The sequence below is a fragment of the Podarcis melisellensis genome (genome assembly GCF_964234715.1).
Source record: "Podarcis melisellensis genome assembly, chromosome: 14".
Taxonomy (NCBI): domain Eukaryota; kingdom Metazoa; phylum Chordata; class Lepidosauria; order Squamata; family Lacertidae; genus Podarcis; species Podarcis melisellensis.
In genome coordinates, this window is record NC_138546.1 from 41,388,586 (window position 1) to 41,654,274 (window position 265,689).

The 265,689-nt window shown below is 45.3% G+C and overlaps 2 protein-coding genes and 3 long non-coding RNA genes across 14 annotated transcripts; 2 read left to right on the plus strand and 3 right to left on the minus strand.

The window, feature by feature from the left end:
• Positions 1-66,401: 66,401 nt before the first annotated feature.
• Positions 66,402-73,520, minus strand: LOC309356994. Its single transcript, XR_014163001.1, has 2 exons — positions 73,319-73,520; positions 66,402-66,672 (listed from the first exon to the last, which is right to left on the minus strand). It is a non-coding gene; the product is annotated as an uncharacterized lncRNA (long non-coding RNA).
• Positions 73,521-85,022: 11,502 nt separating this feature from the next.
• LOC309356946 lies at positions 85,023-87,337 on the minus strand. Its single transcript, XR_014162949.1, has 2 exons — positions 87,178-87,337; positions 85,023-85,376 (listed from the first exon to the last, which is right to left on the minus strand). It is a non-coding gene; the product is annotated as an uncharacterized lncRNA (long non-coding RNA).
• Positions 87,338-87,380: 43 nt separating this feature from the next.
• Positions 87,381-196,558, plus strand: DMXL2 (Dmx like 2). Of its 10 annotated transcripts, none has more exons than XM_081888317.1 (45): positions 87,381-87,627; positions 106,737-106,859; positions 107,731-107,802; positions 109,344-109,422; positions 110,316-110,472; positions 112,655-112,721; positions 123,612-123,790; positions 125,090-125,279; positions 128,556-128,730; positions 131,173-131,415; positions 133,238-133,515; positions 133,730-134,423; positions 135,876-135,997; positions 136,946-137,035; positions 139,237-139,354; positions 141,084-141,203; positions 143,189-143,416; positions 143,923-145,599; positions 146,486-146,596; positions 147,285-147,454; positions 150,130-150,227; positions 150,866-151,031; positions 151,620-151,884; positions 153,560-154,632; positions 156,240-156,431; positions 158,200-158,276; positions 159,312-159,439; positions 162,547-162,795; positions 166,873-166,914; positions 168,812-168,993; positions 171,918-172,048; positions 173,422-173,507; positions 174,827-175,028; positions 175,921-176,038; positions 177,059-177,124; positions 177,538-177,624; positions 178,529-178,650; positions 181,550-181,703; positions 185,838-185,898; positions 186,807-186,934; positions 189,010-189,087; positions 191,441-191,532; positions 191,633-191,685; positions 193,979-194,196; positions 195,053-196,558. In XM_081888317.1, exons 1-45 carry the CDS (start codon positions 87,541-87,543, stop codon positions 195,260-195,262), a joined length of 9,258 nt encoding a protein of 3,085 aa, XP_081744443.1. In that variant the 5' UTR covers positions 87,381-87,540; the 3' UTR covers positions 195,263-196,558. The 10 variants fall into 10 exon arrangements, with proteins under 10 accessions (XP_081744443.1, XP_081744440.1, XP_081744442.1 ...); XM_081888314.1 differs by having other exon boundaries at positions 87,382-87,627; positions 159,309-159,439; XM_081888316.1 differs by having other exon boundaries at positions 87,383-87,627; positions 159,309-159,439; positions 177,059-177,121.
• A 2,968-nt stretch (positions 196,559-199,526) lies between these two features.
• Positions 199,527-235,017, minus strand: GLDN (gliomedin). Its single transcript, XM_081888590.1, has 10 exons — positions 234,659-235,017; positions 226,620-226,671; positions 222,257-222,274; positions 220,267-220,365; positions 218,994-219,140; positions 217,417-217,545; positions 208,198-208,281; positions 207,995-208,120; positions 206,548-206,698; positions 199,527-201,372 (listed from the first exon to the last, which is right to left on the minus strand). The coding sequence occupies exons 1-10, from the start codon at positions 235,004-235,006 to the stop codon at positions 200,853-200,855; spliced, it is 1,674 nt and encodes a 557-aa protein (XP_081744716.1). The 5' UTR covers positions 235,007-235,017; the 3' UTR covers positions 199,527-200,852.
• LOC309356969 lies at positions 209,311-213,551 on the plus strand. Its single transcript, XR_014162976.1, has 3 exons — positions 209,311-209,389; positions 212,177-213,096; positions 213,493-213,551. It is a non-coding gene; the product is annotated as an uncharacterized lncRNA (long non-coding RNA).
• Positions 235,018-265,689: the final 30,672 nt, after the last annotated feature.

A 265,689-nucleotide genomic window follows, 5' to 3' on the forward strand; every position in this document is an offset into this window, starting at 1 on the left:
GGTAAGCATTCCATAGGTGACTTAGATTTTCCTATCAGTCCATGTGCTGACGCTTAGATCTTTCATGTGCTGTTTTATAGAATTCCCCCTCTCTCCATAATTAAGATGCATCTTTGCATTTCAGCCTCATCTACTTTGCTCTTTGTTTTAAACTTCACTCATCTTGACTGCTAGTCTCTGGAGCATAGGCTCCGGCTTCCCATTTTACTTTCTAATTTTCAGCCTTCCCATCCTTCAGCAACAGTCCCAAACTAGAAGAAAAGCATGTAGGATTAGGTAGAGTCATAAATCCTGTGGTGCTGCAAAGGCCCGACTCCTAGGCCACGGACTGGGGGCCCTATAGCTCAGGAGCCCTCCAAAAGGGATGTAGTGGTCGCAGAAGCAAGAGATGACATGCTTAGTTAGCAAAGTGTTGCGCCAATGGCTGCCGAGAATCCTGCCAACTGCCATCATTTTTGGTTAAAACATGGGTGAAGAACCTCAAGCCCTGAGTCCAGATTTGGCCCTTCAAGACTCACCGCCTAGACCTTGAGACTCTTCTCAACCACACCCCCTCACCCAGTCTCCTTGAATGTTTTTGCCTGGCTGGAATGTGTCCTTGTATTCTGCTGACGCCTCTCACTTCCCAGCATGGATGACAATGGTGGACCCTCCAAGTGTCCCTATTTTCCAGGGACAGTCCCAGGTTTACAGAAGACATCCTGGTTTCTGATCTCATCCCAGAATGCCCCACTTTTCCTTAGGATGTCCCTGTTTTCATCTGAGAAATGAAAGGAGGGTATACAACAGGAGGGTATCCAACAGCAGTGGGGCTGAAGTATGTGGAGTGGGTCACCTGGAAGGCACCTTCACCAGGGCTCCCTCAAATGTGCCTCTGCTTAAACACCTAACACAGAGAAGATCTGTTGGGCTTAGTGCTCAAGTGATGGGAGAACATTCACACAAACACACATACACCAACTTCTTCAAGCTTTAGCCAAACCATGCTCTTGGTTCCAGTTACATGCTCTTGGTTTTAGCCTTCTACAGAGCAAGGCTGGGGGACCTTCTTCACACAGTGAGTCATATTTCCATGCAGGCAGCCTTTGGGGGGCCATGGGCCAGTGGCGGACAGGGGACGGGGGACAGAGGCTAAAATGGATGGATCAAAAAATGCACATTTTACCTTTCTTCAGTAGGTTACAGACTCCCATGTCTGTCTCTGTTCTCCGTCCAGACAAGCAAGAGGCATTATCAGAGTTTAAGGAAACATTTCAGCCAGGCAAAAGTCTCAAGGAAGGTGGGAAGCAGTACCAGGGAAGGGGCGTGTCCTGGGGATAGGGTATGATGCTAAGGAGGGCATGGCTGGGAGAGGGTCCCAGGGGCCAGATAGAGAGGCTTGGGGGCCACATTTCACTCTCAGGCCTGAGATTCCCCATCAATGCTTTGGAGCTTTGTTGCAAATACTATTACAGTGGTACCTCGGGTTACAGACACTTCAGGTCACAGACTCCGCTAACCCAGAAATAGTACCCCAGTTTAAGAACTTTGCATCAGGATGAGAACAGAAATCGTGCAGCAGCGGTGTGGCGGCAGCAGGAGGCCCCATTAGCTAAAGTGGTACCTCAGGTTAAGAACAATTTCAGGTTAAGAACAGACCTCTGGAACGAATTAAGTTCTTAACCCGAGGTACCACTGTACAGTGTATGGGGTTTGAGTTAGGTAATACAATTGTATATTTAGAAGCCAAACTATCCACTTCCACATTTCCCAGACACTGTTTCACTTACATGCATAGCCAACAGCTCTTTCTGTAAAGAGGTTTTAGTTCAGCATAACACATGTTCTCCAGCTCACTGGGATTCTGTGCGATGCAGCACAGCAATTATCCTATTTCAGATCAAATCATTCATTGCCTCTTAGCGTTTTGAAATACACACAAAGAACACGTTCAGGGGAGGTCGTGCCACCGAAAAAGCCTTGCGAGGATACACGAGACGCAAAAACCTGCACTGGAAAAATTGAACCGTAACCATTTGCACCATAAACTAAACAACCGTCTTTTGATAAATGCAATGTAGGCGCTTCGTTGTTGCATTAGATTGGCCTAAGGATGGAGAGAGTGCCTAAGCAGGTGGTTCCTTCCACAATCAAACATCCCCCATTGGCTTGTATGTACCAAAGATGCTGGTGAAGATCCCTAATCACAGACCTTGAATTGGGCTTCAGGAATTCAGCAATGCCCATCTCAGAAGGAGAGGTGAGCATCTGAAGCTCCTGAATACTTCTGCACTCAGATTAGAAGCCAAGGAAATCTGGAGAAGACATCCCAACTCAACCTTCCTCTGAAGAGCTAGCTCTGAGGAAGCCCCAAGGAGAAAAGAGGGGTCTGGGGCCAAAATCTTTAGCCCTGAGCATCCCCTGTGGACAGTGGCAGCTGGTGTCCCCAGGACCCAGCAGGACTCCTTGGAAATCATGGAGTGGTTGAGAAGGGGGTCCCTGCTGTCACAATTGCTTCTCTGCCGGAAGAAAGGATGTGTGGCTTCTACATAAAGGTAAAGGTACCCCTGACTGTTAGGTCCATTTGCAGACGACTCTGGGGTTGCAAGCTCATCTTGCTCTATAGGCTGAGGAGCCAGCACTTGTCTGCAGAGAGCTTCCAGGTCATGTGGCCAGCATGACTAAGCCGCTTCTGGTGAACCAGAGCAGCGCACGGAAATGCCGTTTTACCTTCCTGCCGGAGGTAGATAAATTTTACCTATTTATCTACTTGCACTTTACATGCTTTTGAACTGCTAGGTGGGCAGAAGCTGGGACCAAACAACGGGAGCTCACCCCGTCACGGGGATTCGAACCACTGACCTTCCGATCGGCAAGCCCTAGGGTCTGTGGTTTAGACCACAGCACCACCCGCCTCCACACAGCATCATAGAATTGTAGAGATAGAAGGATCATCAAGTCCAACCCTCTGCAATGCAGGAATCTTTTGCCCATGTAGGGCTCAAATCCGTAACACTGAGATTAAGAGTCTCATGCTCTACCAACTGGGCTAGTATCTCCCCTATCCACGTCCTCCGCAAAGAAACAGTGGACACGTAAGCATAAACCATTTCAATGCCAAGTCAAGTGCCTTACTTTGGTTCAGAATTGCTGTCACAATCTGTGGAGGAGGATGTTTGCCTCGCCCCAGGCCCTAGTTTCTCCAGCAAAGCCACAGAGACATTTCACCTTTGCTTTGCTGGGCATTTCACTCAATATCTTCTGGAAAACTGAGCGGGTTCAGATTGACTTGGCAATTAGCTGATATAGAGGTTAACAAAGAAGAAGCTTGGCTTATTTATGAACTCATCTGGCTAATGCACAATAGGGTTCTTTTTTCCCCCTAAGGGCAACTGCAAATGCTCATATCAAGTCTATTTCCAGCCCGGGTCAACTTCACATAAGTTAATTTCTAAATTCCTTCGGTCCGGTTTCCACACCAAGCTGCTTTCTTAAAAAAAAAATTAAGACATGGGATTTTATATTTGAAGGTAAAGGGACCCCTGATCATTAGGTCCAGTCGTGGCCAACTCTGGGGTTGCGGCGCTCATCTCGCTTTATTGGCTGAGGGAGCCGGCATACAGCTTCCGGGTCATGTGGCCAACATGACTACGCCGCTTCTGGCGAACCAGAGCAGCACATGGATACGCCGTTTACCTTCCCACCGGAGCGGTACCTATTTATCTACTTGCACTTTGACGTGCTTTCAAACTGCTAGGTTGGCAGGAGCAGGGACCAAGAAATGGGAGTTCACCCGGTCGTGGGGATTTGAACCGCCGACCTTCTGATCGGCAAGTCCTAGGCTCTGTGGTTTAACCCACAGCGTCACCCGCATCCCTATATTTAAATGTACTTTGCAGTATCTACTTAAACATACGTTTTCTGTGCCAAGATGGAGAAGCCCAGGCCCTCAACACCTCTCTGCCTGGCCCTTGAGAATCTTCCCTGGTGATGCTATTCACCAACCCAGCTTTACATCCACCCTCAGTGCTTTTGCCTGATTGAGACATATCCATGCCAGGATGGAGAATAGACAGACGTGTCTGCACAGAAACCTCTGACTTTTGTGTTGCTGAAATCCAGCTGACTATAAGGGTCACTTTCATAGCTCCACCCACTTTCCACTCTGGCCCTACCCATCACAACATTGTTCTGTGTTACCCAACAATATACAAAAGTATATGCATACATTTGTGAAACTGGCATGTAGAAAAATATATGGATATTACTGAAAACTGCATACAAAAAATAGGTTCATTAGGAGATATCTGCACCAAAATGCTGGCAAGGCTTTGCAAACTGTTGTGGAAATGTCACAACATTAAGCTTGGGGAAATGAGAAATCTGGAGAGCTAAAATGGACAGATATGACCGTCCCTAGCAGGCTGGAACCTACAAGTCAGGTTTCTTTCTGTACTTGTGTCACTGTTTCCAAAACCTGCTTCTGTTGTTACTTCATACACAGCCCCTACACAAGCAAGGAGCGTGAGTCATACTCCTTATATTCCAGAAAGATCAGTAACTATTTCCCAGCCATCAGTTCCCATTAAAGAAACTTCTACTAGTCATTCTGGACAATTGACCAGTAATCTCCTTAACCGATAAGATGGCTGGCAGAACAGGGACCATTCATAACAATATGCTTCATCTGACAGCTTCTATAAATCAATATGAAAATATATGTAGAGAAGGCAGTTTTTTTGCAAGAGAGCACAGGAAACTTCTGTACCTGAAACTGAAATTACTTCAGAGAAAGACTTCTCTCTCTGCCGCTGCTGAAAGATAATCTGGGTAAGGGATGGGGAACATGTGTGCCTCCAGATGTTGCTGGGACTACAAATCCCATCACCTCTGACCAGCATGCCCAATGGTGAGGGAGCTGTAGCCCAGCCAGTCTCTCCCCAGCAACACAATGTTTTGAGTTTTGCAAGCGTTCAGTGTATTGCGCCTGCCTGCTCCTGTGGGTCACTTAATATTAATGAGATATGCAAATGGAGCATTGCACGATCTGCACCAGTTGCACAAAGCTGCACATTTAAATTTCATTTAAGGCATTGCCGCAAAGCCTAAAGAACTCAACAGCCCATGCGCATGCTTATCTCATAGGGCCAGGCCAGCTACTCCCATAACTCAGGTGAACTACTGAGCAAGCACAAGATTTTTATCCTTTGGGGACCCGACAGCGAAATGCACTCAGTCACCTTCAGGCTGGAACTGGAACCATGGAAGGAAGGCAAGTGTGTGTTGTTCGTATTGACCATTTCCCTGGGATAAATATTGAGCAAATACTCCGAGGTCCTCCATCTGGCACCTTCTGTAAATATTAAAATTCATTTTCAAATTCCTGTAAATATTTTAAGTGAAAAGTGGTGTGTACTTTTCCCTTTGGCCCCGGCCTATGCATATTCATCTATAGCGGTAGAAATGCCAAGCTGAAATCTCCACAAATATTTAATTCTATGGCAGGCATGGTGAATAATTCACTAAGCGAGGCAGTGGATTCAAGGCTCTGGAGAGAAGGTGGGAGGCCACAGGGCGAATGTCACTCGTGCTTTTGGCCTGGATGAGGTTCCCCCTCCCTTTAAAGTTGAAACCTTTCATTTCTTCTATGCTGACTTAAACTTATTTTTTACTGTCATGTTAGCAGCAGTCTAAATGACACACCACCAGGCTGCCGATAGTTTTAACTGCACACTTTTAACATTGCAAGTACAGTGGTACCTTGGTTCTCAAACTTAATCCGTTCTGAAAGTCTGGAAATCAAAGCGTTCCGAAACCAAGGCGCGCTTACCCACAGAAAGTAATGCAAAACAGATTAATCCATTCCAGACTTTTAAAAAACAACCCCCAAAACAGCAATTTAATATGAATTTTACTACAGTGGTACCTCAGGTTACATGCGCTTTAGGTTACAGATGCTTCAGGTTACAGACTCCGCTAACCCAGAAATAGTACCTCAGGTTAAGAATTTTGCTTCAGGATGAGAACAGAAATCATGCTCCAGCAGCACAGCTAAAGTGGTGCTTCAGGTTAAGAACAGTTTCAGGTTAAGAACGGACCTCAGGAATAAATTAAGTACTTAACCCGAGGTACCACTGTATCTAATGAGACCATTGATCCATAAAATGAGAGCAATAATTAATGTAAAGGTAAAGGGACTCCTGACCGTTAAGTCCAGTTGCGGACGACTCTGGGGTTGTGGAGCTCATATGGCTTTACTGACATACTTACTAATTAAAATATTTTTACGTTGTTGTTTTTTGTCAAATGTAAGTAATACGTGGCCACACCAAAACACTGTTTCTTTTGCTCTGGTGCCACATTTTAATTCTTCCTCTCTCCATGACCTTTGCTATCTGCACATGCCAACCTTTCTAATTTAATTGGCAGATTCGTTCCCTTTTCTTGGTTGAAAGAGAAACTGAACACCGCCCCTTGAATATTCAAGGTGGCTTAAAGATAAAATAGGAACAGCTGAAAGCATAGAAGAAGAAAACCCAATCACAGACCTGCCAACAAAGGGACACAGGTGGTGCTGTGGGTTAAACCACAGAGCCTAGGACTTGCCGTTCAGAAGGTCGGCGGTTCGACTCCCCGCGACAGGGTGAGCTCCCGTTGCTCGGTCCCTGCCCCTGCCAACCTAGCAGTTCAAAAGCACATCAAACTGCGAGTAGATAAATAGGTAAGGGAAGCTAAACGGCGTTTCCGTGCGCTGCTCTGGTTCGCCAGAAGCGGCTTAGTCATGCTGGCCACATGACCTGGAAGCTGTACGCCAGTTCCCTCGGCCAATAAAGCGAGATGAGCGCCGCAACCCCAGAGTCGGTCACGACTGGACCTAATGGTCAGGGGTCCCCTCCCTTTACTCAACAACAACAACAACAACAATTGTATTATTTACACCGTGTCCATGCGACTGGGTTGTCCCAGCTACTCTGGGTGGCTTCCAACATATATAAAAACATAATAAAACATTAAGCATTTAAAAAAACTTCCCTATACAGGGCTGCCTTCAGATGTCTTCTAAAGGTTGTGTGGTTACTTATCTCCTTGGCTCAGGGGTCACATAACTCCATACCCTCCGACATTTTTCCAAGGAAAATAGGGACATCCTAAGGAAAAGCAGGATATTCGGGGATAAGATGAGAAACTGGGACACCTTCTGTAAATCCGGGACTATCCCTGGAAAATAGGGACACTTGGAGGGTCTGCAATCATTAAAAAACAATTAAACTTTAATTTAATTAAACGTCAAAACTATCTATAAATATAAAAGATTTATTAAATGTATACAGATAATTACAATAGAAATAGCACCAGTTCTTTCATTCCAAATGGTTCCCCCTCTTAGACCTATAAGAACATCAGTAGAAAAGCAGCAAATGAAATAACCACTGTAGTGGAGAACATTATTACATCAACTGGTCGCTTCCATAGAGTTCCCAAAGGATTTCCCCAGCCAGGCAATGAATAATCAGGTCCATATCTGCTTAGCTTTAGCAAAATTGCCCCGTCCTCTGTCTTCAGAGCATGGTCCTGGGACCAACAATGCATTGTGTTGCTACCACAACAATTGAATAATGATATTCAGCGAGGATAGGGAAGAGGCTCCATCGACAGCAGCTAAAGGGCATTTTCCTACATGAGGGTTACAGAGGCTTTTGCTTCCGTCTCTTTCTCATGCAAATGTAAAAAACCTACATTGGCCAGGAAGTTCATTAACATTACAAAGGCCTCTCTGCTCAGTGTTCTCCTCCAGGTTAACAATAATCAGCCCTTTCAAATGAATAGCAAAAGAGCGGTTCAAAGGCAGGTGATTTAAGCTGATCAGAAATAGTGAACTGCATTAAGCCAGCTATGATAGTTCTTCCATTAATGATTTGATGGGACTCCACTCCCCCCCCCCCCCGCTTTCTCCTTTTTCTTTTTTTCTAGAAGAAAATTAAGTACTGTGAAAATTTCACCTATCTGAGAATATTGAGTTAATCGGGTTATCTAAAACGTGACATTCTTTGCACAATAGACAAGCCATGGAGGACAGAGCTTGCCAATTCACTCGCAAATGGGGTTTTTTTCTGCTCGTCAAACAGGAGGAATCAATCAAAAGAGTGCTTCACTTGCAATGTCTTAGTCCAATATGCAGTTGGCATAGGTGTGTGTGTTCAATTCTGATGGGGATGGGCCATAGCTCAGTGGAAAGCAGGTCTCAGGATCAAACCCTGGCATCCCCAGGCAGGGCTGGGAGAGATTCCCTGTCTGGAATCCTTGAGAGCTACTGCCAGTCAGTGTAGACCATGAGTAGGCAAACTAAGACCTGGGGGCTGGATCCGGCCCAATCGCCTTCTAAATCCGGCCCACGGACAGTCCAGGAATCAGCATGTTTTTACATGAGTAGAATATGTCCTTTTATTTAAAATGCTTCTCTGGGTTACTTGTGAGGCCTGCCTGGTGTTTTTACATGAGTAGAAGGTGTGCTTTTATTTAAAATGCATCTCTGGGTTATTTGTGGGGCATAGGAATTCATTCTTCTTCTTTTTTTTCCAAAATATAGTCTGCCCCCCCCCCATAAGGTTTGAGGGACAGTAGACCAGCTCCCTGTTGAAAAAGTTTGCTGACCCCTGGTGTAAAGGTAAAGGGACCCCTGACCATTAGGTCCAGTCGTGGCCGACTCTGGGGTTGCGACGCTCATCTCACTTTATTGGCCGAGGGAGCCGGCATACAGCTTCCGGGTCATGTGGCCAGCATGACTAAGCTGCTTCTGGTGAACCAGAGCAGCACACGGAAATGCCGTTTACCTTCCCACCAGAGCGGTACCTATTTATCTACCTTCTGATCGGCAGGTCCTAGGCTCTGTGGTTTAACCCACAGCACCACCCGCATCCCCAACCCCTGGCATAGACAATACTAAACTAGATGGACCAAAGACTTGCATGATCTGACATTTCTGTGTGTGTGTGTGTGTGTGTGTGTGTGTTTTGGTTTTTGTGTGTGTAACATACCAATGAAATGTGTTTCCCGAACACCACAAACCCGGAAGTAACTGTTCTGCCTCGCAAATGTTTTTTTGGAAGCCGAACATCCGGCACGGCTTCTGCTTGACTGCAGGAAGCTCCTGCAACAAATCGGAAGCCGCTTTTGGTTTTCAAACTGTTCCAGGAGTTGAATGGACTCCTGGAACAGATTAAGTTTGACAACCAAGGTACCAATATATATATAAAGCCCTAAATGGCTTGGAACCCTTTCCCCAATATCAACTGTTTTAGACCCTATGATCTGCAGATGGTAAAAGGTAAAGCTAAAAGACCCCTGGACGGTTAAGTCCAGTCAAAGGCGACTATGGGGTTGCAGTGCTCATCTCGCTTTCAGGCCGAGGGAGCCGGTGTTTGTCCACAGACAGCTTTCCGGGTCATGTGGCCAGCATGACTAAACCACTTCTGGTGCAACAGAACACCGTGATGGGAACTAGAGCGCACGGAAACACCATTTACCTTCCTGCTACAGTGGTACCTATTTATCTACTTGTGCTGGGGTGCTTTCGAACTGCTAGGTTGGCAGGAGCTGGGACAGAACAATGGGAGCTCACCCCATCATGGGTATTTGAACCGCCGACCTTCTGATCAGCAAGCCCAAGAGGCTCAGTGGTTTAGACCACTGTGCCACCCATGTCCCGCATCTGCAGATGAGGCCTTGTTGGTGTTGCTGCCACCAGGGGCTGCCTAGTTGGCATTGACCAATGGCAGGGGCTTTTCCATGGCGGTTCCCCATATGTGGAATGTCCTGCCCCCCAGTGAATTCTGAGGAAACACTACGAGTCCCAAGCAGAAAATGGCTGCCATGTGTTTGTGTGTAGCATTCCTGTTTACCTAGACGTTTGATGAGTGTTCCCAGAGACCACTCAGCTATACAGCTTCATATAAAACGTTTTAAGTGTGTTGTAAAGTGCAATATACAAATGTGACACTAGATTGCATCTGTGAGCTATGGCAAATATACAGTGGTACCTCAGGTTACATACGCTTCAGGTTACACACTCCACTAAGCCAGTGCTTCAGGTTAAGCACTTGGCTTCAGGATAAGAACAGAAATTGGGGTCCGGCGGCGCAGCAGCAGCAGGAGACCCCATTAGCTAAAGTGGTGCTTCAGGTTAAGAACAGTTTCAGGTTAAGTATGGACCTCCAGAATGAATTAAGTACTTAACCCGAGGTACCACTGTAATGTGCATAAAGGTAAAGGTAAAGGGAACCCTGACCGTTAGGTCCAGTCGCGGACTACTCTGGAGTTGCGGCACTCATCTCGCTTTATTGGCTGAGGGAGCCGGCGTACAGCTTCCGGGTCATGTGGCCACCATGACTAAGCCGCTTCTGGCGAGCCAGAGCAGCGCACGGAAACGCTGTTGACCTTCCTGCTGGAGCGGTACTTATTTATCTACTTGCACTTTGACGTGCTTTTGAACTGCTAGGTTGGCAGGAGCAGGGACCGAGCAACGGGAGCTCACCCCGTCGCAGGGATTCGAACTGCCGACCTTCTGATCGGCAAGCCCTAGGCTCTGTGGCTTAACCCACAGTGCCACCCGTGTCCCTGTAATGTGCATAGGAACCATCTTATTTATTTGTTTACTGTGTTTATATCCCACCTTTTTTACTCCAAGGGGACCTTATTTAATTCCCATACCAACAACCCTGGGAGGTAGGTTAGGCTCAGAGGCGGTGATTGACCCAGGGTCACCCAGTGACCTACATTTGTGGGGATTTGAACTCAGGTCTCCTAGGTCCTAATCTGACACTTTAATCATTTCACCACAGCAGGAGCTTCTGCATGTCAGCAAAGGCCTTCAGAACCGACAAGGGAGGGAAGTCGCAATATTTCACTTCTGTTTGCTTGAAGGGGGGAAGTCAAAACCAGAGCGGAGGTTGTTCCTACTGTCCCTTGGTTAAATTATTCACTGCCGTGCATGCAAACACAGAAGGATTTTTAGCGTTACAAAAAAAGGTCACTCCCTTCCCGATGCCGCGGCTGTGCCTTGCGTGGACTGAAGCAGCGGCGCTCCATGAATATGCAGGCTCACCCCCCCTGCAACACTTCAGTCGCAGCGCATTAAGGCGCGTTTGCTGTATATTTCAAAGTCAAACAAATAATACCTGTCACGGACATGAATATCTTCTATATTTCATTTTAAATGAAACGTCAGGATGATGGAAACTGTTTCCGAGGAAGTTTGCAAAGGGCAGGATCTGGCAGGGACGGGGGGGGAGCGAATGCTGCCACCTGTAATTCTACAGTGGTGAGTAACATCATTAAAAGGACACCATCATGACCATAGACAGGGTTGTTTAAATATCATCATCTTACTTATCTTCAGCTCTGGAAACTTGAAATCTTGTTTGCAAATCAGAGTCACCATCTGCAAATCAAATCGTGGCAGATCCGCTGCTACCCTCCCAAATCAGTACGATAATAATAATAATAATAATAATAATAATAATAATAATAATAATAATTTATTTATTTATTTATACCCAGCCCATCTGACTGGGCTTCCCCAGACACTCTGGGCGGCTTTCAACAAAATATTAAAATACAGTAAAGCTTCAAACATTAAAAGCTTCCCTAAACAGGGTTGCCTTCAGATGTCTTTTAAAAGTCTGGTAGTTGTTCTCTTTGACATCTGGTGAGAGGGCGTTCCACAGAGCGGGCGCCACTACCGAGAAGACCCTCTGCCTGGTTCCCTGTAACCTTACTTCTCGCAGTGAGGGAACCACCAGAAGGCCCTTGATGCTGGACCTCAGTGTCTGGGCTGAACGATGTGGGTGAAGATGCTCCTTCAGGTATATTGGACCGAGGCCATTTAGGGCTTTAAAGGTCAGCACCAACACTTTGAATTGTGCTTGGAAACATATTGGAAGCCAATGTAGGTCTTTCAAGACCGGTGTTATGTGGTCTTGGTGGCAGCTCCCGGTCACCAGTCTAGCTGCCGCATTCTGGATTAGTTGAACATGAAGATTAGTCTTGAACATGAAGATTAGACCTTCCGATTGGCAAGCCCTAGGCTCAGTGGTTTATATAAATACATTAAATTTAACAAATGTACATTTACTTCCCTTTCTGTATTCCTCAGACTTTCTACCTCTCACCATCCCCCTTTGATTCCTTGACTAGATCACACTTTTATCTCTCCTTCTCTCATCGCTAATCCAGACTACAGGTTTCATTCCACTCTTATGTGCACCACAACGCTTCCATTCTTTTCCTCCACTTCTCCTTTCAACGCTAGTCAATGTTTTCATCTCTCTTAACTTTTTCATCTTCACAGTGTTTGTCTAACCCTGATGTGTGATCCTCTGTCTGCACAAACTTTCTTTTCCTTTTTTGAATTTTGTATAATGCGTTACATAATGAAAGTCAACAAAACCAATCCCTCGCTCTGGAATAATGACAATTCCCACATCATAACAATGGAATATGTTTCTTTAAATAGAAAAAGAATAAAAGAATGAATTTTTAAAACAGTTACCATAAAATCCATATATTAGCTCAAACCCAAGGGATGGGGTTTTCTGGTGCCTTTCTAGAGGCAATAAAGTTCCACTACTCTCCAGCGTGATAGAATCCTAGATTTGTGGTGTTTAACAAAATCCCACAAAATATCTGAATGCACAGGTACATTTTCAAACAGCAATATTTAGCAGGCATGGGCAAACCTTGCCACTACCATCCCTCCCCACGATCCTGGACTGCAACTCCCACATCACTAGGGACGGGAGAGAAATTTGGTCTGGTTCACATTTTAATGTGAACCTACCTAGTTTGCACTTACGAACGAAATATGCAAACAACACAGTTTTCCTTTGAAATTCGTACTTCTGTGGATTTTGCTCTGCAATACTCCAATCAAAAATGACAATGCATACTTTAGGGGAAAGTGTGTGAAATATTTAAAAAATCCATAATGAGCAGAAGTGCATTTTTATCACTTGCAAGAATGTGTACGTGGTTGGCACTGTGGGTTAAACCACAGAGCCTAGGACTTGCCGATCAGAAGGGCGGTGGTTCGAATCCCCGCAACAGGGTGAGTTCCCGTTGCTCGGTCCCTGCTCCTGCCAACCTAGTAGTTTGAAAGCACGTCAAAGTGCAAGTAGATAAATAGGTACCACTCTGGAAGGAAGGTAAACGGCGTTTCTGTGCACTGCTCTGGTTTGCCAGAAGCGGCTTAGTCATGCTGGCCACATGGATGTACGCCAGCTCCCTCGGCCAATAAAGCGAGATGAGTGCTGCAACCCCAGTGTCAGCCATGACTGGACCTAATGGTCAGGGGTCCCTTTACCTTTACCTTTTAAGAATGTGTACATTAGGCAAAATTGCGTACAGAAATGTGGATGTATTAGGAGAAATGCAGACAAAAATGCTGTGTTACTCAGACAGGACTTTCAAACCTGAGCTTCTTTGCCAAACAACATTTGATGGTTTTTTTTATTGCAATGCTGTGGTTTTAGCTTCTATACGGTGTTTTTATACAAAGGTGTGGTTTATAAATGTTTAAATGAACGAATTAAAATGCTGACGGTTTTTCGTGACAACCTTTTTAAAACAAAAACACAAAGTGATGCTGAAACATGAAGAACTAAGGAAACTGGAAACTGAGAGAAAGCAAAACTTGATAAATTCATCCGTCTTACATTTCACACCACGCCAAAAAGCAAAAGCAACATCCACACCATGCTTTTTAAAGCACCATGATACCACTTTAAACAGTCGTTGCTTCTCCCAAAGAATTATGGGAGTTGTACTTTGCTGCTGAGAATTGTTGGGCGACCCCAATTCCCCTGCCGGTGCTACCACGCCTGGAGTGGTTTAGCAGTCAATCCCTCTTCCCAGGGAACAGATTAAGAAATAAATAAACCGCACACGCTTATTTTCCTCTGAACTGGTCCTCAGACAGAATATGGGGTTGTTGCTTTCATTTGTTAAAGCTGCTCTTCAACTTTGCCAGATCAAATCAAGACTCTCAGCATCTCAGCATCGCAAGACTTATACAAGAGGCTAACACTAGCCCTTTAGTAATAACTTTTAAGCGAAGCAACTCTTTGATTTATGTGTGAGAGCATTTTCCCATTAAATATCGGATTAAGAACACCCTGTAGGTATTTGCTGCTTTTGTTGACTACATCAATGAATCTTTTATGCAACTAATTCCAATTTTCATTAGATTGACCGAGCTTATGGAAGGAGAGTAAGTCATTAAGCCCGGTGACAGGATTTTATCAGCATCTGAGGAAAGTGGGGTAGGTTGTTGTGGGGTTTGAGGTTTTTTTGCTTTCTGCTTTTTAATATTGGCAGAGTTGCTGTCAATTTCTTACAGCATTAATATTTCAGGCTTGTTTTGGTCTGTCCAAATGCTGCACTTGTGAGATGAAAAGATGAATCCAACCAAAAACAGATAAGAAAACGCATTGATTTTTTTCCCCCCTCCCCAGATGGAAAGAACGAATCTCCAATGTCCATATTACCTGCTCTGTGATCTCCGGGAGATAAATTATTAACGTGAGCGTATGAACATCATTTTGTTGTGATTAGATTTCACTTAAATTTTAATTCTTTAAAAAAAGTCACCGGGGAACGGAAACACAGTCGCAGAAGATAAGCAAGTCAGTCAAAGTTGTTCTTTTTATTATTATTTTTTCATGTTTGTGCACCAGGGTTATCTGAGCATCTTATCGTCCAGGCAGCATCAAATTACATTCAAAATGTGGATTGTCATTTTGGGCTGGTGTGTATGTGCATGTGCGCAAAAGATTCAAAGTTATAAATAATTAAACCGATGCAACATCTGTTATTTATAAGCTGAAATGACAGTTTTAATTTAGTTCTTTGTTTATCGGAGGCCAATACATTGTGGGTTATGGGATTGGAAATATGGGAGGTGGAGAGAGAGAGAGAGAGAGAGACCCACGGGAAGCAAATGACAATGGACCATTCTTAAATTTAGAACAGGAATAAATAGAAAAGAACAGTAATTTCATTCTCCTTTCAAATGCCACAAGATGCTTCTAGGCTGTCACCGTTATCGGATGGGATTCATTCACATTCCAGCAAATTCAGGTTGCACAGGCTTTTTGTGATGGGGAAAGGCACTGGGGAAAACTCACTTACCTTGACCCTTCACAGGAACATAGTGAACCTTCCTTCTAATCCAGAATTAATCTCGAATGCGGCAGCTAGACTGGTGACTGGGAGTGGCTGCCAAGACCATATAACACCGGTCTTGAAAGACCTACATTGGCTCCTAGTACGTTTCTGAGCACAAGTCAAAGTGTTGGTGCTGACCTATAAAGCCTTAAACAGCCTTGACCCAGTATACTTGAAGGAGCATCTCCACCCCCATCATTCAGTCTGGACACTGAGATCCACTGCCAAGGGCCTTCTGGCGGTTCCCTCCCTGCGAGAAGTGAGGTTAGAGGGAACCAGGCAGAGGGCCTTCTCGGTGGTGGCACCTGCCCTGTGGAACGGCCTCCCACCAGATGTCAAGGAAATAAGCAGCTATCCTATTTTTAAAAGACATCTGAAGGCAGTCCTGTTTAGGGAACTTTTAAATATTGAATGCTGTATTGTTTTTAACACTTGATTGGGAGCCGCCCAGAGTGGCTGGGGAAACTTAACCAGATGGGCGGGGTATAAATAAATTGTTGTTGTTCTACTGAGTCAGATCATTGACCCTTCTAATTTAGCATTGTCTGAAGGAACGATCGCAGAATCATAGTTGTAGAGTTGGAAGGGAACCCCCAAGGTCATCTAGTCCAACTCCCTGCAATGCAGGAATCTCAGCTAAAGCATCCATGACAGATGACCATCCAACCTCTGCTTAAAATCTTCCAGTGAAGGAGAACCCACCACCTTTCAGTCAGCCTAAATAGCCTTAGGGTTTTTTTGCTGCTGCTGCTGCATCACCCTGTTGGCTCACAATGAACTGCTCTAGATAAAATGTTTGATTGGGAATTGTAGGGACAGAACTACCCAAACCAGGACTCAGCAAACTTTTTCAGCAGGGTGCCAGTCCACTGTCCCTCAGACCTTGGGGGGGGGGGGCAGACTATATTTTGAAGAAAAAAATGAACGAAAAATTTAAAGGAAAACAAACCTGGATGTACATTTCCAAAATATAAGATAAAAAAATAAAAAATAAAAAACCTACATACAAGAACAGTGTTTTGTGTTGTGTAGGCTCCTATGGTGTAAGTAATGGGCCCTGCCTGCTAGCCTGCTCCCTAAAATTACTGGTTTGCTCATTTCTATATATAGGGTGCCTACATTCTGCATTTAGATGCCTATCAGGCTTTAGATACCTATTAGGTCCATAAATTACCATATACAGTGGTGCCTCGCAAGACAAAAAGAATCCGTTCCGCGAGTCTCTTCGACTTGCGGATTTTTCGTCTTGCGAAGCAATCCCATTAGCGGCTTAGCGCTATTAATGGCTTAGCGGGCTTAGCGGATCAGCTGATAAGCGGCTTAGCAGATCAGCTGATAAGCGGAATAGCGGATCAGCTGTTAAGCGGTTTAGCAGATCAGCTGTTAAGCGGCTTAGCAGCTTAGCGGCTTGGGAAAAAGGGGGGAGAGGGGAAAAACCCCACAGGAACTCGCAAGACATTTTCGTCTTGCGAAGCAAGCCCATAGGAAATTCATTTTGCGAAGCACCTCCAAAACGGAAAACCCTTTTGTCTAGCGGGTTTTCCGTCTTGCGAGGCATTCGTCTTGCGGGGCACCACTGTATAGCAGGGGTCAGCAAACTTTTTCAGCAGGGGGTCGGTCCACTGTCCCTCAGACCTTGGGGGGGCGGACTATATTTTTTTTGGGGGGGGAGGATTGAATGAATTCCTATGCCCCACAAATAACCCCGAGATGCATTTTAAATAAAAGCACACATTCTACTCATGTAAAAACATGATGATTCCTGAACCATCCGCCGGCTGGATTTAGAAGGCGATTGGGCCGGACCTGGCCCCCGGCCTTAGTTTGCCTACCCATGACCTAAACTGTGTAGAAACATATTCATGTATGCAACTACAGCAGCAAGAATGTTACTTGCCGAAAAATGGAAAGAAAAAGCAGCCTCAGCAAAGGAAAAATGGATACAAAAACTTGTGGAATATGCAGGAATGGCAAAACTTACCGGAAGAATAAAAAATCAAGATAACAAACTTTTGATATAAGAATGGAAATGATTTATTGAATATTTACAGACAAATTGTAAACAGATAAAAACACTGGAAGGATAATTGTAATAACCTGCAGCTATGTAAGAGTATATATTTAAAGAAGATAAAAAAATGAGTAAGTTAAGTTAATTTGGATATGCAGAAGATATTAAAAATAAATGTAAGGTACCGCAGAAAGAGGGGAAGGAAGTCAAGTTTTAAAATGTCAAAATGACTGTATAGTCAGTGAGAAGTATAAACCTGAAAAATATTTTTTAAAAAAATAGATAAGCTGTTCAGCAGTCCTCTAGATTTGCTTGCTTACACTGAAGAATCGGACACGACTAAATGACTAAACAACAACAAATTTTAATATTTTGTTGGAAGCCGCCCAGAGTGGCTGGGGAAGCCCAGCCAGATGGGTGGGGTATAAATAAAATAATAATAATAATAATAATAATAATAATAATAATAATTTGTTGCATTTCCCAGGCACTTTCCTAGCACCAACAAGTCCCGGTGTTGCTTTTGAAAGTGGATTTGTTGCATTACGGAACAGGGTGCTTTCACCCGCTTTAAGTGTGCAAACTTACATCTCCCAGAGTGTGCCTCCATCTCCCTCATGAAATCTGACAGCCTGGAGGCTCCTGGTGGGAATAAAAATGTAATAAATAAATAAGCATCACCTGAGGGCATTTTCTCCCCACCGCAAACACCACTGCAGAACATTGCACTGACATCATTCATGTACTGCTATTCAGACATTTAGCGATGCTCTGGTATTTTGTTTCTTTTTGTTTCACTAACAAATGTATCCCCAGTTGTCTCCTCTTAGACCTGGATGGATCGCTGAGCAAATACTGAATGTAAACTCCATAAATAGGCTGAAAATACTGTTCCTATGTGAGTGGGGGAGATCTATGTTATGAAATGCACATTGCTGTTTGAGAGATGGATCGAGGGTAGGGTGGCCGGGTCAGTGACACTGGGTGCAAAGCCTCGGGGGTGCCGCAGGGGGCATTGCAAATATGATGCAGGATGGAAGGTGAGATGTGGGGGCAGGATTTGGGCATTGCCCAGGGTGCTGTTGAAATATGAGACCCCAAGGTCCACCACTGTCTATGCTTAGAAAATGTGGTGACTAGGGCCACATGCTGAGAATTGCTTTTTAAAAAAATAATTATTATTGAATGGTTTTATGTTACAAAAAACATTACAACCATACTACCACAAAATATAATTGAGAAATAAAAATTACATACATCAATATTTTGTTTGTTATTTGTTATTGAAATATACTCAGAGTCGCAAAGTGATTTCATGCTCTTTATTCAGCTCATAGTGGTGAGGAGGAATGAATGAAAGTCCCCTCAAAGTATCTGCTTTATATACATTATTTACACAATGGGCTGCACATGATTGGCTAATTCTGGAATTCTACTGTAAGCCAATCATGTTGTGGATTCACTTCTATCTGGAGCATGATTGGGTGGTTCCTGCCAACCAATCATACTGCTGCATTGTTCTAAGACAATCAGACTGCTGCCTTTTGGAGCCTATTGTTCTAGGACCAATCAGACTGCTGCCTTTTGGAGCCTATTGTTCTAGGACCAATCAGACTGCTGCCTTTTGGATCCTATTGTTCTAGGACCAATCAGACTGCTGCAGTTTGGATCCTATTCAATTCAGTACATAACAGTTATTTACCGTCTTATTTCCTCCCAAACATTCCATACAAAACACACACATGCACAGACACACAGACAGACACACAGACACACACACACACACAGACACACACACACACACACACACACACATACACACACACACACAAATGATAATAATGAAAATAACACGCTGAGAATTGTTAAGGGACCCTCATCCCCCCCTCCAGCTCCAGTTCCCAGAATGCCCTGGGAAGACTGGTTCACTGTTAAACCACACTGGGAATTGGTGCTCCATGAGTGGGGGCCTCCAAACCGCTCTCAGCACCCTTCACAAACTACAGGTCCCAGAATACTCTGGGGGAAGCCATGAGTGTTTAAAGTGATATCACCGTACTTTAATTGTGGTCCACATGTTACCTAAACAGCTGGAATAAAATGGTGGTGGCGTTAATGGCCTGGGGCAAACTGCATGTATGACATCCAACGTTTAGAAATAAAATAAAATAAAATTATTGTTATAAAAAATGGATGGAGAATTCCAAATCAGCCGCTTCCTCATAAAACAGGGCCAGACAACTTTGAAATCCACGATGAGAAATTCAGAGAAGCAGAATGGGAACTGCATCCTGATCGGCTGAATGTGACCTTTACCTGAAGCGTCACCTCTGATCTGGAGAGTGTGGAAAACCTAAGGGCCCTCCATGACACCCCCTACAACCACTTCTCGAAAGCCTTTTTTTTTTCTTTCCTATTTCTAAAGTGGCGAGGGAGACAGAGCTACTGAATGTCAGGCAAGGAAAAATGCATTTGATCTGAAGTGTAGACTCAAACCGAGAAGCTCCCTCATGGCTAGGGTCCTTTTAAAGAACAGGTCACAGACATACAGTATCTGTTTTCCAGACATGCCTCGGCGCTTGTCTCTGGCGGGCACAGAAATGTTTGACAGCCTGACAGACGTAGGCAAGGCACTTGCCTTCGAGTCAGGAACTGAGTAGCCTTGAGTTCATTTGGGGATGTTGCTGCCCTAGCAAGCGGCAGAGGAAGGGAGGGATGAATCCTACTGCGTCGAGATACGAAGCAATAAATCTGAGCACCGTTAACGCTGCCTGCCTCGGCCGACCGGCAGATTTTTGCCACAAATCTTGGGGTGGGTCAGCAGGAGGGGGGACGAGGCGCAGATTAAAGGACCGGCTGCGGACAATTTGTCGCCTTGTTCCTGCCATCAGCCAAGGACAGCCATGATGAAAGGAATGTTGGCTATCAATTGGAGCCTGAGCTTCCTTTTTCTTGAAGTAACGGGCTGGGTGACAAGATTGCATTTGTCAAAGCATGCTGGGAATTATTTATACCTGAAAAGAAAAACAGTTGTGAACTAAAAGAAAAGCCAGCGTGGGGATGGGCAGGTGTTGAAAAATGTCGGCCCCACTCCAAAAAGATGCATGGGATTAATAATAATAATAATAATAATCTCAAATAAAGATAAGTATGCCTTTGTTTTTATTTTCATTCAATATTTCTTTATTAAATTTATACCCCAGCTGTTAAGTTGTGGGTGAACATATCAGACGACACAGCGATTCTTCAAACAGCTCTTATTTATTCACAGGCCAGAACAGAACTGAACTGAAGGGTTCAGTCAGCCTGCGTATATAGAGCTCCAGTACAACGTAACTGTAACAATTTTCTAAAACTATCCAATCGCTGAACGTCACTTTCGATCCCTTATTTGCATAACTATCTACAGTATCCCCCTGCTGGCCCAGGGTGAGAACTTCAGTACATAACACCAGCCTTTCTCCCAAAGATGCCCAAGTAATAAAACAAAGAAAAACGCCCTTAAAAAGATTCAACAGAAGATTATGGGAAGGACCACAGTTGAAGGGCAGACATGCAGAAGGTTCCAGTCTCAATTTCTGGATAGACCTAGGAAAGATCTCTGACTGACTTGCCCACAAACAAAAAATGAAAGAGCGAACATCGCTTTCTTTAACGGATGTCAGGGAACTGCCATCGGCTTAGAGGTTAGAAATAGGGCAGTTGTGTTACAGGGAGGGAGCCTCTGAAAATCTTGCAAAGCAGTTACTCTTTCGGGGAGGAGGAAAGCCCCACCTCTAGTGGGGAAGAGGTGCAAGGACCAGAGGATGCTAGTGGGAGCCTTAACACCGCTCCTAAGCAAGCCGAACAGGAGGGAAACATGCCCTTGCCATCGCCCATCGTGCACAGTAGTCTAAGGCGCAAAGAGGGAAGGAAAAGGCTGGGGGTAACGAAACTCTTATGTTGGGGGAGATCCAAAAAATGACCACTCCCAGATTCTGCTAGCGATTGAGCCAGACATGATCTGTTGGGCTCTTCACTGTAAATAGTTTGCACCAAAATAAAGCCTGTAAAAGACATAAATGTTTAAATAAATAAATAAGTCCACTCACCTTTTACCAGGTGGGTGGCATTGCAGCCAGCCAGCCAGGTCTCAACAGTTTACTGGTCAAAGGGGCGGAGGGACGTCACCTCTCCTCTACGTCACGCCGGCCGCGTCATCGTTGTTGGGGGTTCTGCCCTCCGTCAGACAGCCCCAGCCAATCAGCTGGCAGGGTGGGTGTGGCCACGGGCAATTTAATTGTGGCACGACCAGCCACCCTCCTCTTTCTCGCACCTTGACCATGGTGTTAGGACTAGGTAGGAGTTTTTTCCACTTGGCCAATTGTCACCAGCCATTTGGTTATTGCCTACCTAATAGCAGTCCTCACAACTTTGTAAGGTTAGGCATTGGGCAAGTCTTTGTTTGGGGACGCGGGTGGCGCTGTGGGTTAAACCACAAATCCTAGGACTTGCCGATCAGAAGGTCAGCGGTTTGAATCCTCATGACAGGGTGATCTCCCGTTGCTCGGTCCCTGCTCCTGCCAAGCTAGCAGTTCCAAAGCACGTCAAAGTGTAGGTAGATAAATAGGTACCGCTCTGGCGGACCGGTAAACGGCATTTCCGTGCGCTGCTCTGGCCACATGACCCAGAAGCTGTACGCCGGCTCCCTCGACCAATAAAGCGAGATGAGCGCCGCAACCCCAAAGTCGGTCACGACTGGACCTAACGGTCAGGAGTACCTTTACCTTTTACCTTTTTAAGCCTTTGTTTGGTTGGAGGGGAGGTTGTTGCCTTCGCCTGCCCCTCTTCAGTAAGGGTATCCTGGTAAAAGGATCCGGGGTGTGAATCCTGTCCAAAGCCTAGACGTGGGCTAGGGCCATGTCACAGCCCTATGGGGACCCTTCAAGGTGCCCCTATTTGATCTACGTCATACAGCACCCTCTATCGGTGGGTTTTCCCTTAAGTGGACTCCCTGTAGATGGACAGGAGTCAAGACATCGCCTGGCCTCACCCCAGTGCCTAAGCCAAACCGCTCACATCTGTAACCAATAAAGTTGCGGCCTACTTGAACCCATAAACCAAAATACTCCTTGTCCGTGTGTTTTATTGTTCTTCTGGGAACTTTGTGGCTCGGGTGGCTTGGCACGCACAAAAAATAAGCAAGCAAGCCACTTCAGAAGGAAACAGCATCAGCAACAGCAGAGAATTCAGTCTGGAGATAGCATCGAGCGGTTGGGAAGATCAATACAACTGTGATGCAGGCAGGCACAAGATTAGCGCAAAGAGTGTAAAGCAACACCAAATGTCAAGTTATACCCAGGCTGACGCTGGAGACGATGACACGCAGGTTGTGAGGGCTTCTAGGGAAAGATGTCTTCCCGCTGCTCTTGTGATGGCACTGCCTCACACCGAGCCGTCAGGTATCCAAACTCCAAACTCACTTTGTTTAGCAAAGCCCCTCAAGGAAGAAATACAGACCAGGTACAGACCGTCCAATTGCTGCTGTTTTCCAGGGACAGTCCCAGATTTACAGAAGCCGTCCCGGTTTCTGATTTAATCCTGGAATGTCCCACTTTCCCTTAGGACATCCCTATTTTCATTGCAGATGTGTTGCAAGGCAGGGAGTTATGTGACACACACACACCTGCCAAGCCAATGAGATAAGTAACTACACAACCTTTAGAAGACATCTAAATGAAGACAACGCTGTAGAGCAGGGGTCAGCAGACTTTTAGAGCAGGGGGCCGGTCCACTGTCCCTCAGACCTTGTGGGGGGCCAGACTATATTTTGAAGAAAAAGAAAGAAAGAAAGAACAAATTCCTATGCCCCACAAATAACCCAGAGATGCATTTTAAATAAAAGGACACATTCTACTCATGTAAAAACACACTGATTCCTGGACCGTCCACGGGCCGGATTTAGAAGGTAATTGGGCCAGATCCGGGCCCCGGGCCTTAGTTTGCCTACCCATGCTGTAGAGAAAGTGTTTTTTAATGTTTAATGTTTTGTTATGTTTGTATATATGTTGGAAGACACCCAGAGTGGGTGGGGTAACCCAGTCGGATGGGTGGGGTATAAATAATAAAATGACTATGATGATGATGATGATGATGATGGAATAGGACATGCCTATTTTCATCAGAGAAATGTTGGAGGGTATGCAGGTATGTTTTAACCCCCTACGCTAGCCTGCTGCCCTCAAGTACAGTGGAAGACGCTGCCTTTTCTCTAGTATTAGAGTAAGGTTGGAGTAACTACCTGTCCAGCTGGCTTCTGTATGTGCCAGGAACCAGACTGCAGGGTACTGCTCTGAGGAAGAATGGTGGGAGCTCCCCTCTCCCTCTGCGCAAGGGCCTGATCCTGAAGCTCCTCTGGAGCAGGAAGATAGAATCAACCTAGAGCAATGGTTCGAGGAAGGACACAGTTCAGAAACTGACAGTTGGGCTGACCTGGGAGAAACCAAGGGGAGAGGAATGGGAAGAGAGAGAGGTGGTTGAATCTCCCTCACTAGAAAGTGTGGAGCCCATGAGCCCTACAGCCAGGAGTCTGGATAGGGTCGCCTCTCAGAAGGTTCAGTGGTGGAGGGATCACGTGGTGAGGAGACGGGAAGACGGAAGTAACTAGAGGGAAATGGGAGGAACTCCGCTGGGAACACCTGCACGGTGAGAATGGACACTGAATGTTTGTGCTGTGTTCAATAAACCTCTCTGTTGCTGCCAAAAGACTGCTTTCGCTTCGTGCTGTTATCTACAGAGAGGGGGAACGTAAGCCTTGCCTGGCAACCAGGCAGTATGGGAGGGTGTGGCTTTGTCCTTTGCCTCAGGCAGCAAAATGTCTTGAGCCAGCCCCATCTGTTTAGATACATATCTGAATGTGAATTTTATTTATGTTATTATTTATTCATTGAATTTATATACCGCCCTATACCCAGAGGTCTCAGCGCGGTTCACAGAACAAAATCAAAATATAAAACCACTATGTGTGTGTGTGTGTGTGTGTGTGTGTGTGTGTGTGTATTCATAATAAAATAAAAACAACTCGATAACATCCCCCCACCAAGAATCACATTTTTAAAAGGCACAGGATGTCAATCAAATCAACCAAAGGCCTGATCAAAAAGGAACATTTTTTGCCTAGTGCCTAAAGGTGTATAATGAAGGCACAAGGTGAACTTCCCCAGGGAGAGCATTCCACAGACGGGGAGCCACTGCAGAGAAGGCCCCATTCTCGTGTTGCCACCCTCCAGACCTCTTGAGGAGGAGCCACACAAAGAAAGGCCTCAGAAGATGATCTCAGGGTCTGAGTAGGTTCATATGGAAAGTGGCGGTCCTTGAGGTATGGCGGCCCTGAGCCATTTAAGGCTTTATAGGTCAAAACCAGAACTTTGAATTGGGCCTGGAAACTAATTAGTAGCCAGTGCAGTCGGATCAGGATCTGTGTGATATAGAATCATAGAATCATAGAGTTGGAAGAGACCACAAGGGCCATCGAGTCCAACCCCCTGCCAAGCAGGAAACACCATCAGAGCACTCCTGACATATGGTTGTCAAGCCTCTGCTTAAAGACCTCCAAAGAAGGAGACTCCACCACACTCCTTGGCAGCAAATTCCACTGTCGAACAGCTCTTACTGTCAGGAAGTTCTTCCTAATGTTTAGGTGGAATCTTCTTTCTTGTAGTTTGGATCCATTGCTCCGTGTCCGCTTCTCTGGAGCAGCAGAAAACAACCTTTCTCCCTCCTCTATGTGACATCCTTTTATATATTTGAACATGGCTATCATATCACCCCTTAACCTCCTCTTCTCCAGGCTAAACATGCCCAGCTCCCTTAGCCGTTCCTCATAAGGCATCATTTCCAGGCCTTTGACCATTTTGGTTGCCCTCCTCTGGACACGTTCCAGTTTGTCAGTGTCCTTCTTGAACTGTGGTGCCCAGAACTGGACACAGTACTCCAGGTGAGGTCTGACCAGAGCAGAATACAGTGGCACTATTACTTCCCTTGATCTAGATGCTATACTCCTATTGATGCAGCCCAGAATTGCATTGGCTTTTTTAGCTGCCGCGTCACACTGTTGGCTCATGTCAAGTTTGTGGTCAACCAAGACTCCTAGATCCTTTTCACATGTACTGCTCTCAAGCCAGGTGTCACCCAAACCATATGCTCAAACCGTCTTGCTCGGGTGAGCAACCTGGCCGCTGAATTCTGCACCAGTTGAAGTTTCCGAACCATCTTCAGAGGCAGCCCCACGTATAGCACATTGCAGCAATCTAACCTTGAGTTTCTCCCGAATTGTTAAATTAATCACTGTAGATTAATGCAAACACATACTTATGCATGAACATCTACAGAAACCACAGTGGCCGAGCTTTGCGCAGTGGCAGTATCGTAGCCAATGAGGTTAATCCGAGGCGCGATTATTGCTAATTGAAAAAAGCTTAACATGGACTCTAATTGGCCAAAATATTGGGAAATTTTAGAACAAGATGGTGAAAAGTTGAAACTTCAAAGCTATGAGAAGCTAAAGCATAAAGTTTGAGATTGTTTACATTATCGTCAGATAAATGAGACATTTAAGCAAGACAGGAAACTAGGTTTTCAGAAGGAGAGGTCAAAGTTAGAAACAGAATTGTTAGAACCCAATACTAAGAACTTGTCTAGAATGTATAATTTGCTGCTGAAATGGAACACACAGGACGAAACGGTGAAATCAGCTATGATTAAATGGGCACAAGACATCGGTCATGATATTATGTTTGCTGACTGGGAACAGTTATGGACCACCGGTATTAAATTTACGGCATGCAGTGCCTTGAAAGAGAATATAATGAAAATGATCTATAGGTGGTACATGACCCCAGTCAAGCTTGCAAAGATCTATCATTTGCCCAATAATAATTGTTGGAAATGTAAGGAATCTGAAGGAACTTTCTACCACCTTTGGTGGACCTGCCCAAAGATTAAGGCCTACTGGGAAATGATCTATAATGAAATTAAGAAAGTCCTTAAGTGGACATTTGTAAAGAAACCGGAGGCTTTTCTCTTGGGTATGGTCGGCCAGTTGGTACCAAAGAAGGATAGAACATTCTTTATGTATGCAACCACAGCAGCAAGAATCCTGTTGGCAAAGTATTGGAAGATGCAAGAACTACCTACTCTGGAAGAATGGCAGATGAAGGTGACTGAATTTATGGGACTGGCAGAGATGACCGGCAGAATTCGTGAGCAGAGGAAAGAGACAGTGGAAGAGGACTGGAGAAAATTTAAAGTATATCTTAAAAACTGTTGTAAAATTATGGACTGATAAGATGTGAAGGGGTAAGAAACAGAGAATTACAGCTGTAAATGATAAGGGTAAGGAAATCTAAAGAGAGTTAATTAGAATTGATTGATGGGTTGCTAAAAGAAAATGGGAAAATAAGGATGCAGTGAAAGGGAGGTATGGGGAAGTCAATTTTATTTGTATGTATTTGTTTTTTTTGAAGCGTGTTTGTTTTCTTTTCTGCTTTGTTTGTTGTATGTTTTGAAAATCATTAAAAATCATTTTAAAAAAAAAGAAACCACAGTGGCCGGACGCAGCCCATCCTTGTCATGCGGTCACCTTAACATGGAGCGAGACTCAAGCGAGGCAAAGGCGCCCACTCTCTGGAGGAGAAAAAGCACCCATCCGTCATGGAGAAATTTCCATCTGTGTGATAGACAGCGCTTGTCTCCGACATTAGCTCTGGGCCTAGCCTCTGATCATTAGAAACGCCTCTTGACTTGAAGAGCTTTCGCCTCGTCCGCGGCCCATCTATCCCCGACATGCAGATAATTCTCTGTGCCAATTAGCGTGAGGGGTCGTCGCCACCTCGGCTAATTTACTGCCTGACGAAAGTAACTCTTTCCCAGGTCAGCGAGTGAGGGACACTCGAAACTCTCCCTTCAGTCTTTGATGAGGCAGTTATGCACAAGGGAAGCAGCCGCCCCGTGATTAACGAGATCAGACAAGAAGACGGAGGCCAGAAAGCCGAGACAACAGCAAGAGTGCAAAGAAAATTGCTTTGTTACAGTAAACATGTCTTCAGCATTTGATGGCTTCCTGGCTTGCTGAATGATCGCTTCTATCTTGATGACTTCTTCCTTACTTCCCCCACCCACCCAGACTTACTGAGCACCACATCTTAATATCCTGTCCTTGAAGTGCCTCTTCTTCTTCTTTCCCAAATGGTCATCTCAGAGAAATGCAGTATCCACACACTTTTCAGTATTGATCCATGTCTATGTGAGCACACAGGTGTTTCATACCTTCCAACATTTCTCCGATGAAAATAATGGTGGTAATAATATAGGGGTGCCGCAGAATTTTTGGTATTTTTATTTTGGATCTTACGATTTATGCAGAAACGGTACAAATTGACTGTGTACTTTTAAAATGTTTTGTTTATTGTTTATGACTACTGTTGTTATGTTTGTAGTTATGTATTTCTTTTACATGGTGTAAGCTGCTTTGAGCGTGGTTTTAACTTTGGAAAGGCTGCATACAGATAAAACAATGATGATGGAAAATAATAATAATCATAATTCTATGTTTTATATGTGATGTAAGCCCCCCAGAGTGGTTGGGGAAACCCAGCCAAATGGGCAGTGTATAAATATTACTATTTTTATTATCATTATCTTACCATTATCATTTACACCAGGCATGGCCAAAGTTGGCCCTCCAACTGTTTTGGGACTACAACTCCCATCATCCCTAGCTAACAGGACCAATGGTCAGGGATGATGGGAATTGTAGTCCCAAAACAGCTGGAGAGCCAAGTTTGGCCATGCCTGATTTACACCCTACCCATCTGACTGGGTTGCCCAAGCCACTCTTGACAGCTTCCAACATACAGTGGTACCTCTGGTTGCGAACGGGATCCATTCCAGAGGCCCATTTGCAACATGAAAAGAGCACAACCTGAAGCGCCGTATCTGCGCAGGTGCACGGCACTATTTGGCGCTTGTGCCAGTAGACCTGAAGGAGTGTCTCCACCCCCATTGTTCTACCTGGACACTGAGATCCAGCTCTGAGGGCCTTCTGGTGGTTCCCTCACTGTGAGAAGCCAAGTTACAGGGAACCAGACAGAGGGCCTTCTCAGTAGTGGCACCTGCCTTGTTTAATGCACTCCCACCAGATGTCAAAGAGAACAACAACTACTGGTACCAGACTTAGAAGACATCTGAAGGCAGCCCTGTTTAGGGAAGCTTTTAATGTTTGATGCATTCCTGTATTTTAATATTTTGTTGGGAGCTGCCCAGAGCGGCTGGGAAAACCCAGCCAGATGGGTGGGGGTGTAAATAAATTATTATTATTATTATTATTATTATTATTATTATTATTATTACTGTACTCATTTGGCATTACACTCCTGTGCAGATCCTGATTTGCTAATACAGTGGTACCTCGGGTTACAGACGCTTCAGGTTACAGACTCCGCTAACCCAGAAATAGTACCTCAAGTTAAGAACTTTGCTTCAGGATGAGAACAGAAATCGTGCGGCATTGGCGTGGCGGAAGCGGGAGGCCCCATTAGCTAAGGTGGTACCTCAGGTTAAGAGCAGTTTCAGGTTAAGAACGGACCTCTAGAACAAATTAAGTTCTTAACCTGAGGTACCACTGTAAAGAGTTAACTCCAGCTTGCTCAGTGTGATATACTGCTGGCTTAAGCCTGTCAATAACTTTTTGCCATGATGGCTGGGGCTGATGGGAAATAAAGTGCCATGGCAACTGGAAGGCAACACACTGGGGAAGGCTGCCGTGGATCATGGGGCCTGGGGGTCTTTTATTAATTGTCCCCCAGCCCCAAACAGAAAGAAAATAATGTGAGTTTCCGCAGAGCTGTGAGCCTTGTATGGCAGAAGCTTGGTAGTGTTCCAGTTGATTTAAGCTATCTCCACCATTCTTGTTTGTGTGCATTTTTATGTTTTACTCACGGTTTAAGGTTTATCTGGTTTTTAAATCCCAGCCTCAGCCCCCCACATCCTCTCTAGGCTGATGCATTTGCTGGACTTGGCATGGAATCTGGTTGACCATCTGGTCCTTCTCTGTTTGTTAATTGACGTCTTATCAAATGTGTATTGTTCTTATTATCTTAATAGGATCGGTTATCGACCTACTGTTTTGCTTGTTGACACCTCTTCCAAAGAAATTCAACACGTGGATGTGCTTTTGCAGAGGGGCATGAGCCCAGATGAGGAGGAATCCCAAGGTGAAGAGGGAGAGAGGGATTTGGGGCATGTCAGAGGTGAAGCAGGAAGCCCTGAAGCAAATCCAGACATCAGGAGTAGGGAGAATGTTAAAGACAAATGTCTGCTGAAGGCGAAAGGAATCGTAGAATTATAGCGTTAACATCCCACAATTTAAAAGACAGAGAGCAACACTGTAGTCCTTATTTAATGGCAGCTGTCAGGGACTGTGCTGGAGAGGACTCGGGAGGAATGGTGGGAGCCACCCCTTCCCCTGATCCTGAATCTTCCCAGGAGGAGGAGGACAGTATAGATTTGGAACAGTGGTTTGCAGAGGGGCATAGTTCAGAAGGCAGAAGCTGGGAAATACTGGATGGAGATGAAGCACTGGGGGGGAGAGAGTTAACAGATTCACTGCCTCTGGAAAGTGTCCATCTGCTCAGCCCAAGAAGAGCAGGTAAGGTGGCAGCACAGAAAGCACAGTGGTAATGAGATCAGGTTACAAGATGCGGTGGTGATGGGGTGACTAGGGAGGAAGTGGGTGGAACCCTTAATTGGGAGCACCTTCATTCCTAGGAAATGGATTCTTTGTTCTCTCTCTGTAATCATTAAAGTTTCTAACTGGTAAGAAGACTCCTTTTCCTTTGCTCTGCTTATCTACTGCCAAAGTGGGGAGGAAGCTGATTCCCTGAAGCCTGACAACAATTGTATTTGTGCCACTTTTGATTTTATGTATTATTTTGTATTTGACTTCTTTCTCTTTTTTTTACTTCTTGTAGGTCACTCAGACGCAAGTGGCACTGTAGTCTAAACCACAGAGCTAAGCACTTGTCGATCAAAAGGTCAGCGATTCGAATCCACGTGATGGGGTGAGTTCCCGTTGCTCGGTCCCAGCTCCAGCCCACTTAGCAGTTCGAAAGCACACCAGTGCAAGTAGATAAATAGGTACCGATCCAGCGGGAAGGTAAACAGCATTTCTGTGCGCTACTCTGGTTTGCCAGAAGCGGCTTAGTCATGCTAGCCACATAACTCAGAAGCTGTCTGCGGACAAACGCGGCTCCCTTGGCCAGTAAAGCGAGATGAGCGCTGCAACCCCAGAGTCGTCTGTGACTGGACTTAACGGTCAGAGGTCCCTTTACCTTCGTGGGCTTTACCTTTTAGGTCACTCAAAGAACTTTATATTAAGGTGGCAAACAAATATAGCTGTTACATTTTATTTTTGTGAACTCTTGTTAGAGCCCAAAAGTCTAAAGTGTTTCTAAATTAAATAAAATTCCCAACTCGAATAACGAGGGGGAAAGAATCTCAGTAGGAAAGCTAATTACAATAGCCGAAACGTTGCTGTTTTTAAATACAAAACTCACCAAGAAATGAAGCTATTAAATGTAAAACAGGAATCATCTGTGTTTGGCTCTGGAAAGTAAAGTCAAATCCAAAAACTGAAAACTTGGTTTTTTCCTGGAAGAAAGCCCAGGAAATAACTACTAATTTATTCCAAGAAAAGTCCCTTCGTGGGCTTAAATTATTATTGTCCAGCAATCAAGGAGAAGGAAAACTACCAGATATCCAAAGAATAGTCACACAAAAAAGCCTACTTGACAGACATTTCTGCAGAAAACAAAATGAGTTTTCTACGGAGTTGCTTGACATACTGCCAGTAAACTCAGCAATTACTTAGAGATTACATCGGCTTGATCAACATGCATCAGTTATATGCCATTTCATTGCTCTTTTTAGCATTTTCCATTAGGCCTGAAAGAACCCTTTAACTACCTTAAGTTTAGGTGCATATTTGAAGGGGAGAGTTTGTTCTATAGTAGAAAATTATAAAAGCGTTGCTGGTTATTGGATGCAAAATGCTCATCTAGATAAGAAGTAGGAAATCCTATTATTATTATTATTATTATTATTATTATTATTATACAATTTATATCCTGCTTTTCCTCCCAAACGAGCCTATTTGTTAGCTGCTTATTGCGTGTCAAGGACCCCCAAGACAACCCTGAATCAAAACACGGTTCACACATCATTTTTGTTTTGGTTTTTGGCATAATTTTGGCCACAACTTTATTGAATTACAGTATGTGAGTGGTTGCTTAGGCATTGTTGAGCGACTATCTCTTCCCACTTGGAGGTAGGAACAGAACTGACAGCCACACCCATGCGGAAGTCAGTAAGGGTAAACAATTTTGGGGAGAGAATAAAGCTGGCTGCCAGGGCGCACACCTCTCCCCAAATGCTCCCTGGGGCTCTTGTGTGGCCCTAGCCCTTTGTCAGGGATACGGACAAAAGCATGGCGAGCCCCTGGATTCCTTTAACGGAATACCCTTGCAGCAGCAGCATTGGAAGGGCAGGCACAGCCAACCACATCCCCTCTACCAACCAAAAAATTAACCAATTAACCAATAACAGGGACGAGGGTGGAGCTGTGGGTTAAACCACAGAGCCTAGGACTTGCCGATCAGAAGGTCGGCAGTTCAAATCCCCGTGACGGGGTGAGCTCACGTTGCTCAGTCCCTGCTCCTGCCAACATAGCAGTTCGAAAGCACGTCAAAGTGCAAGTAGATAAATAGGTACCACTCTGGCGGGAAGGTAAATGGCGTTTCCGTGCACTGCTCTGGTTCACCAGAAGCAGCTTAGTCATGCTGGCCACATGATCCCTAACCCACAGTGCCACCCGCGTCCCAATATAATAGGCCTTACAAGTGTAATAAAACCAACATACCGTATTTTTCGTCCCATAGGACGCTCCATCCCATAGGATGGAGGGGAAATTTTTCCTTTATTCCCTCCCACAAAACCAGGTTGGGGAACAGCGGTATGGCGGCGCTGCGCCTCCCCACTGTCCCCTGAGCTTGTGGGGCTGGCAGATGTCTGCCCGGCGCACGGGGCGCTCTGCTTCAGGGCGCGCCTCGCGCCGGGCGGCAGGCTGCTATCCGCAGCATGGGGAGCCCTGCGGGAACTCCCGTGGGCTCCCCAGGCTTGCTGATAGCTTCCTGAAGCCTGGAGAGCAAGAGGGGTCGGTGCGCACTGACCCCTCTCGCTCTCCAAGCTTCAGCGAAAGCCTGTATTTGCCCCATGGGACGCACACAGATTTCCCCTTCATTTTTGGAGGGGAAAAAGTGTGTCCTATAGGGCGAAAAATACGGTATATACAAAAGGAAAAGTTTAAAACATGTTAAAAAACTTTTTACTAAAAGTTCTCACCCCAAAACTATTAAAAAGAGGATGAATCCTGCACTATGGAACTCCCTGGCTGTTGACAAAAGGCAGGCACCTTTGCTTTACTGCTTTTGGCATCTGCTTAAAACCTTTTTGTTCAGGCAAGTCTGTCCAGACATTTAGATGTTGACATGTTTAAATCTTTTTAGTATGCTGTTAGTATTAATTACATTGCAAGTGTTTTTAATCATCTGTGTTTAACTTTCCATTGATAATTTTAATAGTATGTGTATGTGTTAATTTTGGGAGTGAGTATGTTTTTAGCTGTTCTTATTTTATGTGTAAGCTGCCTTGATTCCCTGTCAGGGAAATATGCTGGATATTAAACAAACAAACAAACAATGAACAACAACAGTAAACCACTTAGAGGTTTTATTACAAATAAGCTGTATATAAATATTGCTAGAGAAAATAAACAAATTTTACAGGAAGAATAAGAAATCAAGATAACAAACTTTTTATCAAAGAATGGAAATGGTTTGTTGAATATTTCCATATAAATTGGAAAGAGATAAAAACATTGGCAGGATGATTGTAATAACCTGCAGTTTCATAAGAGTGTTTTTTTTTTAAGTAGATGAATAAATGAGCAAATTAAGTTAATTTGGATATGCAGGAGATATTAAAAAATAAATTTAAGGAACCGCAGAAAGAGGGGAAAGGAAGTCAAGTTTTGAAATGTCAAAATGATTGTAAAATTAGTGAAATGTAGAAACCTGAAAAGCATAAACAAAATTAAAAAGAAAATAAAAAAGAGCAGATCTTTACAAGAAAACTGATTATGCTACATGTGCAAATTATATGTATTTTGTTCTTTATAAAAGAGCACCCTTGAGGGGAAAGTGGCGTGAAATGGGCATTTTTACCATTTATAGAAGCCCGTTTCGCTCTGAGCAGCAGAAATTAAGCCAATTTGGAAATAATAATTGTGAAGGAACCGGATTCTTTGTCCTTGTTACAAGTGTCACTGCTCAGCAATTGAGACTAACTGCGTGGGGGGATTTTACAGGCTAACTGGGCCCCAGAGACCAATCCTTGTAGCATTGCCAAAATACACCCTGCCAAGGAGAGGAGGGCATGCACAGTGACAAATTATAAGCACGAGGCCTTATGATCGATGCACCTTCTGACAAGGTGTAGGGCTGAGGGAGGGCTGGTTTGACTTCACCCCCTGAAGTACACTCCGTTGGAATCACCCACCGCCTGCAGCAGAACATCTTCTCCTCTTGGGACTAGGAGTCCCAGAGGGAAGGCACGTCATTCCATGGATAGCAAGTGTGTAAGGCATGGGAAACCCTGGACCAGGGCCGGATTTAGGTTTGATGAGGCCCTAAGCTACTGAAGGTAATGGGGCCCTTTGTATGCCCAGCTGTCCTTTGTCAGCAACCAATTGTCGCTGTTTTTTTGTGTTGAATACATGCTATAAAGTGGTACCTCTGGTTGCGAATGGGATGCGTTCCAGAGGCGCATTCACAACATGAAAAGAACGCAACCCACAGCAGCGCGCCTTCACACGCACGGGTTGCGATTCACCACTTCTGAGCATGGTGTCATTTTGCGCATCTGCGCATGCGCGAGCGGCAAAACACGGGCGTAACCCATTCAGGTACTTCCAGGTCACCGCGGGACATAACCTGAAAGAACGTAACATGAAGCGGATGTAACATGAGGTATGACTGTACTGTATAGCATGGGTAGGCAAACTAAGGCCCGGGGACCGGGTCCGGCCCAATCGCCTTCTAAATCCGGCCCGCGGACGGTCCAGGAATCAGCATGTTTTTACATGAGTAGAATGTGTGCTTTTATTTAAAATGCATCTCTGGCTTATTTGTGGGGCATAGGAATTCATTCATCCCCCCCAAAAAAAATATTCCCTCCCCCCAAGGTCTGATGGACAGTGGACCAACCTCCTGCTGAAAAAGTTTGCTGACCCCTGCTATATATGGTAATTTATGGACCTAATGTGTATCTAAAACCATTTGCACATGCAGAATATAGGCACCCTATATATAGAAATGAGCAAACCAGTGATATTTTAGGGAGCAGGCTAGCAGGCAGGGCCCTTTACTTACATCATAGGAGCCTATAAAACACTGTTGCTGTATGTAGGTTTTATTTTATTTGTTTTTTATCTTATATTTTGGAAATGTACATCCAGGGTTTTTTCCTTTAAATTTTTTGGAGGCCCCCAAGAGAGTGGGGCCCTAAGCTATAGCTTGTTTAGCTTATACGTAAATCCAGCACTGCCCTAGACATCTAATAATAATTTATGTACAGCTTAATGCCAAAATAGACGTCTGATCCCTTGCATGGTAACTGCATTCATACAGGCGTATTTGATCTTGACCCAAGTTAATACAGTAGCCTTAGCACAAATAACTAGAGAAAAACGTCCTAACTTCTTCACCTCTCCGATGGTTTGTTACAAATGTGCTTTCTATGGTTGTCAGTTTTCTAATTTCCTGGGGAAATTACTACTTTGGAGCTTAATAATCATTAGTGCTATTGCACAGCCAATAATTAGAGAGATTGGCCGTGAATGCCATTGTCACATTTGTGGCTGTCCCTCCAGGCAAAGTTCTTTGGAGTCAACACAGACCTGGTTACATCTTGAGAAGAGAGTTTTCCCCAGCAAGCCACACTCTACAATGTGTAACTTTCCTTTTTTGCCATTTTCATTTGACAACAGCAGGACATGTATTGTTTCTGGAGTCGGCTTTCGCTTAAATCATCCTTTCTTTGTAGCTTCATTATGAATTAAAGGAAGAAAGGGGGGGGGGGGAAACCTGTCCAGGCAATCAGAGAAAGAGTGCTTCTCATTAGACCTGATTATTATGAATTTGAAGAGAACTATCAAACATGCTCCCAGTCATTTGATTAAGGCACCTCTTCTCCATTACCGAAATAGCTATAATGTGAAAATTGCTGACAGCAGAGATGGCATAGCGTCGCCATATCTTGAGGTCAGGTGTTGTAAGTTATGGCATTAGAAAAGGGAGATGTTTCCTATCCGTTTTGCATGTATAATAATAATAATAATATTTTTTATTTATACCCCGCTCTCCCCAGCCAAGGCCAGGCTCAGGGCGGCTAACAAGCAATAATAAAAGCAAGTTGAATGAATACAACTTGAAAACAAGATTAAAATACCACAATTAAAATATTGAAACATTAAAATATTAAAATGCAGCCTCATCACAGAAGGAGAAAGAAAAAAGGAAAAAGAGAGGGAGGGAATCAAATTGGCTCCAAGCCAAAGGCCAGGCAGAACAACTCTGTCTTACAGGCCCTGCGGAAAGAAATCAGATCCTGCAGGGCCCTGGTCTCATGAGGCAGAGCGTTCCACCAAGCCGGAGCCAGTGTTGAAGAGGCCCTGGCTCTGGTTGAAGCTAATCTAACTTCCTTAGGGCCCGGGACCACTAGGGTGTTGCTATTTATGGACCTTGAAGCTCTCCGTGGGGCATACTGGGAGAGGCCGTCCCGTAGGTACGAGGGTCCAAGGCCTTGAAGGGCTTTAAAGGTCAAAACCAGACCTTAAATCTGACCCTGTACTCCACCGGGAGCCAGTGCAGCTGGAAAAGCACTGGGTGAATATGCTCCCATGGCAGAGACCCCGTGAGGAGCTTCGCTGCAGCATTCTGCACCCGCTGGAGTTTCTGGGATGGCTTCAAGGGCAGCCCCGCGTAGAGCGAATTACAGTAGTCAAGTCATTCTGAAAAAAGATCAAGGGGATGGAACAATGAGAAAAAGGCTGCGGCCTTGGAGACCTTTGGGTTGAAAGAAAAAGTGAGTAAAAAGGGGGGCAGGAGTTTATAGGTTTATAGAATTATGCATGTCAAGGAGAAAGTGGATAGATTTTTTTTTTTTTTAATATAATTTTTATTAAGTTTATAGTATACAAAATCCAACTTCCAAACACTTATTTCCATAAATCTAGTGGACTCCCCCCATCTTCCGAACACTGCATTCTCTGTAAATTTAAAACCTCAGCAAATTGTTAACTTATTTTAAACATAATAATATATCTTCCATTTTATCGTGATATCTGGTCTCTAAACATTTCAGTCCAAATCCATTGTTTTAGTTTCAACACAATAAAATTATTTCATTACACCACTTCTGTCTTGTTGTTCCTTATTTTCCAATTCAAAAAATTAACCGATGCTGAAGCTGTAATTTCCTAAAAAGGAGCATTTTTTAACATTCATACAACTTATAATGCCTTTTCAAATAGTCCTTAAATTTTTCCCAAACTTCCTCCGTTTCTTCTTCTCCCGAGTCTCGGATTCTGCCAGTCATTTCAGCCAGTTCCATATAGTCCATCAGCTGCGTCTGCCATTCTTCCAATGTGGGTAAATTTTGTGTCTTCCAATGCTTTGCCATCAGGATCCTTGCTGCTGTAGTAGCGTACATAAAGAAAATTCTATCTTTCTTGGCCACCCTCTGGTCTACCATGCCCAGGAGGAAGGCCTCCGGTTTCTTGGGTAAGGTAAATCTAAGTACCTTTTTTAGTTCATTATGTATCATCTCCCAGAAGGCCTTCACCTTCGGGCAGGTCCACCAGATGTGTAAGAATGTCCCTTCCTCCTCTTTACATTTCCAACATTTGTTGTCAGACAGGTGATATATCTTTGCAAGCTTGACTGGGGTCATGTACCACCGGTATGTCATTTTCATAATATTTTCCTTCAGGGCACTACATGCCGTAAATTTCATTCCGGTGTTCCATAACCTTTCCCAGTCTTCAAACATAATGTTGTGCCCCAAATCCTGCGCCCACTTTATCATGGAGGATTTAACAATCTCGTCCTGTGTATTCCATTTAAGCAACAAGTTGTACATTCTCGAAATTAACTTAGATTTTGGCTCAAGCAGCTCTGTCTCTAATTTCGACTTTTCCTCCTGGAAACCCACTTTTTTGTCCGCTTTAAAAACTTCCTGAATTTGAGCATAATGTAACCAATCTCGCACCTTGTTTTTTAACTTTTCCATACTCTGCAACCTCCAATTATCTCCAATTTTTTCAATTATTTCCCAATATTTAGGCCAGTGGGCCTCCATATTGAGTCTTTTCCGTGCTTTGGCCTCCATCGGTGAGAGCCACCTCGGAGTTTTACTCTCCAATAAGTCTTTATATTTTGACCAGACCGTAAAAATTGCCCTTCTGACAATATGGTTTTTGAATGATCTATGAACTTTAACCTTGTCATACCACAAATATGCATGCCACCCAAAAGCATTATCAAATCCTTCCAGGTCGAGGACATCGGTGTTCTCCAATAAAATCCAATCTTTCAACCAGCAGAGGGCTGCAGATTCATAATATAACCTCAAGTCCGGCAGGGCAAACCCCCCTCTTTCTTTCGCATCCGTTAGTATTTTAAACTTAATTCGGGGCTTTTTGCCCTGCCAGACAAATTTAGAAATATCCCTCTGCCATTTTCCAAAACATTCCACCTTGTCCACGATCTGGAGGGCCTGAAACAGAAATAGCATTTTCGGCAATACATTCATCTTTATAGCAGCTATTCTACCCAACAAGGAAAGTTTCAGTCTTGACCATGTTTCCAAGTCTCTTTTGATCTCTGACCAACATTTCTCATAATTGTCCTTAAACAAATTCAAATTTTTGGAGGTCAAGTGCACCCCTAAATACTTTACTTTTTTAACCACATTTAATTCCGTTTCTTTTCTGAACTCCTCTATTTCAATAGTTGTCAAATTTTTTGCTAGAACTTTAGTTTTTTGTTTATTCAGCTTAAATCCCGCCACCCGACCAAAGTCAGAAATTAATTCTAACGCTCTTTTAGTGCTAGAGGCTGGCTCCTGTAGTGTTAATACCAAGTCATCTGCAAATGCTTTCAGTTTATATTGTTTCTCTCCGACCACAATTCCCTGTGCCAACCGGTCATTTCTAATCTTGTTCAATAGCACCTCCAGGACTGAGATAAACAACAGAGGAGACAGAGGGCACCCCTGTCGTGTCCCTTTTTCAATTTTGAACTCCTCTGTCACCACGTTGTTCACTATCAATTTAGCTTTTTGTTCTGAATAAATTGCTTCTATTCCATTTTCAAACCCCCGCCCTACTCCCATCCTTTCCAAATTTTTCTTCATAAACATCCAAGAAATGTTGTCAAAGGCTTTCTCCGCATCAATAAAGATCAACACCGCTCTTGTATTTGAATTTGTCTGTAAAAATTCCAAAATGTCAATGATGTTCCTTGTGTTGTCAAATAAATGCCTACCAGGGAGAAAGCCTGCTTGGTCCTTATGAATCACTTCATTTAATACTTTCTTAAACCTACTTGCCAAGATGTCTGCAAAGATTTTGTAATCCACATTTAGGAGTGAGATAGGACGGTAGTTTTTAAGTTGAGTTTTTTCAGTTTCTAATTTTGGTATCAACGTGATGAAAGCTTCTTTCCACGTTTCCGGTGCCTTCCTCCCCTCCATAATCTGATTGCAAACTTCCAACAGTGGTTGTATCAAAGAGTCCTTCAATACCTTATAGTATTTGGAAGTGAGTCCATCTGGTCCTGGAGACTTGCCTAGTTGAAGATTCTGAATGGCGCATTCAATTTCTTGGAGCGTAATGTTACAATTCAGGGTTGCTCTCATTTCCTGAGGTATTCTTTGTAATCCATTAGTTATGAGAAATTGATCCGCCTCCGAATCTTTTTGTGGCCTTTGTGAATAAAGTTCTCTGAAATATCTCTGGAAGCACTTTCTAATTTCCTCAGGTTTCTGAACCATTCTCCCTTCAATCTCTAGATTTGTAACTGTATTAAGCTTTTGTCTCTTTTTCAACTGCCAAGCCAGCAGCTTCCCACACTTATTAGCTGATTCAAAGGATCTTTGTTTCATTTGTTTAATTTTCCATTCCACCTCTTGATTTATCAATTTCGCATATTGTGCCTGGAAAAACTTCACTTCTCTCAACACTTCCTTCGATTTAGGCCTGGATCTCAGTTTTTTCTCTCCTTCTCTTATTTTCTCCAAAATCTTCTCCTTTTCATTCCAGAGCCTTTTTTTGATCGTGTTCTGCTGTATTAGAAACCCTCTCATAACTGCTTTACTTGCGTCCCAGATTGTTCTTTTTTCCACGGTTGTCTTTAAATTTATTTCAAAATAATCCTTTAAAACTTTTTGGGCCTTCTTAACAATCTCCTGATCTCTTAACAAAGCGTCATTCATTTTCCATCTGAAAGATCCGGTTGTGTTTAATCTCAGTTCCATTCTCAAAGCATTGTGGTCGGAGCAGGTTTTTGGGCAGATTTCCACTTTTCTAGTCTTAGGTGCCAGTCCTCTAGTTATCCATATTTGGTCGATTCGCGTCCATGTCATGTGGGCCTCAGAAAAGAAAGTTCCTTCTTTCCCTAGAGGGTTCTTGATCCTCCATATATCAGTCAAGTCCAAATTGTCAGTCATTTCGAAAAAAGTTTTTGGTAGTCTGCCGTCTTTCGTTATGTTAGCACTTTGCGACTTATCCATATTCACTGAGACGACTCCGTTCATATCTCCCAACATGATAATGTTGTTGTAATCCAAATAGTCCAGCATAGTCTCATGCAGCCTCTTGAAAAATTCCGATTTCCCTTCATTTGGGGCGTAGATTCCTAAAATTAAAAACTTTTCTCCTTGTGTCTGAATTTCAACCGCCAAAATTCTGCCCTGTTCATCTTTAAATACAAATTTTGGTGACAAGTTCTCCTTTGCGTATATCACCACTCCTCTTTTCTTAACTTTGTCCGATGAAATAAATTCTTGGCCTAACCTTTTATTAATTAACACTTTTCTGTGGAGTCTTGTCACATGTGTTTCTTGCAAGCAGATAATGTCCAATTGTTCTTTTTTCAAAATATGAAATACTTTTCTCCTTTTTTCTGGAGAGTTCCCGCCATTTATGTTCCAACTAAGAAGCTGTAGAGACATCCTGGTCTAGTACTTGAGTATCACAGTTGGGTATCTATGTTATCCTCCGTTCCCGAAGGATGTGGTGCCGGTCCGCCTCCAGATGGTACGTGTCCTGGTGGTAATCCCGGTGGTGGAGGCCAAGAATCTGCGGCTCTCTTTTGGAGGTCCTCCTCGTTGTCGTGCAGGAACTTCTGCTGGTCCTCTAGTGTTTTAATTCTTACCTTCTTTCCTTTATAGGTGAATGATAAGCCTTGAGGAAATTCCCACCTGTAAGGAATTGCGTTGTACCTTAACAGTTTGGCCAAGTCTGTATATGAGGCTCTAAGGTCCAACAGATATTTGGGAATGTCTCTATAAATTTCTGCTCTTTTGCCTTCAACTTCCAGAGATTTTTTAAAATGTTGGCCTAGTATCTTATCTCTTTCCTCTCTTGTTCTCAAGCAAACCAAACAGTCTCTGGACTTGTCTTTCTTAGCCGATCTTCCCAATCTGAAGGCCGTCACAATTTTGAATTCTTTGTCTTCCTCAACCCCCCAAAATTTAGAAAATAACTGCGTCAAAAATTCCTCTAGGTTGCCCTGCTCCAGTTCTGGGACGGCCCTCAGCCTAAGATTGCATTCCTTACTTTTCAGTTCCACCATTGACAGGTAGGCTTGCTGTTCTCCTACCTGTCTTTTCAGAGGTCTTACTTCCCCTTTGATCTCCTCAACCTTTTTGCACGCTTGCTCAGCTTTTTGATTGGCTTCCACAGCTAATTTATAGTTCTCTGCCGTAGCTCCTTGCAATTTCTCAATAGCCTGGGTATGCTGGGAAACCTGATCTGATAACTTACTGATAGTAGATGTAGCTCTATCAATTTTAGATGACTGATCGTCCACCTTCTTATTCAAAAGTGCCAATTGTTCCAAGATTTGTTTCAAGACTGGATCAGTTCCTCCAGTTGCCATTTCTTCTGTATCAAGCGTTTCAACTTCTCCCTCCTGTGCCGTCAGCACAGTTGGTACAGAGGATCTACGTTGATGTGTTAACGTTGTTTGAACAAGCTGCCCAGCTCTCTTATCTTTTTCTTTAGCTTCCTTAGCTTTGGCTGCTCTTGTTTTCCCTGAGCCACTCATTCCCCAGCTGCCTCTGTTCAAGGTCAAATAGTCTTTCAATCCATGAGAAAGGCAAGTCCAGAATGTAAACAATTAAACCACAAAGAATCTCAATATAGTACAGTTCCCAGGCCTCTATACCTCTGCAAATCCACCAGGGGGGGTGTTTCATGAGAAGGAAAGTTTCTTTTCCGCCATCAAAGTTCCTCTCAACTTTTATAATCCCCAAGTTCAAAAAGGAGGTTTCCAGATAGTTCTGTTTCAAAATAGTGCCACAAGGTGACAGAAAGGTTCCAGTATCAATATTAAAGCGATAATGTATCCATCCATGCAACAATTTATACTTCAGAAAAAGTTTCAGCAGCCTGACAGTTCTCCTTTGCAACACTGGCAGCCCGACAGCTCGGTTGTCCCCTTTAACTCCACGTCACTCCACAGTAGGGGGAAGGTTCCGTAGCAAAATAAACCAAAAGATTTAATCCTTCATTCCTTTTAATTTCTAAAAACACAGTCTATTGATGCCCCTTCGTACTATTTTCAAAGTCTCTTTTTAAGCGCTTCAGCCCACATCAAATTCTTTGCTTTGCTCTGATTAGCAGGGTCGGGAGACGGACTTCCTGTTACTCGCCTCCCGTTTTCAGCCGAATTAAATAAATTTAAGTCATTCTTTAGTACCCCTTACTCACGGGTAAATTGCAGCCAATTCCGATACTTTTCAAGAAGAAAGGTCGACGCTCATCAGCAGCAGCAGCGCGGCTTCACTTCCGCGAAAAGAGCGATGAACTCACAGCGCCGCTCCCCCTTTCACGTTCCGGAGCCTCTTACGAGGTCCCTTCCTCGCTTCTGGGGGGGCTTCTGGCACCCGCCGAGTCCCACGGCCGCAGGCTCGCTCTGCCTGCGGTTTATCTTAATGGGTCTCCGCTTTGCCGTAGCGGACGACCCTTTTTCGCGGAGCCCCTCTTCACTGGGTAAAGAGGACCGCCATTGCCGTTTTGCGCCGCCTCCGGAAGTCCTAAAGTGGATAGAATTTTTTTTTCTTTTTTTTTTTTCTCCCTCTCTCCTAACACTAAAACTTGCAGATGAAGGTGAATGTAGGAAGGTTCAGAACAGATTTTTTAAAAGTACTTTTTAATGCAGCGTAGTTAGCCTATGGAACCTCCTCCCACAGGAGGCAGTGATGAAAGAGGATTAGACAAATTCGTGGAGGATAAGACTATCAATGGCTGCTAGTGATGATGGCTATGATTTGCCTCCACAGGGCGAGGCAGTAATGCTTCTGAATACCAGTTGCTGCTGTTTTACTGTTGTTAGCCACTCTGAGCACGGATTTGGCTGGGGAGGGCGGGATATAAATAAAATTTTATTATTATTATTATTTATTATTGCTGAAATCTGCAGGAAGGCAGAGGTCTCTTCTGCTCAGATCCTGCTTGTGGGTTTGCCACAAGCATCTGGAGAGCCAGTGTGGTGTAGTGGTTAAGAGCAGTGGACTCGTAATCTGGTGAACTGGGTTTGCGTCTCCGCTCCTCCACATGCAGCTGCTGGGTGACCTGGGGCCAGTCACACTTCTCTGAAGTTTCTCAGCCCCACTCACCTCACATAGTGTTTCTTGTGCGGGAGGAAGGGAAAGGAGAATATTAGCTGCTTTGAGACTCTTTTAGGTAGTGATAAAGCGGGATATCAAATCCAAACTCCTCCTCCTCCTCCTCCTCCTCTTCTTCTTCTTCCTCTTCCTCTGGTTGGACCCTGTGAAAACAGAGTGCTGCACATTTCCAGTGGCGGAGGAACCCTCTCTAGCACCCGGGGGCGGGCCGAGGGGTGGGGTGAACCACCCGGTGGTGCACACGCAACGTCCGTACGGACCGCACATGTGCGGCAGCTTGTACAGTTGCTGTGTGAGCGGCAGCCTATACGGACACCTGTATGGATGGCATGCACGAGCAACAGCCCATACGGACCCCGTGCGAGCAGCTCCCATACTGACTGCATGTGTGCCCTTGGCCGCTCTACAGCTGGGGGAAGCTAGCGGGCTATCTTGTCACACACCCCAGAGTGGCACCCGGGGCGACCCCCCCTCCACCACCCCCTTTGTACACCTCTGCACATTTCAAAACATATTGTTATCCTAAAATGTGTGTGTTTGGATGTATTTTGTATAAATGCATTTACACAAACTGTGTTGCAAAATTAGGAAAAGTGGGAAAATGAAAGGTTAATTTTATTCCAATTCACACATTATTAGTCACAGGGACACGGGTGGCGTTGTGGTCTAAACCACTGATCCTCTTGGGCTTGCCAGTCAGAAGGTCGGCGGTTTGAATCCCCGTGATGGGGTGAGCTCCCATTGCTCTGTCCCAGCTCCTGCCAACCTAGCAGTTCAAAAGCATGCCAGTACAAGTAGATAAATAGGTACCGCTGCAGCGGGAAGGTAAACGGCATTTCTGTGCTCTCTGGTTTCCGTCACGGTGTTCCGTTGCGCCAGAAGTGGTTTAGTCATGCTGGCCACATGACCTGGAAAGCTGTCTGTGAACAAACACCTGTTCCCTTGGCCTGAAAGTGAGACGAGCGCTGCAACCCCATACAGTGGGAGCCCGCAAGACGAACGCCTCGGAAGACATAAAACTCGCTACACGAAGGAGTTTTTCGTTTTCTTAGCCGCTTCGCAAGACGCATTTCCCCATGGGCTTGCTTCGCAAAACGAAGCTTGCCCCGCAAGCTCCGGGGAAAGCGGGGAAGCGTAGCGCGGACCTCTTTTGAAGCAAGGGGCGGCGGGGAGAAGATCGCTTCTCCCCGTTGCCAGCCCCACAATCTCCGGGGACAGAGGCGCGCGCCTTCCCCTCTGTCCCTGGAGATTGCGGGGCAGGCAACGGGGAGAAGCAATCTTCTCCCCGCCGCCCCTTGCTTTAAACAGGTCCGGGGACAGAGGGGAAGGTGCACGGCGCTTCCCCTCTGTCCCCGGACGGTCTCCATAGGAACGCATTGATTGATTTTCAATGCATTCCTATGGGAAACCGTGCTTCGCAAGACGAAAAACTCGCAAGAAGAAAAAACTTGCCGTACGAATTAATTTCGTCTTGCAAGGCACCACTGTAGTCACCATTGACTGGACTTATCCCTCAATGCATCTCAATTTGTTGGAATCTGCAAAGCGAAAATTCCTCAAGGAATTAATAGCCAGATTTTTCAGACATAACAAGTTTTGGTTTGCTGTTATTAGTACAAACCTTTGCCTTTTTGTATATAAGGAGAGAAGATTTAAAGATTTAAAGCTTCCATTTTGGGTTTGATCCCAAACTGCAGGTTTTTTCCATTTTATCTGATCTACTTTAGAACATGGGAAATGGAAATTAATCTCTTCACATAAAAGAAAGGGGAGCATGAAAACCCGAGGCTCATCCTAGATTCATATTGTAACAAACCATAGTTTATTGTTACATCTCAACTGGGCCAAACTATCACCTAGACGCATTACAACATTTTCACTCAAGTAAGTTCGAGTACATTTTCCCTCTAGTGAGATAGCCTGCTGCAATTCTGAAACGCATCAGGATGATAAAGTATGAGCATAACACACTTCACTGACGCCTCTTACTGTCTAAGGTCGTGACTTTTTAACCCTAGCTGCAGCTGAATGCTTTTCTAATGAATGTTGCATGGTCTTGCCAGTTAATTAAACTTCCCTTTGGGCTTAAGTCTTATTTCTGCACGTTCCTCACAAGCTGAGGCCTGGGGATTGTAAACGGTTACACGTCAGAAATTCTCAAATGAGGCTAACTTTTCCAAAAGGTCCGTTTTTAAATTTGCATGATTCAATCACATTTCCTCCAGAGAGCCACAGATTTTCCACTTTAATAAGAAAGCAATTAAAAGGATCTCGGAATCCCTCGGCTCTCAAGGAGCTAATGGCAGCACGATAGCCTTAGCTTGGAGTTTTTAAGTTGTTTGTTTCACTTGTTTGCAGTGCACTCCTGTGCATGCTTACTCAGAAATGAGCACCATCGTGCTTGGGGACATACCACCACTTAAACAAACATGTATAGCCTGAGTGAGGATCCTGCTAGATGCAGGCAATTCAGAGAACGAGAATCCGCCAAGAGATGCATGACAAGCCCCTACTTGAAGGCATCCATTCAGGAAGAGCCCACCACCTCCCTAGGCCACTGCTTCCATGGTCAAACTGCTCTTACCATCATCATCATCATCATCATTTTTAATTTGTATACCGCCTTTCTATCTTACAATACTCAAAGCAGTTTACACGCTGAAGAAACCAGGCTTCTGTGCTGAGCATGATGCTTTAAGAAAGGAGCAACACCTCAACATCTTCCACATGCACTGCATCAGGAGGATTTGGGGTATCACATGGCAGGACAGAATTTCAAACAAAGATGTGCTCTTCTAAGCCCCATTTCCCAGTATCTTTGCACCTTCTGTCTCAGCGACATTGACTTGGTCATGCCCACAGAATGGAAGACAGCAGGATCCCCAAAGACGTTCTCTACAAGGAGCTGTCCTCAGGTACCAGGCTGGGTTAACCCTGCCAGAAGGACAGCATCTAGATATATCATCATCATCATCATCATCATCTACCTCAACCCCGTGCAAAGCAGGAATCATAATTAAAGACTCTCGGACAGATGGTCATTCAACCCCTGTTTAAAACCTCTAATGAAGGAAAGTCCATTGCCTACATAAGAAGCCTGTTCCACAGTGAACAGCTCTTACCTTCAGAAAGTGCTCCCTAATGTTTCACAGTCTCTTTCATCCCCCACTTAACCTAGGCAAAAACTTGAAAACAATGAAGTTGAATGCTAATGAAGCCCAGGCAGCCTTAACTTCTTAATGATTGAGGGGGGAAATGGATTCCTACAGATTTACCTTATCCAGCAAAAAAATATATTAAAAAACCCCAGTTTGCCTTTGCAGAAACTTAAATGATGCGGAAGATGAGAAAATTACATCTATAATGGGGTTGTCATCGACAGAAATGGCCTTACAGAAGACAAGGCAAGGCAGGAATAGTCAATCAGAAGCTTGGCGCCATTCATGTTTCTGTGGTCAGCTGCACGGTCAGCGCAAAAGGAAATTGCAATCCAACAAGCTTGATGGGAAGCAACATGGCAGATGTCCAACCACCAGAAACGTTTCATATTATGGGTTGTATCCAATCAACATCACAACCACACCATCCATTTAAAGCAATTTTACACCACTCGAACCGTTGTTCGTTAAGAGTTTTTCCTTAAAACTCTCATCACCCTTAACAAACTACAGTTCCCAAAGTGATGTAAGGTTGCTTTCATCTTACAGAGTGGCTGGGGCAACCCAATCAGATGGGTGGGGTATTATTATTATTATTAGTAGTAGTAGTAGTAGTATATGTGTGGTGTGGATGTGACCTAAGTTATACTCAGACCTATTGAAATGAATGACTGTTGGTATTATAGGTCAGGACATTAATAGGCAAGATGTTAAATTGTTTTTATATGCAACAACTGCAGCAAGAGTATTGTTAGCCCAGAAATGGAAACAAGAAAAAATTCCGACGAAAGAAGAATGGCAGACAAAATTAATGGACTATGCAGAATTGGACAAAATGACAGGAAGGATTCGAAACCTGCGGGACCAGAGATTTACAAAAGACTGGAAGAAGTATATGAATTATTTGAAGAGCAAGTGTAATCAACAAATTACGCTAGTAGGACTGCAAGAAGTTTTGTAAGGAGAAATATACGAAATGTTACAAAGTAGAAAAAGATAGAGATATTGGTTATGAGTTTGAAATGTAATAGGGAAGGTAAGAAATGCATACTGAGAGATTAGATTGGAAAATTTTCAGACAGGATTGATGGAAGTCAAAAATTTGAATAAGATGTAAAAGTATGTTTAATTGCTGTTGAAAATGATATGTTAAAAAAACTAATAAAAATTATATATATATTAAAAAATGAAATGAATGACTGTTAGTTGTGCCCCATTCATTTCAATGGCTCTTCTCCAAGTAGAACATCTTAAAATATTCAAAGTTATTTTTAATACCCCCAAAATAAGAACACATAAGCTTGACTAATTACTGCCTCCCAGTGTCATGACTGGAAACAGCAGTTGCTAAACTCACCCCCCCAAAAAAACACACTCACAATAAGCTATTAAAAGAAGCAATGCATTTTCATTCAAGCTAAAAGTCAAATTGGGAATCCAAACTCATTAAACATTTTTAAATACCTCAGTGCCGGGCATTAGGGACTCCTAGGATATCAGTGGCTTGAATGCAAATGGAGCAATGACGAAACCCAGGCAGGAGCTTTGCTCCAGTGGCAGGGAAGAAAAAGGCCTCGTTTGCATGCAATGACAGTCGCCGCTCTTCGTTTCCGTGAACATGAGCCATGATTAATTGCTATGCACTCCCGCTAGGATCCCTGTTGCCGAAGCATTGCGCATTAGCCTTTCAAAGAGGGAGATGATCGCACTGGTGTTCCGGAACGCAAGGAGGAAATCTGCATTACCCACTGGACAAAAATAATACCTATCTCCATGCAGGGCTGCGGAAGCTTTTCCAGCCCAAAGACTGTATTCCCTTATGAGAAACATATGCCAGTGGTGGGCGGGGCCAGAGGCAAAAGTGGGCGATGCCAATTCCCCTTTGCACACTACGGTTTGTTTGCGCACACTATCCTCCAACCAGGGCATGCAAAAAACCTTATCAGAGTTCAAGGGCTTAGTCCAGCCAGGCAAAAACGCTCAAGGAGAGTGCAAAGCAGGGTCAGCAAAGGCTGTGGCTTGGGAAAACTAACAAGGGCCACAAAGAGAGGTCTTCAAGGGGCCCCGCAGGCCAGAGGCTCTTCACCCCTCCTTATGTCACAAGGGCTGACAGGGAGGTGCCGGACCCTCGCAGGTCCAGAAGAGGCCAGAGGCTTGGAACACAATGGACTTTTTATTCACAGAAAGTAACACAGTGAGGTCTCACCTTGAGAAGTTGCAAGAAGCCGAACTCCGGCCCTGCCTTTCCCCTCTAGCCTCTCCCTCTGCAGAGGCAGAAGAAGCCATTTGGGCACCTGGGGTGGGGCGCCCAGGGACGGGGCGAGCTGCCCATAGGGGCGGGGCTCACCACGAGGCCGCTAGAGTCTGCCTTCCTCCTCCCACTCAGCTGCCCTACAGCTGGGGGGAGAGGCAGTGGGTGGAGCATTTGGGCAGCGTGGGACCTGCACACGCCCAAGCCACTGTGTCTCTCCCAGGATAGATGTGTGACTCAGGCATGGTGCAGGCCCCATAGTGAGTACTGCCCAGCATTTTGTCACCCCCTCAGTGGTGACACCTGGGGCAGACCGCACCCACCACACCCCTCCTCCTCTGCCCCTGTCCCTCTGGACCCCTTCCCAACAGACAGAGACTGGGAGCTCCACCTCTGTGTCTGTTTCATCTATTGCTCGGCAATAGGGACGCAAGTGGCGCTGTGGTCTAAACCACTGAGCCTCTTGGGCCTGCCTATCGGAAGTTCGGCGGTTCGAATCCCTGCAACAGGGTGAGCTCCCGTTGTTCTGTCCCAGCTCCTGCCAACCTAGCAGTTCAAAAGCAGGCCAGTTCAAGTAGATAGATAGGCACCGCAGCAGCGGGAAGGTAAACGGCGTTTCCATGCGCTCTGATTTCCATCGCAGTGTTCTGTTGCACCAGAAGCAATTTAGTCCTGCTGGCCACGTGACCCAGAAAGCTGTCTGTGGACAAACTCTGGCTCCCTCAGATCAGGTCCATACCCATCCTCCTCTCACCCATCCTGCCTCAACATCTAAGCACGCACCTGTCTAAATCATTTATGCATTTTTTATTTCCAAATGATGCACAGAGCATATACTGCCACAGCAGGACTCTACATAATTATTAATTCCAGCAGGAGATTCTGCATGCACGAATAATCTTTACATTAGTTAGACCCCAATTCCAGTCAACCCGCACCCCGCCTCTGCTGTTTCATCAAAAACTTATTCAGTTGGCCATTTGATGAAATATATCTTAACTTCTAGCATTTCCTAACAAAACGACACATGTCATCATGTCTCTAACTTGACCTCCCAACACAACCATGGCCCCATCTGCAATAGCCATTTGAAGCAGCATCATTCTACTTTAACAACCATGGCTTACCCCCAAAGAATCTGGAGATTTGTTGTTTGTTATCGGTGTTGAGAGTTGCTAGAAGGCCACCTTGCCCCTTACAGACCTATAATTCCAAGAGTGGTTTAAGGGTTAATCCCTGTTCCCAGGGAACTCTGGAAATTGTAGCTCTGCAGGGGGAATAGGGGCCTACTAGCAATGTTCAGCATCCTTTAAAAACTGCAGTTCCCTTCTTTCTTTCTTTCTTTCTTTCTTTCTTTCTTTCTTTCTTTCTTTCTTTCTTTCTTTCTTTCTTTCTTCTTTCCACTTCTGAGCCAATAACATAAAGTCCCTACCAGAGAAGAATGGCAGATGAAGTTGATGGACTATGTCGAAATGGCTAAAATGACCGGAAGTATCAGAAATCAGGAAGACCAAATTTTTTATAAGGAATGGGGGAGATTTATAACTTATCTTAAAGACCATTGTAAACAGTTAAAATCGTTAGTAGGATTGGAATCTCACTTGTAGTTTAAGGGTGAATTTTGGATATAGTGGAGATGTAAAAGATTTGGATCATTGTAAAAGATGAAGGAGGAAATGATTAATAACAGAACCCACAAAGGGGAAGATGGAAGTCCAGGAGATTCCTTGCAATCTTGTTTTTATGATCTATGTTGGATATATGATCGTAAAATTTTAATCTGAGGAACCAAATACAGTGGTACCTTGGTCTACGATGGGCGGGGTATAAATAATAAATTATTATTAAATTATTATTATTACGAACAGTCCTGTTAAAGAACTATTCAGGCAACAAACTCTGCAAAACTGGAATTATGTGTTTCGGATAGCGAACTTTGCCTCGGAAGATGAATGGAAGCTGAACGGTGGAAGGGCACCACCGGTGGAAGGCCTCAGTAGGGAAAGCGTGCCTCAGTTTAAGAACACTTTGGTTTAAGAACAGATTTCTTGAACGGATTAAGTTCATAGACCAATGTACCACTGTAAATAAATTTAAAAACTGCTGTTCCCAGGAGTCTTCTAACTGCAAATATCCCTTTGAAGATCTACAATGCACAAGAGATTGTCTGCTCTTACTGCTCAGTTCCCATTTGTGCTAGCTCACACAGATATGTCATGTCCTTGGGTTGCAGGATTCAACATACACTCTCCTGTCCGTTGTGCATAGGGTTGCCAGGTCAAGAGCATCCTAGACCCTGAGATTTCAGGGCCCAAACCTCAGTGCTAGTTGGGACCTCCTGGTGATGGAGGTTTCTGGTGATGTAATGGGGTGAGCCATGGAGATGGAGGTTAATTGGGAGAGGGGAGCAGAGGAGGCCAGATCCCCCATAGTGTCTATGCAATGATTTGCAATCAGCAACTGTCGGGGGAAGCTTGCAAGCTGCATGCACAATATTCTTTGTGGTCGGGGTAGTGGTTGGTACTCTCACCTACCTGGAGATTCAAGCTCCTCACCTGCCACTTGGATGGGGTCCCAGTAAACCTGGAGACTTTAGGTGAGACCTGAAAGTCTGCCGACCCTAAATGTGAATGAAACACATTCTGGTTTCTGCTTGTGAATGAGTGCAGTAGGGACTGGTGTGGGTGACTTTTCAGTCACTTATGTGATAGGTGATTAGGCCAATGAAGAAGCAATGATTCTTCAACATCAACTTCATTGGACTAGTCATGTTGTTTGGATGCCTGATTATCGTCTTCCAAAGCAACTATTCTATTCCCAACTTAAAAATGGAAAGCGTAATGCTGGTGGTCAACAAAAGAGGTTGTTGACTCTCTCAAGGCAAATCTTTAAAAATGTAGTATAAACACCGACAATTGGGAAACACTAGCCTGCGAGCGCTCCAATTGGAGCACAGCCTTTTCCAAAGGTGTCATGGGCTTTGAAGATGCTCGAACTCAGGACGAAACAGAGAATCGTGCTAAGAGGAAGGCACGCTTGGCAAACCCTCACCATGATCAACTCCTGTCCGAAAACCTACTGTATGTCCCCACTGTGGAAGGATGTGTGGATCCAGAATTGTCCTCCACAACCACTTACGGACTCACTGTTAAAACCGTATCCGTGGAAGACAATCTTACTCAGCTACGAGTGGTTGCCAAAGAAGAAGAAGAAGAAGAAGAAGCTCATTGCAGGGGGGGGGGGGCGGCATGCCTGCGCCATTTTGTTGCCCTGCCTCTTTATCTGTATGGCAGCCATTTTGTGACAGGTGCCCCCAGCCTTTTCTTATTATTCTAAAATGTGACCACTCTTGACGGTCCACATATATTGCCATTTAAAAGGAAGGGGGAAATGAGCAGAAGCATAAAAGATTATTAAGCTTAACTATTCCCTCCTGTATATCTTTCAGATTTTAAAAAGTGGAAGATAGATAGATAGATATAGATATATAGATATAGTGCAAATAGCAGCCATAGTGCAAAGAGACATCAAAACTCAACTCTCCTTCTTGGAGTGGTTGTGACTGGTGAATAGAAAAAAGGGTCAGGGAAATGGGTGACCTGAGCAGGATTTGAGAATGCAAATGAATGTAAGCCAGCATTAAAGCAGAACAACTTGAATCCCTGAGGATTTCCATTCCAGGCCCATTATTTCATATAGCCAGCTCCTCTGGCAACCCTGTTTTTTTACATCTTCAGAACTTTCCACAACATTCCAGGTTGTACTGAGATTTTTCAAAAGAACCTCTATATTAAAGGAAGCTATCTTAACATGCAGGATAGGCTCCAAACCACTAATTCTGCAATCCTATGCATATATTCTCTGGGTGGGGGTGACAGCCCAACTGAGTTCATTGGGGCTTCTCCCAAAATAAGTCTAGGTTCACATTCCTGTTCCAGTCCTCTCAGTCATGCTGGCTGGAGTCAATCAATGGAACTGGAATCCAGTCACAATAAGAGGACCACAGCCCCCCCCCACCTGCCTATCTCAGCCCCACTGCCTTCTTATCTCACAGACTGAGAATTAATACTGACATCATTCAGAACCCCAGATAGTCGCTAGGGTTCAAACTGGGCAACCAACACACTAAGCACTCCACCTTATCAGAAGCTGTATTGATCGTAGGGCCTCACACTTGTAATTTGTCACTGTGCCACATCTTCTTCTGTGTTTCACTGTCAGGAATCCAGGTTCCCAGCTTGGTAACATAGTAAGTGTAGGTAATTAAAAAGGATTTATTGCAAAAACAAACAGATAGCTCCGGAAGGCTCTGACAAAGCCTCCGGCATCATTGCTCAAGATGACCCTTCTGAAGACTCCTTCTGGCTGCAACAGAAGATATTGAACTTATGACTCTTATGTCTCTTGTTTTGCTTCCTATCTAGAAGCCCTCCCATTTGCCGACTCCTCAGACTTAGTGGATCAGCTCCAACCTCTTCCTGTGTTGAGATGCTGAGTCTATTCGTGCCTATTTGTGCTTCCTGTGAGCTTTGGCTGTGTCCCCACCTGTTCTCAGCTACTTCCTTATCAGCTAGTTCGTCAAGGTCAGGAAGAGCTGAAGTCTGCAGTGGCCGGCTCTCCCCTGCCTGACTAACAACCAAGCCTCTCTGTTCCTGGCTGCTTACTGCAGTTGGCTGTAAATCTTTGCTTGGAGCTGGCTCATTCCTGACAGTCACCTTGATATGTTGTCCTCCAACTCTCCAGAGGGATATGCCATGGGCTGCAGGAAGAGGGAGAAGAAAGTGCCATTGCCCAAGCAGAAGTCTGCTCTATTGGAGATCACCCATTCGAGCTCAATGTTAAGTGCATTTACGATTCCCACCTGAATCCATATTTATGAATGGCATCTCGGCTGAAAGTGTCTGAGATGTTCAAACTGCATGACAATAACCAAATCATAAAAAGGGGGGGAGGGGAGAATTACAGCATTGCAAAAATGATCATGAGGAATAGTCACTGAGGCAAGTGACAAACCCTCTTGAAACGAATAACCTTCCATTCCGAGAATGCTGATTGATCATATACATTGAGAGATCATTTGCCATCATAAAGCAATACGCACTCTAATTTCATCTCCCGAGCCAAGTTAATGAGAGTAATTCTTGGTGCATCACTCCAGACATGCTCACCTTAATGCAATTCTTTCAAAATGCAGAGTATGTTTTACTTCTGCTATTTGCTCATATTTGATATTGACTGTCACACTGCCTGAGCCTGGCAATCAGCAGTGCGATCTCCACGGTCTCGATTAAATATCTCCTTGTGGTGCTGCACATTTTTCCTTGGAAACATGATAAACAAATTCCCATGGTTAAAAGGAGCACAATGAACAAAAGAGCATCTGAATAGCTGAGTTTGTTCTTATCGAGCCAAAGTGGTGGTGGCGAGGGGCAGAAGGGAACATCAGCCCTGCGTCAACTTCATTTTGATTTTGTGAATTCTCTTTTGCAATAAAACTCAATGTAAGCCTGAATGGAAACACTGGGTTCTAGTGTTGTGAGAGAAGGAGAAAATGAACCCTTGTGGTGGTGAATATTCAGAGCTCAAGGACACATTCCAGTCAACTAAAAACTATTGAAGGTGCAACTATCACTTCAAAAATCCACAATGTGCTGGGGTGGGGAAGGACGGTAGCCGGGAGGGAAGTCCTGAGAGCTAGGAAGATAGGCATAGAGCAGGAGTCAGCAAACTTTTTCAGCAGGGGGCTGGTCCACTGTCCCTCAGACCTTGTGGGGGGCCAGACTATATTTTGAAGGGGGGGAATGAACGAATTCCTTTGCCCCACAAATAACCCAGAGATGCATTTTAAATAAAAGGGCACATTCCACTCATGTAAAAACACACTGATTCCCAGACCATCCATGGGCTGGATTTAGAAGGCGATTGGGCCGGATCTGGCCCCCGGGCCTTAGTTTGCCTACCCATGGCTTAGAGCAGGGATTGGCAACGTGTGGCCTATGGGCCAGATGTGGCTCATGAAGACCATTTTACCGGCCCACAAACTGCCCACAAACTGAGCCGCCCACTTGGTGAGTCCCCCGTACGCTGCGCTAAACCGGCGGCATGGGGACTCGCCAAGCGGTGCTGGAAATCACGTCTGCGCACGCACAGATACCGGAAATGTCTGCACATGCCCAGACGCCAGAAATCACTTCTGCGCAGGTGCGATTTTCGGCGTCTGGCCATGTGCAGACGTGATTTCCGGCGTCGTGCTGCACTGGTCTGGCCCACAGAGGATCTCCATGGGAGTGATCCGGTCCATGGCCGGTAAGCCTTGCCGACCCCTTGCTTAGAGGGTCAAATTTCACCGCCAGGTCTGAGATTCCCCACCTCTAGTCTACAGGACAGAGTTTAGCACTGGGGTCTTTCCCATATCTGCCTGGAGGTTGAATCTGGGACTTTTTGTATACCAAGCAAGGGCTGGAACATTGAGCGATGGCTTCTTGAAGCTCTGGCAGTCCAAAGTGGTTCCAAAACTTATTTATTTAAAACTTATTTATTTTTGTGGCTGCCATTTTTCATCGGTTGTGCTTTGGTTGTAATTAAATGGTTTTTCATTACTGTGTTGTTGTTTTTAGATTTTGCGTGATTTTTCTTTTGTTAAGAAAAAGACACGCTTTTATGCAAACCACTTTGAGGTTTGGAAAAGCGGCGTCGCGGATGCAATAAATATATAAATAGCAAGAGCAAAAGGAAATGGAGCACTCAATGGATGCGAGAGTGTCTGTGCACCCTCTGGTGGATGGAATTTTATCATGACAACTAATCATGAGAATATCCTACTTATAGCACAATCCTTTGCTTGTTTATTCAGTCCTTAGAGGATTGTGCCACTAATAGGGAGGAATGAATGTGTCAATTTTGGGTCTCTCAGTTTTTCTACATTTAAATTCAGTACTCCGCATTTCTCCAGCAATTTGCAAAGAAAAATCTTCATGAAAATTTGTCAGCGTCTTAGTACAAATATCTCCAGATAAACACAATTTTCTATGTAGTTCTGACTAATAGACACATATGTGCAAGCAATTTCCTCTTAAATGATGCATCTGTGTATGTTATTTTCACTAATATATGCAGTTTTATGCACACTTTATTCTATTATATGCCTATATATCTTTGTACACATGATTTGGCTGGAGAGGGGGAAAAGTAAAATACAGAGAATTGCAAATTTGAAAGAATGAGGGTGTTTGGGTTCACTGTTTCAAGAAGTGCAAATTAGGCAAGTTTAGCTTTAAATGTCTCCCCTATTCCTTAGGGAATCATCAGTGGCATAGCATGGGGGGGTGAAGGGCGGGCTGGCCGCACCGGGCGCAACATCTTGGGGTTAGGATTAGGGGGCGCAAATCCACGGGTTAGAGAGTGCAAATCCATGAGTTAGGGGGCGCAAATTACTTGCCTTGCCCCGGGTGCTGACAACCCACGCTATGCCACTGGGAGTCATCAAACCTAAATCTGGCCCTGGTTGGATGGGATGCCAATGTTTAAGTAGCATGGCCCCTTGCCATGTGAGTCACTGCTACATCCTCCCTGATAGGCTATTCTGTCACTGGTTGGTCATTCAGCCTCTGCTTCAAAACATTCAACAAAGGAAATTCCACATCCTCCTGGAACTGGCTGTCAGAGCAGCTTGCACTGTCAAGTAGTTCCTAGAATCATAGAATTATAGATTTGGGAAGTACCCAATGATCATCTAGTCCAGCCCCCCACAATGCAGGAATCCCAGCTAAAGGATCCCTGTGAAACAGCCATCCAAGTAATGTTTAAAAACCTCCAGTGAAGGAGATCCCACCACTTTCCAGGGGAATCCATTCTTAACTGTCAGCAAGTTCTCCCTAATATTTAGTCGGAATCTCATCTCTTGTCCTTAAGCCAGTGTGGTGTAGTGATTAAGAGCGTTGGGCTCATAATCTGGTGAACCAGGTTCGCTTCTCTGCTCCTCCACATGCAGCTGCTGGGTGACCTTGGGCCAGTCACACTTCTCTGAAGTCTCTCAGCCCCACTCACCTCACAGAGTGTTGTGGGGGAGGAAGGGAAAGGAGAATGTTAGCCGCTTTAAGACTCCTTAGGGTAGTGATAAAGCGGGATACCAAATCCAAACTCTTCTTCTTCTTCTTTGAATCCATTGGTTTGAGTCCTACCATCCAAAGCAGCAGAAGGTTTGCTCCATCTTCCATGTGAAAGCCCTTCAGAGATTTGATAGGGTTGCCATATTTCAAAAAGTAAAAATCCGGGACACCCTGGAAGTTGTTGAGCTTATTCCAGGAGGACCCAAGTTTTCAATTCACTTGCCTAAGATCCAGAACAAAACGTCTATTCTGCCTTTGAAATCCAGATGTATGACAGGCCTAGATTTGAAGATGGCTATCAGCTCTCAGTATTCTCTTCTCCAGGCTAAACCTACCCAAGTTCTTCTTGATGTTCAGTTGGAATCCCCTTTGGTCCATTTGAACCCATCGGTTCTGTGCTTTGGGACAATGAATAAGCAAATCAGCCTCTTAAGCTTAAGTCAAGAAATAGCATTCTTTATGAACTTGAATATCAATATATGTATCAAGGCTTTGAGATTAGACCACTGAAGAAGCCCGGAAAACTACCTTGTGAGTGTGCTATCTTACTTGGACTGTCAGGGCGAAACAGGTGCAAAACTCTGGCACCCTGTCTACAACTTCATTAACATCCATCTACAACTTCACTTGGGACGCGGGTGGCGCTGTGGGTTAAACCACAGAGCCTAGGACTTGCTGATCAGAAGGTCGCGGTTCGAATCCCCGCGACGGGGTGAGCTCCCGTTGCTCAGTCCCTGCTCCTGCCAACCTAGCAGTTCAAAAGCACCTCAAAGTGCAAGTAGATAAATAGGTACCGCTCCAGCAGGAAGGTAAATGGCATTTCCGTGCGCTGCTCTGGTTCGCCAGAAGCAGCTTATTCATGCTGGCCACATGACCTGGAAGCTGTACGCCAGCTCCCTTGGCCAATAAAGCAAGATGAGCGCCGCAACCCCAGAGTTGGCCACGACTGGACCTAATGGCCGGGGTCCCTTTATCTTTACCTTACAACTTCACTATTATCTCTCAGTATTGTGAACAACACCGATCTTACCCTTTGTTGGTACCTTCATGAACTTACCTAAAAAGATAAAGACAACAAAAGACTGAGTTAAGCATCTGAAAAACCCATTGAAACCAGACATTATAAGTTCATCTTAGGTTGGGTAGTTCATAAGTCTCTGTGGCTTTGCACAAGGTTTTGTATTTTTCTCAGAAGATTGATAAAGAATGGTAATTATTGTGTGTATATTAGTCACCAGCGTGTTGCATGAGTCATATTACTATCAGCAGCACAGGTTGCATTTTTCTAGATTTGAAGATAGCTATTATATCAGCGATGGCAAAGCAAAGACATCACCTTGCCAACAAAGGTCCGTATAGTTAAAGCCATGGTTTTCCCAGTAGTGATGTATGGAAGTGAGAGCTGGACCATAAAGAAGGCTGATCGCCAGAGAATTGATGCTTTTGAATTACGGTGCTGGAGGAGACTCTTGAGAGTCCCATGGACTGCAAGAAGATCAAACCTATTCATTCTTAAGGAAATCAGCCCTGAGTCCTCACTGGAAGGACAGATGGTGAAGCTGAGGCTCCAAGACTTTGGCCACCTCATGAGAAGAGAAGACTCCCTGGAAAAGAGCCTGATGTTGGGAAAGATGGAGGGCACAAGGAGAAGGGGACAGCAGAGGACGAGATGGTTGGACAGTGTTCTTGAAGCTACCAGCATGAGTTTGACCAAACTACGGGAGGCAGTGGAAGACAGGAGTGCCTGGCGTGCTCTGGTCCATGGGGTCACGAAGAGTCGGACACGACTAAACGACTAAACAACAACAACAATTATATCAGCTCTCAGTATTCTCTTCTCCAGGCTAAACCTACCCAAGTTCTTCCTGATGTTCAGTTGGAATCCCTTTTGGTCCATTTGAACCCATCGGTTCTGTGCTTTGGGGCAATGAATTTGCTCTTGATTTCTGGTCTTCAGAACTGCAGTGTCGGAGCAGCAATAGCCAGCGGCAGTTGCAGTTGCTTCTCCTCCCACCAAGCTCAAGCACAAATTTCACTGTTGCAGGCAGAAGCAGCTCTGATCCATATCATGGGCAGGTGATCCTGCTCCCCGCCCCCCTATTGCCACTAGTAGTAGCAGCAAGCGGCAGAGCAGAGTCTGGGATCCTTTCAAGTTGGCAGTAGATACCAGCCATGCCATCTGCCTGCACTTCAGGAAGCAGCCGAGATGGGGAAGGGTTCCACGGCACAACACCAGCAGGAGCCTCAGAGTGCACTAGGACTGGAAAGGCAAAGGCAGAACATTCCCTCTGCATGCAAAGCTAGAATTGTCAGTTATAATCAGGCTCTCCTTCCCCTGCTTCCTTACCTTTCTGTTTGCTCTGCCTCCCTCTTCACCCCCATAATCCTGATAAGAAATGGAAAGAGGAGCAGAAATCCCCCAATGTTTGCTTTTCCATTCCATGTCTGGAATGGAAATCAATCCAGCGAATGCAATCGGAATTCATGGCTGTTGTCTTTCAGTCCGCAAATGATAGAAAATGGATGCACCGTGTTTCCTTTGCGCTGAAATGAATGGCGCGGAATTATATAATGGAGAAAAAAAGTATTCAGCAGCAGTAGACAGCAAGCCAAGCAACATAATTTTGACAGAAGCTGAACTGCAGTGTAACAGAAACAGCACTGCATGCAACAATCAGAATGGATATCAAAGTCTTCTTACATCCCTGCTATGGAAGCTTACATGAAAAGCTTGGACCTTTCTTTCTCTTTTAGTAAATGATTGGACTGAAGCTCAGAATCCCCCCCCCCCAAAGCACCCTATTTTGATTCAGGGTTCATCCAGATCTGCTGCACAATCCGACTCTTTACTACATAAATTGTGGGACATTATCACAGTCAAACCAACAATCCTAGTTTTGCCCGATAGGCACATGAAGGGGCTTAGGTTCACAAAGCTTTCCTATAAAATTTGTTAGAAAACTCTGTGAGATCAATTCCTTTGTCTGCCTTGGCAGAAAGCTGTAACACTACATTCTTCCTACCCGGTCATCTGTCTCTCTTTTTCTTCATCATGCTTCCAAGCATGCATGTCTCAGATCTGCAGCTCAGTCACCAATTTGAACTTAAATTTTGTACTTTTGTAGCTTAGATAGTCGTGATAAACCTGCCTTCATTTTGCTACTGTTGCTGCTGCTTCGAAACCTAGATTATGTAAGTAAATACAACTTTTACTTCTTCACAATACAATGTGTGTGTGATTCTTATTTTTAATGAGTTAAATGGGTAAGAAAATGAGTAATACCAGGGAAAATCCAGTTGGCCTTAAAGCAGTCTGGATTATTGTTTCTAGAAGGTTAAATCAACCTTGTCTTAGCTTCCAAGTTAAAAGCTACAAAGGATGGTACTCTGCTGATCTCACTCACATGAGCAAGGAAGGATATTAACTGAATAATATATCTTTTCCTAGTGCCTAAATCCATTTATACATAATTTGTGGTGGCCCCCCAATTAAAGAATGCTTCCCCTAGAGAAAATTCACCCGGGGTCAATGTTATCAGACTTCTTAGATGCTAGGCTAAAAAAAAAACTTTTTAAAAACACCTTAATGTAATCATATTGTGGTATGATTCTGAACTAATCTGAAATTTACTTTTTAGTGGAGCAGGATTGCAAACTATTTTCGTTGATGGATAAACACTTTTTATTATTTTTATGCTTTATTCTTTATACGGCAATGGGTATTCATCTTGATTTCATTGCAGGCTGTTTATACATTTTCTCTTTAATCATTGATCCCATTCATTCATTCACTGCACACTTTTCAGAGAATCCCCCATTTGAACATAAAAGGAGCCTTCTGCATCAAGCCAGTGACTCATTTTAGAACAGAAATTGTGCACCGGCGGCGCAGCGGCAGCGGGAGGCCCCATTAGCTAAAGTGTTGCTTCAGGTTAAGAACAGTTTCAGGTTAAGAACGGACCTCTGGAGCAAATTAGGTACTTAACCCGAGGTACCACTGTACTGATTTCAGCTGTGGAACCAGAGCAATAACCATCATGGTTAGTAGCTTCTGTTAGCTCTCTTACTCTGTGAATTTGCCCAATCCATTTTTAAAGCCTTCAAGGTCATCGCTGCCTTAAGTGGAAGCAAGTTCCATAGTTGTAACTATGGGTTGGGTGAAGAAAGCACTTTATTTTATCTGCCCTGAATCTTCCAACCTTCAGCTTCACTGAATGTCCACAAGTCGTGGGACAGAGAGTGTCGAAGGAAACCTCCCCCCCCCCCAATCATTCAGTTTGTACAAACTCAACACACACACACACGACATATGCGGCGCTTCTGTTATAAGTTCATAGAAAATCAACCACACATCAGATCTGCACTGTTCCACTTTTATTTTACTCTGTGAAGGAAGGACTACAAAATGGGGAAGGTTTGATACAGGGCAGCCATAATCCCTTGAGCATACCAGCACATACACAGGAGCCCTGCCCAGTTGCTATGCCATCCCTGATGGTCCTAGAGAGAAGACCATCAAGGTCACAAAGAACTTGCATATAGGAGTGGATTCAGCACGGACTGGAACAAAGGACAATGATTAGCTCTTCCCTCTGGGGGCAGGAAACTGCTAATTCCCCTCTGTCACCTGGAAAATACTCATGGGGAGGGGGAAAGGGGGAACCAGCCAGGTGACAGGACACTCAGATTACAACCACAACTCAACCCCTCCTTTTTGTGATGTATCAATGCTGTAGTTGTGATGTGGTTTGGGGGGTGTAGTTTGGGGAATTAGTAACTAGTAAAAGTTAGGGTCTTTTTTTGTTCTGGGCTTCCCTCTTGTTTCACCTGGTGGCAGGTGGGAGTCCTGTCGTGACACTCTTCAATAGAGACCAAGCCTACTGGGTGCTGTTTTGCTCTGGTATTCCTGGCTGTTGTCCTTGTTTTTTCGTCCAAGGGAGCCCTCAGATTTCTCCGTTAACAAGAGAAAAACTGCTCTCTATCCACTTTCTCCAAGCCATACAACATTTTATAAACTTCTACCATGTTGCCTTACCTTTCCAACAGCAAAAAGTCAAGTTTTAATAAAGTGGATCTGTTGCAGTGGAGCAACTAGGCTCTAAGAAGGATCCCCTTGAGGGTGGGGGGCAGGTGCCAGCAACAGGGTCCCCCTTTCCTTTCCCACATGAAAGTCCTGCATGTGAGCAACGCACAGGGGAACGGTTGTCTTTCAGCAAAGTTCGTTTTCTGAAAATATATCAGTACAGCCACTGGATGTCACTGTTGATCCACGGAGAGAGAGAAAACAGTTTGCCTTTTAAAACAGGAAGAATACTCTTTTAGAAAATGCTTCTCACTGAGAGATTTTTAGAGCATACAAGCTAAAGCATTGGCATGGACGGGCTGGATGCAGAGAAGAGGCAGGAAGCATCAGCTGGGGAACCCCTGAGGGAACCCCCAGGGGAAGAAGGCCAAAAGCCATGGATTTGGTGATGGGGTGTCGATGCATGGTCAGAGGGTGGCGCCGTGGACTAAACCACTGAGCCTCAAGGGCCTGCTGATCAGAAGGTTGGTGGTTTGAATCCCTGTGACAGGGTGAGCTCCCATTGCTCTGTCCCAGCTCCTGCCAGCCTAGCAGTTCTAAAGCACGCCAGTGCAAGTAGATAAATAGGTACCGCTCTGGCGGGAAGGTAAATGGCATTTCCATGCACTCTGGTTTCTGGCATGGTGTTCCATTGCGCCAGAAGCGGTTTAGTCCTGCTAACCACATGACCCGGAAAGCTGTCTGTGGACAACACCTGTTTGAATGAGACTTGTTGGAATGTAATATAAAAGTGTTGTCTAAAATGTCTGAAATATTGGAATGAGAGACAAAGGTTGAGCAAGTAAAATCCTCAATGATACACTGGGCAATAGATATCAGTCATAATATAGACATAGAACCATGGGAACGATTGTGGAATATGGATATACCGTAAATTTACAGCATGTTATGGTTTAAGGGGAAATTATATGAAAATGATATATCTTTGGTATCTGACACCGAGTAAACTGGCAAAAATGTATAAATCTAAATCAAACAAGTGTTAGAAATGTAAAGAGAGAGAAGGTTCTTTTAATCATATGTGGTGGTCTTGTAGTAAGTTTAAAGCTTCCTGGGAAATGATATATAATGAATTGAAAAGGATGTTCAAAATAAGGAATCAAGATAACAAACTTTTTATAAGAGAATGGAAATGGTTTATTGAATATTTACAGATAAATTGCAAACAGATAAAAACATTGGCAGGGTTATTGTAATAACCTGCAGTTTCATAAGAGTAGATAATTAAATGAGCAAATTAAATGAATTTGGATATGCAAAAGATATAAAAAAATGAATTTAAGGTACTGCAGAAAGAGGGGAAAGGAGGTTCAACATTGAAATGTGAAAATGATTGTAAAAATTAATGAAATGTATAAATTTGAAAAGAATAAATAAAAACCTTTTTTAAAAAACCCAGAATGTCCCGCTTTTCCTTAGGACATCCCTATTTTAATCAGAGAAATGTTGGAGGGGATGCAGTTAGCTCCCACGCCTGAGTTCCTCCACCTCTGGCCTAAGGCCTCCTTGGCAGTCCATGCCAAAGGGTGAGATCTGAACCCCAGTCACAGCTCAGCCTCCTAGCCACTGTGGGATGTGAGCTCTGCATATTTGGAAGCTGCAGAGAACATGTGGCCGTCTGACCTCTGACATCTTAAACTTGGAATGCACTCAAAGCGTCTACTGAAAGAGGCTGCTTTCATATCCTATTACAGATTGCTTAAATGATTGCTTAACTGTGGAGAGATGCAGGCAGGCACGCAAAGCAGAAGCTGCCATCTGAGTAAGCTTTCCAAAAAGAGGTATTTACAGAGAGCTATGGTGCACCTGCAGCTTGGGAAAGCCAATTTTTCAGCCTTTGGGGGAGGCCAGTTTTGCTAGCAATTAGCATGAAATACAGTGACTCCAGCCCATAGCTGTCAACTTACAGATTTGAAAATAAGGGACCAGCAGCCTCGAAAATAGGGGATCAGCAGCCAAAATAAGGGATTTTCCGGGCACACGTATGTTCAACTTCTGAGCCCCTCTGAGCCAAAGGCAGAAAGCCCAGCCAGCAGCCAAATGAAGCCTCATCAATAGGGGACAGCAGCGGGACATGGATCTGGGATAAGGGACTATCCCGCCAAATAAGGGACACTTGACAGCTATGCTCCAGCCACATTTACAAACTGCATAGGATGTCACAGGAACCAACATCTCTGCTATCCAGTGGCAGAGGGAGGGGGTGCGGGGGCGATTGCCATTCACCTGGGTGTCATCACTGAGGGTTGGGGATTGACAAAATGACAAAAATATGAGTTTAAAAAATACAGTGGTACCTTGGGTTACAGACGCTTCAGCTTACAGACGCTTCAGGTTACAGACTCCACTAACCCAGAAATAGTACCTCGGGTTAAGAACTTTGCTTCAGGATGAGAACAAAAATCGTGCGATGGTGGCGCAGTGGCAGCAGGAGGCCCCATTAGCTAAAGTGGTACCTCAGGTTAAGAACAGTTTCAGGTTAAGAAAGGACCTCCAGAACGAATTCAGTTCTTAACCCGAGATACCACTGTATTGGGCTCACGAAACTTTTTAGTTCAGTCAACAAACGTAACAAAACGCGGCAGGCACTGGGCGCTACACCACGGGGGCCGGCACTTACCGTGGGACCTGCAGTGGGCCTGAGCCATACATCTCTCCTGGGAGTGACATGGTGGCTTGGGCACCTGCAGGCTCCGCGCTGCCTGAAACAGGAGCATGGGACTTGCGCCTGCCCTCTGCCTCTCCCTCAGCCACCCTACAGCTGAGGGAGAGGCAGCGGAGAGGCTCCATGCAGTGCGCCCTGCCCCATGGTCGGCTTGTTAGGATTCCTGCTCCATGTTTGCAGTTATGAGATGGTTGTCTATCACATGACAGTGTATGTTTTCATTCCACAGTGTGGGGAGTGACGGAGACAGGATGTTTATGTTACTGTGTTCCGTGATGTGGGATAATTGTCCTTTGTTTTTCTCTCTTTGCTGTCTGATGAGAAAGAAGAAGGAGCTAAGGCAGAATGCTCCGAGCGTATTTTATGTAAATAAAGTAGATTAGCCAAAATGCTGTGCTACTGGGTTCTGTTACGCAAACTGCAAATACTCTGCAGGTTCCTGATGCTTCTTAGTATCAGTCGATGTTCAGGCTGGAGAAAGCTTTTGAAGCTCCCGAACGATTGACCAGGAGGGAGAGAACATGCCAGTCGGGCATGAGTCTCTGCCAGGGTCCTATAGTGAGTAGGATGATCCTAACATGGCTCGCCCCACCCCTGGCTGTAGGACGTGTGCGCCGCACCTGGCATCCGAGCGGATAGCTCCACTGCTGCTGCTATCTGACATTATTGTGGGCAATCCCTGCATTTTCCACTCACATCATTAAGAGTGGTTTACCTGGTTGAGTACCATGTTAGTGAGAAGCTGAAGATTTTAAGGCAGATGTAAGAAAAATCCTTCTTTGCAGAGTTCACCTACAGAATATAAACTGCAATCCTACAGCTACCTACCTGTGAGTCATAGAGTCGTAGAACTGTAAAGTTGGAAGGGACCATGAACATCATCTAGTCCAACCCGCTGCAATGCAGGAATCTTAACTAAAGCATTCGTGCTTTAGTTGAGATGCTTAGAAACCTCCAAGGCAGGAGAGTCCACAACCTTTTGAGGGAGACTGTTCCACTGTCAAACAGCTCTTACTATCACAAAGTTCTTCCTGGTGTTTAGTCAGAATCTCCTTTCCTGTACAATGCTACCTCGGGTTACAGACACTTCAGGTTACATATGCTTCAGGTTACAGACTCCGCTAACCCAGAAATAGTGCTTCAGGTTAAGAACTTTGCTTCAGGATAAGAACAGAAATCGGGCTGCGGCGGCGCGGCGGCAGCAGGAGGCCCCATTAGCTAAAGTGGTGCTTCATGTTAAGAACAGTTTCAGGTTAAGAACGGACCTCCGGAACAAATTAAGTACTTAACCCGAGGTGCCACTGTAATTTGAAGCCATTGGTTCAAGTCCTTCCCTCCGGAGCAAGAGGAAGCAAGCTTGCTCCTTCTTCCTTGAAATATTTGAAGATGGCTATTGTATCACCTCCCAGTCTTCTCTTCTCCAGGCTAAGCTTATCCACCTCCTTCAACCATTCCTCATAAGGCTTGGTTTCCAGATCCTTTACCATCTTGGTCACCCTCCTCTGCACATGTTCCAACTTATCAATATCCTTCCGTTTTAGTGCCCGGAACTGGACACAAGTCTCCAGGTGGGGTCAGACCAAGAGAGAATCGAATGATACCATTTCTTCAACTGAACATAGCTGTTCATTTGTTGGCAGCAGCAGCAGCAGCATATTATCCCAATTCTGAGAGCCCTGTACCAGCTGCTGGTGAGCTACAGAGTCCCAATTCAATGTGGCATCCAAAGCCCTAAATGACTATTAATATCCAAAACCATAAATTCCTTGGAACCCAAATACTTAAGGGACCCTCTTCCTTGCAACCAACCAACCTGGGCATTACGGTTAGCAGGGGGTATACATCACAGGGAAGGGTGGAGTCTTTACCTACTTTGAGAGCTTTTTAATGAGACCTGATTCACACAACCCCTACTAGGGCTTTATTTAAAATCTGTAGCACACAGTCAGTCTGCTGTGTCAGAGCTGATGGAGTGATCCAATCACACCAGACCCGGAAATGCAGAAGAATGACTCATTTCTTGGAGGAGGCTGCTTGCTTCATTTTGGCAAGAGCTGCTGCAGTGGGAATCCCTCCTTTTAGCTATTGTACGGATCATTTGTAGTTCCATCCTGTTCTGTTTTTACATCAGTCCCTGTACAAAAATGCGTCTTTAAATACCTGCTTAAATGCCTTCTTTTCACAAACATAAAAATGCATTTTATCTCAATGTAAACATGTCTAAACATATTTGATTACAGAATACATGTTAAAATGCATTTTGGTTTGCTTTTTGAGCCAAGAGCTGTAATATGAAATTCAGAGAAATGCAGAATCTAAAGGATAACTACGTTTGGATCTGTGTTAAGACCCAGGGCTCATTGGAAAGACTTTCTCTTGTGCTGTGTTTCTAAGCACAGGTCCACACTTTAAAGTGTTGTGTTGCAAGTGCTTGCTCGTTTTGCCCCAGCGCTTTCCCCACAAACCCCTCTTTTTAACATTCAATCAGTGAAAATGATGTACTGAAGCTCTGTAGCTCGCTAGTACACAGAAAACCTGGATTGCCATTTGTTGTGATTCAGTGTTAATATAGAAAAACAGGGGTACAGTGGACCCTTGGGATACGAACTTAATTCATCCCAGGGGTCCGTACTTACCCTGAAAAGTCTGTATCCGGAGGCACCGCTTCTGCGCACACACGCAGCGTGATAGAGCACTTCTGGGCATTCTTGCACAGCGAAACCCGGAAGTATACACTTCCAGGATTGCCACATTCGTAACTCGAAATTACATTACCCAAAGGTAATGTAACCCGAAGTACCACTGTAGTTGGCTTTTGCTGCCCAGCTCCCCAAGGGACTGAGTCTCCTAAGTCCACGATCAGTCAGAGATGGATGGAGGCACGAAGCAGTGAAAGCAAGGCGGATCTTTATTTTTCTGTTGCAATGGAGTTCCCTCCCCTCCTAGCAAGGAGGCAGGAGAGACCCAGAACCAAGAAGAAACATCTCTTTTAAGGGTTTTCATTTTGGCGTAGAGAAGAAGGACATTTTGGCGTAGAGAAGAAATTGCATCACACCTAAGTGGGGTTACTGTGGTTCAGGCAAGCCAAGGGGTGATATTCCTCAGGATTTAGCAAGTTTTACATAGTTCCAGACACAGTTTACACAAAACATTAGCATTTGATAAGACCATCAGGACGCCTGTCAGACATCCCTCAACGCAGAGCATCTGGGCAAACAGTGACAATTAATATACGAAGGAGCTTCATAGATATAGAGAGGAATCCCTTCAGGAACTGCTCCTGATTGCTCTCTGCTTGCCTGTTCTCAGGCAAGGGGGGTTAAGGAGGCAGAGGAAATATTGAGAGTCTTTAGGCGAGCCAAGATGGCTTTGGGATTGCTGCCCTGTACTCTTTTAGACATGTGGTATATGTGTGTTTACCATGTGCAATCATCAACATTTATTCTCTATTTAATACCTTAGAATTTCTATAACAGTGTTAAAGAGTGGGTTCTCGCAGGGAAAGCACTGTGGAACTGAAAACAAAGAGTGCTTTGACCTTAAGTTTCAAAGTGGTGGACCACTTTTGCAGGGCAAAAGATAAAAGTGTGGATTGATCCCTTAGTCAGAGGTACAAATGAAGTCAGTTTGTTCACTTTGATTAGGGCTAAGGAATCAGAAGGTTGCAGTTTCAATTCCCAGTCTCTCCCTGTAGCTCAATGTGGCTTACATGATTCTTCCCCTCTTTGTTTACTCCCCCCAACATCCCTGTAAGGTAGATTAAGCTGAGTGTGAGTGAATGGCCAAGGTCACCCAGTGAACCTCATGGCTGAGTCAGGATTTGAACCGTGGTCTCCCAGGTCCACTACACCACGCTTGCTGTTTGTTTTGCATTGTAGACACCGGTGAGTCTCTCCTGTCCCGAGTCACAAGTTATCCTGTCCATAACCCACTGAAACACATTGCCTACAACAGGATGGAGCCCATTTTCCTTCAGTGTTTATGCCCGCTCATGTATAATAAATCAACCCACTGTTTCCTTCTGCCTCCTCCAATGGCGCAGTGACCTATTTTCAGCATTCAATCCCATGTGGCATGCCAGTGCGGAGCATCGCACATGGACATCCCCAGATGTTCTCCTTGCAACTGCCAGGCAATCGTCAGGCATCACTTGGCAAGGCAGAGATTAGACAAAAATCCATGAGCCAGCAGCACTGTGCTGCAGAGCGCTTGAGGGAGAGCTGAAGACCAGACAAATCGCTCGCCAGTCTCCATTTCCAAAATTGCCATTTTTCACCACTGTCCAGGGGGGAACGGAAATACACTCTTATGTTTTCTTTAAAGCAGGGATAAGGGAACTTCAGCCTTCCAGGTGCTGTGGGACTCCAAAGCTCAGTCTCCTTGACCTCTGGACCAGGGACGAAGGAAGAGGGGGCAGTGGGGGCACTTTGCCCCGGGTATCACCACTGAGGGAGGTGACAAAATGTTGGGTGGCACTCACTGTGGGGCCTATGCACCTGCGCACCACAGGGGCCACACACCTGAGCCACGCGTCTCTCCTGGGAGTGATGCGGTGACTTGGGCACCTGCAGGCTCTGTACTATCCCAAATGGTTCGTCCACCATCTCCTCCTCAGCTGTAAGGCGGCTGAGTGAGTGGGAGAAGGCAAGTAGACTCCTTGTGATGGCCTGGGATTCGGACTCAGAGGCTGAACCTGAGGAATCCCGCCTCCAGAACCAGCTGAGCTGGGGCTGGGGCTTGAGCCTGAAGGGTCCTCACCTGTGCTGGATCCTCAGATGCAGGCACCAGCTGAGTCTGCTCTGGTTCCTGAGGTGATGGAGGACCCATTGCCTGCAGGTGCTCCACTCTCAGCCCCGTCAGGGGAGGCTGAAGTTGCATCTGGGTCCGGTAACCCTCCAGCTTCTCCTGTGCTGCAGAGGCTCAGGGCAGAGAGGTGGTGGGAACTAAATTCCTGCAGGAGGAGTGCTCGCCTCCAGGCCAGGAGAGGCGAGTCACCTGTGGACCGGGGCCGTCCTATGCCTCGGGGCAGATAAAAGCCAGCCAGTGCCAGTCCCAACTTGCAGGAGCAACATTGTTGGTAGCCTGTTCTTGCCTGAACCCTGTCCTGCTTTTCTGCTGGAGCTCCTGACCTCACCCGACTCCCTGCCTTGGACCCAGCTTCAGCTTTGACGGACTGCCTCCATACTGCACCCTCAACCTCAGACTGGACTCGGACCTCGCCTCACGGTTAACCCACAGGACCAGCACACTCCTCAGAGGCCCCACAGAGTGTCCTGCCCCATGGGCAGCTGGCCCCGCCCCCATAGATGGCTGGCCCCACCCCTGAGTGCAGAGCACAAGCCCCGCCCCAGGCGCCCAATCAGCTTTCTCTGCCGCTGCTCTGGACATGTTGGCTGGGGCTGCTGGGAGTTGGAGTACAAAAATTGGCAGAAGTCTCCCCAGCTTCCTGTCCCCGATTTAATTGATTTCTGCCGCACCTTTCAGAACGCAAGGCAATTGGCAAACATCAAAAAGCAATATCCCACTAATTTGAATCTCTGGGTAGTATCTGATACACTCGCTCTGTTCATGCAAGGATTTACATTTTTTGCAACAGAATTCCCCGCTCCGTGCTCCCTCCCCAGATCTGCTCCTGAGGGTTGGGGCAACCTTCGTAACAGATTTAGGGGACACATGGCAGAGGGAGGAAAGTTTCATTGTGCAAGCATAAATCTTTGTGCTTGTGGAACAAGTTGCTTAGCGCTGCCTTGGCTACAAGCCATTCCATTAAGCTGATTCCTGCGGTAGCTAACTGTTCTTTCTGCACAGTACCTTAACCAAACACAGACTGGAATGATAAATAATAAAAGTTTACAGGGTTTTCTTTAAAATCAACAGAGACAATGCCGTACAGATTTCCTTGCAGAGTCCCCGTGGGGATGCCACTGAGAAGGCTCTGCTTCCTTGTGTTGTAAAAATTTTGAGGTCTCAAATATAGAATAAATATTCATAAATGTACACATATCTAAATATATATAAACCGTGTGTCTGAGATAGTACAGGAGAGCAATACTGAAGCCATTTTGACGCTCCCAAGGAGCTCAAATATTCCTCTGAAGTAAGGGAAGCAAATGGGGAAAGCCTTCCCATTGTTTTTTCACTTACAAATCCTGTCTTAAGAGCATATTTGTGTATGAATAAGGTGAGCTTGTGACCTGGATTCAGGAACTGAAGTATTAACCATCACAAAAGAATGGCCAGAATGCCCAGGTAATGCAATCAATGGCCATTTTATCAAGCTTTGTAGATGTCAGAGAGATGGAAGAGGACCAAAGGCCATTTAGCTAGCAAGAATCTACGTTGCTCATGTCTTGTTCTTAATTGGTTTTCGAACACTGCTGTGTAAGAAGTTTCCCCTATATGTTTTTTTTTAATGTAAATAAAACATTCCTGCATATTCCTAAAATTGCTTGCTGTTTCCTTGAGAGGTGGATGGTTGCTTCCTCCCGGGTTGGCTCCAAAATAACCAGGCCCCATCTGCACCGGGCATCTAAAGCGGTATCATCCTGCTACAGTTCCCAGAGTGGTTTAACAATTAACCTGTCTTCCCAGGGAACTCAACCTTCCCAGGGTATCTCAAATGCAGAAATGAAACTGGCTTGGCTGACATGTGATGTTGAGATGGCAAATCCTAAACACACTTTCCCAAGAGCGAGCCCTCTTGAATTCAATAGGACTTCTTTCTGCAGAGCCTAGGACTTGCCGATCAGAAGGTCGGCAGTTCGAATCCCCGTGACAGGATGAGCTCCTGTTGCTCGGTCCCTGCTCCTGCCAACCTAGCAGTTCGAAAGCACATCAAAGTGCAAGTAGATAAATCGGTACCGCTCTGGTGGGAAGGTAAATGGCGTTTCCGTGCGCTGCTCTGGTTCGCCAGAAGCGACTTAGTCATGCTGGCCACAAGACCTGGGAGCTGTATGCCGGCTCCCTCGGCCAATAAAGCGAGATGAGCACCGCAACCCCAGAGTCGGCCATGACTGGATCTAATGGTCAGGGGTCCCTTTACCTTTACCTTATGGCTAGGACAGAACTGTTAAGTCTCTGCGGAATGTTGCTTAAAATTTCCATTGTACGCTGCTGACTGCTCTTTTAGATTTCTGCAGATCTTTGTGCAGCAGATGGCAGGAAGCATGGGCAAAGAAGAGGACAGGGTTTCCGTATCGTGCTCCAAGCAATAATGATTGATGAGCTGCTTGGCTGCTGAGGCCAGGATGAACAAAGCAAATCTCTTGGCTGGATTTTCTGCATATACAATAAATGAAACAACAAACTGAATGACAGTAGAAAAACAGCCATTAAAGCAAGGAGAATATAAATACAATATTTTAGAAAAAGAGGTAGAAAAAGAACGATTGGCACAAAATACATTCCATGGTGGGATATGAGGTTCATATTTATGCATTCATAAACATTGCCAGATCGAATCATATTTGGTAGGAATGTGCCAACCACGAAATTCTTTGGACTTATAAATCACAAAGAACCCCCAAACAGATGGGTCCAGATTGCCCCTACCACCATGTTATCTGATGGGTCAGTTTTTCCGAGATGGCAATAAAAATGACTTTTTAAACCGTAAGTCCAAAGAAATAGCAAGTGCCCAGGGGGTTTAGGCATGGCCAACCTGATTTTCAGTGCTGCCAGTCAACAGACATGTATGTACACAATACCTGTGTTTGTACCTATATTGTCTGCAAGATTTTAGAGCATGGATTGTTGTCAGATCTTGGCAGTTTTGAGGCAGCCCCTGAAAATGAGTTTTACAAAGTATTGCTCAGAAGCTAGACTGGTGACTGGGAACGGCCGCCGAGACCATATAACACCGGTCTTGAAAGACCTACATTGGCTCCCAGTATGTTTCTGAGCACAATTCAAAGTGTTGGTGCTGACCTTTAAAGCCCTAAACGGCCTCGGTCCAGTATACCTGAAGGAGCGTCTCCACCCCCATCATTCTGCCCGGATGCTGAGGTCCAGCGCCGAGGGCCTTCTGATGGTTCCCTCATTGCGAGAAGCAAAGCTACAGGGAACCAGGCAGAGGGCCTTCTCGGTAGTGGCGCCCGCTCTGTGGAACGCCCTTCCAGCAGATGTCAAAGCGATAAACAACTACCTGACATTCAGAAGACATCTTAAGGCAGCCCTGTTCAGGGAAGTTTTTAACGTGTGATTTTACTGTATTTTTGGTTTTTATGGAAGCCGCCCAGAGTGGCTGGGGAGGCCCAGCCAGATGGGCGGGGTATATATATAAAAAAAAGTCCATTTATCTCAGTGGGCCTATGCTGGTTGAATACCATCCTGTAAATCTTTTGTAAATATTGTTTATTACACTGAATGTTCATTCATTAAAGATTTTGAAGCAATGTTTATAATGCTTAACTTTTTTATAAACAATGTGTTTATTATCGTGCTATTTATATTACATATCGGTTTATGGGGAAAATGTTTGCAACCTTAAAATTATATATATAATTACGGTGTAAGGTTTGCATTCACACTAAAACCTTGCGACGGCAGAAACTGTGTGTACACTCTAAACCACTGAGCCTCTTGGGCTTGCCAATTGGAAGGTCGGTGGTTCAAATCCCCATGACGGGGTGAGCTCCCGTTGCTCTGTCCCAGCTCCTGCCAACCTAGCAGTTCGAAAGCATGCCAGTGCAAGTAGATAAATAGGTACCACTGCGGCCAGAAGGTAAATGGCTGTTGACTGGACTTAACCATCCAGGGGTCCTTTACCTTTAACCTTTTACCTTTTAGTTTGATGGACAGCAACTCTCCAGGGGTGAAAACTGACAGCCAGTCTTCCAAACCTGTTTTATCCCTCCTCCAGGATTTCAAACAGGAGTCCTTCCAAGCCCTACGTGGGAAATGCTGGGGATTGAACTTGGAATCTTCTGCCTGCAGAGTAACTGCTTTGTCCCTGAGCTACAGCTTCCCCATTTTGCAACACCTCCCGTGCTGTCCGCCCTTTCCAACTGAAGTGGAAACTTCCCGTGCGTCTTCAACATTTATATATAGTAACAGGGAAACAGCTTGCAGCATTGCAAGGCAGGCGTTAACAGAGCTGCTTGTTCCCATCCCAATAAAACCGCTTGAAGATCGCAACGGAGATGCATTTCAAACAGGCACCGCCACCAAATTCAAAACCAATGTGGAAAATGGAGACAGACTTAACGCCTGTTGAAAACGCTGAAATGGCCGTCTGTGGGGAACTGTTTCATAACTTCTCACTGGATATGACACAATGGCTGAAAGAACATTTGGTTGCAATGTGTTGGGGAAGCCTCCTGTTTACTCATGTTTTTCATCTCCTTGTGCTCCTGGGGGTAGCAATCAGACTCCCTCTGCCATCCTCTGTGATAGCTGAGTAGCATAGCACCTGCCCTGCCAGCAGAAGGTCCCAGGTAATCCCTAGTGCCTCCAGGTAAAGGGACCCCTGACCATTAGGTCCAGTTGCGGATGACTCTGAGGTTGCGACGCTCATCTTGCTTTATTGGCCAAGGGAGCCGGCGTACAGCTTCCGGGTCATGTGGCCAGCATGACTAAGCCGCTTCTGGCAATCCAGAGCAGCGCACGGAAAAGCCGTTTACCTTCCCGCCAGAGTGGTTCCTATTTATCTACTTGCACTTTGACGTGCTTTCGAACTGCTAAGTTGGCAGGAGCAGGGACCGAGCAACAGGAGCTCACCCTGTCGCGGAGATTCGAACCACCGACCTTCCGATTGGCAAGTCCTAGGCTCTGTGGTTTAGACCACAGTGCCACCCATGTCCCTAGTGCCTCTAGGTAGGGCTGTGAATTTCCATTCTCTGAAACCCTGGAAAGTCACTGCCAGTGAAGCATGGACTTTGTATGTTCCAGTTCTCCCTCTCTCCCTTATTCCTTGTTATCCACAAGACGTCAGAGTGATGGCAGGAATGAGAAAGCACTGCCCAAACTCAGATTTGACTCATTCTCTTGGCTGAGAAAACCAAAACTGACAGATCCTTCCATCCCTAATAAAGTGGGGATGGGGACAACCTGCAGGAGTGGAAATTCAATTATTGTCAGAAGTGTGGATACTTTCCACCTAATTTTTAAAATTATTATTCTCAAAAATTCATTCTAAGATCTGTCTCTCTATTTATATATAATTGTAAAATTTTACAGAGACCTTTTCTGTTTGCTGAAGTGTAAAAAAAGAGAAAAGGTAAAAGACCCCTGGGCGGTTAAGTCCAGTCAAAGGTAACTATGGGGTGCGGCGCTCATCTTGCTTTCAGGCCGAGATGCGTTTGTCCACAGACAGCTTTCCTGGCCCAGTGGTTTAAACCACAGCGCCACCCACGTCCCCCCAGTTGCCTCTGTGATCATGGTGGGTAGGCAGTAATGCTTCTGAATACAGGACAAGTTGTTTGAAACTGCAGGAGGTTAGAGTTCTCTTGTGCTGGGCATCTGGTTTGCTCTGGGTTCTGCAATTGGATGAGCTTGCTATTTCTGCTCTTAGGTAAAGGGACCCCTGACCATTAGGTCCAGTCATGACCGACTCTGGGGTTGTGGCGCTCATCTCGCTTTACTGAACAAGGGAGCCGGCGTACATGACTAAGCCGCTTCTGGCGAACCAGAGCAGCGAATGGAAACGCCGTTTACCTTCCCACTGGAGCGGTACCTATTTATCTGCTTGCACTTTGACGTGCTTTCAAACTGTTAGGTTGGCAGGAGCAGGGACTGAGCAACGGGAGCTCACCCCGTCGTGGGGATTCGAACTGCCAACCTTCTGATCAGCAAGTCCTAGGCTATTATACCCCACCCATCTGGCTGGGCTTCCCCAGCCACTCTGGGTGGCTTCCAAAAAAAACATTAAAATACTGTAATAAATCAAAATAAGATTAATAAGATTATATTGCAATTATATGGATTTGGAAACTCATTGAGCATCTAATTCCATAGTTAGTTTAAAGTTGTTTTTTTTTTTAAAAAGTGATGATTTCCCCCAAACACACACTCCTTTTAAGTAACAGGATTGTTTTTCAGGTGGAGGGTGGGAGGAGTTAGCGCAAAGTTTTTACAGTGGTACCTCAGGTTACAGACACTTCAGGTTACAGACGCTTCAGGTTACAGACTCCGCTAACCCAGAAATAGTACCTCGGGTTAAGAACTTTGCTTCAGGATGAGAACAGAAATCACGCCAGCATGGCGCAGCGGCAGCAGGAGGCCCCATTAGCTAAAGTGGTACTTCAGGTTAGGAACATTTCAGGTTAAGAACAGACCTCCAGAACGAATTAAGTTCTTAACCTGAAGTACCACTGTATCAGAAAAATATCTTATTTGGTAAAGCAAGCATTTGAAGAGCTGTGTGTCAGTTGCAGCTACGTGTAAGGCATATGGCTTAAATAGGGGAATTACTGCTGAAACTTTAAGCTTTGAAGTTATGTCATCTGGGAAGTCTGGGAAAAATTTAAGGACTATTTGAAAAAGCATTATAAGCTGTATGAATGTTAAAAAATGCTCTTTTCAGGAAATCATAGCTTCAGCATTTGTAAATTATTGATATGGAAAATAAGGTACAAGAAGCTAGAGGTGGTGCAATGAAATAACTTTATTGTGTAGAAACTAAAATTTTTAGGACTTGGGTTACAACGTTTTTGAGATTAGATAACACGATAAAATGAAAGATACATTATTGTGTTGAAACAAGATAACAAATTGCTGATGTTTTGAATTTACAGAGAATGCAGGGCTTGGAAGATGGGGGGGAAGTCCACTAGATTGATTGAAATTTGTAATTTGATGTTTGATTTTGTATCTTATAAACTTAATAAAAAATTATATTAAAAAAAAAATGAAGTTATGTCATCTGAAACTGACAGCAGGGAAGTGTCTTTCCTTCTCTTTCACTTCCTGGAGGACAGTCTGAGCTATAAATACACCTTTGCTGGCAGCTTTCTTTATCTCCTTAAGGACAGAAAATGCCTGCCTTTCGCAGATGTAGACCGCAAATCCTCACAGCAAAATAACTGTGCTTACTTAATATTTTAAGTTCACCAATAGCAAAACCTCCCACAAAACGAGAACTGATGTTTCCCTGCCTGTGTCTTCGTTTTTACTCTGCCCTTTTGACACAAATTCCTGGGGCGGTTTGCAAAATGAAAATCAGATTTTTAGAAGGGATTTGGAATCTTCAGATGTTACTGGACTACAGTTAACTATCATCCCTGACCATTGACCATGCTGGTTGAGGCTGATGAGAGTTGGATTCTACTTGGAGGGCCACAGGCTTTCCATCCCTGAATTAAAGCCACAACCTAAATACAGTTGCACCTTGGAAGTCCAATGGAATCCATTCCGGAAGACTGTTCAACTTCCAAAATGTTCGGAAACTAAACTGCAAATTCTGATTAGCTGCAGGAAGTTCCTGCAGCCAACCGGAAGCCATGGAAGCCGTGTCAGACATTCGGCTTCCAAAAAAAGTTCGGAAACTGGAACAATCACTTCCGGGTTTCGATTGTTTGGGACCTGATTTGTTTGAGAGCCAAGGCATTCGAGATTCAAGGTACAACTGTACAGCATTACAAAGGCTGCAATAGTAATCAGAATTCGAGGAGTAGGTCACATGGAAGTAAATTGTGTTTGTTTCTGTGGAGGCGTGTATACAGCTACCCTGTAAAGACCCTGAGCCTGTATAAAAATCTGGCTGCGATCGGGGTGATGAGAGGATCAGCTGACAGGGATAGAGAGAAATTTGCTTCAATTCAGATTTAAAGGTGAATTACTTAATTCACCCTTCCAAAGCCATATGCAAACCAAAACAATGCAAACTTTTTTAAAAATTGCAACACAGTTCTCCAGCCGAGTTAACTAGCCCTCCAAGTGCCCCTATTTTCCAGGGACAGTCCCAGATTTACAGCCTTCCCATTTTCTTAATCTGATCCTCGAATGTCCCACTTTTCCTTAGGATGTCCCTATTTTTGCCAGATAAATGTTGGAGGGTATGGAGTTATGTGACCCCTGAGACAAGTAGAGAAGTAACTATACAACCTGTAGAAGACGTCTGAGGGCAGCCCTGTATAGGGAAGTTTTTTTAATGTTTAATGTTTTATTATGTTTTTATATATGTTAGAAGCCACCCAGTGACTGATGCAAGCCAGTCAGACAGGTGGGGTATAAATAAAACAACCACCACCACCACCACAATTTATTATTACTGAATAGGACATCCCTATTTTCATCAGAGAAATGTTGGAGGGTATGCGAGTGATGTGTACAAAGTGCATGAACTTGAGTAGAACGTCTATAAAATGCATACCTTAGACCAAAAAAAAGCATTAAAACAATAGTTTACATTGTGGAAAAACTGCTTTGCATTGCAAAAACATATTAGACAAAATTGCATACAGATGCAAGCATATTAAGAGAAATTTGTGGTAGGGCTGACCTTGTGAGTTGCTTTGTGGCCCCATATGTTTGTATAATGAACAGGGATGGGAGAGAAATTTGATCCAGTTTGCATTTAAAGACAAACCTATCTAATTTGTACTTCTTGAAATAATACACAAGCTTGAAACACAGCCGTCCATGGAAAGTTGCATTCATCAAAATCTTCCAATGCAATCCAGCAGAGGGTACAAGAATGCATGCACTAAGCTAGGGTAAAGCGTGCATAGAAACATATGTTGATGAAAATGATGTGCAGAAATGCATTATGTTAGGCGAAGCAGAAATATTAGGGGAAATGCTCTTTGCAAAAATGTGTAAATTGAGCAAAACCACATACAAAATGTGCATTTTATAGAACATTCACAGTAAAATCCCGGTGCATTTCCATGAGGACTCTAGAAACAAACAAACCTCAAGCTCAGGTGGAAATGTGGAGAACTGAATTTCAGAATGGAAAAAATGAGAAACTAAGAGAGACAGAAATCGACAGATTTGCCCATCCCAAGCAGGCACACCCAGTTTTTGCATCGGTTACCAAGGTCAGCTCAAAATGGTGGACCAAAAGAACAGGTATCCCAGGGCGTCTTTCTTCTCAAAGACTTTGCCAAGAGTGGAAGTTGCAGCAATTATCTTATGACTGCCACAGAAATGAGAATTCCTGCCAAGCCTAAGCATCATTTAGTAACAGAAGACTGGGCTCCGCCCCAACATCCTTACTGTGCCCATGTGGGCAGGAGACTGTGACTAAATCTATTGGGTGCCCTTGCTAATGGAAAGCTTGTGAGCCAAAAAGTGGAGGGGGGGAACAACAACCACAATTCATTACTAAGAGCACTTTTTGCTAACTAAGTAGAAAACAATATTTAGGTGAGGTTTGCAAATCATTTTGCTCTGCTTGGAACATATTGATTGGTTCCAACTTCTAGGGCCAGGCTGAGAAAACCTCAGACTCAATGGATGAATTTGGTCCTCTGTCTGGTCCTTGGGATCCCCCCTCCCATCTCACCACCCTGCTTTGCCCTCTCCTTGAGTGGGTTTGCCTTGCTAGCAAGTGTCTTTGATCTCCATTGATGCTCCTTGCTTGCCTGGATGAATAATAGAAAGGGAGGGGTGACTGCATATAGAAACAAACCTTCCATTTGTTGTTGTCGTTTAGTCGTTTAGTCGTGTCCGACTCTTTGTGACCCCATGGACCAGAGCACGCCAGGCACTCCTGTCTTCCACTGCCTCCCACAGCTTGGTCAAACTCATGCTGGTAGCTTCGAGAACACTGTCCAACCATCTCATCCTCTGTCATCCCCTTCTCCTTGTGCCCTCCATCTTTCCCAACATCAGGGTCTTTTCCAGGGAGTCTTCTCTTCTCATGAGGTGGCCGAAGTATTGGAGCCTCAGCTTCACGATCTGTCCTTCCAGTGAGCACTCAGGGCTGATTTCTTAAGAATGGAGAGGTTTGATCTTCTTGCAGTCCATGGGACTCTCAAGAGTCTCCTCCAGCACCATAATTCAAAAGCATCCATTCTTTGGCGATCAGCCTTCTTTATGGTCCAGCTCTCACTTCCATACATCACTACTGGGAAAACCATAGCTTTAACTATATGGATGTTTGTTGGCAAGGTGATGTCTCTACTTTTTAAGATGCTGTCTAGGTTGGTCACTGCTTTTCTCCCAAGAAGCAGGCGTCTTTTAATTTTGTGGCAAGTAAAGTAAAATCTCTCACTGCCTCCATTTCTTCCCCTTCTATTTGCCAGGAGGTGATGGGGCCAGTGGCCATGATCTTCATTTTTTTGATGTTGAGCTTCAGACCATATTTTGCACTCTCCTCTTTCACCTTCATTAAAAGGTTCTTTAATTCCTCCTCACTTTCTGCCATCAAGGTTGTGTCATCTGCATATCTGAGGTTGTTGATATTTCTTCTGGCAATCTTAATTCCGGCTTGGGATTCATGCAGCCCAGCCTTTCGCATGATGAATTCTGCATATCAGTTAAATAAGCAGGGAGACAATATACAGCCTTGTCGTACTCCTTCCCCAATTTTGAACCAATCAGTTGTTCCACATCCAGTTCTAACTGTAGCTTCTTGTCCCACATAGAGATTTCTCAGGAGACAGATGAGGTGATCAGGCACTCCCATTTCTTTAAGAACTTGCCATAGTTTGCTGTGGTCGATACAGTCATAGGCTTTTGCATAGTCAATGAAGCAGAAGTAGATGTCTTTCTGGAACTCTCTAGCTTTCTCCATAATCCAGCACATGTTTGCAATTTGGTTTCTGGTTCCTCTGCCCCTTTGAAACCCAGCTTGCACTTCTGGGAGTTCTCGGTCCATAAGCCTGCCTTGTAGAATTTTAAGCATAACCTTGCTAGCGTGTGAACCTTCCATAGAAAGGCAAAATCAACATTCGTTGTTATGCCCACTTTTGCGGAAGGGAATGTGACCCTCCAGCTGAATAAAGTTCCCTACATCTGCTCCAGGGCATTATCTAAGGCTGTGGGGACTCCCCTTCCCCCCATAGTCCACTTTCACCATCCATCCCATGAGAGGTGATGGACTCTCCTTCTTTGGAGGCTTCTAAGCAGAGGTTGGACAGCAGTATATCATGCAAGATCTAGCTGAGATTCCTGCATTGCAGACGGTTGGACTAGACAACCCTTGGGGTGCCTTCCAACTCTCAAGATTCTATGATCCAAGAACGGCATCATGAATCACCACCAGAAATCACACACAGACTCGTATCTAAAGGCTGTGAGCTATTTCCATTCAAAAGTATTGTCTTTCTGAGCTAGCAACAGATGAATGGAAGTGATGGGTCCCTGGTGATTCACAAATGTGAGTCATTGCTTTACCACTACACTCATTCTGCGACAAACCTATGCGCTGAGCTGCCCTTTATTTGCTACCATAGAAATTTCCTTTTTGGAAAGATCTGTTCCAGGCACTAGATCCTTAGCTCTCTCTTTGTCCCCCCCTCTTTGATGGCTTTAAAAGAGGATTAGACAAAAACTGACTGAAGGTAAGGCTCTCCATGGCCACTAGCCATCATGGCTGGCTATCAGTTGTCTGCACTGTTGGCAGTAAAACTTCTCAATACCAGTTGCTGGAACTTGCCAGAAAGGGAGAGCAATGTTATGCTCAGGTCCCTCTTACAGGCTTCCCACAGGCATCTGGTTGGCCACTGAGAGAAAGAACAATATGCTGGACTAAAAGGGGGCATTGGCCTGATGCAACAGGCTCTTCTTATGTTCTCTGATCTTCAAATGAGTTCTCAACTCATTAGCTTCAAGGCTTGGACCAGTAGAGCACATTATCTGTGGAGCTATAGAGCCATATGCTTTGTGTGGGATGCTCACCAGCCCACTCTATTGGCTACAGGCAGGATAAGGTAAAGGGACCCCTGAGCATTAGATCCAGTTGTGACCGACTCTGGGGTTGCGGCGCTCATCTCGCTTTATTGGCCGAGGGAGCCGGTGTACAGCTTCCGGGTCATGTGGCCAGCATGACTAAGCCGCTTCTGGCAAACCAGAGCAGCGCATGGAAATGCCGTTTACCTTCCCACCAGAGTGGTACCTATTTATCTACTTGCACTTTGACGTGCTTTTGAACTGCTAGGTTGGCAGGAGCTGGGACCAAGCAACGGGGGCTCACCCAGTCACAGGGATTTGAACTGCCGATCTTCTGATCGGCAAGTCCTAGGCTTGCCCACAGCGCCGCCTGCGTCCCCTATCCACAGGCAGGATAGCCAACTTTAAAAAAAGAAAAGGGAAAAAATAATTTAAGTGCTTTAATATTGGTCTGATTTAATTTAGCTCATTTCAGTGGGCAGCACGAGTTCCTGTTTTTTCTCCTGTGTCTTGTTGGATGATGTCTTTATTTTATTGCTTTCTTTTCAATCACCTTGGGCATTTCTTTACTCCATGATATTATTAATATTGCACAACCTTCAGCAGCAGGTTGCAGGGTTACAACAATTTCCACTTCATAATTAAAAACAGTTAAAAGAGATTGTGGCCACAGAAATCAGATAGGCCCTGAAAACATATGTCTCAGGGGTCAAAGGCCTGAGTAAAGAGGTCTGTTTTCAGAATTCCCTGAGAGCTTTTAAATGGAAAAGCAAAACACACCTTTGCAGAGAAGGAATTCCACAACTTAGCAGCTGCCACAGAGAATGCCCTCTCCCAGGTCTGTAGTGAAGGTTAACCACATTCTGTATTTAATACAGTATTTAAACATACTGTAAATGTATGTAAATGTATATCTGTCCACATGTGTCACTGTATTTAGAGGAGCAGCATTATGGTGCTTTGTTTTCTGAGCTGGCTGTAATCATTCCTAACTTTTGCTGACAAAGGCTTATCAATCAAATCAATCAATCAATCATTACTTATACCCCGCCCATCTGGGCAGCTTCCAACAGGATATTAAAAACACAACGAAACATTAAACATTAAAAACTTCCCTATAGAGGGCTGCCTTCAGATGTCTTCTAAAAATCAGATAGTTGTTCATTTCCTTGTCATCTAGTGGGAGGGCGTTCCACAGGGTGTGCGCCACTACCAAGAAGGCCCTCTGCCCATAGCTGTCAACGTTTCCCTTTTTAAAAGGGAAATTCCCTTATTTCAAATAGGATTCCTCGCAAGAAAAAGGAAAAGTTGACAGCTATGCCTCTGCCTGGTTGCCTGTAACCTCACTTCTCGCAGGGAGGGAACTGCCAGAAGGCCCTCAGCGCTGGACTGCCTTCCTTTCATTTCTTTCCTTTCCTTTCCTTTATTTATTAAAGGTTCATGATCCCACCACTCATGATGTCTGATTTTAAGGCAGGCAGCATATGACAAAATTCCCATAGACTTCAGAGGAAGAAACTCATTAACAAAGTATTAGGAAAATTAACATTACTGTTCCCAAAAAAACCCTTTTCTTATGACATGCTGGAAAGATATTCCTAGACTACAGGAACTTTTTTCTGCTTATTTTTTTAAAAAAAGTTTTTGAGAACTCAAATCAAAATCCAAAAACTTTACTTTGAAGCTATGATAAATTGCATATACACTACTGGATTGCAAAGTTATTTCTCACCTAGGCAATTCTCCCCTTGACACTGACTTGACCATGTACCGTATTTTTCGCTCTATAAGATGCACCAGACCACAAGACACACCTAGTTTTTGGAAGAGGAAAACAAGAAAAAAAAAAATCTGAATCTCAGAAGCCGGAACAGCAAGAGGGATCGCTGCGCAGTGAAAGCAGCAATCCCTCTTGCTGTTCTGGCTTCTGGGATAGCTGCGCAGCCTGCATTCGCTCCATAAGACACACACACATTTCCCCTTACTTTTTAGGAGGGAAAAAGTGAGTCTTATAGAGCAAAAAATACGGTAATTTTAAACTTGATTCATCATTCTCAAAGTCTGGAGGTCACTAGTCTTCACCTTTAAAAGCTAACATTTTAAAGTCCTTTGTAAACAAACCCAAGCTTTGTTTTATCCTTAAGCCAGCTACTGCCATCTAGAACAGTGTTTCCCAACCTTTTTTGGGCAAAGGCACACTTGTTTCATGAAAAAAATCTCGAGGCACACCACCATGCCAGATGGGGAAAGGTCACTTTTTACTTATGTAAAAAAAAATAAAAAAATAGTAACAGCATAGAAGGTAATGGTTATCTCTTTGATGTCTGATGGGAGGGCATTCCACAGGGCGGGCGCCACTACTGAGAAGGCCCTCTGCCTGGTTCCCTGTAACCTCACTTTTCACAGTGAGGGAATTGCCAGAAGGCCCTTGGCACTGGATCTCAGTGTCTGGGCTGAACGATGGTGGCGGAGACGCTACTTCAGGTATACTGGACCGAAACCGCTTAGGGCTTTAAAGGTCAGCACCAACACTTTGAATTGTGCTCGGAAAGGTACTGGGAGCCAATGTAGGTCTTTCAAGACTGTCGTTACGTGGTCTCGGCGGCAGGTAGCAGCGCTCACAGCTTACGGACTGCACCGTGTAACAGGTGTCTGGCCCAGCAGCCTAAGGCGGACAAGCCACTGAAACAGGCATTCAGAATCCATTCATTTCATAAAACCTGCAGGGCTCAATCTCTGTGTTTGTGTATGTGTGTGTTTCTGTTTTGCCCAAGGGTCTGGGGGTGGGAGAGAGCTCTTTAGCATGATGCTTTTAAAACAATTAAATTATCAACAAACAAACCTGATGATACGAATAGCAACGTCAGGTGCTACCGGGGGGGGGGGGGGAAGGGGGCCTACTCGGAAGCAAATACTGCGTCCAGGCGCAATTAGCGCTGATTTAAGGTGCACCAAGACTGCCTAAAAACCTCACCAAAGATATGCAACAAAGCGCTTCGTTGCAGAGGGGAGAGTTTGTGCACCGTGGAGGCTGGAGGGCTTCTATTCTACATGCGGGGGTTGGGGGGCGAGGAAAATGTGCTCCGTGGGGGGGGCGGGGAAGGCAAGAAAAGGAGCTGAGCTCTAACTATAGGCTCCCACGCTTGAGCACGCCCGACTCGGTGGGGCGGACCACCCTCTCTCCTGGAGGAGGAGGAGGAAGAGGAGGAGGAGATTCCCATCCACGGCGTGGCCTCCCGCGCTCCTGAACGGGAAATCTCTGCAGCCCAAGACTCTCCGCGAGGCAGCTCCTCCCTTCCTGCCTTGAGCCGCCGCCAGCCGCGCCCCCTCCCCAGTTATCTGCTGCCTGCCAAGCCCCGCCCCTCTTCATTGTCCTCCCCTTCTGTTTATTCCCCTTCCTCCATCCCTCGCTTTTCCCCCTCTCTTTCCTTTTTTTAAAAAAATATTTTCTCTTCCCCTTCTTTTTTCCCACCCTTTCTCCCCGCCCTCCTGGGTTAAAGGATTTGAGCAATGGGTCTGGAGGTGGAGCTCGTCGGAGGATTAGCCCGACTCGCCCGCCTCCCTCCCACGGCACACTAGGCAACGTCCGGCGGCACACTAGTGTGCCGCGGAACACCGGTTGGGAAACACTGATCTAGAAACCAATTCCATAAATGTTTATTATCCTTGGGGCTTGATTATTCCAGAGCTTGAAAGAAAGAAAACATACAGGCTTCAAATTGCTTTTAATTTAACCACAAAAGCAAAAGTGTTCAAGTAGTCTACAAATCTACTGTGCCCTCTGGGAGCCAGCAACACACCACACCATCGACATTTACTTGTATGTCACCATTCCTGAGTTAAACCACACTCAAGGCAACTTACAACAACAAAGGATTGACAAAATTACAAAAATATAGCAAAATTTACGTAGCTGTAAACAATAAATGGAAATAAGTTTGTATTTGTTTGGTTTGATTTTGTGACCTTTGTCAACATCCAACATTTTGTGTCTAAAAGGATCTGTTTAAAGTCTCTTGAGTTATTTTTCTTTCCTTATTTGTCTTCTCCCTTTTCTTGAATCTGTAATATTAAACAGAGATTTTTATGTTGTTGTCGTTGTTATATGGCACCACACCTGATGATTACTATACAGTATAAGTTTTCATCCGTGCGCAACGTTTGTTATTTGTTTGCACTTGTCCATCCATTCCCCCAACAGTATATGCTCTTTTTGGAAAAGTTGGTTACGGCTATTACATAACTGACTTGGCTGTTAAAAGAGTTACCCAACTCAACTGAACACCCTCCCCCATATATGAAAGAATATCAGCTGCAATATACAACACAAAACCAGCCTCTTGTTGCATTGCTCTTGCCACTATTTCCTACTGAAGCCGAACCACAGACAATCTTTTCACCCATTCCTCCAAGCAAGAAAGAAAATGTGTGAGCAAATTTATTGACAGCTGCACGAATTATGATAGCTAGGAAGTGGAAGGGGCAAGCAGAATATAAAATGGAAGAATGTTATAAAGAGGTGTGGCATATAGCTATTAATGATAAATTAATGTGTGCCATTAAGGTAATATGGGGAATAAGCAGGAGAAATGATTTTGAGGAGATACAGAAGGTGATTGTAGAATTTGTATTGTATAGTTCAAATCTGGAAAAAATAAATACAGTAAATGGACAAAAGTACAAAGATTCACAAAATGTTTAGGGTTCTAGATTCAGGTAGGTAGCCGTGTTGGTCTGACGCAGACAAAATATGTAACAAGAATTGCCCAGTAGCACCTTAGAGACCAACTAAGTTTGTTCTTGGTACAGTGGTACCTCTGGTTACGTACTTAATTCGTTCCGGAGGTCCATTCTTAACCTGAAACTGTTCTTAACCTGAAGCACCACTTTAGCTAGTGGCAGTGGCATAGCGTGGGTTGTCAGCACCCGGGGCAAGGCAAGTAATTTGCACCCCCTAACCCGTGGATTTGCGCCCCCTAACCCTAACCCCCAGATGTTGCGCCTGGTGCGGCCGGCCCCCCTGCACCCCCCACGCTACGCCACTGGCTAATGGGGCCTCCCGCTTCTGCCGTGCCGCCGCTGCTCGATTTCTGTTCTCATTCTGAAGCAAAGTTCTTAACCCAAGGTAATATTTCTGGGTTAGCGGAGTCTGTAACCTGAAGCGTATGTAAACTGAAGTGTATGTAACCCGCGGTACCACACGAAAGCTTATACAGTTATACCTTGGGTTACAGCCGCTTTAGATTGCGTTTTTTTGGGTTGCGGACCGCCAAAACCCGAAAGTACCGGAAGAGGTTACTTCTGGGTTTTGGCGGCCGCGCATGCACAAAGTGCCGAATCGCAACCCGTGCGTGCGCAGACGCAGGTTGCAAACACTGCGGGTTGCCAACATGCATCCCACATGGATCACGTTCGCAACCCGGGCGTCCACTGTATCAAGAACAAACTTCGTTGGTCTCTAAGGTCCTACTGGACTTTTTAATTTTTTTATATATATTAAAATGTTTAGGGGTATGCGTCCCCCCAGGAAAAAACACTAATAATAATAATAATAAATACATTTTTTTAAAAAAATAAAATGTGGTGTGTGTGTGTCTCCTTATCGACTCCCAGCACCCTCAACGAACTACAACTCCCAGAACCCTTTGAGAACAAGAGCCGCGGCTGTTTTAAAGCGGCACCGTCGCGCTTTAAACGCCGGGCGTGTGACCGCGCCCTCAGGGAACAAACTCCCGCTTGCCGAAGAGGCGGCCATCCCCGTTGCTGCTGCTGCTTCCTGCTCTAAATCTCCCCTTTCCCCCTTTCCCCAGCGTGCCTCCCTCCCTACCTGGCGGGTCCCCCTTCCCCCCCCCGCCAAACTCACCTGTCCGGAGCCCCTCCCTCAGACGGAGGTGGTCCCTCAGCCGGCATCTTTTCCCCCTCCCGCGCATGCGCACGCCGCTTCCGTCCCATCACTCTCTTTGACCTGCCCGCCTACCGCCGCCGCGGCTGCCGCTGAGCGCGCGCCCGCCCGCTCGCCGCCCGCCCGCGCGCGCCCGCCCTGCTTGCGAGAGCGAAGCTTCCCCCTTCTTCTTTTTTCCCCCTCAGCGCGGGAAGGGAGGAGGAGGAGGGAGCGGAAGCCATCCGGGTCTCTCTGCGCATCCCCGCGCTCGCCCTCGCGGAGGGGAGAGGGAATCCCGGCCGGTTGGGCGGGCGGCCGCCGGAGGCCGCAGCAGCAGCAGCAGCGATGCATCTGCACCAGGTGCTCACCGGCGCCGTCAACCCGGGAGACAACTGCTACTCGGTGGGCAGCGTCGAGGACACCCCGTTCACGGTGAGGGACGGATCCGTCCTGAGGCGGAGGGTCAAGGGAGGGAAGGCGAGGAGAGAGAGGGTGGCACCCAAAGGAGATGCAGAAGGGCCAGGCTTTCTGCCTTCGGGGTCTGGGTGGGGCACTGAAAATTTCTATTCTCTATTCTCCCCCCCCCCCCCGCAAAACAGCTATTTTTGGTCTGGTTTCCGTGCCCTGGTGTGTGCTTGTATATGCTGTATAAAATTATTTTCCTGTCTGCAAAATTCGGCTGGACCTTGCAGCAAAAGGTGTTGAATCTTTATACTATAATATACTACAATATAATGTCATGTCATGTTGGTATGCTGTCTGCGTACTTGTCCACAAAATTCGGCTGGACCTTGTCCCAAAAGGTGTTGAATCTTTATACAATAATATACTACAATATAATGTAATGTTATGTTGTTACGCTGTCTGCGTATTTGTCCACAAAATTCGGTTGGACCTTGTCCCAAAAGGTGTTGAATATACTATAATATACTACAATATAATGTAATGTCATGTTGTTACGCTGTCTGCGTATTTGTCCACAAAATTTGGCTGGACCTTGACCCAAAAGCTTTTGAATCTTTATACTGTACTGTACTGTAATGTATAATATACCTGTGGGTGGTATTCGGTGCTAGTCCAACCCAAAGTAGGCCAACTGAAATTAATGCACACCTAACATATCCACTCTGACTTAGTTGGATGCAACCCAATGTGGATATTCCTCTGACGCAGTGGTTCCCAACCTTGTTTTGGCCATGCCCCACCTAAGCATCTCTAAAATCGTGATGCCCCCACACCCAGTGACATATAATTCTTATTATTCAAAAAGTGAACTCCCATTCACATGGAGGAAGCCTAAAAGACCATTCACTGTTAATAACTCATTCTGGAATTGCCCCCCCCTTAAAAATCAAATTGCCCTCCTTTGGGGCATGTGCCCCATGTTGGGAACCATGGCTCTGATGTGTCTGAAGTACCGAATCTCTATTTATATACCATAATAATGGATGTATCTATATATTTATCTAAGGTGTGTATCGGATCAGGGAGGCATGCATTGCCCGACTGGTAGAGTATGAGACTCTTAATTTCAGGGTCATAGGTTTGAGCCCCACATTTGGGCGGAAAGTTCCTGCATTGCAGGGGGCTGGGCTAGATGACCCATGTGGTCCCTTCTGCCTCTACAGTTCTAGGATTCTATGAGCTGCCCTTGCTAACTAAAATAGTGTACCTGTGTGTGCGTATCTTATTTATTTCCTTTTTAAAACAGCATTATATGTTTAGTGGCTAGGTGAATAGTGGTTGAGGGAGCTGGCAGGTGCTTCCCAACAGGGTGAGGGAATTATAGGATGGTTGGTGTGTGTGTGTTGGGGGTGTGTGTGACAGCATTGCCAAGTGGTCACTAAACTGCTCTGGCCTGCCCCCTTGCCTTTACATGATCATTGATCCGCAGAAATCAACAACTGAATCATGCAACTGCTTCACGACTGCTGTTAATAGGCCTGCTTGAAAACTTGGCAGTCTTACGATGGTGGTGGGGGGTTCATAATATATCTTCTCCTGTCTTTTTAGCCATGGGAAGGCAGGGGCTGTAACTTCTAAAGTAAAGGCCTGTGGAAATAAATAGTGTTGTTGGTCAGTCCTGGCTGTCCTTCCGGGCTGAGCTGCATAATCTCTTCACTCCCTTGCGTTTGTTTATGATGTAATATTGTCCTTAGTCCCACTGGTGGTGAGTGGTAAAGATTTAGGGTGCATTTCTTTCCGCCAGAGTACCCTGGGAGAGAATGGTGGAGGCAATGCACATAGCCTGACTTTCTTGATGCAAGTCTTTTAAGTGAGAAAATGGCATAATGCTGAAAATACCTTGGTCCATCTTGTAATGAAAAGTTACGGTATGTGGTTGCAACAGCCTGCTTCAATCAGGGATAGGAGACCTGTGGCCCTTCAGGTGTTGCTGGACTCCAACTCCCATCAGCCCCAGCCAGCATGGCTGGCAATCAGGGATTATGGGAGCTGTAGTCAAGCAACACATAGCTGGCCGAAGACTCCTTACCTGTGACAAATGTTTCCTGGGCTAGCTGTGGATGAGCTTTACAATTGAATGGAATATAACTTCCTCTGCTAATAATAAATGAAAGTGGGAGGGATCTTGCACCTAACAGCTTGTGCAAAAAAGTGTTGCTTTTTAGGAGTTTTTGAGCAGTTAAAAACAACAACAACAATCATAATTAGCGTTTGGAGGTGAGGAGCCTCGGCATGTTAATCCTTGTGACATATACAAGCCTGAAGTAATTTTTGTCAAAATTATTCTGATTATAGCATCTATTTCTCAGACACTTGGGGGGGCCTGTTGAAAAACCTTTCTATTCAGAAATGGTTTCACACAGTTTTGCCCTTTTAATAACAATTCTGCCAAGAAAAGAAAGTATAGGTATTCACTCCAGAATATTTTCTCTTTTCTGCTGCTATGCAGCTCTACTGACGTCTAAGGACACTGCACAGCCACTGCCTCCTGTGACATTCATAAAAACCGTACTCCGTAGTATTTCTTTCATCACCGTGGAATCCATCTAATAATATGTGGGCTGCATATTGTGTAGCCATTTTTGTCTGAATGCTTTCTCCAAATTTTGATCGTTATAAAAATGAACAGACTCTTACTGCAGATCTTTGGGATACTGTTTTAATGCCAGTTTGCTAACAGCACAGGCCAGAGACCATGAGGCTGAAGAAGAGGAGAGATGGATTGATTTCATAGATCATTCTTGACATTGCTGGTTTTCTTATATGTATGTTCTGCTTAAGGAACTGGAAGGGGGGGGGGCTGAAATCATGATTGGAAAGCATAAAATAATTGTATTAGATGTGTGTGTTGTAATCTGTGCCAGCCCAGGTTGTAAATGACAATGCCTCAAGGTCTTTCTTTGCTGTGATTCTTCTAAAAATGATCTTTTTAAAAAATAGCCATTGTTTGTTAAGTGGCTTTATTGTTTGAATGCAGTAAGCTATCTCATGCCACAGAGACTTAGTTTTCCTGGTGGTCTGAACTATCAGACTCTCAGTGTCTAAATTATATATTGTGTCTGCATGCAATTAGAAAGCAGGCAAGACATTGGCAGTCACCATATTAATGATTGCATCAAATAGAGATCCTTATAATTAAGGAATTGCCCCCTTTTATCACGGGGGGACGCGGGTGGCGCTGTGGGTAAAACCTCAGTGCCTAGGACTTGCCGATCGTATGGTCGGCGGTTCGAATCCCCGTGGCAGGGTGAGCTCCCGTCCTTCGGTCCCAGCTCCTGCCCACCTAGCAGTTCGAAAGCACCCCTAAGTGCAAGTAGATAAATAGGTACCGCTTTATAGCGGGAAGGTAAACGGCGTTTCCGTGTGCTGCGCTGGTGCTGGCTCGCCAGAGCAGCTTCGTCACGCTGGCCACGTGACCCGGAAGTGTCTCCGGACAGCGCTGGCCCCCGGCCTCTTAAGTGAGATGGGCGCACAACCCTAGAGTCGGACACGACTGGCCCGTACGGGCAGGGGTACCTTTACCTTTACCTTACCCTTTTATCACAATCCCTCTCTCTCTTCCCCATTAAACCAGAAAAAACAAATGCACCAACCCTCATCTTTTCATAATATCCAGGTTTACCTGCCCCAGTCTCCTCTATCCTACAAGATGCTATTGAAAGTAATTCTGCTGGCTTCATTATTATTATTAATCTGTGCAGCCCCATCTATATACATGATGCTTTACAAAGAACCTGGAGTTACAATTAGGTAAATTAGGTAAAGGGACTCCTGGGAAAGTTCTCAATACGTTGCTGTTTTGAGGTGACGTTTAAAGGAAATAAGAAAGGTGATCGCATAACGGTGGTGGTTCCATCCTTAAGGGGCAGCAAGAAGAAATCATTTCAGGTAGAGCTGTGTGGGCAAAGGTCACTGGAAGGGATGTGTTGGGAAATAAGTGAAGATAGATAAGGAAGGCCGGGCAAGGGGGGTGGTTAAAGATGAGGAAGCTTGCACAGGATCAGGGAGTGGACAGGAAGCCCTGGAAGGGATTTTAGGAGGGGAGTTGCAAGGTCAACCGTGGAATCGGAGTGCTACATGGCTGCAATTGGATGAAGGTGAAACAAGTACCAAATCCGTAGGCATGCCACCCGTAGGCATTCCCTCCATAACACGCACAGACATTTCCCCTTACTTTTTAGGAGGAAAAAAGTGAGTGTTATGGTGCAAAAAATATGGTAAATCTTCATCTCTACTGAGAGGTGCTTTGACATTTGCCCCCTATTTTATTCTTCCACGCAGGACATTTCCTTTGTCAATATGGGCTTACTGATGTCGAGTTTTTTGTCTGTATATGTCTTCCCCAATAAGCCTGGGGATCTGCTTGCTAGGTACCTACTGGAACCACCACACAAATAAAGAGGTGGAGGAAAGGTAGCTGCAGGCAGCCCGAGTTCTGTGCTGCGGACCTGGAATTTCTCCTCCTATCCCACTGAGGACAGTCGATCTTGCTGACTCTGCAATGGAGTGGGTGGGATTTTTGCAAAGGTAGCAAGCATCCCCTTCAGCAGAACACTGTAGAATGCTGATCTCTGGTAGTTTAGGGATATTAATTCCTCCGTTAAACAGTAGCATGAGCAGAATGATGATGCTACTTTGTGAGAGTATTAAAAACATCAAACAGTCATGCTGCAACTGATCCTAAGATGGCTAGACTTCCCAGGCCTATCATTCATCTGTTGTTTGGACATCATATTGGTGGTGCAAGCTGTGCCAGTTACTGTTTTTAAAACAGCTTCCACCTTCCATCTCTGTGCATGACTTGAGAATCCTTAACTTTCACCATCTCTGTCCTGTGCAACCTGGCAGAAATGAGCGTTTTGGGAATAGTCTAGTCATCCCTGCGATTGTCTTCATTCCTGTTTAGATTCATAGTGAGTCACTAGTGACCCTCCTGACGTTGTTGAACTCCCAGTTTTCATAAACCCCAGCCAGCATGGCTAATGGTAAAGGATTGTGGGAGTTGTAGTCCAATAATCTCTGGAGGTCCAGAGGTTCCCCACCTCTTCATTAGAATGCCAGTGACCCTAATGCTAAGTGAAACCATAGGAATTTTCTCTCTTGCACTCATTGGGAGTTACTCAGGGCAGTTTTCTTTATTGTTTTGTCTGTTTAGCCAAGGAAGAAACAGCTATTGTTCCTTTGACCAAAGCTTTTTGCACTTTTCCAGTGTCTCTGTGTGAATCTGTATTTGGCTCTTGAGATATATTCTACTGCAAGAATATAGTTTCTGCCAGCCATTTGGAAAACAGTGTCCTGGTTTACATGTAACGATCCCAGTCTGATAAACCAAGTTTTATTAACCTATGAATGAGTTTTCTGCCCTTGCACTGATACCTTGTCTCTCTGCTTCCCTCCTTCCTTGGCGCACTCAGCTTAAGCCTTAAGCAAAGGTCTCTTAGTTTCTTAAACCACAGTTTCCTGTGCCATGTGAATTGGGAAACTGGTTTAAGAAACTGAGATAGTGTCACTGAAGCTGAGCAAGCTTGTTCTGAGGTCAATGCAGCACAGCTTATCAGACCAGGATTATTACGTCTGAACCTGTTGGAAATAAAGAGCTTTTAGTGATCGACAAAGGAAGCTGCCTTTTACTGAGTCAGACTTTTGGACCATCATGCTCAGTATAGTCTATACTGACTGGCAGCATTTCAAGTGGGTGTCTTTCTTAACTCTGCTTGGAAGTGCTTAGGGACTGAATTTGATACCTGTTGCATGCAACACATGCACTCTATGAGCTATGGCCCATCCCTGTCCTTGTGGAATTTGGCAGAACAAACACTTGCATGGGAAATGGTGCAAAACAAATGACCATTAAAATATGTAATATTGCCAATGTGTGGATTACAAAGCTCATAAAGTTATTAAATTACTGGATTTACATTAACTGTGCTTCTGGGTTTTCCACTGTTTATTATGGGCAGGTAGCATAAGCCTGCCCGGCATTACATAGCAAGATATAGGAGTGGTTGTGCAGTAAGTACATCTGATGATTCAGTCTCCTGCCAACTCAGCTTTATCACCTATAAGCAACAGGTGGTTCTGTAGCTTTCATCCAAAGGCTCCAAAACCATTGACGCAGTCTTTGCCAACAAGGTGTCACTCAAAGACTGAAGTGTCCAGGTACTGCAGACAGTTTAATTTATTGGAAATCATTCACAGACTGTAGAACTCTGGTCTCCTGAGTTCTTTAGTACTCAGCTTCCAGGTCCAAGGCTCCCCATATCCTGCTAGGATATCAGGACAGCCACAACACCTTTGTCTGAAGATGAGCCAGTCAAAAACTAATCAGGTGGATAAAGATTGAGGAGAAGGTTGGAAGAGTGGGCAGGGCAGAACGGGAGAGTATGGAATCGTGAAATGCAATGTATCATAGCTAGTGCTACAATATATTTGGCTTTAAGGCACCCCATTTTGGAATGCGCCTACCAAGCAAATTTGGCTTGCAGCAACTTTTTAAAAAAATCACTGTCCAACGCTTTTAATAGTTGATGTAGCTACTTACTGTTGTTACGTTGCCTTCTCTTTCTGTATTGTGAATTTTAGAGGGCCTTTTGCCGCTGTGGCCTTAAAAATGTATTAATTTGCTTTTTTATATGTTAATAGGTTTGGATATGTTTTATATAGGAACAATATGATGATGTATCTGCAACCAGTGAAAGCAAGCTGGCTCGTTTCAGGCCTTCATTAGCCTTTGTGACCCCATTCAGACATACTGTTTTCTAAGCTTTTAATTGTGAAGAAACCAGAAGTGTCTTACAGACTTGTGTGGCCCATCCTCTTTTCCCTCTCAAACAATTCACCCTCTTCATTTTTCTGTGTTATACTGTAGATAGCATGGCATTACATCTGCTCTGACATTAATGCAAATTGTGGCTACTTTTAACATGGTTTTGCAAAACCAGATTCAAACCCTGGCCAAACATAGTTAATGTTAGTGTAGAAATAATGAAATTGTGGTTAACACTGAAGGATATTGTGTGAGTTAGAGGATATTCCTAGTATCATAACAGTAGTTGAGAGGTATAGAATTTTCCATATGCACCAGACCCTTTTGCTAGATGTCACACGCTTAATGCTGTTTATTTAATTGAGAATATAGCTTGATTTTTGATTTTTTTATTTATTAAGTTTGTATAGCACCTTTCAGCCATAGATCTCAGGGCAGTTCACAACGATTTTGTAAGTGTTGTTAAATGTTCTCCCTTTTTAATATATTTCTATCATGGAATTCCTATTTTTAAATTAATATCCTGACTATAAGTTGGGACGGGGATGGGCGATAGATGAATCCTTTAAATTAGCATTACTTTTGGCATACCTGTGCCAACAATCAGTTACCTCTGTAAAAACACTTACTGTATTCCTTTTTGGACAGCTCCAGTGCTGAAAACTGTCTGAAGAAAGTGATTTAATAGCAAGGAAAGACAATTGGAAAGTGCAATTGTGCATTGCATTAGAAATTGGTTAGTCAGGGTGTTCTTGAATAATGAACCAACATAAATGGTGCTGCTGCTGGTGTAATTTAATAATGCAGTGTTCTGTTATGCAGGATAAAAAAGAACATGCTGTTAAGTTGTCCCTATTTTGTATACTTGCATGTTACAGAATATAGATTTTGCTTAATTCAATGTATAGTTAGTTTGGTAAATAACTTCGTGTTCTTAAAAATTTCTAACTACTGCAGACTGGTTTAGCACTTTGCTATAGTCTCAGGTGGAAGTTCTACTGGAAGTGTCCCAAATCCACTTCATCCGTGTTTTGCAATGTCCAGTCACACCAAATACTCAGTTACAAGTATCTAAAATATCAGCTTTATATTGTTGGGGTGTAACTCCACCAACACGAACCCTTTCTAGATTTGAGGTAATCTAAGAGGCTCTCTTGCAAGAGTCAACTTCTGTGAATATCAGATATAACACAACCTTTTCCACAGTTACCCTGGACCTAGGGAACTCACTTCCTTATTGAGCTCTGATTTACATAGCGTTTCGTAAGTAGACTGAAATGGTCTTCTTACACTGGACATTTGGGAAGGTAATCTTGCTACACAGTTCTGAATTAATAATTCCTTAAATAAGTTTTAGTTGATAACTTATGCTAGGAATGTGCATTGTATGCTGCTGTGGAAATGATGGTTGAAAAGCACAGTGACATTGCTGGACTCAATGGATCTTAAACACTTAGGTTTGTGTTTGTATTTATTTGATATCAGTGGGGTTGAAGCACCCTGTACCTGGATCGTTCCCATAATGGGAGGAGTCCAGGATGCACAGTTTATCCAAGTTTGGTGGTGGGCTTCCATTTCTATGCAGCTTCTCTCCTTACTCCTGGCCAGGGATATTAAAAAAGACCCTTGGGAGAGGCTTTAATATGACCCACACCCCTAAATGTCCTTTAGCTACCCACCATCAAGAGAAGTAGTCCACCTGTGGAAGAAGAAGAACCATTAATTTGTGATGCACCATCTTGATATGTCATGAATGTTCACCCAAGTAGGACCCAAAAATGAACCTTCATGGTTTTGAAAAGGTTACCTCCAAGTACATATGAGCTTGTTAAGACACTGAATGGATATTGGAGCCAGAGAAGTTCCCCAGAGTTTCCTTCCCTTGTCGAACCTACAGAGGGGCCTCCCCAGCTTTCTATTACTTCATGTGGGGAGTGGGGTAGGCAACTGTACCTCTTAAGAAAGCCCCAGTTCCCAAGGTCTACCTTTCTCGGTTTCGATGCACTGCAGTGCATGGCGGGATGATATTGCTGCTACCATAATCCTTCCAAACACTCTCCCCCACCCCTTTAAAGGAAAAGGTAAAGCAGGGAGGGTGTTTCGTGGGCTGGAGGTTGCAGACATGGCTTGCAGTATTTTCTTACTTTTGACAAGAGGGTGAACCTGTGAAAATCTGGATCCAAACAGAGGAGACCCCCTGGACGAGTCACTTAGTTAATGCCCAGTTTTTCCTGGCAGCATATTTGTTTTGCTTTTGGAGATGGGTTGGGGAGATCAAGGGTATTTTGAAGTCACCACATAGAATAACAGTGGCAGAAGTGCCAGAGAGCTAGGAAGAGTTCCCTTTCCATTGGCACGGAGTGCTGCGTATTGAATTTTTGAACTATCATTTGATCAAAAGGTTGGCTATTAGTCTTTAAATAAGATAGGCAGGCTTGGAAACCAGCCACCGTTAAATTTGTCCATAGAGCTGCCTCATTTCAGCACTAACCTACTAGCCATAGTCGAAGCAGAAGTATGACCAGAAGCTGCATATCAGCAAGTGAATCAGCTGGTGGAGAAGGAATGGGATGATTCTTTCTCTCCTCTGTGCCCTACATAGAAACAAAGTGTGCTGGCAGAAGAGGCAAGCCCCCTCCTCCATGCCCAGCATACAAAGCAAGTGTGCTGGTAGAAGAGGCAAGCCCCTGCCTCCATGTCCAGCATAATATACTCAGAGGGCTGCTGAAAGAGGGATGTAACTCTCAGTCCCTCCTATGTGAGCCTTCACAGACTGGTAAGCATTTCTGTAGGCTAGCCACTCTTATGGGCATATTTACAAGGAGACTATGGATTCTCAGAACACCGTGCTCCTTTGAGAGGAAGGGCGGGATAGAAATTTTATAAATGAAATAAAAAATACACACTGGCTGGGCACTTTCAGTTTTCCCCAAGATGGACTATCCATTGGTAGTGCTTGACGTGCATAGCTTGGCTCCCAGAGCACAGACTGATTTGTCACTGTGGAGCTTACCTGAAGCCAGTTCTTACCTGCTTCTGGCAAGTGGAAAATTACATGCCTGTGAGCTATTTAAGATGCAGCACTTCTCAGCCCTTTTATTTATTGAAAGATTCTCTCTCTGCCTGTGCTTATCTTGGTCTGGCTACTGAATCTACTAGATCTTTGTCACTGCCTTGGATCAGGCCAACAGGCTTCATCTTAATGCAAGCCCTGGCAAAAAGAAGTGGAGTTTTTCTTACATTTTGAGAATCCTGCAAGTCATTCCAGCTCCTCTGGCAGCTTGCGAACTCCCATTTAGTTTTCTCTTGCAGGTAGCAGAGTGACTAAAGCAGAGCAGACTCTGTGTGTGGGTGGTACTTAAGCTTGCTTCATGCTCCTTGCTTTTGTCAGGGCTTTAAATCTACAGAACTCATGCGCTGCTGTCCTTATTGCTGCAGGAGACTCTGCCCAGCTTCCCCTCAGCATTTTTTGTGTTTTGGGAACCATCTCAAGCTTGCTTCCTTCTTTCTACCCTTCCAAAACACTCCAAGACGTAATTGAATATTAACAGGGTACAGTGCTTTTTAGCATGATTTTAAAAGCAAAAGCCAGTGTTCCTGAATGCTTATAATTTTTTGCAGCCTCACAAATAATTCCAGGAAAAAATACTAGTCCATGCATTTTTAATAGACTTTGTGCCTACGCATGCTTGTGCAATTTGCTTGCAATCTTAACTTCTTATGTAAAGCCTGGTTGCTTGAAGGTAATTTATGGCCATCATGGAGGACTAAGCAAGTGGGTTTTTGTTTTTTCCCCAAGCCTGGTTTGCTGCACCGCAGTCCTCAAGACATTCAGGATACCGGGAAATGAACATTTGTCTTGTATTTTAGGAAAGCCTGATCATTGGTTTCTAATGCATGAGTCAACATGGACCCGGTCCCAAGTGTGGTCACTCTAGATCACGGGTAGCTAACGCATTGCCCTTCAGAGGTTATTGCACTCCATCTCTACTCAGCACCAGCCAGCATAGTTGGTAGTCAGGGATTGTGGAAGTTGTAGTCCAACTATGTCTGCAGGGTACTGCTGTATTGGCTGCCTCTGCGGATATGTGAGAGGGCACAAAAAGATCCCGTTGAGATACTAGTAAACTGTATGCAAACCTTGGTAGATATACCTTCTCCTCTTGTTGACAGTGAAAATGCACTGTGTGCAATTTGTTTAAAATATAGGGGGTCAAAGGAAATAAAAAGGATTTTAAGAAGTTAAAAGGTTTTGAAGGTTAAAAGTCATTTAAAAAAGCTTTTAAAATGTGGAGATATAGCTGACAGGAAACCAGGGCGGTGGCTGCAAGGCTGTTAGCCTTTGTTAAAACAAATTTACGATGCTAGCTTCACAAAATTCTATGCTGCAAATTCCTGGGGTCACTGGAACACATAAAACAACCTTGCATTCGATAAGAGGAATTTTTAAAAGAACAAAAGGGGGGGGGATAAGCTAGCAAAGCAAACCCCCATTGTGTAATTGAAAGGGAATATGTGGAGCTCTGATAAGCACATCTCACCTCAGCGCCATCGTGCCCCTCCTTACCCTTATGCATCAACTCAGTGGTTAAACCAGAGAGTCACATATGAATTTCCCTTTTGCTTTCAAAGATAGCCACGGTGAGCATTGTTCTTTTTCACCAACCCTGGTTAATACAAAATCATAGTTTACAAACCAGGTTTGCAAACTGGCCTTTTCCTGATTGTGCCAGTGCATATGTCAAGCTAACCATAGCTGAGTGGAGGAGTGAAAGGAAGTTGCACAGGAGCCATCAGGTGCATAGAGGGACAATAAGGCATGTAAAATAGCTGTATGCATGTGGAACAGATTCTGCTCCTGTAGTTTGATTTCCTGTGCGCAAGTGAGAAGCATTTTTCTCTTTGTCCTGGCAAGGAGCTCACAAGGCAGGATGGGCTGCAGCACCATGGACAGCTCCCACTGAATCGCTCGCTCAGAGGTACGCCAAAGCCTTATGAGCCTCAATTCACTCTCCCAGTCTCCACCCCAACAATGGAAGCTCCAGAGGCAGGCACCGCATAACAGTATAATAAGAGCCTACTGGATCAGGCCAATGTCCCATCTAGTCTAGCATCTTGCTCTCACAGTAGCCAGCCAGATACTGGTGGGGAACCTGAAAACGGGAGCTGAGTGCAACAGCACTCTCCACTACTTGTGACTCCCAGGAACTGGCATTCAGAGACATACTGCTTCCAAAAGTGGAGGGGGAAAGTAGCCATTGTGGTTAGTAGGCTTTGATAGCCTTATCCTCCATGAATTTGTCTGACCTTGTAAGAAAGCCTTCCAAATGAAGATGCCCAGGATGGGACCTGACATCTCCACCATCTGGAGGTGCATGCCTGGGGGTCCTTGGTTGTTGCCTGTTTCCACACACTAACAGCACATCCTGTAGAATTCTATCCGTTATATTTCATCCGCACAACCAGAACAAATTTCAGAAACCAAAAAGTCACACTGAAAATTACAACTTTCAAGCCACCTGGCCCCCAGATGGCAACTAGACATTCCATTTTGGCAACTGTAGCCCTGGTTTAAGGAGCCATTTGACACCTAGCTCATATACCTGAGTTTCTAACACTGCTTCCAAGTGCTTCAGTGCCTTACGTGGGTTTCTGTGGTGGGTGGCTGGCTCTTTGGCCTCAGAAACTGAGAGGTTTCTGCCTTTGGCTGAGCGAGCTTAGGCTCAGTGTCAGGAGCACTTCACAGTAGCTTCAAGTCTTGGCCAGCTTTCCCATCCCAAGTCCAAACTTGAGGATGGTAGCTTGACAGGAAACGTGTTTCTGCAGGTAGAACAATGGCCAAACTCCCGTTCTGTTCTTTTCTTTTTCTGTTGTCGATCTTTTCAATTCCACCACTGAACCTGGCACAATATGATTGAAAGAGAATGGCTGTGACTCAGTGGCAGAGCACATGAGTTGCATGCAGAAAGGTCCCTTGCTTCAATCCCTGCTATCTCTGGGTAGGACTGGAGAGGCACTGCCAGTCAGTGCAGACCATGGATAGGCAAACTCAGGCCCGGGGGCCTGATCCTGCCCAATCGCCTTCTCAATCTGGCCCACGGATGGTCCAGGAAGCAGCGTGTTTTTACATTAATAGAATGTGCACTCTTATTGAAAATGCATCTCTGGGTTACTGTATTTGTGGGGCCTGCCTGGTGTTTTTATATGAGTAGAATGTGACCTTTGATTTAAAATGCATCTCTGGGTTATTTGTGGAGCATAGGAATTTGTTCATTCCCCCCCCCCAAAGTATACTCCAGCCCCCTACAAGGTCTGAGGGACCTTAGCCCCCCAGTGGACTGCCCCCCCCCGAAAATGTTTGCTGACCCCTGGTGTAGACAGTACACGGACCAGTGCTTTGACTCGGTGTAAGGCAGGAACTATTTACGCATTTAACACAGAATTATGGGTTTTGTTTTTCAAATAAAGTGGTACCTCTGGTTACGAACTTAATTCGTTCCGGAGGTCCGTTCTTAACGTGAAACCATTCTTAACCTGAAGTACCATTTAGCTAATGGGGCCTCCCACTGCCGCTGCACTGCCAGCACGCGATTTCTGCTCTCATCCTGAGGTAAAGTTCTTAACCCGAGGTACTACTTCCGGGTTAGTGGAGTCTGTAACCTGTAGTACCGATATTTGTAACCCGAGGTGTTTCTAACCTGAGGTTCCCACTGTACCCATATTGTCATCTCTTCATAACTACTATTGGAGAAAGCAGTGTGCGCTGGCTACCGGTGCTGATTCAGGTGTTGAGGTTGTGCCGTACCGTGCATGCTATGATTCTCTGGTTGGGAATGAGCGGATGGAAGGACTTTTATTACCCTTCAGGGTAGGAGCCTGCTTTGGTATAAATCCGGGCCCCTCTCAGGTGAGAGATGTGAGAGGAACATTAGCTGGTACTGTGGGGATGGGGGCATGAGGCCATTAGTGCTTCAGAGATTAGGAATCTTCCATCTGTATGTTTGGAGATGACACTTTGTATGGAAGTTCCAGTATTGTTGAGTGTGAGTCGTTTACGCCTGAGTGGTTGGTAATGTTTCCGGTAGTGAATGATTGTGTGAAATGGTTGTTGAGTGAGATGGGATGAAGGATTATATGTATGTTGCGCTGTGTGAAATGTTATATTACACTGCCTTGCAGTGATCTCTGATTTTACTTATTTTTATAATAGGTATATGGATAACTTGGATGCATTTTGCTATGTGAATTATTTGGTATGCTTTTGTTGTGCTGTGTGTGTGTTTCACACATACATATATTTTATCCATTGCAAACCACTCTGAGATCTTTCAGATGGTAAGTGGTCTATAAACTGAAACAACAGTGCTGCACTGCTTTTAATCCATAGAGCGCTGCATCCCAAAGTGGAAATAGTGGTAATTTTGCCCTTGTGCACCTAGACATTCCGGCAGGGTAGTTCTGCAATCTTTATTCCTTTTGACAGCTCTAGGCTGTTGGCTCCAAAGGCAGAACTGTTGTGTCACCTTAGTATACAGTTCTCTTGGATCAATACCAGGCATAGGCAAACACGGCCCTCCAGATGTTTTGGGACTACAACTCCCATCATTCCTAGCTAACAGGACCAGTGGTCAGGGATGATGGGAATTCTAGTCTCAAAACATCTGGAGGGCCGAGTTTGAGGAAGCCTGGTCAATACGCTGGAAACAGCACTGCATTGTTACGGCTACAGTGTGCTGCTCTCCCTTCTCCTTAACTGTTGGGGGAGCAGCGGGGTGCTTTGCCCCTCAAACGGAGTGCCCCAGGCAAGAGCTTAATTTCAAGGTTGATTAATGATTATTAGGATGGGATGTGCTGGCTATCTAGCAACACCTTTGCTAGTGCCTTTGAGAGATAAAAGTATGAAAGGGGTGTTAACCTACTTGTTCATCTTGTTTTAATATCAGGCATCAGTGAAGCAGTGTGCCCAAAATCCATGGCTACTTTAAAAAAAATAAAAATAAAAAGCAATTCATCATAAAGCAATTCACCATACAACAGTTCTTCTTCTTTTCTTTACACCCAAAGATGTTTTGTTCTTTTTGTTTATCTTTTTATTCTCTGAACTTCCTAAAGAGAGGATATTGCACCTGGGAAAAGGATATCATTGTTTAGCTCTGATGGTCAGGAGCTTAGATGCTGGTAGCAAAGGATATTTCTTTTTTATCACCTTTCCTTTAGAAACATCTTTACTGTAATGAGATTTACCCAGAAATATGGTCACTGCAGGTAAGTGGTATATTAACGATAATACACATAATAACTTGGAAAAGAACATGTAGTGGAATAACCGCAGTGGAAGCAGACTTTTCTCATATACTGAAAACAACAATGCTGCAGTATAATAACGTTTGACCAAACTGCGGGTTTGACCAAACTGCGGGAGGCAGTGGAGGACAGAGGTGCCTGGCGTTCTCTGGTCCATGGGGTCACGAAGAGTCGGACACGACTAAACGACTAAACAACAACAAGTATAATAAGACCCAAGTTATACATAAGAAGAGTCCTGCTGGATTAGGCCAAAGGCCCATCTAGTCCATCATCCTGGTTTTACAGCAGCAAACCTTTGGGAATCGTGGAAGCAGGGCTCCTCTCTCCATAAAATATTTTATTAATTCACAGGTGATAAATTACCTTCTCTCCTTCTCCCTCAGTACATTTTGAAGCATCATGGAAAAGTCCAATATTTTCATTCGGCTGCTTGCTCCAGGGAATTCCAGAGGAAATGGAGGCAGTAGGATGTGTACAAGCCAGACTTTTGCATACGCATCAGTGTGCGGCATTGCTTTACATTCAAATGAGCTACTGCACATGAATGGGTGGGGATCTTTTTTCCTAAAATGTTCACCAGTGGCTTATTTATGGGGTGGGGCTGCAAAGAGGAGCAAGTAAGTTGTAGCCAGATATCATTGGGCATAGTATCAGTGATGAGGGACCTCAAACCCAGAGACTGAATGCATCACCTGATCATTGGCCATGCTAGCGGAGGCTGATGGGAGTTGGAGTCCAACAACATCTGGAGGGCACCAGGTTAGGGAGAGCTGCTGTAAGCGATGCTGTTCAGACTCTGCAGATCCTCAGATTGTGGTGTTGGGCATCACAAAACTAGAACTTGCCTGTGTTTAAATTTGGAGCTTGGTTCTGGAAATTCCAAGCATTATCTGTAGGCTATGCCCCTCAATAAGGACGCGGGTGGCGCTGTGGGTTAAACCACAGAGCCTAGGACTTGCCAATCAGAAGGTCAGAGGTTCGAATCCCTGTGACGGGGTGAGCTCCCATTGCTCGGTCCCTACTCCTGCCAACCTAGCAGTTCGAAAGCACGTCAATGTGCAAGTAGATAAATAGTTACCACTCCAGCGGGAAGGTAAATGGCGTTTCCATGCGCTGCTCTGGTTCGCCAGAAGCGGCTTATGAATTCCACATGACCTGGAAGCTGTACGCCGGCTCCCTCGGCCAATAAAGTGAGTTGTGCGCCGCAACCCCAGAGTCGGTCACGACTGGACCTAATGGTCACGGGTCCCTTTACCTTTTTTATGCCCCTCAATGGCCCTGCTCTGCACCCTCCCCGAGGGTTTTTGCCCAGCTGGCATGCAACCTGATGTCACACACCTCTCGCTCCCCTGGATGGAGAATGGAGAGACTTGTGGCATGTAGGTGATAAAAACTCGGATTTTTGTATCACTTAAGCATTGTCTACTGTACAGTGATAAGAGGCACAACTGTTGCTCCAACCACAGTTGCCACTGCCATGTGGCCCCCAGAAGGTTGCCTATGGGGAAATGAGGCCCTTGGGCTGTATGGTTGCTCCTTCAGGGTGAGGGGGTTGACTGTTGCCAGATGCCCTTTGTGTGCCTCACTGCAGATTTGCTAGATGACATTATATGCATGTCAAGTCACAATGTTGGATGCAATTCCTTCTGAAGCTCTGCAACAATAGTTTGGCAGATGGGAAGAGAAAGATCCTTGGGAGAAAAAGGACGGTTCTGTTGCTAATCATAATAACATGCAAATGACGCTATCCAGCAAACTCGTTCCTTTGTGCAGTGGAACTTCTCCACTTCTCCTCCCCCTTTTGTGTTCCCTAAATCTGTTCTGGGGGTTCCCCCAACTTGCCAGAGCAGATCTGGTGAGGGAGGGGGAGTTCCACTGAAGGAACCAGTATTTGAATATCACCCAAAATAATTTGCGAAGTAGTTGGTATTTAGGTTTATAATTTGTAATGCAGAGACAAGGTGAGAAACAGAACCTTCAAAGCCATTGGCCCAGGTCTCTGGAAGATCTTGCCAAAAGAGATTCAGCAGACGCCTTCTGTGCCAACTTTTAAACGCCGCCGGACCTATGTAGGCAATTAAGAGTACAACACGCCACGCCAACCCTGGTCTATTGCTGTTCATTTAAAATTTCCTTTTGGCTTTTAACTTGCTTTTAACTGTTAACGGGGTGAGCTCCCGTTGTTCGGTCGTAGCTTCTGCCCACCTAGCAGTTCAAAAGCATGTCAAGCTCAAGTAGATAAATAGGTACCGCTCCGGCAGGAAGGTAAACGGCGTTTCCATGCGCTGCTCTGGTTCGCCAGAAGCGACTTAGTCATGCTGGCCAGCTGACCCGGAAACTGTTTGGGGACAAATGCCGGCTCCAATAAAGCGAGATGAGCGCCACAACCCCAGAGTTGTCCACGACTGGACCTAATGGTCAGGGGTACCTTTACCTTTTAAACCACTATGATATACGATACAGCAGTATATAATTTTTTTCTAAATAAATAGAGTTTGGAGTTTCTTTTTGCACAAAGAAGGGTGATTAGTGAATGGCATAATTATTTTTTTTTAAGAATATTTATTAAAGTTTTCAAGGAATTATATAACATAGAAACAAAAAGAAAAAAAGAGAAAAAGAAAACAAAGATAACAGTAAAATAAACATACATACAGAACACATAACAAGTATCATTTCGATCCCTTATAGTCATATAACTTACTTTCCCGACCTCCCCATACCTCCCCTCTCTGTATTCCAGTCTCTAATCAAGCCAATTCAGCAAATCCTTCCCCTAATTTCTGTCTAACTTTTAATCTTTCCTTTCTTAGTTACATAATCATTACAGCTAGAAACCCCTTAATTTCTAAATCAACATCGTTCTAGCATTCAGTAATCTTACAATGTTTCTTAAGATAGTCCTTAAATTTCTTCCAATCTTCTTCCGCCGTCTCTTTTCCCTGGTCATGGATTCTGCCAGTCATTTCTGCCAGTCCCATATAGTCTATAACCTTCATCTGCCATTCTTCCATGGTGGGTAATTCTTGTGTCTTCCAATACTTTGCGATAAGTATTCTTGCTGCTGTTGTAGCATACATAAAGAATGTTCTATCCTTCTTTAACACCGATTGGTCTAACAGGCATGATTAATTTTTTAAAATGCTGTTTTTATTTTCATGGTACAGAAGATAAATTTTGAGAAAACTATTGTTACGACAGTAAACAAGTAGCTATAAAATTACAGACTTTTATTATGTCATGTGTTAAAGTTTCATTTGATTGCTCTAAGAGATCACACCACATTTTCCCAAAAGTTCTGGGTGGATTCCTGCCATAGTTTGAACAATTTATGAATTCAATAAACATTTGCCATATGTTATAAAAGGATTGTGTTTGCCCTTATCTGCTCTCACCTGGCATGTCAGTTTGTCAGCCAATGCTATTGACCGTACTCTGTTATACCAAGAATCAATGTTCAACCCTCACCGGTTTTCCAACATCTAGCTATCTCCATACAAACAGCCGTCCATAAAAAGGCTAAGAAGTCATCTTTAGGATAATTGTGAGCAGATGGGATCCTAAGCCCAAGTAGTGCTAGTACAGGGGACATTTCAATTGTTTTGTTGTATATCAAGCTTATTTCATTGAAGACAGCATTCCAGAAGGATTTGATAATGTCACAACACCACCACATATGGAAATTTGTTCCTTTGTACATCCTCTCCAACATTTAGGATTGACTTCCTTACATAATGGCATAATTAATTTGTTAGCCTTTTAAGGTACCATCAGTCTGTGGGTCTTTTTGGGTGCAATAGACTGACATACATGCACCAGGTTACCGTACTGAAACATAAATTAATGGCGGTGTTAAAACAGTAGTATTGTTGATGTTTCAACTTCCTGTGATGATTTGGGGCAGAGAGGTTGGAACCAGGTTAAAAAGAAAATACACATGTGTACAGTGTGGTACTTGAAAAATGAAAAATAATGAAATCCTTTTTGACACATTTATTTTTAGGCATACGGCTCTGGATGCGATATTGTTATCCTGGCAAATGACTTTGAATGTGTGCAAATTATTCCTGGTGCTAAGCATGGAAACATACAAGTCAGCTGTGTGGAGTGTTCCCAGCAAGGAAGGGTAAGGATTTCAGAGCACTGGTTCTCAAACATTCCGCCCATGGGTCACTTGAAAACTGTTGAGGATCATAAAGAACACTTTATGATTTTTCTCTGCCTCTTGTAGCAATTTTAAATTCACTATGCTGGATGCTTTTAACAGCAGCTTTATTGCTTATTTTTTTTTCTTGTATGTTATTTGATTGCATTGCAATTTGAATTCCAAAGAATTCTATGGAATTCAAATTGAAAATGTTCTTCACAAACATGCCGCAGACCACCTTAATGTAGCTCGCAGACTCTGGGTGGTCCACAGACCTCCGTTTGGGAACCCCTGGTTTTTAGAACTTTTGAGCAGTGGGAGACAGGAAAGTGTTCTTTTTTTAAGAAAGAAAGAAAGAAAGAAAGAAAGAAAGAAAGAAAGAAAGAAAGAAAGAATTTTAAATATAGGAATTTTAAACTTTAAGGCTGCAGCACCCTGCCTTAAGCAGTTTTAATTGACAAATCATATCTCTTTTAATGAATTAACAGTTAAATAAATTACTCTGCTTTATGAATTGAGCACCATTTGGCCTTTTATGATATGCTACTAGCAGTCATTCTGGAAATTACACATGTAAAGAATTCTTTCTTTCTTTCTTTCTTTCTTTCTTTCTTTCTTTCTTTCTTTCTTTCTTTCTTTTTGAATGAACAGAATGTGGTTCATTGTAGCATATCCCTTGAAATCTAGTGTCTGGTACAACGGCCAAGCGATGTTCGTATAAATTTACTTTTTCTCTGAATCTGTCCTTGTACATAACACTCTGATGAATGCATTGCTATCTATAAATAGTAAAATATTCACAGTTAATATTTTTTTTTAAAGACTAACTTCTTCACTCAATCTGTTCTAGATTGCAGCCTCTTATGGAAATGCCGTGTGCATTTTTGAGCCCCTTGGGGTGAATTCTCATAAAAGAAATTGTGTAAGTATTTATTACGTGATATAAAATCCACGTGTTTTTGTTTTGTTTATCTTGGAGCAGGTAACATCATTCCTAGCAGTTAGCAGAAGACAGGGAGGCCAACCGTAGGTGGTGGAGTCAGAGCCAATGAATGCTAGTTTTGCTCCTATCCTACATCTCTGCTGAGTTCTGTAAGGACAACGCTGCAGGGGTCAGCAAACCTTTTCATCAGGGGGCCGGTCCACTGTCCCTCAGACCTTGTGGGGAGCAGGCTATATTTTTTTTTTGGGGGGGGGGGAATGAACAAATTCCTATGCCCCACAAATAAGCCAGAGATGCATTTTAAATAAAAGGACACATTCTACTCATGTAAAAACACTCTGATTCCCAGACCGTCCGTGGGCCAGATTTAGAAGGCGATTGGGCCAGATGCGGCCCCCGGGCCTTAGTTTACCTACCCATGGCTAAGACTAAGGAGGAGAAGGAAGCTGACAGGCAGGGGAATACCCTGGGCTGGCTGCAAGGAAGGAAGGAAGGGAAGAAGGAAGGAAGGAGGCAGGCAGGTGAGGGCTGGTTGAGGGCAGACTGAATTTTGGGGGGCAGTCTCCACTGCCGTCTCTGGAACTGACAGGCAAGCCTCCCCAGCCCTTCCTCTCTCTACCACCCTGTCTGTTCCGTCTGGCCTTTGGTCTGTTAAGTCTGACCCTTATGTTTCCCTCCCCTTATGGTTTTGACTTTTAAAATGAGACTGCATTTTAAATTGCATTTCAACCTGGATTTTAATTTTTCCCCTCTTTTTCTTTTTTTCTTATGTTTTTACCGAAATTTTATTGGTATTAGACGCCCTGAGCCCAGCTCTGGCTGGGGAGGGCGGGGTATAAATAAAATTATGATGATGATGTCATAGTTTCTGGCAGTTTCACCTAGAAATGTCATTCGATGGGCATGGTTGGAGGAAAATGGCACCATGGGCCAAATTGGACCTCACCCCCGGTGGCACGGTTAACTCGCAGACAGGAGGTTGCCCACTTGTGCTGTAAAGGATGTATTAAGTTTAATTTCCATTGTTTGGTGGTATTAACATGTCTCATCATTGAATAGATGGAATGTATTTATGATTATTATTATTTTTAAAAGAAATATATTGTTTTGTACATGAGAAGAGCCCCTCTCCCTGTTGCAGATCTTTAGTTTTGCTCTTTGTAATGAAGGCATGGGACACAAAATAACTTCCCTCCTCTTCTTTAATGAATCAGCTATTCATGCAGAACAGCAGGAGTGCAAGCAAATTTGTTGCCTGTGTTTATGCCACAGCCATGGCTGTGATCTGTTATTTGAAAAGTGCATAATTTGGGGCGTGTTATTGGTTTTAATTGTCACCCTTGAAGAATGCTGTTTGACAGCAAAAGTAACTGCTTAATCAAATCAAATGAATATTTTTTTAAAAAAAACCAACAACCCTGAAATGTCAGTTTATAGCTATGTGAAGAAAAGATTGCTCCTGTCCTGTGTGGTGTGTTTTTTGCCCCCTAAGAATTAACTCTGTAATGTTTGCACTGCAGCAACTGAAGTGTCAATGGCTGAAGACAGGGCAGTTTTTCCTCAGTTCTATGACCTTCAACCTAGCATGGGATCCTCAAGGTAATACAAAGTCAACATTAAGTCAATTCCCACTTCCTAATGCGCTTTGTGGCTATGCAGCTTGTTACTGTGAGGGATCTTCTTCAGGGGGAATCTTTCGTTATTTCTTCTAATATCATCAAGGTACTTTTGCCTCCCTCTAGTGTGTTATTCCATTCGTTAGGAAAGCAGTTGAAAATAAAACTGCCAATATCATAATGCTGTTGTACAAAACAACAGTAAGACTGCCTTTGGAATACTGTACACAGTTTTGGTCGCTTCACCTCGAAGCAGATATTGTAGAGCTGGAAAAAAAGTTTAGAAAAGAGCAGCCAGATTGATCCAAGGAATGAAGTGATTCCCCTATGAAAAATGGTTGCAGCATTTGGGACTTTCTGGTATTAGAAGCTGAGATATGCAAACCAGGAGCTAAATGGCACCTTAAACCTAGGTTATGGGCCAACAGCAGAATGTCTAGGCGCACTTTTTTATAACAAGAATACAAAGCTGAAAATGAATGAACTGCAGCTAAAAATATTATGTTCATTTTTCACACGGTCCAGTTCTCATCTGAAGGCTGCAAAAAACATAGCCTTGCCCATCGCCCAAATATTCTTAAGAGTGTCTCTTCTCTATTCTTCAGGCTCGATATACGTTCTTAAGTGTCTTTTTGGGGGGCGGGGTCAGCTCACAAACAGCCCTAGCACATGGAACTGTCTTGAATATAATAATGTCGACGGTAACAAAAGCAGATGCTTATGTTAGTGCAATAGTCTTTGTGGAGGAGAATTCTGTCCTCCATGATTCCCCAGCCCCATATTTTCATTCACAAATGTTGGAAGAAAAAGTAGAAGGTAAAATGCATATAGGCCAAATATTGCTGTCTACTTTGCTTAAATATCCATTGCTTCCAGGTAACCGGCTGCTGACTGCAACAGATTATTTGCAGTTATGGGCCCCTCCATCTAGTGATATCCTAGAAGAGGAGGAGGAAGATGATCCTGACTTGGAGCTCAAAGAGGATAAAATCCATCCTGTTCTAAGCGACTGGAAATGTGTCTGGCACTGCAAGTAAGTTTGTGCGATAGTATGGTTATGGAGAACGTGGGTGGCGCTGTGGTGAAAACCAATGAGCCTTGGGCTTGCAGATCGGAAGGTCAGTGGTTCGAATCCCCAAGCCAGGGTGAGCTCCCGTTGCTTGGTCCCAGCTCCTGCCAACCTAGCAGCTCAAAAGCACGTCAAAGTACAAGTAGATTAATAGGTACTGTTCTGGCGGGAAGGTAAACAGCATTTCCATGCACTGCTCTAGTTTCGCCAGAAGCGGTTTAGTCATGCTGGCCACATGACCCAGAAAACTGTCTGTGGACAAACGCCGGCTCCCTTAGCCAGTAAAGCGAGATGAGCACTGCAATCCCAGAGTCGTCTGCGACTGGACTTTACTGTCAGGGGTCCTTTACCTTTACCTTTATGATTATAGAGGAAAGGCAGGACATTTTACAGTCCTATCCCTAATTGCTCTTAGAACCCGAAATTATTTTTACGTATGCAGCTCCTTAAAAAGTCATACATGATTTTTAATGAGTTGCATGTTCTTTATGCTCCAAGTATACTACTTGAAAGCCCGGTACAGAATAGCAACAAGCTTCTCTGTATATATGCATATTTGTTAGGTGCAAAGTCTCCAGTGCATTCCAAACCATATTGATTTCTTCTTCCAGGGAAGCATAACTGAACACAACAAATCTCTAGTTGGTTCAGACAACTGGGGATTGGATTTGAGCTGTGGGCTTGCATGCTTCCTCTTCTCCCTAATGGATGCAGATTCCCTTCCAGTCTTTTGCTTAGCTCAAACCATTGTTTGCAGGGACGTCTGAATCAACAAACTATGCCTCCAAACCAGAATTAGAAACCACAGATTGAAGTGGATTTCCAGTTTTGGGGTGGGATAAGTGCTGTCATGTTCAAATTGGCTAGTTGTCAAATTGTGGCTTATGCTAAACTGGAAGCGATGCTTCTCAAGAGAGGGGGGAAATGCTGGGGGAAGGCAAGGGGCTAAAAACCCACAATTTGTTTCTGGTCTATAAGGTAAAGGTAAAGGGACCCCTGACCATTAGATTTAGTCGTGACCGACTCTGGGGTTGCGGCGTTCATCTCGCTTTTTAGCCGAGGGAGCCGGTGTACAGCTTCCGGGTCATGTGGCCAGCATGACTAAACCACTTATGGCGAACCAGAGCAGCGCACAGAAACACCATTTACCTTCCCGCTGGAGTGGTACCTATTTATCTACTTGCACTTTTACGTGCTTTCGAACTGCTAGGTTGGCAGGAGCAGGGACCGAGCAACGGGAGCTCACCCTGTCGCAGGGATTCGAATCACCGACCTTCTGATCGGCAAGTGCTAAGCTCTATGGTTTAGGATCATATAAAATGAGGTTCTTAGTATCATTCAGCTCTAGTCCTCAGAGTTAGCTTAGCTTCATTGATTTCAGTGGGTCTACTGTGAGAAGAACTTGGTTCAAAACAATCCTCTGTTAGCTGATTACTTCTGTTCCAAAGCATTTTGCCTAGCCACGGAGTTCTGTTATAGTCAATAGTCATTTCCCCTCAAGATGCAGTCTTCTTTTCATTTCAAACAATGCTCACAATGTTGTGCCTAACAAAAGTGGTATAGAGCCAGAAAACATTGTGCCTCTTTTGTGTATCTGGGAGTCGGCCTCATGTTGCTGCAACATCCAGGGTGCAAGCATATTTGGTTCAGGCAGCTCATACTGAACACTGACATGAGATTCTTCTTTTTTTACAGAGAATGCAGCAACAGTTACAGATAACCACTAAAATTTGGGGTTATGAGGCCTCTGGGTTGCTAAAGGGATGGAGCACCATCTCATTGCTTCACTGAGAGTGCCAAAACCCTTGATCCTGCTTCAATAATACAATTGGCTTTTAAAGTTAGTAATGCCATGCAGCAGAGATGTGCGGCAGATGTTGCCTGTGGTCCTCCAGATGTTGGTGGGCTCCAGCTCCCATCAGTCCCAGCCAGAATAGTCTGTGATCAGGTATGGTGGAAATTGTAGTTCAACAGCACTGGAGGACCACAGGTTACTCATCATTGCCATTTTTAGCTACCTTCTCCTGTATGTGTAACGAGATGTCAATGGTGAGAATAACCTTAGGCTGCCATAGCTGTGTCCATAAAAAAAGTAAATTCCCCTTCAGTGGAGAACTGCATTCTTTTCTCTTGCTTTGCTCTTCAGAACGGCCGTGTCTGTACATCTGATGGAATGGTCCCCAGATGGTGAATATTTTGCCACCGCCGGAAAGGTAAGGATGAGAAAGAAAGTGAATTGCACTTCTGGAGTGTGCCAGGAATTGTATTAGCTCTGCTTAGTAAAATGGAATTGTTTCCTCACATATCTAGCAGGGAATAGCCGTATAACATCTTAAGCGCTGGTCTTCAGCTAGTGAGTCAGGACCCAAAATTGGATCTAGCTGCAGCCTAAGGAATGTTGCACTAGAGGCAGCAAGATGCTTTTGCTGTCCTTTGTCTTAGACTTACTGTCTTTTAAGAGACGTGTCAGGCTCCCATCCCAAACCAAGTGACTCTTACTTGCTAGTGAGTGATTCCTTCAGGCTAATATTAGTACAGGCTTATCAGCAAGCATAAGGTCCAGAAGTCGGAACACCAAGGTGCGTGAGCAAGGCAACAGGTTCACAACCAAAAGGAAGAGTCCTGACACTTCACACTACTCTCCCCGTCCAGTTCTGAATGACAAGGCAGGGCAAGCTCAAACACGAGACTATCTCCCCATAGTTCTGCACACCTACGCTCCTTCTGGACAGGTGTCTCTGATCCCACCTATGGAGCCAGCACCCGGTTCTCAGCAACAAGTCCTGCCCCATCCCTGGGGGCCCACCTTCTAGTTCCCCAATCTGTTCCTTCTCCTTCTTGTGTCCAGGGCTGCCATACCATGCCAAACCCTGATGGAGCCGAAGGGCCCTAACCCCAGGAAAGGAAGAGAAATATAGGAAGCTGTCATATGCTAGGTTAGATTATTTGTCTACCCGGCTCAGTATTGACTACTGTAATAGGTCTCCTTTGTCTCAGGCCTTTGCCTTTTCATTTATTTATCTGTTTAATATACATGGCATATCTGCTCCTGATCATTTTGATTTGAGATGCCAGGGAGATGAACTTAGGATCTTCTGGGTGCAAATCGTATTTTCCCTTCTGACACTGACCTCGGGACCTTGCTGAGAAAGAGAGTGGAATAGGAAAGGGTGGAGATGAAGTTGCATGTGTGCCATTAAAATATTTTTTTAAAAACCCATACTTAAGCGGGTTCCATAGTCCAAGTATTGACTACAGGTGTCTGAAAAGCTTGGGGTGGATACCAGTTTAAATCATTCTTCTGACCTGAGGTCACCTAGTGACCTTCATGACTAAGTAGGATTTGAACTGTGGTCTCCTGTGTCCCACACCTCACCATTCTCTCCATGTTGGGTGATTTAATCTCGATTAAAAGAATTTTCAATTCCAAGCTTTGGATCCCTGGATTTTCATTTTATTTTTAGCTTCTTGTCTTTTGTTGTCCTTCGATGTGATTCTGTCTTAGCAGGGTCCCCACACCCACCCTCAAGGATTAAATAATTTGCTTCAGTTGGATGTCTTAAATGCAGACTTCAGGTTTGTGGGGCTGGCTTTTGATTTTTATTAGAACAGTGAGGACTACCGACGGGAACCAAATAACGGCCAGTGACTTGTCAGATCCAGTTGCTTACAGCATCCACAAGCCATACACTAGCTGACCTGGATAAGCTGTGCCTTTATATTGGTTAAGTTACTACACAGATCCGGGATTCTAAAAGCCCTTTGCTTCCTGATCTACTGCAAATCCAGTTATCTGCCGGTAGATGACACTGAGCTTTCTAACTTCCCTTGTACTTAAGTACACCCTGATACAATTAATGAGCATTTGATTCTGAATTGATTTTAGAATGAATTATTTTAGAATGTATTTCAATTAATTGATTGTGATTTTATGTAAACTGTGTTACTTTTATTGTTGTTAGCCACTCTGAGCCCGGTTTCGGCTGGGGAAGGCGGGATATAAATAAATTATTATTATTATTATTTATTATTATTAATTCATGAGTTATTATATAGTTGCAATTCTATTTGTATTCAGTTAAGTCCCTATCTGCACCATACCCTTGAAGCAGCATCGTGCATCTTTAAACAGTCACGGTTTCCCCAAAAGGTTTCTGGGAGCTGTAGTTTTTTTAAAGGTGATGTTAGGACATCCCGCATGGAGTTACCGTATTTTTCACTCTATAAGACACACCAGACACCAAGACGCACCTAGTTTTTGGAGGAGGAAAACAAGAAAAAAAAAAGATTCTGAATCCCAGAGGCCAGAACAGCAAGAGGGATCGCTGTGCAGTGAAAGCAGCAATCCCTCTTGCTGTTCTGGCTTCTGGGATAGCTGCGCAGCCTGCATTCGCTCCATAAGACGCACACACATTTCCCCTTACTTTTTAGGAGGGAAAAAGTGAGTCTTATAGAGCAAAAAATACGGTAGTTCCCAGAGTTTCCTGGAAAGAGGGGTTGATTGTTAATCCAGTCTGGAAATTGTAGCTCGTGGGGGGGGGGGATAGGGGGTCTCCTTACAAGGCTCGACACCTGAGGCAAAATGAGAATTTGGCATAGTTTGGCCTCTCGCAGTTCTGCTGCCTGAGGCGGGTGTTTTGTCCAGCATCTTGGGCTCTGAGGGAAGCCATGAGCACTTAGGGTGGTATGGCACTTCTTTATGTGTATAGTGCAGATGGGGCCTATACAGAGTCGACCCACTAATAGGGTCTAATAGGCCTACATTAGACATGTCCATTAAGACAAAACGGTTCCCTTAGTAGGCTTCTCATAGGCAGCTGTTGGCCACTGTGAGACTTTGTGCTGGACAAAGTGGACTGCTGGCCACCTCTTATGTTCTCAATATTACATGTAATTCAGAATTTTGTTAGTAGTAAGTGATGTAGCAGGAGGTTGTCAAAGGCTCATTTCCATCGATCTCCATCTGTTTTGCCCCATTGTGTGCAGCGCCAGAGGTCTGTGACTAAGTAACTGAAGCAGATGGTCTTGGAAGCCATTTTCTGCCTGTGCCAGAGACGGTTGCCATTTTAGTTCTTGCATTGTGGCTCAGTTTGGTTTAGATTGGTGATCACAGCACTGTGTCTGGCTAAAACATATTGTTTGTTTAATTGTGCAGAGATGATTGTATTGTCCTTTCTCTCCATCCCCGCCAAAAAAAAATTAATCCTTTAGGATTTATTACTTTTAGATAGTACTTTGAGAGCTCTGCAATCTCTTCTGATAATTTATTATCCTAACTTCATTCCTAAACCATGTTCCCAATATAAAAAGTGTAATTGTTTCTCGGCATTTTGGCTAAGATCAGGGACTATTAGAAGAGGGGAGCTAAACCTTGGGAACCAGGTATGCTGTAGCCAAATCACATCTTCCCTGGTGAGAATGTAATGAATGGAAAACCAAGAGAGAGGAAGAGTAGGGACAGTGCTTGTAGGTAAAGCTCTGTATTCTCCAGTTGTCAGGGTGCTCACAAAAGGGGTGCAGGAAAATGATCAGGAAGAAGCATTATAGGAAAGCGTTTCAAGAGAGGTGAAAAGGAAGGGTGGAAATGTTATTGCGTCTTGCTCCTCAGCAAGTTGCTGTTATTCAAGGGAAAATTTTGCAAAGCTATAAGGAGTTGCCTTATGCTGTCAAATCGTTTGTCCATCTGGCTCAGGGTTGACTATCCTGTGCCCTTCCAAGTGTTGCTGGACTCCAGATTCCATCAGTGGCGTAGCGTGGGGGGTGCAGGGGGGGCCGGCTGCACCGGGCGCAACATCTGGGGGTTAGGGTTAGGGGGCGCAAATCCATGGGTTAGGGGGCGCAAATCCACGGGTTAGGGGACGCAAATTACTTGCCTTGCCCCGGGTGCTGACAACCCACGCTACGCCACTGGATTCCATCATCCCCAGCCAGAGTGGCAAGTGGTCAGAGATTACGGGAATTGTCGGCCAGCAAAATCTGGTGAGCCACAGGTTGGCTACCCTTCTCTAGCCCATCTGCTCTGATTGGCAACCATTCCCTAGGGTCTTAAGCTGCTTTCACACGAGCAAATATTGTGGAATAGCCACATGCCATTGACCAGGCATAGGCAAACTTGGCCCTCCAGATGTTTTGGGACTTCAACTCCCATCATCCCTAGCTAACAGGACCAGTGGCCAGGGGTGATGGGAATTGTAGTCCCAAAACATCTGGAGGGCTGAGTTTGCCTATTTCTGATGTTGACTCACTTCTACATCATGTTTTGGACAAAACATTTTCTCATGTTTTCTTCTGCTTGTTTGTTTTGGCCAGTATAGATTGCTCTAGACCAGCGGTTCTCAACCTGTGGGTCCCCAGATGTTGTTGGACTATAACTCCCATCATCCTTGAGCTCTGGCCTTGCTAGCTAGGGGTGATGGGAGTTGTAGTTCAACAACATCTGGGGACCCAAGCTTGAGAAAGGCTGGTCTAGACCAGAGTTTTCCAAACTTGGGTCTCCAGCTGTTTTTGGACTACAACTCCCAACATCCCCAGCTAGCAGGATCAGTGGTCAAGGATGATGGGAACTGTAGTCCCCAAACAACTGAAGACCCAAGCTTGGAAAGTCCTGCTCTAGTCAGTTCCGTCTGTATTGTCTGTTTTTCTCCTCAAGCAGTCACCTCTTTCACTTTAACCATTCCCTTTCCGTGTATCATTGCCCATGTAGCTGTGGCTATTTTCTTCCCCCTCTAAATTGTGTATGCAGGGTGCGGGGTGGACTTGCAACACATACACAACTGTCCCAATGAAAACTACCTTTCCTCCAACACTGCCCCCTTGGTCACAGTGTGTTAGAAGTCTGGAAGCAGAGTTGCTATTCCACTTCCAACTTAAAATTGAATGACATTGATTTGGGTACAGCTAAATCTGGAAGCTCCTCAGGGCAGAGGTCTCTCCCAATCTGCTGCCTGATCTCCTTTAACTGGAAATGCCAGGGATTGGGGCCCTTGTGCATGCAACACACCTGCTGTTCCACTGAGCTAAGAACTCCCTTAATTTTGAAGAAAAGGCAATAAAAATTGATATAATCAAACGGAATGCCGTACAAGGAAAATGCATGGGAAACATCATCATCATCATCATCATCATAACAATATTTATTATTTATTATTTATACCCTGTGGGGTGTGTGTGTGTGTGTGTGTGTGTGTGTGTATATATATATATATATATATATATATATATTTTCAGTGGGCTTGGGGCCTGAATATGGAATGCAGAAGATGGGGCAGGAAGATGGATTAAAGGGTGGGGGACACTAGACCCCTGAGCATCTGTGTTTCAGAAGAAAGTGACTTGATGCATCAAAGAGCACTAAATATCTCTTTGGCAAGTGCAATCTAATAATCATTTCATATGATCAACATAATGACCTTAGCTTCCATCTTCTCAGCAATTCCTAACCTTAGCTGCAAAATTAATTTGTTTTTTGGGGGAGCGGGCAGGCAGCTAAAGCGATCCCTAAGGTGCTATTTGTCCCAGATCAGTTGTGGATGTAAATCTATGATTTGTGGTTTACGACTTCAAAATGGCTTTTCTATTGCCAGACATTGTGTCGGTTCTGTGTGTGCACTAAGCAGGCTGGCCGTTAACTAAAAGGTGGCTGAGAGATATTTATGTTCTATTTCTAGAGATGCTCTTCCCCATTTTCACTTGATGTATGTTTTGCTGGAGAATTTATTTGCTTGTACCTGTATACAGATCATAACTGAACATTATAACTGTTAACAAACAGCAACTTGGAGTGTGTTCTATTCTGGCTACTTCTAAGACTAGGGAACCTGCAGCCCTCCAGATTGGTGAACTACAGCTCCCAGCACCCCTGACCATTGGCTCTGCTGGCTGAGGCTCATGGGAGTTGGAGTAGGCTGAAATTCTTCTCTTCTCCCCCCATCTCTACCCCAGAATAAGTGTGATTTCGCTTAGGCAGCATAGTTGTGACTTGCTATTTATGTGGGTCAGTGCAATGGAGGTTGCCTGCTCCCCTCACTCTTGTTTTTCTAGCCTTTAAGAGCCAGCAGCCTTTTAAATGTTAGAAGAAATAAAACCTTCATAGCGAACTCATTCTTGGGGCCAAACTACACACTACGCGGGTGGCATGTTATATTAAAAGTAGTTCATAAAGAACTCATTGTCACTGACTCATGATCATGCTTAAACTCCATACAGACGTTAATAGTCTATCTAGTGTAAATGTGTTTCATTTTAATAATAATTTATTATTTATACCCCCACCCATGTGGCTGGGTTTCCCAACAGAATATTGAAAATGCGATAAAACATCAAACATTAAATACTTCCCTAAACAGGGCTGCCTTCAGATGTCTTCTAAATGTCAGATAGTTGTTTATTTCTTTGAGATCTGATGGGAGGGCGTTCCACAGGGCAGGTGCCACTACCGAGAAAGCCCTCTGCCTGGTTCCCTGTAACTTGGCTTCTCACAATGAGGGAACCGCCAGAAGGCCCTCGGCGCTGGACCTCAGCGTCTGGGCAGAACGATGGGGGTGGAGACGCTCCCTCAGGTATACAGGACTGAGGCCATTTAGGGCTTTAAAGGTCAGCACCAACACTTTGAATTGTGCTCGGAAACGTACCGGGAGCCAATGTAGGTCTTTCAGGACCGGTATTATATGGTCCCAGCAGGCACCCCCAGTCACCAGGCTATCTGCTGCATTCTGGATTAGTTGTAGTTTCTGGGTCACCTTCAAAGGTAGCCCCACGTAGAGTGCCTTGCAGTAGTCCAAGCAGGAGATAACTAGACCGTACACCATTTCATCAGGCATGTTTCATAACCCATTTCTCATTTTTCAAAGACTGCAGAGCTGATCCCCAGGGCTGCTCTCCTGAGGATGACTAGCAAGACCATTTGATCCATTTTCCACATTGGACAGCAAGTAACTAATTCTGGCTTCACCTGATCAGGGCCAAAATAAACTCCTGTTTTCTATATCATGCTAAATTACCCTGATGTCTTCTACATCAAGCCTCCCCAAGCCTGGTGCCCTCTAGATGTTTCTGTGGGACTCCAACTCCCCTCCTCCCCCTCTCCCTGTCCCCCTGGACCTGCTGTCTGGGGCTGATGGGACTTGGGAAACTAATTCAAGATGCTGGAAATGTAGCTGAGGAAGAAAGCACCCAAGGGTGCAGGTGGGAGCCCTACAGCAGGTGGGTGTGTATTTTAGGGTTGAGTGAAAAATGATCTCCCAGAATTCCCCATCCTGTTTGTAGGCATTATGATTGGGGGTGGGGTGGGCATTCTCCTGGATATTTGGGGTGGGGGTGGTAATTCTGCTGCAATTTGGATGGTGACAAAAAAGGGAACTCAAAATTCATCAGAAAACTCCCTGGGAAAATTGCTGACTCATGTAACACCCAGCATGGGATTTAGAAGGGATTTAGAAAAGTCAGATAACCAAGTTTGTCTGACCTTTCTAAATCCCATCTTTAAAAACTGGGCATGTGGTGGGGGCACGAATCTTCAGGAGGTCTCCCCTCTTTCCTATGACTTTACCTTCTGCACAACCAGCGGGACATTGTTCCATAGGCGTAGAAAACCGAAGATGTCCAGAAAGTCAGTCAGTCCATCTGAACAGCTTTCAAGACAAGACAAGAACAGAAGAAGTGATCTAAATGGCTGCTAACTGATCCAACTGACTGGGCTTTCAACTGACCCAGGGATCCTTTCAAAGAACTCACCTGGTCTCCTAGGAAACAAAACATTCCCCAGGATTCCACAGCTGGTTGTGAGGTCAGAGCCTGGCCAAGGACTGGAGCCAATGGGCTCTGGGCTCCAGGAACGCTCTCTCTGCCAGGCCCCTCAGGCAGCTGCCAAGTGCCTGACCCACCCCTGCATTTACCCCCAAGCAGAAGGCTCAGGCAGCTGGATCCACTTAGAGTTTCCCCAAATCCTCCCAACTTTGCACCCCTCTGGAGTATCGAAGGAAATAAGGCAGGCCATGACTGTGGTCCAGTTTCTGGCACCTCCTTTAAACCCACCAAACAGGAGTTGGCTGACTAGTGGTCCATCATTTGGTCAAATGTTCCAGTGGGTTGGATGTTCTTTTAAAGTTTTTTTGCCCTCTCCTTCATTGTATTATGGAACCACCTTCTCTCTCCGCCTGGGTGCTCACCCACATTTGCCGCCTCTAGGCGTCTTTTTAAAAACCTTTTTGTGCACCTAGAAACCTTTCTTTGTGTTTTATTGTGGCGTTTGCCCTCCTAGGTGGCATCATGCCGGGTCATAAGGAAAGGGTTAAATGAGTCTGAAGTGATTGGCAAGTGGGAACCCAAGGGGAGGAATTAGAGTTAGAGTTAGTGTTGTTAAGGAGTCAGTCGGGTGTTAGAGAAGGGAGAGGGAGGATATAGCTGTGGGTTGGGATAGGAAACAAAACATTCCCCAGGATTCCACAGCTGGTTATGAGGTCAGAGCCTGGCCAAGGATGGGAGCCAATGGGCTCTGGGCTCCAGGAACACTCTCTCTACTAGTAGATCAGCCTGCTTTTTTCACAGGAAGGGCGGTAGATCAGTCTGCTTTTATTCGCAGAAGCTCCTAAACTCAACTTCAGTCTTCCACAGTGTTATAAAACTGTTGTAAGAAAAACTGCTCCTTTTCCCTTATGGGGTATCTAAGAGCCTGTATAGAGTCCTTAAGTAGGTTCCCTATCGGAAGGAGAAAATAACAGAGGCCAACCAGAGAATATTGAGAAACAAAGCAGCTAGTAAGCCTGTTATTAACTGTTGCAACAGGTAGCTCCCCCCCATACGCAGGAGGCAGGAGGGACCAAGAACAGTGGTGCGCAAGCCCTTATATAGACTTTTGAAGTTGACCACCCTATAGCCAGAGACCACCTCCCAAAACGTCATACATACATCACAGAAGGAGGCAGGTCTACAGCAGAAATACATCACAGGGGTCAGGCTACAGCACAAATCCTTTCTGGCAGGATACTGATAATGGTCACATGATAGCCTTACCTGGCCAGACTGGCCATTCTTTTGGGATGGTAAATTCTTTAATTCCTGAATCCAGCTCACAGGCTCACCCTATTCACCCACACAAGTAATGCACTTAAGACAAAAGGCAATGGAGAGGCTTTCCCATTTCCTTCCTCCTTGCAGAGAAATATTTGAGGCCACTGGGAGAGTCAAAATGACTTCAGGATTGTTCTCCCATACTATTTTAGACACATGGTTTATTTATGTTCGCCTTGTAAATTTACGAACGTTTATATTTGGGACCTTAGAATTCTTATAACAGCAGTTTGCACCTCTAGATGCAATCCCTGGCATATCTAGAAAGCACTGGGAGAGACTTTTAACCAGAACCCCAGAGAGCCACTGGCCTGTCAGTATTGACCAGGGGTGGGGAATGTTGCCCTTCCAAACATGGCTGAACTACAACTCCCATCAGTCTCAGCAAGCACCGCCCAGTAGCCTTATATATATTCATTTTGGCCACCCTGGTGTAAATTGCTGAGCAAGATGGACCTTTGGTCTGACTCAGGTTAAGACAATGTCTAGTGAGGCCCATTCTCATTGTCTCTCGTTGATCCTTCAAGGTTTATTGGTTCTTCATGAATAGAAAAAAAGAGAGTTGAGAAAGGCCACCGATCCCTTGTGCCTCTTGTGTTGAACAATGTAATCTGTGGTTTCAATCTCGCCCAAACAAATAGTTAAGTGATTAACGTTTCATGTAGTGTCTTCATCACCTTATATTAGTTATCCAAACCCTTTTAAGTGCAACATTGGCAAACACACTACTGTGGATAGTTCACTTGTTAAAGTACCCTGATTCCCCGAAAATAAGACAGTGTCTTATATTAATTTTTGCTCCCAAAGTTGCGCTAGGTCTTATTTTCAGGGGATGTCTTATTTTTCCATGAAGAAGAATACGGTACACATTTATTGTCTAATTGCGAGTCAGCCAGACTCTGCCAGGGCAGAGCGAGCGGCAGGCGGCAGCTTTTCCTTGCGGTGGCGCGGGCTCTCTGATTTAAAGAGACCTTGCACTGCCTGAACAGCTCCGGCTGCGCTGCGGCCAATCAGTGAGCTGCGCTGCGGCACCCGCCGCTACGGTCCAGGAGAGTCAGGTGCCTTATGGTAGCTTCGGGGGCCTTATATTCAGGAGAGCCCTTATTATCGGGGAGGTCTTATTTTCGGGGGATGCCTTATATTACAGCGAGAGGCAAAACTGGAAGTAGGTCTTATTTGGGGGGGATGTCTTACTTTCGGGGAAAGACGGTATATTCCATAGGTAACGATAATAGTAACGTAAACAATGGTCTTCAGAAGACCATTTTGTCTGCTGCAAAACCAAGGCAGAACTGGTGATATTATTTATATTTTGTTTCTTCTGTGTGGCTAATTGTCATTTTGGTGTTGGATCTCAATTGAGACAACAGTATGGGGGAGAAGCATTGAGCTGTGCCCACCATGTAGGAAGCAATATTTACACTGACGGGAAGGAGCTCTTGAGGGTTTCAGGCAAGTTTCTCCTAGTCCTATCTGCAGACCCTAGTAATTGAACCTGGTACCTTCTACATGGGACGCAGGTGGCGCTGTGGGTTAAAGCCTCAGCGCCTAGGACTTGCCGATCGAAAGGTCGGCGGTTCGAATCCCTGCTGCGGGGTGCGCTCCCGCTGCTCGGTCCCAGCGCCTGCCAACCTAGCAGTTCGAAAGCACCTCCGGGTGCAAGTAGATAAATAGGGACCGCTTACCAGCGGGAAGGTAAACGGCGTTTCCGTGTGCGGCTCTGGCTCGCCAGATGCAGCTTTGTCACGCTGGCCACGTGACCCGGAAGTGTCTCCGGACAGCGCTGGCCCCTGGCCTCTTAAGTGAGATGGGCGCACAACCCCAGAGTCTGTCAAGACTGGCCCGTACGGGCAGGGGCACCTTTACCTTTACCTTTACTTACCTTCTACATGCAAGAACATCAACTGAGCTAGGGCCCTTCCTCCTTCCCACATCACTACAGCCCTAATCTAATTTCCTGCAGCTGTTTTTTTAAAAAACCCACAACTGTATTTATGCACGTACACTGTCAATTTGCTATGTGTTGGTTTGTCTAGGATGATTGTCTCTTAAAAGTCTGGTATCCGATGACTGGTTGGAAATCCTCTCTTCTCCCCCAAGAGAGTGAGGAACAGAAAAGGACCTCCACACCGGTTCATTTCGCCTTTGTGTATCTGGCACATCCTCGATCGGTGACGGGATTTTCGTGGAGAAACACAAGCAAGTTTATGCCCAGGTTTGAAATCGCTCCTCCTTCCCCGCCTCTAAAAAAAGGTTCAAACCTGAGTGCAAAAACATAGGCACCCGTCACACATTAATTTTACAGTTTGCATGCTATAAATTAGGGAATCTGTGCAATGGAATTACAGTGGAACCTCGGTTTTTGAGTGTCTAGGAAGCTGAACAATTCGGAACCCAAATGCCAAAAACCCGGAAGTAATTGCTTCCGTTTTTGAACACGTCCCAGAAGTCGAACGGCTTCCGAGGCGAGTTTTTCCTCCCCCCCACCATTGACTTTGCAGCCAGCCCATTGATCCTTGGTTTTTGAATGTTTTGGAAGTTGAACGGTCTTCCAGAATGGATTACATTTGAAAACCGAGGTTCCACTATATCTTGTATAGAAAGGGTAGGCAGGTAATGCAGAGAGTCCCAGGTCAGGGCCCAATGAGCTTCCTTACAGATCCTATTCATGTTTACTCAGAAATAAGTCTCACTTGGCTCAGTGAGGTTTACTCATGAGGAAGAGTGCAAGGATTGCATCCTTAGCTAGATGCAAGGGACTTGTGAAAGCCTGGTTGCATTTTTTAAAAAAAGCGACTTTACTTTTTTTTTAAATTTACTTTTATGGCTTCACAAGTAAGAGTACTGAAGCTGTGTATATTTGTTAACGGCTGGTCCTCATGTAGCACCAGAGACTGCTTTGGAAAACTTCCATCAGTTTTAGAAGTAGCTTTCCCTGAATTGGCTGCTGTTCTTGGGTTTTGTTTTTTCGGGGGGCGGGTAGAGAGTGGTAGTTTGGACTGAAAGGGAGAAGAAAGGAATGAAATGAGCTCCACTGTTCTTTGCATTTTTGCAATAATTTATCGTTGGTTAGATCTAAGCACGATTGGGACACTGGGACACTATTATGAAGCATCACTCCTAATAGCAAACACAGCTGATGAATGCTGACAGGATTGGAGCCTCTAAGGCAGGCATAGGCAAACTTCACCTTCCAAATGTTTTGGGACTACAACTCCCATCATCCCTAGCTAACAGGACCAGTGGTCAGGAGCAAGAAAGGTGATGGCATGCTCAGAGGAACCCAGAAACCAGCCCCATGTCCAATAAGGATTGTGCATGCTCAGTAACCAGGGAATGTAGATTTAACAGTGTGGGTGGGGAGAGCAACTTTTAGGAGGGGAGGGCTATGCTGAAACCTTTTGCTACAGGCCCCATGTCTTGTTTCAAACATCCATCTTACACTCAGTACTTCCCCCAATTCTGTGAACCTTTAAGCTACAAGTGCCAATATCCCTTTTTGCATCGCCTTTAGGGGGTCTGTTTGCAACGTGCTGCTTACTTCCTGCCTTGATGGCATTTGCCGGCTGTGGGCAGAGACCTTGTTACCCGAAGACAGCCTTCTGGGGGAGCAGATTTGCGAGACCAGCACTTCCAGCATTAGCAGCAGCAGCAGCTTCTCCCGTTCCGGAAGGCACAAGGACAACATCCAGCACGCTTTAGAGGTACGGCGAGCTAAACAGCCCGTTTCCCAAGTCTCATTTTTATGTCTTGAGCTTTAGAATTCACATACGTATATTTTATATTTATGCTTTTTCTTTCCTTTTCTTCTTATTACCATGTGTTCGACTGTAACACAGTATACATCGCTGATACGATAAAACAGAACAGCAAATATTTTTTTTTTAAATGAAAAATATCAGGCAAAATATACTTCTAAATTACAAAGTACATGGTTTAGATCAGGGGTGTCCAACCGGTCGACCGCGATCAACAGGTCGATCCCCGGATGATCGTGGTCGATCGTGGGATCCTTATCAACAACTTTGACCTGCCCCCTCCCTAAAAAAAGCTCAGCAACTCTGAACTCCCTCCCAAATGGGTAGATTTTTTCCCCTGGGAGTAGATTGCAGTCTTTTGGGAATTGGACATCCCTGGTTTAGATCAAAGATGGTGCCTGCGCTCAGGAGCACGTAGACCCTGCATTCACTTCCTATACAGTAGTTGCATGATGAGAACCAGGTGGGAGGAAGTGATAAGGATTATCTTCCTATTGTTACCCTTTCCACCAGGGTAAGCGGAGGCTATGACCTCACAAGAGTGCCTTCTAGGAATTTCCAGGGAATTCCATGTGTCTTAACCCTTTGCTCACCTAGCAAACGTGGAATTTTATATTTTGACTGGAACATCCTTTCCCCACAAAATGCAGGCACTGCAGGGCTCGCTGCCTGGCCCTCGGGACTCTCCTCAGGCCAAGCCCCCTCCCCATCTGTGCTCTGTTCCTTCCTCAAGGGAAGTAATAGTGCCACTGTATTCTGCTCTGGTCAGACCTCACCTGGAGTACTGTGTCCAGTTCTGGGCACCACAGTTCAAGAAGGAGACTGACAAACTGGAACGTGTCCAGAGGAGGGCAACCAAAATGGTCAAAGGCCTGGAAACGATGCCTTATGAGGAACAGCTAAGGGAGCTGGGCATGTTTAGCCTGGAGAAGAGGAGGTTAAGGGGTGATATGATAGCCATGTTCAAATATATCAAAGGATGTCACATAGAGGAGGGAGAAAGGTTGTTTTCTGCTGCTCCAGAGAAGCGGACACAGAGCAATGGATCCAAACTACAAGAAAGAAGTTTCCACCTAAACATTAGGAAGAACTTCCTGACAGTAAGAGCTGTTTGACAGTGGAATTTGCTGCCAAGGAGTGTGGTGGAGTCTCCTTCTTTGGAGGTCTTTAAGCAGAGGCTAGACAACCATATGTCACGAGTGCTCTGATGGTGTTTCCTGCTTGGCAGGGGGTTGGACTCGATGGCCCTTGTGGTCTCTTCCAACTCTATAATTCTAAGTGCTTTTGCTTGCCTGAGATTATGTCACTGAACTGTGATGATATCTGCTCCTTGCCTGGATGCTTGGAATGTAGCCTACTGTGCAATGGCTACATCTGTTGCTCCGCCCACTTTGGCTCTGGCCCCGCCCCCAGTGCCATGTGGCCCCTGCAAGGCTGCCTATGACGAAGTATGATTCCTAGGGCTGGAAAAGTTTGCCAACTCCTTCCGTAAAAGCATTGGAGAGCTAGGTCTGTTAAAGTCAACAAATATGTGGCTGTGAGACGAAGCAATGCTTCTGCATACCTTCATCCCACTCCCAAAAGAACAACAAAGTTACTCCTGCCTGTTCATGTTGGCCTGTAAAGTAGAAATCAGTACACAACTGAATGTGAATCTCAGGCCCCATCTGCACTATACATTTAAAGCAGCATCAAGCCACTTTAAAGAATCCTGAGAAGTGCAGTTTGCTAAGGGTGTTGAGAGTTGTTAGGAAGCCCTTGTCCTCCTCCTAGAGCTATGATACTCAGAGTTCCCTGGGAAAAGGGATTGGATGGTAAACCACTCTGCGAATTGGTCTTGAATGGGGTAACTGTGCCCCTGAAGGACCAGGTGCACAGCCTGGGAGTCATTTTGGACTCAGCTGTCCATGGAGGCGCAAGTTAATTCTGTGTCCAGGGCAGCTGTCTACCAGCTCCATCTGGTATGCAGGCTGAGACCCTACCTGCCCACGGACTGTCTCGCCAGAGTGGTGCATGCTCTAGTTATCTCCCGCTTGGACTACAGCAATGAGCTCTACGTGGAGCTACCTTTAAAGGTGACCCGGAAACTGCAATTAATCCAGAATGCGGCAGCTAGACTGGTGACTGGGAGTGGCCGCCGGGACCACATAACACCAGTCCTGAGGGATCTGCATTGGTACGTTTCCGAGCACAATTCAAAGTGTTGGTGCTGACCTTTAAAGCCCTTAAAGTCCTGTATACCTGAAGGACCATCTCCACCCCCATCGTTCTGCCCAGACACTGAGGTCCTCCTCCGAGGGCCTTCTGGCGGTTCCCTCATCGCGAGAAGTGAGGTTACAGGGAACCAGACAGAGGGCCTTCTCAGTAGTGGCGCCCGCCCTGTAGAACGCCCTCCCTTCAGATGTGAAGGAAATAAGCAGCTATCTTCTCTTTAAAAGACATCTGAAGGCAGCCCTGTTTAGGGAAGTTTTTAATATTTAATGCTGTATTGTTTTTAACACTTGATTGGAAGCCGCCCAGAGTGGCTGGAGAAACTCAGCCACATGGGCGGGGTATTATTATTATTATTATTATAGCTCTGTGAGGGGAATGGGGAACTCCTGGCCACTCTCAGCACTCTTGGCAAACTACACTTCTCAGTATTCTTTGGGGGATACCCTGAGTGGTATGCTACTGTTTTAAGTGCACAGTGCAGACAAGTCCCTAAAGGGGAAAGCCCAATGACTGCATTCTATTTTTAGCATACGTTTAAATTTATTTACTTACCAAAAAATAACAATCTATATGCTGCCTTTTGACCTCATTGTAGGTCATTTATAGCTGCTAATACAATGAAATCACACTCTAAAGACATTATGTATCTGAAAGTAGTTCTGAAGTAGGTGCCAGCACACTAAAGGCCTAATTTCAATACCATATGATTATATATATATATATGTGTGTGTGTGTGTATGTATGTATATGTATATGTATATATAAAATTAAATAAAAATTAGTCATGTACCAAGCTTTTAAAGGTTTCTTCTACTAGAAGAGGAAATGATTTATTGTTAGTTCTGCCCAATTTTAGAAAGAGAAACTATTTGTGTTTTCCATGGTTGAGTTCTCCTCATAATAGGCCAGCCTTATGCTTGCGCTTTCTCTCTCTCTCTCTCTCTTTCGCCCCCTCTCTCTCTTTTTCACCCTCTCCCTCTCTCCCCTGCCCTCTCTCTCCTGCTTCAGACAATTCATCACTTGAAAAACATGCGAAAGGGTCAGCGAAGGTCCTCCGTACTGATCACTCACACTGAGGATCTCCCTGATCAGCTGGGAACACACGAGGTTCAGCGGCACATTTCCCACCACGCTAACGCGCTCTGCCATTTCCACATAACTGCAAGCATCAACCCGAACACAGGTAAGAAGAGAAGCAATTCATTCCCTGGGAACTTGGTCCACAGGTTGTCCTAGGGAGACCTTGAGGAATGGAATCTTTCCAAATTCTAATGCAAACTCACCTGATCTACACCTCCTAGGCCAGCCTTCACTAGGTGTCGCCAATGTGGAGCTGCCCAGAGGTTATTGGACTCTCTGGACGCAGGTGGGAATGTGGTCTAAACCACTGAGTCTCTTGCACTTGCCAATCAGAAGGTTGGTGGTTCAAATCCCCGCGACGGAGTGAGCTCCCATTGCTCTGTCCCAGCTCCTGCCAACCTAGCAGTTCGAAAGCACACCACTGTAAGTAGATAAATAGGCACCACTGCAGCGGGAAGGTAAATGGTGTTTCCGTGTGCTCTGGTTTCCGTCACAGTGTCCTGTTGCGCCAGATGCGGTTTAGTCATGCTGGACACATGACCCAGAAAGCTATCTGTGGACAAACGCCGGATCCCTCAGCCTGAAAGCAAGATGAGCGCCGCAACCCCATAGTCACCTTTGACTGGACTTAACTGTCCAGGGGTCCTTTACCTTTTACCTATTGGACCAGGGGTCAGCAAACTTTTTCAGCAGGGGGTCAGTCCACTATCCCTAGACTATGTTTTTTGGGGGAAATAATGAATTCTGATTCCCCACAAATAACCCAGAGATGTATTTTAAATAAAAGCACGCATTCGACTCATTTAAAAACATGCTGATTCCCGGACCGTCCGCAGGCCGGATTGAGAAGGCGATTGGGCCGGATCCAGCCCCCAGGCCTTAGGTTGCCTACCCATGTTGGACTCTCAACTCCCCTCAGCCCCAGCCAGCATGGCCATGCTGAGTGGTGTAGGGATGGAATCCTGGAACTTGGCCTTGGAGATGCTCACCAGGTTGGAAAAGGCTATCCTAAACTAATGTGCAAGTTGGAATTTACCCCATGCTTGACTAATGTGTGATTTGGAGTTCATCTGTCCTTCATTTAGCACACTTACCTGAAAGTTGAGGTGTGGCTCTCAGCTTAAAGTAACAAGTGCGCACCCCCCCCAAAAAAATATTCATTTTCCTTATGTGTTGTGTCTGCTAGATTGTAAGTTTGAGGGTTGGCTGAGGAGAGCTAAAAATAAGTTATATAAATTAAATGTGGAAATGGAGCAAAGTGGGCTTAGACAGAATTAGATTAATTATTTCATCCCTATTGTCCTGTGTGAAAATGCCAAGAAAGATGATGTGTGTTTTCCTTGCTTTGGGCTCCTTGCCTGAGGCTTGTGCATGTTTAAAGAAAACAGTGTTTATGGTGACATTGTTAATTGTACTTCTTGGGAAGCACTTTCCCCCCCACATTAACAAATGTTATCTTGGCCTGTTCTAAATGTTTTGTCATATGTATATTTGGATTTCCTTTCTGTGGCGCACATTAGAAACAAGGCTTATTTAAGGGACTCTTTGTGCAGTTTACATTTGTGCAGTTATTTCTGTGTTAACATCATCATCATCATTATTATTATTATTATGCATTATTACCAGTCCTTCGCCAGCTGGTTCTGGTGTGGATTGCAACAATTTAAAATCCAGAATTAAAAACAGCTGAAACAAATGACAATACAGGAGTAGGATGGGTCCTGAAATATTGCGCTATTCAGTTGATTCTTCTGGATGGAGGCTTGCATTGTTCCTCGGCTCCCCATCACATAGTTTTCTGGCAAACTCTGGCTTGTATTTGCCCTCCAGACCAGAATAGGAATTCATACATTAGAAGAGGATTTCCAGATTCTGGTTTAGAGAGCAGATGCAAATAAAACAATTATTTATTTACCAATTATTAGCTATATTTACCTATTACATTAAAAGGTACGCAGGTGGCACTGTGGACTAAACCACAGAGCCCAGGGCTTGCCGATCAGAAGGTCAGCGGTTTGAATCCCCGCGAGGGGGTGAGCTCCCGTTGCTCGGTCCCTGCTCCTGCCAACCTAGCAGTTCAAAAGCACGTCAAAGTGCAAGTAGAAAAATAGTTACCACTCTGGCGGGAAGATAAACGGCGTTTCTGTGCACTGCTCTGGTTTCACCAGAAGCGGCTTGATCATGCTGACCACATGACCCAGAAAAACTGTCTGCGGACAAACGTTGGCTCCCTCAGCCAGGAAAGCGAGATGAGCGCCGCAACCCCATAGTCGTTTGTGACTGGATTTAACTGTCAGGGGTCCTTTACCTTTACCTTTTACCTATTGAATTGCAAACTGAAAATGAAGCTGAGAGAGAGCTGGCAAGCCCACAGTTCTTGAATGACCCTCCATGCTATGGTTTAGTTCCATCTTACATAGCACACATCTTCTATTCCTCAACTTTAGAGTCATTTATGCAAGACCACTTTCCTGCAGAAATATAAATCATCTCTTAAATATCTTAGACTTCTTTCCTTTGGGGGAAAATGGTTTTGTTTCCCCAGACATTCCGCCAGCTTTGCTCAAGACGGCTTTTCACTTGGATGAAGGAAACGAAGGTTTTGTGGTTCATTGGCTAAATAACAAAGAATTCCATTTTACATCCTCGACTGAAATTTTTATGCAACACCTACGCGAGCTTACAGATCAACAGATGAAACAAGCAGAAGAAGATGCTGACGAGGAGGAAGGAGAGGAAGAGAGAGAGAGGGAGAGGGAGAGAGGTTTGCTGATGAAACTTGATCACGGTTAGTAGCATGGCTTCCTTTTCCTTGATGTCTGCATTTGATGAGTATTTAGAATGGGGGTGGGTAAATTTGTCCAATCCTCTTTTAAAACTGTCCAAACTGGTAGTCATCACCACAACTTGTGGGATGTTTCTGTTAGCATCCTATAGCAATTCTTGTAAATGACTTGAGAGATGTAACAAAGACTCTTCCTTTCAAAATGATGTACAGTGGTACTTTGGTTCTCGAACTTAATACGTTCTGGAAGTCCATTCGACGTTTGAAAACCAAGTCACGGCTTCTGATTGGTGCAGGCGCCCCGGACACAGTAACCGACAGCCGCATCGGACGTTCGGCTTCTGAAAAACGTTCGAAAACCAGAACACTTAGTTCTGGGTTTTTGGCGTTCGGGAGCCGAAATGTTTGAGTTCCAAAGCGTTCGAGAACCTAGGTTCCACTGTACTGTGCCTCATGCATGCTGTTTCATTGTCAGAAGGGTAGTTTGGTACAGTCTACACAGAATATTTTCCTCTAAAAGAGAAAGACTTCCTAATTTGTAGGTGGCAGCACATGAGCAGCTAGACCAGGTCGTTCTGCAACTGTTCACTATCCCCAGCTCATAGTTGGTAAGGGAAGGAACTAGGGGACCACAAAATGTTGCCAAGGAGCACCGGAAGCTGTCTTATACTGAGTCAGGCCACTGACCCATCTACCTCAGGAGAACCAGTGTGGTGTAGTGGTTAAGAGTGGTGGACTCATAATCTGGTGAACCGGGTTCGCTTCCCCGCTCCTCCACATGCAGCTGCTAGGTGACCTTGGGCCAGTCACACTTTTCTGAAGCCTCTCAGCCCCACTCACCTCACAGAGTGTTTGTTGTGGCGGAGGAAGGGAAAAGAGATTGTGAGCCGCTTTGAGACTCCTTCGGGTAGTGATAAAGCGGAATATCAAATCCAAACTACTCCTCCTCCTCCCCCCCCTCTTCTTCTTCTTCTTCTTCTTCTTCTTCTTCTTCTTCTTCTTCTTCTTCTTCTTCTCAGTATCAGCGACTAGCAGCAGGGTTTGCCTTACCACTCATGGTTTGGGTGTCCCTGTCCGTTGGCCTGGGCTGACTGCAGTTGCTGCTTTTTATTAGACCTTCTAGTTGCTCATGACCTAGAGGTCTTCAAGTGGCATAGAAGACATCTGGAGTCTAGCAGCATCTGGAGGGGCACAGGTTCCCTACTCCTCTTTTATTTGCATACTGTTGGTGTGTACACAGTTGTTTTATTTGTACAGTAGTACCTCAGGTTAAGTACTTAATTTGTTCCAGGGGTCCGTACTTAATCTGAAACTGTTGTTAACCTGAAACACCACTTTAGCTAATGGGGCCTCCTGCTGCTGCCGCGCCACCGGAGTACGATTTCTGTTCTCACCCTGAAGCTAAGTTCTTAACACGAGGTACTATTTTTGGGTTAGCGGAGTCTGTAACCTGAAGCGTCTGTAACCTGAAGCATATGTAACCCGAGGTACCACTGTATACTGCTTATTACTACAGCAAAAAATCATTTAAGTGGTTTACAGTAGGCAGTCTAAAACAGGGCTTCCCAAACTTGGACCTCCAGCCAATTTTTGGGACTACAATTCCCATCATCCCTGACCAATGGTCCTGCTAGCTAGGCATGATGGAGGTTGTAGTCCAACAACAGCTGGAAACAAGTTTGGGAAACCCTGGTCTAAAATACACAGTAGACAGTCTAACATATAAATAAAACACAAGTTATATTTATCTGGGAGGGTAAAAAAATACTTTGATGTGCAAACTGGTCCAATGCATCTGCTTCATGTATTTTACCTATGATTCCAGAGTTGTCTCTAGATAGAGAGTCTGAGACGGGGACTGGCACGGGATCCTCAGAACATGAAGATGGGGAAAGAGAAGGGAGCCCCAAAATCCTCTCACCAGCTGCCTCGCCCATGCCGCTTCCCACTGTCTTGTTGGATAGGAAAATTGAATTGCTCCTTAAAGAATGGAACAAGAACCCAGACATGCTCTTTACCATCCATCCCGTGGACGGCACCTTTCTAGTGTGGCACGTGAAATATTTGGATGAGTATAATCCAGGCATCTTTCGGCAAGTTCAGGTACAGTGTTTCAATGGAAACTGCAGGTGGCCCTTTGCTCCTCGGTTGTCGAACGTTTCGGAAGTCGAATGGTCTTCCGGAAAGGATTACGTTTGACAACCGAGGCACCACTGGCTAGACATATACTTGAGGCAGGGGGAAATTGGGACTTTTCCTATAAAAATATTACTATTTGCCTTAACACATTCGCCTTATTTCCTTCCCTTTCCTCTAGGTTTCATTTTCTTCTCAGATCCCCGTTGCCTTTCCATCCGGCGACGCCAGCTCCCTTAGCAAAAACATCATGATGTACGCCTGCACCACGTCCACGAAAGAAATCAGCGAGGCGCTGCTCCAGAAGAGAACTAGCATTTCCGACAGCCTGTCTGGATGGAGGCCGGGATGCTCCCAGGACAGCTTCAATGCGAACATCACGGTGCCCACAGTCATGATGGTTTCTAAGCACATCGACGGCTCGCTCAACCAGTGGGCGGTTTCTTTTGCGGACAAGTCTGCTTTCACAACGGTGCACACAGTCACCCACAAGTTTAGGTACTGCGGGCACCGCTTTCATCTCAACGACCTCGCTTGCCACTCGGTGCTCCCGCTCCTGTTGACGTCTTCCCACCACAACACCCTGCGGACCCCGGAGGCCGATCAGCCGTGGGACTCTGATGGCTTGAACAAAATGATGGACCCCATGAGGCACCTGAAAGGTTCTTCCAGGCAGCAGTTTAGGAACGCAGCGACGCTTACATTCCACGATCCAAACGCCATCTACAGCGAGCTGATTCTGTGGCGCGTGGACCCCATTGGACCTTTGTCGTACACGGGTGGAGTATCGGAATTGGCTCGTATCAATTCTCTCCATACCTCTGCCTTCTCCAATGTGGCCTGGCTCCCAACTCTTATTCCTAGCTATTGTCTCGGTGAGTGCTGTTGTTGTATACAATAAAACTTGACAGAAGCCACTTGTGTTTTTTTTTTTTAAAAAGAAGAAGATAACCTTTATGAGCCGTGACTTTGCCCGACTTCCAGAAATATTTCTTCTTATTTTATTCCCCCTTGGGGGAATGCTCTTCTGTATTTTAGTTTGGAAGTTATATGAAAAGGTAAACCCTTCTAGTTGAAAGTTTTATTTCCCTGGGTGTTTGAGCGGCATAGCAAGCAGTTACTGCAGAAAATGGGTCTGTGGCGTGGCGATAGTGCCTCTCTCCTTCAAGGCGAGCTTTGAGTCATCAGGTTGTATCCAGCTAAGTTTTACACAGGTTGACCAATGGACAGGGCTAACTTACCGTATTTTTCGCCCTATAGGACGCACTTTTTCCCCTCCAAAAATGAAGGGGAAATGCGTGTGCGTCCTATGGGGCGAATGCAGGCTTTCGCTGAAGCCTGGAGAGCGAGAGGGGTCGGTGCACACCGACCCCTCTCGCTCTCCAGGCTTCAGGAGAGCCGCAGCGCCAGTGCCACAAGGTCAGGGGACAGCGGGGAGGCGGAACGCCGCCATCCCGCTGTCTCCCGATGTGGTTTGGAGGCTGACGGCGGGGAGACGCGTGCTTCTCCCGGCCGCCAGCCCCGCAAGCTCCGGGGACAGCTGGGAGGCGCAGCGCGTCCTCCCTCTGTCCCCGGACCTGATCTGCAGGCGGGCGGCGGGGAGAAGAGCGCTTCTCCCCGCTGCCTGCCCCGCAAGCTCCGGGGACAGCTGGGAGGCGCAGCGCGTCCTCCCTCTGTCCCCGGACCTGATCTGCAGGCGGGCGGCGGGGGGAAGAGCGCTTCTCCCCACTGCCTGCCCCACAGGCTCCAGGGACAGTTGGGAGGCGCAGTGTGTCCTCCCTCTGTCCCCGGACCTGATCTGCAGGTGGGCTGCGGGGAGAAGAGCGCTTCTCCCCGCTGCCGGCCCCACAAGCGCCTGGGGGGGAAATAAATTTTTTTTCTTTATTTCCCCCCCAAAAAAAACTTGGTGCGTCCTATGGGCCGGTGCGTCCTATGGGGCGAAAAATACGGTAGATGTGTTACTTTCAACGGATACGGTTTCCCCATTTTCATCTCTTAAATGTTGGAAGGGCGTAGACAAGCACTTCCTGCAAAACAGCCTTATTTCAAACTCAGCTAGAAGTTGCGAGACTGCAGCAATGTTCTTAATAATAATAATAATTTATTATTTATACCCCGCCCATCTGGTTGAGTTTCCCCAGCCACTCTGGGCGGCTGCCAGTCAAGTGTTAAAAACAATACAGCATTAAATTTTAAAAACGTCCCTAAACAGGGAATTTGTCCCATTGGTGGAATATTACGAAACTGCTTAATGCCTCTCCAACCATAACTGCTAAAACATATAGCTTACATTAAATGTCAAAAACTGACTCCTGCCTTTAAATTAGGTACCTACTGCAATTCTGCGAGTGCTTGTTTCGTGGCATCGGATGGCAAAAACCTGAGGCTATACCAAGCCGTGGTGGATGCACGAAAACTTTTGGATGAACTGAGTGACCCAGGATCCTCTGTAAGAAGTTGTTGTTATTTATTTTTATTATCATTTATTAAATTTATATACCGCCTTTCATTCTAAGATCACAGGGCAGTTTCCAGTACACAAACACAAAATACACAATATAATAAGAGCTAAAAAAGAAGAACCTCCCCGCCCCTTATCCTGTAAATATATGTACAGGATTTTTTAATGCCACCATCATCACAGAGGTGTCTGTGGGGCAGATATATTGATTGAAAATGTATTGTATTGTAACTTTTGTATATATGTTTTTAAAAAATGAAGGAGGAGCTGCCCTGGGAGAGCATTGTTAATATGCTTCCCAAAGAGGACAACAGAGGCATCTTGGGCAACTATTTTGGCTGGTAACCTCCGTCCCTGCTCAGTGACTTTTCTGTCAAATTACAAGTACTGATTAGAGGGCAGCTATTCATAAGCTACTCCTGCCAACCTAGCAGTTTGACAGCATGTCAAAGTGCAAGTAGATAAATAGGTACTGCTCCAGCGGGAAGGTAAATGGCGTTTCCGTGCGCTGCTCTGGTTAGTCATGCTGGCCACATGACCCAGAAGCTGTACGCCAGCTCCCTCGGCCTGTAAAACGAGATGAGCTCTGCAACCCCAAAGTCGGCCATGACTGGACCTAATGGTCAGGGGTTCCTTTACCGTTACCTTTATTCATAAGCTAAGGATAGAACTTAAAGGGGGAGTGCAATCTGTACGATCAGGTTGCAAAGAGAGTGAGAATTCATAGTAGCGGCTGCATTATTTTCTAAACATCAGACCACACGCAAACTAAAACCATGATGATCTAGAGCAAGGTCAGCCAAACCCCCACGCTGGCTTGGAGTCCATGGCACAAAGTGGCTATTTGTCACCCAGATGCTATTGGTACCAGTGGAACTTCAGCTGCAGCTATTAGCTCGAAATACAAATACTCTCCCAACTTCCCTTCTATTTCAGAAACTCATCGGTGAAGTTTTTAACATTGTGAGCCAACAATCAACAGCTCGGCCGGGATGCATTATTGAACTAGATGCTATAACCGACCAGGTAAAAAATTACTTAACCCTCTAATGGATCATTTAACCATGCCTGGTGCTTGTTTGTTTGTTAATTAAAGACCAGGAGTGGGGAGATGGTGATTAAAAACCAGGAATCCGTGCTGACAGTAGGGATGGGCAACCTTTCTCGGCTTGTGTGGGTAGAGAGTGGGGCATGTGTTGGTGGTGGGCTGGCCAGGGGGAAAATAGGCCAGAGAAATAGATGCAATAGACTTTTGCGCGATATGCTACATACCAGCCACACAAAATTCAGAGGCTTCCTTACTTAGGACACTTACATCTAAAGCAACGTTCATGTTACAATCATGGCTCTCCCACAAAATAAAAATATCCTGGGAACTGTAGTTTGTTAAGGGTGCTGGTGGCGCTGTCATCTAAACCACTGAGCCTCTTGCGCTTGCCGATCAGAAGGCTGGCAGTTCAAATCCCTGCGCCGGGGTGAGCTCCTGTTGCTCTGTCCCAGATCCTGCCAACCTAGCAGTTTGAAAGCACGCCAGTGCAAGTAGATAAATAGGTACCACTGTGGCGGGAAGGTAAATGGTATTTCAGTGTACTTTGGTTTCCGTCACGCTGTTCCGTTGTGCCAGAAGCGGTTTAGTCATGCTGGGCACATGACCCGGAAAGCTGTCTGTGGACAAACACTGGCTCCCTCGGCCTGAAAGCGAGATGAGCGCCGCAACCCCATAGTCACCTTTGACTGGACTTAACCATCCACCTTTACCTTTAGGAGGCTGCTATTCCCCTCCCAGAGCTACATTTCCCATAGTCCCCTGGGAAGTGCGATTGGTTATTAAACCACTCTGAGAATTGTAGCTCTGAGAGGGGAATAGAGGTCGCCTGAAAACTTTTCAGCACCCTTAGCAGACTACAGTTCCCAGTTCTTTGGGAGAAGCCATGGCTGTTTGAAGCAGTATGAATCTGCTTTAAACGTCTAGTGCAGATGGGGCCTTACTCTCATTCACACATACATTCACTTCCATCCACCCTTGAACTACAAGATAATGGCCACCACCTGCTGCCTGCTACAGATGATTATGTCAATAACAGTGCAGTCCTGCACACGTCTACCCTGAAATAAACACCATTGGGCTAAATTCAAACTACTCTCAGATTGCACACATAGTTGTGACAACCTTCTATCCTGCTGTTTTCCAGCAGAATATGTATTTATTTAGTTTGAATGAGCTGTTGGTCTCTCTGTAATTTGTGTCTGTTTACAAAATGGCATTGAAATCACTTTGTTACAAACGTTTAAATAATTGCTAATTTTCCAGAAAAAAATATTGTTGTTTATTATGTGCCTTGTTTGGAACCTGCATGTTTAGAATAAATGTGCATAAGAGTTTTCAGGGAGAGTTAGGATTCCCCTAGGATTTTAGCAGCGTTATAGCCAGCTTATAAATTTTAGGCCTTGGCAAATAGTGTCAAATCCTCAAACCAAACCCTCCAAAAGGAAGTCCTTAGTGCATTAGGTTTTTTGTCTAGCTCCAATGGGATTTACTATTAATTTTGTTCCCTACTGTGTTAAATTAATCAACGGAACACATCCTGCGTAATTAATCAAAGAAAGCTTTGAGCTTACTCTGCTTCTGTAGCAAGCCTGCTGCAGATTTTTGAGCAGCATTTTAGATTCCCTATGTCGGGCTGAAATGCATGACTCCCAAAGCTTTTGCTAATGGTAAAGGAAATGATCCTGCCCTTTCCACTTTGGAGATCAAAAGGAGTCTGGGACGTCCTGCCAGGGACCAGGCTGGGGCTGATAGGAGTCAGAGTGCGGCAGCACCTGGGAGGCGCTTGCTTGATGAAGACTGGCCTAAAGAATATTGTGCATTTAGAAAAACAAAGTGAAAATCCCAGGAATGAAGAGCTGGAACAGCACTGAAGGTACCAAGCACCATGTGGCAGCTGTTCTGGATGGAAGCCAGAGCTGCCTTCTATGTAGATCAAGGGATGGGAAACCTTTGGTCCTCAAGATGTTGCTTAGCTACAACTCCATCACTCCTGGCCTTCAGCCATGATCGCTGGGGCTGATGGGAACTGTAATTCAGCAAGCACCAGGCAGGCCAAAGCTGCCCCACACCTGTGATAGCTGATGATACAACGCGAATGGAATATGATTGGATACCTTGTACGTTATTGTGCATAACTATTTGGTGCAAGCTGTTGATTTCTGTCTAACGCTGTTTCTAGTGTGGGTCAAACACGCAATTGCTTCACGTCTTTCAAGAGGACTTCATTTTGGGATACAAACCGCATAAAGAGGATACGGAGCTGAAAGAAACCGAGATATTTTTCCAGCCCTCCAAAGGTATAGTGAAGCACTTGTACCCTACTCTTATCCATAAGCAAGGAATCTTTAGGGAATGTTGTGGTGCCCCTGGGAGGCAGCAGAAGATCTCCTGCTGGATGGGATCGACTAATCCAGTATCCTTTTTCCACAGAGGTCAACCAGACCCCCTCAAGCCAAACAAGACCGCCATCTTCCTCTTCTTTTCATGCGCTCCAGCAGCCAAGATCCTAGCCATTGGAGCTAGTAGCCTTGACTAGCCTTACCCTCTGTGAATGTGTCTAATCCTCTTTTAAAGCTCTCCAAGTTGGTGGCTGTTATGAAACTACAGTGGTGCCCCGCAAGACGAATGCCTCGCAAGACGGAAAACCCGCTAGACGAAAGGGTTTTCCATTTTGGAGGTGCTTCGCAAAACGAATTTCCTATGGGCTTGCTTCGCAAGACGAAAATGTCTTGCGAGTTCCTGCGGGTTTTTCCCCCTCCCCTCCCTTTTCCCCAAGCTGCTAAGCCGCTTATCAGCTGATCCGCTAAGCCGCTTAACAGCTGATCCGCTAAGCCGCTAGGCTGCTTATCAGCTGATCCGCTAAGCCCGCTAATGCGCTAAGCCGCTAAGCTGCTAATGGGCTTGCTTCGCAAGACGAAAAAACCGCAAGACGAAGAGACTCGCGGAACGGATTCTTTTCGTCTTGCGAGGCACCACTGTATATCTTGTGGTAGCAAATTCCATAGTCGAATTTAGTTACTGTCTACTTTCCCTTGTTCATTGAGTGGTTCTGGGTCCTAATATTATTTGGGGGGGGAGATAAATGCCTTTCTCCACCCCCAGCCTATGCATCATTTTATACATTTTTATCATATTCCCACTTACCTGCCTTTTTTCATAAGCATTATCATAACACTTTAAACAGCCATGGCTTCTCCTAAAGAATCCTGAGAGCTACTGTTTGTTAACGGTGCTGAGAGTTGTTAGGAGATTTCCCCCCCCTCCAAAAAAAATGGAGCTACAATTTGCAGAGTTCCTTGGGAAGAGGAATTGACTGTTAAACTGCTACAATTCTTCTTCTAGAATTGTAGCCCATTTGAAGAATGAATAGTACGTAGAGCCAAAATTCCCCTAAAGGTATCTGCAGTGAGGGCTTGGCAGCTGCTGGGGCTATTCAGGGGACATTCTCCATATATTTCCAATATATTTCCTATTTGACATCCTTTGCTAGTTGGCAATGCGGTATTTTGTATCTGGTAGCTTTTGGTCGAAAACTTGTAACAGTATTTAACATTGAGCAGTTTCTGACAATTCACGCACTACAACATTTCGTACTGCTATGTGCTAAAATAATACACAAGTTCTCAACAAGCCTAAAACACTCCACTTTCAGGTGAGACTTCACTTCCAAAATGTAAAATGAAATTTGAAAGTGTGTCCTCAAATTTGGAACAATGAAGTCAGAAGGTTTTCTGAGTTTTTGTGACTTAAAATCAGATTGGTTTAACTTTTCTTTCTTGCGTACACTGTTAGGTTTATGTACTGTGAACATATTAGTTAATGATTTACAGTATTTAAAATGCAGCAGAAAGTGGTATTTTTTTTTAATGTGATCCTTACAGCGTGGTCCATTTTTCATAAAATGTCATTGCTGCCCTGGGCATCTTTGGGAGGAAGACTGGGCTATAGGTTTGTTTGTTTGCTTATAAATATCACTTACATTGAAATGCCAGCTTGACATTAATATTTGGTTTTGATTTTGGACAGGTTATCGGCCACCACCCTTCTCCGAAAAGTTTTATCTAGTTGTAATCGAAAAAGACACAAATGGGTGTTCCATACTTCACATGTGGCATCTGCATCTTAAATCTGTTCAAGCATGTGTAGGTGAGTGAAGAAATTTCCAGATGAACATGTATTTTTACTCTAATCATGCACTGCTTGATTTAAGGCATTTTTTAAAATCCTGCCTTGCAGCTGGGGGAAGACAGCTAATAAGACAGTGTATAAAATCCAGTAACAATTCAATAGCAGAATTTGCAAATACCACCCAAGCCTCCAGACAAGCAGAGCTACAGAATAACTCAGCGGTGGAGCATTTGCCTTTTATGCAGAAGGTCCCAGATTCAGTGGCGTAGCATGGGGGGTGCAGGGGGGGCCGGCCGCACCGGGCGCAACATCTGGGGGTTAGGGTTAGGGGGCCCAAATCCACTGGTTAGGGGGCGCAAATCCACCGGTTAGGGGGCACAAATTACTAGCCTTGCCCCGGGTGCTGACAACCCACGCTACGCCACTGCCCAGATTCAGTCTCCAGGCGGAGCAGGGAACATTCTATGTCTGAAATCCCAGAGAGCCACTCTCATCCTGGAAATTCAGCATAGAAAATAATGAACTCATTGGGCCAATGGTTGTATTCAGTGTCACACTTAGAACAGTGTTCCATCATTGCAGGCATTTCTGCTGGTGCAACAGAACTTTCCCTTCCTCTCCTCCTCCTGTAAAGGCCCTTTAAATATGATCTGGCGGTTCCCCCAACTAGGGTTGTTTTGCATGCAAGTCCACGGTTCTGTGCGCAGACTGACCCTCCCTCATTTCAGTGGCACAACCTTTGTGGGCAAAAGGGCTGGGCAATGTATCAATACGTCGTCTGGGACCAGTTTGAGGGCGAGAGGGCGATGGTGTCTTCATCGCAGGTGGGGCTTACCTGCGCCTTACCTTCCTTCTCTGCTCCCTCCTTCCTCCCTGCACTGGGAGTGGCAGCGGTTTCACCCTGGTGCCTCGCAGGGCCAGGGCCAATGGTGCTCGTTCCTCCCCTTTTCAGTATTGCAATGTATCACTACACCGCAATGTTCGGCTGGTGGTACATTGCAATGTTGGAAAGCTGATATTGCCCAGCCCTAGTAGGCAAAGGGTCTCTGTTTGCACAAGAGATGTATTGATTTTTTTTTAATTGCTGCACTGCTGTCAGTGTGTTAGAATTATTCACTTGTGTAACATTTGTGAGCATTTAATCACAGTAGTGACATGTCAGGAAACCTATTTCATGCTTCTCCTTAAGCTTGTGCATGGTCAGGCTGCATAAAACCGATCAGATGCATTAAGTTACATGCTCCTAACTCTTCAGTGGGGTCTAATGACCATGCTAAAGATTGTAGGATGCCATCTGATGCACATTTACCTGGGTGTAAGCCCCATTGTAAGCTCCGGGTGCAAGTAGATAAATAGGGACCGCTTTCTAGCGGGAAGGTAAACGGCGTTTCCGTGTGCGGCTCTGGCTCGCCAGAGCAGCGATGTCACACTGGCCACGTGACCCGGAAGTGTCTCCGGACAGCGCTGGCCCCTGGCCTCTTAAGTGAGATGGGTGCACAACCCCAGAGTCTGTCAAGACTGGCCCGTACGGGCAGGGGTACCTTTACCTTTTACTTTAAGCCCCATTGAGCACAGTGGGACTGCAACTCACTTCTGAGCAAACATGAATAGAACACTGCTGCACTCGGATCCTGCCTTCCCATCTGAACAGGATGCTAGACTAGATGGGTCTTTGGCCTGACTCAGCAGGGCTCTCCTTATTTCAGTTTATGTGCTTGTCTGTGGACCTGCTTGATAGACATGTGCAAAGAGATCCTAGCAGGGAAATTCTGCCCACTTGAGATTGCTGTTCAGAGACATACTATGCCTCCAGCATTGGAGGCAAAAAACATATATCTGTTTTAGCTGCCATTGAAGGTCTTGTCTTCCATGAATTTGTCTAATCCTCTTTTAAAGCTTTTCACCCTGCATGCTATATCAAATCTTTGCCTATGTTTTAAATGGGAAGCATGTCCTTGTTACACACTGAACTTTTTTTTTTTTGTAATGATGCATCTTTAAAGCAAAGTCTGCTGAAGTTCAACCATCAGGAAACCAGCTGGGCATACCTGGGCAACAGACTGTCGACTCATCTCCAGATACCTCACCCGGTGCAGCACCCATGCCCCGTTCTTCATCTGTTGCTAATCTTCAGACAGCTAGTAAACTTATTTTGAGTTCTAGCTTGGTCTACAGTTGCCCATTGGATATTCCAGTTGGTGTAGAAGTTGTCCGAGCTACTCCTTCTGCAGGTAAAACAATGATTCAATACTTAGTTACACTGATTCCTATAACTTTGGTTTCCGATCTGAGACTTTGGGCAAATTCTGCATTCATTGGTCCTCTGTAACCCTATAGATGCAAAAAAAAATTGTTTGGATGTAGTTTTTCACTCTTGTATATTGTGAATTAGAAACATGAATTAGAAACAAAATGGATTGGAGACTGAAATGTTTGATACTGCTAAGAAATCAAAACAGATCTCTCTTCATGCAGCCTTGTAAATAGCCAGTTGCCTGCAGACATTTCCTAGATGGGGAAAGCTTTTTAACTTTCAAGAGGGTGTAAGTTTCACTTGTTTGGACCACAGACCTGCCACAAATCAGCAGGCTAGTAACTTTTTGCGGGCTCTCTTAAGGAGGCTGTGTTTGTGTCATGTAAATGCTGTTTCACCTTGTGAACCACCCTGGGATCTTCATATGAAGGACGGTATACAATTTTTTATAATGATAATAATAGTAATCTCTGATTCATTTAGGACACCTGAGCTCTTCATCAATTTACCCAGTCTGCCTCGCACCTTACTTGCTGGTTACTTCCTGTTCGGATGACAGAGTGCGGTTCTGGAGGTGCTCTGTTGAGACGGTGGTGAACAGCAGAAATGAAACGAAGGAAACCTATCACTGGAGGAAGTGGCCTTTAATGAACGACTCGAAAGATGACGACAGCAGCACAGTGGGCATTTCGGGAAGGCCTGTTGCTGTCAGCTGTTCCTATACGGGGCGCTTGGCTGTGGCATACAAACAACCCATGCAACACAACGGTTTTGTTTCCAAAGAATTTTCTATGCACGTTTGTATATTTGAATGTGAATCCACCGGAGGGTCGGAATGGGTCTTGGAGCAGACGATTCACCTGGACGATCTAGTGGAAGTGGGGAGCGTCCTTGACTCGAGAGTGAGCGTGGACAGCAATTTATTTGTATATAGTAAAATGGATGTATTTTTGAACAAGGATCGGCACCTGATGCCGAACACCAAGCATTTGGTCCACTTGGACTGGGTTTCGAAAGAAGACGGCTCACATATTCTGACGGTCAGCATGGGTGCCAATATATTCATGTACGGCCGGCTTTCGGGAATTGTGACCGAGCAAACCAGCAGCAAAGAGGGGGTCGCCGTCATTACTTTACCACTAGGTGGTAGCATAAAGCAAGGCATAAGGTCCAAATGGGTGCTGCTGAGGTCCATAGACTTGGTGTCCTCTGTAGACGGCACCCCTTCATTGCCAGTCTCCCTGTCTTGGGTAAGAGATGGGATACTGGTTGTGGGAATGGACTGTGAAATGCACGTCTATGCACAGTGGAAGCATGCCATGAAATCAGGGGGCAGCGAGAGCGAATGTTTCCTCGGCGAAGACTCCCCCACGCAAGATCCATTGAAGACCAGCTGGATGGCCAAGAAAACCAGCATCATCGACGGAGCGGGCATTGTGGACGATGTTTTCGGAACCCCCACTGTGATTCAAGATGGCGGGCTTTTTGAAGCCGCCCACGTCCTTTCTCCTACCCTCCCGCAGTACCACCCAACCCAGCTCTTGGAGCTGATGGACCTGGGTAAAGTCCGCAGAGCAAAAGCCATTCTTTCGCATTTGGTGAAATGCATTGCGGGGGAAGTTGCCATTGTGAAAGACCCCGAGTCGGCCGACGGCGGCTCCAAACGGCACCTCTCTCGCACCATCAGCGTAAGTGGCAGCACCGCAAAGGACGCGGTCAGTACGGGGAAAGAGGGGACCCGGGACTATACAGAGATTGACTCTATCCCTCCGCTGCCATTGTACGCGCTGCTTTCGGCAGACCAGGATTCCACGTACAAAACGGAGGAAGCGACCAAAAGGCCCCAGGGCTCACAAGACCATGCCAAAAGGAAGCCAGAGGATCACTATTCAGATCTGTTCCAGGTTCAGCAGGTGACGACGGACGACTTCATTGATTTTGAGCCGGAAAGGAGAGAGCATAAATCCAAAGTCATCAACCTGTCTCAGTACGGGCCGACTTACTTTGGGCGAGAGCATGCCAGCGTCCTCTCAAGCCATCTAATGCACTCCAGTTTACCGGGACTTACTCGCCTGGAGCAGATGTTCTTGGTCGCCTTGGCAGACACTGTTGCTACCACAAGCACTGAGCTTGATGAAAACAGAGATAAGCATTACTCAGGTAAACAACTTGGCCACCTTCTCGTGGAATGCTTATTGAGGCAAGAGGGGAAGATGCGACATTTAGGAAGTGGCGCAAGACATTTTCAAATTAGTGTCCGAGTTCTTGTTGACCTCTGATTTATTTTAAATAAATATATTTCATAACTATACCCTGCTTGGGCCCATCCACACATCCCACATGCAATCAATCAGTCAATCAAGTCAAGTAACCTTTGTTGGCATCACATAAGAACATTCAAAATACATTCAGAATAGATAGGCCAGTGCGATCTCGTTGTCACCCCAACGGCACTGTCACCCGCCAAAGGGCAGAAGAGGCGAGCAATCTGCCTCATCTCTGTGGGTTTCCAGCAAGGGCAGGATCCTGTAGCATACTTCGGCGACAGAAAATCAAATACAGGAACTTAGCTACTGTCTTGGTGAGCTCCTGGTCTCTCACCTGTAATAAGAAGCACATAACCTCCATCTCTGGTTTCCATTTTGGAATACATAGATGGTCTAGAAATTGTTGGCAGAGATCATCATACATTTTACATTTAAGGGCCATGTGAGCTAGAGTTTCCACCAGGTGGGTATTGCATGGGCACATCCTATCTCCTTCTGCCCAACCCGCAAACCTACCCCAAATCAGTCAATCAAATACCTTTATTGGCCTCACATTATAAAGCATTTCAAGTATCTGGAATAATTAAAAAGACAAGGTGAAGTTATCAATGGTTATAAGGTCACACTATGGTCGTGTGCATTTGAATATTCTGCTATGCCCTGCATATATAAATTGTTTTGAGAACCTTTTGTTTGAAAAGGCCTCATATGAATGTTGTAACTAAGCAACACGGACACCTGCATGTATTGTGTTTTAACCGTTTGGTGCGTTTTCACAGGGAGAGAAACTTTAGATGAATGCGGCCTGCGGTACCTGCTAGCTATGCGTTTGCATACATGCCTTCTGACATCACTCCCACCTTTATATCGCGTTCAGCTACTTCATCAAGGTAATTCTTTGGTGCGAACTGCCTGTTGCGAATCACTCTAAGACGCAGCAAACAATGGGAAGAATAGGGTATCTAGTGACTGTGTGAGCTGTTGTGTGTTGACCCATGGCAGGGTCTCCTTGGTGATGGCTCCCCATTTGTGGCATTGAGGTGCCTCCTTTATTATTCAGGTTCGGGGGGATTTAGAAACATTGCTGCTTAAAAGGTGTTTAGTGGCTGAAAGATACCAGGAACTTTGAATTACTAATAGTGAGACTATGGGATTGGTATTTAGATGTTTATAATTGTTTTAAAATATTTTAAATACATTGTATTTTATTTTTAGTTGTGTTGCTTTAACCTTTTTATTTATTTATTGCCCTGGACTCCTTGGGTAGGGAAAAGGACAAGATATACTAGGGTTATGATGACAATTTTATTCACTAGATTGGTGGAATTGGAGGTGGCCACACTCGGTTTTTCTTAAATTAATGTTCTGAATTCTAAAGCTCTGAATGCACGCTTGTTCCAAAATTTGCATAAAATGCATTTTTTGCATCATTCTTAGCAAATTATGAACATATGTCCCCAGTGGCTTTAAAACCAGGAAGTCAAACATGCTCCCACCTCCCCCTAGGCTATTATTTCTGATCTAATTCACCATGTTGTAATTGCCTTCTGCCTGTGATTTCCCTGTGCCACGATTTAGGTGTTTCTACATGCCACTTTGCCTGGGCTTTTCATTCGGAGGCAGAGGAAGAGTTAATCAACATGATCCCTGCAATTCAAAGAGGAGACCCCCAGTGGTCCGAACTAAGAACTATGGGGATAGGCTGGTGGGTCAGAAACATTAACACACTCCGAAGGTGCATGGAGAAGGTAATTTGAACCATTCTTGGTGATAGCTGGAAGGTCATGAGCCTTTGAACCTGCCTTGTTCCAAATCACATTGTTCTGAGGCGTCTCATCCTGCCGTTATACAAATCTATGGGGTCACCTCGCTTGGTGTCCTGGGCATTGTTTTGGTTGCCTCACCTCAAAGAGCTGGAAAGGGGCCTTCCCTCCCCTCCCCCTTTTTATGACGATTACCTGCTCTGGGATCCCACAGCTGGTTCTCCCCTGGTCTCCTCGCTGGCCCACATGGGACTAATTTAGCCAGCTAGCCCTGGTGATCATCTTATGTTTATTGGATGGATTTCCCCCCTAAATTGATTTTTGATTTTATTGTTATTTTCGCTTTATACCGTATTTTATGCTCCTTTTTTGTAGCATCAATTAAGTGTTTTTAATCTGTTGTTAGCCACCCTGAGCCCGGTTTCCAGAACCGGGAAGGGCGGGGTATAATTATTATTATTATTATTATTATTATTATTATTATTATTATTATTATTATTATTATTAAAGCTTATGGCAATGCTTATGTAGGAGATTGGGAAAATTGCATCCCGAAGGCTGTTGTAGTTTGGCAGAAGTAGATTAAGCTATTGGGATTGTGTGAGAATGGGAAGAGAACTCTTAAAGAATGTGTCAAAATGGACTTCCCCTGTCTATTCTCAGCTTAAATGCAGGCACGCAAGATATGATCACAGGCTGCCATTTGAAGAGATTGGCTGTAGAACTGTGGTTAAGTTGGGAAATGCCCTTTGACTATTCTGAGCCTAAATAGATTTGCTGTTGGGGTTACAATCATAAAGCTCCAAAGCTCTTCCCCGAAGCAAGTTTGAGCTGGTATGGAATTGTTCAAAACACAAGACCAAATATATTATTCTGTGAACCTCCCCGAGACCTCAGGGTATAGGGCAGTATATAAATTCAATAAATAATAATAATAAAGCTAGAGCCACACGCCTTTGAGGAAACATTACAACATTTGGGACTATTCTTTGCCAAAAAAAGGCAAGGGTGTTTGGGCAGTGGGAACATGGCAGAGGTATTTAAAACTATTCCTGATGCAGATGAAATAGATAGTTTTCCTCCCTTCCTCATACTAGAACTCAGGGGCATCCAATAAAGCTGAATACAGTGATACCTCGGGTTACAGACGCTTCAGGTTACAGACGCCGCTAACCCAGAAATAGCACCTCGGGTTAAGAACTTTGCTTCAGGATAAGAACAGAAATTGGCCTCCGGCGGTGCGGCGGCAGCAGCAGCAGGAGAAGGCCCCATTAGCTAAAGTGGTGCTTCAGGTTAAGAACAGTTTCAGTTTAAGAACAGACCTCCAGAACGAATTAAATATTTGACCTGAGGCACCACTGTATTGGAAGACTCAGGTCGCACAAAAGAGAGCATTTATTTGCACAGTGGATAGTTCCCACATTGAAATTGTTCGCACAAGATTTAGAAATGGCCACCCTTGAATTGCTTTAAGAGAGAATTAGACAAATTAATGAAGGATGGTGGGGGGAAAAGGTAAAGGACTCCTTGACGGTTAAGTCCAGTCAAAGGCGACTATGGGGTTGTGGCGCTCAGCTTTTCAGGCCGAGGGAATTGGCGTTTGTCCCCAGACAACTTTCCGGTTCATGTGGCCAGCATGACTAAGCCACTTCTGGCGCAACGGAACACTGTGACGGAAACCAGAGCGCACAGAAACGCCATTTACCTTCCTGCCGCAGCAGTACCTATTTATTTACTTGCACTGGTATGCTTTTGAACTGCTAGGTTGGCAGGAGCTGGAACAGAGCAACAGGAGCTCACTCTGTTGCAGGGATTCAAACCGCCGACCTTCTGATCGGCAAGCCCAAGAGGCTCAGTGGTTTAGGCTACAGCACCACCCGTATCCCCTCATGCAGGATGGGTCTCTAAGTGGCTACTAGCCATAATGGCTGTATCTTTCCATCCCCTTGATATCTTGGTTGCCATTTTCTGAACCTTTTATAGCACTATAATAGCTTTTTTGGTATGAGGCGACCATGCTATTCCGAATATGGTCACACCATAGGTTTGTGTAATGGCATTATGATACTGGCAGTTTTATTTTCAATTGCTTTTCAAACGATCCCTTACATGCAATTTGCCCTTTTCATGGCCACTACACATTGAGTCGACATTTTCATCGAGCTTATCTAATATGCTTAGAAATGTTTCATATTACGGTATTATTTTGTCCAACGCTGAGCATGCATAGAAAAGCATGCATAGGATCAATATTGCTGCTAATCAATCAATTATTATTGTTTACCTACCTACCCTGATACATTACTTTCCTTTTGCAGAAAGGCTTTTGGGTGGGGAGCAGGAGAGAGCAGGATACTATCATGGACAAAAATCAAAGCATTTTATTAGTTTGCTATTTCATTTAGGAGCTTGAGAAAAGCAGATACGATAGAGGTAATGGCACCAGCGATGGCACCATACATTTTTGCTTCTAGGAAAGAAGGCAAAACAATGATGGGAATATGCCCTTTTGCTGCTTAGGGAAAGCAGTTGAAGGCAGGTTGGTTGGGTGAAAGGCCAGAGGCAGATCACCTGCAATTTGCGTAGTTTAATCTGCTTGCAGCCCTTACTCTCTGTGATACTGTTGACTTTTCTTTCTCTTTTTCTCCTAAATACGACAGGTTGCAAAAGCAGCATTTCAGAGGAACAACGATGCCTTGGATGCTGCGCTATTTTACCTTGCGATGAAGAAGAAAGCAGTGGTGTGGGGTCTGTTTCGGTAAGTCCCATTAACTTGGCCTTTCCTTCTTCCCTCGCGGGTGGCGCTGTGGTCTAAACCACTGAGCCCCCTGGGCTTGCTGATCAGAAGGTCGGTGGTTCGAATCCCCGCGACGGGGTGAGTTCCCGTTGCTCGGTCCCTGCTCCTGCCAACATAGCAGTTCGAAAGCACCCCAGTGCAAGTAGATAAATAGGCACCGCTGCACTGGGAAGGTAAGTGGCATTTCCATGCGCTCTGGTTTCCATCAGGGTGCTCCGTTGCACCAGAGGTGGTTTAGTCAAGCTGGCCACATGACCCAGAAAGCTATCTGTGGACAAACGCCGGCTCCCTTGGCTTGAAGCAAGATGAACGCTGCAACCCCACAGTTGCCTTTGACTGGACTTAACCATCCGGGGGTCCTTTACCTTTATCTTACCTTCCCTTGAAAAAAACCCAGTTATGATATAGGCGAAAGCTTGTATAAAATTACGGAGACTTGTGCCACTTTTCGAGTTGATACTCTGCTTCCTGTGCAATCCTTCTTCATGTTGACTCAGCAGTGAGTCCCACTGAGTTTGAGAGGCCTTACCTCTGGGTGAATGTGCACAGAAGGCGCAGCCCTAATGGACATATCTATCTCCCTTTGTTTTCCAACACAGGTCTCAGCATGATGAGAAAATGACACAGTTCTTCAGCCATAATTTCAGTGAAGATAGATGGCGCAAAGCAGCTTTGAAAAATGCTTTTGCGTTGCTGGGGAAACAGCGCTTTGAGCAGTCGGCTGCCTTTTTCTTGTTGGCTGGGTCACTAAAGGATGCTATTGAGGTATTGTTGCCCCAAATACATGGGTGTTTTTGTTGTGGTGGTTTATAGGTTCTTCTGTTCATTCATATATCTGTAGTACAGTCGTACCTTGGTTATTGAACAGCTTAGTTCTCGAACGCTTTGGCTCCCCAACGCCGCAAACTCCTTGGAAGTGAGTGTTCTGGTTTGCAAACTGTTTTTGGAAGCCGAACGTCCAACATGGCTTCCGATTGACTGCAGGAGCTTCCTGCAGCCAATCAGAAGCCATGTTTTCGTTTCTGAACATTTTGGAAGTCGAGCGGGCTTCCAGAATGGATTCCGTTCGACTTCCAAGGTATGACTGTAGTCTCTTCCCTTCTCCCAAATTTTATTTATTTATACTTTTCAAGTATGTACATTTCACTCATTTTATACATTTCACTAATTTTACATTTATATTGACATTTCAAAACTTGGACCCATCTTCCTTTTGTGACTCTAAATTGTTTTAAACTGTTTTTCACGTGGTGTTATATTCGTTGCAACCTGCCCTAGGCGTAATAAATAAACGCAGAAATATTTGTAAATTAAAGTGCGCTTATGGAACCTTGATGTTCGTTTTCTCCACAGGTGTGTCTTGAGAAGATGGAAGACATCCAGCTAGCTATGGTTATCGCTCGTCTGTATGAATCCGAATTTGAGATCTCCTCCACCTATACAGCCATCCTTTATGAGAAGATACTGGGCTGTGAGAAAGATGGAAGTGGATTCAGCTGTGCAAAACTGCACCCGGACCCTTTCCTGCGAAGTCTTTCCTACTGGGTAATGAAAGAGTACACTAGAGCACTCGACACTTTACTGGAACAAACACCAAAGGAAGATGATGAAAACCCAGGTAAAGACTGTTTCAGATCAGGGGTGTAGCGTGGTGGGGGAGGGGCAGCTGGGCCGAGTCCTGGGCGCACGCTTCGGACGGGGTGCGAACCAGGCGTTCCCCCGCAGGGATACCCTCCCTTCCCCAACCTGTCTCGGCCTGGCCTTGCCACTATATTCCCATCACCCTCACTGAATTGCTGCCCGGCCAATGTTGAGTGGATGCACCTGCCAAGGGCCATGTTGGCCAGTTCGGCTACCCGATGCGCAGGCGCACAAGCAGTACACCGTGGCCCTGCGAACCCTCTGTGCCCCACACTTGCTCAGCAGTGTTGGCAACAAAGGCTGGGTCGACACAGCGGGTTTTATGTTCACCCTCTGCGCCACACCCTGGGCACTGGCAAAGGACGCAGTGCCACTGTTTCAGATTGTTAGGAAAGCCTCAGTCTTGGAAGGAATGTTGCTTCATTTCAATTACTTATTTAAGGCACTTGGTTGGTTGGTTTTTTTCATTGCCCTGTGCCGAAAAGACCCTCAAGGCAACTTGCAGCTAAAATATAACTCAAATAAAATAGAAACTTGCAGAGAACAAACGGAAAGGAACAATAATTACCGTATTTTTTGCTCTATAAGACTCACTTTTTTCCTCCTAAAAAGTAAGGGGAAATGTGTGTGCGTCTTATGGAGCAAATGCAGGCTGCGCAGTTATCCCAGAAGCCAGAACAGCAAGAGGGATCGCTGCTTTCGCTGCGCAGCAATCCCTCCTTTTTTTCTGGCTTCTGAGATTCAGAATATTTTTTTCTTGTTTTCCTCCTCCAAAAACTAGGTGTGTCTTATGGTCTGGTGCGCCTTATGGAGCGAAAAATACGGGTAAAACAACCAGGCACTAAATACAAAGCAAACAAACAAAAATTAAAGCCCCAGCAGCCCTACAACATTGGCAGTGGTCACGGTTATATAATTATAATTAATAAATTGTATATAATGTATTGCTAAGTAATAATAATCACCATTAGAAAGAGAAAAGCCAATAAATAGCTCCAAAGCTCCGAAACAAAAAATTAAGAATCAAATAATGGGCCAGAATATTGTGGAGTGACTATAGATCTCTGCCTGTCAGACGATATTCTGAACCTCCCGTTTCTGATGTTCTGGCCATTGTCACATTTTGCAACCTAACGAGGCCTGATTTCGTGAAGCAGTTTCTCCATTTGTTTACAGCAGAGGAGTCACAAAACCTTTTTGGCGTTGGAAGAATCACAGCAGGGACCCATGTTTTTTAAAACGGAATATTAAAATTGAAAACCATTTTAAAAGCCATTTGTGGGCGCACAAAAACATGTTGACATCCTATGGGACCAGTCAGTAAGAAGGGGTTTTTTTTGTTTGTTTTTTTATATAAGAATTTATTTATCTTTTGACAAGGGGAAAAAATCCTTTCGGCATCCCCATAGTTCAAGGGAGGAGATCATCGAACCAGTCATTAAAACTTGCAATTTTTTCAATGACAAATTTAGGACGAGGTCTTGGGGTTGGCAAAGAAATGGGGTGCCAGATGCAACCCACAGGATAGTCACCCCTGATTTACATGTATGTATCCCCCCCTCCTTTAACCCCAAAGACTTTCCAGAGCTGCTTTCAATTACCATAGCCATTTTGACTATTTCTGATGTGTCACTAATCTCTGATTTCTCTAGTCATTGTCAAATCGTGCAATCCTGTGGTCTTCAGTTTCTACAACTACCTTCGCACTCACCCCTTGCTTCTCCGAAGAAATTTTTGCCTGCCCGATGGAGCCTTTGCCACTTTGGGATTGCAAGCCGAGAAAAGCTTGATCGACAGAATCAACCTTATTGAGAGAAAGCTGTTTTTCACTACTGCAAATGCTCATTTTAAAGTGGGGTGTCCCGTGCTAGCCCTCGAAGTCCTTTCCAAGCTCCCCCAAATAAGCAGCAAATCCAATATCTTCATCAAGACAGAAGAAGCCGGCGAGAGTCCTGCTGCGCAGAACGGTGTGAAATTGGAAGCAAAGGCGCCGGGCGAAGGCAGTGCTGCAGACTGGTCGCAGCCCGGAGAGAGCTCAGCGGATTTGACGAGTCAGATGGAGTCCGCAGCCCTCGTTGACTGGAGTAAGCCGGCAATAACATTTGAGGATGAGCCTCTGAAATTGGACTGGGGGGAAGACAAAAGCAGCTCGCAGGAAGAGGAGGAGGAGGATGGTTTGCAAATGAAGGGCTCGAAACAGGAACCAGAAAGTGCAAGGCAAGCCGGGAGAAGCCCGGGCGACGATGCTTATATCGACGACATCGAAGTTGACGTGATCGCTGAGCAGCTGAAGTTCAGAGCGTGCCTCAAGATCCTCATGACGGAGCTGAGAACGTTGGCCACCGGCTACGAAGTCGACGGAGGGAAGCTCCGATTCCAGCTCTACAACTGGCTGGAGAAGGAAATTGCCGCTCTGCATGACATCTGCAACCACGAAGCGCGCGGCAAGGGCGAGGGTGAGGCAAGCGCCCAGATAAACGGGGACCTCCTTGACCGAGAAGAAGTGGGGGACAAGGGGGACATCGGCTCGTACGAGCGGCACCAGATCGAGCGGCGTAGGCTGCAAGCCAAGCGCGAGCACGCAGAGCGGCGAAAGTGGTGGTTGCAGAAGAACCAGGCGCTCCTGAGGGTTTTCCTAAGCTACTGCAGCCTACACGGGGCACAGGGCGGCGGTCTCGCCTCTGTGAGAATGGAGCTCAAGTTTCTGCTGCAAGAATCGCAGCAGGTAAGGCCCAGTTTCCGTTCTCTTTTTTTATTGACTATACAGTGGTACCTCGGGTTACAGACGCTTCAGGTTACATACACTTCAGGTTACAGACTCCGCTAACCCGGAAATAGTACCTCAGGTTAAGAACTTTGCTTCAGGATGAGAACAGTAATCGTGCAGCGGCAGCGGGAGGCCCCACTAGCTAAAGTGGTGCTCCAGGTTAAGAACAGTTTCAGGTTAAGAACAAATTAAGTACGTAACCCGAGGTACCACTGTAAATTGTACATATACATATATTCTTGATTTCTCAACAACATAAATTCTTAACTTAACACATTATACATCTTCCCATACAATTCTTTTTCCACTTGTGACTTCCCACCACCTCACTCCAGCTTTCCTTTTACAGATCTTTTTCTTACTGTGTTCATTATTCTTTATTTCATTCAATTCTCCCAATTCTTTTTCTTTCCATTGTACTCTTTATAAGATTTAGTCAAAACATAACCAGGATATAGTTTGAGAACAATGTTTTTTCATGTAATCTCTTACCAGTCTTTTTTGGCTTTTTGTGTGGGTTGGCCTCTAATTACCCCCGTCATTCTTGCTAACTCTAAATATTCATAAAATTTGAGTAGCCACTCTTCCTTTGTTGGAACTCTCTCCCCTTTCCAATCCTTTGCTATTCCCATTCTTGCCGCCGTTGTGGCATATAAAAATACTTTCTTTTTCCCTCATGGATGTTAATATTCATAATTCCCAGGAGGAAGGCCTCTAGGTTTTTTTCAAATGTGATTTTAAGCATTTTTTTTCTCAATTCATCGTAGAACTCAATTCATCCAGAAATTTTTAATTTTGTTACACCCCCACCACATATGTAACATCGTTCCCTCCTCATATTACACCTCCAGCATTTGTTCAATTTCAATTTATAAATTTTTGCCAGTTTACTAGGGGTCATATACCACCCATATAACATTTTTAAATAATTATTTAAATAATTATCTTCACCAAATTTATATATTTTAACAATATAGTCTATTGGGTTTTCTGTTAGAATGACTAGGTCATCAGCAAAAGCCTTCACTTTGAAGGACTTACTACCTAACGTTATACCTTTTATTTATGATTCATTTCTTAAGAGCTGTCAGTAAAATTTCTAGTACCATAATAAATAGTAGCAGAGAAAGGGGACACCCTTGTCTCGTTCCCTTACTTATTGGAAGCGTATTTGAGATTTCACTGTTTATAATAAGTTTCCCTTTTTGATTTTCATAAATTGCCTTTATCCCTCTTCTAAATACTTCCCCTATCTCCGTTGTCTCCTATAGCATTGTCTCCAACGTAAGGCCAGTTTCCTTTCCTTTTACAAAACCTTTCTCGTGGTGGTTCTACCTTGATTGCAGTTTTAGCAGCAATGCCATTTCTCAATCAATTCCATTCACATTCTGTAAGCTGGGGAGAAACTGTGGTCCTCTACATATTTGCTGGACTACAACTCCCATCATCCTTGAGCACTGGCTATGCTGGCTGGGACCGATGGGACATTTGTTGTGTGATCTCAGACCGCTGCGATGCTCATAGTCATGTGACACTTTTTGGGGGCTTTGTTTTTGTTCCACTAGGAAACGACAGTCAAGCAACTCCAGTCGCCCCTCCCGTTACCCACCACACTACCGTTACTGTCGGCAAGCATTGCTTCAACAAAAACGGTTATAGCCAACCCTGTGCTGTATTTAAATAACCACATCCACGATATCCTTCATACTATTGTGCAGATGAAAACACCACCCCACCCTAATGTTGAAGACGTAAAGGTAACAAACAGGGAAATGAGCTTTTAGACTGGGAAGAATATGGTTTGATGCATGCTGTAGCAAGAATCCAGGTAGCTTGTCATGGTCATAGAGTGGTATTGTGGACATGGGAGCCTTGGTTCGGATTCTAACCAGAGCAGAATTGAGCTAATTTTTGAGAGCCAGTGTGGTTGGAGTGCTGGACTAAGGGTTTGGATCCATGCTTGGCCATGAAATTTGCTGGGTGACTTTGGGCCAGTCCCAGTCTCTCAGCCTAACCTCCCTCACAGGGTCGTTGTGAGGTTAAACATGGACGCGGTTGGCACTGTGATCTAAACCACTGAGCCTCTTGGGCTTGTCAATCAGAAGGTTGGTGGTTTGAATCCCTGTGATGGAGTGAGCTCCCATTGCTCTGTCCCAGCTCCTGCCAACCTATCAGTTCGAAAGCACACCAGCGCAAGTAGATAAATAGGTACTGCTGTGACAGGAAATTAAATGGCGTTTCTGTGCCCTCTGGTTCCCAGCACGGTGTTCCGTTGCGCCAGAAGCAGTTTAGTTCTGCTGGCCACATGACTGTCTATGGACAGTCTATGGACAAACACCAGCTCCCTTGGCCTGAAAGCGAGATGAGCGTCCCATCCCCATAGTCACTTTTGACTGGACTTAACCATCCAGGAGTCCTTTAAAAAAGAAAAGAAAGAAAGAAAACCATGGAGAGGAGAGGTGAACCATGTATTCCACCTTGAGCTCCTTGGTGGAAAGTAAGATATAAATGAAAAATAAATGAAAAAAGAGTTGTATACACACAGGGGTTTTATGGTGTAAGCCCTCTTCTTCAATGAAGTAGGACTGTACCTGCCTGACATTTGCATGTTTCCTAGGTAAAGGTAGAGGGACCCCTGACCATTAGGTCCAGTCGTGGCTGACTGGGGTTGCAACACTCATCTCACTTTATTGGCCAAGAGAGCCGGCATACAGCTTCCAGGTCATGTGGCCAGCATGACTAAGCCGCTTCTGGCGAACCAGAGCAGCACATGGAAACACCGTTTACCTTCCCGCCGGAGCGGTACCTGTTTATCTACATGCACTTTGACATGCTTTCGAACTGCTAGGTTGGCAGGAGCAGGGACCGAGCAACGGGAGCTCACCCTGTCGCGGGGATTCGAACCTCCGACCTTCTGATCGGCAAGTGCTAGGCTCTGTGGTTTAACCCACAACGCCACCCGCGTCCTTTGCATGTGTCGTATGGCAAAGCAAAACCTTGGTTTGTGCAGGACTCAGACTGAATACTAAAGAGCAACAAACCACATAAGAGCAGCAGTTCTGTTCTACTTTCAAGATCTGGCCAGTTGAAAGGGGTGCATCTTTAGTTACTCCGAACCAACAAAAGGCTTAAAAGACTGTGGATATTTATTTTTTCATGGGTAAAAAGGTAAAGGACCCCTGGACAGTTAAGTCCAGTCAAATGTAACTATGGGATGCAGCGCTCATCTCATTTTTCAGGCCAAGGGAGATAGCATTTGTCTGCAGACAGCTTTCTGGGTCATGTGGTCAGCAGGACTAAACTGTTTCTGGCACAACGGGACACTGTGATGAATGCCAGAGCACATGGAAACGGCGTTTACCTTTTTTTCATGGATACTTTCTGCCTCTCATGCACAGCCACACCTCCAAAACAGCAGCTTTTCATGCAAAATCAGTTTGCCCAAAAGTTCAGTGCCATGCTAGTTTGAAAAAGCATATATTAATTACACCCCTGTAAATAAATGCTGTATTTTTCCTCTTTTAGGTGCATACCCTCTATTCATTAGCCGCTTCCCTTTCTGCATCTATTTACCAAGCCTTGTGTGACAGCCACAGCTACAGGTAATCTCTTTTCTGTGCTTAGTAGGTTGCATGAGGACTCTCTGCTTCTGATCAGGGACAGTCTAATAATTCTAAAATTAAAAAGGGAGATTGTAAATTGTAGTCCAGAGTAGTCATAAACTGTGTAGTCACTTGCTTTATATAGTCTCATCTTGCTTGTTTGTGACAGTTGTTCTGAATGTTGACAGTGGTTTTAAGGCACTAAGCTCATTGTATGAGGATGCAATCCGAATTTTTAAAAAGGCTGCTTCTCCCAGCTAGTGTGGTGGAGTAAAGAGCCCTGGTATCAATTTATTTTGTAATGAAGAGAATAATCACATAGACACTGATCAGAAGAATAAAGAAGCTTTCTGCCTAATTGTAAACACGAATCTTTGAATGAAACCTGGTTGGTGCTAATGGAAAGGGTTTTGATCCAGAAGAGTTGTCCACTAATGGAAGAGGAAGGAAGGTTATTTTTTCCTTTTTCTCATGGAGTCCCTTTACGAACTTTTCTGAACAGTTCCCTCACTATGCCGATTTTGGGGGATGCAGGGAGAAGAGGTAATTGGCCAAAACCATCTTCCTTCTCCTTCTGTTAGCATACACTCCACTGGATCAAAAGCCTTTTTGTGACTCGGATTCTAAGGTTGGTTAAGCAAGTTCATGGAAGGAAAGTTTGCCTCTCCCTTCTGTCTCTTCAGCCACCCGCTCTGGGGAGTTTGGGGGGCGGTGGCTGCTGGAGGAGGAAAGGGATAGAAGCTTGCTTAAGGTAACTTATCTTTAGATCCATGCCCAGTTTGGGGCTGACTCCTTCCTCTCCCAGCAACCCTCACTCTCTAAAGAGGCCAAATTGCACGGGAAGTGATGCAGACAGAAAAGACATGAAACTTTCCTTTGGTGAACTGCCTCAAGTTACCTTAGGATCATATTCAGTGAGTCCAAATGCGCCAATTGAAGCCCACCCTTTATGTGCAAAATCTTGAAATGGATATTGAAACTCAATTGCCATTTTTTTTGTCACATTAACAACAAAATCAAACTTGTTTTCAGCAGTCAGACAGAAACAAATCAGTTTACAGGAATGGTTTATCAAGGACTGCTGTTGAGTGACCGTCGCAGACTGAGGACAGAGAGCATTGAAGAGCATGCTACACCAAATTCATTGCCTGCACAGTGGCCTGGTAAGACAACTCACCTTCCCTAACAATAGGGAAGTTTTTTAGGGAAGTTTTTAATGTGCGACATCTTAGTGTATTTTTGGTCTTTGTTGGAAGCCGCCCAGAGTGGCTGGGGAAACCCAGCCAGATGGGCGGGGTACAAATAAATAATAATAATAATAATAATAATAATAATAATAATAATAATAATAATAATATCATGCACGCGCTTCAATAGGTGTGCAGTCATACCTTGGTTGTCGAACAGAATCCGTTCTGGAAGTCCGTTCGACTTCCAAAAATGTTTGACAGCCAAGGTGTGGCTTCCGATTGGCTGCAGGAGCTCCCTGCATGCAATCGGAAGCTGCCAAAGTTGCGTCGGACGTTCAGCTTCCAAAGAACATTTGCAAACCAGAACACTTCTGGGTTTGTGGAGTTCGGGAGCCAAAACATTAGAGTCGCAAGGCGTTCAGGATCCAAGGTACAACTGTATAGGCTTGATTCAAAAACCAAGCCAAACCATGAAGCTGAGGAAGCTTAACTACTGTTTGGCACAATGCCTGCATCGACAAGCCATTGTTTGTTTTCATATATTACTAACAGTGAGTGGCCATGCGGCTTGAATTCCTGCATCTAGTTAAGATTCTGTTTTCATTCTTCCACTGGATTTCTTCACTGGCCATTTATGAATGACCACCTGTAGATCATCTGGGAACCATATAGATATATGGAAAAAAGGAGTTAGATAAAATCACTATAAATTGTTGTGAAGATTCAGAGATAAAATCACTGTAAATTGTGATGATTGTGAGGTTTAATTTGAAATCAAGCTGGATTTGAGTTTGTTGGTGTCTCTGGCAGCCTCTCTTACATCATGGGTGTTGGCTCATATTATAGATGTATGATCTATATTGTTTTATTGGTACTGTCGCCGCAGGTTTGTCATGGTCTTTGGTTAGAACAATAAACTTAAATAGTATAATAATTAGGGGAGGGCTAAGATTTGATTCATATAAGTTAGCACAGGTATGTTAACTTATACTGAGTCAGATCCATGATCTGTCTAGCTCAGTATTGCCTGCACTGACTGGCAGCGGCTCTCCAGGATTTCAGGCTGGAGTTTTTCCCAGCCCTACCTGGAGATGCCAGGAATTGAACTGGAAAACTACTGCTGAGCTACAACTCTTCCCCTGTATGTAAGTTGCGTTCAGATTTACCGTATTTTTCGCTCCATAAGGTGCACTGGACCATAAGGCGCACCTAGTTTTTAGAGGGGGAAATCAAGAAAAAAATCTTATCCATCCCGCTCACTGTCTTGGCTTCCTCTTTAGCCATGCGCAACCTCTCCAGCCGGGAGGGGCTGCGCACGGTTATGGCAATACCCCCACCTCCCGCAAAAGCCCACAGGAGCCGTGCACCCTTTAAGGAGCGCACGGCTCCTGCAGGCTTTTCTACGAGGAGGGAAAAGGGACTGACTGGCCATGTCAGTCCCTTCTCCCTCCTGGGGAAAAGCCCGCAAGAGCCGCGCGGAGCTTGTGTGTGGCTCTTGGGGGTTTTCCTGCCTGCCTCCCCCCTGCATTCACTCCATAAGATGCACACACATTTCCCCTTACTTTTAGGAGGGAAAAAGTGTGTCTTATGGAGTGAAAAATACGGTATGTGATGGGCAAGGGCCCCTTTTCAGTAGCAAGCAGTGCCTCTGCTTATAGGCTCACTTCAGCTTGATGGAAACCCTGCAAATCATGCGTACAGAGCCTACGTGCATGGAACTTGCCAAAAGTGGAAAGCGCAATCCTGATCTCTCACACAGGCACAGCTTTCTTTACTGTCTGCCTGCACGGGGCTTATGTGATTACTGAAACGCTGCTTGGATGAAACAAGCCGGCTGCACGATATGCCCAGTTTACAAGTAGATCCTGTTGAATTTGCTAATGCCATCAATGTCTGAGTAATGAGGGGATTTGAAAAGCTTCTTTGAGGTAGAACTTCCCTCCCGTCTCACCCTCAACTGTTTTTCACTGTCCAAGTGAAGACAAATCTTGGGAGCATAATCTAGAAAGCATGTGCTTTCCTCAGGAGACAGATTTGATATCTGATTTTTGCTTGGTAATAGCTTTTAGCTCCAGTTTATTGTGATGCTGCTTTTATAAATGGGGTGGAGGTAGTGGTTTTGTATTGTTTTAATGTAACTGTTTTTTTTCTTTTTTTATATAGAAAATTCAGAACAGTAGCTATTGGGTATCTTAATAACTTGGTACATATATAAAATGGATTTCCCAATTTTGTCTTTAAAATGTAATTTGGAAGGAGGCCAGAGAAAGTTCTGTTCAATACACATTCTGTCATCTGGACACTTTGGGTTCATGTTTGCATGATCATAAAGCATTAAGTGGAGATAGTTCTATTATTCTTATTGCTGTTATCCATTTTTTCCCCCATCATTTATATAACAATTAATTGCCAGGGTGACTTCTAAGCAGTTCACAAGTGTAGACCACTTTAAAAAAGCATGTGTAATTAAAATGCGCACTATAACAATTTGATGAAAACATTAAAATAAGCATCTACTATTCAAATGTATAGGGACGTGGGTGGCGCTGTGAGTTAAACCACAGAGCCTAGGACTTGCCGATCAGAAGGTCGGCGGTTCAAATCCCCACGACAGGATGAGCTCCCGTTGTTCGGTCCCTGCTCCTGCCAACTAGCAGTTCGAAAGCATGAAGTGCAAGTAGATAAATAGATACTGCTCCGGCGGGAAGGTAAACGGCGTTTCCATGCTTCTCTGGTTCGCCAGAAGCGGCCTAGTCATGCTGGTAACATGACCCGGAAGCTGTACGCCGGCTCCCTCGGCCAATAAAGCGAGATGAGCGCCACAACCCCAGAGTCGGTCATGACTGGACCTAATGGTCAGGGGTTCCTTTACCTTTACTATTCAAATGTATAATTAAGCAAGCAGTTAAAATAGGAGATTCCAGTCAGGAGACCAGAAGGATGCTTGTCTAAACAGGTGTGCCTTCAAGAGCCGGTGGTATGCCAATAGTGATGGTGCCTCTCATATTTCAGCGGGGAGAATGGACAAGCACATCATAATCTAATGTGCCCATCATCTCTTCTCATCTTTGTTTTTGCAGGTGTGAGCTCACTCATAAACCTCTTAAATACAGCCCAGGATGAGGACCAGCCAAAGCTAAATGTCTTGCTTTGTGAAGCTGTTGTAGCAGTCTATCTAAGCCTGCTGATACATGCTCTGGCTACCAACGCTTGCAACGAATTGTTTCGACTAGCAGCCCACCCCTTGAATAACCGAATGTGGGCTGCTGTCTTTGGAGGAGGAGTAAAACTTGTGATCAAACCAAGGCGGCAATCGGAAAATATACCAGGTAGCGTATCTCCTAGGAGACTGTAAACGCGGGTGGCGTGGGAGGCATTGGGAATGAGAATTTTGTGAGTTACAATACAAACTTCAAAGCACAGCCCTGGAATCTAAAACACTTTTTCTTATACTCCTTTTAAGCTTGGGGGTATTTTGTTCCATCACAGCACTGTGGAAGCATTTGATGTTCTTGAAGCATCCTCCTGCATCAGGGATGGAGAACATGTAGCTCTCTGGATATTTGTAGGACTCCGAATCCCATCAACCCCAGCCAGCATGGCCATTGACTGGGGTTGGTGGGAGCTGTAGTCCAGGAATATCTAGAGGGCCACAGGTTCCTCATCCCTGTCCAGTACGATGGGAAAAGGTCTTCAGAGGCCCCTCGACTGCATGATTTTAAGGGTCGATGATATACATTTCTCTATTTGTGAAAGGGGGGCTGCTCCACAAGCACACTTTGGACGTTTACCATCCTGGCTTGCTGAACTAAAGCTTAACAAGGCAGGAATGAGCACCAAGCCTGCACATTCCACCTTTGCCCTGCCGATACCCCCTTTGCATGTTGGTTTCAGCGTTCTGATCCTGATTAACTTAAGCTGCTGTTTCCTGTTGCATCCCAAATGAGAAAGTGTGATCTAATACCATTTTACTAGCTGGCATCCTCTAGGGGGAAGAAACTGACAATACCTGCCAAGCTACCAGTAACTCATCAAATGTAAACTCCTGTAAAATAAGCCATTTCCCAATGTATTTTTCACTTCATCGGGTTTAAACCACTTTGACAGCAGTTATTCATCTCAACCCTGTGTGCAGAAGGCTTCTGGTTTTCAGTTTTGGCAGTATTCGTGAGCTGGCCTACCAGCAGTCTTTTGATTATATTATGCAGACAGCACTTTAAATAGATAGAATTTCCTGCATGCAAACACTGAGGGTTGCATCCAGTGTCCTAGTCAGAGTAGTCCCACTGAGATGCATGAATAGCCATGCCCACTAACTTGAATGGGATCTGCTCCAAGTAGGGCTAGCATTGATTCTTTACCATTTGTTAATCTTCCACTCAAAATTTACATTAGCTACACTGTGTAGATGTGTTACTTTCAGTAAGATCTATTTTCAAGTGAATATGCATAGGACCTGGTTGTTTGGAACTATATTCTGAGTTGGAATTATATTCTTTTTAAAGGCCTAACTGCCTAGTGGGAAAAGGCTGTACAGACCAACACTTCATAAATGTGTGGGCTAGGAATCCAGAGTTTGCGTTAGGGGAAACTGACACAGTGAGACTTCCTGCCCACTGTGCCCCTTAGGAAGTATGTGGTACAGTGGTGCCCCGCAAGACGAACGCCTCGCAAGACGAAAAACCCGCTAGACGAAAGGGTTTTTCCGTTTTGGAGGCGCTTCGCAAAACGAATTTCCCTATGGGCTTGCTTCGCAAGAAGAAAGCCCATAGGGAAATCTCCGGGTACCTCTTTTAAATGCTGCCGGTGGGGAGCAAAGCCTTTCACCCCCCCTCCGGCCTTCAGAAGAGGTCCAGGAAGGCCGGCAGGGGCCGAAAGGCTTCCCTCCCCACCGCCAGCATTTTAAAAGCAGTCCGGGATAGCAGGGAAGCGCTTCCTGCTATCCCGGATGGCTTTTGAAGGCAGGCGGGGGGGAGCAAAGACTTTTGCCCCCCGCCTGCCTTCAGAAGAGGTCCTGAACCTCTTCTGAAGGCGGGCGGGGGGCAAAAGTCTTTGCTCCCCCCCCCCCGCCTGCCTTCAAAAGCCGTCCGGAGGCTTTTAAATTGCCTCGGGACAGTCCAGCAGTCTAAAAAACCCCGGGACAGCGGAGGCTGTCCGGGGCGATCTTAAAATGCTGGCGGGCGGCAGCGCTGCCGCCCGCCAGCATTTTAAAAAACCTTGGGACAGCGGAGAAGTCCTCTGCTGTCCCGGGGTTTTTTTAAAAATGCTGGGGGTGGGAAGAAAAGCCCTTGTCCGCCCCCCCCCCCAGCCTTCAGAAGAGGTCGGGGGACAGACTGTCCCCGGACCTGGTCTGAAGGCGGTCTCCATAGGAACGCATTGATTGATTTTCAATGCATTCCTATGGGAAACCGTGCTTCGCAAGACGAAAAACTCGCAAGACGAAAGAACTTGCGGAACGAATTAATTTCGTCTTGCGAGGCACCACTGTATCTGTGACAGGGATGGATGCATTGGAAAGGGAGAATAGGAGGGAATCAGCTGAACACAGCTTGCACAAGAACATTTTCAGCATAAATTGTTGCCACTTAGCCATTTTTTTAAAAAATTGTGCTCAAAGCAGCATACAGCAACCAGAACAATACCATATATCACAAAATCAACAACTGCAAGAATAATCTCATAATAAGAGCATCAATAAAGCAGCTACATAGAGTAAATGTATACAAGAAAAGCATACAAGAAAAGAACAAACCCCAATGTTTCAGTAGCAAAAGCAGCAAGGGAGTTTGGTCTCGGACGAATCCTAGAAAGACTGGCATGCAGAATATAGATGCCGCCATACAAGATGCTAGTAAAAGTGCAGTGCAAGTACCTAATTTGTTCTTAGGCCAAGGATTTATGCCCTGAAAATACCAGCCTTACTTCTATAGTCCTTATGACCACAAGGAAAGGCTTGACTGTCTGTGGGCAACGAGTGGTAAAATTTCAGGAGATGCTAAGTAAGGATTCTAGGGGGTGAGCTTTCGGTCTGTCTCCTTGCCCATCTTTTCTCCCTGACGAAAACGGGACAAATTGCATGCAAAAATATAGTATATATGTTCTTGCAGAGCTGGTTTAGTGATTGATATATACATCCATGTTTTGTATGCTCTCAGAATATACACAGATGCTTTTCCAATTTGTTTACCGCCTCTGAGCCTCTAAGCTGCCGCAGACAATAAAGTAATCAGTCTCCTAATCTGTTCAATTCAGATAAACCGCAGTGCTTAACCACCAGCGTAGAAAACGTAGTGTCCTTAAAAAGTCTGCAGTCATCGCACCAGGTTGCTTTATCAAATAGCAATGAAATGGCTTCTGGCTGTGACTCAGAGCGTCTATGCCAGAAGGATGGTGAGAGAATCTGGGTGCTGATTGCTGTGAATGTTTTGTTTTCCGTTAGAAATATGTTCCAAACTGGATATTTTTGGCATGGATTTTTGTTTTTCGCTTTCCTCTTTTTGGAAGATGCCCTCCTCCTTTATCTTCTGCGTTCTCTTTTCTTCATAACTGGGGGTTTATGAAATGGGCTTATCATAATGGAGACCAATCTTTGATCTGCGTTTATTACTTTTGGATCAGTTTTTGGTGTGCTGCCTGTTACCTGCAAGTTCGTTGTATTCTTAACTACTAAGGGCTGTCTCCCCTGCTCTCTTCGGTTGCCAATAAAGTAATCAGTCTCCTAATCTGTTAAATTCAGATAAACCACAATGCTTATTTTCTGTGTCTGCACTGAGCGAGTTTTTGAAGTTTATATGCATGGTCTTATTTTTTATTTCTCATTTGTCCCATTGTGATCATACTTCTGCAGCAGTTATGCTTGCAGTTTAAGACAACAAACCCCCTCACTCTTGCAAGCTCTTAACTTAATTTATTTACCAATATTTATACGCCACTTAGTAAAATATACATATCTGAGCAGTTCACAAAAGTGATATGAAATATTCATTAAAGAGGGATGTATTCAAAATGAATAAATACTTTTAGAAGAACATTTTTATTTAAAACGGGCCTCTCACTTCTATTATAGTCTGACTCCTACCCTGACAAAAATTAAAATATTTATTAAAAATATTAATAGTGAAGTAGCTATGAAATCAGAAATGGGTGCATATATTGGGCTGTTTGTGTGTGCTTTTGTGTGTGTTGTATTTTTATTTTAGTAGATTTTCAGATCTTGGAAAATTTCAGCTCTAGCTACTTCTTTCGTTTTAGTTGACATCTCTCTCCTTCTCCATCTCTCCCTTTCCCTCTCTCTATATTTAATTTTAAACAACTGGTTGTAGAGTTACTTTCCACAATGCCTCCTCCCTGTCTCATTCCACAATGCCCTTTTCCCTTCTAATGAAGACAAATTTCTTTAAATCTAGTAGCTGATCCAGTTTCTGATGATACAAAGGACGTTAATGAAGGTCTGTAAAGATGTGCACTGTAGCCAGACGTTACTTGTGTGTAGGAATGGGTAGTCAAATCGGTTTGACCGGTCAAGTGAATCCCCGTTATTTCATCATGGTCAAATATTGTCAGATATTCAATGAATCTTAAGAATTGCCTTGTGGCCAAGTGGCAAAGTAAGCCTTAGCTATTGGCCATCTGTTGTATACCCAGGGAGATGCAAGTTTCAAATGGAACAGAGTTGTGTAAATTTGGCAGAAGAGGTGAATCGCAAAAGCATTGACTGCCTACCTAACTGCATTCAGAAGGGATACGGGTGGTGCTGTGGTCTAAACCACTGAGCCTCTTGGGCTTGCCGATCGGAAGGTCGGTGGTTCAAATCCCCACAACAGGTTGAACTCCCGTTGCTCTATCCCAGCTCCTGTCAACCTAGCAGTTCGAAAGCACGCTAGTGCAAGTAGATAAATAGGTACCATTGCGGCAAGAGGGTAAACGGACTTTCTATACATTCTGGCAGTCATCACGGTCCTCCATGCTCAAGTAGCGGTTCAGTCATGCTGGCCTCATGACCTGGAAAGTTGTCTATGGACAAATGCTGGTTCCCTCGGCTTAAAAAGCAAGATGAGTGCTGCACCCCATAGTCCCCTTTGACTGGACTTAACCGTCCAGGGGTCCTTTACCTTTTACCTTTTTTATTGACTTTCTTTTTCTTTTGCAATTGCTATGCTAATTTCAATGTAACTTCATCTTTAACTGTGTTATAACTGTTTGCCATAACACTGCAGGTTCCTGGACTTTAATAGCACTATAGAAGAGAAACTTTTGTTAGCACACAAATATGAACCACTGAATTTTTTAAAAAATGAAAATATCTCTCCTTATTGTTTCACAGTAACATGATTCCCTGCCCCCTTTCATTTTATTTTTGTAATCAGAGCAGAAGTCTAAACTGTTGAGGATGTAAACCTTTTTGGTACTTTTCCTGATAAATTGATTTTTAAAAAAATAAGAAAATTGACTGGTTCTTGACAATATTTGACCAGTGTTAGATGAGTCAGCCTGTTGACTATATTTCGGCTGTCTTAATTCCTAGCCCCACCTGTGTTAGAGAGAAGATCTGTACTTTTAAAATTTGAGCACATTTTGTTTCGAAAGTAAGTGTAATCTTCAGTACAGCTTGACCAGGGTTTGGGAGAGGGGAAAATAATCCAGTTTTATCTGCATGACGTTAACATTGACCAAATACCTAAGTAGCATTGTAAGAAAATGCAGTTCTAAAACTAGGAGGCTTCTCTGATCAAGGTGGCGCTGTGGGTTAAAGCCTCAGCGCCTAGGACTTGCCGATCGAAAGGTCGGCAGTTCAAATCCCTGTGGCGGGGTGCGCTCCCGCTGCTCGGTCCCAGCGCCTGCCAACCTAGCAGTTCGAAAACACCTCCGGGTGCAAGTAGATAAATAGGGACCGCTTACCAGCGGGAAGGTAAACGGCGTTTCCGTGTGCGGCTCTGGCTCGCCAGATGCAGCTTGTCACACTGGCCACGTGACCCGGAAGTGTCTCCGGACAGCGCTGGCCCCTGGCCTCTTAAGTGAGATGGGCGCACAACCCCAGAGTCTGTCAAGACTGGCCCGTACGGGCAGGGGTACCTTTACCTTTTTATTTTTTCTCATCGCATACGAAGTAGCTTTCTACTTGCATAGGATCTGTCTGAAGATTACAGTTATCTCTGCCCTTCCCCCTTTTTTTAAGGTATGGACTTCGTACCAAAGAGCTTTATCACTGCTTGTTTTATGCTTACAGTCTAACAACTCCTGATTACTTGTGCACTTTTGATTAGGATTGAAATGCACACCCACATCATGATTAAAAGTGCTGGTTCGTGGCCACAGTTGTAGCTATTAAAACCCCTCTACATTCAGCCCCTCCAGTTCCTTCGGAAGAAATGGACAAGCATCGCCGCAGATTCAACATGAGAATGTTAGTGCCAGGAAGGCCAGTCAAAGACAGTGTTGTCCCTCCACCTGTGCCTGCAGAAAGACCGTCTTACAAAGAAAAATTCATCCCTCCGGAACTCAGCATGTTGGACTATTTTGTCGCAAAGGTAATTCTTTTTGTTTATCTCAAGTATGCCTGATTCCCCTCTCTCCCTTTAAACGAAGGCAGCAGCGCCCATCATCACCTTTAAAAAGTTAAACTAAAGTATCATTTATGCAACTTTGCTCCTTGCAAACAGCTGAAAGTCTGTACATTTTGATAATAACCCTTAATTAAATTAAATAATCATTTCTGATGGCAACCGTATGTGATATATATATATATATATATATGATTGACCTTTTAAAATGCCTTTATAAAATGTGGGTTATTTGGGGGGGGCGTATTGGGTTTTTGTTTTTATTTTGATTATATATTTTGTGGATTTGATTTTGATTTTGTTCTGTGAACCACCCTGAGACTTGTGGGTATACTAATAATAATAATTGGAGGGTGGCAGGGGTTAAAGAGTCCAGGAGCAGGAAGGTACCTCAGTGGTCATCTAGCTGAACCCACTACTGATGCATGAAATCCTGCATCCTATGGCATCCCCTGCTAGTTAGCCATCCAGCCTCTGTTTGGAAATCTTTTAACAAAGGAGTGTACACCACCTTCCCTGGCAACCTATATCACTGTTGATTAATGTAAACCCTCAGGAATTTATTCCTTAACATTTCATTTGCTTCAGCTCCGCTAGTTCGTGTCCTGCTCTCCAGAGCTATAGGAAAAACAGTTGGCAATATCATGTAGCTTCAAATATATGAAGGTTGCTATCACACCACTTCTCAATTCCCTCTTCTCCAGGTTAAACATTCCCAACACATGTATTTATTTATTTATTGAATTTATATACCTCCCTATGATCAGAAGGTCAGAGGTTTGAATCCCCGCGACAGGTTGCTCGGTCCCTGCTCCTGCCAACCTAGCAGTTTGAAAGCGCATCAAAGTGCAAGTAGACAAATAGGTACCACTCCGGCGGGAAGGTAAACGGCATTTCCATGTGCTGCTCTGGTTCGCCAGAAGCTGCTTAGTCATGCTGGCCACTTGACCCGGAAGCTGTATGCCGGCTCCCTCGGCCAATAAAGCGAGATGAGCGCTGCAACCCCAGAGTCGGTCACGACTAGACCTAATGGTCAGGGATCCCTTTTCCCTATACCTTACCCCGGGGTCTCAGGGTGGTTCACAGAATAAAATTGAAATATAAAACCACTAAATAAATAAATAATAATAATAACAACAACCCAATAACCCCCCCCTCCAAAAGAGCCACATTTTAAAAGAGCATAGGATCAGATCAAAAAGGGAATGTTTTAACTTGGCACCTAAAGGTGTATAATGAAAGCACCAGGTGAACGTCCCTGGGGAGCGCATTCCACAGACGGGAAGCCACTGCAGAAAAGGCCCCGTTCTCGTGTTGCTACCCTCTGGACCTTTCAAAGTTGAGCACATGTAACCTTTCCCCATTGGCCTTGATCTCCTCATCGTCTTCCTTTGGTCACATTAGCTTGGATTCAAGATGAGTTAACACAGGGACGTTCACTGATGCGTGGTTTCATGTCCCCTCTTAACTCCACAGTAGATAACTGAGTACCCAAAAGGTTTATCTGGATTGGAGAAAATTCAAAATTTATTTACAGAAACATTGTAAAATCTTTGAATGTTGATGACATTGAAATGAACCAAAGAGGTTCTAGCAACAAGGTTAAAAATAAGATTGGATTGATAATTGATAAATTAATTGGACATGAATTTGCTGAATTAATTTTTAAAAGGGATACAAAAAAGGGAGATGTGAGGAAGTCAGGAAAATAAGTGAATCAAAGAGGAGAAATCAAAAAGAGGGATTTTTGTGTTTTCTTTTTAGTGTGTTTTTCTTTTTCTGCTTTTCTCTACTTTTTTTATAAGTTAAATGTTTGTATTTTTTGTATTTTGTAACTTTATATTTTTGTGTATGTGTTTTTTCTTTTCTTTTTTTGTTTGTTGTTATTCCTAAAACTTAATAAAATATTATTTAAAAAAAAACACAAAAGGTTTATCTGGAGAACGGGGAGGCCTTCTGGAACATTGAAAAATGGGAACGGGGCGGGGGGTGGCACCACTGGAGGAAGGAAGGAATGACTCTGTGTATGTGAAATGTGCAGGGATCCTTTTGGCCCTGGTGCTACCTTCCTTGATCCACACTGCACATTCTATCCGTGCTTCTAATGTTGTGGTTTTGGGGTGAGTTGCCCCTCTTAACATTCCCTTTCGACTTCCTTCTTACCAGTCCCCTCATTTGGGGGGAACCAGCCAAGGAAGATTCATAGATCTGTGGACTGAACCACAGATCTGTGTCCTGCTCCCTAGGACCGGTTTGGTAGGACAGATTTGTGGGGGCAGCAGGTTCGCCACAGAATCTAGCCTGGATCACAATCCTCTGCCATCCCTTAGTGGTAGATTGGGGGGGGGGGTGTTCACAGTGAAGTCCACTCTTCATGCTTCCTTCCGAGTTCAGCATGGCGACCGGTGATTCCTATAATGAAGATTGTGTCTTTTTCCTGCACCTATGAATCGAAGTAGGGACGCGGGTGCTACTGTGGGTTAAACCACAGAGCCTAGGACTTGCCGATCAGAAGGTTGGCGGTTCGAATCCCTGCAACGAGGTGAGCTCCCGTTGCTCGGCCCGTGCTCCTGCCAACCTAGCAGTTCGAAAGCACGTCAAAGTGCAAGTAGATAAATAGGTACCACTCCGGCGGGAAGGTAAACGGCATTTCCATGTGCTGCTCTGGTTTGCCAGAAGCGGCTTAGTCATGCTGGCCACATGACCCGGAAGCTGTAGACCGGCTCCCTTGGCCAGTAAAGCGAGATGAGCGCCGCAACCCCAGAGTCGGTCACGACTGGACCTAATGGTCAGGGGTCCCTTTACCTTTTATGAATCGAAGTAACATCTGTGAAAAAAACCAATGTGGTGTAAAACATGTTTTGATATCTCACTCTGTCCTCTCTTTACAGCCATTCCTTCCTTTTTCAGACAGTGGTGTGATATATGATTCTGATGAGAGCATCCACAGTGAAGACGAGGATGAGGATGCTTTCCTCTCTGATATGCAAATCCTGGAGCACAAGGATGCCAACTCCTACAGGTAGCAGCAGGGGCTGAAATGGATGCATGCAGAACCTTCAGCTTCTCTTCTGATATAAACAGTGCTGTTTTTTTCTTTAAAAAAATGCTTAGAAAACCACCATTTTACAGTTCAAATCGGGGGAAATAAACACAGTAAATGGACAAAAGTACAAAGAACATGCATTACCTCATATTGCACAGCAGACAGCTCACAGTAACTTCCACATTGGCACAAGGTTGTGTGCACTAACATCTTTCTGATTCCTCCCGGAAACATCAGGAAAGGAAATGAAGCCGCCATCGGAGGTGGTAACAACGAAACTGACCAATCACCGTGCTATATTCCAACTCCTACTTCACACATTAAACGCTTGCTTGCGTCTGAGATTCAGGAAACACCGTGATAGGAAATGAGGTTGCCATCGGGTGTAACAATGGAACTGACGATTCCCCATGCTAGAGAAGAAACTAATTTTTATATAAATTTTAGTTTCTTCTCCCGTTAGAGTCACAAAATGTTTAGGTGTTTGCCTACCCCTGCATCCCCCAGAAAAAAGCACTGGATATAAACTAGATTTGCTGGGGGTCCCTTTTACTAATCTATATTTTAATAAAGGGACCAACATTTTAGAAGCGCTTTCTTACAAAATAGCATACGTATGTTATTCTAGTCAACAATCCACTTCATCAGATGCTAAGGTGAAACTGCAGAAAGGGGTAGCGCAAATATGTCTGTATCTATCAGGGTGGCAACATATTTATTGAAGGGATAGACGTCTGAAGGGTTATAGTTATATTTCATGTATCAATAATCTGCCTTCATTTCTAGGTGTGGTGCCAGAAGGGGGAAACTTGGTCCCTTTAAAAATCTGAGTTTCTTTTGTTTTAGTTGCTGAGATGTAGCAAAAGCAGGTGTTGTTTTCATGCTTTAATAATAATAATAAATTAAGCTATATTAAACAGTTTGCTACCTTAGGGTGATGTCCAATATTAATCGCACTTTAGAGTAGACTCACTGAACTGAGTAGAATGTTCTGAGTATGATTGATGCTGGATATCACCTTTGATTTGCTTGTTAAAAGCAAATCTTAAAATATAATGGGTTCTACCCAGTGCTAATCCTACAGAGAATAGGCCCATTGGCATTATGTCACATAACAAACTTAGGTTCATTCATTTCAGTAGTCTATTCCAAATTTGACTTGGTACAACCCCATGTTCTGGCAATTGAGCACTCAGTTCTTGAGCACCTTCAGATCCAGTTTGTTTTGTGGAACACATTTTAAAATGCAGTTGAAGTGGTGGTGCTAAACACCAGCTGTTGCAAAAAGAAAAAGAGAGAGTTTGTGTTGCACTTGGTAACATTTCAATTGTTTCCTTTTCCCCCTGCAGCTGGGCTCTTATCCATTTGGCGATGGTAAAACTTGCTCTGAACAATATTAAGACCTTTTTCCCCATTGCTGGTTTAGAAATACCTGGTGAGTTGCCCCACGCTTTGTGAAAACAATTCTACGTAAAGAAGCAAATTCTAAATCCAAGCTGAAGCATGTTTACTCAAAAATAAATATGACTGAATTCAATGGTATTCATGTATTCACTTATTAAAACATTTATATACAGTCAAACCTTGGTGGTCGAACGTTATCTGTTCCGGAAGCCCATTCGGCTTCCAAAACATTCGACAACCGAGGCGTGGTTTCTGATTGGTTGCAAGAGCTTCCTACACTCCAGTGGAAGCCGCATCGGACATTCGGCTTCTGAAAAACGTTCAAAAACTGGAGCATTTACTTCCGGGTTTTCAGCGTTCAGAAGCCAAAGCGTTCGGAAACGGAGCCATTTGAGAACCAAGGTTTGACTGTACCACCTTTCTTCTATGAATGGCATGCAAGGCACCTGAAGAGTCATTGCAAAGGAAACACATCAAGCAAGATAGTTTATTTATTTTTAATCAACATTCTACGTGTCTGGGTAGGCTGAATGTTTTTAGCAGGTGCCAAAACGAGTGCAGTGAAGGAACCTGCCTGATTTCACTAGGCGGGGAGTTCCAAAGTGTAAGATGAAGTTCTTACGAATGCAGAACAGGTTTTATGTGGCCCTTCTGATCAGAGCGCCCAAGTAGGCATATATGGGGTAAGGTGATTTTGTAGGTAAACTGTTCCCAAGTTCTTAAGGGCTTAACAATAATAATAATTTATTATTTATACCCCGCCCATCTGGCTGGACTTCCCCAGGCACTCTGGGCGGCTTCCAAAAAAATATTAAAATACCATAATACATCAAACATTAAAAGCTTCCCTAAACAGCGCTGCTTTCAGATGTCTTCTAAAAGTCTGGTAGTTGTTTATCTCTTTGACATCTGATGGGAGGGCGTTTCACAGGGCAGGCGCCACTACCGAGAAGGCCCTCTGCCTGGTTCCCTGTAGCTTTGCTTCTCGCAGTGAGGGAACCGCCAGAAGGCCCTCGGCGCTGGACCTCAGTGTCCAGGTAGAACATTGGGTTGGAGATGCTCCTTTAGATATACTTGAACTTGACCTGCTAGCAATTTGGCAGCCAGTATAGATCACTGAGTGCAGGCCTTACACGCTGACAAGATCTCGCTCCTGACAGCAATCATGCTACAACATTCTGCACTAACAGCAGCTTCCAGATCAAGGACAAGGGAAGTTTTATGCAAAGTCTTACTCGGATCTGTGCATGGGCCTTTGTCCTGAGTCCTTCTGTGGGAGAGGGCCTGTTGTTGTTGCCAATGCATACAATTTTGTGTGAATGGTTGCTGAATTTTACATTGCTCTTTTAGATCTTCCAGTCACCTCGCCGCTGGGTATCGCTGTGATTAAAAATTTGGAAAATTGGGAGCAAATCCTTCAAGAAAGAATGGACCAGTTTGAAGGCCCACCACCCAATTATATCAATACCTGTTTCACTGAAGTGGGAATAGGACCGGGAGCAGCTGCCGCCCGAATAAAAGCAATGGTTGACCCTGAAAACACACCATTCAAGTAGGTTCTCCCCCCGCCCCCGCAGAAATGGAAGTAGTACTGTGGGCTTTAGTGGAAAGTGAACCAATTTTATTAACAGGCATGATCATCTCAATTAGGGGTAGGGAACTCATGGCTCTCCAGATGTTGTACTCAAAATTCCATCAATCCCAGGCAGCACAGCTGGGTCTTAGTAATCACAGCATCCTTTTCCGAGTGCTCGCAGACTGAGTGTTTAATTATCTGTTCTAGGACCTTTCTTTTCTCCCCCTCCCCTTTTTTGAAGATGGGGATATTTGCCCACCTCTAGTCTACATGGACCTCACCTGTTCTCCAAGATATACTTATTTATTGCTCCTTAGACGATCGCAGTCACCAAAGCCATTACAGAATAAAACTCGAAATACCTATGGCCTTTATTTTGGGTTTACATTATGGTATATGGTGGTGCTTTGTTGATTTCTTTGCTTCTTTCAGCAGTTTTCTCTTTTGGGTTTTGCGTGGGCTTTTAATGGGATGAGACTCCATGAAACGCATTATTCACAGAGGCTCCTTGTGGACCTTCTTTGGGGGATGCCTCTTGTGTTCTGCTAAACTTGAGAACAGACTGTATATACTTTGATCTTCTGTGAATGAACAGGCTTTCCATGTGACCTGCATCCCTCCACAACCCTGATCTATAGGCCCAGCTACGCCTGGTCTTTCATTTTCCTGATCAAAAGCAGTTGACAGGTCCTTAGGATTAGGAACGGCACACAAGCAATGTGTTTCTTTCAAACCCTGCCTGTATCCTCTAGTATTTTATTTGGCTCTTTTTATCTTCTTCCAGTTTTATCCTTCCTTGCATTTTTTTTAAAAGAAAGAGAGAATTCTACAGTAACACCCTTCTTCCCCCCCCCCCCCAACCTCCTAGATCAAAAGATTATTCAGCACAGCCAGCCAAAAGGCTGTGGCATTTTCTGGTGAAGCAAGAATTACTGCAAGATACTTTCCTCCGATACACGTTCACCAAGAAAAGAAAGCAAAGTGAGGTAATGTGCAAAAGAAGACTCAAATGATCGTCATTGAAGTTATGTTTTCTTCTGCCTTGAAATCATTTGCTGGTTTTAGTGTTATAATGACTGGGTTCTTTGTCCTCAATTAGCTTTAGTGGTGTGTTAAAGTGAGCCTGACTATGCACTGTGTTTTTCATTTTTCATTTATAAATGCACACACACACATATATATATTTGTATTGCCCATTCATATCAAGCATATCAAGTCATACATCAATAAGTACAAATGCAATAGAACACAAAATACCATAAGAGCAATACAAATTGTCTTACGTAAATGGTGACGACACGCATTAGCTGACTTTTGCAGGATATGAGTCTCAGTGTAAAGCAGGTGTGGAGAACCTTTAGCCTTTGGGATGTTGCTGAACTGCTGCTCCCATTATCCCTGGCCATTGGGCATGCCTGCTATGGCTGATAGGGACGTGGGTGGCGCTGTGGTCTAAGCCACTGAATCTCTTGGGCTTGCTGATCAGAAGGTTGGCGGTTCGAATCCCCATGACGGGGTGAGCTCCAGTTGCTCTGTCCCAGCTCCTGCCAACCTAACAGTTCAAAAGCACGCCCATAGTATTCCCTGCTGCCAAGCCATGGTTTAATAATCAGGTACATTTCACCTGGACCAAGCCCACCCTGTTTCCTATTTCAGTTCTTTGTGTTAAGTCTGCCTCCCTCCCTCTTTCATACTATGGGCCACGAAACTTCTAACTAGTAAGAAAACCTTGCTAGTAAGAAGCTTGTGTGTGTGTGTGTGTGTGTGTGCGCGCGCGCGCATTTATCTCATTTCATTATTATTTGCTTACTATGCCATATGTGTTTGCATTCATCATGGAGGCGTTGCTTTCCAAGCAAATTTGTTTCAGCCCACCTGCCCTTAAAAGCATTTGTGTAATGGTTAGCTGGTGTCGTTTTAAACACCAGCTTGGAACGTTTTCATTCTTCTCCTTTTTGTATTTGTTTGTGCATGTGTTTTGTGTTTGTGACTGTGGTGCCGTATAGTCTGTAGAAGATCGCAAGAAGCAGGTCATTCACAACAGCGTAGCGGACGATTACAAACACAAGGTAGTAGTATCCCACCCACCCCGAACCTTTCGCTGCACTTTTGAAGCTTCTCTGGGGCTGCCTTTCTTTACTCCCACTTGCTAAAGTGACAATAACAACACAGATCTCTGCAGTCTCTCTGTTGGGATCCAAACCAGTGTACTAATGCTGAGATATGCTGCATAACACCTTGGGTCACTCGCTTGCACGCCGGTTTTATGTGTCAGGATTGGAAACATAACATCTTTTGGCTCCTGAAACGCTCTGGAGAGTACATGGAAGCCCAAAGACAAGTTTCTGCCAAAACCACACAGCTATTAATCTTCTTCTGCATGCTTCTTTTGCATTTTGTCTTTTCAGTTGATTCATACCACTGCAAAACAGTTCAGTGAACCTGTTTTTTTTTAAAAAAAAAAACCCATTATAATGTTTTGTAGGTCGAAGCAGAGCTTGGCTACCCTGGAGGAAGAGCAAAAATTATACACAAGGAGTCTGATATGATCATGGCCTTTGCAGTCAATAAGGTAAAGTCCTTCCTCTCCCGGCCTCCTTTTAAAGCCGTGGTTCCCAATGTGGGGCACAGGCCCCACAAGGGGGCAATTTGAGAATGAGTTATTAGCAGTGAGTTTTTTTGCATTTCTTATGGTTCTAGGGGCCTCATATACAGTATATATTATGACATACACATTTTAAAAATTAAAATCAGAAAGTACATGGCGGTCAGCTGGTGACCATAAAGAGGTTATCTAAACAGAAAAGGTTATCTAAACAGAAAATGCACTGGGCACATTCAGGGGTATTAGCGCTCTGGGAGTGCTCAGTCAACACTTGTGGAATTTCCCCCTGAATGTGACTGCTCAGTAGCTGCTCAGTTGGAGTGGTCACCATTTTTCGGAGTGGTGTTTTGGGCCACTACCTGCTCTGAGCAGTGGTGATCCTGACGAATATCGGTTTTTGGTAATGAAAACATGTTCTTTGGAAGCTTGTTTAGACCAAGTTAATGGCCTTTTAGGCTTCCTCCACATGAATAGGAGTTCACTTTTTGAATAATAAGAATTATATGTCACCGGGGTGGCAGGTCGGCATCAGGATTTTAGAGATGCTTAGGTGGGGCATGGCCAAAAGAAGGTTGGGAACCACTGCTTTAAAGCCAGTGTGGTTTAGTGGTTCAGTGCCAGACTAAGAGCTGGGAGACCAGGGTTCAAATCTTCATTTCGCCATGAAGCTCACAGAGGTCATCACCTCTTAGCCTAACCTACCTCGCAGGGTTATTGTGGGGATTAATTGGGTGCGGAAGAACCAAGTATGTGGGATGTAAGTGCAACAAATAAACATAATTAAGTAAAGGTACTGCTTGTCAAATGTCCGTGTGCTTGCCGTAGGGCCCAGTACTTACAGCATCTTGCTTTTCTCTTTTGTGCTGTGCAGGCAAACATCAACGAGATAGTGTTAGCTTCCACGCATGATGTTCAGGAACTTGATGTCACAGCCCTGCTGGCTGCTCAGTCTTACATATGGATTGGAGAGGAGTTTGACCGAGAATCTAAAAGGTTGGCTATTCATGCCTTGCGGTTCTATTTAACTGGAGAGTTGAATGCATAATAAATACCTCAAATATGCTGTTGTGTCTGATACAGAAGTAGTAGCTGGTGCAGAATGCATTGGCAAGACTGCATTATTCAACAAGGCTCTTTATGGACATGCAGGCGGGGGGATGCCCCTTGTGTTCTGCATAACATGAGAACGGACTGCATATACTTTGATCTTCTGTGAATGAGCAGGCTTTTCATGTGACCTGCGTCCCTCCACAGGCCTGATCTATAGGCCCAGCTACTCCTGATCTTTCATTTTTCTGATCAAAAGCAGTTTATCATCATTATCATCAAACCTTTTATTGGCATCACATCCAAACATCCAAAACAAATCAATACAGAATGACCACTTCCCCAGTGGCACAAAACATTTGCTAAAAGAAAGGAGGCAGAGCAGTCTATCATCGCATCTCTAGGTCTCCAGGGAGGTCAGGCACCTGCAGTGTATTTCATGACAAAAAACCAAATAGAGATATTTAGCCACTAACTTGGTGAGCTCCTGATCATTCCCCAGTAATAGAAAATGTATGACCTCCAACTCTGGTTTCCATTTGGGTATACAGAGTTAATCTAGAAATTGCTGACGGAGATCAGCATATAGTTTACAATTAAGAACCATATGTGTAAGGGTTTCCACCAGGTGGTCTTCACATGAGCAAGTTCTTTCTCCTTCCACCCTGCCTGAGAACCTTCCCCAAAGGAGGTTTGATGGACTTGAATTAAACCTGGCCAGCGAAAATGGGGGTTAGGATCAGACAGGCATACAGACAATGTGTTTCTTCCATACCCTGCCCGTATGCTCCAGTATTTTATTTGGTTACAGGCAACTGCAGGTGTTCCTGGAAGAGACAGATTATCTAGATCCACTACAAATTGGGTTCACACACAATTTTGGAATCAAATTGGCCTTGGTTGCCCAGTTGGATGAGCTTTATAATGAGAGGGACAGGAAGAGTACAACCCTGTTAGTTCTGCATGGTTTCTCAGTGGCTTTTGATACCATTGGACATGACATGGGATGTGTATTAGAGGCACCATATGACGGTGGTTCTGTCCATATCTCCAGGGCTGTGTCCAAAGAGTAGCCTGGATGAGTGTTCCTCAGACCCCTGGCACTTGTTCTATGGGATTCCTCAGCATATTATCCTCTCCCTAGTGCTATTTAACATTTATATGAAACCATTGGGAGCAGTCATAAGGCGTTTTGGAATAGCCACCAAGCACACGGATGGCATACGAGACGCGGGTAGCGCTGTGGGTTAAACCACGGAGCCCAGGACTTGCCAATCAGAAGGCCGGCGGTTCAAATCCCCACGACGGGGTGAGCTCCCATTGCTCTGTCCCTGCTCCTGCCAACCTAGCAGTTCGAAAGCACGTCAAAGTGCAAGTAGATAAATAGGTACCGCTCTGGCAGGAAGGTAAAAGGCGTTTCCATGCGCTGCTCTGGTTCACCAGTAGCAGCTTAGGCATGCTGGCCACATGACCCAGAAGCTGTACGCCGGCTCCCTTGGCCAATAAAGCGAGATGAGCGCCACAACCCCAGAGTTGGTCACGACTGGACCTAATGGTCAGGGTCCCTTTACCTTTACCTTTACACTGATGGCACACAGCTCTACTTCATTGCAAGATCTGAATCAGGAGAGGTTCCAGATTGGTGTCTGCACGCTCAGGTCTCAGGTTCAATACCCAGCATCTCCAGTTAGCGGTGGAAATGTCCCTTGTCTGAAACCCTGGAAAACTGCTGTCAGTTAATGTGGGTAATACCAAACTGTTGCACAAGTAAGCTTCCTAGATTACTTCATACTGATAATGGGTGGAAGAAGGAAGAAGCTTTCCAACACTACCTGTTGTCTTGCCTGTTGCGAGCGATCAGGGCAGTGTCCATGGCAGTTGTTCTGCCTCTGCATCTCCCCGCTCCCAACCCCGGCTGTGAATAAATGGTAGGATTGCCCTGCAGATGCACTGTCAGGAATACGTATGGTTGCTCACGAAGTAAACAGCCAGGCTCCTGACCTGCCTTTTACAGATTTTATTGGTGCAAAACTATGTACAGTGCAGAAGTCCAAAATCCATGCCTGCCTCAATCACTAGCAGATTCTGAGAGTGCTTTCTTCTGGTTTCCCCTCCGGCACAAAAGCCGGGGCAACCCCCTTCTCCTCCTCTTTCCCTTATGTTTAATTCCCTGGCAGGAACTATGCGACAGGAGCGGCACGTCAGTCTCCCTTTCTGTTTCCCTGGGAGCGGTGTTGTGGCTTACCTCAGCATGTGTGAGCCTTTGCTTCACCGCCCCCCTTCTCTCTTCCTCCGTTTCTCCTGAGGCTTCGCCTTCACCAGTCTCTGACGAGGTGCTGCTGCTCAGCAAAGGGGGAGGCTGCCTGTATGTTCCTGCCTCCCTCCCCTCTCTTGATGGCAGTCCCCTGACATATACAGTGGTGCCCCGCAAGACGAATGCCTCGCAAGACGGAAAACCCGCTAGACGAAAGGGTTTTCCATTTTGGAGGTGCTTCGCAAAACGAATTTCCTATGGGTTTGCTTCGCAAAACAAAAACGTCTTGCGAGTTCCTGCGGGGTTTTTTCCTTCCCCCCCTTTTCCCAAGCCGCTAAGCCGCTTATCAGCTGATCCGCTAAGCCCGCTAAGCCGCAAATAGCGCTAATCCACTAAGCTGCTAATGGGCTTGCTTCGCAAGACGAAAAAACCGCAAGACGAAGAGACTCGCGGAACGGATTCTTTTCGTCTTGCGAGGCACCACTGTACTGCATTATCCGTTGTGAAAAGCGTAGGTGCAGCCAGTGTCGCACCAACTTTCTCTTAAGACAAAGTAACTAGATCTTAATGCTCTGTTTCTCACCTTTTCAGTTCGGACGACCTCGACTTCCGTGGCTCTACCACGACGCTCACGCAGTCAAGCACGGCGTCCTTTGCGGTGGCTCAGATGCAGCCTGTCTCCTCTTCGTCAACTTCGTCTATGCCGTGGTTGGGCAGTGGGCAAACAAGTACTGGAGCTGGCGTGGTAAGTGACTGTGTCTCCGTGTTCTAATCAGCCACACCACAGGTTTTCAAACAAGCCTGGGTTGCACTCATTGCAGCTCTAAGTTAAAGCCAGTTTAAGAACATGAGAAGAGGCTGGAGGCTCAGACTAGTGGCCAGTCTAGTCCAGCATCCTGTTCAGACGGGCTAATAATAATAATAATAATAATAATAATAATAATAATAATTTTATTATTTGTACCCCGCCCATCTGGCTGGGTTTTCCCAGCCACTCTGGGCGGCTTCCAACAATGATTAAAAATACATCAAAATGTCACACATTAAAAACTTCCCTGAACAGGGCTGCCTTCAGATGTCTTCTAAATGTCAGGTACAGTGGTACCTCAGGTTACATACGCTTCAGGTTACAGACTCTGCTAACTCAGAAATAGTGCTTCAGATTAATAATAATAATAATAATAATAATAATAATAATAATAATAATAAATTTTATTTATATCCCGCCCTCCCCAGCCGAAGCTGGGCTCAGGGCGGCTAACAACAATAAAACAGTACAAAAGTACAGCACAAACAACACTCTAAAATCATTCATTATAAAATTGATTCAAATCAAGCCACTGGCAACCATTGTGCCAGAGCTCCACGAAGATTGCCGAGGGAGGGAGTCAGGCTGTGCCCTGGCCAAAGGCCGGGGTGGAACAGCTCTGTCTTGCAGGCCCTGCGGAAAGATGTCAAGTCCCGCAGGGCCCTAGTCTCTAGTGACAGAGCGTTCCACCAGATCGGAGCCACAGCCGAAAAAGCCCTGGCTCTAGTTGAGGCCAGTCTAACTTCTCTGTGGCCTGGGACCTTCAAGATGTTTTTATTTGAAGACCGTAAGTTTCTCTGTGGGGCATACCAGGAGAGGCGGTCCCGTAGGTAGGAACTTTGCTTCAGGATGAGAACAGAAATTGTGCTCCAGCGGTGCAACGACAGCAGGAGGCCTCATTAGCAAAAGTGGTGCTTCAGGTTAAGAACAGTTTCAGGTTAAGAACGGACCTCCGGAACAAATTAAGTACTTAACCCGAGGTACCACTGTATTTGTTTATCTCTTTGACATCTGATGGGAGGGCGTTCCACAGGGTGGGTGCCATTACCAAGAAGGCCCTCTGTCTGGTTCCCTGTAGCCTCACTTCCCGCAGTGAGGAAACTGCCAGAAGGCCCTCGGTACTGGACCTCAGGGTCCGGGCAGAACGATGGGGGTGGAGACGCTCCTTCAGGTATACTGGGCAGAGGCCGTTTAGGGCTTTAAAGGTCAACACCAACACTTTGAATTGTGCTCGGAAACGTACTGGGAGCCAAGCAGGTTCCTGTGGGGAAACCCACAAGCAGGACACAAGTACAAGAGCCCTCCCCGCTCCCTGCATTCAGCCTCCAGCGGTGGAGGCAAAGCAATAGTCATCATGTCTAGCAACCATGAATAACAAGCATTGTGGAACATTGCTGTGGCAAGACAGTAAATAGGCAGGTAGGGACTCAGGTGGTTCTGTGATCTGAACCACTGAGCCTCTTGGGCTTGCGAGGCAGAAGGTTGGCAGTTTGAATCCCCGCGGCAGGGTGAGCTCCCGTTGCTCTGTCCCAGCTCCTGCCAACCTAGCAGTTCGAAAGCACGCCAGTGCAAGTAGGTAAATAGGTACCACTCCGGCGGGAAGGTAAACGGTGTTTCTGTGCGCTCTGGTTTCTGTCACGGCGTTCCGTTGCGCCAGAAGCGGTTTAGTCATGCTGGCCACATGATCCGGAAAGCTGTCTGCAGACAAGCGCTGACTCCCTCGGCCTAAAAGTGAGATGAGCGCCGCACCCCATAGTCGCCTTTGACTAGACTCAACCGTCCAGGGGTCCTTTACTTTTTTACCTACATGAGCAGATAGCTGATAACTTGTTTGCACAATAGTCTGTTGCCCAAGTTTCTCCACTGGATTTCTCTGTTGCTCAACAATGAAAACTCACTTGTCATGGCCATCTGTCATGGATGCTTTAGCTGAGATTCCTGCATGGCAGGGGGTTGGACAAGATGACCCTCAGTGTCCCTTCCAGCTTTACAATCCTATTATTCTCCTGGTGTGCTAGCAGACAGGGAGCTTTGGATACAGCCCTTTGTCGTCATCCCCCCTTAATTCCATAAAAGATATGAGATGGTGTAATGGCCACTAGATGGCAACCAATGCCAAATTAATTGCACATTTTACCCCATCATAAAGGATGTCCTGATCATAGAAAAACCACGTGCTGTTTAACTGCAGGATGCATAATGCATTTTGCATTTTCTTTCACGGAGCAGGATGTGTCAAGAATGTATGGAGGTGGGAGAGAACTGCACCACTGTGTGCAGGGTAAAATGACCAACCTGTTCAGTTTTTTTATTTTATTTTTGCTGCTGACAAACCATGCTTTGTACAACCAGGGCATGAAGGCTGCTTTGAAATTGCTCCCTTTGTCAATATAGCCATGTGCAGCACCCCCCAACACAGAGACAGACATCTCTTTTTTTAAAAAAAAGAATTTTATTAAGTTTTTCAATAGTTATATAAAAACAAAACAAGACAATAATAGAAAAACAGACAAAAGAATACCAAGACAAAAAAAAAGAACAAGTATAATTTCATTCCCGTTTTTTCTTATACCTTACTTTCCCGACGTCCCCATACCTCCCCTCTCTGTATTCCAATTTCTGTTATATTAATTCAGCAAATCCTTCCCCTTAATTTCGTTTTAATTTTTAACCCTTCTTTTCTTGTTACTTGTCCAATCCGGCTGGAAACCACACAATTTCTAAACCAACGTCATTCTAACATTCATTAATTTTGCAATATTTATTGAGATAGGCCTTAAATTTCTTCCAGTCTTCTTCCGCTGTCTCAGACATCTCTCCCCCTCCCAAAAAAATAAATAATCACAAAGATCTGAGGTGGCACAAATGTTTTTAAAGTTGTTTAAATTTTTATTTATACTTTTCAGGTTTATACATTTCATTAATTTTACAATCACTTTAACACTTCCAAGTTTGACTTCCTTGCCCCTCTTTCTGCAGTTCCTTAAATTAATTTTTTAATATCTTCCGCATATCCAAATTCATTTAATTTGCTACCTTATATATACTCTTATGAAACCGCAGCTTATTACAATAATCCTGCCGATGTTTTTATCTGTTTGTAATTTATCTGTAAATATTCACTATACCATTTCCATTCTTTTATAAAAAGTTTATCTTGATTTCTTATTCTTCCGGTAAGTTTTGCCATTTCTGCGTAAGTTTTTGTATCCATTCTTCCTCTGCTGGAACTTCTGCTTCTTTCCACTTTGGGGCGAGTAGCATTCTTGCTGCTGTAGTCGAATACATGAATAAGTTTCTATACAGTTTAGGTAGTTCTGTCCGTATAATTTCCCCCCCCCCCAAAAAAAAACCCACAACAACTTCTGGGTTGTTGTTTTTACAAAGGTTATTTTGAACATCCTTTTCAATACATTATATATCATTTCCCAGTGAGCTTTAACCTTACCACAAGACCACCGCATATGATAAGAAGAACCTTCTTTCTTTTTACATTTGTGAGTTGGCACAAATAAAACAGCTTTATCCACATGATAAGCTCTCATGCATAAAGGGATGACTACATGGCGATAGCTGACATGTATGGTAGTTTTGAACCTACAGCCATAACGTGCAGAGACATACAGCCTCTGAGCTGAAATGTGAGATTTTGCTCTGATCCACTCAGATATAAATTGCACCAAGTTCACTGAGAGATGCTTCCAAATTAGTGCAGGGAGGGTTGGGACATCTGAATAGGAAAAGACACCAGAACCCACATACAGTGGTACCTCGGGTTAAGTACTTAATTCGTTCCGGAGGTCCGTTCTTAACCTGAAGCACCAGTTTAGTTAATGGGGCCTCCTGCTGCTGCCGCGCTGCCACTGCACGATTTCTGTTCTCATCCTGAAGCAAAGTTCTTAACCCGAGGTACTATTTCTGGGTTAGTGGAGTCTGTAACCTGAAGCGTATGTAACCCAAAGCGTATGTAACCTGAGGTACCACTGTAATCTCTTACTCTTGAGTATGTATTATTGTCCAGACTTGTAGAAAAAGTGGATTGATTATGATTTCAATTTCTTTTGCATGAAGCTCATCAAGCGGAATTTGAATAACGTTAAGAGAATGACTTCCCATCCAATCCATCAGTATTGTGAGTAATTTCTGTGCAGCAGTTCTAACTGCGGGAGAAATAGCAGGCAGGGAGGAGAAATGTAATATGTTTGCAATTCCGTGGGAGCCTAACTAATCTGCAATTCCTGGACCAGCACACAAACTGAGATGCAGCCATCTTTTGAAATCCTTCTCCCAGTCTTGCTGCGTAGTTCTCCCACCAAAAAAGGAATACTAAAGTTGTGCATTTGGGGGGCAAAGTACACACAAAAATGTGTATATCATCGAAAGTAAGATACAGTATTTTTGTATTTTGGGGAAATTGCTTTCAAAACCATGCATATTGGGCAGATTTGTTTACCAAAAAATGCATTTGTTAGGAGAAATATGTGCAGAAGTGCACATGAATTTTCCTGCTGTCCTTTTTCTTAGCAAATTGAAGATTGGGGATAAAAAGTAGGAAACTGGGAGAAAGTAATTGGAGCAGATTTTACAGGAGCAGGAAATAGGGGTATAGTAATTGCGATCTTGGGACGCGGGTGGCGCTGTGGGTTAAACCACAGAGCCTAGGACTTGCCGATCAGAAGGTCGGTGGTTCGAATCCCTGCGACGGGGTGAGCTCCCATTGCTCAGTCTCTGCTCCTGCCAACCTAGCAGTTCGATAGCACCTCAAAGTGCAAGTAGATAAATAGGTACCGCTCCAGCGGGAAGGTAAACAGCGTTTCCGTGCGCTGCTCTGGTTCGCCAGAAGCGGCTTAGTCATGCTGGCCACATGACCTGGAAGCTGCACGCCAGCTCCCTCGGCCAATAAAGCGAGATGAGCGCCACAACCCCAGAGTTGGTCAGGACTGGACCTAATGGTCAGGGGTCCTTTACCTAATTGCGATCTATTGCATTTTCTTCTTTCGTTTAGTGAAATGTTAACTTGGTCTCTTGTGTGTTTCTCAGACCTTACAGGAGCCCAGGATGGTAGTGTCCGGATGTTTGAATGGACAAGGCCACAACAGTTGGTGTGCTTCCGACAAGCAGGCAATGCACGGGTTACTAGATTGTATTTTAATTCTCAGGGCAATAAGGTGAGTGGTCCCATCTGTACTTCTGAATCAGCACTGAGGCTTCCTCTGGCCTATGCCTGCTTACCTGGGATTAAGGCCCATTGAGCTCCATGGGGCTTAGTGCTTAGTAGGACTGGACTGTTTATTATTCTGGAGATCCTTTCCTTAAAGGACAGTGTTCTGCAGTCATTAGAATAGGACCAGTCACACCAGTAGAGGTAAAAGACGTTGAATGGAAGAAGCATAAACACAGCAACAAGCTGTGTTAAGAGTTTGTTAACCAGCATTACTGAAACGTGCATTGCTAAACTTTGGTCGCAAGCATTTTCTAAAAAAGAGAACAAGCACAAAATTGTACTGACCACAGAGCTGTGATCAAAGGGAAATAGGGAGCTGCCTTCTGCAACCTCAGACTGTATGCCCATCTAGGGATGAGGCATCTGTGGCCATCCAAATGTCGTTGGATGCTGGGAGTTGTAGTCTCAACAACACCTGAAGGGCCACAAGTGTCCCCATTTCTGGCTTAAAGTGATGGTTCCTGGTTTCTAATAAACTATCCCATCTAACAGCTGCAAAAAGTTGCCACTGGAATTTAAGAAAACGTTAAGTACACAGCTGTTGGGAGCGAGCCAGCAGTGAATCACACTGTGCAAGTTGGGGTTAACTCTTTATTAGCAAAAATATGATATGCACAGGCTGGCAGAGTGTCATGAGCACAGCAGCTCACCCCCGGTAGGTCTTGCCCCATGGATCAGTTGCTGAGACTGAAGGACCCTGCCTCCCCACATCTGCCTAAGTCCCCTCCTTTCCAGGGATTCCCCCAAACAATCAGGGACTGCATCTGCGTGAACCCAACCTCTCCCCTGCCCTTTTTATGCCTCTTCTGGTTCTGGGAGACAAGTGGGGAGGGGGGGGCTTGTTGCAGTAGGACAGGGAGACACCTGTGACACTTCACCAATCTGAATCATCTCTGCCTGTTGGCCTCCCTCCTCTCCTGCTTCCACTTCCACTTCTGATTCTGAACTTCTCTCTGCCACAGACTCTCCCTGCTCACTAAGCCCTGTTCCCCTTCATCTTCCAGCCTCAACTAGAGCCAAGGCTTTTTCGGCTGTGGCTCCAATCTGGTGGAGCGCTCTGTCACGAGAGACTAGGGCCCTGCGGGACTTGACATCTTTCCGCAGGGCCTGCAAGGCAGACCTTTTCCACCAGCCCTTTGGTCAAGGCGCAGCCTGACACTCTCCTTTGGCAATCTTCACAGAACTTTAGCCTAATGGTTGCCATCAGTTTGATTTGAATTAATTTTATAATGAAATGATTTTAGAATGTTGTATAGCGGTGCCCCGCAAGACGAATGCCTCGCAAGACGGAAAACCCGCTAGACGAAAGGGTTTTCCGTTTTGGAGGTGCTTCGCAAAACGAATTTCCTATGGGCTTGCTTCGCAAGACGAAAATGTCTTGCGAGTTCCTGCGGGTTTTTTCCCCTTCCCTCCCCCTTTTTTCCCAAGCCGCTAAGCTGCTTATCAGCTGATCCGCTAAGGCGCTTAACAGCTGATCCGCTAAGGCGCTTAACAGCTGATCCGCTAAGCCGCTTATCAGCTGAGCCGCTAAGCCCGCTTAGCCGTTAATAGCGCTAATCCGCTAAGCCGCTAATGGGCTTGCTTCGCAAGACGAAAAAACCGCAAGACGAAGAGACTTGCGGAACGGATTCTTTTCGTCTTGCGAGGCACCACTGTACTGTTTTATTGTTGTTAGCCGCCCCGAGCCCGGCTTTGGCTGGGGAGGGCGGGATATAAATTATTATTATTATTATTATTATTATTATTATTATTATTATTATTCCAGCACCTCCTCCCAGTCTTCTCCCTCTGACCGCTCACTGCTGTCCTACCACCACTCCCCAGTCTCTGAGCCTTCTTCCCTTGGTGGTTCCCCAGCTGGTTCCTCCCACCATTCCTCATCATCCAACCACTCCATGACAGTAGCCTGGAATAACAGTAGCAATTTAGGGCCTGGTTACTGAAAAATAGCTGCTCTTGACATGTTTTCATAAAAGTCATGAATTCTGTTGTGAAATGAGTGGCGTCTGTCTCTTGCAGTGTGGTGTGGCTGATGGAGAGGGATTCTTAAGTATCTGGCAAGTAAACCAAACTGCAACTAATCCTAAACCTTATCTGGTAAGTAGATCAAGCCATGTTTTTATTTTGAGTGACCTCATTTCTGGTCCCACTCCTCCCCAAGTTTTAGGAAAACTCAAAGTAGGAAACCCAAGGAGTCAATTTGGTTGCAAGTTTCCTTTTTTTTTTTTAGCTTCTTTTTATTCATTTTCTATAACCAAACAACAGCAAAGAAAGAAAAAGAAAAATAGCCAACACATACCAAAAAAAGAAAGAAAGGAAAACATCAACCAAATCAAAACACCTAAACCAACCAAAAAACAAACATTAATTAACAATAAAGTTGGTTGCAAGTTTCCAGTTGGCTCTTCGGTGTACCATCAGCAGTCTTCCCCAACCTAGTGGCCTCCAAATGTCTTGGCTTTTGACTCTCCTCATTCCTGACTGTCGTCTGGGGCTGATGGAAGTTGCAAGTCCTGCAGCGCCTGGAGAGCAGCCTCTGTAAAGGGCAGTGTTAAATGCATGCAGATTTGAACTTGATTTTTGAACTCTGATTCCCAGGAGGTGACATGGACCTTCCTAAGGGAATAGATTCAGGTAGGTAGCCGTGTTGGTCTGATGCAGTCAAAATATCTAAAATATATATATAAAATGTCCAGTAGCACCCTAGAGACCAACTAAGTTTGTTCTGGGTATAAGCTTCTTCAGATACCTATATATATATTTCTTCTAGAGGACAAGGATCTAGAGATCACGCTAAGGGTGGCCAAATTCTGTGCGACTGCCATAAAACGTAGGGAACAAGCTGTACTACCAAAATGATTAAGGTTTTAAATGACAATTTTAGGTTATATTTTAGTGATCAAGATTTAATATATATTGTTAACTGCCGCTATATCTGAATTGTCTCTCTTATACTCAACTGCAATTCAACGTATTCCTGTTGTGTTTTATGATTTTCCTGATATTGTAAGTGAGCTGGAACTGGTCTGTGACCGTAATAATAAAAATTCATATATATTTCTTCCTAAGGGAAGTCAGGCAAAAAGCAGAGTGAGATTTATCGTTCTGTGTTTAAAGATTGCTCTCAGTTATGGGTGTGGGGAGGCGACTAATAGCTTGGGATGCAGAGTGTAAATAATCTACTATCCCTTTGTAATCAGCACATATAGCCAGAGTGGTGTAATGGTTGGAGTGTTGGAATAACGCCTGAAGGACCAGGGTTCAAATCCCCATCCGATCACTGGGTGACCTTGGGCCAGCCACTCACTCACTCTCAGCCTAATCTACCTGACAGGGTTGTTGTTGTGAGGATAAAATGGGGACAAGGGGAACTCTGTACACCTTGAGCTCCTTAAAGAAATGCTTAATTAAAAATAAACATAGAGCATCTGTGTGGTTATGCAAATAGAAAAGGGGAAGCCTTTTTTTGGGGGGGTGCTCTTTGGAACACCCTCCCAAAGAAGCAACATTTGCAGTATCAGATCAAGACATTCGTCTTTGCCCAGGCATTTATATTTACAGTGGTACCTCGCAAGACAAATGCCTCGCAAGACGAAAAATGCGCAAGACGAAAGAGTTTTCCGTTTTTTGAGTCGTTCCGCAAGACGAATTTCCCTATGGGCTTGCTTCGCAAGACGAAACATCTTGCGAGTTCTTGCGAGTTTGTTTCCTTTTTCTTAAAGCCGCTAAGCCGTTAATAGCCGCTAAGCTGTTAATAGCTGCTAATAGCCGCTAAGCCGTTAATATCCGCTAAGCCGCTAATAGCCGTGCTTCGCAAGACGAAAAAACCGCAAGACGAAGAGACTCGCGGAACGGATTAATTTCGTCTTGCGAGGCACCACTGTATCTTATGGTGCCTCCTTGCTTCATAGATTTTATAAGTGTTCTGTTTCCCCTTAATTTTACTCTCTTAAGGAAGGATGCCAATTGTGATGTTTTATTCTGTTCTATTTATATTGCTGTACATTGCCTTAGAATCCATCACAATGAACGGTGGTTTTCAAAGTGTTTCAAGCAAAGAAGCAAACCCATGTTTCTTGGGGTATGGCCCTGCCTGCACTAGATGGTTAACCATGGTTTGGTTTTTGAACTTTGCATGGCACAGGAAACCCTTAATTCATGAGTGCAATGTCCTTTTAAGACTTTCACATTTTCATTATTGTTTAATCATCTTCTCAGCAATTGCAGAAAGAGAAATGGCAGTTATAAATGAGAGGGTTAATTTCTTGCTTAGTTCCATTTCCTGTTCATTTTCAAGCTGCCATTACATTGTTAATCTGAAGCTATAACATTTGTGTTCCCGACATTTTGTTTGTGATGATGATGTCACAGAACCCTCTGAAGTTGGCGCGAGCCCTTTCGTACCTCGTGGCTGATAGCATTTCTGTGTCTCTTCTGCTTTCTTTTTCAGAGCTGGCAGTGCCACAGCAAAACCACAAGTGACTTTGCATTCATTACCTCTTCGAGTCTAGTAGCCACCTCTGGGCAGTCCAGTGACAACAGGTCTGTCCAAAGGGCAAAGAAATGGGAGGAAGGAGTGATCGGTACACTTGGAGAATAAGCAATACTAATTTTATTTTTGCGTGTCTTTTCTTCTTTCCAGAAATGTGTGTTTGTGGGACACCTTGGTGTCACCGTCCAACAGCCTCATACATGGTAGGTTTATTGCAGTACATCTTTGTATTAACTCTGTGATGTGCAAGTGATTCAAGATGCATTCCTGTATTCCTGGAAGTTGGGGTTAGGAGTCGTGGTTAGTCCTTTCGGATGGTGGTGTGCACTGCCCTTTTGCTAGTGATCATGTGCTCCACAAGCTCATATTTTTGTTGGAGGTGCCCAGATGTTTGCCGCTGGCAGTCATGCCAGGTACAGCAGTGGAGGCTGGTCCATTAAGGCAAATGGGGCACTACCCCACCAATTGCAGCCTGGCCTCTACCAGCCACCACTTGCCAGCTGTCATACCTACAGCCAATCACAGGGCGGCTGTGCTTGTCTTTGGTTCTGGCTCCACCTACCGTTTGGGATCACTGCCTTCTGCCCCACTAACCTCACAGATGCCTGCCATCACTGAGGTACGGTCAACTCAGATACAAATTGCTGGTTTAAGACACTGATGCCCATGGGTGCCAGCCAACATGGCCAGTGGGTGGGGAGGACGGGCCTTTTATACTATGACTGCTACTACAATGGCACCTCGGGTTACAGACACTTCAGGTTACAGACACTTCAGGTTACAGACTCCGCTAACCCAGAAATAGTACCTCGTGTTAAGAACTTTGCTTCAGGATGAGAACAGAAATTGCACGGTGGTGGCACATCAGCAGCGGGAGGCCCCATTAGCTAAAGTGGTACCTCAGGTTGAGAGCAGTTTCAGGTCAAGAACGGACCTCCAGAACGAATTAAGTTCTTAACCCGAGGTACCAATGTACTGTTGTTGTTGTTCAGTCGTTTAGTCGTGTCCGACTCTTCGTGACCCCATGGACCAGAGCACGCCAGGCACTCCTGTCTTCCACTGCCTCCCGCAGTGTGGTCAAACTCATGTTTGTAGCTTTGAGAACAGTGTCCAGCCATCTCATCCTCTGTTGTAGCAAGCTTCAACAGTGTAAATAAGTTTTGATGGATATAATAATGGAATACTGAATGGTTTAGTTTATGTAAGGGATTTATGTTATGCAAAATGAACCATGGAATGAGAAGGGAATCAATGATGTTTTAAGGTTGTTTAATTGAATATTCAAAAATGTGTTTTATATATATATATGTGAATGATTCATAGCAAGCCGCACCACCTGCCCTTGCATCAAAGCCTGGAAATCAGAAAAACATCTTCAGTTTTTCTAGACTTTGGCCAAGTCCAAGACAAAACATCACTAATCAGAATAGTAGTAGTAGTAGTAGTAGTAGTAGTAGTAGTAATATATTAAAAAAACCTTTATTTATATCCCACCCTCCCCGGCCAAAGTCGGGCTCAGGGCTGCTAAACATCTAATATATAACATTAGTATAAAATCAAACAATAATTAAATTACCTCCTAAAAACAGGTCAAAATCAAAGTCTAATTGGATGGATTTCCATGCTGCCAAGTATGCCTTGGCGAGGCATGGCCTCCATCGTAATAACCTGTGCTTGGCTAGAAAATGTGAAATCTTGCAAGGGAGGCCCAGGTGTTCCAAGGAAAGGGCAGATACCAGGGGTCTAGGGAAATCAGGAAGTGATTGGCCACCAGCTTGTTTCCCCTTGCTACCCTCAACCTTCTAACATCTCCAGCACTTATCTGATTCAGGCTTATACATTTTAACAAGTCTACTCAGAGTTAAATACCATGGTGTAGTGGTTAAGAGCGGTACTCTCGTAATCTGGGGAACCGGGTTCGTGTCTCCGCTCCTCCACATGCATCTGCTGGGTGACCTTGGGCCAGTCACACTTCTCTGAAGTCTCTCAGCCCCACTCACCTCACAGAGTGTTTGTTGTGGGGGAGGAAGGGAAAGGAGAATGTTAGCAGCTTTGAGACTCCTGAAGGGGAGTGATAAAGCGGGATATCAAATCCAAACTACTACTACTACTACTACTACTACTACTACTACTACTACTCTTCTTCTTCTTCTTCTTCTTCTTCTTCTTCTTCTTCTTCTTCTTCTTCTTCTTCTTCCATCTGTAAATCATTTTCAGGTAGTGGTGTATTGCTTGTTCTCAATCAAATATAGCAGCGAGGATGCTTGCGGGAAGAGCGTTCCCCAGCCTGTAGATGTCAGGAGTTCCCCCAAGGAAACCAGTCCCCTCCCTCTTGTTTCTTAGCGGTCACTTTTTGACTTGGCTCCATTTTTCTTTGGCACTCACCTACTCCCCCTCCCCCAAGTTTGTTGTTGTAGAGAAGGACCAGCCTGACTTGCATGAGGCTATAATAACCATTTACTTAAAACTTGCTTGGTCGTTTGTTTCCTCGCTCAGCCTTCACTTGTCACGATCACGGTGCCACCGTGCTACAGTACGCACCCAAGCACCAGCTGCTGATTTCAGGAGGCAGGAAAGGGCACATCTCCATCTTCGACATCCGGCAGAGGCAGGCCCTGCACACCTTCCAAGCCCACGACTCTTCGATCAAGGCGCTCGCCCTCGACTCTTCCGAAGAGTGCTTTTGCACGGGCTCCGCAGAAGGCAATGTGAAGGTTAGCGGAAGTTCAGGCGAACTTGTGCTCTGTAACCTCTGATAGGTAAAGGGACCCCTGACCATTAGGTCCAGTCGTGACCGACTCTTATGTGCTGTCTAAGACCCAGCATTTATGTGTGCTTGAGTATGCCCCTCTCCCGGGGGTCTTGCCCCACATTATAAGGATTCAGTCCTAGGTTAGAGACCTTCTGAGGATTTAGTCCTAGGACTGGAGCCTAGGAAACTGGCTTAAACCAGGTCTAGACCATTTGTACACCCAGGCCCAATATTGTCTCTCTTACCTAGCAGCTGTGGTATAAACCACTGAGCCTCTTGGGCTTGCCGATCAGAAGGTCGGTGGTTCGAATCCGCATGACGGGGTGAGCTCCTGTTGCTCTGTCCCAGCTCCTGCCAACCTAGCAGTTTGAAAGCACACCAGTGCAAGTAGATAAATAGGTAGCACTGCGGCAGGAAGGTAAACTACATTTCATGCACTTTGGTTTCCGTCACAGTGTCCCATTGCACCATACACAGTTTAGTCATACTGGCCACATGACCCAAAAGCTATCTGTGGACAAACGCCAGCTCCCTCGGCCTGAAAGCAAGATGAGTGCCGCAATCCCATAGTCACCCTTGACTGGACTTAAACATCCAGGGGACCTTTACCTTTCCAAGGTCTCTGGGAGAGACACCTTTGCCATCACCTGTTACCTGGTATTTACTAACTGGAAATGGCAGGAATTGAACACCTGCATACGAAACATGAGCGCTACCACCGAGCTGTTGTCCCTTCCTTCCTCTAGAGGAGAAAAATGAGATCACTCGGGTCCCCAAAATCGACTGACAAGGTGCTTGTCCGCCCTCTCTTCCTGCAGGTGTGGAGGCTGACAGGCTACGGTCTGATCCACTCGTTTAAGCACGAACACGCCAAGCAGTCCATCTTCCGAAACCTCAGCACCGGGGTCATGCAGATTGAAATGGCACAAGGCAACCGCATCTTCTCCTGTGGAGCGGATGGTACCCTGAAGATGCGAGTTCTACCCAACGCTTTCAGCATCCCGTCGAGCCTCTGCGACATTCTGTAGACTTTGCTGCTGCTGCCGCCGCCATTCCCTGTCCGAGAAACGTGGCTGGAACCGGTACCGTGGCGTAGCGAGCGTTTAAGAAGGGGTGTCGCCATGCTTCATAATCAAGAGTTAATTATTGCAGCCTTTAGTTGCTATATAGTTGAGTTAAGAGGAAGAGCGGTGTTTCGACACCTCCCCACACACCTTTATTTTATTTTTTCTTGTTTAAAGCACTGTGTTTATGAATTGATGGGGTGGAAATGCATGCACTGTACAGGCGCCGACGTCCCTTGCACAGTGACCGATGGGCTTGTGCTCTGTGACCCATGAGCCTTGTTTACTTAAAGTAAGCAAAAAGATGCTTATTCTCCTGCAGTTGCAGCAAAACCCCTAAAAGCAAGCTATTTTTGATGTACTTTTCAGGATATTCTCTTCCAAATTGTTGCCGCTAAGTTGAAGCATGTCTGCAAACCGCTCCCCCACCTCCAATTTTGAAAATGATTTGCTATAATGAAGGGTATTCGAAGTGAGCGTGATTTTACATTGTTGATGTCGTTGTTATTAATTATTATTATTATTATTATTATTATTATTATTATTTTGGGTCATGCCACTATGAAAATGTGACTACCACATAATCCGTGAAGCTGTGCGCAATGGGGAATGTACTGTGGGCTGAAGTGTATATTATTTGATGCCGAGACTCCCCTGTTATCTTTCCCCCTCCCCGAATTAGCATTAATGCACTGTAATTTGCACAGAATAACATTTCTCGGAACCTGTGGGATTTTCCTTGGAATCATATGCCACTTTTGATTTTCTCTCTGTCTGCGCTGAAGACGCTTTGAAACGAACTGGGCCGCCCACCAAAACAGAGACCCTGTGGCATCCTCCCCTCTCCCGTTCCTAACGTTTGGTACAGCTGACCACTGTCCCAATACGATTTGTTGCATTTCTCCACATTCCAATTCATACCACTGGCCGGACAGGGCAGGAAACCGATCCACATTATGACATGAGCTCAAGTCACTACTGAGAGGCGAGGGTGGGAGAGAATGCAACACAGGTCTCTGTTTTCATCCGAGGCGCCGTGATTTTCCTAATATCAGATTCCACCTTACTCCTTCTCCCTGCCATTATTTCGAGTCCTGCCTTTTGCGTTAGGAATGTAATTTGTGAGCACTAAGTGTTTGTTGTGAACAGGAAACCTCTTTCTAGTCATCCTTTTGAGTTCTGAGTTTTATTTTCATGTAGGGCAAAAAAAAAAAAAAAAGGAAGAGAAGGAAGGGGAAAAAACCATACAGATTGATCTTTCTTAAAGCAAAGCTGTAGAAGAAACTACTGATATAGACCCATGCCACATTTCAGATGAATGTCAGGCTTACATGTGGCCAGCTAGTAAATAGTTGACAAAATTGGTAATCTTGAACTGTTTCCACGGCATATTGTATAAACTATGCAGAGGTCAATATTGTTTGCTTGTAATATACCAGCTATTGTTTGTCATATTTAGATGTATTTTTCTCTGTTGTAAAACAGGAAGACACGTTCTTTACCAAGATATAACGGAGCTGATGTCTGTGTATTTAAATGTTTAACAAATTGTATTTTTTTTCCCCTCCAGTGAGAATTTATGTGTCTGTGCTGTATTCTAAATCATATATATATATATATATATATATATATATATATATATATATATATATGAATGAATGAGATGGAGTAAAATGCACCTTTGTCTAAAGGCAATTTTAAGTGCAAGCTGCAAAGTATATATATATATATGAAAAGAAAGCAAATGTCCTTTGTTAGTTTTACCTTTGTAAGTTAAATAAATTCCTTTTATTTCACGGAATGCCCTACAGTCCTTGTCGTCGTGGTAGCGTGAGACTTTGTAAGGTGTAATAGCAACAGTTGCCCCCATGTGTTTAATATGGAATATATGAGGTCTCAGGGCGGTTCACATAAAAAAAAAATCACAGTATATAAAATAAAAATAAAAGCAATAACCCAATAATACACACCACCAGCCCAAAAAGAGCCACATTATAAAATGAAATGAAAGGGTATGGGATGTTCATCAGGTCTTATCAAAAGACTGGTTAAAAAGGAACGTTTTTGCTTGGCGCCTAAAGGTGTATAATGAAGGTGCCAGGCAAACTTCCCTGGGGAGAGCATTCCACAGATGGGGAGCCACTGCAGAGAAGGCCCCGTTCTCTTGTTGCCACCCTCTGAACCTCTTGAGGAGGAGGCACACGAAGGAGAGCCTCAGAAGATGATATCAGGGTCCAGGGTAGGTTAATATGGAAAGAGGCAGTTCTTGAGGTATTGCGGTCCTGAGCTGTTTAAGGCACTTTATAGTCAAAACCAGAACTTTCAATTGTAGAATTGGAAGGGACCCCAAGGGTCATCTAGTCCAACCCTCTGCAACACAGGAATCTTTTGCTCAATGTGGGGCTCAAACCCACAACCCTGAGATTAAGAGTCTCATGCTCTACCAACTGAGCTATCCCAGCTTAGCTGGTGAACCTCCTTTCATCCAGAAGGCTGCTTTCCCTTTGGGGCAATTTTCCAGGGGCCACATGCCAGTGGGTGGGGCCAGAGGCAAAAGTGGGTGGCGCAATACAGCAGGTTAGTTACTTCATGCACCCCTCTCTCTCCTTTCCATCCAGTCACGAATGAGTTCAAGGGCACCTTAAAAGTAAAGGTAAAGGGACTCCTGACCATTAGGTCCAGTCATGGCCGACTCTGGGGTTGCAGCGTTCATCTCGCTTTATTGGCCGAGGGAGCCGGCGTACAGCTTCTGGGTCATGTGGCCAGCATGACTAAGCCACTTCTGACGAACCAGAGCAGCGCACGGAGACGCCGTTTACCTTCCTGCCAGTGCGGTACCTATTTATCTAAAGGACCCCTGAACGGTTAAGTCCAGTCAAGGGCGACTATGGTTTTGCGGCGCTCATCTTGTTTTCAGGCCGAGGGAGCCGGCGTTTGTCCACTGACAGCTTTCCAGGTCATGTGGACAGCATGACTAAGCCGCTTCTGGCACAACAGAACACCGTGATGGAAACCAAAGCGCATGGAGACACCATTTACCTTCCCGCCACAGCGGTACCTATTTATCTACTTGCACTGGTGTGCTTTCGAACTGCTAGATTGGCAGGAGCTGGGACTAAACAACGGGAACTCACCCCATCGCGGGGATTCAAACTGCCAACCTTACGATTGGCAAGCCCAAGAGGCTCTGATTTAGACCACAGCACCACCCGCGTCCCATGGTGTTCTTATAAGCTTCATGAAGAAAAGACAGAGCACTATTTTAGATTTTATAATGTATGAACTTTCAGATGCATCCTAGAACTCAGAGAGGACACAGCTTCCTCTCTCTTCATGCTCCTCCAATCTACTGCAGAGGCATCATAATAATATGGCCCCACTCCCCAGATCCCATGTCTTGCACACAGTCGTCTTGCACCAATGCTGGGCTCTGATTCCTTGCATGCAATTCTGTGTATGTAAAAAGGGGGAGTCTACATCTTCCATTTGGTTTTTGAAGAGGGATTTTCCTCAGGAGCAGTGTCAAAAATGAAAGGGAAGGCTTACATTCATCTACAGAGTACAATTCTATTTCACACTTGCCTGCTAATGCTATTTTAATTTCTTTTTTTAAAAAAGCCCTGCGCATTAAATGCAAGGATGCATATAAAGTTAGTTTTGGCTTCACAGTGGTAGGTGTACCTCTGTTTTTGACATCTGTTTGACCCCATATCATTCCCAGAGGTTGCCCTCTGACAGATTACTTTTGCAGACTTCCCACTTTGAGAAACATTTCTCTGCCTTGAACAAATACCGCCATGCCTATCGCCGTTCGACACATCCTTCCAAAACAGCTGTGTTCGGCTGCAACAGGAGTTAGGAAGTCCATTCCAGTTGGGCCAATGTCCCCTTTATTTGCCAAGATTGTCATACATGCATCTTTATTCCCCAGTTGAGAAATATATACAGAGAGAGAGAGACATTCAGCCAAGATTACAGCTAAAAGGTGCTGGGGGGGGGGGGAATGACTTCAAAGGAGAATTGAAATGATATCTCAGATTCAAGGACACATTTCAGTGGACAGAGCAGGGCTGGAGACTATCATGTTAAAGAGAGCTGAAGGGGGTGTTCTAAGAAGCATTCCCCCCCCCAGTATGTTCCACATCTCCCTCTTTTGCTCCAGAGCATAAAACAACAGCTAGTTGAAATGGGAGGGCATCCTATTCTGGCAAAAATGTCAAGCAAATAGCTGCTCCAGGGCAATCGTGGCTTCTTTGTCACGAGATATTCAAGCAGAAACTGTAAGGCACATGTGAGGAACCTGTGGCCCTCCATATGGCCCTGAACAATAGCTCCTATCAGCCTCAGGAAGCTAGGAATGATGGGAGTTGTCGTCTGGCAACTTCTGGAGGGCCAAAGCTGCCGCACGCCTGCTGCGAAGGTTGCAAGATTCCTAGAATTTCTGAGATCAGGGTTTGATGAGATGGCCCATAAGACCATTTAGAGCAGTGGTTCTCAACCTGTGGGTCCCCAGATGTTGGACTACAACTCCCATCATCCCTGAGCTCTGGCCTTGCTAGCTAGCGGTGATGGGAGTTGCAGTTCAACAACATCTGGGGACCCACAGGTTGAGAAAGGCTGATATAGAGCAATATGCATGACCACCTAAGCAGCCACACACAACCAACAGGCCAATAAACTGAAGGTTGCATCCTGACGTTTGTCACTTAGTGTTATACTTCTTCTGCTGGCAAGATGCTTTGCGGCAGGAGGACTTCGTTGCCTGCAGGTGGGCCGCTGCTGTGCAACAAGTTTCTGTTGCATTGGATTCCACTGTTCCACAACATTAAAATCTCCCACCTGCTAGTGCAAAAGGCTTGTGCTAGTGGGCAGGGAACACCGGGCACAGCCCTCGCAAGTTTAAAAATGGCTGGCATGGACCCCAGCCATACATTTAAATGGACGCTTGCACCACTTTTACAGCTCTGGCTTCCCCCAAAATAAATCCGGCTACTGCATTCGATTAAAGGGTGTCGGGGGTTGCTAGAAGACAACCCAAGACCTGATCCACAGGACCCTTAACCAAAACTACCATTCCAACGCGAAAGTGGTCCAAGCATGCCTTAAATGTACTGTATGGTGCCATTGTGACCCAGAAGAAGGAGCGCCGCATGGGAGCTGCAGGCTTTTAGACGCATTCCTGGGGTCCTTTGACGAGAGGTGCCACATGCCTCCGTCCGTGCTCGAAGCACATGGGATTTGAAAGGGCCTTCCTCCCACACTGCAGCCTCTCTGCGAAACAAAGCCTCACTGGGCTTCTGCCGGCATGCACCGCTCGCTACGACATTGAGCAGCCTTTGTTCTGCAAAGCCACAGAAGCCTACGTAATCTAAACATCTACGCTGGGGACACAAAGGGGGGGATGAGAACAAGCCGCTCTGTCTGTACGCACATTGCTTTGAGACTCTCCTCAAATGGAAGATGTGCAGTTGTTTTCGCTGAAAGGTTTGGAGAGCTGAATCTCCAATATGGACGACAGGCAAAGATGGCCCTCGTGGATTGGTACCAAGCGCATTCAGCCGGCAAAATGGACAGGGTATTGCATCAGAAAGCCATGTTCCCATGTGTAGAGGCGCTTGTCTCCTTGATTATAGGAAAGCATGGCCAGGACGGGCACAAACGACGAATCGTCCTGCTTGGTTGGGGACACTTTGGAAGCAAAGCCTGCGTCGGATAGCGACAGTTTCAACTCAAAGCTGGTGTCCAGTTGCCTTTCCCTCCAGAGATCATAAGCAAAGGCGACATGCGTGTGGTTCTTGTCGGTGATGTACAGAACCCCGCAGGCGACGAAGGCGCTGCCAGCTTTGGACTGCGGGTACGTGGTGTTGATGTACCGCAGCACCGAGAAGGTGTCCTCGTCTACGTGCGCCACCATGATGTGTTCGTCTGGCCTCGAGAGGTAGAGCACCCAAAGTCCATTCTCGTCCACGGCGACGCTGAAGTAGGATTTGGAAGCGCCAAAGAGATACTTGCGCTCAAAGTACCAGGCGTTTTTGATGGAGAGCGTCTGCGAGGACTGTGTCGCGAAGTCGTACCTGCGGAGAGGGTTTGAAGCAAAATACTTCAGAGCGGCTCAAGCGGCACGAGGGCAGGGGTTTATAAAACAAAATTAACACACCCCATTTGTTTCCATGTGTTTTATATTGAAAGGAATGGAAGAACATGAATCCAGATTGGGAACCTCTTTTATTCCAAGTCCACATTCCCTTCTGGGTAACCTACCAGAGCTGGGTGATATATCAATATATCATCCAAAACCGAAGTCCGTATCATGATATTGCTTGCATAATACAGTATATATATTTTAAATTTATTTATTTGGTTTTTCAACTTTACAGAGTTATATCAAACATAAATCATAAAAACAAGATTCCAAGGAATCTCCTCGACTTCCATCCTTCCCTTTGTGTGTCCTATTATCAATCAATTCCGCCCGCATCTTTTATGCTAATACAAAACCTTTACCTCTTCCATTTTGTCCAGAATCACCCTTACACTACAAGTGCTATTCCAATCCTACTAACGATTTTAGCTGTTTACAATGGTCTTTAAGAAAAGTTGTGCATTTTCCCCATTCCTTATTAAAAATTTGGAGCTGGCAATATATTGTGAATTACGGTGTGTGTGTGTGTGTGTGCGCGCGCGCTATGCAAAAATCACGATGCAGAAAAAACCGTGAAGCCAGCCAATGCTTCTCTTGATTCCTGCAGCCCCTTTTAATTCAGCCGGCTCAATTCTCCTCTGCCATTTGCAAGGGGCAGCGAATCACAAGAGCAAGCGCCAGCAAAAATCACAATGCAGGAAAAGCCACGGTATGTCCCACAGAGGTCCTTACAGTCTTCAAACAAAAACATCTTGGAGGTCCTGGGCCACAGATAGGTTAGGCTGGCCTCAACCAGAGCCAAGGCTTTTTCAGCTGTGGCTCCAATCTGGTGGAACGCTCTGTCACAAGAGACTAGGGCCCTGCGGGACTTGACATCTTTCCGCAGTGCCTGCAAGACAGAGCTGTTCCACCAGGCCTTTGGCCAAGGCACAGCCTGACCCCCTCCTTTGGCAATCCTCACAGAACTCTAGCCCAGTGGTTGCCATTAATCTGATTTGAACTGATTTTATAATGAAATGATTTTAGAATGTTGTTTCATTTTAATGTTGTTAGCCGCTCTGAGCCTGGCTTCGGCTGGGGCGGGCGGGATATAAATAATTTTTTTTATGATGATGATGATGATGAAGCCAGCCGATGCCTCCACAGAGCTCCATCCTTATTTCAGACATCGTGATATATTGGTATATTGTGGTTCAACTGGTGATGTATCACAGTGTTGAAAACATTGTGAACAGTGGTGGACTGGGCCAGGGGGGAAACAGGAGGAAGCAATGAATATAAATTTGTACCAAAGTAGACTAGTTTTTATACCACGCATACCCTACTTCCCCTCGTAGTGCAACAATTGCCAGAGTTCCCTGGGAAGAGGGATTGTTGCTCTGTGATGGGAATAGGAGTCTCTGAACCACACAAAGTACCCTTAACAAACTGCCCTTCCCAGAAAGTGTAGTTTAAAGTGGGATGGTACTGCTTTAAATGCATAGTGCGGACGGGGCCTCTGTAGAGATCACCAAAGAAAGGTTTTCTGGGGAGAAGAGGAGGAGAGAACATTGAAACAGGCAGATTGGGAAGCTCATACAAGTTTGGATCCATGTGTGAGTCATTCAAGTTACCAATAAAAATGGAGTCCTTTGTTCAATCTGTCAAAATTCCAGTAGGCTTTATGTCCTGAGGGATGAGAAGAATGCCTGCAAATTAGATGCCATTTGGACGGCAAATGTCCAATTTACAGGCAGCAGAAGACTGGACTGATTTCAATGGAAATCAATGCCTAAACTGGAGCATGCCTCTGAATGTGCTTTCTGGAAATCACAAGAAGAGATTTGCACTCGTGTCTTGCTTCTAGGGGGATGCGGGTGGCGCTGTTGGTAAAACCTCAGTGCCTAGGACTTGCCGATCGTATGGTTGGTGGTTCGAATCCCCGCGACAGGGTGAGCTCCCGTCGTTCGGTCCCAGCTCCTGCCCACCTAGCAGTTCGAAAGCACTCTTTGCAAGTAGATAAATAGGGACTGCTCTGGCGGGAAGGTAAACGCCATTTCCGTGTGCTGCGCTGGTGCTGGCTCGCCAACTGCAGCTTCGTCACGCTGGCCACGTGACCTGGAAGTGTCTTTGGACGGCGCCGGCTCACGGCCTCTAGAACGAGATGAGTACGCAACCCTAGAGTCGGGCACGACAGGCCCGTACGGGCAGGGGTACCTTTACCTTTACCTTGCTTCTGGGCTTCCCACAAACATCTGGGTGGTTGCTGTGATGATGATGATGATGATGATGATGATGATGATGATGGTGGTGGTGGTGATGATGTTTGTTTGTTTATACCCTGCCCATCTGGCTTGGTTTCTCTAGCCACTCTGGGCAGCTCCCAACAGAATATTAAAAACACAATAAAACACCAAACATTAAAAACTTCCCTAAACAGGATGACAGCCTAGATGGGAATCTTCTTATGTTCTAATGACTTGGGTGGCAAATTCTGAAATCCAATCAAATAAACTGGGACCAGGAAATAAAAACAAAATTTCTTTCCAAGCAAGGAGATTGAGCAAGCATTCTGGCCTTGTTTTTGCCGTCCCAGAGGAAGGATGAGCATTGTTTTTTTAAAAAAAAATGGAAATGTTTGGATATCTGAGTTACAGAGATCAGGAAGCCCTGAAACGTAATTCAAAAAAGTGCCCCAAAAAGGGCTGATACGGTTTCTTGAGAATCTTCCAAAAGTTGAGTTGACCGCAAGACACATCCCAAAGGAAATGATGCTACCCACAGGCTGCATATGCTATCCCTTTAAAGCACATTCGTGGCAAGCTTTCCCCTCAAAGAATTCTGGGAACTGTAGTTTATTAAGGATTGCTGAGAATTAAAACTCTGTGGGGAATCAACCACCGTGCCCAGATTTCTTTGAGGGAAAGAAGCTTTGAATGTGGTTTAAGGGTCCAAAATGATGAGCATGCACCCTAAGATTGGGACCACATGGCTGAGAAGCAAGTCTGCCACAAAGTTTGCTGAAGGAAAAGGTCATTCTGAGGACAGTTCAGCATTCAAAGCAAGCAAGGCAAAGAAGCTCTTTAAAATGATGTTCCCTTTTGTTCCTCAAAGTACAGAACATGCCACTTAAGAGTTAAGAGGGAATAGCAGAATGCACCTGTCTCTCTTATCATTGCCCCCAAGAGAGCCAATGGTTGTGTTTGTATGTAACACTAAACTACAGTTTGGAACCGCAGGGTCATGGGAGTGCAGTCTGCTCAGTTTCTGGTTCTCCTCTGGTACAGCCACAACAAGGCTGCAAGGTTTCACTTCCGTTTTCAATTAACCATCACTGAACCAAACCTGGGTTTAGTGTTAACCATGGTTTAGGGAAACAAGGTAAAAAGGTGAAAGTGAAGGAGCCCTGGACAGTTAGGTCCAGTCAAAGGCAACTATGGGGTTGCAGCATTCATCTCGCTTTCAGGCCGAGGGAGCCGGCGTTTGTCCACAGACAGCTTTCCGGGTCATGTAGCCAGCAGGACTAAACCGCTTCTGATGCAATGGGACACCGTGACGGAAACCAAAGCACACAGAAATGCCGTTTACCTTCCCACTGTAAAGGTAAAGGTAAAGGGACCCCTGACCATTAGGTCCAGTCGTGGCCGACTCTGGGGTTGCGGTGCTCATCTCGATTTACTGGCTGAGGGAGCCGGCATATAGCTTCCGGGTCATGTGGCCAGCATGACTAAACCACTTCTGGCAAACCAGAGCAGCGCACGGAAATGCCGTTTACCTTTCCACTGTAGTGGTACCTATTTATCTACTTGCACTGGCATGCTTTCGAACTGCTGGCTTGGCGAGAGCTGGGACTGAGCAACGGGAGCTCACCCTGTTGTGGGGATTCGAACCACTGACCTTCCGATCAGCAAGCCCAAGAGGCTCAGTGGTTTAGACCACAGCAACAACTGTGTTCCATAGGGACAGCAAGACGGGACCATAAACTGCCATTTGAATAAGCCTTGTTTTTCCACAAGCCATTGTTCACAGTGGGAGGGAAACAGTTGAATCCCAGAAATGGACAGAACAAGAGGCTGCCAGGTCAAACTATGAGGTGGATGAACTGCATTTGATTACACACACACACACACACACACCATAGAATTGCACCATAGGTCAGTTTCAAAATACATTGCCAAAGCAGGAAGGCAAAACAGATCAAAGGCACAGCCAAAGAGAAAATACATGCCTCACTCCTAAACTCAAAAGAGATGGGGCCAATCAAACCCCTTTGGGGGGCAGTTCTGCAATCTGGGTGCCACTACCAAGCATGAAAGCTTTATGCACATGTCTTGGAACATAAGATACTGCCTGATGCTATCCGGTCTGCAATCTGTTTCTTGCCTGGTTTACAAGTCTTTTGTCAGAGGAACCAAACTCCCCAAAACCTTCAAACGGCTGCTAGCACCATCAATCTCCCTCTGAGTGTTAATCATGGACAGTTAAGACATTATATTCCTCCCTCTTCAGCCGCTTCCACTGCTGAGATGAAAGACCATTGTTGGAAGAGGTCTGGCATCTCTAAACCCCCTTGCCAAGAAACAGGGAGTGTCTCAAACAGAGCAAATTACGATCCCGGGAACCTCTCTCATTTCTCTGCCTGCTTCCCTAGGGAGAAAGGTCAAGGCCTGCTCACACCTGCTTCTCAAAGGCAAATGTTTTTGTTGGCGTCAGCATCAAGGGCGATGCTGGAAAGGGCAAAAGAGCAGAGGGAATCTTTTGCTCGCTCTCGAAATAGCATCCAGCCACCCCAATAACGCCAAGGCTGCAATCCCAGCTCCCACACAATGGAGCCTCACGATACACACTCGTCCCATAAGCCAAGCCCTGGGTGAAGCAAGCTGTTCAAAGCGAGTCTCTGTTGAATGGCAGCAATGAGAAACAAAGGAAATGGCCTTACAAAGCCCAGTATGGTCTGCGATTCCTGGCAGTGGCTCTCCAGGGCTCCAGAATTGGGAGATGCCAGGGTGGCAGATCCTCTACCACGGAGCTACCTTACTGCCATTCAGCAGAGCTTGCCAGGTTCCCTCTCCCTGCCGTGGCGCAGCTTAGTAGCAGAAGCCCTTTTGCTGCCCCCTCAGCTACTTACTTCACAATAATGTTGCGTCCGACACGCTGATAGTACAAGGTGTTGTTATAGATGGCATGTCCACAGCCGTAATATTGCCAAGGGAGCTCGATGGTGCTGTAGCTGTTGTTCCACAGCGCAGAGATGTCCTCATATTCTTTAATCATGTGGCCTGTTCAGGGGAGGAAAGCATGGGAAAAGTTGGTTTGTTTATTACATTTATAGGTTAGATTACTGCAATCTGAAGATGGTTTGGAATTCAGATGATGCAGAATTCAGCGGACAGGTTGCTCCCTGGAGCAAGACCATTCAAACATATTACACCAATCCTGGTCCAACTGCACTGGCTACTAATTAGTGTCCGGGCCCAATTTAAAGTGCTGGTTTTGACCTATAAAGCCTTAAATGGCTCAGGACCACAATACCTTAAGGACCACCTCTTTCCATATGAACCTACCCGGACCCTGAGATCATATTCTGAGGCCCTACTTGATGTGCCCCCTCCTTGAGAGGTCCAGAGGGTGGCAACACAAGAACGGGGCCTTCTCTGCAGTGGCTCCCCATCTGTGGAATGCTCTCCCCAGGGAAGTTCGCCTGGCACCTTCACTACACACCTTTAAGCACCAGGCAAAAATGTTCCTTTTTAACCAGGCCTTTGGTTGACCTGATTCGCTCTGCCACTGCCATCAGACACTCCCACCTGCCAGCTCATTCTTTAGTTACTCTCAATTCTTACCGATCTTCCCTGCGCCGTGCATGTTTTGCAAGCCCTCCAAGGAAAGACCATCTCCTTCCTGTGCTTCGGATAATAAACCAGTGACAGCAGGTGCTGAAGAAGCTTGCAGGAGGAGGAATCTAGCAATACACTGCATGGGCGCTTTGTAACACTTTGGGATGTTTGCTCTTAAGAAAGGTTTTCCAAGCAGCTACAAGTAGAGAACTGTTACAGTCCCTACTACATTTTAATCCTATCCCTCCCTCTAAGGAGTTCACAGTGGTGTACATGGTTCTTCCTCCCTCCCCACTCATTTTGTCCCCCCCCCTCAAACCCTGCAAGATGATGACGACGACGACAACAACAAAAAATTATTGTTGTTATTATTCACATCCCACCCATCTGGCTGGCTGCCAACAGAATATTAAAAACACGACAAAACACTAAACATTAAATCTTCCCTAAACAGGGCTGCCTTCAGATTTCTTCGAAAAGTCAGATAGTTGTTTATTTCCTTGACATGTGGGCGCCACTACCGAGAAGGTCCTCTGCCTGGTTCCCTGTAACTTCGCTTCTCACAGGGAGGGAACCACCAGAAGACCCTTGGAGCTGGACCTCAGCGGTGGAGCTGAACGATGGGGGTGGAGACGCTACTTCAGGTATAGATGGGTTAGATTGAGAGTGTGTGTGTAAGCAGCCCACGATTGCCCATCCTGCTGCATTGCTGAGTGAGGATTTGGACCATACCCTCACCTGTAAAATGTTCAGCGATCCAAATTTTTTCATCACTTCGGTTGGCGAGATCCATCATCCATGCTCCATAGCTCTGTCTTAATTGTTTAATCTCAGCTGGGTTTCCAATTGATTTAATGATGCATTCTGAGGGGGAGAGAAATAAAATCAGCACCACTGGCCAGCCTTTAGTCAGCAAAGCGATCATTTTTAGCACAGGCTACCTGGTTTTCTGTGCTGACGAAGGTGTCCCTTCTCTTTTGCCTTCTCTACCAGGGTATCGTCATTTGGGACAGCACAGGTCTCCCCTAAACGGTGCACAGAAGGAGAGGAACACACAGAGAGATCTGTTATTATTTTGACACGCAATCTAACATTGCATCCAATACCTGTCCTACTCAAGAGTAGACCATCTGAAGTGAATGGACACGGCTATTTTACAGCGGGCCTACTTAGCTGGAGACAAGTCCATCTACACAACAACAAAAACAATAATTAAATGGAAGAATGGATAAGGAAAAGCCACTATTTCCAATGGCTTTTCAGAACACTGTTTTGCTTGTGCTGGGGTTTTGTTATGACTTCCATATTTTCAAGGCTGCCAAAGATGGGGGAATAAATACATCATCTCTCCAAGATGTTTGTGAAATCAAGACATGCATTAATACATAAAAAGCCCCTTGGTTCATGCGTGTCTCTCATTGATCTAACCATGTGTTTCAGCCATGGCAATCTGTGTGTGAAGACCTCCCAAAATTAAAGACACAATAGACACAGAGTTTTGGTTACGGCTTTTGGCAATGATTTTGGCCACAACTTTATTGATTACAGCATGTGAGTGGTTGCTTAGGCATGGTTCCAGAATACCTGAACCTGCACTGTGGCAGGAACAGGACTGACAACTGGGCACCACCAGAGGTCAGTAAGGGGAAGCATCCTGGTTGAGTGAGAAGAAGAAGAGTTTGGATTTGATATCCTGCTTTATCACTACCCAAAGGAGTCTCAAAGCGGCTAACATTCTCCTTTCCCTTCCTCCCCCACAACAAACACTCTGTGAGGTGAGTGGGGCTGAGAGACTTCAGAGAAGTGTGACTAGCCCAAGGTGACCCAGCAGCTGCATGTGGAGGAGCGGAGACGTGAACCCGGTTCCCCAGATTACGAATCTACCACCCTTAACCACTACACCACACTGGCTTCAGTCTCACAGCTCACCCCAGCTGCTTCCAGGGGCTCTGGCGTGGCCCTAGCCCCTTGACAGGGTTCGGACAAAAGCAAGGCGAGCCTCTGGATTCCTTTAACGGAATTCGCTAGCAACAGCATTTGGAGAGACAGGCACAGCCAACCAGTTCCCCTCTGCAAAACATTGAGCCAATGCCTAACCGCCAACCTTACAAAGTTGTGATGAGTTGCTACACGGTAGGCAAAAACCTACGCAGGTGGCGCTGTGGTCTAAACCACAGAGCCTAGGACTTGCAGATCAGAAGGTTGGCGGTTCAAATCCCCACAACGGGGTGAGCTCCCGTTGCTCGGTCCCTGCTCCTGCCAACCTAGCAGTTCGAAAGCACGTCAAAGTGCAAGTAGATAAATAGGTACCGCTCCGGCTGGAAGGTAAACGGCGTTTCCGTGTTCTGCTCTGGTTCACCAGAAGCGACTCAGTCATGCTGGCCACATGACCCGGAAAGCTGTATGCCGTCTCCCACGGCCAATAAAGCGAGATGAGCGTCGCAACCCCAAAGTCGGCCACGACTGGACCTAATGGTCAGGGGTCCCTTTACCTTTTCCTAGGCAAAAACCAAGTGGCACCAGCCAATCTGCCAAATGGTAACATTCCTACCGGGCCCCTGCTCCAAAACAGACGACCCCTAGACAGGTATAGCAAGGTCAAAAGAACAGCCCTAAATATAGGGAGGGGAAAGGGATGTGGGTGGTGCTGTGGGTTAAACCACAGAGCCTAGGACTTGCCGATCAGAAGGTCGGTGGTTCGAATCCCCGCAATGGGGTGAGCTCCCGTTGCTCGGTCCCTGCCCCTGCCAACCTAGCAGTTCAAAAGCACATCAAAGTGCAAATACTGTAGATAAATAGGTAGCGCTCTGGCAGGAAGGTTAATGGCATTTCCGTGTGATGCTCTGGTTCGCCAGAAGTGGCTTAGTCATGCCGGCCACATGACCTGGAAGCTGTACACCGGCTCCCTTGGGCAATAAAGCGAGATGAGCGCCACAACCCCAGAGTCGGGCATGACTGGACCTAATGGTCAGGGGTCCCTTTACTTAAATATAGGGAGTGAGGGAGGGCGGGTGATCCAGTGCACATCATGAGAAAGAGAAAACTCCACATGATGTGCAGCAGCTTAAATAGCCCCTCAGATGCCAATCAGAGTCCCCAAACTGCCAAATTCTACCCCAGCAACCGTGGGCATCCAATGGGGTGTTGTGGCTTTCCAAACGGTCCCGTCCCAACAACAAGGAGACAGTTTAGGTGATCTCATTGCAAGACGTGCTCTCCATGATGGAGGACACGATTTTCCAAACTAATCCCCCTCCAAAGCCGCCTGTGCCAGAAAATGCCATAAATAAATTTACACATCCTAAGAACACAAGAAAGGCCCTTCTGGATGAGGCCAAATGAGGCCAACAAGCCCAGCATCAGAGAATCAGAAGACTCTTTATTTGCATCAGCCACTAGCCGTAGCAATAAAATAAAATGTACTGAAGATAAAGGTAAAAACTTAACTATAGAAAATACATTTTGGGGGTTTACATCAACAATCAAATAATAGATATTATTCTAATTGCCCCTGCTTAAAACCTTGCTGTTTTTGCTGTCACCTGATCATCTTGATCTGCTAAAAGAAAGGACCCAGTAGGAATAGTTGAGTGACCCGGCATGGACAGTATAAAGGGGTCATAACCTCACTCCTCAAATCTTTATAAAGAGTGCAAGCCAGAAGCACATGAGCTACTGACTCAATACTGCCATCTCCACAGGGACAAAACCATTTTCCCAGTGGATTTTTTGAAATCGACCCTCAAGTACAGCCAAAGGCAGTATATTCAATCTTGCGAAAGTGAAAGCATGTCTGTATTTTGGAATGGTTAAATTTTGCAAATAGTATGTGACAAAGTGTCAAAATGTCTAGGTGGAAAATAATCACAAGGTGGACAAAATTTCCTGACTGTGGCCAGATTACCGGTATTCTGTTGTTCGATATCATATAGGTGCTGTCTAATTAAATTTTTTGCTTTACCTGAAGCCTGGGGTTAATAGCTGTTGTGGTGAAAAACCAGAAAAGTAAAGCTTTTCACTGACAATTTTAATCCAAGCGCTCTCGTGACAATCTTGCGACACTAAGGGTAGTAAACCAGTGGGGTTTAAACTTGGGGAAAGCCAATAATTAAATGTCCTACGCCAAATGTGTAATTCAACAGAGGGGAGGTTAGCCTTTAAGAGCAATGTAGCATCCTGGAACACAGGATGGAACAGAAAAAAATTAGATTGAACAGCTTCTGTAGATCAAAGGTGAGGGCCTATCCAAATCTGAAATTGCTATAATAACTGTGCTAGGGGTTTAGCTTTAAACACTTCTAGCGCTGATGGTATGTGATTGCCACCTTTTGTTTGGAAAAAGCATGTCAGAATTTTGGCACTTTGGTGCAGCATCCTATTTTCACAGTGGCCAGCCAGATGCTGAAATGGGAAACCCCATTTGTTGGAGCAACAACATAGCCATTGTGGCTAGGAGCCAGTGACGGTCTTATCCTCTGTGTTTCATGGTACAGTGGTACCTCGGGTTACAGACGCTTCAGGTTACAGACGCTTCAGGTTACAGATTCCGCTAACCCAGAAACAGTACCTCAGATTAAGAACTTTGCTTCAGGATGAGAACAGAAATAGGGCTCTGGTGGCGCAGCTTCAGTGGGAGGCCCCATTAGCTAAAGTGGTGCTTTGGGTTAAGAACAGTTTCAGGTTAAGAACGGACCTCCGGAACGAATTAAGTTCTTAACCTGAGGTACCACTGTAGTTCTTTTTGCCTATCCTGAAACAGACTGCTGACTGGATATGGCTGGGTGCCAATCTCTCAATGGTGCTGTAGTTACGTCCTGAGTTCCATAGCGTGCAACAACCGGGAAGCGTGGACTAGAGGTTCCTTGGAAATCTATGCTTCGGTAACACTGAAGTTCATAAATGTCCAGGGTTATGGGGGAGAGGAGAGAATTCCCTCTTTCTCTATCCATTTTCCCCAGTTCACATTCTCAACAAAGCCCCAGAAACAGCATTTTATCTTTTTGGGTAGAACAGTCAAGGCCCAGGCTGGCATTCCCAATGTGCCAAGAGCAGGATTTGCATTTGGGAACAAGCTTTGACGAAAGGAAACAAGAAAGTCTAAGGACAACTGTGTTTCCAGTTCATCCAAGGCCTGGAGATATATAGATGGCAACTGTCTGAAAATCAGAAGTATATAAGCCCAAGAGCTGATTGCAGAGGAACAATCTGACTGAGGAAGAGGTGAGTTTTGCTTCCCTGGGGGGTATTTAAGCAGAGGCTGCTGAAATTGTGAGACTGAGATCCCTTCCGTCCCTCGCCAATTCTAGCCTTGCCAGCAGAATCACAGCAAGGAGAGAAATGGATGGATTTAGGCATCAGCATGGGTTCGCCCCCCACTCACATGCCAAGGCTTACCTTGCAAACAGCTGCTCATATCCCTACCACTAACAATCTCTCTTTCTCCCCCTCCTCCAGATAAGACAGAAGCTAGACACAGCATGGGATGGAATCTGTGGGGTGCTGGTTCCTAGCGTGAGCTAAGCAAGCAGCCCCCAAAAGAGTACAAAGAGGAGAGGGCAAGAGCAATGTTCTCCTCTGCCATCCTTGAAGTGGCACAGCCTGTTCCGAGGACTGGAGGAGGACCACGTTCCCACTTCACAGACTCATTACGAGGGTCCGTGTTAAAAGGAAAGGTGAGACACTCCAGAAATAGGACAATGGGAAATAGGTTCTTTGTGGGACATTGCTTGAGAAGAGTGTAGGAACATAAGAAGAGCTCATTGGATCAGGCCAATGGCCCGTCTAGTCTAGGATCCAGCCAGCTGCCTATAGCAAACTGGTAAGCAGGATGCGAGCACACAGTGGCGTAGCGTGGGGGGTGCAGGGGGGCCGGCCGCACCGGGCGCAATATCTTGGGGGGGGGCGCTCGCACTCGCAGCTCTCTGCCCCTACCTGGCTCACTCACTCTCTCTCACTGCAGTGCTGGCTGTGCGAATCCGATCCAAGCCGCCGGGTCGCTGCCCACTGCGGAGGGGGTGGGTGCCAGGCGTGCGGTGCGGAGAGAGAGAGAGGGACTATCTGGGGGAGGGACAGTGCAGCGGCCACCCAGCGCAGCGCTGAGCGCAGGAGAGAACCAGACCAGACCAGGCAGCAGCAAGAAGAAGCTGGCAGCGGCGGCAGGTTAGGGGTTAGGGGGCGCAAATTACTTGCCTTGCCCCGGGTGCTGACAACCCACGCTACACCACTGCGAGCACAAGAGCCTTCTCCCTTCCTGTGGTTCTCAGCAGCTGCTTTTTAGAAACATCTGGCCATGGTGCATTGCATGAAATAGTACCATATTTTTCAGTGTATAAGACGCCCCTCCCATGTATAAGGGACCCCTGACCATTAGGTCCAGTCGTGACCGACTCTGGGGTTGTGGCACTCATCTCGCTTTATTGGCCGAGGGAGCTGGTATACAGCTTCCAGATTATGTGGCCAGCATGACTAAGCCACTTCTGGCGAACCAGAGCAGCGCATGGAAACACCGTTTACCTTCCCGCCAGAGTGGTACCTATTTATCTACTTGCACTGTTGTGCTTTCGAACTGCTAGGTGGGCAGAAACTGGGACCAAACAATGGGAGCTCACCCCGTCGCAGGGATCCAAACCACCGACCTTCTGATCGGCAAGTGCTAGGCTCTGTAGTTTAACCCACAGCGCCACCCGTGTCCATGTATAAGACGCCTCCTATTTGGGGGGACTCCAAATTAAGAAAACACCCCTCAGCACTACCCATGTATAAGACAAGCCCCAATTTTAAACCTAATTTTTGGGTAAACCCAGTCTTTTCCCTGACCTAAATCTCCCAACACTCAGCTTCATTGGGTGCCCACAAATTCTAGAGTATGAGAGGAGGGAAACTTTTCTCTATCTGCTTTGGCTGACTGACATCCAATGCCTATTTATATGTGTCAGGGAGCAGGGGGGGTGATCAGGTTGCTTTTGTTTTTATTATGTGTTTTGTGTTTTTATATTGTGATTTTATGTTGCTACCACCCTGAAACCCGAGGGTATAGGGTGGTATACTAATACAGTGGTACCTCTAGATACGAACAGGATCCGTTCTGGAGCACCGTTCACATCTAGAAGCAAACGTAACTAGTGATGGCATGTCGCTTTTCGCTGCTTCTGTGCATGCACATGACGTCATTTTGAGTGTCTGCGCATGCGCAAGTGGCAAAACCCAGAAGTAATGCACTCCATTACTTCCGGGTTGCCGCAGAGCGCAACTAAAACGCAGTCAACCTGAAGCACATTCAACCCGAGGTATGGATGTACAGTGGTACCTCTGGTTAAGTACTTAATTCGTTCTGGAGGTCCGTACTTAACCCGAAACTGTTCTTAACCTGAAGCACCACTTTAGCTAATGGGGCCTCCCACTGCTGCCACGCCACCGGAGCACAATTTCTGTTCTCCTCCTGACCTGAAGCTAAGTTCTTAACCTGAAGCACTATTTCTGGGTTAGCAGAGTCTGTAACCTGAAGCGTATGTAACCTGAAGTGTATGTAACCTGAGGTACCACTGTACTAATATTAATTTCTCCATGCTGTGCATAATTTTATAAAATTCTATTTATAAATAATTATTTATTCAACTTTTTCAGATTAAAGTTTTGCAATCACATATCCAACATACAACATAAAATCAAGATTCCAAAGAATTTCCTGGACTTCCCTCCTCCTCTTTGTGGGTCCTGTTGTTTATCATTTCCTCCTACATCTTTTATAATAATCCAAATCTTTTACGTCTCCATCAAAATTCACCATTATAAACTTCTCTCATGTCACCTCTTACTCACCAAGCCTTGATGACTCCAATCCAGAAACAGAAGAGGGAGAAGCAACACAATGAACTAATGTACTGGGGAGAACTCATCAGGGGGAAAAAACATCAAAAATGATGACCAGACCAAATGTCTAGGTTGCTCAAAATGGCTTGCGGTCCAAGAAGATGAGCTGAAAGTCTGAAGCTGGTAAAGTACCAGGGCAGGACTTTGAGCCAGAGGTCAAGGACCGCGCTCAGCAAAATGAGCAGGAATCCATTATCACCACCTAAATGAAGCAACAGGGCTCCATTTCCATCAGAAGTCAAGATAAAAGCACCACATTAGTGAAGCCAAGTTTTCCCAGGACCACCGATGGAGTTTTTAATTTAAATGCAACCTTGGCGGTTCCAGGTCTCTCATTGCAATCATGAAAGCAAAATTTCACTTTCAAAGGCTTCTTTTTCCGGACGAGGCAGCATTATCTGCCCTTCCTCCCTTATCTCTCCAAGTATGTCCACAGGATTGGCCCAAGCTCACTTCAGCCACACTAATGGGATTCCAGGTTGAAGGAGTGAAGGAGGAGGGAAATGAAAGACAGTCAATAACCTTTTCAGCTTCAGAGAAGCCATCGTCTCAATCGGCACTGAAAGCTTAAAGCAGAATCATGCCACATTGAACAGTCCTAGAATAACAGAATTGTAGAACTGGGAGGGGTCCCCCAATGGTCATCTAGTCCAGCCCCTGCAATGCAGGACTCTCAGCCAAAGCATCCCACAAAGAATTCTGGGAAATATAGCTTGTTAAAGGTGCAGGGAGTGATTCCAGGAGGACCTCTGTTCACCTTAAAGGTAAAGGGTTAAGGGACCCCTGACCATTAGGTCCAGTAATGACTGACTCTGGGGTTGTGGCGCTCATCTCGCTTTACTGGCCGAGGGAGCCGGTGTACAGCTTCCAGGTCATGTGGCCAGCAGGACTAAGCCACTTCTGGCGAACCAGAGCAGCGCATGGAAACGCCGTTTACCTTCCCACTGGAGTGGTACCTATTTATCTACTTGCACTTTTGTGCTTTTGAACTGCTAGGTTGACAGGAGCAGGGACCGAGCAACGGGAGCTCACCCTGTCACGGGGATTTGAACCGCCGACCTTCCCCTTACTGTTCCCCTTACTGACCTACAATTTGCAGAGCTCTTAAACCATCAACCCCTCTTCCTAGTGAGCTTTGGGAACTGTAGTGAGGGGTGTAGGGGGTGGGTCTTCTAGCGATCCTCAGCCCCCTTAAAAATCCACAGCTCTCAGAATTCTTTTGGGGAAGCCATCATTGTTCAAAGTGGCATGATCCTGCGTCAAATGTACAGTCATACCTCATGTTGCGTCTGCTTCAAGTTCCGTGTTTTTGTCTTGCGTCTTGCGTCTCGCGGCAACCCGGAAGTACTGGAACGGGTTACTTCCGGGTTTCACCGCTCGTGCATACGCAGAAGCGCTAAATTGCGCCATGCGTGTGCGCAGATGTGCCTCTTCTAGATGCGAACGCTTCGAGATGCGGACGTGCCTCTGGGACGGATTACGTCCGCAGCTCGAGGTTCTACTCGAGGGGCCCATGATTATCATTGCTTAACATGTCGGCATGTATGTCATGTGTTCCAGAACATATGAAGGGCACCTGGTGGAGCAAGGCTGTGCCACGATTGGGCACAACACTAAATGCTAAGACTTGAGATGTGGCAAGTTTGGTTTGGAGGCTTCCTAAGCTTCTGTACCACCGTTTGGCCCCTGCTCAGATCGACGTACGTCAGGCTTCTAGCAGAAAGTAGACCTTTTAAACCCAAAGTCTGCCCAGGTTAAAGACGGAAAGAGCATATTGTTGATAAAAATAACGAACATTTCTATTGCAGTTTCGAGTGTTCGAAGCGATTCTCACGCATTATCTAGTACAGTGGTACCTCGGGTTAAGTACTTAATTCGTTCCGGAGGTCCACTCTTAACCTGAAACTGTTCTTAACCTGAAGCACCACTTTAGCTAATTGGGGCCTCCTGCTGCCGCCGCGTCGCCGGAGCACGATTTCTGTTCTCATCCTGAAGCAAAGTTCTTAACCTGAAGCACTATTTCTGGGTTAGTGGAGTCTGTAACCTGAAGCGTATGTAACCTGAAGCGTATGTAACCCGAGGTACCACTGTATGTTACCTTTAGCACAACCCTGTAGGGTAAGCTACTATTATTGTCCCCTCTACTGCAGATGGGGGCACCGAGGAAGAGGAAGGGGCATGCTTAAGGCCACCTCGTGAGTTCATGGCAAAGGCAAGATTCAAACTGGGGACTCCCCAATCCGCAGCTTGACATTTTAGCTCAATATGCTACAGCATCACAAAGCACTCACCTGTACACTCTGAGCTGAACATTTTCTCCTGAACCTGGGCCTTAGCTTTGCGTTTCCCAGGTGGCCCTGGAGGTCCTGGAGGCCCTGGGGGACCGGAGGGCCCTGGAGGCCCTGGCTCACCTTTTGCACCTAAGACAACATCAAAACAGAGGAGTTACCTTTTGCTGGTACATTTACAAGTTTGGCACATGTTATGTACTGAAGTTCTCACCCTGGGCCAGCAGGGGGATACTGTAGATAGTTATGCAAATAAGGGATCGAAAGTGACGTTCAGTGATTGGATAGTTTTAGAAAATTGTTACAGTTACGTTGTACTGGAGCTCTATATAAGCAGGCTGACTGAACCCTTCAGTTCAGTTCTGTTGTGGCCTGTGAATAAACAAGAGCTGTTTGAAGAATCGCTGTGTCGTCTGATATGTTCACCCACAACTTAACAGCACATATCCCTTTGAGAGATGCTATCAAGTAGATTCACGGGAGGACAGGAGGTTATACAGTCATACCTCATGTTGCGAACGGGATCTGTCCCAGAGCCCCGTTCGCAACCTGAACAGAATGCAACCCACATCTGCACATGCGCGGGTCGCAATTTGCCACTTCCATGCATGCGCATGGCGTAATTTTGCACCTCTGCGCATACGCGAGTGGCGAAACCTGGAAGTAAACCTTTCCGGTACTTCCGGGTTGCCGCAGGACGCAACCTGAAAAGACGTAACCCGCAGCGTTCGCAACATGAGGTATGACTATAGCTTACCAAACCCAAAGTCCAAATTTAAACACCGCCATGTCCTATTTTAGGATGCCCAACACCATAATCTGAGGATCTGCAGAGTCTGAACAGCATTGCTTGCAGCAGGTCTCCCTAACCTGGTGCCCTCGAGATGTTGTTGGACTCCAACTCCCATCAGCCTCAGCTAGCATGGCCAATGATCGGGTGATGGGCGTCCAACAACATCTACAGGGAGGTGGCGCCAGGCTGCAGGGAGGCTAGTTTTCAGAACGACTGATCTTAACCAGCTAATTGAGGATCCTCAATTCCACAGCTCTACTTTGCACCCATTTCCACCTTCTCCCCTGTGTCCATGCCTCCCCCATCTCCTTTTGTGCAACCCCCCCCATTGCACAAAAACCACCCCCATGGTAGCCTCTTGCATCTTCCTCCTCCTAAAACTTTGCCATGGCTAAGCACTCCTTTCATCCAACTAGATGGATGGACACAGTGCAATGAATCTTCCAGTGGGAGCTGCGTGACGACAGTCTTACATTTTTATGTATATAGGAAGAAAACTCTGCCAAGGAGAACACTTGATCACACCGCTTTAAAGCACATTTTAAAGCACATGGTTTCCCTTCAGAAATCCTTGGAACTCTTCACAGAGCAACAATTCCCAGGACCCTTAAAAAACTAGAGTTCCCAAGATTCTTTTTGTGAAAAACCGTACAATTTCAGTGTGCTTTAAATGTATATGGTGTGGTTGTGGCCATTGCGTCAAGTAACACAAAGAGCACTCTATGGGAGTTCGTTGATGTGATGTTTTTCTATGAGTTATACATTCTTAGAGCGCCTGTTAGCTCACCTTCTGCCATGAGTTCATTGTTCGCATCACCTTTGTCCCCCTTGGGACCCCTCGATCCCTTTTCTCCTCGCTCTCCCTCTTTCCCAGGCAAGCCAATTTCTCCAGGATCCCCCTTTTCACCTCTCTCTCCAGGTTCTCCTTTCAATCCTGGTAGAAAAGAGGGAACATTCAATACCATTCTTGAGACATGATTAACCCAGAAGGGAATATCGTAGAATCGAGTGCCCTCTGTGGACATTCCAGAACAATGCTTTGTTTTTCAAGTTCAATCCATCAGGTGCGTTTGAGCTTATTTGAAGTAATTTTCCCAAAAGAAATAGCATGGGGCTCAGCTCAGCATGAAAGCATGAGGTAACCACGGTTTACCTCAGACGTTCTAGATCTGATTCCTGACAGGGGCAACAAATCCCTAATCTCACTTCAGGTTGGACCACATACATGCGAACACACCTCATTTTTGGAGACCCTTTCACCCCTTTCAAAAGTAAATAAATAATTTAAAAAAATAAAGTGGGAGGGATGTTGGCAAATCTTTGGGGAGGGCCAGGCCCAAAGAGCTATCAGGTGGGATGGGCTTACTTTTAAAGACAAGGGGAATCCGTTTGTTTCCCTTTTTAACAACAACAACAGCAAAACTTCACCATTCTTGCAGCCCTTGTGCTACAGACCTAGCTATCTCCCACATGGAGAGGGATTTTGAAATGAGACTGTTATGTACTGAGTTGAATAGGATCCAAAATGCAGCAGTCTGATTGGTCCTAGAACAATAAGATTCAGAATGCAACAGTCTGATTGGCCCTAGAACAATAGGATTCAGAAGGCAGCGGTCTGATTGGTCCTAGAACAATAGGATCCAGAATGCAGCGGTCTGATTGGTGCACTGGAGCTACCCAATCCAGCTCCAGGTGGAAGTGAATCCACAACCTGATTGGCCTACAGGTGAATCCCGGAATTAGCCAATCACGTGGGGCCCATTGTGTAAATAATGTGTATAAAGCAGACATCCTGGGGGAATTCCCATTCCTCCTCACCACTATGAGCTGAATAAAGAGCATGAAATCCACTCTCGACTCCAAGTATATTTCCGAGACAGTGTTCAGACATGCAGTTTCCCACCTCCAGTCTGAAGTGGTACAGTCACCGCAAGAGAACAGCACCACATGATTTGTCTGAACTTCTTCAGAACTGCCTCCAAGGATCGAGGTGGGGAGAGAAGATCCAATAAAGGGGGAAAGGTCAGCTGCATATATCATTCCTAAGTCCAACAATATACCTGGTTTCCCTCTTTTTCCAATTTCTCCCTTCTGACCAGGGATGCCAGGATCGCCATCTGATCCGTTAAGACCAGGCAGTCCATCAAGCCCGGGAGGACCTGACAAAGTCAAAGAAATACATTTCAGGGAGTCCCACCCCCTCCACAGGATATCACATATCATCAAAAAGTATTTATTCCATTACTTTTAAAATTGCATTTACCTCTCACCCTTCTTCCCAGACCTGCTGAGCTGCAGAATTTCTGGATTTATAGATTTATTAAGGGAATTAATTGCATCCCCTTCATTTTTATTAATACCATTCAAGGAAAGGTTCATCAGTGGTAAATAAACAAAAGACATCTCATGCCAAATGAACATCAGAAGTACATCTAAAGCTAAATTAGCATCATATGTGCCCCCTCATTCTTTCCTCCCCCCCTTTTGATTTGCAAAGCTTTATTTTGAAGTTAAAACAACAGTCTCATAAGAAACCCAGAAGAAAAGGCTGCTTTCTTCTACAGCATAATGACAACTGTGTCATCAGTTTTATAATATCCAGAAATTTAACTGATAACATGTGGAACATATGGAAGGGAGGAAAGACACTATGGACTAGAAATTAAAAGCAGGCCTAAGCCATTGTGTTTGCCTTCCAATGGTTTGGAACGAGGAAAGTTAGCAGTTTTTGATGGTGCAATAATGCAGCTGGCGGAAGAGAATATTGAGATGCTGACAACAACATTCCAGAAATATGCTGCATCGATACCAACTTTGGGGGAATCCTATGGAAAACTTAAAGGTTTCTATAATCCACAAGGGTGTAAGACCCACGGAACACAGCGGGGCTTCAGCGCTGAGCAAACCTGCATAGACTTATGCTATTTGTTCACAAAGATGGCTGTGGTTCTTTAGCAAGAGGGAAGGCCGAACCTCTCAGCTGCAACTGAGACAAAAAGTTGTGCAGATCAGCACAACGCCTGTTTATTTGGAAGAAGCCCCCACTGATTTAAATGGAAATTGGAGCCTGTTGACTCTCATTGCACAAGACTGGAGGCAACACAGTTCCATTGTTGCCTCTGCCGCACTCTCACATAGTCGTCCGTCTGGGTTTTCTGGAGGTTGTCAGCATCTGCTTCAGCACATTGACTCCTGGAGGAGACCTCAGAAGCCTTCTGAGACTTATTCCTACATTGTGGAACTCCCACCCCACAGAAGTGGCCTTTGACCCTTGAGATGTGTGCTTTTACAACCCAGTGGGTGGCGCTGTGGTCTAACCACTGAGCCTCTTGGGATTGCCAATCGGAAAGTCAGCGGTTTAAATCTGTGCAACAGGGTGAGCTCCCATAGCTCTGTCCCTGCTCCTGCCAACCTAGCAGTTCAAAAGTATGCCAGTGCAAGTAGATAAATAGGTACCACTGCGGTGGGAAGGTAAACAGCGTTTTCATGCGCTCTGGTTTCTGTCACGGTGTCCCCTTGTGCCAGACGTGGTTTAGTCCCTCTGGCCACATGACCCAGAAAGCTGTCTGTGGACAAACGCCGACTAGTATCATGTGTTAGTATACTATTTATTTATTTATTTATTTATTTATTTATTTATTTACTGGGTTGGCAGGATCTATTTTGTTTTTCTTTCTTTTCTTCTTTTTTTAAAAAAGTTTTTGTTAACAATTTCAATATAACAAATTATCAAAACATACCATAGTCATTATTTTTTCCCCTTTCCCCCCACCCGCTTCAAACCCTCCCTCCCCCCTCCCAGAGACTTCCCTCAGCTCCTCTCTCTGATATGTCAGCACATATTATTCTCTGCATGTTATAAAATTATACATATCCTTACATTATCTATCTACCATGCTATGATACTATACAATTTTTAGTCTACAGTAGTATACAAAAAGGGGGAAGGAGAGGCAGGAGATAAACAGGGACGGACAGTAAAAGCAGCTATTTCAGCTAGTGCTTAAGCTCAGAGACAGGATCCATTGCATACAGGAGACGGGATATTACCTGGTATTCCTGGTGGTCCTAGAGACATACAGAGAGACACAGAGAGAATAGTCAGTGCATTCCAAACTCAGTTCCAAAACTGGAAATAACACTCCAATGAATATCTCAGTACAGTGGTACCTCGGTTTACGAACTTAATCCGTTCCAGAAGTCTGTTCTTAAACTGAAACCGTTCTTAAAATGAGGTGCACTTTCCCTAATGAGGCCTCATGCTGCTGGTGCCCTTCCACCGTTCGGCTTCCATTCGTAGACAGAGGTAAAGTTCGCAAACCAGGACACTACTTCCGGTTTGGCGGAGTTTGTAAACCGAATTGTTCTTAAACAGGGCTGTTCTTAAACTGAGGTACTACTGTATCACGCTGAAAATTACATTGAAACAAACAAAGGATATGTGTAACTATCTAGGTAGGGGTGGAGAAAATATTTCAGCCTAAGAGACAGGTTCCCTTCTCGGCAGCTTTTTTTGAAGGGAAAACAAAAAAAAATTCCTTCCAGTAGCACCTTAAAGACCAACTAAGTTAGTTCTAGGTATGAGCTTTCGTGTGCATGCACACTTCTTCAGATACTCCCCTTTTTTGAAGGGGACAGTGTCACATGTGAATCAAAAGTTTATGGCTAAATGAATGTAAAATGGGAAGATATTAATTAATTATCCCAGCACACCAGGTCTGAAACAACAATGCACATAAAAGGACTACTCACATGAAATGGATTTCATATTTGTAAGATGTAACAGAGGCACTTTTCTTAAGTAGGAAATAATAATAATAATAATAATAATAATAATAATACAGTCATAGCGTGGTTCTCGAATTTAATACATTCCAGGAGTCTGTTCAACTCTTGAAATTGTTCAAGAACCAAGGCGTGACTTCCGATTGGTTGCAGGAAGCTCCTGCAGCCAATCGGAAGCAGAAGAGGCGGAAGTCATGTCAGACGTTCAGCTTCCAAAAAAACATTTTCAGTTTTTGATTGTTTGGAAGCCAAAACGTTTGAGTTTAAAGGCATTCGGCTTCCAAGGTTCCAGTGTAATAATAATAATGTGGTCAGCTGCAGGAATGGACTAACGACAAGTGAAGGATCAACTGGACATTAAATAAGGGAAGATGCAGCTATGGGAGGTATCTGAAGAAGTGTGCATGCACACGAAAGCTCATACCAAGAACTAACTTAGTTGGTCTTTAAGGTGCTACTGGAAGGAATTTTTTTTTGTTTTGACTATGGGAGGAAATGACTGACATATGTTTGCCACAGGAGCGGGAAACCTGATTTTAAGAAATTGTATTAAATTTAAGTAATTTGCTTTGATTTGTAATAATTTGGAAATTAATGAAAATAATTTTAAAAAGCAGATAAATGAATGTAAATTTACCTCTGTACAGCAGGCTAGTTGCTGTACACACTGACACTGTCACAACCTCCCTCTATGTCCTCTATCCTTCTCAAGGACACCTTGCAGCCAGGTGAGAACACTCAAGGAAGGTGTGAAATGAAACCTAAGTGGGATATGGCTTGGGGAGAGTGGATGTGCCTTGTGAGAGTCCTTGTGAGAGTCTTGTGAGAGTCCCAGAGGAGAGACAGAGAGCTCAAGCCTGATGTTCCCCATTCCTGCTTTGAAACAAAGATGGGTAAACTAAGCCAGTTTGACTACAACTTCCATCAGCCCTGACCATTGGCCATGCTGACAGGGGCTGATGGGACTTGGAGTCCAACTTGTGGAGAGTCACATGTTTCCCATCTATACAGGTTTAAGGCAGCCAGCAGTCCACACCCTCCTCCCCAATTCGGCTACCAGTCTCTGAGTTTACACATGTACATCGGCTGATGGGCATAGCTGTAAATGTTTCCCCTTTTTTAAGGGAAATTCCCTTATTCCGAATAGGATTCCTCACAAGAAAAGGGAAAAGTTGACAGCTACGAAGATGGGAGGTTGGCAGCCTGAAGAACAGGGTGCAAATGCTCTAAATAAATAAATGTGCTCAAAAGTGAAACGAAAATGGCAGATTAACTTTGCGAAAAATGTTTGCGCCGCCTACTCGAGAAGGAAGCATTGGTTGCTGCTGTATTTATGTGGGAAACTGCTCACAGTACGCACAACATAATACGTTGAAAAATACAGAAACATAATCCTTCCCTCTACCACCACCCAATTCAGTTCACTGATGGCTAATCTTTCAAAACAAGCAAACAAACTTCCTTCTCTGTTCCAAGCCCAGCACCCGCTTAAATTTCAGCCAGTTGTTCTTTTGACAAAACATGCATTCCTCAGGGTTGTCTCATTGCAGAGGATAGTGGCGCGCTTGCTTTTTCACTCCTGAGAGCCAACATAATCCAGTCCTTTACATCTTTGTATTTTTGGGTGCCTCCCAAGAAGCTCTCAGCATCTCGGTTTGCAGCACACATGAAAATGGCACATGGGATCTGAAGCCCATGTCAAAACAAAACAACGGAGCTGGATTAAATGGTGGCGAAGATCCTGCTTTAAAGCTTCCTCATTCCTGCTTGACTGTTGGGAACCTGAAACTAGCAATGGGCAAACTGATCAATTTGTGTCTCTAACCGTTCCTCATTTCGTCCAATCTTAAATTCAATTCTTCACATCTCCAAATCAGTTTGTGGGTTGTTGCTTTTTTAAGTCCTTGTGCAAATTCACCAGCCTTTGCATGCAAGATGTGTAGAATTATGTAGCAGCAATTCGGCCCCATTGTATCTAGTCCAGGTATGAGAAATTGGACCTTCCTTGCCATCATTCCTGGCTATTCACCATGCTGGTTCAGCAACATCTGGAAGGACAACGGTTCCCCACGCCTGATCTAGAAAAACGGACGTCAAGTCATTGTTTATCCCTGAGGTCCTAGGCCAAAAATGCACTTGATGGACTGTGCTGGATCTTTATAGCCAGCAAGATCCATTTAGACCAGATATGGGGAACCTGTGGCTCTCTACAATGGATTGCAGCTCCCATTACCCCTGACTATTGGGAGACCATGGATAAATGAAGAACATGGAAGCCAAAGGTTTCCATTAGCCGTGTTGCCATTAAGAAAGCAATCCAAAAGTACCAGTAGTGCCATTTCTTTATCAGGACCAACCTGAAATATCGCAAACTCGCTTAAGTTAGCAACTCCTTTCCCCGAACTTGCTGGCCTCAAGGTGTTTCGGACTCTAATTCCCATAAGATCCAGCCAGCATAGCCAATGGTCGGGGATGATGGGTTTTGCAGTCCAGTAGGAACAGGTTGCAGAAAGCTGGGTTAGAGCATGGGTAGGCAAACTAAGGCCCGGGGCCCGGATCTGGCCCAATCGCCTTCTAAATCCCGTGGACGGTCTGGGAATCGGCATGTTTTTACATGAGTAGAATGTGTGCTTTTATTTCAAATGCATCTCTGGGTTATTTGTGGGGCCTGCATGGTGTTTTTACATGAGTAGAATGTGTGTTTTTATTTCAAATGCATCTCTGGGTTATTTGTGGGGCATAGGAATTCATTCACTTTCTCCCCCCAAAAAATATAGTCTGGCCCCCCACAAGGTCTGAGGAACAGTGGACAGGCTCCCTGCTGAAAACGTTTGCTGACCCTCTCCCTCTGACCATATAAAAGCCATCAGATATAGATATATACATATATATATATATGCAGGTTTTGGTGTCCTCGGGTGTCTTCCCGTGTAAAAGTTGGGGTGTCTAGGCGACGTTTCGACGAGGTCTCACTCGTCATCTTCAGGCTGGTGCTTTCGGCTTCTTGTTACTGGAACAGAGCAGGATCTCAGTGTTTGAGTTCCTATAAATACTGTTGAGGGGGTGTGGTGTATAGCCTCCAATGTTCTGGGCAGAGAGGAAGTTCCCAGGCTAGTGTGCCTTTTCTTCTTTTGTTCCTTAATTACACACTAGCACACTAGCCTGGGAACTTCCTCTCTGCCCAGAACATTGGAGGCTATACACCACACCCCCTCAACAGTATTTATAGGAACTCAAACACTGAGATCCTGCTCTGTTCCAGTAACAAGAAGCCGAAAGCACCAGCCTGAAGATGACGAGTGAGACCTCGTCGAAACGTCGCCTAGACACCCCAACTTTTACACGGGAAGACACCCGAGGACACCAAAACCTGCATTCCTGTACCCGTGAAAATCTACGAAAGCAAATATATATATATATATATATATATATATATATATATATATATATATATATATATATATATATATAAAATCAGCTGTATTTCCACACTTAGACATGCTCCTGTTTAGAGAAGCTTTGGGTAGTGATACTGGTGGCAAATTTCTCCCACTGGTGTAGCAGCAATAAAATAGGCATAGACAGAAAGAAGTCCCCAGTTTGCCCAATCACAAATTCTCCAGCATACCTGTCAAGCACACTCCCTTTGTGCTGTTGCAGATCTCAATCATCACCCGGACCTGAAATCACAAAACATGGTATCTTTATGGCAGGGTGCAAAATGTGAGATTTAGACAGCTTCCAACCATTCTAGCACATCAGAATAATGCTTTAAAACAGAGTGTGCCACGACTCGAGATAAATAAATCAATTAAATGCAGAAAGGTTGCCCTCAGCTCCAAAGCACAAATCCATGGAGCCCAGCTCTATCAGTTGCTGCTGGTCAAAATGGATTTATGACATTTCCAGGGTGAGAGGAAATCTGAATGTCTACATGCTTAGCTTGTTCCCGTAGGAATCCAGACGTTAGACAGGCATGATCCAGCAAAACTCATCTTATGTTCCTAAGAGGTTGCCCGCTGCATCTCTGCATGCTTAAATACTCTGAGTTCTTTCGATTATTATTTCTTGGGGCAGGGAGTTGGAGAATTCAGTATCCTTCTGCATCAGGAATAAATGGTCACTCGATCACTCCCAAGGCATAGACTAAGCATGATCTTCAGAGGAGGCTTTCCATTGTGTCTCTGTATGTCAAAAAGCCCAACTTTGCCACCTTCCAACCAGCCTCTGCTGCTGCAGGACGAGATGGTTCTGCTGCATCTCTGTGCCTTAATCCAATCACACCTAATGAAGAGATACAGGGTAATTCTACATCCTTGCTGGAAGATCCCTGTTGTGTCTCTGCTCGAGTAACTGTCCAAGGTAAACCTGCCAAACAGGAGACAAGTCTAGATCTGCAATTCATGCTGAAGCCCAGCAAGCGTGAGAGGGTCACCAAAGGCAAGTTGTCCTTTATAACTTGAGGTCCAAATACAGTCTTAAAGATTTGCTTTCCAAGTGTGTCAGACCAAACATTTTTGAGTGTACGAGTACCCAGTTGAGTTGCCCCTCCGCTTGCAATTATATGGTAAGCATTGAGCTGGAAGGGATCTCAAAGGCTCTCTAGCCCAACCCCTGCCCGTGATCCACCCTCTTGGGTGGCAAACCAGCCTCTGCTTGAAAACCTAACAGGAACAAAAATCCAGTTTCCAATTTGAAGTGGATCTGTGATCTTTTATGAACTATTAATTCATGACTTCTTTCCTACAGCAGTGGTGATAAACCTCAGGACTGCGGGCAAATCATGGCCCTCCAATCCTTTCTATGTGGCCCTTGGAACCCCCTCCCAGGCTGTACTCCCAATGTATTTGAACTCTGATAAGCTGGACGGAGGACAGAAGAGAGCTTGGGGGGTGTAGTGGCCCACTGCACCAAGGAAATAATTTAAAGGGATGAATGCTGGTTACTTTTTGTACAGACATCATTGCTGACAAACCAGGGAATGTAGTGTTCCAAAGGAGGGCAATGTTAGGGCAAGCGTCAAAATGCAACCTAAGCTCATTTTTTAAAGAACACATTGGCCTTAACTGCTAAGGCCATTCGGGGGGGGGGGTATGTTTTTTAATCAGGCATCAGAACAACTGGGTACCATGCATAAGCACCAGAGTGAACTCCCAGCAACTCTCCAACGTCATGACTTGTGATATTGTGTGTGCCCTCCATCTGTGCCCTCCATCCTAACCCCACTCCTTTGCTGCTGCAAATCTCGGACCCGCCAAGTGCCCCTGTTTTCCAGGGACCGTGCCGGATTTACAGAAGCTGTCCCTGTTTCTTATTTGACCCCGGAATTTCCCGCTTCTCCTTAAAGGTGCAGTCCAGTCATGGCTGACTCTGGGGTTGCAGCGCTCATCTCGCTTTATTGGCTGAGGGAGCCGGCATACAGCTTCCGGGTCATGTGGCCAGCATGACTAAGCCGCTTCTGGTGAACCAGAGCAGTGCACAGAAATGCCAATTACCTTCCCGCCAGAGCGGTACCTATTTATCTACTTGCACTTTGACGTGCTTTCGAACTGCTAGGTTGGCAGGAGCAGGGACCGAGCAATGGGAACTCACCCCGTCGCAGGGATTCAAACTGCCGACCTTCTGATCAGCAAGTCCTAGTCTCTGTGGTTTAACCCACAGCACCACTCGCCTCTCCTTAGGACATCCCTATTTTCTTCGGAGAAATGTCGGAGGGTATGGTGTTATGCAACCCCCTGAGCCAAGGAGATAAGTAACTATACAACGTTCAGAAGACATCTGAAGGCAGCACTGTATAGGGAAGTTTTTAATGTTTAATGTTTTATAATAGTTTTATATACGTTAGAGTGGCTGGGGTAACCTAGTCAGATGAGTGGGGTATAAATAAAATAATATTGATGATGGTGGTGGTGGTGGTGGAATAGGACATCCCTATTCTCATCAGAGAAATGTTGGAGGGTATGAAATCTTCAACTGGGGAAGCCAACACAACGTCCTGTGGGTGCTGCTGGACTACAACTCCCATCAGTCCCAGTCAGCATGGCCAATGTTGGGTACCTGGGAATTTGAAGTAGGGAACCCCTGGGAAGCTGCCTTCTACCAAACCAGACCACGAGTCCATCAGGTTCGGTATGGTCCACACTGGTGGGAAGTGTCTCCAGGATTTCAGACAGGGGGCAGCATTCCCAGCCTTACCTGGAGATGCCAGGGATTGAACTTGGCAGCTTCTGCATGCAAAGCAGATGCTCTCCCACTGAGCTACGTGCATAGAAGCAGGATTTATAACACTGTTATTTTCACATCCCACTCCCCGCCCCCCGCTACCATTGATGCCATCCTAGTTTTCTGGTTGTTCTCCTGCCCTAAGTACATCCATTAAAATGAATGAACAGGTTTATTCTGAGAAAGCTTTAGCTGGGTACAGGCAGTGGCGTAGCGGGGTTGTCAGCACCCGGGGCAAGGCAAGTAATTTGCGCCCCCTAACCCGTGGATTTGCGCCCCCTAACCCTAACCCCCAGATGTTGTGCCCGCTGTGGCCAGCCCCCCTGCACCCCCACGCTACGCCACTGGGTACAGGTCATACAGCATCATTATTGTTCTTCTTATTATTATTTTTATTTTTAAACAACTTACAAATTAAGATATATGGGAAATATACATGTCTGTAAAAGGTAAAACATAAAGGACCCCTGGACGGTTAAGTCCAGTCAAAGGTGTCTAGGGGTTGTGGCATTCATCTCCCTTTTTAGGCCAAGGGAGCCGGCGTTTGTCCACAGATAGCTTTCCGGGTCATGTGGCCAGCAGGACTAAATCACTACAGGTGGACCATGATGAGTGCCAGAGTGCATGGAAATGCTGTTTACCTTCCCGCCACAATTTATCTACTTGCACTGGCGTGCTTTCGAACTGCTAAGTTGACAGGGGCTGGGACAGAGCAATGGGAGCTCATCCCGTCGCGGGGATTCGAACCACCGACCTTCTGATTGGCAAGTCCTAGGCTCAGTGGTTTAGACCACAGTGCCACCCACGTCCCATACATGTATATGTAGGCTTGTTTAAACAAGAAAGGTTTTAGCAGGTACCTAAAACAGCTCAGAAGGGATACGGGTGGCACTGCAGGTTAAACCACAGAGCCTAGGACTTGCTGATCAGAAGGTCGGTGGTTCGAATCCCCGCGACAAGGTGAGCTCCCGTTGCTCAGTCCCTGCTCCTGCCATCCTAGCAGTTCAAAAGCATGTCAAAGTGAAAGTAGATAAATAGGTACAGCTCCGGCGGGAAGGTAAACGGCGTTTCCATGCACTGCTCTGGCTCGCCAGAAGCAGCTTAGTCATGCTGGCCACATGACCTGGAAGCTGTACACCGGCTCCCTCGGCCAGTAAAGTGAGATGAGTGCTGCAACACAGAGTCGGCCACGACTGGACCTAATGGTCAGGGGTCCCTTTACCTTTACCTAAAACAGCCCAGGTAAGGAGTTTGCCTAAGATCAATAGGCAGGCATTTCCAAACTGTTCATATCACCCAGGAGTTTATCCTATGTTATGTACTGAAGTTCTCACCCTGGGCCAGCAGGGGGATACTGTAGATAGTTTTCACTCAGGTCCACATATGCAAATAAGGAAGTGAAAGTGACGTTCAGTGATTGGATAGTTACAGAAAGTGTTACTGTTGCTTTGTAGTTGAGCTCTATATAAGCAGGTTGACTGAACCCTTCAGGCCAGTTCTGTTTTGGGCCTGTGAATAAACAAGAGCTGTTTGAAGAATCGCTGTGTCATCTGATATGTTCACCCACAACTTAACATCCTGCATAACAATAACATAATTCCATATTCTGTACAACCACTGAAAACAAGGATGAGGCACCTGTGGCCTTCCAGATGATTCATAGAATTGCAGAGACCCTGAGGATCATCCTGCCCAACGCCCAGCAATGCAGGAACGAGCAGCTGTCCCATATGGGGATCAAACCTGCGACCTTGGCATTATCAGCATCATGCTCTAATCAATGGAGCTATCCAGGATGATGTTGGACTCCAACTCCCATCAGCCCCAGCCAGCATGGCCAATGGCTGCTGATGATGGGAAGTGTAGTCCGGCAACATCTCAGGAGCCACAGGCTTACCCCATCCCCAGTTTAAAAGGTACTGAAGGATCTGGTTCTCTTCTGCATCTAGACACACGACCCATGTTTGCCTTTGGGAAATATTTTGAGCCTTTGCCTTTGGGCGGGCTTGAGAAAAGAATGTGAGATTATTAGCAAGCCCTATCTGGAACACGAGCAAACTCTGCTCAGCGACATAATACAAATAGGGTTGATGAGCAAGGAATTTTGGACGCGCATCAAAGTGCTCCTCTCACATTCCACGCAGCGCTTTTCACCGAACTGAGAATGAGTCATTTACTACAGATTTGGGCTTCTTTGTTTTGTACCGTCGTCAAATCTATAGCCATGCCAGAATATCACGACTACGTTCCAGATTCCTTGCCCTCTCCTTTTTTGCTTATCTTGCTTTCATTTCCACACTTTTGTTCACAAAGTCGGGCGACTGATTGCCCACTCTTTGCAGAGCTTCTTCACCGAAAACACTTCGTCAACTGGCATAATCATAGCCAGAGTCTATTAAGAGAGAGCGAGAGAGCGGGGAGCGGGGGTGGAGGAGGACGAATTTGTCCTGCAATTTGTTTTGACACAAAAGAATGAATCGAGGGATGGAAAAATGGCCACTGATTTTCCTTGTTGCAATACTTGTCTCTAGATCGGGAGCTACAGAAGACATAGGAATGCACCCAACAGAAAGGATGAAAGCCTCTTTCTTTTACCCATAGAATTTCCACACCACTGTTGCCAAGCAAAAGACAGTGGGATATAGCAAAAAGGCGGAAGATTTATATGATCTGAAGAAAAACCAGAGTATGAGACAGTGGAGTATAGGACAGGATAGAGGCCTGCAATGGACCCCCTACACCATAGCTGTCAACTTACAGATTTGAAAATAAGGGACCAGCAGCCTCAAAAATAAGGGATCAGTAGCCAAAATAAGGGATTTTCTGGGCACAGGTATGTTCAACTTCTGAGCCCCTCCAATCCAAAGGCAGAAAGCCCAGCCAGCAGCCAAATGAAGCCTCATCAATAAAGGACAGCAGTGGGGCATGGCACTGGGATAAGGGACTGTCCCGCCAAATAAGGGACGCTTGACAACTAAGCCCTACACTCAGTTTCAGTTTCCAAACTGTCTTTCTATGTTCTTACGGCAAGCTTCCAAGTGTTGCAGATCATTAAAGGCACAGAAGTCTGGGCCAGTTGACAACTCTCTAAACTGAGTGTCAGTTGTAGACATGTTATAACTATATAATCGCTCAGACAACTGTTGTATATCCTGGAAGAAAGTTCTGTTTTTGTTTTTACTGCAATGCAGTTTAGGATTAGATAGCATTTGCATACCTTGTGGTTCTGTCTTAGGATACAAAATATCACACAGCTACAGATAAAGTATTTTATGGGGGAAACATCCAACGGATCATAAATTCTATCACTGTCAAGCCATCTCCCTGAGTGTGCACACAAGTTATCACACAATCACAAAACTGTTCCAACCCCCTGCAATACAAAAGGGGCTTTTCTCGTGGCTATGCAGCTGTGCCTCATGTAAATCTGATCTAACCCACTGAATCAAAGCTTGGTAAAGCAAAATCTCTCTTTGGATTTTCTGCGCAACTGATAAGATCAAATTCAGCAGATAAGATTGGCATTTGTCCGCAGGCAGCTTTCCGGGTCATGTGGCCAGCAGGACTAAACCGCTTCTGGCTCAATGGAACACCATGACGGAAATCAAAGAGCCCAGAAATACTGTTTACCTTCCCGCCACAGTGGTACCTATTTGTCTACTTGCACTGGTGCACTTTTGAACTGCTAGGTTGGCAGGAGCGGGGACAGAGCAACAGAAGCTCACTCCATCTCGGGGATTCAAACCGCCAACCTTCTGATTGGCAAGCCCAAGAGGCCCAAGAGGTCCCTTACAGAGAATTTAAGAGGTGTTGCTGTTCAGCTGCTGTTTTGGCTCACCTTGGCAGTGCAGAACAAGCTGTCCAAAATACCAAAGTGCCACCAAGATCACAACCTGGAGATTGACTCTACCCATTTAAACCGAGGGAGAGGGAGTTGCAGCATCTGCAGCCTGCCCCCTTCCCTAGCCCTCTCCTCCAGCTCCTGCTGCGCAGCACACTTGGAAGTCTTGCACAGCACAACAAAAAGAGGAACATGGGACCATTTAGCTTGTGTCTACACTGACTGGCAGTGACTCTTTGCGGTTTCAGAATAGAAGTCTTTCTCCGTCCTGCATTCCAGGGGTTGGGCTAGATGACCTTTGGGTCCCTTCCAACTCAACATGAGTACATTATCCTACCTGGATATCACAGGGATTGACCCTGGGAATTTGTGGCTATTTAAATCAATAGGGTTTTGGGTCTTGGTTTTAAAAAAATGATACCCTGCTTATGGCTGCACACAATTCAACAGTTGTTATGAACTCTTTGGCTGGTATCCTGCACATACCCAGGTTGCTTAGATCCAACCTGAGCACAGGTTTTGGCATGTGAATGGGAGAAATCCTCTAACAGGCTTCAGATCGCAAAATTCAACAGGTGGTGCCTTTCTGAAGCGCGGCCATGCAGAGACAGGGAAAGCTGTAGCTGTCAAGCACACAGGAGCCTTTGACACTGGCGGTGATGCTAACCCTGGATATTTCAGGCCTCCCACCTTCACCAAATATCAGGGCCTTCATTCCCCCTTGCCATCTTTATCTGCTGGCCTCGCTCCGGTGCCGCGAAGAGCGGCTGAAATCCAACAGAGGGAACTTTCTTTCTTCTTCTTTTATGCGTTTTCTGTTTTACCATTTAAAATACTCATTTTACATCCTTCAGATATCAGTGACTTCCCTTCTTCTCTTTCTGTGGTTCATTTTACATACCATAAATCCCTGCATATTTTACAAAAACTATACCATTCAGTATTCCATTATTGCACCCTCAAAACTTGGTTTACACTGTTGAATTTATCTTAATGCTGCCAGCGTTTTCAGCTGTACACAATTATTTTCTCTTATTCTATATGTTAAGTCTGCGAGTTGTGGATATTCTGTCAACTTAAGCTTCCATTCTTCTTTAGTTGGGACCTTGCTCGTTTTGCATTTTTGGGCTAGCAAAACCATAGCTGTCAACTTTTCCCTTTTCTTGTGAGGAATCCTATTCAAAATAAGGGAATTTCCCTTAAAAAGGGGAAAACGTTGACAGCTATGAACAAAACACCGGCCGCAATAGCAGCATACATAAATTAGCTTTTTTGACACCTGGGAATTTCAGTCTGAATTATCCCCAACAGAAAGGACTCTGGGTTTTTCCAGTTCATTGTAGATCATTTCCCAATACTCTTTTACCCTAAAAGGGTACAAGCGGGGGGGGGGGCTGATTTTCTGCCCCTCTCCATAGCGCAAGCTGCACCTGTTGGATTTCCGCACAGGAGCTCTGCCAGTGGGGAGTGGTGGGTAGCAAGCCTGACCTTGGGGGCAGATAACTGGAGCTTTCCAAGCGCAGATTTCTCTCTGGATCTCTAGGGAGAAACCCAGCCTAGACCCCGACCCCTCCTCCCCCTCGACAGGCCAGAGCGCCCCCTACCGGCACCATGGAGTAGGTCATCATCATGAGCATGTCCTCGTCCTCGGCGCGGATGTGGCTCTTGGCGAGGGCGCGCCTCCGCTGGCTCCTCTTGTCGCGGCCGCCCGGCGCTTGGGCGAGGCCGCCGTCCGACGGGGCGCCGCTGTCGCGGAGGTGCCGCAGCGCGCTCGGCGGAACCTGGGGCTGCCGCAGCTGCGCCACCTCGTCCTGAGTCGCCTGCAGCGCGGCGCTCAGCTCCCGCCACTGGCCCAGCAAGAAGACGGTGCCGGCGGCGCTGAGCGCCGACAGCAACCCGACGGCAGCCAGCGCGCAGCACAGCGCCCGGCTGCCCGCTGCCTGGCCCTGCATCGCGACGCCCGACGGACCAGGCGCTCCTCGCTGGGACAACTCGGCCGGGGGTGGCAGGGGGCTCGGCCGCGACGGGGAGGCGCTTATGCCCCGTGGGCGGCTGGCTCGCACCCTCGGGGGCGGAAGGGCTGCGAGTGGCGGGCGCCCCGGCGCTGGGAGGGACGGAGAGAGGCTGGCCGGGACACGGGCCAACCCAGCAGGCGAGCGCAGGGCGAGCCCGCGAGGGCGAAGGCTCCGCGCAAAACACGTGTCCTGCGGGCAGATGGATCGAGCCCTGACTGCTCCAGACAGGACTCTTTAAACCCTATAGAGTTTGGAAGGGACCCCGAGGGTCCTCTCCTTGCAATGCAAGAACCTCAACTCGATGACAGATAGCCATCCAAGCTCTGCTTACAAACCTCCAGAGAAGAAGAGTCCACTAACTCCCAAGGAAGTATACCTGAAGGAGCGTCTCCACCCCCATCGTTCAGCCCGGGCACTGAGGTCCAGCGTTGAGGGCTTTCTGGCAGTTCCCTCATTGCGAAAAGTGAGGTTACAGGGAACCAGACAGAGGGCCTTCTCGGTAGTGGTGCCCGCTCTGTGGAACGCCGTCCCTTCAGATGTGAAGGAAATAAGCAGCTATCCTATTTTTAAAAGACATCCGAAGGCAGCCCTGTTTAGGGAAGTTTTAATATTTAATGCTGTATTGTTTCTAACACTTGACTGGGAAACGCCCAGAGTGGCTGGGGAAACTCAGCCAGATGGGCAGGGTATAAATAATAAATTATTATTATTATTATTATTATTATTATTATTATTATTATTATTATTATTATTGATGTCTGTTCCACTGTCAAGCATCTCTTACCATCACAAAGTTCTTCCTGATATTTAGTTGGAATCTCCTTTCTTGTAACTTGAATCCATTGGTAAAAGTAAAAGGTAAAGGACCCCTGGACGGTTAAGTCCAAAGGTGTCTATGGGGTTGCTTCGCTCATCTCGCTTTCAAACCAGGGGAGCTGGCGTTTGTCCACTAACAGCTTTCCTGGGTAATGTGGCCAGCAGGACTAAACCACTTCTGGTGCAACGGAACACCTTGACAGAAACCAGAGTGCACAGAAACGCCGTTTACCTTCCCACCGCAGTGGTGCCTATTTATCTACTTGCACTGGTGGGCTTTCGAACTGCTAGGTTGGCAGGAGCTGGGACAGAGCAACGGGAGCTCACCCCGTCACGGGGATATGAACCGCTGACCTTCTGATCAGCAAGCGCAATTCATTGGTACTGGTCCTACCCTCCAAAGCAGGGGAAAACAAGCTTGCTCCATCGATGATCAAAGATGACTGTCATATCTCCTCTCAGTCTCCTCTTTCCCAAGCTAAATATACCCAATTCCCTCAGCCATTCCCCATAAGACTTGTTTTCCAGATCCTTGATCATCTTGGTCACCCTCCTTTGCACATGTTCCAGCTTATCAATATTCTTCTTAAATTGTGGTGCCCAGAACTGGACATAGGACTCCAGGTATGGTCTGACCAAGGTGGAGAGCCTATGACAGACAGTACAAACAGCACCGCACTGGACGGACGAGTCATCCAGCTAGACCAAAGGCACCTTCCGCTGTTCCGAAGGCTGTGCTGTCCATCTGAAGTTATTTATTGAATTTCCATGCTGCTCTTCACCCAAGGGTCACAGGGTGGTTCACAACAGAAAAGCACAGAAATACATAATGTAGCAACAAGCCCACAAAATACCCTGCCCCCCCCCAACACACAGTTGAAAAGACCATAGAATGGTTAATTAACCAAAGGCCTGGGTGAAGATGAAGGTATTTGCTTGGCACCTAAAGATATGTAACAAAGGCACCCAAATTCTCCTCACAGAATTACAGTTCCCAGAATTCCCAGGGAAGAGAAATTGAGAATTGTAGCTCTGTGAGGGGACTAGGGGGCTCCCCTAACAACTACTATTAACAAACTACAGTTCCCAAGATTCTTTGGGAGAAGTGATGACTGCAGTGGTATAATAGTGCTGTAATAATAATAATAATAATAATAATAATAATAATAATAATAATAATATATTATTTATACCCCACTCATCTAGCTGAGTTTCCACAGCCACTCTGGGCAGCTTCCAACAGAATATTAAAAATAGAATCAAACATTAAAAACTTCCCTAAACAGAGCTGCCTTCAGATGTTTTCTAAAAGATAATTGTTAATTTCCTTGACATCTGATGGGAGGGCATTCCACAGGGTGGGTGCCACTACCCAGAAGGCCCTCTGCCTGGTTCCCTGTAACCTCACTCCTCACAGGGAGGGAACCGCCAGAAGGCCCTCGGCGCTGGACCTCAGTGTCTAGGCTGAACAATGGGGGTGGAGACGCTCCTTCAGGTATACTGGGCCAAGGCCGTCGAGGGCTTTAAAGGTCAGCACTAACACTTTGAATTGTGCTTGGAAATGTACTGGGAGAGCAATGTAGGTCTTTCAAGACCGGTGTGATATGGTCTCGGGGACCACTCCCAGTCACCAGTCTAGCTGCCGCATTCTGGATTAGTTGTAGTTTCCGAGTCACCTTCAAAGGTAGCCCACGTAGAGCGCATTGCAGTAGTCCAAGTGGGAGATAACCAGAGTATGCACCACTCTGGCGAGACAGTCTGCGGGAAGGTAGGGTCTCAGTCTGCATACCAGATGAAGCTGGTAGACAGCTGCCCTGGACACAGAATTGACCTGTGCCTCCATGGACAGCTATGACAGCTGTCCAAAATGACTCCCAGGCTGCGCACCTGGTCCTTCAGGGGCACAGTTACCCCATTCAGGACCAAGGAGTCCTCCACACCAGCCTGCCCCCTGCCCCCCAAAACAGTACTTCTGTCTTGTCAGGATTCAACCTCAATCTGTTAGCTGCCATCCATCCTCCAACCACTTCCAGACACTTACACTTCACTGGTTCTGATTTAAAAGAAGGGTAGAGCTGGGTATCATCCACATACTGATGAACACCCAGCCCAACCCCCCTGATGATCTCTCCCAGCAGTTTCATATAGATGTTAAAAAGCATGGGGAAGAGGACGGAACCCTGAGGCACCCCACAAGTGAGAGCCCAGGGGTCCGAATACTCATCCCCCACCACCACTTTCTGAACCCAGCCCAGGAGGAAGGAGCAAAACCACTGCATAACAGTGCCCCCAGCTCCCAGCCCCTCTAGACGGTCCAGAAGGATGTCATGGTTGATGGTATCAAAGTCCGCTGAGAGATCCAGCAGAACTAGGAAACAGCTTATGTTTAGTGCAGTTATGACCTTCATCTATACATGAATTTTGGGGGGATTATGGCAGGATCGGCTAGAATGTATCTAGTTTGTATAACAGATCACCTCTTGATTTGAAAATGTCACCCTGAGCCCTACTTACGGTCATAACCTTGCAAAACAAACAAACAAGACCCCCAAAGAATGCGTAAGACAGTTTACTAAACTAATACACACATATACATAGAAGAGAGAACATAGCTATGATAAAAACAATAAATACACATAGAGGCCAACTATGATCATAACAGTTCATGAGTGAGTCTTAAATAGAGTTATGCATTTGAATCAAAAAAGTGTGGTTGATTATTATCCCCACCCCACCCCGTCTTTTATTATCCATTGCAAAACAAATTGATAGATTAAAGGAATCATCATCACTCTGAACCACCATTTGGAGCATAGCAGGGGGGGAATATTAGCGCTCAGTTCCCCATCTGTGCAACCTTGTGGGAGATCTGGCCTTCTCTCAGATGTGTTGTTCTTGTTTCATTATTTACTAGAAGTATAATAAGAATGGAGTATTGCTATAGAACCCTTTATGCACAGACATTCTAAGACACCAGCCATGGTTTTATATACAGTGGTACCTCGAGTTAAGTACTTAATTCGTTCTGGAGGTCTGTTCTTAACCTGAAACTGTTCTTAACCTGAAGCACCACTTTAGCTAATGGGGCCTGCTGCTGCTGCGCCGACGCCACACTGTTTCTGTTCTCATCCTGAAGCAAAGTTCTTAACCTGAAGCACTATTTCTGGGTTAGCGGAGTCTGTAACCTGAAGCGTATGTAACCTGAGGTACCACTGTAACTTTGCTTTTCTTCAAGATGCTTTCTCCATCCATTTCCAGAGTCTGGCATTCAGGGGTGGCCATGGCTTGACCTGTTCTTGCTCCATTATCTTCAAACTGTTGTTGTTGTTGTTTAGTCATTTAGTTGTGTCTGACTCTTCATGACCCCATGGACCAGAGCACACCAGGCACTCCTGTCTTCCACTGCCTCCCACAGCTTGGTCAAATTCATGTTGGTCACTTCGAGAACACTGTCCAACCATCTCGTCCTCTGTCATTCCCTTCTCCTTGTGCCCTCAATCTTTCCTAACATCAGGGTCTTTCCCAGGTAGTCTTCTCTTCTCATGAGGTGGCCAAACTATGTTTTGTTAAAACTGGTGGTGAACCTCAGGGGCCAAATATATTCCTCCAGACCTCCTTATCTGGCCCTCAGGATACTCCCAGGGCCTTTCCCACCCCCCAAACTATGCCCCTCTGTGGCCCTGCTCCACACCCTCCTTGAGCACATTTGCTTCCTGGAAGGTGTCCCTCAACTGAGGCCATGCCTCTTGCTGGCCAAGATGAAGGTGGAGTTGTGAAGGTGGAGTTGTGTCTTGTTTTTGCAAGGCTGGGATATAGCCTACTGTGCATCATCATTGGCACGCAACCCCCAGAAGTTCCAGACAAGGGAATGAACTAAAACCACTCCCCCCAACCCATGTGTGCTGGACACCGCAAAAGCACTGTATTTCTTATTTATTGAAATAACTTTGCTTTCACAAGGCAGGAAGGAAGCAGGTTCTGCCTCTGTATCTCCTGGCACTTTGAGAACAGCATCAACAGGCATCAAGACATACCCTGGTGGTTCCTCTAAGCCAGTGATGGCCAAACCTGGCCCTCCACCTGTTTGGGGACTACAACTCCCATTATCCCTAGCTAACACGACCAGTGGTCAGGGATGATGGTAATTGTAGCTCCAAAACAGCTGGAGGGCCAAGTTTGGCCATCACTGCTCAAAGCCATAGGAGCCAACTCCAGGGGGGCACAATCCCTTTGCCCCACCAATAAAATATTTGAGGGGGCTGGGCCACCCCAAAGTTGATGGGCATTGCTATTCAAATGGAATTGTGTGTGGCACGTCTTGTGCTTGATTATGCAGGGTGGGGATTATCTGTTCCCTCCATATTTTATTTAGGTTGGCACCCCTGCTCTAAGCCAGCAGTGGGGAACCTCTAACAGGCAGGGCTAATGAGGCACAGGATGCCATTTCCCTGAAGCCATGCCTACCAGCCCAACATCTGATGCCATATGAGTTGTTGGATGAGGGGTAGGTAAAACCTTTGCTGTGATCAGCTGCCCCAGGAGGTCCCTAGTGAGAACAATGAAGCTGCTCTCACAGCTGATGGGTGCTGAGACCGAGCGCCTTTGAAGTCAGCACCTGATATCATAATGACACCAGGTGATTGACAGGTGGGTGCTCCCCACCCACCAGTCAAAGCTGGCTTATAGGGAGCCTTCCAGCCAGATCCAGTTCCACACCCCTGCTCTAAGCTCTCTTAAGCTCCTTTTCTTCTGTTTGGTCCAGCTGTTTCTTTTGTTAAGTATCAGGTTATGCAAGTATTGATTTGTGTATCATGCATTTTGCGTATCATATCTCCAGATACCCTTTGTTAAAATCGTAGCAGTGCTTTTAAAAATACTTTGTTTCTTGAGACTCCCAAGTCGTATGTCAAATGCTGGGACAATCCCTGGGACCCACAGAAAACAGGAGCACCTAATGGGTAGTTCCCACACAACCTGATAAACACAAACACAAACAGCTTGTGGTTTGCTTAAGCGTTGAGGTCTGAGGACTTATCTCAGCCTGGTGCCCTTCTGGCCGGGGCTGATGGTAGTTGTGACCCAAACCATCTGGTTGGCAAAGGCTGACATCTATAGGGATCAACTGCAACTAGGCCCATCTAGTTCAGCATCGTTTTTTCCGCAGTGGCCAACTGAATGCCTTTGTGAAGTCTGAAAGCAGGACCATAAAGACAACAACTTTCTTTTTCTGTTTTCTTTTTTTAAAAAATAATTTTTATTAAATTTTCTGTTTTGCCATTTAGAATATTCATTTATACAACCTTGAAATATCAATGACTTCCCTTCTCTTTCCATGGTTCATTTTACATAGCGTGAAGGTAAAGGTAAAGGGACCCCTGACCGTTCGGTCCAGTCGTTGCCGACTCTGGGGTTGCGGCGCTCATCTCGCTTTATTGGCCGAGGGAGCTGGCATACAGCTTCTGGGTCATGTGGCCAGCATGACTAAGCCGCTTCTGGCGTACCAGAGCAGCGCACGGAAATGCCGTTTACCTTCCTGCGGGAGCGGTACCTATTTATCTACTTGCACTTTGACGTGCTTTCGAACTCCTAGGTTGGCAGGAGCTGGGACTGAGCAACGGGAGATCACCCTGTCACGGGGATTTGAACCACCGACCTTCTGATCGGCAAGTCCTAGGCTCTGTGGTTTAACCCACAGCGTCACCCGCATCCCCTTTTACATAGCATACATTCCTGCATATTTTATATAAACTAAACCATTCAGCATTCCATTATTAATTTGATCAAGACTTATTTACACTGTTGAATTTATCTTAATGCTGTCAACGTTTTCAAGTGTGTACAATTTCCCCCCTTATATTCAATAAACATTTCCTAATCTTCTTTAAACGAATGTTCTTCTTGTTCTCTTATTCTATACATTAGACTCACAACCTGCACATACTCCATCAGTTTAAGTTGCCAATCTTCTTTACTTGGGACCTCACTTGTTTTCCATTTTTGGGCTAACAAAACACAGGCCGCCTTAGTGGCATACATAAATAACCTTTATTTCCATCTGAATTATCTCCAACAAAAAAGGACTCTAGGTATTTTGGTGGGAAAGGTGCATTTAAACATTTTTTCCAATTCATTATAAATTATTTCCCAACAACTTTCTGCTGGTGGTGCTTCTCAGCATCTGGTATCCAAAGGCACCAGGATTTATAAGCTGGAGGTTTTATTTAGTTAAGGCTAAATAGCTACTATTTAGTCTTACTATTTAGCTACTATTTAAATAGCTACTACTATCGCCAAAGAATTGATGCGTTTGAATTATGGTGCTGGAGGAGACTCTTGAGAGTCCCATGGACTGCAAGAAGATCAAACCTCTCCATTCTTAAGGAAAACAGCCCTGAGTGCTCACTGGAAGGACAGATCCTGAAGCTGAGACTCCAATACTTTGGCCATCTCGTGAGAAGAGAAGACTTCCTGGAAAAGACCCTGATGTTGGGAAAGATGGAGGGCACAAGGAGAAGGGGACGATGGAGGGTGAGATGGTTGGATACTGTTCTCAAAGCTACCAGCATGAGTTTGACCAAACTGTCAGTGGAAGACAGGAGTGCCTGGCGTTCTCTGGTCCATGGGATCACGAAGAGTTGGACATGACTAAACAACTAAACAACAACAACAATAGCTACTGCCAGGGCCAGCCCAAGGGATTTACTGCCCCTGTGGATTCTGCCACCTGAAGCAGTCATTTCACCTTGCCTCATGGATGGGCCGGCCCTGGCTCCTGCTCCATCAAGAGAAGCACTAAATAAAATGGCAAGGGCCACTTGTATAGGCAGGCTAGCAGCACAATCCAAACCCAAGAGCCTGACTTTGGAGTAGGTGGATCTCAGGCTAAGCCTGGGCCCAGCCAAGGCCACACCGGCAGAAGTCTCCCATCCCAGCTCAGCAGGAGATATGCCAGGGTAAATGAAGTTACAGGGAACCAGGCAGAGGGCGTTCTCAGCAATGGTGTCCACCCTGTGGAATGCCCTCCTGCCAGCTGTCAAGGAGATAAATAACTCTACAACTTTTATAAGACATCTGAAGGCAGCCCTGTATCAGGAAGTTTTTAATGTTTCCATTCGTTTCCATAGAAATCTACCCGGACCCTGAGATCATCTTCTGAGGACCTCCTTCATGTGCCCCCTCCTCGAGAGGTCCACAGGGTGGCAACACAAGAACGGGGCCTTCTCTGCAGTGTCTCCCCGTCTGTGGAATGTTCTCCCCAGGGAAGTTCGCCTGGCGCCTGCATTATACACCTTGAGCCGCCAGGCAAAAACATTACTTTTTAACCAGGCCTTTGGTTGATCTGATTTACATCCTATGCCCTTTTAAAATGTGTTGTGTTTTTTTTTTGTTGGAGTGCATATTGGGTTGTTGTTTTTGTTTTTATTAGGTATTTTGTGGTTTTATATCCTTATTTTGGGATGCGGGTGGCACTGTGGCCTAAACCACAGAGCCTAGGGCTTGCCGATCAGAAGGTCGGTGGTTCGAATCCCCGCAACGGGGTGAGCTCCCGTTGCTCGGTCCCAGCTCCTGCCAACCTAGCAGTTCGAAAGCACATCCAAGTGCAAGTAGATAAATAGGTACCGCTCTGGCGGGAAGGTAAACGGCGTTTCCGTCTGCTGCTCTGGTTCGCCAGAAGCGGCTTAGTCATGCTGGCCACATGACCCAGAAGCTGTACACCGGCTCCCTCGGCCAATAAAGCAAGATGAGCGCCACAACCCCAGAGTCGTCTGTGACTGGACCTAACGGTCAGGGGTCCCTTTACCTTTTTATCCTTATTTTATTCTGTGAAGCACCCTGAGACCCACGGGCATCGGGTGGTATATATATTCTAATGATGATGGTGGTGGTGATGTTTGATGTTCTATTGTGCTTTTATTTGTGTTGAAAGCTGGGGCAGCCCAGCCAGATGGGTGTGGTATAAATAGTGCAATTATTATTATTATTAAGTCCATCATCCCAGATTAGCCAAATCCAGCTGGACTGAGGCCAGGATAAGTCCTGAAAAGTAGGTACTCTGGGCCTGTGGCAGGGGTAGGGCAGGGCAGGCATAACCTATTCCAAACCCCTTTCAGTTTGGTTGCATGACCTAGCATGTCAGTGGAACTTGCCCTGGCGAAATGGGCAGAGAAAGACAATAATACAGAGTTTAATATGCTTGCTTTCCCTCTGCCTGGCTTGGGCCAGCTCAGCCGATAGTAGTCCCATTTCTGAATGAAGCTGGAGATGGTGGTCACTTCCGGTGGCTTCACTGAAGGTGTTGAAAGATCTGTTGGCTTCCTATAGTTAGGACTCCTCTGTTAATTACCGGTAGGTTAGATCATGCTTGGTACAAAACAGATTTCAGGTCATATCAACACCCGCTAAAGGCAAATAAAAGAAAAACAACAGAGGCTGTTCCCCAGTCCTTTTTTATTTTGGAAAAATAAAAGCCAGCAATTCTTTGCGCCTGTCTTCAGCACTAAGTAGAATAGTTATTCAGCAACACAAATGCCGGGAAAACACCAAGAATGTGGAGATGATGAGGAGATGGTTAAAAAACAAGATCAACTCACTGGCAGCGAAGAGACACTTTTCCCAGAAACTTCCCCGGAATTCCTTCGCACAATCAAACATTTGTTTGCAAAGGGGAAGATGAATCAGACAGGAAAAGCGGTCCAGAGGGAGCAATCAAACCAAACCAAACCAAACCAAACCAAAGAACACAATTCAAATGAATGAATCAAATGGAACCAAAAGAGGGTGGTTATAACAGCTCATTCATGACTCAAACCAACAGATCAAAGTGATTGGTCAAAAAAAGCCAAAAAACCTGAATGAAGGCAATTGATACGAGGTTGCTACATCCACTAGTATCTCATTACTTCATCCTGGCTGTGACCTACTAACTATCTGCATACTGCATGACTCGGAGGTTGTAGCCTGACCTGCAGCCCTTCTGAACACATCATAAGATCAGTACATCAGAATTTAGGGGTGGGTGTATCAGTGGGGATAGCAGCCCTGGGATGAAATATATAACATTATAAAATGGTGTTATGAGATATGTTGCTGCAAATGCTTTTTTTAAAAAAATTATTTATGCTTTTCAGGTTTATACATTTCACTAATTTTACAATCATTTTAACATTTGACTTTCTTCCTCTTCTTTCTGCGGTTCCTTAAATTTATTTTTAATTTCTTCCGCGTATCCAAATTAACTTAATTTGCTCATTTATTCATCTACTTTAAACATATACTCTTATAAAACTTTAGGTTACAATAATCCTGCCAACGTTCTTGTCTGTTTACAATTTATCTGTAAATATTCAATAAGCCATTTCCGTTCTCTTATAAAAAGTTTGTTGTCTGGATTTCTTATTCTTCCAGTAAGTTTCGCCATTTCTGCATATTCCATAAGTTTTTGTATCCATTCTTCCTTTGCTGGAACTTATGCTGCAAATGCATAAGAACAATGCAAGCACTCAGATCTAGCCAGCAACAATTATTGTATTTTAAATAAATCAACCAACCAGTAGTCCATCACTATCTCCAGACAATTGTCTAATAAGAATCAAATTTGGGATGTGGGAGTGTCAGCCGCAGCAGTTGGGGTTGCCTGAGCCTAAGCCTTCACCCAGCACTGCCACCAATTCTCCCAGATGTGAAAGCCAGTGTGGTGATCTGGTGAACCGGGTTCACTTCCCCGCTCCTCCACCTGCAGCTGCTGGGTGACCTTGGGCTAGTCACACTTCTCTGAAGTCTCTCAGCCCCACTCACCTCACAGAGTGTTTGTTGTGGGGGAGGAAGGGAAAGGAGAATGTTAGCCACTTTGAGACTACTTCGGGTAGTGATAAAGCGGGATATCAAATCCAAACTCTTCTTCTCTTCTTCTTCTTCAGATGGTTAGAGACAGCAACAGGCAAGGATAGGCAAATTGGCTTTCTCCCACCTGTCCCAATCTTTTGTCTGCGCCCAGTGGCTCAGTGTGTCTCATGGAAGGGCTGGACTTGGAAACAGTTTAGACTGAAGCACTGGAGAAACTATTGAGACATAGTCTTTGGCAGTTTCTTCTTTGTGGTCAGGAATTGCTGCTCGTAATAACTTTATTTTGGAAAAATTCTCTATATTTGCACATGTCCACATGCTTTTAAATGATAGTCAGGTGATGTGGAGGTTAGCAGACTGTCAACAAATGTGGATCCTGCGATTCCTTGTGGTTGCCAGGAGACTTGTACTTCAAGGTAGGGGGAATAAAAGATCATCCACCCACCCCTCAGTGGTCTGAAGATCTTACTGCCCTTCTCCACCCAAAGGTATATCTCATAACTGTCCATTTCACTTGGACATCTGCTTGGCTAGATGGACTGCCTATGTTAATATATCTGTTTAAAATAGGATTGATGGATTATTCGGATGTTCATGTGAGCTGGCATTTCTTTTATTTCTGCTATATTTGCAATAAAATGATGATGAAATATTGATGCTATTTCCTGGTGAATATTCTTTGACGTATCTGAATATAAAGATGAATACAGAAGGAGATGGTGAGTGGGAGATTAGCTGACACAAAGTTTTGGGGCTGAATCACAGACAATCGCTGCTTCTCTTTCTCATGCTGTTCCAGTAAGAGTGATCTGTCCCTCCTTTGGCAACTCCTGGTAGAGTTGTCTGTGCTTTTAATATATGGAAGTATACACTTCTGAGCAGGCTTGAAAATGGCAAGTAGGAGTCAGCTGTCACATACTTCTGGGGAGAAGGAGAGTAGTGGGGGAGAACATTTGGCAGAATCTGCAACGCCTCTTGGACACCCAGCTGTGGTGCGTCATTAGGTGTATTCAGAGTGCGTTCCTAGGCATGTTTTCTCAGACAAACGTCCCAAAGCGTTCAACAGGATTTATTCCCTACTCATTGTGTTTACAATTCCCGCTTTAGGGTTGTATCCAATTGTCAGGATGCTGTCAGTGGCTCCCGGCTGGTTGCCCAGGAAAGTATAAAGACATGGAAAAGTTTCTTGCCATCCTTTTTTATTTCAGTCTTTACAGAGAGAGGCTATAGAACCCAGCCTCTTGGATAATGGCGTTGTCCCGAGTGAATTTCCACCCCCGTCTCTCCCACTTCCTCATTCGTCACTTCTACGGCTGCTGCTACGTGCCCTCTGCCTCTGAACTCTTTGCTCTCCTACTTTTAAGGCTCGCCGGTTTCTGGGAGATGAAGGGTTTGGAATGCTTTCTAATGACAACATGTCAGCTGGGTGTTGTTCTGGCTCTCCCATGATATCCCAGCTTTTCTCCTCATCTGCCTCCCTCAAACCCCTGTTGTAAATCTATACTGTCTTCCTCTTCCTCCTCCCTGGAAGGGTCAGGATGGGGAGGCGGACTCCACCATTGCTCCTCTGCCCAGTCCTTGACCCCAATGCTAGTTCGATGCAGAGTACACCCACTGAAGTTATTGGAAAGGACTACCGTACTTTTCCGTCTATTAGACGCCCCCATACGTAAGACTCAGCCCCTATTTTGGGGGACTCAATTTTAAGAAAATGAGGGGAGATGGCCCAAAGTTGTTGAGCCTCTCCCCCCATGCAGCTGCAGGCAGCAAACACTCCCTAGATTGTTTCCCACACACAAGAACTTCGAGGAAAGTTGTGCTCCAGCCAGCCAGCCGGTTGGCCAGAGGGTGTGGGAATGTTCAGGGATGCAGGGGAGGATATATTGTCTGATTATATCCTTATCCAATGTGTGTTAACAAGTTCCACAATTTCAGCAGAGTAACATTCCCCTTTATTTTAAACTTTGCAACAGATGCGTTTGCTCAGGCTCGCTAAAGCCTCTATAATAACTGTTCTCCTATTTTCCCCTTATTCCCTCATAAAATATAAGAGATGACATGTTGTTGTTTAGTCGTTTAGTCGTGTCCGACTCTTCGTGACCCCATGAACCAGAGCATAAACCAGAGTATAAAAAGAATTTACTTACATTCTGTTCACAATCAGATCCCAGAAGGCAGACTTAGCTTAATGAAGTAACACACACTTGGAATCTATCTCATAAGAAGACAGTCCCTCTGTCCTCTCTTGGCTGGAATCTTTGGCTTAGTAGATGTTGTGTCTTCGATGCATGTGGTGAAAGAGAGAGAGATGGCTGCCCTGCCCTGTGCTTTTGTCATTACCTGCACAGGTGAGGCCACACCCACCTCTAGTCACATGCAGAGGAAGTCTGTCCCAGCCCAAAAGGAAACAGGAAGTTTACCTGCTGGCTGGACAAACATTCCTCCCCATGTGCAAACATGTTCACTCTAGGAATGTTGTACTTGACTGCTCTTGTGTTTCACATCCTAAAGAGGGCACCTCCCCCTGATGCTGCCGCGTGCGGGAAACAATCTAGGGAGTGTTTCCCTCGCGCAGCAGCATAGAGGGAAGTTGCGCTCCAGCCACTCAGCGAGTTGGCTGGAGGGCACCTTCCCACGTGCTGCTGCTCACGGGAAATGATCCAGAGGGTGTTTTCCGCAGCAACAGCATCGGGGGGGGGGGAGCTGCACACCGCCAGCCAGCGCCCCCAAATCGCTCCCCGCGAGCAGTGCCATCTTCCCCCCATGCCACTATCCGTGTATTGGACAACCTGATTTTTTTGACATGATTTTTGTGTCAAAAAACCTCATTCAATACATGGAAAAATACGGTAACTTAAATGCATCCATTTTAGTGAGTCTACTCTGTGTAGGAAGCAGTGGCTGTGGTGGCCTGGGATTCGGCTCGGATGCTGAACCTGAGGGATCGCAGTCTGCACAGGATTCCCTGCCTCCAGAACCAGCTGAGCCGGGGCTGGGGCTTGAGCCTGAAGGGTCCTCACCTGTGCTGGATCCTCAGGTGCAGGCATCAGCTGAGTTTGCTCTGGCTCCTGAGGTGATGGAGGACCCATTGCCTGCAGGTGCTCCACTCTCAGCCCCGTCAGAGGAAGAGGAGGTTGCCTCTGGGTCCGGTAACCCTCCAGCCTCTCCTGGGCTGCAGAGGCTCAAGGCAGAGAGGCGGAGGGAACTAAGTTCCCGCAGGAGGAGTGCTCGCCTCCAGGCCAGGAGAAGCGAATCACCAGAGGATTGGGGCCGCCCTATGCCAGATAAAAGCCGGCCAGCCCCAGTCCCAAGTTGCGGGAGCAACAGTTTTGGTTGCTAGTTCCTGCCTGAACCCTGTCCTGCTTTCCTGCCGGAGCTCCTGGCCTGCCCTGGCTCCCTGCTTGCAAGCCTGTTCCTGACTTCACCCGGCTCCCTGCCCTGCACCCAGCTTCAGCTACTACGGACTGCCTCCATGTTGCACCTTTGACCATGGTCCAGACTTGGATCTCGCCTCTCGGGTAACCCATGGGACCAGTACAGCGGCAAAGTGTGGGATACCAGCAGCAGAGGCTGTACGGAGGGATGGGTGGGAAGGAGGGAAATGGATGGAGTACTCATGTACATTCAACTGCCTAATGGTGTCCACATCACCCAGGAGATTGCAGCCACAGAGGTAAGAAGAACCATCCCGTTGCCTGGAGAGGTCACTTCCTGGTTTTCATGGCTAGGCCATTTTCAGTGGAGCTCATTGAACTCCCATCATCTCTGACCATTGGCCATGCTGGCTGGGGCTGATGGAACTTGGAGTCCAAAAATATCTGAAGGGCACCTCGTTGGCCGCCCTTGCCTTAGAACCATAGCCTTTGTGGCTTGGAGCTTGTGCCTGAATTCTACCCAAGGCACCATCTTATTGTTGATCCTTGGGTTTGGACTCAGCACAAAATATCTCCTTATCCTCATTTCTAAAAAGGGACAATTTTTGCCTTTTAACAGCACATTTCCAAGTCTGTTGATTTGGATCCCCAACAGAAATGCCCACTGTTTAAAAAGCTGTCTCAAGGAGTTTGGCACTGAGATGGTACCTAAAGATGGCAAGAGGAAAGAAGGACTCCCACTGTTCAGCTTGGCTTGCCAAACGGATGGAAGAAACTTTTCTTAAAATGCCACATTTCTGGGAGGTTTGTCCCTGTTGGTTTTTCTTGGAGATTACTTTTTGCATAAGTTAACTTTTGCTTTATAAGGGCGAAAATTAAGTTATCTCCCTGCCTTGCTAAAACATTTCTGGCATGCTTGGTGAAAAAGTCACTACAAGCAGCTTGGCAGACACTAAAAATTCTAAAAATGTCCAAGGTGTTGAAATGTGGAGACTCTGAATTTAAGGAGTTGGATGGGTTTGAAGTCCCATCCTTAGCAGGAATATAGAAATAGCCTGTGAAGCCTTATTTTAATTAAGTCCAGCTGCAAAGCAAGCCGATTCACCCTTATCTTACTCTGCTTAACAAAGAATCAGACAACAGACTCAGAAGTAAGTTGAAAATACGGTTTACTTACTCATAGTCTTGTTAGTTCTCAGCAACATAGCAGTAAAAACTATGCCAGTAAAGTGCTCATACAGTGGTAACTCAGGTTACATACGCTTCAGGTTACATACGCTTCAGGTTACAGACTCAGGTTACAGACTCCGCTAACCCAGAAATAGTACCTCGGGTTGAGAACTTTGCTTCAGGATGGGAACAGAAATCATGCTCCGGCGGCACGGCAGCAGCAGGAGGCCCCATTAGCTAAAGCTGTGCTTCAGGTTAAGAACAGTTTCAGGTTAAGAACGGACCTCCAGAACAAATTAAGTTCTTAACCCGAGGTACCACTGTATTTACAATATAAGGTAAAGGTAAATGACCCCTGGAAGGTTAAGTCTAGTCAAAGGCAACTATGGGTTTGCGACCCCATAGTCGCCTTTGACTGGACTTAACCGTCCAGGGGTCCTTTACCTTACTGTATCACCTACCTGCAAACAAATCAGAATGAATGCACAGTAGAGTTCGGAAGTAGCTGAACCTCTATATAAGCTTTGTGCAAGTGAATCAGGAAGAATGCTCAATAAACAGATCTTCTGGTAGAGCCCATAGTGTGTGTCCTTAACTAATATGGCCATTATTCTTGGGCAGGCTAATGATTCCCTCCTTTCGAGTCAGTACTTTGGAGAGGCAACTATGGTGGGAAAGGGGACTAGATTGCAAAATCAATTGTGGTTCGAGGACCCGACCCCCACAATGTGAAATGAATACACAAGGACACAAGATATAAGGTTAATGGGCAAGAAAAGGCCACACCTTTATTGATTACAGCAGTGGAAAAGGTATTGGCTTAGGCATTGGAAGTCTAAAACAAGGGGGGTTTATTCACCAGTAGGTGGAACCTGTTGATGCTCATCCAACTATAGGCTCTCCCCTGATGTCACCGAGGGTCATGCCATGGCCTCCCGCCAAGCAGGCATCGGACAGAATACATGACCGCCAGATTCCTTTAATGGAATACCCAAAATATTGAAGGCATAGGCGATGGCCACACCTAGCTCTTCGACACCACAACACATTTTTCCAATGCCTAACCTACCCACCAATACCACGAAAGTTGTGACGATTGCTACGAGGTAGGCGAAAAAACCACAAAGCCTAGTGCCAAATGGAAAAATTCCTACCAGGCCCCCCAGACAACCAGAGCGACCAACCTAAGGTCCATAGCAAGGCCAAAGGAAAATTTAAGACCCTGAGCTCAAAGGGAGTGGAGGGTGGGTGACTCGCGACGGGACGAAGGAGAATGAGGCCAAGGAGGGGCTGGCGCCCCAGCATATAGGCTGCTAAACACGCCCCCTCGGAGGCACCTGGTTGGGTGCCTGCCGATGGGGGTGGGGACCAGCCAGGTGAGTGGGGGAGGCAGAGCTCGGGCTCCCGCCCACAACCACTCCCCTCTCTTCCAGGGAGGAGAGTCTTTACCGTGTCTGCTGCACAGACTATTTCGGCAGACAAATAGCCTCCTCCCAAGCTAAGTCCCAAGTGAACTTAATATAAAAATTAGGCATAAGAATGCAAGAAGAATTATTGGGAATTACAAGGTCAGAACTACTTTAACTGTATAGAAACGTATTCGTATACTACAGCAGCAAGAATGTTAATCACCCCAAAATGGAAAGAAGCAGAAATCCCAGCAAAGGAAGAATGGATACAGAAACTTATGGAATATGCAGAAATGGCAAAACTTACCGGAAGAAAAAGAAATCAAGATAACAAACTTTTTATAATTGAATGGAAATGGTTTATTGAATATTTACAGATAAGATCATTGGCAGGGTTATTGTAATAAACTACAGTTTTATAAGAGTATATATTTAAAGTAGATGAACAAATGAGCAAATTACCATACTTTTTTGTTTATAAGACTAGTTTTTTTTACTAAAAACGTTTAAAAGGGGGGGTAGTCTTATATACAATCTCCTCCCATTTTCTTAATTAAGACACCCCAAAAATAGGGGGTGTCTTATACACTGGGGCGTGTTATACACAGAAAAATATGGTGCATTAATTTGGATTTGCAGAGGATATTAAAAATAAATTTAAGGAACCACAGAAAGAGATGGAAAGAAGCCAAGTTTTGAAATGTTCAAATGATTGTAAAATTAGTGAAATGTATAAAGCTGGTGAAATGCATAAACTTGAAAAGTATAAATAAAATTTGAAAAACTGAAAGCAAAACCAAACAAGAAGAAGACAAGAAGAGCCTGGCTGCAGAATCAGACCAGCATCCTGTTCTCAGAGCAGTTGGCCAGATGCGTGTGGGAAGCTCAGAAGCGGAACCTGAGCACAACAGCTCTCTTCCCGCTTGCAATGTCCAGTTTATCACAAAAGATGGTCAGCATGCCAAACTATCATGGGATTCCTGAGATGGATTCCTGAGGTGGGAAGTCGAAAGCACGACATCCCACCCACATGGGATGCATACACTGCAAATGAGCTCATATGAGAACTCCCAAGATCACGAGATGAATGTTTAGATTCACATGCCTCTCTGTGCCTGTCTGCGAGTCTCTCCAAATGTTGGTGGGGTGAGTAAGATGTTAACGCTCTAAAAACTCACCCGGAGCGTAAGGCCTTAGACTTGGGAAACATTCTTGGTCTCCACTTCCCATCAGCCTCAGCTACAAAGCTGTCAATTTTGGTTTCTGTGCCTCACGTTCTAATCTTCAGCTCAGTTCTCCCCATTTCCGATGCAATTAGCCATTTTTAAAATAATAATGTGGGTGGCACTGTGGGTTAAACCACAGAGCCTAGGACTTGCTGATCAGAAGTTCGGCGGTTTGAATCCCCGCCACGGAGTGAGCTCCCGTTGCTTAGTCCGTGCTCCTGCCAACCTAGCAGCTCGAAAGCACATCAAAGTGCAAGTAGATAAATAGGTACCGCTCTGGTGGGAAGGTAAACGGCATTTCCATGCGCTGCTCTGGTTCGCCAGAAGCAGCTTAGTCATGCTGGCCACATGACCCGGAAGCTGTACACCGGCTCCCTCGGCCAATAAAGCGAGATGAGGGCCACAACCCCAGAGTCGGTCACAACTGGACCGAATGGTCAGGGGTCCCTTTACCTTTACTAAAATAATAACAATATTAAATCCCCATGAAAAAATGGTCAGAATTTTATCACAAATTTCTCCAAATGAACACATTTGTGTATGTAGACGAATGCAAGCAATTCCCCCTAGTACAATGCCTCTTAATATTATTTTTTACTAGTACGTGTACCGGTATTTGCATGCACACTTTCCTCTTTAATGCACATTGTTTTATCAGAGAATTGCACCACAAAATTCAGAGAAGCGCAACTTCTGAAGGATCGCTTCATGCATTGGTCCAATAAGTACGAATTCAGTTGTATCTTGTTGAAATGCGAACAGAATCAAATTTCTCCCCCAACCTCAGCCTCAACCAGCATGGCCAATCACCTGGTTCAATGGAAATTGGAATCCGACAATATCTCGATAGCTGCAAGAGGGAAAGAATGGCCTTTGCTCAAAGGAATGTCAGCTTGTGTAACTGGATTTGAGGAATGAAACAAATTTTCGATTATAGAAAGTGGGACAGCAGGGTGTTACCTTGGAGTGAGTGGTTTTTTTAAATATTTTTTTATTTATACCCTGCCCTTCCCAGTTCAGAAAACCAGGCTCAGGGTGGCTAACAACAAATTTAAAACACTTAATTGTTGAAACAGCATAAAATACAGTATAAAAACACGAATAACAATAAAATTCAGAAATCAATTTGGGGAAAATCCATCTAATAAACATTAGATAGTCACCAGGGCTAGCTGGCTGAATTAGTCCTACTTGGGTCAGCGAGGAGACCAGGGGAGAATTACCTGTGGAGTCTCAGTGCAGGTAATCTTCATAAACGGGGAGGGGGAGGGAAGAAAAGGGAAATAAAAGAGCAGGCTGAATTCAAATTAAAGGCCAGGCGGAATAGCTCTGTCTTACAGGCTCGACAGAAGGAGGTTAAATCCTGAAGGGCCCTAGTCTCATGGGACAGAGCATTCCACCAGGTCGGAGCCATCACTGAAAAGGCCCTGGCCCTGGTGGAGGATAGTTCCCAGTGCCTAACAAGATGCCTATGGGAAACCCACAAGCAGTACCGAAGTGCTCTAGGTAAAGGTAAAGGGACCCCTGACCATTAGGTCCAGTCGTGACCGACTCTGGGGTTGTGGCGCTCATCTTGCTTTATTGGCCGAGAGAGCTGGCGTACAGCTTCTGGGTCATGTGGCCAGCATGACTAAGCCGCTTCTGGCGAACCAGAGCAGCGCACGGGAACGCCGTTTCCCTTTGACATGCTTTTGAACTGCTAGGTTGGCAGGAGTTGGGACCGTGGAACGGGAGCTCATCCCGTCACGGGGATTTGAACCGCTGATCAGCAAGTCCTAGGCTCTGTGGTTTAACCCACAGCGCCACCCGTGTCCCTCTACCACGGCTTAGTGCTGTCTACCGACATGCAATTTCCAGCAACCTGCGCTCAGGGACATAGATGGACTGACTCATTGGTTTTAATGGACTATGTCTGGGTTACACCAGAAAGACAACTTCAGCTGAATTGCCCTAATGTGACTACATGTTTTTGACTAAATACTGACAAACAAGACAACTGGAAACTTGTGGGGTTTTCGTTTCCAAAGGAAGATCGGCAAACGGGGTCACCACATCTGATCCTACCTGTGACTACCAAATTCTCTTGGAACTCCAGCAGGCAGCAGCCTGGTTCTGCTTACGTTGGAACGGCACCTTATTCCATTGGATTGCCCTGAGATTCCTTGCAGACGAAGTTGCTAAATGGGTAAGGCTAGCTGAACCCAATCCAATCCAAATGCATTCACGGACAAGCAACCTACTATGCGAGGATTGGTAAACTTGACAAGCAGCCGGCAAAGTGGTTTCTCCAAGTTGTGAATTCTGGATCTGAAGCCAAGATGCCACAGGGCTGGGCAGAGATGGCCGTTATTTCTCAGCCGCTTCCTCCAACTTGCAATGGACTAATATTTGTAATATATAAACCGTGGCTGGGGAATATTGGTCTCTAAGTGACATTAATCCCCTGGCTGCCAAGTAGGAAGATTTAACGCAAAGGGGGGAAAGGCAGGAAGACAACAACACAGTTTGACTAATCCATCAGAAATTTGCTGGACGGATAATAGTTCTTCACTTGATCTCTGGCTGAAATAAGTCTCTCTTTTTCACACTGGAACGTAGCAGGTAAGAAGGTTGTTTCTATTTGAATTATGCTGACAGCTAAGCCCCACTTGCATAATGTTTTGTTGGGCTGACTTCATGAATAGGTTTTGCCCAGGCTGCTTAACAGGAAGGATTCCACCACCACCACCATTGCAACTCAGATATTAATCTCGTCAGGAAGGAAAGACGAGTGATAAAATGAGGTAGAACGTGTAGTGAAATGGTCTCCTCATCCAGTCAACGTCTAAGGAGACTTTTATCACATGTTAGGGGTAGTTGTGTGGTAAAATGCAAGGCGGATCCTGCCACCTGCAAATTTTATCACACCTTCAGGAGAAAATGTCTTGCCACGCAGAATGTGTGGCAAAATGGTAATATCATCTGGCCAAATATGGGCAATTTTACCACACACCAGAGTTTTTACCACCCGTTTCATCCTGTCATGTGGTGGACAATGGATGCTGTTTAGGAGGAAGGCCTCATCAGCTATGGGCCCCCATATGAGATAAAATCACCTCAGGGTGTCTCCTCTGGCAACAGCCCTCATGTCTTTCCAACACCAGATGAAAATACACTGTATTTTTTCCATCTGTAAGATGCCACCATGTATAAGACGCCCCCTATTTTGGGGGGACTCCGATTTAAGAAAATGGGGGGAAGATGACCTCCATGTATAAGATGCCCCCACATTTTTGACATTATTTTAAAGGGAAAAAACCTAGTCTTATACACGGAAAAATACAGTATGTTTTTGTTTCCCATGCTTTTTCTTTAAAATATCTGTTGCACTTGGTTTTCTCCTTCTCCTGTGATGGAGAAAATGCTTTAACTCCTGCTGGTTTTAATTGATGTGGCTGTTTTTATTATGTGAGGTTGTTTTAGTGTTTTCTTTCATTTTGCCTTGCTGTTACTGGTTGCCACCTGTTCTAAGAGCTTTTTCCCCCTGAAGGGTGAGGGTAGGGTATAATTTTAAAACAAATAAATTAGGAAAATAGGAAGTGTGTGCTAGGTTGTGTGAGAAAACAGTTCTATGCACCATTGTTAATGTGATGCCGTCCTGTATCAGTAAATATTATTTCAGCCTCCAAAAATAAAAGCATAAGAACACACCCTCCAACATTTCTCCGGTGAAAATAGGGATGCCCTGTTCAATATTTCTAATAATAATACCCCGTCCATCTGACCAGGTTGCCCCAGCCACTCTGGGCAGCTTCCAACATATATAAAAACATAATAAAACATTGAACATTAAAAAACTTCGCTATACAGGGCTGTCTTCAAAAGTCTTCTAAAGGTTATATAGTTACTTATCTGCTTGGCTCAGGGGTCCCATAACTCTATACGCTCCAACATTTCTCCAATGAAAATAGAGATATCCTAAGGAACAGTGGGATACAGTGGTCCCTCGCTAGACGAAAATAATTTGTTCCGCGATTCTCTTCGTCTAGCGAAGCAAGCCCATTGACAGCTTAGCGGATTAGCGCTACAGCTGTCAAGCGGCTTCCACCGATCAGCTGTTAAGCGGCTTATCAGCGGAACAGCTGATAAGCGGCTTAGCGGCTTAAGAAAAGGACGGAAAAAGCGGAAAAAACCCGCGGGGGGGGGGATGTAAGATTTTTTTCGTCTTGCGAAGCAACCCCATAGGGAAATTCGTTTTGCGAAGCGCCTCCAAATTGGAAAACCCTTTCGTCTAGCGGGTTTTTCGTCATGCGAGGCATTCGTCTTGCGGGGCACCACTGTATTCTGGAATCAAATCAGAAACCGGGACAGTTTTTAATGTTTGAGGTTTTATTGTGTTTTTAATATTCTGTTGGGAGCTGCCCAGAATGGCTGGGGAAACCCAGCCAGATGGGTGGGTTATAAATAAATAAATGATGATGATGATGATTGTGATTAGACCCTCAGACCAGAGGAGGCTCCCCACCAACATCCCTCTGAGATGCCAGGATCATTCCTCCAAATGTACAATCCAATGTTGCAGGCTGATATGCTGACTCTTGGCATCTGTATTGAGGGCAGATGGTACAAATATTGGAATCCAACTTAAGCCTCTAATTCAGACTCAGGAACAGCCACCAAGACCACTGTGAGACTGATTCTCCTGTACTCGTTGCAGTGGTATAGTCATGGCATGTAATGGCCTTTATAACGGGTGGTGAGTCCCATCCTGAGTTCAGGAGCTGTTCAGTATCTCAGAGACTTCGCTTTTAGGTACTCCATCCACCCTTTCTCACCGTTCACTGAGGCTGGGCTACATTTCACAACGCTCATACTCAACTTTCTAATTCTCAAGGAGACAAAAAAACCTCCCTAATCTAAAGTTCCCCGAGTAGCAATTCTGCAAAGTCGTTCCAGAGAGAGAGAGATAATGTCTGCAATCATTTTGGATGGGCTTTGAATTAAGTCCAATGGCTTCTAATTGTGCCCCGGGTTCTCGTGTATACAAGTCCATCATGCGCCATTCATGTTTCCTGAGCAGACGCTAATGTGCTCAAGTAGTAAATGCTGGCAGCTCTAAGAGACGAAATTGCTGTTGAAATGAAGAGCGATGGAAGCCAACAGCTCTTCCAATGCTCGCTGAAAATAAGCCTAAGAAGCTGAACTGTACGTTGCTGAATGATTACTAGCACTGCAATTCTGAAATCTCTTAACCTAGAGTAGCATCATTAAATCCAATGGTCAGCCACTGGACTGAGGATTGCATACAAAGTTCTCGGTTGCTGGCTGGATAAGGTGTGGGCCACCTTTGACCCTCCAGATGTTTTTTAACTACAACTCCCATCAGCTCTAGTAAGCATGGTCAATGGCCAGGAATTCTGGGAAATGTAGTTCCAGAGGGGAAAAATTTCCCCTGCTAGATTTGAACAGATGACCATCTATCAAAGAGTGGCTCACTGTAGTGTGCATTCAGCTGCTTGGTAAGCTTGTTGTCTTGAGTCCATAAAGATAACCAAATTAGTCTGGGATGAATTATCTCATCTCACTGAGGGTAACTTGGCCATTCTGAGAAATTGCAGGGCAGTGGTGGGCCATGTCCAGTCTGCTAGGCCTCTGAATTTGGCCTGTTTTGGACAAGCCACACCCACCTGTCAGTCACTTGGTGTTATATGATGGCAGGCATGAAGAACTGTTATCACCATCCAAGATCAGGTATCTCTTCTCTCCAGTTGTAATGCTAATCACCACAGGGCTAAGATTGGAGTCGGGGATATCTCCAACCTTAGCGCTGTGAGGTAAAGGGACCCCTGACCATTAGGTCCAGTCGTGGCTGACTCTGGGGTTGTGGCGCTCATCTCGCTTTATTGGCCGAGGGAGCCGGCATACAGCTTCCGGGTCATGTGGCCAGCATGACTAAGCCGCTTCTGGCGAAGCAGTGCAGCGCACAGAAATGCCCTTTACCTTCCCACCAGAGCGGTACCTATTTATCTACCTGCACTTTGACGTGCTTCCTTTTTTTTAAAAAAAATATTTTTTATTAACAGACCAATCAAATCACATAAATTACAAATTACAAAGCCGAATTTTAATTTTTTTGTTGGGGGTACCCATATTTCAAGTTCCGAAAGGGATCCAATCCTCTTGTTGTTGCTGCTGCTTTAACGTCCACAAATCTGTCCAAATAGTGTTCACCATTCTATACAATCCTTTCTTGTTATTTTCCACATCTGTTCTTGTTATTTTCATATATTTTTCCTTTCTCTTTGTGACCTCTGATAGTCTCCACAAGCGGGTTGAAACAAATTGTAATCCTGTGTGGGTTTTTGCTCGTTAATCTTCACAGATCTGTCACTCCCTTTCTCAGTAGTCTGAGGAGGTTCTGCCAGTCCATAGCTTCCTCCTCCCGATCATCAATCTTTCGACAGAACCTGCCAAGATGGCGACTCCCTTTTTATTACTGCGTCATTCCAAGAGCCCTTGTTCTTTTCTCGATCTCCATAAGCCAAACTTTTGGTTAGTAATTCATTTCCACACAGTTTTTAATCATCCTGCTTAGGTCAGTTATGTGACAGTTCTTTCTTGGGTAGGGGTTATTGGTTAATCAAAAAGAAGAAAAGAAAAAAGTCCCCCCTCATCCAGTCTCGCTCCGACATACTGAACCTTTGATGTATCTTCTTCAGATATATTCCTGTTAAATCCAACCCGTCACTCTACTTTCACAGAGGTCACTTCAATTAGCAGTCTTCACTCCCGTTCTTCACTTGAAATATGTGCATTTGCTTCTCTCTCTAATTGTTTATTTCAAGTTGCTGCAACTAGTGCGCGATCAGAGACAGCGTCTGGGAGAGCCGGACCCACACAAGGGCTTTGTGTCTAGTGCCCTCACCCCCTTCTTTCAAATCTGGGGGTGATTTATGGCCACAGCAGGCAAGGCAGGGTTCCCCATATCCTTGGGGCAACAAGGGAGGCTGCATACTCCCATATCAGCCTCTTAATTACCTCATGTGAACCAGAGAGATGTTATTGTCGGCCATCTTCCAATGCGCCCCTAGTGGCCCCCCTCCACTTTGACATGCTTTTGAACTGCTAGGTTGGCAGGAGCAGGGACCAAGCAATGGGAGCTCACCCCGTCGTGGGGATTTGAACCGCCGACCTTCTGATTGGCAAGTCCTAGGCTCTGTGGTTTAACCCACAGTGCCACCTGCGTCCCTAGAGCTGTGAGAGCACAGCGCTAAAATCAGAGACTAGACCCTGCCTTCTCCCACAGAAGATACAATTTAGTAGCTATATAAAGTGTTGTAATCAAATTATTAGCCTGTTGTGTTGCTTTTGGCTTGTCAGATTCTCCCACAGCTTGACATTTGAATCACCTGCCCACATGCCCACAGAGGGTGGGCCACTTCCGTGTCTGGCTCTTTGACCGGATCCAGTTCTATTGTAGAGAGAGGTTGACGACATATGTGGTAAAAATTGTGGCAAAACCTCCATAACATACGTGTGGTAGGATGGGAGGCAGAATACACGGCAAAATGGTCACATCCCTTCAGGTGATGAGGGTTGTACTCCACATGAGGAAACAGAAGTGTGAGGTGAAATGGTTCACTCAATCTGTCAAGTAGGGAAGGAATCTAAGAAGAGAGCCACTTGCCAGCCAATGACAGGTAGAAATCTGAGTGTTATATTCCTGGAGACAGCATCTTAAAAAGCAGAGACATCACCTTGCCGACAAAGGTCTGTATAGTTAAAGCTATGGTTTTCCCAGAAGTGATGTATGGAACTGAGAGCTGGACCATAAAGAAGGCTGATCGCCGAATAATTGATGCTTTTGAATTATGGTGCTGGAGGAGACTCTTGAGAGTCCCATGGACTGCAAGAAGATCAAACCTATCCATTCTTAAGGAAATCAGCCCTGAGTGCTCACTGGAAGGACAGATCCTGAAGCTGAGGCGCCAATACTTTGGCCACCTCCTGAGAAGAGAAGACTCCCTGGAAAAGACCCTGATGTTGGGAAAGATGGAGGGCACAAGGAGAAGGGGACGACAGAGGACGAGATGGTTGGACAGTGTTCTCGAAGCTACCAGCATGAGTTTGACCAAACTGTGGGAGGCAGTGGAAGACAGGAGTGCCTGGTGTGGAGAGAGAGGAGAGAGAGAGAGAGAGAGAGAGAGAGAGAGAGAGAGAGAGAGAGAGAGAGAGAGAGAGAATCCTTCCTGCATGTCCTAGTGTGTGCATTTTACTCAGCAGGAGAACTACATTGCACAATTTGAAGGAGACTGGGTTTTTGAAGGGCGGTACTGCTTTGGAAAGGGACACGGGTGGCGCTGTGGGTTAAACCACAGAGCCTAGGACTTGCCGATCAGAAGGTCGGTGGTTCAAATCCCCACGACAGGGTGAGCTCCCATTGCTCGGTCCCTGCTCCTGCCAACCTAGCAGTTTGAAAGCATGTCAAAAGTGCAAGTAGATAAATAGGTACTGCTCCGGTGGGAAGGTAAACGGCGTTTCCGTGTGCTGCTCTGGTTCGCCAGAAACGGCTTAGTCATGCTGGCCACATGACCCAGAAGTTCTACGCTGGCTCCCTCAGCCAATAAAGCGAGATGAGCGCCGCAACCCCAAAGTCGGTCATGACTGGACCTAATGGTCAGGGGTCCTTTTACCTTTACCTTAGTGCTTTGGAAAGTGCAAATCGGATCAGTTTGTCTTTACATGTGAACAACATCAAATTGCATGGGGCAAGGAAGAAATAATTGTGTCCTTAAGCTTGCTTTTTAGGGGTAAAAGGGAAGAAATTGACTTATTTCACTTGTGACCTTGGACAACTGATCTAGAAGCTTCATTGGAGATGTAGGTCCAGGCCTGGCCCCAGCCAAGAGTAATATATATATATATATATATATATATATATGCAGGTTTTGGTGTCCTCGGGTGTCTTCCCGTGTAAAAGTTGGGGTGTCTAGGCGACGTTTCGACGAGGTCTCACTCGTCATCTTCAGGCTGGTGCTTTCGGCTTCCAACAAGAAGCCGAAAGCACCAGCCTGAAGATGACGAGTGAGACCTCGTCGAAACGTCGCCTAGACACCCCAACTTTTACACGGGAAGACACCCGAGGACACCAAAACCTGCATTCCTGTACCCGTGAAAATCTACGAAAGCATATATATATATATATATATATATATATATATATATATATATATATATATATATTATACTCTTTGAAAATTAGAGCCAAGTGCTTGTAGATTTATCTCAGTACCTTAGCACTAGAAGGCAGAAGCAACCTGTTGGGTAGAAATTGCTTCCTTCCTTCCCCTTATATTTGTGGTTGATGTGCCAACCAACAACTTTTTGAGCAAGAGACGGCGTCGAGTGAAGTTTTCCCATCTGCGCAGCAATGCCCTGGCTAGCCGGCTTGAAGAGTCATCGGGAAACAAAAGCAAGCAAAGCCAAGTGTTTTTCTGTCTGCCTTGAGAAATGACAGAAAAGTTCTGAAGTGCTGCAAAAAACCCTTCCCATGGACCACCTTCGCAGATGTAGCCATGTTGATCCTGAAAAGGCACCACCTGTATCTTCCCCCACCTGCTTCCTGTCCACCCATTTGGGGTTGGAAATGTAGGCTTTCAAAGAAACTTTCTAAGAGATCTGTCTGTAAGTGGTTCAAACACCTTCCTCTGGATGACACAAACTCAAGGCTTGATTGCATCTCAAGATTAATGATTCGGGGAAGATGGAGACAGGTCGTGCTTTGTTTGCTCAGTACCCAAGGAGATAAGCCTGACACTTGTCTTTCCTCTTCCATGCCACTGGAACATGTTTTGAAGAAATGTTCAGCGAGGGAGTACCGAAGAGAGGAAGCTTGTGAAAGGACCGCTTATTTGTTCTGCAGATGGTTCTGCAGCTGTTTGGCTCAAACCAGGATATTCTTTGCAGCTGCAAAGTTAACAGCAGCAGCCCCTTCTCTGCAGGCAAAGGGTGATAAAGGCAGCTTGTAAGTTGCATTTTCCTCTCGTGTGCCAGTTCAGCAAGGAAGAGGCAGGAGTAGGAGACGGAAATCAAAATGTCAACATTCCTGCATGCGAAGACCAATGGTGGGGAATATCCAAGGGATGACAATGAGATAGAGAGCCTTTCAACTCTGGGTCACCAACAAAAAATGCTGCGGAGTTTGGGCTCGAACCAAGATAGCCTCGCTGGTGTGCATCTGTTTGGCAAGCTGTGGGAAGGGAGCCAGGCATTTTAGCAGAGCTTCAAATGGGCAGGTGCCTCAGCCGGCACAAAATCGAAAGCACAGGGTTTCTATTGGTCACGATCCAGTTAAGCAAGATGCAGCGCAACCCCAGGGACAGGATTCTCCAAGGATCAGAATTTTGTTTGATGTGGATGCCACAACAGTTTTTACTGTGAGGGCCTTACCCTGCCCCTTTAATGTATATTCATGATGTGGGACTGCCTTTGAGGTTGGTCTGAAAGCTGCAGCTCAACTGCTCACTGGGGCAAGATACTGCATACCCTCCAACATTTCTCGGATGAAAATAGGGATGTCCTATTTCATAATAATAATAATACTATTTAATAATTATTTATACAGTGGTGCCCCTCAAGACGAATGCCTCGCAAGACGGAAAACCTGCTAGACGAAAGGGTTTTCCGTTTTGGAGGTGCTTCGCAAAACGAATTTCCTAGGGGCTTGCTTCGCAAGCCGGAAATGTCTTGCGAGTTCCTGCGGGGTTTTTTCCCTCCCCCCCTTTTTCCCAAGCCGCTAAGCCGCTTAACAGCTGATCCGCTAAGCCGCTTAATAGCTGATCCGCTAAGCCGCTTATCAGCTGATCCGCTAAGACTCTAAGCCGCTAAACCGCTTATCAGCTGATCCGCTAAGCCGCTAAGCCGCTAATGGGCTTGCTTCGCAAGACGAAAAAACCGCAAGATGAAGAGACTCGCGGAACGGATTCTTTTCGTCTTGCGAGGCACCACTGTATAGGGGCTTGGGTGGCACTGAGGTCTAAGCCACAGAGCCTAGGGCTTGCCAATCAGAAAGTCAACGGTTCGTATCCCTGCAATGGGGTGAGCTCCCCTTGTTCAGTCCCTGCTCCAGCCCACCTAGCAGTTCGAAAGCAAGTCCAAGTGTAAGTAGATAAATAGGTGCCGCTCCGGTGGGAATGTAAAGGGTGTTTCCATGTGCTGCTCTGGTTCGCCAGAAGCGGCTTAGTCATGCTGGCCACATGACCCAGAAGCTGTCTGCGGACAAACGCCGGCTCCCTCGGCCTATAGAGTGAGATGAGCACGCAACCCCAGAGTTGTCCACGACTGGACCTAACCGTCAGGGGTACCTTTACCTTTACCCCGTCCATCTAATGGTGTTGCCCCAGCCACTCTGTGTGGCTTCCAACATATATAAAAACATAATAAAACATTTAACATTAAAAAACCCCTTCCCTATACAGGACTGCCATCAGATGGCTCAGGAGCTGGATAACTCCATACCTTTCACCATTTCTTCAATGAAAATAGGGATGTCGTAAGGAAGAGTGGGGCATTCCGGGATCAAATCAGAAACCAGAATGGCTTCTGTAAATCCGGGACTGTCCCTGGAAAATGGGGGTACTTGGAGGGTCTGGTATTGCTTTCAGGTTACATTCTTGCTGAAAGAATTGCACTGGCTGCCAATTAACTGCTGGGCCAAGTGGAACTTGCTGGTTCTGGTGCATTGCTTGGGACCAGGACACCTGAAATATGGTCTCACCTCTTATATACTCAGCTGATAACCCACCTGTCTAAAGGGCCCTATCTCTTTGCTGTGAATTTTGTGATTTCATGTTGTGAACTGCCCTAAGACCTGTGGGTATAGGGCAGTATTCAAATTTAATAAATAATAATAAAAAATAAAAACTCAGCTGCACAGTAGCTGCTGCCTCATAAAATGTATCACTAGAGGGGAAATGACATTTCTCCTTCCAATTCTATGAGCATAGGGGATAAGCTTGCCAATCCTGACATGTCCTGGTTTTCGGGTGTAAAAATGGCATGGGCGGGGGGGAATTTTGCCGAATCTGCAAAAAATATCAGGGAAGTCCTGGATGTATGGCAACGCAATGGACAAAACAGCAGAAAGAGCAGCACAAAGAGGTCAAAAAGCTTAAATTCAGTATTTTTGGGTTAGGTTTCCCTAAAAAAGCTCGACCTTTTTGGTCGGGAATTTTACTTTTTGAAATATGGCAACCCTAATACAGTGGTACCTCGGGTTAAGTACTTAATTCATTCTGGAGGTCCGTCCTTAACCTGAAACTGTTCTTAACCTGAAGCAGCACTTTAGCTAATGGGACCTCCTGCTGCTGCTGCTGCGCCGCCGGAGCACAATTTCTGTTCTTATCCTGAAGCAAAGTTCTTAACCCGAGGTACTATTTCTGGGTTAGCAGAGTCTGTAACCTGAAGCATATGTAACCTGAAGCGTATGTAACCCGAGGTACCACTGTATTGGAGGCCTCGTGCATTTGTTTTGTGAGGGAACAGACAACAGGTGGTCCAACCCATTAAAATTGCTCAGAGTCTTCCTGTGCCAGAGAGTCTGAGATGGAGAATGGAGGGGGATGTAAAATCAAGGATCCATCCTTGTGCATTTTCATCTATGCTGACCACTAAAACCTCATCTCCTAGGCTGCCACTTAACTCTCTCTCTCTCCCTCTCTCCCTCCCTCCCTCCCTCTCTCTCTCTCTGGCAAATCTTGCAGTTCTATCCTTTCAGAATCCAGATTTTACCATTCTGATGACCA

What these genes read in the sequence shown, in the direction of transcription:
- DMXL2 (XM_081888314.1), top strand. Translation starts at nt 87,541, where the DNA reads ATGCATCTGCACCAGGTGCTCACCGGCGCCGTCAACCCGGGAGACAAC. An exon ending in TACAAAGGACGTTAATGAAG is followed by an intron (nt 166,915 to 168,811) that starts GTCTGTAAAGAT and finishes CTCTACATTCAG; the next exon opens with CCCCTCCAGTTCCTTCGGAA. An exon ending in CCGCAGAAGGCAATGTGAAG is followed by an intron (nt 194,197 to 195,052) that starts GTTAGCGGAAGT and finishes CTCTTCCTGCAG; the next exon opens with GTGTGGAGGCTGACAGGCTA.
- GLDN (XM_081888590.1), bottom strand. Translation starts at nt 235,006, where the DNA reads ATGCAGGGCCAGGCAGCGGGCAGCCGGGCGCTGTGCTGCGCGCTGGCT. An exon ending in TGACCTACTCCATGGTGCCG is followed by an intron (nt 226,672 to 234,658) that starts GTAGGGGGCGCT and finishes TTGTGATTTCAG; the next exon opens with GTCCGGGTGATGATTGAGAT. An exon ending in GTTCAGCTCAGAGTGTACAG is followed by an intron (nt 208,282 to 217,416) that starts GTGAGTGCTTTG and finishes TGCACCGTTTAG; the next exon opens with GGGAGACCTGTGCTGTCCCA.